The sequence below is a fragment of the Dermacentor albipictus genome, chromosome 1 (assembly GCF_038994185.2).
Source record: "Dermacentor albipictus isolate Rhodes 1998 colony chromosome 1, USDA_Dalb.pri_finalv2, whole genome shotgun sequence".
NCBI classification, from domain to species: Eukaryota; Metazoa; Arthropoda; class Arachnida; order Ixodida; family Ixodidae; genus Dermacentor; species Dermacentor albipictus.
Window position 1 is genome coordinate 30,009,814 of NC_091821.1, and position 288,358 is coordinate 30,298,171.

General features: G+C 46.0%; 1 protein-coding gene and 1 non-coding gene across 2 annotated transcripts; both read right to left on the bottom strand.

Annotated features, from left to right (window-relative positions):
- Positions 1–53,806: 53,806 nt before the first annotated feature.
- On the bottom strand, positions 53,807–213,634 carry LOC135906026 (uncharacterized). The gene is made up of 4 exons (XM_065437168.2): positions 213,408–213,634; positions 121,314–121,510; positions 81,464–81,742; positions 53,807–55,287 (listed from the first exon to the last, which is right to left on the bottom strand). The coding sequence occupies exons 1-4, from the start codon at positions 213,462–213,464 to the stop codon at positions 55,086–55,088; spliced, it is 735 nt and encodes a 244-aa protein (XP_065293240.1). The 5' UTR covers positions 213,465–213,634; the 3' UTR covers positions 53,807–55,085.
- Positions 213,635–258,425: 44,791 nt separating this feature from the next.
- Positions 258,426–258,498, bottom strand: TRNAS-UGA (transfer RNA serine (anticodon UGA)). The gene has a single exon. It is a non-coding gene; the product is annotated as a tRNA-Ser (tRNA).
- Between the last annotated feature and the right edge of the window lie 29,860 nt (positions 258,499–288,358).

Consider the following 288,358-nt stretch of genomic DNA (forward strand, 5'->3'; position numbering starts at 1 on the left):
GAACAGCAGGGCTTTGTGTGCCGACGACTTAAAACTACTTGAGACTGTCAAGAGTGTTAACCACTGCATCGACCTCCAAAAAGATATTTTTTCACTCTCACACTGCTGCATTAACAATAGATACTCTTAAATGCTTCAAATACTATGGCATTAAGTTATATGCGGAAAAGACACCATGTGAGAGAGAGAGAGAGAAAATGATAAATGAAAGGTAGGGAGGTTAACCAGGACTGAGCCCGGTTGGCTACCCTACACTGGGGAAAGGGAAACGGGGACGGAAAGATTAAAGAAAGAAGAGAAAGTCCACCGGGGATATCGTTCAGTCACTCAGTCCGGATTACAGACGCTGACTCTATCCTGTATCTTTCAAATATCGCAGCAGCGCTTTTGTGGCCTTTTGTATGTGAAATTTTCATACACCCTACGGGATGCTCCACTCGTTAGGGTTCATGAAATGAAAGATCTTGGTGTGTACTTCGACAAAATGCTAAGCTTCTCTTCACATAGATAATTACACAACATGCCCTTCACGCTCTAGCAATTGCATGCCGTATTTTGCATGATTTCCACTCATATTTTGCATGATTTCCACTCACGTGTTGTGTTTCTTAAATTGTGCTATGTGCCTTCCACTACTAGAGTATGCCCCTGTTAGAACGGGTGCAACGTGCAAATCTAATCCTGACCTCATTGCGCGCGTCGAGAATAAATTGATATCTATCTTCAAGCACCACTTTTGCCATTCTGGTGACCACAGTTGAGCCTTCTCAAATATACCTCAACTCGCACCTCTAGATTCAAGACTTAATTAGTCACACCTTTTGTTCCTTTATAAGGTGGTCGATGACATTATACATGCCCTAAAGCGTCTTGATCATATGTATTTGTTCGTGCCGCAACAGCATACAAGGCGGCATTCCACATTCTTTGCCTGGCCTTGTTGCCAGAGTTTCCTATATATGACTCGACTCCAAAACACATAATAAGAACAGTGCCTGTATTGACATACTTCGAAGTTCATTTCCTGTGTTTTGTGTATATGTAGGTAATCATGTATGATTAACTCCCTTTTACGCTTCCTCGTTTTCCTTTTTCCCTATTTGTTTCTCTATATTGCATTTTTTTTTGTCTACCACATTCATGTTTTCCTGTACATTTTTCTCACATATTCCCGGTTAAGTGCACCAGTACGAAGGCTCTTTAGCTGTTCCTGGGCACTATAATAAACATTTGAATGATTGATTATTATCGTAGTATAATATCGTGCTTTTGAAGTATGTACTATTATATTATTTCAGTGCAGCAGCTTTTGTGCAATTAAAAAAAGGCATGAATTAAAGAAGTGCAATAATATGCTATGTGCCTGATCATATTCATTGTGCTATTAATTTCTTCTGAGTTTTAATAATGGTTGCCTACTGTATCCAGTGTCGTGCAATAAAATAATATGCCACAGCAATTATTGCGTGCCTCACAGAACAAATTCAACATATCTTTCTCAGTCGAAACACCATAGCAGGCTGAAAACGATAAACTGGTATTTTTTTGGTGACGAAGTGTATAAATTGTGAAAATAACCTGTTTATATATATATTTCTGATATTATGCAAATGAGCTGCCCCCACACATTCGAATAAGCGCTTCAATAGTATGACTTGGCAAAGGGCAACGAAAGACCCATATTAAAAACCTCCAGTTCTCAAGCTTGTATTATCTGACGGTATGTCATTTCATTAATGTCAAGAAAGACAAACTTGACATGTTGAAACCAGTTACAATAGAACATGGCCTTTACACTGTGAAAATGTTTTCTAGCAATACACTCAATGTGAAGGCCTCCGGATGCGGTGTTGATGCATTAAAACAACCTAGAATAATAAATGAGGTGCTCCATGGACAAGATTTGACAGAATCAAGAATTGGGAGGGGACAAGCTACGAATTACGTAAATTTTAGCTATTCTAGATTTTTTTTTTATTTTATTTTTATTTAACAATACTGTAGGCCTTTGCACGCATGTTTCGCATGTAGTCGATAAAACTGTCTAGCTGTAATGTTAAATTCCCAGAAACTGAGGTCCGTACAGCCGCAGTATGGGCCGTGCCGATGTTCTTCAGGTTTCTTCCGCGAAAACACTTCTATGCTTGAGCAACGAAAGTTAGTCTCCTCTTGAGGTATAAGCAGCGGGGGCGCCACGAAGGGTCCCTGTCAATAATTAGTCTCAAGAGGAAGCTTTAGCTCGAGGCCTCCTATCTAAATACATGGGGAAGGAGAAATCGTTTTTCTCGGCAACCACTGCATCAAATTTGATGAGGTCCGTTGTATTTAAAAAAAAAGCTAAAATCTGGTGACTCTTGGTTGTGAATATTTATTTAGATCGTCAATGTTTTAAAATAAAAAAAATAACAAAAATTGAAAATTTTCAGAAAACGGAACTATGAAGTTTACAACTCTGTAACTGAGCAAGGAAAATGATATCACAATTCTGTAAATTGCACCTAATAGCAAATTTAAAGGGGTCAAAATTAACATATTATACATGTCGCTCAAACAGACCACTAATTTGTGAGTAGAACTTTGCAAAACTCCTGTAAACAATGCAAGAAATTCATGTAGGGTTTAAATTGACTTATCAAATTTGTCCGTTTTGTATGCTCTAAATTCATGTACGGTTTAAATTGACCTATCAAATTTGTCCGTTTTGTATGCTCTAGTGGATGCAGTTTACAGAACTGCGATATCTGCTCTAGGTTCGTAGCTACGGATTTGGAAATTTCGTACTTCTATTTTTTTCAAACTTACCAATGTTTGAAAATTGCTTCTAAAATATTGAGGCCCTAAATCGAAATTCCGCTTCCAACAGTCACTATAATTTAACTTTCTCCCTCAATTGCGACAAATTTCACTAACGTCGACCCAGGGTTTATCTCAGAAAACCGTTTGTGCGTTTTACGTGTACTTGAATAGGCGGCATCGGAGTTGGGCCCTAGATGAAGCCTCGGCTTAAGAAGCGATGAGCCTTCTGGTGGGAAACAGCCTGTCCGTTGATAGCGTCAGGGTATGGTGTCATGGGCTTGAGTGCAAACGTAATTAACGCGCATTTTCCATTGGAGACGCTAAGGCGTTGTTTGCGGGTCATTGCAGAAGACCAACAAGAAATCTCGTCCGCGTATATTGATAATTGAACTGGCCTTTGTAATATGTATGTATAGCATGTATAGTAGTTGGCGGTGGGGCATCTTCGTTCTCTTTAAAAAGATCGATAGTTAGGCCTATGGCTTACATAAGTGTGTGTGAAACGTGTACGTGTGATTTACATAAGGTGTTTTCTTTTACTATGCGAAATTAACACAAAAGTTACCTGTGCCACATCTCACGCTTCTGCTCCTTGAACTGGATTGCTCGAAGACACGAACATGATTGCTTGCAGAATACAACCACAAACATAATGAATAATAAAAAAAATCGCTAATTAAGCTTAAACTGATGATTTGCGGCACATATTAAAATTTAAGAATTGTAGCCGGTCAGTTTGACAGACATATTGTCCACTTGGATGGAACTCTGAAAACGATAGCCGCTTCGAGATATGCACCGTCAAACTTGGGGCAAAAACACACTCTTGTTCCATCTTACTTAAAACACCGTTTTAGTCATTGGAAAAACAAAGGTAACTGAAACACCCACGTCTTTTTTCAGATACTTTGGGAATGTGTATGTTTCGAAACTAATGTCATTCCGATATTGTGTTCCAATTGTACATGCTTTGCGAACTTACCAGCTATAATTCTTGAATTTCAATATGTGCCGCAAAGCAATTAGTTAAAACTCAATGAATAAAATTTTGTTAAGTAATCGATTATATTTTTAGACTATGTTAGCTCTGCTTGATTCCTAATGTTGTTTAATCCTGCTATCACAATAAGTATTTTGCTTCACGTTTGCCCCGTCTCGGGAGCTCACATACCTGCAAAGCAGAATTGCTGCTGTACTTTCGGAGAAACTTCTCACAATTATTATCTTTTTCTTAGAGCTACAGCCAATTTGGCCATCTGACCATAATAGTTGTGCGATACCAACGCGGCCGACGCAAATGAACCACTAATGCGAACTCTGTTCGTACGATGGTATTCGCCGGCTTGGTGAGTGGCGCAAGAAACCGCGACGACAGGTAAGCTTAAAAAATTATTTGCAGATATGACGCACATGTTGAAATCTATGCCGATCGAACGAAGCTTTCTTTTTGGTAATGCTTATTTTATACTATGTAAATAATGTTCTGCCCATCTTTCCACTAGCGTTTGCACACGCTGCATTCAATGAAGCGGTCTGAGTGTTAGGTATCTCTATGAACGGGCACACAACTAAGGCCCCTATGTCCCATGTGTCACATTGGCAAATACAAGTAAATACATTTAAGGCTTCCGTACCCCTTGTGTCCCAGTGACACATATCCACTCGGCAGAATTGGCAAAAAAAAAGGCACACACAGTGCGCCGAATGGCTAAATCATAGAAAATCTAGTAGCTCGAACAAGTCATTGAATATAACACGCTATTCCATTAAGAGGTCAGTGTGTTCTAGAGATACGTATGAGGCGACTTTATGTGTTTAGCTTTTATATGGTGATTTATTTTTTTATTGCTCAGGACAGAGGTGCACTTACTCGCACTACCTTGTTTATCACCATACAGGGCTTATACCGAGTGCTTCAGCGAACAGTTGCAAATTTGTTTAAAGATTACCTGTGGCGGATAGCACAATTCCAGTCCATGAGCTGGTATACTAGAATAGGCGAACATCACGTTCACACTCACATGCAAAAAATAAAAACGAATCCATAGTCGGCTAATTAAAAAAACGAATTAATTAAAAATGTTAACTAATTACCTTATGACACATATTGGAACTTAATGAATTTATGAACGTGTTCGCTGAAACACGCTGTATAAGCCCTTTTGGTGGTGCACGTATTTGATGCACATACAGCTTTCCTAAATATAGCTTTGCATGGACGGCCACAGAGTGCTATGTACTCTGCTGCGGCGCCTACGAGTGCGTTTCATTGAGTAATTGTACAGTGACCGTCGGATCTACGAAAAAAAAAAGAAGAGTTCCTTTGGTGTTAGCGAACGCGTTTTGCAACTCCTACAAACAATTCCGTGTCGTTACCCGTGCTGCAATATTAGCGAGGCCTGTATATCCCATAACATTTTGTTTGTGCCCACGGCTGTTTTTGTTGTCGACTGCAATTGAAACTTCATATTGTGCCAGTGGCTGTTTTCTCTTTTGGACTGTCCTTGAAACTTTTGTTTGTGTGCAATATGTTCCTGTTGTCGTATGTTTATTTATGTTTGTACCATTTAGGGGCTCTGTGTTTTCACTTCTCTTGTCACGACACATTTTAGGACCCAATAGCTGACCTCTTCCGTTAACAGTCTGTAGTACTTCTCATTATCTGCAAGTATATCCGCCGAGATACCGACCGACCCGACATCAGCAGTCATGCCAAAGCTGGAAGGGTAGGCAACAAAAGCCTCGCTCTAAGGTTCCGTGTATTTTGGCAATTTTATCGAGAAGCCTTTTTGCTGAATAAGCAGGGGGCACCCTTCGCCACTGAGAAGTATAAAAACACACCGCAACACATAAGGGTAAAAAAATTAATTAAATTATGGGGTTTTACGTGCCAAAACCACTTTCTGATTATGAGGCACGCCGTAGTGGAGGACTCCGGAAATTTTGACTACCTGGGGTTCTTTAACGTGCACCTAAATCTAAGTACACGGGCGTTTTTCGCATTTCGTCCCCATCGAAATGCGGCCGCCATGGCCGGGATTCGATCCCGCGACCTCGTGCTCAGGAGCCCAACACCATAGCCACTGAGGAACCACGGCGGGTGCATAAGGGTCAAGACATAAGTGATTTCCGAACACATTTATTAACATATTCCAATAAGTAATCCCCGCCGTGGTTGCTCAGTGGCTCGAATGTGGTTGCTCAGTGGCTCGCGGGATCAAATCCCGGCCACGGCGGCCGCATTTCGATGGGGGCGAAATGCGAAAAACACCCGTGTACTTAGATTTAGGTGCACGTTAAAGAACCCCAGGTGGGCGAAATTTCCGGAGTCCTCCACTACGGCGTGCCTCATAATCAGGAAGTTGTTTTGGTACGTAAAACCCCATAATTTAATAAGTAATCGAGGTGAGGTAAGCGTACAGGTGGTTGTAGTTGTGACACGTTTTAAAAATTGACGATTGAAAGTGCATATTTTAGGAACAACGGGCACCGTATGCCAACTATACGGTCCGCGTCACAATTATACCGTTATATTGGCCTCTTACGATCGGTATGAGATTTAACATCACGAATATAGTGCTATTTTCTTTTTTTCAGAAGCAAGAGTCAGAGAATGTACGTCGTTATCTTTTGAAACATGGTATATATATATATATATATATATATATATATATATATATATATATATATATATATTTATATATATATATATACTGGTGAAAAAAAAAGAGCTGCACGTGCCCCAGCCCGGCAATCCTACGCCGCTGTTACCCCAAAGGACGCGTGTAAAGCGTGCAGGAAACAGAGCTACGCTTCGATATTTGTTTCGGGAATGGGCCGGAAAAGACGCTGTCGCCGCTCACCTTGCGCCGGATGTTGGAGAGGGAGAAACTTCGAGCTCAACCGTCGCCACCGCCGCGGATCGTCGGCGTCGCCGCCGCTGTGAGGCGGCACACGCCAGCGGCGAGCTGGCCGACCAGCTTTGGGCCGTCCGGCAAGCCGGAGGTGCCGCCTGGGTCCAAGGACTTCGAGCCGTCACCTGAGGTGCCACCACCGCCATCATCATCGACGGAGGGTGGGACGGGGCAGGGGTGAATCCCCTTTTCCGCCGTCTCACCTCGAAGGAAAACCACCGGATCAGTTTTTATTCAAATTTATTCTCTCTCTGCAGGGTGAAGCGGGCTCAGCCATTATGCGACCAAGCTGTGCAGAAAAGCAAACTTCTTGATGGTAGGGGACGTGTGGTTGTGAATAGCGAGAGCGTGAGTAAATAAATATCAGTGCAACGAAGGAAAATGGTAGCTATGGCGACAAGCTAAGTGCAGCAACAATAAGAAGTTTATCTCGTAACTTCGGGTCTTGTGTCCCCTTCTACCGCAGCGATGGCCGTCCACGCAGTATCAGTGCGCAATATCCCGCTGCGGCTTTGGCATGCGTGCATCTGGTCCTTCAGGGCACGGCATCGCGCGGAATACCTTATGTTGGCGTGAATTCCGTTACCCCCACTCGCGCAGGCCCTTGCGCACGCGCAAAAGGTCTCGCGTGGGTTCACCATCGCCTATTAAGAAATAAAATCAAATTGTGGTGTAAACGTGCCAAAGCAAACACACGGGCTATTAGGAACGCCGTAGTGAAGAGTACCGTATCAATATCGACCACCTATAGGTGGCTCTTTAACGTGCGCCTGAACAGAAGTACACGAGTGCATCGAAATGTGGCCGGAGCGGTCGAGAATCGAGCCCACTACCTCGTGCTCATCAACAGAACGCCGTAGCCACTAGGCCACCGCGGTGGGTGATCTCCGATCGCGCTTCGCGAGAACGCCATTATTTTAATTATACTGCTGATTCTAATGATATTACAGTATCATTATTTTAACGATACTGTTTACTCATAATGCTACGCTATAGATAGTTCGTGTTGCAATTATAATATTTACCGTGCCTTCAAAAGTCGACCCTCGCGTTGTATTCCTGCAAGTACGGTATAGGAAGCAGCAGATAGGAGCTCTTCCTGCAGCTGTATAGTTTAATAATAAATCGCATGAAATTGAGACAGACGGTCAATTTCACTTCGTGTCGAGGATGGCGATATGTGCAGTGGTGCTTTCATAGATGATACGCAAGACATTCAGGAATACTTGGTGGAACTTAGGCTCGTATTCCCATTATGTAACTCATCAGAGCTCTAACGCTTGGATCGCTTGAAGTGGATTTTTATTCTACACTTGAACATACAGAAACCTTACTAAGAAGCAGCCTAAGAAAGGGAGCACAGAAAGGATTCCACAAACGTTCAGAGGCACGCGGTTAGCGTTGCTAAAAACTGAATCTAATTCAATTCAATTCATTTTATTACACAATACACATGGTCGCCGCTCTTGGGCAAAAAGCTGTGCGAAACCGCTTGACTTGACCCAAGAGACCACATCAAGGTAGAGCAGCGTGACAATGCAAACATCAATAAGAAACAAAATAAAAATAATAAAAGGTCATCATCATCATCAGCCTCGTTACACCCACTGCAGGGCAAAGGCCTCTCCCATACTTCTCCAAATACCCCGGTCATGTACTAATTGTGGCCATGTTGTCCCTGCAAACGTCTTAATGTCATCCGCCCACCTAACTTTCTGCCGCCCCCTGCTACGCTTCCCTTCCCTTGGAATCCAGTCCGTTACCCTTAGCGACCATCGGTTATCTTCCCTCCTCATTACATGTCCTGCCCATGCCCATTTCTTTTATTGATTCCAACTAAGATGTCATTAACTCGCGTTTGTTCCCTCACCCAATCTGCTCTTTTCTTATCCCTTAACGTTACACCCATCATTCTTCTGTCCATAGCTCGTTGCGTCGTCCTCAATTCAAGCAGAACTCTTTTCGTCAGCCTCCAGGTTTCTGCCCCATACGTGAGTACTGGTACGACACAGCTGTTATACACTTTTCTCTTGAGGGATAGTGGCAACCTGCTGTTCATGATTTCAGAATGCCAGCCAAACGCACCCCAGCCCATTCTTATTCTTCAGTCTCACGATCCGGATACGCGGTCACTACCTGTCCCAAGTAGATGTATTCCCTTACCACTTCCAGCTCCTCGCTAACTATCGTAAACTGCTGTTCTCTTCTGAGAGGGTTAAAGATCACTTTAGTTTTCTGCAGATTAAATTTTAGACCCACCCTTCTGCTTTGCCTCTCCAGGTCAGTGAGCATGCATTGCAATTGGTCCCCTGAGTTACTAAGCAAGCCAATATCATCAGCGAATCGCAAGTTACTGAGATATTCTCCATTAACTCTTATCCCCAATTCTTCCCAAGCCAGGTCTCTGAATACCTCCTGTAAACACGCTGCGAATCGCATTGGAGAGATCTCTCGGCCTGACGCCTTTCTTTATTATGATTTTGTTGCTTTCTTTATGAAGGACTACGGTGGCTGGTGGAGCCGCTAGAGATATCTTTCAGTATTTTTACATACGGCTCGTCTACACCCTGATTCCGTAATGCCTCCATAACTGTTGAGGTTTCGACTGAATCAAACGCTTTTTCGTAATCAATGAAAGCTATATATAAGGGTTGGTTATATTCCGCACATTTCTCTATCACCTGACTGATAGTGTGAATATGGTGCATTGTTGAGTTGCCTTTATGGAATCCTGCCTGGTCCTTTGGTTGACAGAAGTCTAAGGTGTTCTTGATTCTATTTGCGATTACCTTCGTAACTACTTTGTGGGAAACGGACCGTAAGCTGATCGGTCTATAATTTTCCAAGTCATTGGCGTCCCCTTTCTTATGGATTAGGATTATATTAGCGTTCTTCCAAGATTCCGGTACGCTCGAAGTCATGAGGCATTGCGTATACAGAGTGGCCAGTTTTTCTAGAACAATCTGCCCACCATCCTTCAACAAATCTGCTGTTACCTGATCCTCCTCAGCTACCTTCCCCCTTTGCATAGCTCCGAAAGCTTTCTTTACTTCTTCCGGTGTTACTTGTGGGATTTCAATAAATTTTCAATAAATAATAGGATTTCAGTAAAAGATAAGGACATGTAGCTAATACAGAACACATAGTTAAATACGGTATCAGTAGCCAACATGTCATTAGGTGTTCAGCATCCACAATGTTTGAAATTTCAACCAAGTGATAAGTACTATAACGTAGCTGATACATGAAACCATTTCATGCATAACTAAATCTAGCCGGGGACCGTCAAGAGAGGTTGGCACGAGTGCGAACTTCTAGATACCTATAAATTATTTACTTCCTCAAGAACATAGCTACCCGCTTCGTATCGGCAAGCGAGTAAAAGCTATTTTGATAAGTTCTCATAATTTACACTTAGCACCTGATCGCATCTTCTCTGTGATATACCAGCCGGTGATTGTAAAGGTCAAAAGGGGAGTTGTAATTCGTCAGCGCTGGAAGATATTACGCGATAATCTGCACATCCCTCTGAGAAGAGTTGAATTGGTTCAGTAGTGTTTCAATACAGTTAGGTAAGTCGCTTACGTATATTAAATAAAGGCGCTCAAAAGCTAAACCTCGGGGCGCTCACGAACATGCTCCCCAAGTACGCTATCGTTACCATAAGTATTTACGAACTCTGCAGGTTACGCAGGAGGCTTTTTTATCCAGGCGAGCTCGATATTTAGTCTGCTTAGCGTCAGACAAAAGATGGCTGTGCGAAGCGCTTGAGAAAAAAATATAATAGATAGGGATGTCCGAGTTGAGAGATGCGAAGAGTTCATTGCGAAAGAAATTAGCTGAGCCTCACAGGACAATGTCTCGCGAAAGGCGTGCTGATTAAGTTCGAAAACGAATTAGCTTCACGTTCTAGATTATTTTAAAACTTTAGCCGATAAAAGACGTTGCTGAGAATTTGAGCAAATGGTGTCTGCTTAGTGGACAATTACCAACACGGAACTTAACTACTACGGCACTGCATCGCTCCCCCTCTAATTGCTAGGGGATAAATTACTATAGATTGAGTAAAACGGATTCACATCGATAAAATGACAAATAAATATCAGTACTCCGTCAGCAACTACCGTCCGCATCGCCCAATCAGGCGGTCAGATTAACCTATGGGCTAAGGGGGCTGCAGCCCTGGGCTCTCGATTGCCAGGGGGCCCCATGAGAAATGTTTCCGTGGTGGGCCCCTCATCAGGGTCACGGCAGAAATTTTGATTTTGCAATAGAAGTTGTAAAGCACCGTCCAATGAGCCTTCTACCCCAATGCTTAAAAATGGTGCAGCAGTAGCCGAAATAGGAGCAAAGAATGTGTGGTGCGAAGAGGCGACCTGCACTTCGTGCACCGACACTCTCTTCCTCGAACAGCGGCCGAAAGCGACCTTTCTCTCCTGCCTTCTCCCATATATAGGAGACGAGGGTTCACTTTTCAGTACATGCGCTTTCTGGTATTCGCCAAGGTTGTATTCCACATATGCAGATAAACTTAAAGTGCCCGTGATAACTAAAATGTTTTTCTTTGCGTTACAACACGACGTTCTATATTTCCTGAGTGATGGAGATGGAGCGCTTCATGAATTTGTGACTAACCTCACGCCTAAACGATAGCGACTGCCTATGAGACAATAAGCATTAGATAACAACCTAACAGAAAAAAGAAACGTTTTATCGAAGCAGAAATTTTGCAAACGTTACATCAAGGTACCTCGTATGTATGTACATAGGCATGAAACCGTTGATCTGAAAATGAACTTGCAAATAGAAGGCAAAACCTGTAACAGTATAAATATTTGACATCTTAATCGATCACCATGATCGTCGTCGTCATCATCACCATTACTGAGGCCCCGAGGCAAATTTAGCCCGGGTCCCATAATTTCTTAATCCAGCACTATGCACAATGTCGAAACCATTGAATTTAATGTTATAGGTTATCGACATCATCGAAACAGGCACGCAGCCGAACATGCACACCAAAGGCGATCTTAGAAACACCGCGTACGTAAAACGCATAACAACATTATGATGAAGATGGCCTAATGCCGCTGCTGTCAGGGATGGTATTTTGCACGTGCACTCCTGAAGGCATGATAAAACTTTTTACTGTCATTGTTTAGCGAGGAGGGGAGGGCACCACTAAACAAAACATGCTTGACTTCCATAGGCGCCGTACGGTATTCGCGAGTAATTTGGCGATAAGCGTGTGATTTGGCGTGCGTGCGTGCGTGCGTGTGCGTTGGGAATCGTGTTCTCAAATAGCGCCGACAAGTGTTGGCCAACAGTTAAGCAATATCCTGTGTAAAAAAGGATAGATACCACACACTTGAGGTCTTTCTCATGCCCTAAACGAACCGCGGCCTTCCTCTATGATTGCTATAAGATATTTTTATTGTTGAGTTGAAAAACCAGGAGCCTTTATAAAATCCCAAATTACGCAACGTTGGCACAACTCACCGTCTTAATGTACGCAGATACGTGTAATGTAAGTCCATTTATTATAGGCGACCGTCTCCATGCTGATAGCCTTTGTTACTTCACAGGACACAGCGCAAGTTGCACATTGAAAGAAATGAAAGATAACGGGATTGCATTTCTGTGGCTCACGCCAAGAGAGTGACTGTTTGGGCGTGTCGCTATGTACGCGATGGAGAGCATGCGCCAGGAAAATGTCACGGGTACAATAGCCGGCAATCGCTTTTCACTCGTTTTTTGTTAAAGAGGCTTCCACACTGGGAAACAGTGTTCTTGCTGAAAATGCTGTTGTGTAGTGTGACATGTTCAGACCAACACGCTCGCCGAGCGTTGTGAAACGTGTTCCCTGGTGTTAATATAGGCCCTAAAGGAAAATGCGGGAGCCTGGCAAGGGTGCGATCTCCTAATATGCATTCGGTTGACTGCCTCTGTCGTATTTCTATTGGTAAAAGCGGGGTGCCAATGGCATGTGGCGTTGATGGTATGGAACAGCTTACAAAAGAAAACAATAATAAAAAGTAAAACATTATCACAGCCTCTCCAGTGGCCATCGATCAACGTGTGAGTGTGCTAGTCCAACTATTCCATTGCTTTATGCTTTAAAAAATGTACATTGACTAGTTCTCCGGCATCTGTTTCTGGCAAATCATGTCCCCACTTTATGTTTCATGGAAAACAGCAGACTTAGTTTTGTATCTGCAAAACGCCTCCCAGCCCAGTCGTTATGGTAAACGTATTATAAGTAAGCTTTCTTGCCAAGTTTTATCTCCCCATCCCCCTCTCCGCCGCGTACATTAGATAGGTTTTTCCCTAAAGCAACACTCTGACGTGTCAAAAAGAACAGCTGTACAAACAATTATTGGTCGTAATGTTGTCCGCTCTGTTGCGCAACATATGCTGTGGCAGATCAAGTAAGTTGCGTTCAAATGAGGAAAAGTAACACCAATTAAATTCAATGTGATGACGTTTTACAGCGACTACAGCGAGTTCCTCAGCGACTTCCGTGCGGCGTCGGCGATGGCAGACTGCGGCGTACGGCGGCGTGTTCGGTGTCAAATGTCAATCTGGTGGTCGAAAAGGCGCGAAAACATGCAACGAAACGACCGGACCGGAGAGAGCGTCACTGGTAACCAACTTTGTCTGTCCATTTCTCTAGATGTTTTCGCACGTTTTCGACTGCAAGAAGTGTGGACGAACTGGCCCGGTAACAAATGGTGCAGTCGGACGCCGGCATCGGTGGAGCTCAGAACAGCCAGCGGCGCGCAGCCCCGTGACGTTGGGACGCGCACTAAAGTTGCCGGCGTCGGCAGAGTCGGCGTGGCATGCGGGAGCACGCGTAGGCCGTAAAAGTGCTCAGCTCGGATGTACAGTGAAGCAAGTTCGAAGCGTCGGAGTTTGCGGAAATCAGCAAATTTTGCGCGGTACAGTATATGGTTTGCGAACGAACTAGTGCATCAATTGGAATGCCAGAGTGGTTGCACAAGTAATGTATAATGACTCGGGAGTTGCGTTCCTTATAAAGATATTGCGACACCAAAGCGCCTAGAAATGTTATCCGTGTCGTATTTTTTTTTGTTTCAGTGTACAGCAACGGAATTCAGCGTCAGTGTTAACAAGTGCGTTCAAAGGTAAACGCTTACGTGAAACGCAGTGCGAGAGCTACGCAAATGTGGCTTGCGTAGACGCCTTAGGTTCCCTGGCAGACACCACGGTGTGCGCGAACATATATTCAGAAAGTGTCCTAATTTACATAACTGAACTACATCGTTAAATTCTAGCGTTTGGTATTTACGATGTACATTTATATTCGAAGGTTGAAGACGGTCGCATTCTAAGGCATGTTCGTTTTGTTTGAACTTCTTTTCTCCGACGCTCGTCTTCCGAGATATTCATCCTTAAATTGCTCACTCAGTGCAGCTAGTTGCGTTTTGTGAGTCGCGGACGTCGGGTGCAGAGACGCGCTCCGCTGACGCAGCAGCTCGTCGTTGGTTGCTCACTAGTCTGAAAGCAAGGCGCAGCTAATAACAGCTGCCGCTCTCGCTTGACGAAAACTAAACAAAACAAAAACAAACGACTGCCCGACGAGCTGCGTAACTGCGGAGCGCATGTTTGTGCAAGGTACGCGCGTTTTAAATATCGCCGGAGAAAGTGTAATTGTCAATAGACGCTGTATATAAATCTGCCCACCCTAAGCAAACACACGCGCACTCAACGCTGTGCTCGCAGACGCAGTTTTGCAGTGAGGCGAACGGGAGTTCGATGATTGTGTTCGGGAACTGGACTTATTAATTAATTATGTTTTTCGCCGTGTTGATCGATTGGTCGAAGCCAGTGATTTTTTCTTATAGTTTGCGTCATCGCGAGACACTTAAAATTTAATAGCCTTAGCATAGTGATGGCATATGTGCAGAATTCCCGCGTATGTTCTTTGAATTTTAACCGAAACTGTACTTTTTTCGAATTAACCAGAATTCAGAAAGGACACGCATGATATTTGGCCGTGGAGGACAGAATGCTGATTGTTGTGGGGAGGGGGGGGGGGATGTTGGATCAGGCGGAGTTATGCTGGCATGCTTAAAAAAAGTATCGAATTAATGCAATTGACATTCGTATAAGTGTTGTCCTCCTATACACTATATACCAAGTATTTCAGCCACAAATGTGCTGCTGCGATATTTGAAAGCTACGGGATTGAGTCAGCGTCTGTGATCCGGACTGAGTGACCGAACGATATCCCCCGTGGACTTTCTCTTCTTCTTTTAATCTTTCCATCCCCTTTTCCCTTTCCCCAGTGTAGAGTAGCCAACCGGACTCAGTCCTGGTTAACCTCCGTGCCTTTAATTTATCATTTGCTCTCTCTCTCTCTCTCAGCGACGACTGTCTCTCATTATTGAAATAGAGAAGCCGACACACTAAAACTTTTTTTTGCAGAACGAAATTAGCAACTAGTGTGCACAAACGAGATCTATGTGTTGGATCTTCTGGCCGTCTAATTAACTAAGGCTCACCCATTAACTTTTTTCTCTGTAACACACATAGTTGTTTAATGGATAGGGGTGTTCAAATAGCAAAATTTTCTAATCCTACCGAATAATATACAAAAGGGGCGTTATCGTAAAGCTACTCCAAACTATTCTTTTCTAATTCTGCAATCTGCCCTTTATGATTGCTCAAAAAATTTTCGGGCCATTCCCATTTCGGCTGTCTCTCACAGGACGTTATGAAAACCGCGAAAACGCCCCATCTGATGTGATATGTGCACACTGATTATAGATGATTAGACGGAACGAAAGAAAAAAAAATAATTATTTCTGATTTAACGCCTTTTTTGCCATTGGCCATTGCTATTGGCCAAACATTTCGGTCTGCGCCCACTTCGCCTGTCTGTCACGCGACGTCACAAAACCTATAAGACACACCGCGTCAAAGTGACGTGTACGCGTTAAAAACACATTAGTATGGCGAACAAAACTGACTCATTTTCTGAACAGCCGGAGGCTGCCCCGTTCCGAAAGGAATAGAAGATGAATGTCCGCCGATTGCTCTGGCAATAGCTACTCTGAGGTGCCGGAGAGCATAGATTTATTTGCGTATAATAAAATTTTTTCTGTGGCTGTATAACGTTATCGAGACCGTTCGGCACGTATGCGAAATCACGTTGCCAACTCTTCTTTGCTTAGGATGAATTCTGGCGGCCTCTTTAACGTTCTGTTGCACGCCGCCGCGTATTGCGACCAGCCACCGCAAGATATCTAAGGGGAAGCCGATCAATCACTGAGGCTGGCACTACCCTCTTCATCCGGTTATCTATTTTCACTGCACTGGCTCGGCCCCATCGAAGCCCCATACACTTGAGCGTGCTCCTCGCCTGTTTTCAGCCAATTCGATAGGGAAATCTGCTCAATGTAGGCAGTGCTATCCGCTTTGAAAGAAAAAAAGAAAAGAAGTGATCTCCTATAAACGAGGAGCGCGTTTAATTGGGCTTTTCAAACAACGCTGCGGGTTACCGCCCAATGCTGCGTCGGTGGTAACGTAAATTTGACGTCAGGAGATTGAATTAAAATCAGATCAGAATAGTTTTACGTTATAGGGCCTAAGGATGGCTTCAAACGTTGAGTAAAATTAGTAATGTCCTGAGTAACAACAACAAAAAATTTTGAATGGAGGCTGCAAGGCAAGATAGATTTTTTATATCCTTCAAATATTTGTAACACCGTTAACAATGGAAAGTTCGGTCAGATGAAAACATTATAAATAATAAAATTATGGAAGTTTTGTGACCATGCATATGTCATGATGTCAATTGTATGACATCATGTGTTCATGGCAATTGTTATTTAGGAAGACGCAGACGAAAAGCTATATACAAGTATATTTACAAGGGAATACGCCGCACTTGGCCAAGAGGCAACAGCCCGCGCTAGCCTCCAATCGTCGTCGTCGTCATCACAATTCTCGCCTCTTTGTCATTGCAAATAGTGTTCCATAGCACTACCCCCGGCGGCAAAAGCGTCGTCCGGGAGCGACTAAAGGCCGGACTCGGAAGCAGTGAAGTAGGCCTTGAGCCTACTGACGTGCACGACATCACTAGATGCCAGAGCAGTGGACGAGGTTGAACTCACGGGAGCAATTTCGTACGTCACCGGCGTCACCTGGCGCAGCACGTGGTAGGGCCCTATGTATCGCGAAAGGAGCTTTTCTGAAAGTCAGACGTGAGTAGAGGGCGACCACAAGAGCACGAGCGAACCAGGCGAAAACTGTACGTCAGGGTGGCGGGCGTTGTACTGACGCTGCTGAGTGGTTTGCGAGGCCGTCAGTCGAGCACGGGCAAGCTGGTGCGCATGGTCGATGAGGGCGATGGCGTCGCGCGCGTACTCGCTTGTTGAGATCGCAGCAGGAGGAAGTGTCGTGTCAAGGGGCAAGGTCCGTTCGCGACCGTACAGTAGATAAAATTGAGAAAATCCGGCCGTGTCGTGCCGGGAAGAGTTATATGCAAATGTGACGTAAGGAAGGGCAATGTCCCAGTCGTGGTGGTCCTTGGAAACGTACTTGGACAGCATATCGGTAAGAGTACGGTTTAACCGCTCTGTCAGGCCATTGGTTTGAGGATGGTATGAGGTAGTCAGCTTGTGTTGAGTGGAGCAGGAACGCACAATGTCGGCGATAACTTTCGAGAGGAGAGAGAGGGAGAGATAAGATAATACAGAGAAAGGCAGGGAGTTTAACCAGAGGTTAACCAGAGCAGCTGTCGCGGGGCGCCATGAAAGAAGATGTCACGCAAGAGGAAGTCTGCGGCGTCAGTAGCGCAACTGGTAGGGAGAGGCTGCGTGATAGCGTATCGGGTGGCGTAATCAGTTGCGACGGCTACCCATTTATTCCCAGAGGATGACGTGGGAAAGGGACGGAGGAGGTCTAATCCAACACGAACGAACGGTTCCACAGGGACGGTGATCGGCTGGAGATAACCGGCAGGTAGGACGTGAGGTGTTCTCCGACGCTGGCAGGGATCACAGGCAGCAACATAGCGTCGGACGGAGCGAGCGAGACCAGGCCAATAGAAGCGGCGGCGGACGCGGTCTTACGTGCGGGTTACCCCATGATGTTCTGCAGTGGCTGCATCATGCATCTCAAAGAGCATAGTCTGTCGTAGATGTTTTGGCACGACAAGAAGAAGATCAGAGCCGTCAGCGAGGAAGTTCCTTCAGTACAGAATGCCGCCCTGGAGGACATAACAGCGAACGGTTGCGTCGGTAGGTGTAGAGCGCAGACGCTCGATGAGGGCTCACAGCGATAGGTCTCGGTACTGCTCATCGGCGATTTTAGCGAAGGCAGACACAGAGAAAATGCCGTTGGCGGTACTACTGTCGGCATCTTCAGGCTCGTCTACCGGGTAGCGAGACAGGCAGTCAGCGTCCTTGTGTAGTCGGCCAGATTTGTAGGTGACAGAATACGAATATTTTTGGTGGCGTAAGGCCCAGCGACCAAGTCTTCCTGTAGGATCTTTCAGTGAGCGTAACCAGCAAAGCGCGTGATGGTCTGTGACAACGGAAAAGGGTCGGCCATATAAGTATGGGCGGAACTTCGCAACCGCCCAAACTAGGGCCAGACACACACGCTCAGTGATGGAATAGTTGCGCTCCGAGGGTGAGAGGAGCCTGCTGGAGTAAGCGATAACACGGTCGTTGCCGCGCTGGCGTTGTGCCTGTATTGCGCCAGTTCCGTGACCGCTGGCATCAGTACGGACTTCGGTAGGCGCATAAGGATCAAAATGGGCCAGAACGGGAGGCGTTGTGAGAAGATCGATTAGATGGGAGAATGCAGAGGCCTCGTTATCGTCCCACTGGAAAGTGATGTCTTTCTTCAAAAGCTCGGTTGGTGGTCGTGCTATGGCCACAAAATTTTTCACGAAATGGCGGAATACGAACAAAGGCCGATTAAGCTGCGCACATCCTTGACACACTTCGGAACAGGGAAGTGCGTAACAGCATGGATCTTGCCTGGTTCTGGTGGCACTCCGTTCGCGGGATCGGGATGCCCAAGGTCGGTATTCTGGCGACGGCCGAATTGGCACTTCGATGCGTTGAGTTGCAGAGCGGCTCGACGAAAAACGTCCAGGACTGCTGAGGCGCTCGAGGTGCGTAGCGAACGTTGGGGAGAATACTATAACGTCGTCCAAGTAGCACAGGCACGTGGACCATTTGAAACCGTGAAGAAGGGAGTCCATCATGCGTTCAAAGGTGGCAGGAGCGTTACATAGACCGAACGGCATCACTTTGAATTGATAAGGACCGTCGGGTGTTACAAAAGCAGTTTTCTCGCGGTCGAGGTCGTCCACGGCAATCTGCCAGTAGCCGGAGCGAAGGTCAATAGAGGAGAAGCAGCGAGCGCTATGGAGGCAGTCAAGGGCGTCATGAATCCGTAGTAGGGGATACACGCCCTTTTTGGTAACACTGTTAAGGTACCGATAATCCACGCAAAAGTGCCATGAGCCATGCTTCTTCTTTACCAGTACAACAGGTGACGCCCAAGGACTACATGACGGTTCAATAATGTTCTTGGCAAGCATTTTGAGAACTTCTGCGTGAATAACTTGACGCTCAGTCGGTGACACTCGATACGGGCGGCGATGAATAGGAGGGGCATCGCCGGTATTAATGCGAAGTTTAACAGCTGTAGTTTGGGCCAAAGGACGATCGTTAAAGTAAAAAATATCGTGGTAGGAAAACAGAACGCGGTAGAGCTCGCGAGCGTGCTGGGACGGCATGTCGGGCGCATTCATTTTCTGTAAGTCGGCGATGGTACAAGTTGCCGATTGCGATAGTCGAGGAGGATCGGCTGAATTGTCGTCTACTGCAATAAATGCTACTGAGTGATCCTTGAATGAGCAAAGCTGTGCCAGAGACATCCCGCGTGGCAGCACTTGTGTCGTCAAGCCAAAATTGACCACTGACAGGCAGACGCCATTCGCCGTAATAGATAAAACTGTATGAGGTACTGTGACCCTGTGTGTAAGGAGGACGTCTTGCATAAGAGCCGCGATGTAGTGACCGTCGGGCACTGGTGGGGTTGACACTAAGTAAACGTAAGTCAATGCCGAAGGTGGCAAGCGAACGAAGTCGACGGAAATGAGGCGACTGGGGTGTGGTTCAGCGGGATCCAGAACAGGCAGCTCAAGGCGGAGAGTACTGGCGGAACAATCGATGAGAGCAGAATGTGCGGAGAGGAAGTCTAAGTCGAGGATGATGTCGTGGGGACAGTGGGCAATGACTGTGAATAACACGATAGTGGAGCGATCGGTGAAGGAGACGCGGGCGGCACACATACCAATTACGGGGGCTGTTCCGCCATCGGCGACACGGACAACAGGCTCCGTGATTATTTTCTTCAGGCGGTTACGAAGGTCAGCGCTCATTGCCGACAAATGCGCCCCAGTGTCTATAAGAGCAGATACAGAAACACCGACGACTTGCACGTCAAGAAGGTTTGGATGAGTGAGCAACGTCAGTAGAGGATTTGGTGGCGTAGGGAGCAGTGCAGCGTCACCTCGAGGCACTGCATCGTCTAGTTTTCCGGCTGGGAGCGGCGTCGGAGGGGAGTCGGCGAAAAGGAGCGATGGGGCTGGGGGGAGCGATATTGTCGTCGTTGGGGTGAAGGCGAACGATAATAGGGGTGGTTCGGTGGCGGCATTAATCAGTGGTGACATTATCGGAGCGTGTGGCATAGGGACGAGAAGGGCCACCTGTGGGGCGAGAGTAGGCAGCATAAGTAGACCGGGTTGGGGAATTCCAGTGACTGCGACAGTGCCGAGAAATGTGCCCGATTCGATGGCAGTGATAACAAATGGGCTTGTCGTCAGCAGTGCGCCATTCAGATGGGTTGCGGAAACGTGGTGGGTAAGAAGATGCGGGACGGGGCGGAATCGAAGAAGCCGGGCGGGTATCAGGACGATGGGCCGAGCAGATGGTGTGAAGACCTATGTTTTCGAACTCTTGGCGGACAACTGCCTGGATCAGTGAGACCGTGACTGCAGATGTGTTGGCGGGTCTGGAGTCGAAGGCAGCCGGATAACCGGCCTCGATCTCACGCCGGACGATCCTGGTAACATCGGCAGTGTTGTTGGGATGAGGAGTGTCGGCATAGGAAGATGTCGCTGGGGTGTTGGGCAGACGGGCAAACTGCTGGTCAATAGGTCGGCTTTTAGCGAGTTCCAGGCGGCGGCACTCTTTTATAACAGCATCCACCGTCACTACGTTGTTGCAAACGAGCAAATTGAAGGCGTCATCGGCAATGCCTTTGAGGATGTGGGCAACCTTGTCTGACTCACTCATGTGGGTGTCAACTTTGCGGCACAGAGCCAAGACATCCTGAATGTACTACGGGACATAGGGCTTTGTTGGCGTCTGCACACGGCCGGAAAGCGCCTTCTGCGCGGCAAGTTGGTGACCGTAGGGGTTGCCGAACAAGTCTCGAAGCTGTGTCTTAAGTGAATCCCAACTGGTGAGCTCATCTTCGTGCGTGCGATACCAAACTCAAGGTGTGCGACCGAGGTAAAAGACTACGTTGGCGAGCATGGTAGTAGGGTCCCACCGGTTACTGTGGCTGACGTGTTCGTACCGGCTGATCCAGTCCTCGACGCCTTCCCCATCTTTGCACGTGAATACGCCAGGATCACGGGGAGCGGGGAGAGTGATTTAGGTCGTCAAAGTGGCAGCAGTTGTCGGAGGCGGCTGAGTCGAGTTGTCATCGTCGGGAGCCATGAAGGAAGGCTCGACGTTCCGTCCACTACGAAGCTCCTCGACGAGGTACAGGGAACGTCTACCTCCACCAGATATGTTACGTAGGGAAAACGCAGATGAAAAGCTATATAAAAGTTTATTTACAAGGGAATACGCCGCACTTGGCCAAGAGGCAACAGCCCACGCTAGCCTCCAATCGTTGTTGTCGTCTTCACAGTGCTCGCCTCTTCTTCATTGCAAATACTGTTCCGTAGCACAGTTATAACAACGCAAATAGACAATTTCAGTCATAACCGGAAGGGTTAGTCCAGTTACAGGCAGCCATAGCGATAGCAGTGACTTAGCATAATGGATAGGAACATGAAACAAGAAAACGACTATAACTTGATGCGCGTTCGGTTCCGTGTAGTAAGACTGAGAATGACTGTCGAAGTTGCTCAGGAAATTATCTATATACACACAGCACAACTCCACGCATTGCTAGTGATGAAAATATTGTTCTCTCAACCAGAAGAGCAATACTTTCCTTTTTGCCATCCTTAAGTAGGCGGTAACAAATTATTGGAAAGTTTTAGCCGCTGCACTTGTCCCCTCAGTAATTGGTGCTTACGCGATGCAGCCATGGCTTCTGCAGCAATTTCATTAAAAAAATTGAAGAGTCTATTAATTCGGCGAATTGGGCGTGTTAGTAGATATAAAACGTTGTACAAAACTTACGTCTGCCCCTAAAAGGAATATGCCTCACCCATCTGAGATCCTCATCACGTCACATTAATTGACGAATTCTAACCAGTACAAAATCGCTCCGTTTGTTTCATCCGAACTATCATCGCACTGCTAGTGTTACATTAATGAAGAGTACCGTTAAAATCCCATTATTATCTTTTCGCAGAAAGGCATCACGCATTTCCCCTTCGTAAAACATGCTACCACAACGCATATCTTCGCTCCCTTTGGATCTACCCATCGCCTTATTATTCATATCGTCGTGATCACGCACATAAAGTTAACGTATCCTGTCATAACAGCATAGCGTGCTCACAATCATTCATCCCTAGGACTTCGATCGACTGGAATAATCTATCTGAATCATTAGTAAGCATCAGTGATTCCAGTCGTTTTAAGAACGCACAAAAAATAACAGGAATAACGTATGGTAGCAAGCAGAATAGTTATATACTTATTCGTGGCCATTGCCTGTTTGGTAAAGTGTGCTCTTTGTGTATTTATTTACTCCGTATTGTTAGATTTTTTTCCCGGCTGTTATTGAAATTACATTTTTCAATACCTTGTTTGGTTCCCTGTCCTGTGAATGCTTAGAACTAATCCTGTATTTTTTTTTTTTTTTTGCTCTTGCATTGCATTCTTGCCCCTTCCCTCTGCAATGTACGACTATGTACCTCGGCGGTCTTACAAATAAAAAAAAATTGAAAAGGCGGAACCGCAAAAAAAGAAAAAATGAAAAACACGAACGACGACGAAACGACAAGGACGAGCTCTCGTCCTTGTCGTTTCGTCTCCATCCGTGCTTTTTTGCGCTGCCGCCTTTTCAAGTTGAAGAGACGTTGAAGGAATAACAAACTGTTCCCGGCTGAGTTGGAGCATTTAGAGCAGCCAGTGCAGTACAGCTGCTGCTTCGTCTTCCTCTAGGCTCCAGTGAAAGTAGTTATCCCGCGTATTCAACTTTTCGTATATTATTTTGTTAAATTCTAAACGCTCGCACATTTTGAATAAAAATTCGTTAAATCAAGTAGGAACGTATAGTAACGAGCACTATAGCTTGTCGAGCCTGTATGAATGTCGGGCCGATGTTCTCTTTGCGGAGAGTATGGGTCTTGTTTTTTTAATTGAAAGCACGCTTGAAGGCACTTTAGAGCAGTGGCGGTAGTAGTAATTGAAGTTGCTATAAAACACTTTCCGGTTTTACTGAAACACGGAGAAAGAAAGTACCACGTAAGAGGCAAGGATGCAAACAAATGCATCGGAAGTTCCTGAATGCTTTCTTACCTGCATGCAGCTAACAACTGCTCTGAAGATATAATACTTAAATATCGCCATTGAATTTGCTAATTAGAAAACTGATATCGGTGGAAAGAATCCTTACAGATCCGTGAAACCTATTAGGAAACACATCAAATGCCGCGTCCGCATTTAATGTTCGCCTCACGAGCAGCGACTGCTTACGCATCGCTCTTTAGTGCGCTGCAAATATTGCGCATCTTGCGAACCTTTCGTGAGCAGAGATTCTGCATAAGGTCACCGGGTATATAAAGCATGTGTTATGCTGGAGTGGTTCGTGAGAATCTATTGGCCAATTGGGACAACGAACCAAGTCGACTGCCAAGTGGCAGACAGTTCTTACGAACACAACAATTTGGGAACTGTGCCCCAGTTTTTCACCTATCGCTTTTGCGTAGCCCTGGACACCCGCTTTCTTGCAGCGTCCTCGGCGCCTTGGATGACGTCACACCTTGGGCAAACCTTGGACGATTTTATGGACATCATACTAGCACCCCACCATCACGCAAAGCCGTCACTTGAGCGCCTGTGCGCCATTCTATACTCGTTGCCGCTGACAGCACGTTGTACCTATCTGCCACACCCGACCAGTTCCAAGCCCGCATATGTCTTGCTGCATGCCAAGGGTATCTGGTGCGCGATTTCTCTATCACATAGAACAAATTTGGGGACACGCTTCACCCAACTTAGGCATAGTGCCAAAGAAAGGTCAAGCTGGAATCACGGGGTGAAGCACGTCACCAAAATTTCAAGGGTAAATTATTAATAAAGGGAAAATCAGACATCTATCCATACGTAGCTACGTCAAGGGTAAATTATATATGCGTTAGACTGAGCGCATCTATATACAGTTTTCATGCAAAGCTCAAAGCGATTTTTGGGTCTTCGAGCTAGATTTCTATAACACTTGTTATCAAAGAACAACGTCACCGAGAACTAGGAAGTTTTTGGACGGGGAAAACGCTTAAAGGGATTTTCCTTTTATTTGCTAGGAGTGCTCGCAGCTTGTCCCTCCACAGGAACGCTTCATGGCGGGAAGCGGTCCTACACCAATCGGTGTACAAACGACTCTGGCGCCCAACGCTTTTCTTTTACGGGAATCGCACTGTTAAGCACTTATCGTAGATCGTAACCTACAGCGAAATTTCCGAGCTGGAGATGAGAAAGAAGCTGACGTGACCCGTCGATATTGGAAGAAGGCTGCTCACGATTCGAGTTTCTGACGGGCACATGTGGTTCCGAGAAAATCGAGACATCGTGTCGGCATGACGCTGCAAATAGCCATAAAGGAAGTTGTAGGGTTTTGCGGATAGAAGTGAAAAAAAAGGGCTCAAGAGTATTGAAAATAGAACGTAGAAATACAAAATCCGTAGGAATTTGGCGCAAGCCAACCTTCAATTATATTTCATAGAAATTAGTCGAGAGTGCGCACGCATGTCCATGTGGGACATGTTCGTGGTTCCTTTTCCAGGGCCTGCGCAGATAGCTATTTTTTTCCGCCCTTTTCTTCCATCGCAATGCAACCTTTCAGTTTATAGTTACTGATATAGTGTTGTCCTTTTTTCTTGTGAGCCCGTGTTTTCTACTCCTGACTTTTAAAATCCCGTATCGTTACCAGCTCGTTCCATTTTCTGTTGTTTTTTGACAATGGCTTGATTTGGCGCCACCGCTTCACGTCGCACCGAAACAGACCGCCTCAGGTTGTCGGTAGCAAGTTCTGGTAAAAATAGATTCGCATTGACTGCGGTATTCCGAGTTGGTCCTATCGTTGGCTTGTTCGAAGACATGGATGCCTTGGTGGTGCGTCTTCGTTTTGCCTTGCGGCTCCACACAAGCTCGAAGGCGTCATCAGAGAAGTCCTCACTGCTGAGCGAGTAGACATTGGTGTCATCGCCGTCGGCGTCGCTCTGGAGGCCAGTTCGCTTCCTAGATGTAGCCACCACAGAAGTCGTCATCCCTGGCAGAAGCACTCGGACGTCAATTTGCATCGGCGCCACGAACCATGGTGGCTCTTGAGAGATGTACGCAGAAATCAGGACCCACGAAAAAATGTGTTGGCTATTGACGTCACACATGAGACTGCTCTGAGAAATTTGAGTAAACTTACAGAACTTGGTGGCATAAAGCTCCGCTCGTACATCCACCTGGACCGTGCTTCCACTACTAGTGTCGTCTACGACGTGGACGTCTCCATCTCCAGCGCTGACTTGCCGATTCTAGTGAAGCCTGCCGTTGATGGCGTCGCCATAACCCATGTATATCGCCTCGGCACATCCCGCTGTGTGAAAATAATTTTCAAGGGCGAGACTCTCCCTTCGCACGTCAAGGTGGGTCACTTTAAGCAGCCTATGCGACCACTCATACCAAGGTCACTGCAATGCCTCAATTGCATGAGGCTGGGACACGTGAGCGCCGTGTGCAAGAACACGAGAGTTTGCACACGCTGCAGCGAGCCATGGTTCTCAAGTGCACCAAGTGCCTTGGGTCCCATGATGCTTCCTCGAAGGACTGCCCCAAAATGAAGGAGGAAAAGGCGATCTTGAAGCAGATGGCGAGAGACCCCTCGTCTCGTCGGGAAGCTGTTGCGGCCGTTAGAAAGCGACGCTCCTGACGCCGTCGGACTTCAAAGAACGCTGATGCCTCTGTGAAGAGTACGCCCCATCCGAAAACACCTCCTCCTCTGCCCCGTAAGCCTGGCGGAATCCAATCTAAATCTGACAGTAAGGTGATGGCGGAGAATAATACAACTTGGGCCGCACTACGAAAGCCACAGCGGAAGTCACAACCGAAGCCACAGCCGATGCCACAGCCGTAGCCGGAGCGACGTCAAGTGATCTGCGCACCGCTTTGCACCGCGTGGGTTCCTGACAAATTGACCGAAGAAGACCGGCAACTGGTTATGAAGCTCCGGTCTCTGATGAATACTTTTCAAATGCTCTTGAATGAACTGCACACTCCGCCAGCGCGAAGTGCAATGCACGTGCTGGATGCTTTCAATTCAGTACTAGCAAGTCTTGAGTAAGCAACATGGCTCACCCGCAGCATTCAATTCTCACTGAAGTAAGAAAGGGTGGGGTTTACTTTAACGATATACTGCCACGTACTGCAACGTACTGCTATCGACCAGTGGCTCCTTGATCTTCACAGGTGAGTTCAACGTGCTATGGGGAAGCACCAAGAATAGCTTCGAACAGCAGAATAACGGCAGCCTAATGTATCGGCGGTCACTTGTTTGGGCTTGAGTCATTTCAAGGCATTTTGATGCGTGCAGTGTTCCCTCTATCCCGCTTTCCTTTTTCTGTTCCCCTTCCCCTTTCCCTATTGTAGGGTTGCAAACCGGACGCTCGTCTGGTTGACCTCCATGCCTTTCCTCTCTTTGCTATCTCTCTCTTTAGACAATGGCATGACGACTATACAGTGGCATAACGGAGGTGATAGAATAACGACGACGCATTTCCGAGACGGAAACAATGCACGAAGGCGTATCGATGATACCGACGATCGCGTTCGTGGTCAAGACGAGTGTCCACTGCAGAGAAGATTGATGAGCCTGTGGTCTCTGCAAACCAACTACACAGACATAGAAACTCTCTTTAGAGGTCCCGTAACGCGCCGCGCGTCTGACATTTTCTTTGTCTGCAGCGGTTCTTTATTAATCGGAAGGAGTGGGAGCAGCAGGAAATTAGAGAGAAATACAGAAAGTTAGCCAGCGTACGTACCGGCAGGATATCTTGAGCTGGTGTACGTAAGGAAGTAAAAGGAATTAAATACGATATCGGTGGAGAAAGGATAAGAAGAGAGAAAAAATGCGCGAACACAAACAAACGTGATGCATGTAACGCGTTGTACAACGGAAAATCATTTCTTTGCAGTACGGGGCCCCTCGCTGGGCAGTTTTGACAAGTTGAGTAACTATGTGTGCTCCAGCTGGCTGGCCCTTGCTCTGCAAAACCCCATAAATCATCGTCATCACGCTCCAGATGAGTTTCGAAAACAGACTCATGCAATCTAGGCTACACCATGTGTCCCCGCCAACGCTAGCCAAGCTGCTCAAAAAAAAAAAAACGATTAAAAAAACGCGGTGCAAGATACGAGTTTAAGATCTACGGTGTTCGGTCGTCAACACTGTAAATCTTAGAATTGCGTCTTGCATCGTGTTTTTCAGTGTTTTTTTTCTTTGAACAGCTTGGTTAACGTTGGCTGGGACATCCGATACATTATATAAATGAAGGGTTCCAGTTCGCCATTGCAGTTCCTCTGTGAGTAGCTATCATTTGCAATCGTTGAGCCAGAAATGTAGTTTGAAACTGATATTAAACGCTGACGCAGTGATATATTGTGTTGATCAAGACAGCTGCCATGAATGCTCCTTAGTTCTAATATTTTACTACGACCTAGTATTCTTCTTATATGCTCACTTGAAATTACACAAAACAGCTCGTATATTGATTACTCTCTGCAAACAATTTTTTAGCCATGAAGCGTGGGGCCATTAAGTTTTGTATTTTTTTAACCATATGCCAAATGCACCTCTACCACACGTCATGCAGTAGTTAAGGTTTTATAATAGTAGGTACTCGTTTTCTATTAAGATAGTCTGCCTCGTCTTGTTTTCTTTCTTTTTTCTCTTTCTCGAATTATACGCAATACTCTCTTAGCCATTATTTTTCGTTTTTTTTAATAGTTCTACTCGCACGTTTCGTGAAGAAATCACAAAGCAACAAATGTACTTTTCATACTCGTATCGCAATTATTTTATTTTTCTGTTACGTATATTATAACAAGAGGTCCCACAGCGGTATTTTTACTAAGGGACCTCTTCCCTGTGTATTCTACTCCATCTGCATAGTCCTACAAGTCCCAAACTCAAACACGTGTCCGCTAAAGGCGCATGTCCTTTTGTGTTTGTCCTTCCCATAGCCAATGCCACACTACATTACCACACAACACAAAGCCCGCGAATAACACGATTTCAGAACAGACCGGCAATCTGGAGCGGGCGCTCGCACTCGGCGCACGGTATGCATAGCCGATACAACCGCGCCATAATCAGCGCCAGCTCATCGTCCCTCTGCGCTACCCGCATTGTTAAGCGGTAACCGTGACATTCGGGGCATTACCAGAGCTTGAGTGTGCGCTTTTGATTTTAAATGAATCGCAACAGTTCCTCGCGGGGTGTTCACGAGTTTGCATTTATCTGAGTGTTCCAGCCGACGTTAGCCAAGATGCGGTTCGGTCATCAGTGCTCTTCCGTCACCAGGATATTTATTGCAAGCTAATTACCGGCTAACTTAGGAAATATTTAATCAGGTTTTTAGCTTTTAAGTTCGAGGCGTGACTTCCGTTGGAAAAATCGTTACTGCTTCCTGAAACGTCTCGTTTATCCGTTTTCATCGCGATACCCCTTGCGTAATTATATTTTCCGTTCTTTACTTGTAGCGCGCGAAATACGCAACGTGCTGCGTGATTGCGCGCCCGCGCGCCGTCACACCAGCTGTGCCAAAAGGCACTTGAAAAAAACCAAGTCCGATCATTGATCGGACACTCGCCAGGATGCGGCAAGCTGTCGGCGTTTCCTAATCGTGCGTTGTGTGTTGCCGCGTGACGCCCATACCCTATATAGCAATGGCCAGGTAGTCGCCAACTCCGACAACGAGTGGCGTTGGTTCCTTCCAATCACTTCTGAGACCGCTAAGATCAAGAAGGGGGCTGAGAGATGGAGTAGCACCCACTGTGGTATAAAGCTTCTCAGAAAGGTGCCGCAGAAAGGCTGGTCAACGTTTCGATAGGAGGGGCCAGCCTTTTTTGAGGCACCTTATCCCAGTTTATAACCTTTAGACCACACTTGGAATCACTGGTGCCGTGGCTCGCAGGCGTTGTAAGATTTGGAGACGATCTCACCGCTGTCAACCAGTTGTAGGATTTGGCAGTCGTAGTAGTAGGGAGGACCTTGACTCTTCTTCGGGATTTAGGCGAGCAGGATTTATTTCCAGTATTTACAGTTTGAACAAGACATACATCGAAAGTCTAGCGCGGCTCCCAAATGAAGCCCGCAAGACGAACATACAGCAAACGAGCACACAGCTCACGAGTACATTGACGAGCACAGAGCACGACGACGGGCGCACCTAGCAGCCGACAACAGCCGCTTATAACCACTGCGTTCGACGTCATCGTTCGACGTCACCGTAGAAAGTCCTCGTGGTCGCCTTTGTGAGAAGAGGGTAGGGGTTTTACACACACACATGCCGCACAGATTTCGGTGCTCTCTCCGAGGGCCGACGACGTTTGCAGCGCAGTCGTCGTGGTATCCATTGTCCTGCATCCCCGTAGTCAGGTGGTCACGCCCGACCCCAGCTACCACCTCTTAATTCCAGAGCGGACCTCGCACAGCGGCCTCCGCCGCTGCACATTGTCTGGTGTCTCCAATGGGGAGGTTCATGGGGAGGTTCCGTCAATTACCTCCCCTCGAGAACTCCCCTGAGCTGACCCCTCACCGCGTGGCTGCCGGTTATCCGCAGTTCTCTGAAGTGCGCCACCACCCCGTTCGGATCGAAACACGTGCAGCGGGCTGAAGTAACTTGCACTTTGCCATCCTGGCAGGCCATTCCTAACAGCGTGCAATCACGCGGTACTTTTCCTATTTAGCACGAAAAAAAAATTGTTACTCAAAACAAAGCGCACTGAAAACGATTGAATAGGTTGTTCTAAGATGCAATAGCAGTTCTCCCAATGGCAGTCACGCCCTGAATTCAGCCATTAAAATATTGTTCGATAAAATTCGCTAATTAGGCGGGTAACTTGCACAAAAATTTATCGTGGTGGCCAACGAGGGCTGATTACTTAACGCAATAGGTCTCGTAATCGTATATTGCGCCAGTTTTATTCGCAGCTTGCCTGAACAGCTTGTCTAACGGGCACCCTGTATATCAGAGAAGTGCCAATGGCGGAGTTTTATAGAGTCTCATTTAGCAAGTAAAAAGGGGAAAACAGGAAATATAGAAACATAAAGAGAAAACAGTAGGTTGAGCACCTTTTCGATAGCTTTTTCCCCTTTCTGTGACGGTTATTTGGCCGTGCACTCGACGAGATTTAATGAAATCATAACTTTGACAATATCTCACACCTTGTCTACCCAGACGAGATACCTTCCATCTGTTGACTTGTCCCTTTGAGAGTGATTTACCCCGACCAGACAAGGTGCTGTCAAGCTCTTGATTTCTGTCGTTTCAAGGGCATCACTGTAGGAAAGCAGACGTCACTGACATGAGAGTAAAGTTGGAGAAAAACATTGACAAAATAACCAGAAAAGGTATGGTGTAAAAACTTCGCTACACAATCTGAGATTGAAATGTGGAATTCGAAAAGCTGTGACCCAGTTCCGTGTAACCGGCGCTTTAATTTGTTGGGCTATACCATGAAAACTAACCTGCAGGAAGCCCATATATTACATCACTGACATCGCATGCTTGTCATGGTATGTATGTCCTGACATAAATGGTTCGAATGACTTGATGCTGTCGTGCCATTTTTTTAACTTCATATATGTCTGCATATGAATGACATGGCATGCGTCCATGACGTGACATGAATGATATGACATAAATATGATCACATGCGTGGCATGCGTATGATGACATGAATACCGTAATTTCTATGACATAACATTATTGCAAGATATGCATGAACATCTCATTCCATGTCAATTCTTGTCATGGCATGCAGGCATGTCTCGTCACACATATCCTCATGCATATCCAGGTAAAGAAATAACCACGACGGCATCACCTCATGTCAGTTATTTATCACAATCACGTCATCACATTTCATTCATGTCATGTATATCCTGATATATAACTTGTTGGAAAATGCAACTGACATGAATGACAATCATGTGATGGCATAAATGCCCTAAATGAGATGACTGTAATGGATTGAATCACAACATGTATTTTTTAACTGGATATGTTCTGGAAATGCTTGTCATGACATGCATGTCCTAAAATGATTGGCACGAATACATATGGTCTGCATGTCAAGCAATGACATGATTACCATAAATGCCATAGCATGCATGACAAAAATGAGAAAAATTCATGACATGCATGCATACATGCACGGCATAACGTTACCATGACAAGACCTTATGTTGAGCCATAAGCGTAAGCGCCCTCATATGCTAAATAGCAATGACACAGTGGAGCAGTGGGAGGCACAACTCGCCCATTCCGACTTGGCAGGACAAAATTTCTTATTAGCCAGGTCAGGCAGGCGGTTTTTAGCTGGGGTGCTTCGACCACCCCTCCTTAAAAACTCTTCCTGACAAATAAAGTAACTCTCTCTCTCTCTCTCTCTCTCTCTCTCTATATATATATATATATATATATATATATATATTTATTATACCTCAAAGGCCCCAGAGATGGGGTATTACATGAGGGATGGGCTTTAACAAAACAGTGATTCGAGAGCAGCCTTGAAGTGATGAGTGTCGGAGTGGTGCGTGATGTCGGCAGACAGACCGTTCCAGTCCCTGGCGGTTTTCACAAAAAATGATCGTAGATGAGAGGTAGTCTGCGCCGGGGGAGGATACACGGCTTTGCTGTGGTTAATGCGGCTGGACTGACGATGAGCTGGTAGTATAGCTGAAATGTGGAGTGGTGAATGATAGAATTTGTGAAAAAGACACAGTCTAGAAATAAGACGTCGCGATTCTAGATTAGTAAGACCGGCACGGGATTTTAGTTCAGACACGCTTGTATGATAAGAATATTCAGAGTAGATAAACCGGGTCCACTGCATATAAACCGGGTCCACTGCATATATATATGCAGTGGACCAAGTTGTCTACTAACTTGGGCCGATGATTAGATGACTATACGCTCGTGTTCGTGATGCTGTGAAAGTTGCTTCATCGTCATCCCAGCTTCGTAATCCGACTCTCGCCTATGATTCTCGCGTTAGATCTGCGCTCGAGCGAGAACATCCCAGCATCTCGGCAGCGGAACACCGGGTGGTGGTGGCATCCGTTCAAACAGCGATCAAAAGGCACGTTTCCCACGAGCGTTGATTTCTGAGCCCGGGCAGCAGCGCGCCCTCTCCTTGTTCCTCCCAAAACCCGCACCGGACTTTCACGTCCCTTCTCGTCGTTACCAGCCCGCTTAATCAAACATCGGGGCGGGCTCTTTCCTGCTGCACATAGTGTCCGAGTACGACAACACTCGTCGAGTCCCACTACGGCAGTGTCATCACGTCTCGGCCAAGGCGAGCAGCTGCACCACGCCACTCGCCTGAATGGCGATTGCAGCACACGGGCTTCAGGTTGTGCTGCAGTATCGCCGTCAGTAGTCACCCGCTGTTGTCTTCTAAGCGATACCACGTGCTGCCATCAGTGAGAATTTAGTCTTCTGCGTTTATTACCCATCTCGCACCTCCATTGTGCTCGTTCACGTTAATTCGAGCGTTCGTAAAAATAATGCAGTCGTAGTTATCGTCATTGTCTTGCTGCTGTCGTCACATGCACGCACTCGCGTCAATTCTAGTTCACTGTACTCGCGTCAAACACACACAAATACTAGATTTACACAAACGCATTAGTCATCCTGGTAGCGCTTTGCGGGACCCGAAACAATGTTGCATAGCCAGATGCGTGCAAAATGGTTTGCGTAACATCGATTCCCACAGCGAGTGGGATCTGTAAATATTTTTCTGACCAAACACGCTGACACAGCCAATATGTCTGCATTTTCCACCGACTCTCCTAAATGACGTTTTCTAAAGTCTAGACTATGCGGAAGCGCGTGAGTTACTCTGATACTGGCACGTGCAGGCATATGCTGCCAGCAATCTGCAGTGAAGAAAAAAAATATTCTGTCTCACTAAAAGCACTGACACTGTACGCTTCGCCGCATTTTCACGTCACAAATTCTCCCCTGTAACCATGCCTATAACGTAGTTCTGTGCTCGAGGTGATATTTTGCTTCGTTCAGACTTCGTTACAAAGTAGAGATGGTGCGACTTGGAAAGAACTGGACATTCTTTTGCATTCTCACAAGGTTAGCATGAGTCCAAGAAACGACATAAGCGCTTCGCCGGCGCGTAAACTTTAGAGTTTACGCGCACAAACTTCGTGACAACGTCCTGTTTCGAGGCGTGAATGGTGCTTCCTTGTTTTTCTTTTTTCTTTTTTATTTTAAGATGCACATGAGCAGGACGTGACTGGCAAGTGGGACCGGTTGTTTTTCTTACATTTCCCGGAACAAATAGGTTGGGTTTCGCCCCAATACGCCACGGGCTAAAATATTGCTGGCTTCCGTAGATAAATAGTAATGGAACTTCAAGCCATCCACGACGCTGTGCAAGATGCGACATCTAAGCTGCCTACCATGAAGCAACTAGACATCTTCACGGATTCTTTAGCGGCTATTCAGGAACTCAAGAAGGTCGATAAGGCGATGGAAATCTGCGAGAGCATACACACTATGAATAGTAAGACAGCTACTTGCGTCAAGGTACATTGGATTCAAGGCCATTCAGCGAACCCTCACAACATTGCTGCTGACCAGCAGGCACACTGCCCTCCTAATCCTGATCCTCCCCCTATTCCCCTCCCACCCCAACCCCGTAACTCGCTGCGAGCCCGTAAAAATGTTCTCCGGCAGGACACACGCGCTCTTATCCCACCGTGTGTCTGCTCCCTCCCCCTTCACCTTACTAGGGCGGAGGAAGTTGTGCTTAGGAGGCTTCGGGCCGGGGTGGCCCTTACACCGGCTGTTGTCTCAAGGTGGAACTGGTCGAATTTGCCACTGGGTGCTACGTGTCCATACTGCTCCGTTCCTGTGGTGGAATCAGATGCATACCACCTAATATGGACATGTACGGGTTTACGATCGGAACGCTCGCGTCTCCTACTGCAAGCCGGCCTCCGCTACAGTGCGACAACCAGCTATGACCGCTGGATACATGATAACAGATTTCACAAAACACTGCTTCAATTCATACACAACACAGGCCTCACAGCACACATATAATACACATATACGCTACAACAATTATGCCTTAAGGGCAAGCCTTCATCGCAATAAAAAAATAAATAAATAAAATATTGCTGTCCACATCAGGACCCCTCCCCCCCCCCACCCCCCCCCCCCCCCCACACACACACTTCTTTTTGTTTAGTATTCTTTTCTTTTTAGTACGTGTAAAGGTTCATAAGTTGATGAGAATAAAATTATACTAATCTGGGTTATTCAAGTTTCATCAGTTGCCGAGTGCGTGCGCTTGAGACCGGCTAATATAATAGCGTTTTGTGGTGCTCATTATTACAGTTTTCATAATATTTAGGGTGTCCCAGCTTCCGTTAGCCGAGCTGTGGAACGAAAAAAATTATTTAAACGACACCGTGCAAGATTTATCACAGTGTTGCGTCGTCAGGCCTCTGAGGACTGAATACCGTAGGTTCTACAATTTTATCTTGCACTGTGTTTTTTTTTAAATCTTTTTTTGTTGTTGAATGGCTTGGCTAACATTAGCCGGGACATATGCTACATCGATAAAAAAAGGTGTTACGTTGTTGATTCTTGCTGTATCATAATTGCATAAGTGAGAAGTCGGAGGTAGTACTAAACGGGAACATAGCAATGGGGGCTCGCTTATACATATGAACCAGTCATGCATTTCGCAGTGCAGATGCCTACACAACTGCACCGTTAGGCTTGTATGTCGCATTGTCCTAAACTTCAGACAATGCAGCATACAAGCCAGGTGTAGTTGGTGAATGCTAAGCACGCACTATATGCGACGCGTCGCGATATACACCGAAGCAACGGACAGACGCACAAATGCTGACTCCCATCTGACACGAAGAAAGATAATAATAATAATAATAATAATAATAATAATAATAATAATAATAATAATAATAATAATAATAATAATAATAATAACAATGAAAAAATAAATTCATGCGACTAAAAGTGAAAATTGGCGAGTTCATCATCCTTTATCATCATTTATTGTCCCTTAAGGACCCTTTTCAGGGTATTACATAAGGGGGGGGGGGGGCAAAAGGATCAAGAAACACTAAGGCCATTAATATACAATGGTTAACTCATTCGTACAACGGTAAACAAAACTTAGTATACGTGCTAGTAGACGATGGGCAAGAAAAATGAAAAAAAAATACAATCAAAACAAAACAAAGTAAGGTACGAACCGGCAGTAGAAATGGCAACACAACCGGCAATATAAAAGAAAAGTAAAAAAAAAAATTAGACGTTAGAGTAACAGCATAGTAGTGGTAAGTTAAGGGTTTAGATGCTGAGGGATGATTTAATGCCGCTTATACTTGTATGCCAGTCATAGTTTGAAGCGATAAAACGTGCTGCGCGATTCTGCATTGCTTCGAGCGAATTATAAGATAAAACTGGTGAGGGTTCCAAATTGCTGAGGCATACTCAAGTTTAGTCCGAATGAATGTTTCATAGGCGAGCTTGCGTACGGCAACAGGAGACAGAAAAATCGATCTTTTGAGTAGGCCAAGTGATTTAGAACAGTCGTTTATAAGTTAAAGGGACACTAAAGGTTACCAGAAACTCAAGTTAAAGTGGTAGAGCAATGTTCCAGAACGTCTAAGGCATCAATTTAATCGCGAACAGAGCTTTAGTAACCGAGAAATTGAGGTAAATGCATGACACGATTTGAGACCCCCAAGCGACATTCCGGTACTAGCCCGATGACGAAAGGACTCCTCATAATTTGTGTTACTAATACTCAACTACTCGTATTAAAAATATAATTTCATTCGATTATAAGGCGGAAAAAAATGCTACTTGTCTACGTCTATTTGATTCTAAGAAAAAATAACATTTTGACGTTACCCTTCAGTAATATGGGTGTTCGAAAGGTTTCGTTTTCGCTCGACTCTGCGCGCTCGACTCTGCGCCGCGCACGCTTTGGAGTTTCAGTACTTTCGTTATCGCGTCGCGCTGTGAGGGTTCTGCTGGCTCGCGAAACTTTCATTTGGAACAAGCAGCGAGAATGCCTCGTCCATGTGATGTCGTGGGAAGCCCTCGTTGCTTTCCCGCTCCGGAGAGCCGGTGTCGAGGCCGCCGTCGTAGTACGCAACGACGCCGGCAGTGCGAGCCCCACGGAGGAAGGAAACTAAGGAGAGGCCCTACCCCCTCCGCGCGCTAGGAGAAAAGTGTGGCGGAAATGACGTAGTAGGTTCTCATTTTTTTGCTGCTTTCTTATTTTTTTTGCTGCATGGCCCCGCCTTTTGGGCCACAATGGCGGCGTTGTTCTGATTTTTTGAGCGCTCACACGTGTTGCTCTGGTAGGTTTCGTGCCGTGACAATGGCGCTGTGTGGGCGGGTTTGCGTTAGTCACCGTGTCTTGTTGCGCTGTGTTACCTGCACCGTGCTCTGCCGGATGTTGCGCGAGCGCGCGCGCTCCGCGCGCGATACCACGCGCAGCGCGGCGTGGTTTCGCGAAAGACGTAAACAAGAGAGGAGGGTGGCACAAAAGGCGGAGCATCGCTACAGTGTAGCATCGCCATGAGCAACGCCAACTTCCGGCTTCACTTTTGCTTCACAAAGAGTGACGTCAGGGCCTCTCCTTAGTTTCCTTCCTCCGTGGCGAGCCCTCAGCAGCAGGTCGCGCTCGTCGGTGCTCAAATCGCTGAAGTTGAGCCCACCATCGCGAGCCAATCTGTCGGTGTCAGAGTCCATTGCGACGAGCGTCGAAGTTTGCGTCATAGAATGAAGTACCAGCTTATGGGCGTCTTGCGCTGGAGTTTGAGGTATAGTAGCGGCGCCTGGTGGCGGTGCGGGAAACGACCTATGGGTCATGCCAGCTTGGGTCGTATTGAGCTCTGGCTGTAGCGAAGCACGTTTCTAGGCCGAGTTTTGCGTCGATTCGCACTTCTTTATGCCCTGTTGCGAGTGCGAAAAGGCTCACATACCACGCCGACCACGCTGCGAGCTCGCCGCAGCCTATAGTTTAACGAAAAACGGACTCTCCGTGTGCCGTGGGACGTAATGTGGGACGTAATTCGTTTCTCCTTCCACTAGCCACCATACTCCCGCTTTCGCTCTGCTGTCGGCTCTGTCTTGGCTCTGTTTCTGGCCGCGCGTTTGCGTTTTGCGCAGAAAAGCCGTAGCGCCGTCTGCGGACGCCGTTCTACTCAGCGATGGTGCAACGTCACTATGAGACCATGATGTCAGTACTCCTCGATCGGAGGGCGGGCGATTTGAACTGCGCTAGAGGTACGCGGCCGCTTCAGAACGCATTTTCTCTTAAAATAGGTCTCTCCTTGGCACGAAACAAGCGTTTCGAGGTTTCTGTGATGGTATTTCAACAGTCCACGTTGACTTAATAGTAACCTTTAGTGTCCCTTTAAGTTATGTGTGCAGACCACGTAAGCTGATTAGTGATAGTAACGCCTAGATAACGGTAAGAGTCAACTTTAGTCAGGGGTGTGGAATTAAGAAAGTACTGGTGGTTAATGATGCCCCGCTTGCGAGTTACACACACGTACTTGCACTTGGAAACGTTGAGGGACATGAGCCAAATAGAGCACCAATTTGCTATTTTGCTTAGGTCTTCCTGGAGTATTAGTTGGTAATTATGGGAGGATATGCGCCGATACAAGACGTAGTCATCAGCGAATAACCGAATTGATGAATGAATGCTATTAGGGAAAGGGAGTTGGTATGGAAGTATGGCTAAATTCAGACCGCGAACTATTGGGACACAAGCTAAGGCACAAGAAAAGACAGGACAGGGCGCTACTTGCAACTGGAAGTTTATTCGGAAGGTTAGACTTTATAGACCCGACATGTCCTAAGTCATCAAACGTCATTAAACGGCACAAAACAACAATAAACAAAAAGAAATATGACTATTAATCGGTGTTAGCACGCAAAAAAAAATCCACGTGTTAGGTCGCACCTAGAAAAGATATTGCAGTGTCATGAAACGCTATAGAAGCATGACTGACTCATCCTGCCGCCCTTTTCCTTATCTCGTGGGCCTCTACAACTTTCCTTGTTGTTCGATGTTTGTGCTTATAAAGGACTGTTGTATTTTAAAGCTTGGATGATCATTTACCTTGTGAATTGCAGTCTCTTACGTGTATTGCAAGATGTGTGTGCACAATCCCTTTTGGGGAATTCGAATGCTCCTTGGGCCTAGTGGGAAGACATCGGCCAATTTGGCCCACATATGTTTTCCCGCACGAGAAAGGCACAGAATACACCGCTGAAGTTGAGCATGAAACGAAATTGTTTTGCATGATTAGCACTGCAATCAGAACCGATTCCTTACATTTATAGCGCCGCTGCTCCGTCTTTCACTACGCCTGCGCATGGCTGAACAAATGATGGCGAGCTTATCCGTCGCAGAGAAAACGACATTCACGCCATAGCGAGACGTTAACTTTTTCAACCTATACGACAGGCAGTGGACATAGCGGATGACGGCCAGCTTTTTCTTCTCAGTCCCCCTACCCTTTTTAACTCCCTGCTTTAATCTGCCGAGCACTTTTTTCCCCGACGCAGATATGACGACATGTGGGCGCCCCGCCATCTGGAGCCGAGCTACCAGCCCTGACACGCTGTCGGGTATACTTTGTGGAGGCACGATTTCAACAAATCGTGCCTTAGGCTAGACAGAGCAATGCTATTCTTGATCAACTTGGAGTGGCTGGAACGAAATCCCAGGATGGGCTTTTTGGGTCCGGGCTGGCACTTTCAGCAAACATGGTCAAGCTCGAAATATAACTGTATGTCCAAAAACTGAATGCAACATTCTCTCACTGTTTCACACGTGAACTTCGACCCCATTCCTTGCTCCTTTAAAATTTTAAATATGTTCACCATCCGTAGAGAGCACTCACTTCCCTAAACAAGAATCAGGTAATCGTCGGCGTACCGGAGAATGTTCCACGGGATACCGCATAAGTTCTTCTCAACTGCTCTATCTAGCTTAGACAAGAAAATGTAGCTCAAAACTGGTGCCACCTGTGACCCCATATACATACTGCAGATTTCTGGACAAAAACATTGCCATGCCAAGCGACAAGCATGGAGCGCGAATGAGAACCTAACAACTCAAGAAAGGACTGAACAGAAATATCAGAGGCGTTACGAAGAAGCAACTGGTCATTATCAACAACAACGCACTCCTGAATACTGTAACAAGTCACAAGGTAAATGCACACCCAGGTTTGAAAATAAAACAGTCCTTCACACACGCACAAAGGTCGAACAACAAGAAAAGTTGTAAAGGGCCACGAGATAATGAAAAGGGGGGGGGGGCAGTCATGCATCTATGGCGCTTCATGGCACTGAAATATCTTTTCTAGATGCGACCAAATACGTGTAGTTTTTTTTTTGCATTCTAACACCGATTAATAGACATCTTTCTTATTTTCTTTATTTTTGATTTTATGTCGTTTGATGACGTTTGATGACATAGGACCAGCCCCCCATGTCGGATTTATAAAGTCTCTAACCTTAAGAATAAACTTCCAGTTGCAAGTAGCGCCGTGTCCTGTCTTTTCTTGTGCCTTAGCTTGGGTCCCACTGTCCGTGCACGTCTCTATACCCTCTCTCCCTCTCCATTCTCTATACTCTCCTTCTCCCTTCCCCCAACTTACCCTTCTCCCTTTCCTCAGCGTAGGGTAGCCATTACCCAGACTCTTGACTGACCAACACTACTGCCTTCCTTATATATGTCTCTCTTTGTAGCTTGTGTCCCAGTAGTTCGCGCGCTGAATTTAGCCAGCTCGTGAGACAATTGCGCAATTGCTTAAGCTTCTTTTTTTGCGGGTCTTATAGCGCAGTATGTTAGCTAGGGCTCTAAAACATATTCTTTCATCATTATAAAATATGAAGACGCCAACTAAACGGACACACACAAGGGAAGAGAACGGGACAGTTTTATACTGTCCAATTTTATAATGAACGATTTACAATTAATAATTTTATAATGAACAGCTGCCAACTAGCCCAACAAGAAGTGCTTTTAAAATTATAATATTCTTTCGTGCCGCTAAATTAGTTATTTTTCTGAAAACAAGGTTCCTGAAATGTCTTCACTGATTTGTGCGAAACATACAAATATCACACTCGATCGGTGACTATATAGGAACTGAAAGTTACCCGCTTCACCCTTGAGGAGGTGCACAGAAAGATTTCATATTCGGAATTCCCGTGATGACATATGTACAGTTGAAGCGACACCCCACGTACGCTTGCCGACGTGCGCTATATAGCTCACTCTGCGCGCTTATACGCATGTGCAGACAATGCGGGACAGCTCGTGCGCATTAAAGCGCGGTGCGAGCCCGGACATCTGCCTGTGCTCCAGACAGATATCAGCACTCGGGCTGCCTTGCGGATCGCCACTCCGCCTGGCTACACAGCTACGGCGTGGTACAATGTATTCTCAGTGAGGTGGCTTGGATGTCATGCGGTACAGTGATTTTCTTTCATTTTAGCTCCGACTTAACAACTTTGAAAATAAAATGATTACGTTCTTAAATATGTAAGCATTTTGTAGCACTGTCAGTAACTTGGAGCTAGACTATGGGCCCTATAACGTAAAACTATTCCAATATGTTTTTATTCCAATCTCCTGACGTCAAACTTGCGTAACCCCCAACGCAAGCATCGGGCGGTCACCCGCAGGGTTGTCTGAACAGACCAATCAAACGGTCTCCTCGGCAAACTTTTGTTTGCTTGAAAAACGAATAACATTGCCTACACTGAGCGGCTTGTCTTATCTAATTGGCTGACAAGAGGGGAGGAGCACGCTGAAGTAGAGAGGGACTCGATAGGGCCGAGCCACTGCGCTGAAAGTCGATAACTGGATGAAGAGGGTGGTGCCGGCGTCTGCGATTGGTCCGTTTTCCCTTAATTTGCTTGCGGTGGCTGGTCGAAAATCGCGACGGCATGCAACAGAAGCCTAAGAATGACGCTAAAATGGATCCTCATCAAAGACGAGTTGACAGAATGGGTCGTAAGCGTGCCGAAAGTTCTCGAAAATGTTACACGGCCATGCAAAAAGTTTTAGTATACGCAAATAAACCCATGCTCTCCGGCAGGTGCGAGTAGCCAGCGCCTGAGCGATCGGCGGCAGCCATCTTTCATTCCTTTCGGAACGGGGCAGCCTGCGGCTAATCAGAAGAAAGTTCAGTTTTCTTCGGCATATTAATGCATCTTCAATGCGTACACGTCACTTTGACGCGGTGAGCTTTTGCGGTTTTGTGACGTCGCGTGACAGGCAGGTGAAATGGGTGCAGCCCGAAAACGTTTGACCAATAGCCGGGGGCTAATGGCGAAATGGCGTCGACTCAGCAATAACTACTTCATTGTTTGGGTCAAATCATGCATAATCAGCGTGTACACGTCATATCAGATGGGGAGCTATTGCGGTTTTCGTGACGTCGCGTGACAGACAGGCGAAGTAGGGGTGGTCCAAAAAAGTTTTTGGCCTATTGCCGAGAGCTGATTACAGAATTGGAATAGAAAAGTTTGGAATAGTTTTACGTTATAGCGCCCCATGTCTGCCAAGGCGTCTATGTGTGAGCACCATGAACGCGCGCTGGCGCGCGCTTCTCCTGCAGATGGAAACAGCCATTACTCGCGAGGCGCGGCCGGGGCAGGGCGCGTAGACGCGAGCTTGCGCGCGTTGGCACGCGTACGTGTGGCGTGCCCTTTAGTGAAGTACGCAGCGGGAGAGAACAAGTGGTGGTTAAGTGTGCACAGCCACGGCGAAAGAACTACGCGTGGCAAGCGGGATTCGCGTCAGCATGCTCATGGTGACTTTAATATTCGCTCGTCAAAACCACGCGGTCAAGACTCAAAAGGGCGTCTCGTCTCTGGCGCTATATTTTAGCGATTGCACTTTATTTTGCAACGCAAGAAAACCGCAAAATTCAGAACATTTAGCGCCATAAGGAAACAAAACAGAGAAGAGAAAGAAAATAGTACCGCTCATGCGCGATGGGCTGCTAAGCAGGCATGAAATCGATTTCTTAGATCATATTCAGTTTAGTGCATGTACAGTGCGCAGCGGTTGAAGCGCAATACTCGGACGACATGGCGGCTGGTGCTTTTTTGCGCTACGGACGCGTGCTGGGTGATCGCTGAGGGGCCCCAGAAGGCAGTCACGATGCATGGCAAGCACACTCGCTTCGATGTGATACAAAACTGCATCAGCTCGGTGTTCCCAGCGCCCACCGGTGGCCCAAAAAGTGCAAGGCAGCCACGCGGGCTGAATATCGTGTTTCACTCGCTGAGCACTGTACACTGCAGGTGTCCCAGCTACTAAAAAAAGAATTAAATTTTGGGGTTTAGCGTGCCAAAACTTTCTGATTATGAGGCACGCCGTGGTGGAGGACTCCGGAAATTTCGACCGCCTGGGGTTCTTTAACGTGCACCTAAATCTAAGTACACGGGTGTTTTCGCCCCATCGAAATGCGGCCGCCACTGCCGGTATTCGATCCGGGGACTTCGTGCTCAGCAGCCCAACGCCATAGCCACTGAGCAACCACAGCGGGTGTCCCAGCTATCATGCACAAAGTTTAAAAACAACAACAAAATCGGAAGCCTTCGATGCGGATGAAACCAATTGCATGTCGTTAGCAGCAACGTGAAGAAGCGTTTCGCATCTTTTGTGTTCTTCCTGATGGATTAACTTGCAACGATTATTTACAAGCCTTTTTATTACTATATTGACCATTTTCGCGGTGATCCCTTGGGCGCTGCCATGTTTGCTCATGTGGTGACGTGCCCATTGCCTACCTCCACTGCCTCCGTGTTTACAATGGGTGTGCATGACGCCGGTCCGGCTTAGCAAACCTGTTTCTCGAGATATCGTTGACGGTGACTGGGTGGACGACACGAAGCTTTGGCCATAGCTTCAGAGAACGTGCAAAAGGGCTTTGGAAGCTGATTAAGCTATGTCCAGACGGCGCGAGCAGCGTATATAGTGCTTTTTTTCTAAACGCGAGGGTAAATATGTATTCCAAGCTATCCAAACTTTCCGCTCATTATTTGAATCAGGATTAGTGTGTTTTGCTCTTCGTTCTTTATCTGGCAAAATATTTTGAAGCGGCCGCTTGCTACGTTTCTGACTCGGTAAATTTCCTCGGTGCGCTCGCTATTTGATTATTTTCTGCCTAAGCTCTCATGAGTGTGCGCAGTCCCGATATAACAACAACAACAACAACAACAACAACAACAACAACAACAACAACAACAACAACAACAACAACAACAACAACAACAACAACAACAACAATAATAATAATAATAATAATAATAATAATAATAATAATAATAATGATAATAATAATAATAATATAAGAATTTATTTCCATCACCATTACATTGATGGAGGGGATGGGAAAAAAGCGATTGACGCTTGACTAAGTTCCCACCCCCCGTATATTTGTTTTTGCAGCGCACAAGTCTTGAAATGTATCTCTTGTGTACATTGTAAAATTTTTTAGCAAATATGTATTATCGCTAGTAACACGCTTACTCTTGCAGACCGTCACGAAGCATTTAACTTCGAAGGAGGAGGAGGAGGAGGGGGAAAAACTTTATTCTGGTCCTGTACAAGGTGTTGCCACCTGCCTGGCTAGTCCCATGTTGGGACCGGGAGGTCAAACCTCTTAACCCTATCATGGGCATACTGGACAGCCAGGACTTGAGGGATATGATCGTGGGATCTAATCATTCCTAAACACCGATTCCGGTAAATGCCAGGGCCGAGGGACTCACTCCCAGAGCATATGTTCAAGCGTGCATATCTCCATTTTGCGTGTTTTGCATTTAATATACATGTCTGCACTGCCATACCATTCCTTTATTTGTGCAGGTGAATAATAAGAATGTGTTTGTAATTCATCATCATCATCATCAGCCTGGTTACGCCCACTGCAGGGCAAAGGCCTCTCCCATACTTCTCCAACAACCCCGGTCATGTACTAATTGTGGCCATGCCGTCCCTGCAAACTTCTTATTCTCGTCCGCCCACCTAACTTTCTGCCGCCCCCTGCTACGCTTCCCTTCCCTTGGGATCCAGTCCGTAACCCTTAATGACCATCGGTTATCCTCCCTCCTCATTACATGTCCTGCCCATGCCCATTTCTTTTTCTTGATTTCAACTAAGATGTCATTACCTCGCGTTTGTTCCCTCACCCAATCTGCTCTTTTCTTATCCCTTAACGTTACGCCTATCATTCTTCTTTCCACAGCTCGTTGTGTCGTCCTCAATTTGAGTAGAACCCTTTTCGTAAGCCTCCAGGTTTCTGCCCCGTAGGTGAGTACTGGTAAGACGCAGCTATTATACACTTTCCTCTTGAGGGATAATGGCAACCTGCTGTTCATGATCTGAGAATGCCTGCCAAACGCACCCCAGCCCATTTTTATTCTTCTGATTATTTCTCTCTCATGATCCGGATCTGCCGTCACTACCTGCCCTAAGTAGATGTATTAGATGTATTCCCTTACTACTTCCAGTGCCTCGCTGCCTGTTGTAAATTGCTGTTCTCTTCCGAGACTGTTAAACATTACTTTAGTTTTCTGCAGATTAATTTTTAAACCCACTGTTCTGCTTTGCATCTCCAGGTCAGTGAGCATGCATTGCAATTGGTCCCATGAGTTACTAAGCAAGGCAATATCATCAGCGAATCGCAAGGTACTAAGGTATTCTCCATTAACTTTTATCCCCAATTCTTCCCAATCCAGGTCTCTGAATACCTCCTGTATACACGCTGTGAATAGAATTGGAGAGATCGTATCTACCTGTCTGACGCCTTTCTTTATTGGGATTTTGTTGCTTTCTTTATGGAGGACTACGGTGGCTGCGGAGCCGCTATAGATATCGTTCAGTATTTGTACATACGGCTAGTCTACACCCTGATTCCGTAATGCCTCCATGACTGCTGAGGTTTCGACAGAATCAAACGCTTTCTCGTAATCAATGAAAGCTATATATAAGGGTTGGTTATATTCCGCACATTTCTCTGTCACCTGATTGATAGTGTGAATATGATCTATTGTTGAGTAGCCTTTACGGAATCCTGCCTGGTCCTTTGCTTGACAGAAGTCTAAGGTGTTCCTGATTCTATTTGCGATTACCTTAGTAAATAGTTTGTAGGCAACGGACAGTAAGCTGATCGGTCTATAATTTTTCAAGTCTTTGGCGTCCCCTTTCTTATGGATTAGGATTATGTTAGCGTTCTTCCAAGATTCCGGTACGCTCGAGGTCATGAGGCATTGCGTATACAGGGTGGCCAGTTTCTCTAGAACAATCCACCCACCATCCTTCAACAAATCTGCTTTTACCTGATCCTCCCCAGCTGCCTTCCCCCTTTGCATATCTCCTAAGGCTTTCTTTATTTCTTCCGGCTGGACCTTTGGGATCTCGAATTGCTCTAGACTATTTTCTCTTCCGTTATCGTCATGGGTGCCACTGGTACTGTATAAATCTCTATAGAAATCCTCAGCCACTTGAACTATCTCATCCATATTAGTTATGATATTGCCGGCTTTGTCTCTTAACGCATACATCTGATTCTTGCCAATTCCTAGTTTCTTCTTCACTGTTTTTAGGCTTCCTCCGTTCCTGAGAGCATGTTCAATTCTATCCATATTATACTTCCTTATGTCAGCTGTCTTACGCTTGTTGATTAACTTCGAAAGTTCTGCCAGTTCTATTCTAGCTGTAGGGTTAGAGGCTTTGATACATTGGCATTTCTTGATCAGATCTTTCGTCTCCTGTGATAGTTTACTGGTATCCTGCCTAACGGAGTTGCCACCGACTTCCATTGCACACTCCTTAATGATGCCCACAAGACTGGCGCTCATTGCTTCAAAACTAAGGTCCTCTTCCTGAGTTAAAGCCGAGTACCTGTTCTGTAGCTTGATCTGGAATTCCTCTATTTTCCCTCTTACCGCTAACTCATTGATTGGCTTCTTATGTACCAGTTTCTTCCGTTCCCTTCTCAGGTCTAGGCTAATTCGAGTTCTTACCATCCTGTGGTCACTGCAGTGCACCTTGCCGGGCACGTCTACATCTTGTATGATGCCAGGGTTAGCGCACAGTATGAAGTCTATTTCATTTCTAGTCTCGCCGTTCGGGCTCCTCCACGTCCACTTTCGGCTATCCCGCTTGCGGAAGAAGGTATTCATTATCCTCATATTATTCTGTTCCGCAAACTCTACTAATAACTCTCCCCTGCTATTCCTAGTGCCTATGCCATATTCCCCCACTGCTTTGTCTCCAGCCTGCTTCTTGCCTACCTTGGCATTAAAGTCGCCCATTAGTATGGTGTATTTGGTTTTCACTCTACCCATCGCCGATTCCACGTCTTGATAGAAGCTTTCGACTTCTTGGTCATCATGACTGGATGTAGGGGCGTAGACCTGTACAATCTTCATTTTGTACCTCTTATTAAGTTTCACAACAAGACCTGCCACCCTCTCGTTAATGCTATAGAATTCCTGTATATTACCAGCTATATTCTTATTAATCAGGAATCCGACTCCTAGTTCTCTTCTCTCCGCTAGGCCCCGGTAGCACAGGATGTGCCCGCTTTTTAGCACTGTATATGCTTCTTTTGGCCTCCTAACTTCACTGAGCCATATTATATCCCATTTACTGCCCTCTAATTCCTCCAATAGCACTGCTAGACTCGCTTCACTAGATAACGTTCTAGCGTTAAATGTTGCCAGGTTCATATTCCAATGGCGGCCTATGTTTCAATGTTCATGTTCCAATTTCATGTTCCAATGTTTAGCCTATAGTGAGGGGGTGCAAACTCCCTCCTTTCCATGTATAATGTTTTGTAATTTCATTGTATGTAATGAGCATATCTCTCTGTAGGTTCTCCAGTGCAGCGGAATAAAAACCATATGTAGAAGCGGCCCGGTCTGCAAGTTCGCGGAACGAAACAATGGCAATTATCACATAATACACTCAGGGGATGACTCGCACAGCAACGGGAAAGGCGTTGTACCGTTACAACTCGGCGTGGCCGTACCACGCAGCGTGACCAAAAAAGGAAGCGTCCTAGGATTACCAATTCGATTTTCATTTATTTTTATTATTTTTACTTGATTTGCAGGTCTGCTTTCACCACTCGCCGCGGTGGCTTAGCGGCTATGGTGTTGCGGTGCTAAGCGCGAGATCGCGGCATGAGATCCCGGCCGCGGCGGCCGCTTTCCGCTGTGGGCGAAATGCAAAAACGCCCGTGTCCAGTGTATTGGGGGCACGTTAAAGATCCCCTAGTGGCAAAAGTTAATCTGAAGTCCCCTACTACCGCGTGCCTCATCATCACATCGCGGTTGTGACCCGTAAAGTCCTATAATTCAATTCAACTCAATGCTTCCACCTCCGCTGTCAACGGCGGCCAGTGCTACCACGGTACTCTGAAAATGACTTTTGACAAAGTCAAAAGCGTTCACAATCTGAGGCAATGCATTTGCATTTGACAGGTGAACGGATCATCTTCCCTCTCGACTTTTACCACGATTCACAATTTTCCTGAGGCCTCCCTCGAACGCGAGTGCTCCGGATCACTTCAAGTTGTTGTCTCATGCCATTGCTTGCACACTCAGGTACTTGCGTCTGTGATATATAGACCTTTTCATCGGGTCAGGAGGAAAGGGTGCGTGGCGAGCCTTTCCTCCTCTCTGGCTTTGGCGATCCGGCGCGGCGCTGCTTGAAAGTATTGCTGTCGCGTGCTGCGGAACGATTTCCAGATGTTTTAGATCGTACATTGTGAAATTTACGCAATGTCCGTTCATATATGGTCGTCAGGGAAGCGTTTCGGTGCATCGGTAATTACAGTACGCGGAAATATCTCTTGGGGGCGCAAACATGCGACGCGCATTATATCGGCTGCGGTGTGTGAATGTGTTGTGAACTATTTTGCGTATATCGGTTTTAATTCAACCAAGAGAACTGGCGTCTCTGTGTTACCAGCATGAATTGGTAAATCTGCGCACTATATGATCGCTTGGTGTAGGGACTAAAATATAAGAGCGCATGCTCGTGTACGGCGCCTACATAAGGCAAGCACGAAACATCTAAGCGGCAGGCGCTATCAAATATTCATGATGCACCGACATCGTTCTCACGCATTTAAAGTCTAGTAGGCTTGAAATCACTATATGTCTACGCTAGCCTCCTGCCTGAAGCCGATGGCACTGCTCAACACATCGATCACTGCGGTTGGTGAAACAGCATGATATATATAAGCTATGTGCATCGTCATTGCCTTTATGCCCTGCAAAGCCATAATATCCGAGATGGATCACATAAAAAGAATGGAATGACTGTTCTTGAGGACAAAATTTCTGTAATTTGTCCGTCGTAGAGAACGAGTGCGTCGTAGAGAAGAGTGCGTCGTAGAGAACGGAACGAACACAGCCGAAAAACAAAAATTCGGCCATCGTTCTCTTTCACGAAGAAGAAAGAGAAAACGGGCTTACGCCGCAGTACGACGTCGCATTGTCACGCCGCACAACGTTAATAGATCTATAAACGTTGATGTCGCATGCTTGGAGCATGCGCTATATAGAGCATATATATCTGTACTCCAGCACATATACCACTGCTTAGGACGCTCGCACAGTTCGCAAACGATCTCTTTGCTGGAAAAGTATAGTTCACACTGTAAGGTATGCTGTTATTACTAAGCAAAACTGTTTCATTGATGGGGCGAAATCTCATTCACCGAACCAAATAGTCACGCAATGTAATCTGTACCCAACAGTTTGAACGCGTCTCAAAGTATGAGCACAGCTCCTATCGTAGCAGAACGGTATCCACGCTGTTATGATCGTCGCGCATGATTCATTGCTCTTAAACCGCAGCTTAGAACTAGAGGATAACACTGCAATAAGGTCACATAAGTGAATGGAACTTTCAGAAATGCACAGTCGATCTCCAAGGCTGATTGTGGGCTCAAATATGCGCGCACGCACAGCGCTGCGTGCTCCGTTCGCCTCACCACCAGCAGAAAGTCCGGCCATACCGAATTAAACCACTTCAGTACGTCTCACAGAACCGTTTTTCACGTAGAAGACGCCACGTCATACTAAATAGACCGCACGAGCGTGAAAACAAGCTCCAGAAACTGCCGACGAGCGTATACTTGCCATGCAAAACGGAGCGCTCGCCCACGCCAGCATACCGACAGCCCATAGATGGCGCCACTGCGTAGGAATATGGTTGCTTGCTGCGGTAAAGCTACACTCTTAATCAAAATTATACCCTTTTGCGACACAGCAACAAGCGTCATCTGTCTTGCCCATATTTACTTTCTTGTCTTGTCCACATTTCCCGGTACTTCCAAGTCAGGAACGGTATGCCCGTTATCAGCATGACAGGAAAGTAGCAAGCGCAGCGTTTTCATGTAAGGAAACGCAAGCAAGACAGATGACGATCATCGTTGGGCGGCACATATACATCCCAAAGGGTGTAAATTAGCTTAAGAGTGTAAGGGAAACGATGCAGCATGTTTTATTAGAATGTGAAGACGTCTGCCCAGGGGTCAATTCAGGCACCACTGGCCTCCTTGAAGCCCTTGGGCTCAGCGAGAGCAGTGGAAAAGTAAACATGTCCGCAATAGGGATTAGTAAGAGGCGATTGCAGGATTGGGGGAAGAAAAGTAGGGAAACGACAAAAAACGGAGACGTACAAAAGCAAAGTTCGCAAAAGGGGATCAGAAAATTTGGTTGCGGGAGTTCATAGGTTTTTTTGTTTTTTTTCTTTTTTAACCTAGGCAGGACATTAGGCAGTATATTAGCAAGATCTTGGTGGCGCAACCCACCGCCCCGTTCCAAAGGGGACGCTCATAACATCCATCCAGCCACCCATGGTGGCGCCCATGTAAAAACGGTCTATAAGCGCAGGGCGCCGTTTATTTTCTTCTTCTAAACAATTGCATGTTCATCCACTTTAAATGACTCTCCCGCTGTTCGTTGGTTGCCCCTGAAAAGAATCGGACCACTATCCTGGATTAATAAATGGATTGGTTCAGTAGGCTTCGTATCCTTGACGTCATGCGAGACATGGCGAAGGCAAGCCGTGTGAAAGCACGATGCGTTTTCAGGGTGATGTGGTGGGTTCCCTGCAGCGCGCAGGAGAGGAATATTTCTCCCAGATGTCCGCGAGAACATCATCTGGCAACTAAGATGGTTTGTCTATCCCTGTCAAAATGTCTTGCGCGGCGCCTTTAACAGCTATCGCTGCAAATAAGGTTAATTTTCCTTTGCGCGTATGGTCTCGTTTGCAAATGGCAGTGGTCATCGAACACCTTCGCTGTGCACGCTTTCCGGACGCCATGTTACCTTCATCAAGCAGTCTGCTATTCAGCACTTCTGAGATAATGCAGAACTCGGAACCCAATCTCACCCAGCTGCCACTCGACACGCCAGATGGATGGTTCAACGCGTCCTTATAGCCGTAGACGATGCGCGCATAATGCCCATCTTCAGTTAACAATCGTATGGGAAATTGTAACACCCTAGGCCCTCAGAAATGTACACCTGCCATTGTCAGCGCAGAACGCACACCACTCACTTCTAAGAACACGATTAGTATGCTGGAGTACAGTGTCTCTCTAACCTAATCCTTCCAGCTGCTTCTTGCTCTCTTACTTGCTTAGATCTTCTGCTTTCCTATTTTATGCTTGAAAAGGCGATGCACAGACATGCCTGCCTGTTTGTACATACATACATACATACATACATACATACATACATACATACATACATACATACATACATACATACATACATACATACATACATACATACATACATACATACATACATACATACATACATACATACCTCTTCCTACCTTGATCACTCTTTCGTGTGTTCATATTTTTCGTATTATTCTTGTTGACAGATTTCCGCAAGGACGAACACTAGCACGTCATTCAAGACGAAATCCGCCATTGGCGGGTTCTATTGAAAATGAGAATAGAGCACGTTCATAATAGCATGGGTGAAAAGGAAGGCAACACCTTATGGTTGGTGGCAAGGCTTTATGCGGGACGACTGTACAGCAACACTGTGGAACGTATAAGGCGTAAAAGCCAAGGGGAACTGCGTAGAAATGCTGTTGCGCCTGGCTTAATCTACATATCGGAGCCTGCGGCTCCAGCTGACTTTCCTTTTTGTAGTCTCCTCGGCTCCATGCCCGAGCAGTGCCAGGGTTTTGCCTGCTGAAGCGGCCAGGACACTGGGTGGTTTAAATGGCAACACCTGAACGGCGCTGACGTTTCCACTTCATTATGTGATGGTTGTTCAATAAAGACTGAGAAAGGTGCTCCGAAACGTTTTCTTTTGAAAATGATTCATAGGCGTCTGTATATTTCTATATGCTCCACTGTAAGTTCCGCCGTTTCTACCAAGCCTACATAACATGACGGAAGCCATTCTTTAGCACATTCTTAAAAAATCGTTTCCAATGTCTCAACTACGCCTTGTTGCATGTCAAAGCAATGTCCTTTTCATTACCGTGAGGTGCATAACGAAGTCGGAGAGTGCCACATCGGGACTGTAGGATGGGTGAGGGGATCGCTGTGATGCTTCGCGGAACGGCAAGAAAGGACATATTGCTTTCACATGGGAGAAGGCGTAGCTGGAGGCGATTATTAAAAGGGTTGGCAAAATATGCCTTCACTCATGTCATCTATGGTCTTGGTTGAAACCGTAAGACGCGTGCTCACTCACTGCGAAGCACCTAGAAAGGGATGAAAATGGCCGTAAATAGTTATGAGAAATAAAGATTTCAGAGCCTCAGTCTCAGTCTTTATCGAATAGCCCTGTTACAAACAAGGCCCTAAGCTCTGTTTCACAGTTCCCGCTCTAAGTTGTGCTAACGCGAGAGTATTCGGTTGTTTTATGTGTCGCGAAAGCGAGATATGCGCTTCGGAGAGTTTGCTCGAGACCGTGCTAAAGAGAGACATGATTATTACCAATGCCAAAATTTACAATTCTTAACGCGACATTGGACAGGCACGCTCGGAACACGTGTATCCGATAGGTAAACGTATTCTGCCCACGCGCACTTCCGCGTTTCCTTTCCCCGTGCAAAGGTTCGACTCGCGTGTCGGACCAAGACCACCGCGACGGTGACTGACAAACAGCAGCCAGTCAAAATTTATTCGTAGTGGACACTGGTCCTCCTGGCGTGGATCGAAGGCGCTTGCAAAAGACACCAGAGGAAAAGTTGCAAGCGCACAGAAGCCTCTTTCTTTTGCTAGTAAATGTGTTGCAGGATGTACCCCACGACCGATTTACAGTCGGTAATAAAAGTTAACGCGTATGTAAGGCAGACGCAGTTTTGTAAAGCGGGTTAAACAGTGCGAAGTGGAATGGGGACACAAAAAATGTAGACGCTGACACGAGAAACGCTATAGGCCTCAGCTGAGTCAGTAAAACGATGTTTTAGCAAAGCACGATGTTGGGCTAGTTGCTGCACACATATATGTCAAAGTTTGAGGCGTGAAAGATAAGTGGCAATAATTAGAAATGGACAGAGGTGCCTCGGTTTGTTTCTTTTGTTTGCCGCTTATCCTTTTCTGTGCCGCAAACATTGTCAGTGGCTACTCCTTCTGTTCCGTTCGATTTTGCGCCGGTAACTTGCCTTACGAGCCTCGCAGCCTACCAGCCCATCCAACATCATGCATTGGTACTGCGAAGGAAACTGCGGTCTCTCGGATTTTTCCCCTTTCGCTGGGGCCGAAAATTCCCTAAAGACGACTGAAGTGATAGGAAACGTAAGCCTCCCATTTTGACAGCTGAAACGAAATGAGATACCGTGACTATAGCTTCGGCTTATATGTCGGGGCCGTCTTAGTTGCACACATGAGCTGCACAGGTCAAGCGCACCTGTTGCTCGCACTTACGCAACAAAACGCAATACTCACACATAATGGCATGGAGTCGAACCTCTCTCGTTCCTCCTGGCAAATTTTCTTTTTCTCATCGTCGACTGCATGAACATTTAAAAATTTTGTAACCTCCTTACAAAGCTGTCAGCATTTGGCTGTACGTGTTTAACAATATTTTTCCATTATATTGCTTAGTAAAAGCCGCTTGGTTATGTCACCAAGCCACATCTGACGCCAAAGGTGTAGCAAATAGGAGTGCACAAAAAATGTGAATCAAATACAATTAGGGAACAGTTAACAATGGATACGCATGCGCCACGGAGTGAACGGGATCCCTGTTGCCATGCAGCGGTGTGGAAATAGCGATATTGATTGCGCCGATATAGTCAGGGTTCATCATGAAGCAATGTTTATTGCAGTACAGTGATTTGAAAATGAGGCGCCAAGATCTTTTCAGTATTGATGGTAGAAAAAGGAAGGGAGCACGAACTGACCCCTGTAAAGAAAATTGGTTTATCTTGTTTTTTACGAATGCGTTATATTACGTAATTATCTGCTGCTCGTTTATTGTCGTCATGCCCTCCTTCGTCTTTTTCGCCTGTATTCCCACCCTCATGTTACGTAATCTCGAGAGTGGCACAGGCAAAAATAAAAGAAGAAATGAAAATAACAAATCAACTGAAAAACTTTGTTCACTAAGGTTCCTTTTATGTTTTCCCCCTCGCTATTTGAAGTGAGCGACAGATTGGCGTATGTCTTGAGCAAATCTGGCAGGAAGCCCGTAGGGCAAGCACCCCTTACACCGGTTCCCAACTAACGATCCTACCAGCAGTAAAAAAAAAAGGAGTAAAAAAATACTTACAAGGAAACAAAAACAAAAAGGCCTAAAACAATCAATAAGTGCTTATTTAGGCTTTTGCGTATCACCATGCAAGCCTTATATCGAGCGACCTTTTTCCACTTAAGCTTTTCTTTTTTTTTTACTGCTAGAGCCTGCTGCACAGTGTGTGCTTGCATTTTTGATAAAACATCATGCGTGTATTTCAGCAATCTAATTGCTGTTTTTCTATAGCCCCGAGTCCAGCGGTGGGGGCCCTTACGCAACAGGAAGACGTAGGCAGCATATGTCCATCATTCTAAAGGACGGCAAGTCCACCAGTCGTCCCGCCTTTTGCTCTCTCTGATGAATTCTGCCTTTCACTATAATTGTTTCCTTGCATCCACGCCCAAGATACATCGCGAGGGAACTTTGGACTCTAAAGTGCCCCATTCGCGCTATACACTCAAGAACACATACTCTTTGCCATGAAAAGATATAAAGAAACGGAACGAGAAAAAATAAAAGAAAGGCAAGGTATGCCGTGAGTACAGCGCTGCCGAGATGAAATGGTCACTCGGCGAGGCGTGTCTGGCGGGGAAACATTGCACCGGGAAGGGAAGACTTGGTCAAGACCAGCGTCGTACGCTATGGGCCTGCGGCTGGGAGCCGACATAGTCCGTGCGAAACGGAGCGCGGTTCGGCGTAGCTGCCGTGGTCCTAGCACACCGGCACAAGGCCGGCCACTCGTTGGCTTCGTGCCTACTTGGCCGCAACATCTCCGCGCACCGCGAACGCGCTGCCAAGTGCAGTCCATCATCAGCGGCGTGCAGAGGCGCTTGGCGTGGCCCTGTTCACACTTTGCTCGGGTAGTAATAGGTGCGCACGTAGCAGACGCAGGCGGCCGGGAAGGCGAACTTGGTGGGCTTGGGCTCGACGCGGTTGTCCTCGGTGAAGAGCGCCACCAGGACCCGGTTCACGTACTTGGTGGCGCAGCGGGTCGAGTGACCGGCCGGCAGCATGTCGTGGATCCGGTCGCAAGTGCCGCCTTCGTTCCTGCGTTCAAACGAGAAAAAAAAAATGATAATGTAAAGAGCTGAACAACAGTGATAACACTGCCCATACAACAGCAGGCTCTTGAGGTTTGATTTCAAAAATCGGCACGTATGATGCGCTTACGAAAATGAATTGAAATTGCATGCATCTCAATGGGGACCACGTCAAATGAGGTGCGGCGCTTGTCGCGTTCGTGCTTTCGCCACGGCAAGTACGTGAACGTTAGTCCATTTGGGTGACGTAGCCGTTCTATGTGATCAAGGCTTGCTGACATTAGAGGTTGGATTGCGCAACATTTTGACGAGACACACAGAAGAGAAACACACGCCGCAGAGGGGCAGTTTCTCCTCGCAGTTTGCTAATATGCTATACCAACACGCCCAGTCTTCAACCTTGGTGACATTGACGAGGAGGAGCGCAATGGTGTAACTATGAGGTATAAAGGGTGATCATCTTTAAGATTTATGGAATTTTTTTTCAAAATCGCCTGCGGCCGATAGCATAATTCTTGTTCTCGAGCTGGATTATTCGAAGAGGCGGAGATTACTAGCACGAGAAATCGAAACACATATTCATCTAATTACCAATAGTTCTCTAGTCAACTTCTAATTAATTACGTTATGGCAGATATGGCAATTTACGAATTGTAGTCGGTGAGCTTGCAAGATGTATCCATTTGAAATTAATTTCCAGAATAGGACCAGTTTCGAGATATTATTTCCCAAAGTGTGAAAAGAAATACATGGGCGTTCCAGCCGCTTTCGTGCTTCATTGCATAAAGAACGTTTTGATAAAAAAGTAAGTGGAACAACAGTACATTTTTACGGTGACTTTGATGACGCATATCTTCAAATTGGTGTCTTTCTGGAAATTAATTCCAAGTGGATATGCCTTATAAACTCCCCGGCTACAATTCTCTAGTTGCAATATGTGCCGTAGAGTAATAATTAAAAATATAATTAGTGAATTTTTCCTGACTAGTTGAATATGTGTTTCGATTTCTCTTGCAGGTGATGTCCGCCTTTCTGAGTAATCTACCTTAAGGACTAGAGTTATACTATCTGCAACAGTCTATATTTAAGAACTTCATGAAAGGTACAAATGATGACCCCGTATAGTTACACTACGGGGGACAAAAACAGCACTATATTATTGTTAGTACGAGTATTAATCGTGTAAACATATGCAAGTATCACAAAGAGCAAGAAGACGTAAGCGGGCCAGTAATCGTCTCCTAAAACGACCACCACACCCACCGACTGCAGAGACGAAAAAGGAAAGAAGAGAAGAAGGAAAGAAAGTAAGAAAAAAAGAGAGGTATAAGCAACACATCACACAGTTACACGCAGAGCACCAGCGTTAGAGATGACAGTCTAGTCCCGCGGGTGACAAGAATTAGCGTACAGCTTTGTTAGCCTCATACCGAGTTGGCGCACGAGCCTTCGGAAGCAAAATGTCATTAAGCGCAGTTCATACAAGCTAAAGTTGTTGAAACTTGCTCAACAGCACAAAGCGACAACTTCGGAAGGTTGGACATTCTAGCAGCCGAGTGCTCGAGCGTTTCGCTGGAGTGTCCGCAAGCGAAGCACGAAGGACTCGCCACACGTCCTTGCCGGCGAAGGCGATGTGCGAAATTTGCGCACCCCACGCGTAACTTGCGCAATACATACCTACTGCGGCGAGTTAGAGCACGGCCAGTGATTGATGCAGGGCACGATCCCATGGCTATATGTTCATTTGTGTGCAAGCGCTGTAGGTGGTGTAGGAAAGAACAGTGATTTTTCAGTGGCTACTATCACACACTGGTATCCCAGGAAATGAGGCCTCTGGTGCTTTGCCGGCGTCAGCGCACAACTTCCGATTTCCCAGAGAATAATTTATGTAAGTTTGACGACGTTAGACTGCTTGTAGGCCCCGACTTGCAGCCCCTTAGGCGACGACACACAAACACACACACACACACATACACAAAAAGAAAAAGAAGAGCGCACGCACACAGGGGCAGTTATTCTTCCTGTGCATACGAATGAGCAGAGAAAACATCCATCCTCCTGCACTATCTGCTACCACGGTCGTCAATGTCAGTTGAAGAGCAGCTTGTCACACATACGCGATAGTGACAAATACAAAGACTATACATCGTGCCATAGACACGAGGCAGGCTAAAGAATCAAATTCTTGGGTTCTAAGTGTCAAAAACCACAAATATGATTACGAGGCACGGTTTACTATAGGGTACTCCGAATTAATTTTGACCACTTGGGGTTCTTTAACGTGCACCCAATGCACGGTACACGGGCGTTCTTCCATTTGGCCCCCATCGAAATGTGGCCCCCGCGACCATGATTTGATCCGGCGTTACGTTTTGCAGCGCAACGCCAAATGGACTATGCTACCATGGCAGGTTAGGCTAAATAGTCAAATAAGAACTGCTTTAGATGTGATCGTGAGGCTTATAGCGCGTTAAAAAGACAAGGACGAAGGTGAGACGTGACACGCACCTTGTCCTTGTCTTTTTAACGTGCTATAAGCCTCACAATGTCTTACCAACAAGCCCAAATCACTGCTTTAGATGTGATAGCATCATACGCACATGGTCGCCTTTCCATTTTCAACCTTTAGGTCAGAGTTGCATGTACCAAGCACATGGAATTTGGAAGACAGATCAATTTTTACTTCATTGGCGTACACGCAGGGACGGTACGGCGCAGAAAATGAAAGCTCAGTTTCCTAGCTTCCTTGAACCGGACGCAACTTTGACTGCGTAACAGCTGACTGCCTGGATGAAAAGTCTCTAACCGTACCATATTACCTCACACATTACGACTAACCATTTGCTTTAAGATTCTACTTAAAAGTAAGTAGCCGTCTTCTATTACGATATTTGTAACATGACTTTTAGGTTGGAAATTATAAAAGGGGCAGTGTGAGCGTTCGATTCGATCAGCACTTGCGCGAACTGCCGCAGTCCTCTGCTCATAACTATGTTGAGCAGTGGCTTCTGAAGTCGCTATGGCGCACCCGTGCGACCTCGGATGCCACGGTTGAGCACGCCGCTCTCGGCCTACCACAGGCCGCGTTATCAATTATCCAGGAGAAATATGAGTTCGTCGTAGTGCAGACCACAGATTTATATTTAAAAACATTTCGCAGTGCTCTTATGGAGCATGTATAACGGCCATTTTTTTAAATGAGTAAGGGGTGTCAAAGTGGAAAAAAAGTGTGCGTGAAGTGGGTCACGTGGTACAGATAGCGAGGGAATAGGAGATAAATCAGCACTGACTTTGTTTTTACTGCATTTAATTTATTATAATCGTTTAGAACCTATACACTGACTTAATGCGTGTGGGGTGTTGAAATGTGTCTGAATGTTCTACACAGAGCTTTTTATCTAAGTTTGTGCTACACGGCAGCTGCATGGATAGCGGACCTTTGATTGACCAACAAATTCTGCTTGTATAAACATTCCTCGAGAATAGATATCACTTTGAGTTGGGTTCATTTAATTTGAACCCTATTATTACCACGTGATGCATCTTTCATCAGCTGTGTGTACCAGTGCGCACATATATATAAATATATATATATATATATATATATATATATATATATATATATATATATATATATATATATATATATTTATGCACAGCTGTGGCAAAAAGAACTCGCGCGTCGTAATCATATGGGGTCCGACTTATTACAGCGCACTACGCTTAAAGCGCGCCTAGTACGACCAGAGAGAGCAGAGCCTAAATGCCCAGTTTGCCACTGCAGATACCTCTTTTTAATAATTAAGACGTGTCGCGTAGCTATGGTGGAATGCCGAGCTTGCATATTAAACAGCAATGTTGACTGGTTACAGCAGCAGTCAGAGCGCTTCGCAGCCTATTGCCGACAAAGCACATCATGTTCAATCTCTATAATACGAACTGCTGGGCTATAATTGTTTTATGGTTGAAGCTAATGAATAGCGCTATTCTTAATTTTAATCCGGTCCACCTCCTTAAACATTCTCGCTGCCAGGTATATTGCCATCCGTGAACGACGAGACTGGTAAAGTGCTTCCATGCTTAGCGCTCTAGGAGTAGAATATCCCCCCCTTCCCTCCCTCAACTACAGTCTAAGACCTTTCTACAGGACAAAAAAAAAAGACATCTTGATGTGACGTCTTCTCCTTCTAGATGCCGGCACCATGCCATCGACAACATCTCACGGTGACCATAATTTTAATGCAATTAACATTCGTATCCTATTTTTCCAACTTTGGTGGGCTGATGCTGTCTGTTACCTAGCTCCAGAAACGTCGCTTTGGCGAGCGAAACAAAAACGTAAATTGGTCAGTTGGTTCAGGAACCGATTCCCTCATCGCAGCATCCCGAAGTTCCACCGATTAGAACATGGAGGCACGCCTGGAAATCCTACGGGACACCCTTACCAGCTTTAGTCGTGCAAGCCAGCGCTGAGACACTTGGAACGTGAGTCGCGTCCCATGGCAACATTTTAGCGTTGAAAGTGAGAACGTGCACTCTTCTAGCCGACATGAAGCATTAAAGTTCTACGTCCTGAAAATAACTCCTAGGCAATCTCGCCGCAGTTCCTTCTAAGTCAGACATGCTTAACCGCGATGCTACAGTGACAGCGCACGGGACAAAACTGGTTGCAGTTGGGAGGCCGCGTTTAGTGCCCACAGAAACAGTTCGTGTGTATCGGGTGTACGAGTGTGTGTGTGTGTGTGTGTGTGTGTGTGTGTGTGTTTCATTCTTCTTTTTATCATTTTTTGTCATTTTCTCTTTCTCACCTATCGCATCCCTTTGCCCCTCCTCCAGTATAGGGTAGCCAACCGGAGATAATCTCTGGTTAACCTGCCTGTCTTTCATTTGCCTCTCTCTCTCTTTCTTTGTGGCGTCCGCAGAACACAAGCAATGAAAATCTCAAGATGACCACTACATATTTTAAATAGAGGTGTCTCAAATGCCTTGCGGAAAATCCTCCCGAATTAGTAATAGCGAATGAATATATAAACAAAGTTGTCTTCAGCAGTACTGTGGGTCGCTACATTGCTTGAATTCTAATCGCGTTAACGTAGAGAATCTTCGTGAGATGGGTTCTGGCTGCATTTTCGGTCTTCTCGCGTATATAAATTATTGGTTTTATGTTATTCGTTCTTTCCGCGCACGTTATTGATTGAACACCCATATCCTTCTTCTCGTAATACCATCGTTATGCAGTGATTGCTCAGTCGATACGAGAAATCAACAGGAATGAAGTAGACGCGGAACCACCGTCAAATAAGTCAGCGCTGCTTTCCTTCTTCAGTCTAGTCCGAGCTCAGCATCAAAATATCCAAGAGAGAAGGAAACTCCCTCCCCCTCTCCCACCTCACCAAACACACACACACACATACACGCACACCCAACAGAGCTTTTGAATCCTCACATAAGTCCATTCAGCCGTGAGATGTGATGGCTGACTGGAAACAGCCTCATCTAATACCTCCTCCACGTTTCTTTTTCTTTACCTGACGGCCGTAAGCAAAAGTGCATGTAGGCTGTAGTCGCACGCCTCATTAACAACTACTGCGGCGCTGTTTTTATCGGGTTATGTGCTTCGTGGTTCGCAGGGAGACGCGAGGGCCGTTCACAAAGACGTTATTATTCCTCGTTGCGCACATCGAAAACAAAAACAGGCAAGAACCGAAATAAACGCTCATTAACCGTGTCGTAAAGCTCCTGGAACATGCACGGCAGGCGCAGCGGACCGAGCAGTACCTCTCAGCTCTTCGCTACGGTATATGATGCTCAATAAATTTGTCGCAAATAGGCTCACTGCGTTACTAAACACGCACAAGAAAGAATCACCCAGAGCAGCTGTGGCCGCAGCGATGCTATCACTCCACATCTGCAGGCTCGTATACCATAGTAGTAAAACTGCTCTTAATATAAGACGAATGGACGACATTTAGCCCGTTTATGACGTTACCGCGTATAGGAAACGTTCGGTTGGTATGGAGAGTTTGCGACGAACCAACAAAACTTGCAAGAAGCCTGCATGGAGGGCGTTCCACTTATAACGATCCGGTCGCCCTGTCAATTGGTTTGAGGACGGGCGGAGGGAACAGCGAAACAACTGTGCCATCTCCACCCGACGCATAAAGCCAGGGGCGCGCGCAAAGCCCTGCAAGTGTACAAGCCGGAATTCGATTAGAGTGAGAATGAGTATGTGCCTGCTCAGCCCAACAATGGCCTCAAGCACAAACACAGAATGTTAGATTAGAAAACAAACGCAATAGATGAGCATTTGATTGGCACAGTTTCAAATTTCGATATGACCCCTACACACCGGAGTTTTCTATTTTAGAAGCCTATCGGTACCTTATGGAACCTGTGCTGTGTGCTTGTTGGATGCTGTTGTTGGTACGACTATAAATACGTCACATTGCTCGCTGAATCGTACTATGCATATTTTACTTATGAGCAACCGAAAGAACTATTTGGAAGAAACTTGCCGAAGACAGATCGCTCACGGATATATAGAAAATATCTTCTGTCAAGGGACACATGGGCTCTGATCCCCCCTTCTGCTTCCTTCCTCGTATAGCTCGATGGAGGAAGACTCTCTCCGAATACTTTGGGCTGGGACGGCCCTTACCACTTCCGCAACATGGGCCTGGGACCCAGAGCCTGAAGACCCTGTGGCTTGCCCGAAGGGGTCTGCCCCCACGTCTGCAGCGGATGCTCTACATCTATTGTGGCTTTGTCCAGGCACAAAGACAAAAAGTGCTCAGAGGTGCAACGATATACGAACAGACCAGCCCACAGATAGATGATAAGTTCTACAGGCCAATTACGCGGCTTCACGATGAAGGACTGCATGCATTTATATGAACAATAGGCCGTACGGCAAAGCAAATGGTTAAAGAAATAGCACAGCACACTTCCTGCTCGCCTGCCACCATTGGGTTCTTCAGGTAGGAAAACTCCCCCCCCCCCCCCCCCCCTGAAGAGAACAGCGCCTACGCTGATAGTTCTCCCACCGGAGAAACATTGTTTACAAGGTGCGTAAAAGCTCCCGCTATGAACTTTCTTTTTGCAGCTAAAACAAGCCTGCCTAGCAACAAATGCCTCGTTTGTATTTACCTGCTGTGATCTGTTAAAATACACATAGTGACGCTCGTCTATTACACTCGTAGGCTTTTGGCATCTCCGTGGGTTTCAAGAAACCTAAATGGCACATGACCTACATGGATCCAGCGAGGCAAACGAATACGTTACCACGCCTGCTTGATGGGGAAGTGGTGGGGTAGTATGTGTGCTCTTATGGCAACTGTTTTAGCGCCTACACTCTGAGGTCCTTTCACATCGTGCTGCTTTTATTTATGCGACAGATAGACTTATGGAGAGGTTGGTGGCTTATGTCACGATATTTCTTAGAATCTGCATCAGAATCAATCAATGAAGCAATCGTAATCATAAAGACAGCACTTGCATATGGCTGAACGTGTCGTGCGTGCAGCGGCTGCAATGCATGACTCTGTTGTCCGTTATGGAGAAATAGATTTAAGCAGGCTTTCCGCCATCGATCGCTGCAAAATTCAACTCGCAGGCTGAAGCAAATGCATTATGCATTATACGTTGTTAAATGAACGGGAGGTCGCCTATTACGTTTATGTACAGCCATTTTCCTCAAAACTGTTAATCGGCTTTTGAGAAATGACGTGTATTTTATCAATGAGTGCTTCAAAGCAGGGCTACAAAGCTAGACTCGCGAATGACCTTTCAAAGGAAACATACGAACATTTATACATCGTTCGAACCTTCGAGCCGTGTTGTGATCCGGTTCTGGGTCTCATGATGGTTCGGACTCGGGCGTCAGTATGAGGGTCGCTCGCCTACGCCACCGGAGCGCCTAAAAAACGTGGTAGCTGGCCTGCACTATGCCTGCACTGCACTAAGCTGGCTAAGCAGGCGCATGACGTCATCCGTCTGTATCGCCGAGAGCTGCCTGTTGGTGAGGAGATGAGGTTTGGAAGTTGAAGGAAACGTGAAACGGATTTATTCTACATATTTACACAACTGGCTTCAGATATGGGCGCTAACTCCATGGCAGAGCACCTCAAATGTGTGGGCTCACTATATGTCTGAGCACAGACATGCCAGCACACACACTGTGCACCAAAGGCGTTCGCTTTTAAAGCAATCGTTTTCTCTAGATAACTGTGCGGCGGATTCTGACGGCTGTGTCTCGACCAATCATAATGGTCGAAGTGTTCGCAAAATCCCACCGATGGTCACACCACCTTGCTGGACTCCGCCTCTGATGTCCAACCTTCGAAGCAAGGACGAGGCAACCTGGAAGCAGGGGTTCACGCTCCTTCCACGAAAGTCGTCGACACTGCTCCCTTCTTCTGCGTGATGGTCAGCTTGTCAGGATCATGAGACTGGCCTTCGCGATCGTTACCGCTTCCACGGAGTGCGGCAGTTGTCGTCGCCTAGAAGTGAGCTCCTTTGTTTGTGCGTCAACGTCGGTGTCGGGCTCCGTCGTCGTCTAGGCGGGTGCTGATGTAGGGGCTGCCTTGTGGGGAGCCCCAAGGAAGGCGCATGGCCGTTTTGCGACGAACATCGGGGAGGCTGAGAAATAAGAAAGACGCCACTCCGGCCTGGCTTGGACTAAAATTTAGAGACTCAGTATAGTTTAATGCAGTTTAGACGAACACGCGCTGGAAAAGTTATAGTGTATTAAGAGCGGTATACTGCCTTACAGCCTGGGCGAAAAGCTTTTGTGCCATGGTTTCAGTAAAAAGGCTGAGTTTCTTCGTCGTGTTAGCGTGCTGCCTGGAAATGAGAATGGTATACATTGATGTCTGTAGCTTTAAGCGCCAGCACCATCGCACACAAATAAATTTCTGGCTGCAGGTTTGCGCCTAGGTGAAGTGTAATTTCTTAATGTCATGCTGCCCACACACTTTTGCCCCTGTCACTACATAAATAATCATACAGTAAAGCAGGAAACACATGTGCGTAGGAATTAGGTGATCTATCGTACCAACAAGTTTCGTACCAAAAAGGTCGTACCAACAAGTTTCCGACAGGTAACAGCTTCCCAACTGGTTCGTTCCTACGTGTCGACCGAGCTGTATATCGGATGGTGATCGGATGATATTGCTTACATACGTGCTTACACTTAAGAACCGGATTTTGAAGACCACGGATACCGCTATGACAATACGGCGCTCTCTGGATGTTATCAATGTAACATCTATTGTTCAAATAGAGCTGGGCGTTCGCTTGATAAAACATGGAACATCTACTGCCTCCACCAAAACATTAGGGCTACTTTTCCTCCTTGCATGCGATGACGGACTTGCTCGCAACTCTTTCGTAGCTTTCCCGGCCAGCTTGAGCAAAAGAGAAGCTCTACCGTAACGGTAGCGAATACCTTACCTTATCTCAAACAGCTTACGGGCGCAGAGCATTTGACCAAGGACATGCGTACTGCGCGCGCATGTAGTAAAGAGGTTGACAAGCGGTGGTCACGCGCACTTCAACGCAGACGGTTGACACATGTTAAATAACGTACGCGGAGTATGAAAGTGCTTTTTACGCTGGTATATTTTTTTATAAGGCACGAAATGGTTGCAAATTTTCTAAGTTCTCCTTTTTTTTGCGTTTGCATATATCATTATTTGGCTTTTGAATTCATAAGGGCTAGAGTGGTGATGAAAGTGATTTCTTTGTTTGAAGACACCGCCTGTCTTGGCGAGTTAGCGCTGGTTTTCCGTATGGTATATGTCTGTTTGTAGCCTCTGTTTCTAGCCGCTGCCATGGGCCGATCGCGAAGATAGCGCAGTCTACAGTTGTGGCAAAATGCATGATGGCTGCCGGTGGTGAGGATGATGATCACGACGATTATGAGGACGTTGATGTTCACAAATGTGATTATTATTATTATTATTATTATTATTATTATTATTATTATTATTATTATTATTATTATTATTAAGACATTGTATTTCATCGACTTCAACTAGAAGTCGTGTCGCCTTCCAACCTTATTTTGATAGTGGCGCGTCCACATGTATAATTGTGGAGCGAGTATTTCATATTTATTCTTTTCAGACGACACCGTGTGTAACAACCAAACACCAAAATTCTGTTGTACACATATTCGAATAGATCAGCGAACGTGCTGCAGTTCATTATGAATGTGTTTGGCCATAATCGCTTATAAATATTCCAGAAAGAATGACAGCTTCAGCTTTTATTTTTTTGAACAGCGCTATACCACAGGATACCACATGCAATACCAGCTTGACATTTTTTACGTTTCTTTATGGTGCAGACTCATTGCCCTGCTTGAAATTCGCGATTGAATAAGACTTCGTATTGAAAACTTTTGGAAAACGTCTCCTATGCAAACAGGTAGAGACCTCAGAAATAGTAACTAAAATGAGCGAGCACATTGCTGTTAGTTGCCTTGGGTTCCTTATGGATGACTTGATAGCTGTGTTACTTAATTAAGCGGACTTCATAGCTATGCTACAAATGCAATGACCGGCTACTCAAGACGCACGGCAAAATTACGCACTTAGACCGAGCAGCTATAGGACAATCTATTAAGTACGCGTATAGAGGTCCGAGATGTAGTCAGGGCCGCTTCTGACTTCTCGCGCCGTGCAGCTGCTCGTATAGCTGGCGTTGTTGTCTTGCGTATGGCATGACGCCATACGAAAGCGCAAACAAGATGCTCCGCCGGAAGGGGCATTACATATACATATCTCTTATGAAGGCGAGAGCTCGTCGTGTCAAAGCGGGCAGCGAAAACTGCCGGACGCACTAGCTCAACAAGTGTTCCCAAACGTCCTTCGCTCGTGCCAGCCAGAGCTATTTTGCTCCCTTGAATGTTGGAGGCAAATAGCACTTTGGCGCCAGTAAGCCTCGGATGTGTCCGTGCACGGGGGTTGCTGCAAGCCGACACCGTATACGTGGCGTTTGTTGTGGCTGCGCTTATAATGCGGCTTACTGAAATGCGTGATCGGGCTAAGCGGCGAGACGGCTGCTGAAGAACGGCAAAAGTTCGATTCGCAAAGGCGCCCTTTTCTCGGTGCTTTCATTTTTGTTCCCCTTTTTGCCTAGTGTGCTTGCGTGTAAAGAAGGATTAGTCTTTCTTGGTCCGCTCGGTGCCAGCAACACCGTCCATGAGCGTAAAGATTCCCGATTTCTAGTTGTGAAGATGGCACTTACTGACGCGGAAATCAACATACGGCGGGGCACTCTTGTCTGGAAAGTTTGCTAAGAGTCGCGCCTTGCCTTCGTCGCCATTGTGCCGCCATCGTGATTGACGTCGTCATCTACATGCTAGCGTCTTCATGCCGCCGTAGTCGTTATGATAGTTTTTGTCATCGCAATCGTCATCATGCTTCAAAACGTGGTCATTGCTGTTATTACTGTGTGATGGTTGTTGTCATGGCACCGATCTGGTGCGGTCGTCTTGTACTTGTCGTGACACACAAGCTGGCGTCAGGCACACACTTCCTCGTTTCACACAGACACATTGCGCCATCCGGTAACACAATGAGGAGAGGAAACTTAGGAGGCGAGGTAGACAGGCAGTTAGGCAGCAAACCGCAAATTGTAGGATTGAGGCAAATAATGCTTTTTCGTTTATTAATACAGTTAGCCCGAGGGCTGTTACAGAAGTGAAAAAAAAACCGAGCGTTTTCGGCAACAGAAAGTGAAATAGAGTCGTAAAAAATGAAGACTTCAATAAAAAGCTGGAGACATTAGCCCAGCTGATGGCAAGACAAGTTTTGAAACAGTATTCCAACAATCTAAGCTGATTCCGTCTTTCTCTCTATATTATCTGCTCAAATATGAGCACAGTAAATAAGTCTTACAGTCAACAAGTGGAAGAGATACTAAAAATTGATCCCAGAAATTCGTACGCTACAAGAAAAGAACACGAAATACAACAAGATCAGTTCGCTCCTTGCTTTTTGTCAGTTTTCTTCTTATATTATCATGTGAGTATTATCATGTCAGTTTTCTTCTTATATTATATTATCATGTGATATTATCATATATATATACTACATGGTTATCATGTGATATTATCATATCACATGATAACCATGTAGTACCATAAAACAATCTTGGAAAAAAAATACAGATCAATTTTCCAGCGTTTCATGTTTCTTGTGTGTGCCTTGTGTGAATTCTAAACAGGCGAAAGAAGCTTTGGCGTGGACACGATAAGAAATAAAATAAAATAAAACAAACAACAGAACACAAACTGTAATGCTCTTTTCACGCAGTTCGTATAATTTTCGTGCCTGGTAACTCCAACCACATCAGGGAAAAGGACAGATTTGTGTTACACCTGGTTAAAAAAAAAGGACTACTTACTGTTTTCGTTTTTTTTAATGCTCCACATTGTCAGAGGTGAGCGTGGGGGGCAGTGAAAACACCGAATAATTCACGCTGGGCAAATAGGGCACCAGAAGTAGAGTGTATCAGGCGCTAAAATTGCATGGCAATGCGTGAACAAAGCATTGCAGTTCTGCAATGGCGACGCTGACGCGGATTTTAGGCACTCCGTTGAAATGAAAACTACGATAAGAGAAAGGAAGTGCATTGCGTAGGCTTGAACGGCAGCATCTGCGCAAGAACTATTCGAATGCATTAAAAGAAAGAACACACGTTGGAAACCGATATCGGTATACACTCCGTGTAGCGAGTTTTCGTTTTTTTTTTAAATTTTCGTTTTTTAAAAATGTGTTCTACGATAACGGATCGCAGTTATGCCAAATGGTGCGCCCTAATTCCCGCATGATGACAGCATTCTAGCATACCGATCGCTCATTTTCGTTCTTTCGAGTTACGGGCGACCATGGCCATCTCATCGCGAAACGCCTCATCGATCACGCTCGATCAGCCAAACGTCCCATGCAGCTCTCGCACCCACGCTGCGATGTCCTGCGAGCTGCGCTGGAGGGTCTTGCCTGCCACCTTGTATCGCCATTCTCCGAGCATCGCACGACGACCGATCGAAATCGACGGGGTAGGGGATCGCCAGCGCTGATTGCATGGGACAGGGATGCCTGTAGTATTCATTTATCCTTCTTCTTGGGGTGGCAAACATTGTCTTTCGGTTTCATCGCTAACGGCCGCGCAATCACACCATGCTGAGCGTTTCTGAGTGTAAGCTTTTCAGCTAGAATATAGCTTTTTGTGCTGAGAATAACAAGTGCGTTGCTTCCGGTATTTCCTCGCAGATTGCCTTTATCACGACTTACTAGCGCCGCCACCAGACATTTACAAGCGTTTTGTACAGGTATGTGCCACAAGCTACCGCAATTGGCTGCTTTATCCCGGAATAAAAGATCGAAACGGTGCCGGGAAACGTCAAGGATTATATAGAGGAAAAAAAAAGCTATTTGCTGTTTCAAATGAGACCTACTCGTTTCGATCGCCACCAACTCTGTAGAGCGCTTTCCACTCGACAGTCGGTGCAAATATATTACCGAAGAATATCTCAGCAACGTGCGGTTTGCAGATGGCGCTGTCGCGTTTAACAACGCTGGAGATTAATTACAACAAATGAATGAGGACCTGAACCTGCAAAGTCTTAGGGTAAGCTTGCAAAACAGAAGGCTAAGTAGCTTTCAATAAAGGGGAACAAGAGTTGGTAACTAGCCGTCAGCCTCTTTAAGCAGTGAAGCCACAAGGGGTATGGATCATCAATTCAATTCAATTCATTTTATTTGGACATACACAGATGGTACAGGACGTCCACGAGGCGCGGCAAAAGGAGGCAACAATGCCTCCTGACGGGGCTTTCTGGAGGATCAGGAGGAGGTATCCAGACAAGTAGAAGTGGGTCAGACCGCATATGAGGGGCACTACCAAGTCATTACCGGGTGCTTGCCGATTTTCTTAGACAATCAGACCGTTCCAGCTTATACGGGGCCGAAGCTCGGAGGATAAGAAGCTAGAAAAGAAGCTAAGGACGACACGACGAGCGATCTAACGAAAAGTGATACGCGTAACGTTTAATCTGCAGGAAAATGGCGATACAAATGAAAGATAAAAGCGGCGAGCTGATTTCATATACGTAGCGCACCATAAACAAGGACAAAAAGAGAGTTCTAGTCGAGATTAAGAGAGGGTCAAGTGGAATTGCGTGGGTCATGAAACAAATAGAGTGAAGATAATGCTAGTCTGCTGGAATGACATTATGGGTATACCGATGGAACGGAAATGCAGGAAAGGACGTCCGGAAGAAGATTAGGTGGTATAACGAAATTGGGATATTCGCATAGGTATACGTGTCTTTCAAAGCGCTTCTAACTGCATCACTAGTTACAAATGGAACTTCTGCATCCTGTTCGTCGCTATTCCAATCAAGGTTACGTGGCTGCTTTGGGTACTGGTCAGTTCAGTATAGAATTCATCTGCTGCCTTTAGTAAGTCATCGTAATCAATTTCTCCTATGTTATAATTTCGCACATCACGTACTTTCTTCTTGTTTGTCAGCTTTGAGAGTTCAGCAAATTTTGTGATCTTCTGAGTTGTAGAAATTTGGTGCTTTGTCTTTTCCTCATTAGGTCACTTGTTTCTTTATTAGATCGCTTGTTTCTGGGGACCGCTTAGGGAAGGAACAGGCAAGCTTTCGTAGGAGCAACCCCAAGCAAGAGGCGGGAAAGTAAAGTTGCACCGCAGCGGGAAAAGTGCGACGGAAGTTTCAGCTTCAGAGAATGGTCAACTCTGTGCAGCCGGCTGTTTGAGGTGCTCAGGAGTGTTCCAGGAAGATTGCGTTCTGGGGTTAACAAGCAAACGAAGACCCTTCACAGCGTCCGTTGTCAACAAGGGCATAAAAACTGGCCGGCGTCCTTTGCGGGCTAACTAGAAAGCCTCATCAGGAAGGTCGTTACCGACGATGTCAGAAGTGACACGGAAGATACTCTGAGATTATATCATGTCTATCACAAAGAACTTGATGGAAGACCTTCGTTACCTAGAATAACAATTGCTTATGAGTACTGCGTCGTCGGTCTGATGTAAACTCTGAAGTACAGCCGCTTTCGAGGGTGTACTTGAAGAAAGCAAATAACATCAGCACGCATAGCGGCAAGTTCTATTTCCGGAGAAGTTGTCTTACGGGACACCTTGAACTTGATTGTGACTAGTGAAGCCAGGATGACCATGCAACATGTAGAGTTGGTGGAGGAGACTAATTCATTGGTGAAAATGTGTGTTCTCTCTCCATAGGTTTCCTTCAATAATAATAGCGTGATCTGTTGCAGGGCCACTGTTCAATTACCGGCCTTCTTCGCAATGCCCGCAATCGGGAGGCGTACTTGTGGCTGTCAAAGGCACCACATGCGTGACAAAGGTCTTGCTGCTTGAGTAAACCCCGGAGGAATGTCACCTTCATCACTACGAGAGGCGCAAATTGACACACATAAAGAGATGGACAGACAAGACAAAGCCACGAGGGCAGACAAAATGGAGTACGCGTGTGTCTTTCCACCTCTTCTCTAAGAGCCAACTACCAACTACCCCAACAAGAAGTACTTCTATACAACCTTGATGCTCAACGACAATTTCTGAAAAAGATCGGCTCATGGTCTCAGCCCCTGCAAAGAAGCCATATAGTAACTGATGACTCGTTAGAGACGTCGAATGTGCACTCTGAGACTGTCAACAGTGACGTATTTCGCTGAGCTAAGGTATGCGGACAAGGAATTCCGCGACAAAGCCGATTTTATTCTGCGCTTATGAATGTAACCTGAAATTGAAGAACGCAGTTCAAACTTGGAATCGTGAACTTTCTAATACATTCATCAATTTCAGTTTGTGCGTCTGAAATATTGAGAAGCTGAGTTTTTTTCGCCGAGCATTTGGTCCTTAAACGTTTGCTCACGGGTGTTGGGATCAGATGGCGCCTAGCGATTACGATCGTAGCACGGGTTGAGGCACACCGATCTAATCCTAGACACGGGAGCACTGCCTGATCTTCTAAATTCTCGATCGAGTGAATATTGCTTTTGCACGAATTCGACAAATAGGGCAGGCTGTTGCGTACAAAGCACAGAAACAAAACTCGAAGTAGCTGCAGCATGTACCAAGTAAACGCGCCCTGTGTTTTTTCATACGGGAATTTAGTTACAAGTGATGCAAGGTAATCTCTTGAATTACGAGCAATGCGGGCTCCAGAAGACGTTCCACAGTGATAAAAGGGCTCAACAATGAACACATCCAAAAAGCGTGACAACGGTGGCGCAATAGAACATGTACCCGGGTGGATACAGCAAACATACTTCAGAGGTGTTAAATGCTGTCGCAATAAAACTCAGATAATGAAAATTACTGGCCTACGTGGCACCAACACTTAAAGAAACTACCTTCAAAAATTACACCTAGAAATGACCAGATTCTCATATACATGTTACGCCTGTAGATTCCGTAGGATGCTATGGGCTTAGGTGTAAATGCAGCCATGGCCACGGAAGCGCAACAATGCTGAAGTGACAGCGCACCTTGTCGCAGTCTCGGACCGACCTAGCCGACCACTAGTGACACCCTTGCTGCGGCATGAGGCCGCAGCAATGCCAATTGCTGGCACGAGCAGTGGCGTACCGACTATTTAAAAGGGAGAGGGTGCAAACCACAGGCGATCTGACCTCTCGATCTCTCTTTTATATATATATATATATATATATATATATATATATATATATATATATATATATATATATATATATATATATATATATATATATATATATATTGTTACGTCCAAGCGCGTCAAAGGGACGCAGGGATCAAGAAGGGAGGGGAAGAGGAGAACGAAGACGGTGCAGCGGCCATTCCTGTTGTTCGTAGCCTGCCGTTCCTGCTCTCGCACGCCTGAATAAACCCCTTTTCCCCGTGCTTGTAACAAATTGGTGGACGGTGCGGGGTACACCTCGTAACCACGGAGCCTACGCTGCTACAACTTCGCCGAAGCCGTCGACTTGCCGGACTTCCGCCACCATCACCTGACATGACTGAATACGCCTGCCAGATTCCCGAAGGTTCTGACGCGGCTTCAAGGCCAGCACCTGGCGTTCCGTGGCAATACTACCGGGTGCCACTCACTTTCGGAGGAAAAGCCGGAGAAGATGTCGACGAGTGGCTCACAAACTACCGAAGGGTGAGCCGATCTAATGGTTGGAACTCGACCGCGCAGTTGTCAAATGTTGTGTTTTCCCTTACCGACACAGCACTCGTCTGGTATGAGAATCACGAAGACACGCTCACTTCATGGGAGCTTTTCGTAGAGGAGCTCAGAGCGTGTTTTGGCGACTCTAGCGCAAAAAAGAAACGCGCCGAACAGACGCTTTCGCAAAGAGCTCAGATTCCCGGCGAGACCTGTACGACTTATATCGAAGAAGTGCTGAAACTGTGCAAAATAGTGAACTCTCAAATGTCTGAAGAGGACAAAGTTGGACATTTGTTGAAAGGGATAGCCGAAGACGTCTACAATTTTTTGATCGGCAAAGAAAGCTTGGATTCCGTGTCTGACGTCATTCGCCACTGCAGAACCTTTGAGACGCTGAAGATGCGACGGATAATACCGAAGTTTGGTCGCCTGGCGAATGTCACAACGGTGGCAAGTGTAGACCCGAGTTCGTGTGTTGACCTTCCATCAACAATACGGCAGATTGTTCGCGAAGAGTTGCTCCATCGGGAAGAGATGTACCGTTGCACACCCGGCATCGCTGGTGCGTACTTACCACACGAGATGCGAAACACGGCCGTTTCGACCGCATGGCAACCCACGGTTAACTCAGCGACCGTCGAGTATAGGTCTACCCCACAAACGAGAGGTACCTTGAGCTACCAAGATCATGACTACGACCAACGCCCTCGCCGCACGCACGCCTCCGGGCGGCCGATGCCTAGCCATGATGAATGGGACCCACCTGCTGGCTATGCAGTCGACAGCAACATGCGTGACTACGTGCAAGAACATCGAAATTTGCGGCATCTGCCGGTGTGTTTCCAATGCGGTGTCACGGGCCACATAGCGAGATTTTGCAATCGTCGGCCAACAACGTGGAATCGTCGATCGGGGTCTTCAACAAGGACCACACCTCCTACGAGGACAACTCAACAACCATGCACCACCTCTTGGTCAGCTGGCGTCCCTCCTGGCAACGATTACTGGCAGAGAAGCTTCCGGAGCCGCTCGCCGGCATCTGACAGGAGTTTGACGCCACCGCCAACTTCTCGTGCACCGCGTTTACGCCAATCTCCATCGCCAGTGCGCCGCTCAGCCTCGCCTTCACAACCGGAAAACTAGCTAGCGCGGCCGATGGGGGTGAGGTCGCTCGACACGTGCTATCGACAGAAATGCCCCCTGCAGTTGCTATGATTAAGAACAAAGTGCATGTACTTGTTGATGGTGTTCCTACAATGGCTTTAGTGGATACCGGGGCAACTGTATCCGTAATGAGTCTCGGTTTTAAAGGTCGGTTGGGGCGCAAAGTTGTATTTCCGTGGGACCAGGCTGCAACGTTTTGTGGAGTGAGCGGCGAGTCGTTGCGCCCTGTTTGTGTGTGCACTGCTGAAGTGTCCCTGGCTGGTGGAGTTTTCGCGACGGAGTTTGTAGTTATTCCCCGATCGACGCACGAAGTGATTTTGGGCATCGACTTTTTGCGGCAGTGTGGTGCGACCGTTGATTGTCGCACGGGGGAAGTTTGCGTCGATGGCCATGTTTCGTCCGGGCTCTTAGAGGAGACTTGTAGTCAAGGTGAACTTTGTGTGTCTGCAGATACTGTTGTGCCTGCGTCCACCTCGGTGTGCGTGCCAGTTGTATGTCGCGGTGAAGTTCCAGACAGTTTCGATGCCTCCGTAGAGCCAATGCATGTAAATCTTGTGAAGAAGAACGTTTTTGTCCCTCATTGTGTGGTATCCATCGCCAACGGGCGTGCTGGCTTGTGGACGGCCAACTGCTCAGCAGAACCTGTCCTGCTTCCAGACGGCTTGAAACTCGCCCACTTTACAGAATACACGTCTTCGTCCGTAGCCGTACTAACAGACTCGCCGTGTGAACCTGCTGACCTTCGCCAAGTCTCAGACAAAAAGCTTCTGTCTATGATAAACAAGTCGCTCAGCACAAGGGAGCGCCATACCTTGGTGGATACGCTTTCTAAGCATCTGTCAGTGTTTGACTTTGCGCAGTCGGACAAAGCGTTCTCGATTCCCGAGTCACGAACGCGCCATACTATCGATACGGGATCTGCGCGCCCGATCAGGCAAAAGCCTTATCGCGTGTCGCCTAACGAGCGCAAGATAATCGGGGAACAAGTGAGTGACATGATGAAAAATGGGATAATACAAGAGTCCTCGAGTCCTTGGGCAGCTCCGGTCATACTCGTCAGAAAGAAAGACGGTAACTGGAGATTTTGCGTCGATTATCGAAGATTAAACGCCGTGACTAAGAAGGATGTCTACCCGCTGCCCCGGATTGATGATGCAATTGATTGCCTTCATTCGGCCTCTTATTTTTCTTCAGTGGACCTGCGCTCAGGATATTGGCAAATCCCGATACACCCGACAGACAGAGAGAAAACAGCCTTCATAACCCCGGATGGATTATTCGAATTCAATGTGATGCCGTTTGGGTTGTGCAACGCTCCAGCAACCTTTGAAAGGTTCATGGACACCATTCTGCGTGGGTTAAAATGGAACATCTGTATGTGCTATCTTGACGACGTTGTTATATTCGGGCGCACATTCAATGAGCACAATACGCGCCTGGATATTGTCCTCGACTGCATCAAAAACGCCGGCCTGGTTCTGAACTCGAAGAAATGTAAATTTGGTGACCGTCAAACCCTTGTGCTGGGTCATCTTGTTGACAAAGACGGTATCCGGCCTGATCCTCTCAAGACGGCAGCTGTCGATGCATTCAGTGCTCCGCAGTCAGTGAAGCAACTTCGTAGTTTTCTTGGTCTTTGCTCTTACTTTCGCCGATTTATTCCTCGTTTTGCTGACGTCGCTTATCCTCTGACAGATCTGCTACATAAAGACGCACGGTTTGAGTGGACACCCGAGTGCGATTCTGCATTTCGTCAGCTGAAGTTCCTGTTAACCTCTCGACCTATCCTTCGCCACTTCAATCCTACTGCGCCGACAGAAATCCACACAGATGCTAGTGGCGTTGGTCTAGGTGCCGTATTGGTCCAACGCTATGACGACCGTCAGCACGTGATTGCTTATGCAAGCCGCTCATTAAGCAAACCTGAACGGAATTACACTGTGACAGAGCAAGAATGCCTCGCTGTAATCTTTGCGGTTCAGCGATTTCGCTCGTACTTGTACGGACGCCCATTCCAAGTCGTCACAGACCACCATTCCCTGTGCTGGCTCGTGAACCTTCGCGACCCTTGTGGTCGCCTTGCGCGCTGGGCTTTGAGGTTGCAGGAATATAACTTCACTGTTTCCTACAAGAGTGGCCGAAAACACGCTGACGCAGACTGCCTTTCCCGTATGCCGCTTGCCACGACGGACTGCGACGCCGACGATTTTGATCATCTCGTCGCTTCTGTGACACCCACTTTTCCAGATATCGATGCGTTCAAAACAGAACAACGGACAGACACTAAATTGGAGCCATTCTTTACTTCTGCCCATTCAAGTGCAACAAGCAGCTACTGTGTGCGTGATGGGCTCCTGTACAAAAGGAACTACTCAGGCACGGGTGCACGCTTCCTTCTAGTGGTGCCGGAGCGTCTCCGGCCAGCAATCCTTCAGGCTATGCACGATGACCCTACCTCCGGGCACTTAGGCACAGTGCGCACACTTTCTCGCATTCAAGAACGCTTTTACTGGCCCCGGATGCGACATTCGGTTGAGTTTTATGTCGCCAGCTGCATACAGTGCCAACGTCGGAAACGCCCAACCACTGCCCCATCTGGTCTCCTTCAACCTGTGCCGCCTTCCAGCTCACCCTTTCGGCAAGTTGGAATTGATCTGTTAGGCCCTTTTCCAAAGTCATGTAAGGGGAACCGCTGGATAATTGTCTGCGCCGACTATTTCACACGCTATTGTGAGACGGCGGCTATACCATCAGCAACTGCCACCGAAGTGTCGCTTTTCTTACTTCACGCTATTGTTCTACGACATGGACCACCTGGTGTTATCATAAGCGACCGGGGACGTCAATTCACGGCGGATATAGTGGAAGAGCTTGTGCGTTTGTGTAACTCGCACCTCAGGCACTCGACGCCATATCATCCGCAAACGAACGGCCTCACTGAGCGCACTAATCGCACGATCACAAATATGCTTTCCATGTATGTTGCGTCCGATCATAAGAATTGGGATGAAGTGCTACCGTTTATTACTTATGCATACAACACCGCCAAGCACGAGACAACCGGCTACAGCCCCTTCTTCTTTCTATATGCTCGGCCGCCCCGGTATACGCTCGACACTGTCCTCCCTTTTTACCACCACGACAACCCTACGGTCGCCGATACGCTGTGCCTCGCTGAAGAGGCTCGGAGACTTGCGCGTCTTCGGACTTTGGCATCACAAGAAAACTCCAAAGCCCGCTACGACGCACGACATCGGCCAGTTACATATAACCCTGGTGATCTCGTTTGGCTTTGGACTCCCACAAGGAAGCGCGGTTTGTGTCAAAAGCTGCTGGCAAACTACGATGGACCGTATGTTGTCATCGACAAAGTCAGCGAAGTGAACTATACTCTCGCGCGCCTCACGAACACTGGTAGACGTTCTGCTAGGACACAAGTCGCGCATGTCGCACGGTTGAAATCATGCACGCCACGACAAGCTAGTTGACTCGCCCAGGGGGCTTTGTCTGCGAGGGGAGGTATGTTACGTCCAAGCGCGTCAAAGGGACGCAGGGATCAAGAAGGGAGGGGAAGAGGAGAACGAAGACGGTGCAGCGGCCATTCCTGTTGTTCGTAGCCTGCCGTTCCTGCTCTCGCACGCCTGAATAAACCCCTTTTCCCCGTGCTTGTAACAATATATATATATATATATATATATATATATATATATATATATATATATATATATATATATATATATAGCCTGGAAATACTTCTGTCAGTTCATTTTTATTTAACAGACAGGGACCTATTTATCCATCCCGCATGGCGAACCATGGGAGGCCAAAAAATTCTCTGCATTTACTTTTATCTCTTGCGACTATATAACATACAGGAACAAACGGCAATGAATGCCCCACAGTGGTCCTTGATCCCGCCCAGCAGCAGCAGTAAAGCGTACATAAAAAATGCACATTTGCTGCAAGCAATTTGAATATTTCAACAAAGAATTGTATTTGCTGTTTAAGTCTACTGCATAAATGTATCGCTCGTTTAGGTAATAGCATTGTCGAGGTTATACGCAACAAGGTACAATGAACACAAATTACTTGCAGCAGTCACGAAAAATTGACTCGCCATCGAGGCCCTGCGGCAATGTATGTCCAGCGAATCTTTTGAAAATCACCACTACAACGGCTGAAGGTTGTATGCAATGCTTTACCGCTTTATAACGCCCCCCCACCCTCACCCCCTTAATTCCCGCTAGATTTCATATCTATTAATTGTAAAGTTCTTCCAGGGCAACGGGAGAAAATTTTTGTTCGCAAAACACATTCATAAAGCTCCAGATAGCTTGAATGCGTAATGCGTAACGTACTACAATTGTCATCATTTGTACCCTACCTTTGAAGTTTACCTACATACTGCCGATAACGCGCGATCTTTTTCGCCAAACATAAACAAAATGCCTTACTGAACAAAATGCCTTACTATAAACAAATGCCTTGCTGAACGTAAGATGGGACCTGTTATGACGCCTGAAAAAAGGCAAAAAAAAAACGACGGCTCTTTAATTATTTGTAACGCTTCTATCCGGACCAGGAACGTAAACATTTTGTCGCCCATTGCAGTTACCGTGTCGCCCCTTCCCTTTCCACAAAATATAAGTCTGATGTAACTTACAGCTATGTCGAGACACATGGAAGCATTGCTGACAGCGGCCATATCACACGCTCCAAGACTTGAATAAATTTTTTTTTGAAAAGGCTGTGTGCGATCCAACTGCATTTAACTTCGCACAGAGATTTTCCTAGTGTACCACCAGTTCTCGCCAACTTCGGTTTTGGTGGCTTTTATAGTTCTTCCAGGGCAGCAGGCTGAATTCTTCCCCGCTCCTTACACACGCTCAGACAGTCTGGAGCGCTCGCATACGTAATTTATTGCGAAAGCCACGATTACCCATCTGTTTTGAACTTCACCTCCACATCACCAATTAACTTGTCCTAACAGTCACCAAGCATAACGACGCTGCCTCCTTTAGTTCAGTGTGTACACCAGGCGAAACTAATATCACGCATAAAAATGTAAGAAGAAAAAAAGATGAGTGTTCAGTAATCATTGGTAACGCTTCTAAATAAGCCAGAAAGGTTAAAACTACACGACACATTGCACATAAAATGTTGCCTATTCCTTCAAAGTATAAAATATCTGGAACGCAGAGTTCCCTTGGGATATCGGGAAACCTAGCTATTGGCAGTAGCATGATACTTTCGAGAGCCTGCTTACAATTTATTTTTAACGGTGTATTTGATCAACACGTATTTGTCATCGAACATAAACTTTGCGTACTGTTCCCCTTATGTTCGCAATACATAACCTCAGTGGTTGTAATTATGGCAGTGCCGCCGTCTTTCTTACACCGCTCGTAAAACAGACTAATAGCGCTATGGACCACTTACATAAGTATTAAACTGGAATATGCGCATTTAACCTACCAATTTGGAACACTGCCTACACCTTATCCCTACCATGCCCTTAATTTTCAATTCATATAAACAAAATACGACTTACTTTTGCCATTATTGTGCAGTGGTTGCAAGGAATAGACAATGAACATTAAGCTTTGAGCAAATTGAACATTCTGCTTTCTCAAATTACACCCATTTCACTTCTGAGTGAAATGCATCGCTTCACACGACCGCTTTCATGAAGGCACTACCGTTTTTTACGGGACGTTTCAAGTGGGGCGTGCCGGTAGTAATCGTGAAAGATTATTTCTTCCCTTGGTGTAATGCTTGTACGTGCCGAGTAATTAAACTGTGGATGCAATTCGAGCGGGTGATTCAATAGATTTAATGAAGAAATGTAGAATGACTGACTGTACAATAAATGAATATTTCATTACTATGTAACAATGATCGGTCACAATAAAATGCTCAGAGTCATTCTCCCACCTTGACGTGCTTTCTATATGGGGTCTCTAACACCATTGCATAAAATTATGTAAATTTCACACATTTATTGACAGTGGATTGTAATTCGTGACCGCAGATATTTCACGAAACTACATGAAAAAAAAAACGAGGGTTTAGTAATTACCTTCAACACTAATTGCATTTAAAGCAGGAAAGTGAACGTTTCGCAACGCATTGCGCTTAAAATTTTTATATTTTCACGCACTTTCACGTCCGTATCTCGTACGTTGCATTCGGAGTCTAGGAAACACATATAGATTAGCGGCAGTATGACACCCTGTAACGATTCAATGAGTAACTTTCTACAAAGGCTTAATGAACACACCCAGAATGAACATATAACGCTCGTCACTCGGAACATTGTTTCATATACTTCGAATACATATAAACACCGTGCCCCGCATATTTTACCGAGGATACCGGGGGAAAACAACTAAATGTCATGTATAACGCATAAAAATTGGGATAAAGCGACTAGTCAGTTACTATTTTCAGACTACAGAGGCAACCTACACAGGGCAAATTTTCGGTACACATCACCAAAAGTGGCCCTCATTTTGTCAAAATACGAGATACCTGCTGTGTTTGCTCCTTCCGGGAAAGAAGTAATAGGGCAGCTCTTACTTAGAAACAGCCTGAAAATGAAATCGTGAGTGAAGATGACATCGACCAAGGCCATTTTCCCGAGCATATCTACGATAAGTCTTCATTACACCGTGAGTTTCGACAGTTATACCTGTAAGAGATTTGATTAGATTTCTGATGGAGAAAAGGTACTGAGACTGCAACATTGCAACGGACAGATATTAAACAGTTCTAGCATTTGATAATCCAATGATATCAGGCCGTAAGGCACACCGGTGGTTGGGAGCAGCTTATCACAATACTTTATCCGGACCTCCCCTTCACGCGCAGATTAACTGTAACTGGCTGATTGTGTTTTAGAATACGGATATAGCGGTCCCAATAAATTGGGCATGATGCAAGTTGCCCAAGCTGACAGTTTGTTCGGGCGGGAACTGCAAGCGCCAGGCGTTATCCGCAACCCGAGCGTGTATGGTGAATCCCGCGCGTCGTCCGCTACAGAGTGTCGCGAGAAGGCACAAAAGACAATAGTCGTTGTACAAGCAGAGATATGCGTAGTAAAGAAAAGCATTACTTATGAGGTCACTCTACTAAGAAAGAAAATTTAGCTTCACCTGTAGTTTTAATGGACTTTACATCGTGCAGCCGAAAGTGCCAGTGCGCGCTTTCAGAAGTGAGGGGGCAAATGACATACTTTGCCCTCCCCCCCAACGCGCACACTTTGACAGGTGGAGGGCAAGTGTCCCCCCCACCCCCTCCCCCGTCAGATACGCCTATGCACATTAGATATTTTCTTGGTGCTCTTGTTCCTACTGCTGTTTTTGAGGGATACTTTTCCAATTCAATTAAAATTAATTTGCTCATGTATGAACGCGAATGAAGGGGTAGGGCAATGGTTTGAATAAAGTGTTATCAAGTATGGCTGTACATCAAATAATGAGAAGCACTGTCGCATAAAGCTGACGGCATTTATGCATTTGCCAAGCAAGTTAGAGCAGACTTAGTAAAGCATACGTTTTAAAGCAAAGCTTTCGTTCCCTACTTTCCCAGTTTGGCGCGGCTGCTGCTGCTGCTGTCGGGTCGATCGGTGTCTAGGCGGATCCGCCTAGGCACCGAAAAGAGATATGCCGGGAGGTAGACCAGAATGGAAAATCCTGTTTGCTATCCCACACTGGGACACGGAGGAGGGGAAGTTGAAAGATAAGAAAGTGGAGATATAGGAGACAGCACAGATTTTGCACATGCCCTGCGGCGGTGTGTGCAGTACCTGCAGACTTCGACGCGCACGGGCTGCTTGAAGTCGCCGCCATCGTTGACGATGAGGCGCATGTCGCCGTCCTTGTCGACGCCGAAGCGCGGGTAGCGCACCTCCACGCGCACGTCGCACACCTGCGCCTCGTCCACGTCGCTGCCGAAGGGCACGCGGACCCGCTGCTCGGACGACGGCGGCACCAGGTCGTCCAGCAGGGCCTCGTCGCGGTCCACCTCCGCAAAGTAGCTCCGGAATGGCGCACCGCGGAGCGTCATCACGCTCGTCACGAGCTCCCTGCGCAGGGTGGAACACACGAGCTGTTGGTACTGGCGAAAAAAAAAAAAGGATTCGTTCAGCGTTGAACAATCCTCCCTTCGCAGTTCAATCGTGCCGTCCCGATTTCTCTTTATTTCAGAAAACGCTTACGCCGTTTTCGCGAGAATCTCGTACTGTCAGGAATAAATTTATGCCACTGAAAAAAAAAGCGACAGAGAGAAAGGGAGAGAAAGATAGCTACAGTGAAGCTTAAGGTCGTGAAATGTGGGCAACAGAAAAAGGAAGAAGCGAGTCGCAGATTGGTGCTCGTCTGCGATTGAAATAGCGTGACGAGAAAAATACGTTACTCTCGCAATAAAGTTGTTCTCTGAACTCGTACCTCGATTACTCGGCGGTGCTGTTTGTTGTCTCCTGGTTTTCTTCGCCCTTGCCATGTCCGGCTGTACCACTCACGAGCAACAAAAGTACGCGTTTGATAACAAAACACCTATATATATATATATATATATATATATATATATATATATATATATATACATATATATATGTAGCGCGGTTGGCTACCGTCCTCCAGGGAAAGAAAAGGGAGAAGAACCCAGGGCAGGCTTGTGCGGCTTTGTAGAAGCACAACTCGAATTCCAGCAAAACAAGTGCAAAAATGGTGTGCGCATCTCATGACCTCGCGGTGGCAGAAAGATTATTTTGTTTATTTTTTTCTTTCGCGTTTGTTTCCGGTGGCGAGTGTGATAAGCGTGCCTTTGCATTCGCTTCCTAGCCTTTCGAGCAATAAAAGTCGGTAGTCCGCGCTCTGTCCTACTTCTTTGTATCTATATTTGCCCACCTAACTTCATCTCAGCAAAGAGGCGTTTCCGGTTCCTGCTGGACTTTTGACAGAGCTGGTGCACCATCCTCACCATCTACGCAAGCCTTCTCTACTTTCTGCGGCTCCCCTCAGCTGTATCACCGGCGGTGGTGAATACTCACTACCGCTTACAACAAACACTTTCACATTAAAGCTTTTCAACCTGTCAACGACATATTATTTAGCGTAGAGGGCCTTCCGTGTATGTGTGGAAACTATCAAGCAGAAATGGTGAGCCCTTTGATAACAGCATCGGTTCCAAAATATAATTTACGGCTCGAAGGAGTCTTTTCAAAACCCAACAACATTTTTGAAATTTCCTACGGTGCCTCCTTACGCCTGCAAGTTTAAACTTCACCTCGCCTGTTTTACTCAACGCAGATTCCATTGTTACGAAGTTTCATCTCAACACGCCCAGTGGTTCGCAAATGGCACAGGTTCGAGCACCACTACAAGCATAAATGAGAACCCCAGTCAGCACAATTTTCATAACATCCTATGGCGCTCCAAAAGCATCTGAAACGTCGAAATTTCTCAAGCATTTGTTTCACTTTTAAAACAGTTTATGACCAGTTATCACCTTTATACTGCAGACAGCCTGAAACGACGCAATGTGGAATACGCCGTATACAGCTCCAAAGTGCCATTAACCGAATTTTGTATTTGTTTTTAGCGACAGCTGACTTTACCCGATGAACTTCCGTTGTTAGCCACATGTTCTTTTCTTTCCCTTCTTGATATGACTAAACGTCTAGTCCAAAATTCTGCTCCGCACTAGCTACAATGGTTCTCTTAATACATTTTCACCCAGCATTTTGGAATGATACAACGCCAGCTATAGCCTTCCTGTTTTCACCCAGCCAGCGGGCGCTGTCCAGCGTTGTGGAGCGTAAAGGAAAATAGCTTTAATTATCATACCACGCGTTATGTTAAAACGTAATCAGCGAGTGTGCTGAAGTGGTTTGATTTAAACTAGTTTTTGGCTCTTACAGGCATTAAATTTAACCGTGGACCATTGTCGACCTGTCAAATTCTCTTTGCTTTATTACAGTTATCTTCGTAATGGTAATGTATACTCTTACTAAAGTACCAAGAACTAATTATAAGATGACTACTCAGTCTATACTCGAAATAGCTTCGTTTTTTGCTTCGTGCGTATCTGCGTTCCTTGCTTTTGTGCGTGTCTCTTACGCGCTACCTTATACGTTCTAATGGCGTACCAACAGGCCCAAGTAGCACCTTTAGTCAAAATAGTTGGAGAACTTAGAATTTGTTTTTACAGGCTGCGATAACTGATTGCTTATCACGCGCAAATGTGAGCATATTTTGCTACGCAGTATTTTGATACCGTGGAAAAGAACTGCCGGTCATTTCCAGGCTTAGTTCCGCGCTGTTCTAGAGAAGTGTGACATTAAATGGAACCCGCTCATGTCATCGTGCAAGAATCATCCCACAACAACAACAACAACAAAGGAAACATATATGTCAATTCTCGTTGGTTGCGCATTAGTGGGGTGAGGCTTTCGAACGGAGCTTGATGTCCGCCCGTATGCAAAAGGAAACCAAAAATGAGAACTACTACGCTTCGCCAGAAAACATAAAAACTTGGTTTCAAGACTCACCAACGCAACTATAAAGGAAGTTCTATGTTTTTGATCGTAGCACCTACGGCGATGTTTAATGTAAAGAAGGATTGACCACGCGCCCCTAAACGGATGAACTTGGCCATAATGATTTACCGCAATCATGATGACAGAGAAACAAGCATGGGTTATTATGGGGAGCTGAAAAGACCTCAAACAGCCTGAAGGTCATGTAACAAAGTGTATCGGATTTTATGGTAATAATTTATACAGAAAAAAAAGATGGATCACCATACTGGCTTCAGTGACTACAGCGGCATCCTGAAAGGTCCTGTCCCAACAACTTCTGAAGCATCCGTGCTGGGGCGCACCCAGAGGAACGCATTCATTACCACAGAAAACTTTCTTTGCGTCTCCCGCCAACTAAATTGTTGTATTTATTCTTTTATTCATTTCGTACTCTGTCGCTTATTGTTAGTTTTCTATCATTCGAACACACAAGTTACTTAGGACGTGCCTTTGTTCAGCCATACCCCTTTCTTTTCTTCTTGGTTTCATTTATTGGGCTTTGAAAGTCTATTCTAATAATTCATTTTGCATCCCATGTCCGATTTTCGACCAATCCCCCTTAGCAGATATATGCACTACAGTCTTTGATGTCATGCTTATCATTGCTATAGCAGGCTGGACCAGACAATGACGAAATGCACGAAATTTTAACGATGATGCACGAACTTTTAACGTATACTCTCTCTCTGCGTAACTTGGTCCCGGTTCTGTTTAGTTTGCCTCTCAAACGGCAATACTCAACCAAGTGTTGATCAAACAGTGACATTCAAAAGGTGGTTCTGGCAGAACTGTATTTTTTTTAAGGCCATGCAAAATTTATCCATATAGCGTAAGCAACTTTTTCCACCTCTGTCATATGGAAGAGGGAGAGAGTCCACAGGTTTTTCGATAGTAATAATAATGAAAAAATATGCAAATCTAATGCACACATTGGATTCTACGTGAAGCAAACCTTGCCTGAAGCCATTACTTAAATGCTACAAAACAAAATAACATGCGCACAATTGTCTTTATTTTTATGCTACGTAACATGAATGTATAGAATAGAATTTATTGACAGGAAAGGCTCAGGTCGACCTGAGCTAGTGCGCTCTAGTCTGCTACTCTGCACAGGGGAAGAGGGAAGGGCAGTGAAATTACTGTGATAGATGATGATGATAAGAGAAGTGGTGAGTGCTTATGTACATGCGCCTTGCTAGAGCCGCTCGTCGAGCTTGGTGTCCTGCAGAAACTTCAACAACGCTTTAGTTGCACGCATTGAAGTTGCAGTGTCAGGCCATGGGCCGAGGATAGCGTCCTCCGACAGTGGTTGCTTGCCAACGTTGGCTAGGAAACTTTCGTAACGTGAAATCTCGTGCAATGCCTATGTTTATGCGCTATATACACCGTTCACAATTAAGATGTGCCGACACGCAAACAGCAGTGCATGCGTGTGCATACTGTGAGACGTGGACGCAGCGATGTGACGAAGGCTACGCTTCATGCTTGTGTAGGAAAGAATGGTGATGAAAGGCGTGTGCAGAGATGAGTGCGATAGCTTAAATACATTTAAGGCTCCTGCCATGTGTGTCGCGGTGGAACGCCATTCCGGGGGATCGGCCAAGAACGGGCACGGGCTCAGTGACACGGGCCGAGTGGCACATATACCAGGCGGCATCTAACTAGTCACCCAAGGTTGGGGTAGGCCAATAAGGGGTGTCAGGAAATCGAACAAGCTGTGGAAATGGTGCGCTATTCCATTGAGAGGTGTGTGCGCTTGAAATATGCCGGGTGTTTCAGCAAAGACTCCCAATTTTTTTTTAATTGCCACACACACACACACACACACACACGCACACACACACACACACACACACACACACACGCACACACACACACAAATGAATAAAAAACAAATGGGTAATCGACTAATTAACAGATATTCATTTATTAAGTTTTTAACGAATTTCCTTATGGCACATATTGCAATTTACAAATTCTAGCCGGGGAGTTTCGCAAGACGGGTCCATTTGGAACGAATTCTCAGGATGCAACCAGTGCGTTGGCGTTCGAATTACTTTCGTGCTTCAGTGCAGAAAACGCCATTTTTTGAGTAAGTAAGTGGAACGACAGTCCATTTCTAGCGCAAGTTTGACGGCGCGTATCTCGTAAATGACGTCATCCACGCAATTCTTCTCAAGCGGATATGCCTAGCAGTTGTCACCTGCTAGAATTTGTAAATTGAAATACGTGTCATGAGGTAATTAGTAAAAAAACTTAATTTGGGAATCTCTTTTATTTAGTCGATTATGCATTTCAAGCGTTTGTGCACGTAACGTCCGCCTCTTCGAGTAGACCAGTTCATGGACTATAATAGGACTATCTGCCCTAGGCAACTAAAAAAAGAAAAAAAATTAAAGTGTTCACTGAAACGTCCTGTATTTATGAGCCCACATAATACCAACAGTTTTTACGCAGTGATTTATCATTTCATTGCTCAGAAGAAAGGCGCGCTCGCTGGCATTATTGCGGCGGTCAACATTCAGCGCTTATGTAGGCCGGCGCTAATACGCACATCCACAAAAATTTCCGGCTAGAACTGACCAACCGACGGACGAGAAACCAGGACGGGCTAGGTAATGAAATCTTCGCTTTAAATAAAGGGTATCTTCTGTACACATTCTGAAGCTCCGCTTTCTTGCAGGGTTTCTTGGGTACTTTAACGGCGGTTCGTTAAGCTTGCCTACTTGTTTATACAGCGTCAATTCTGGCGCAGTGGAAGAACTCTTCGTTAACTAACCACAGCGCATGCAAGCACGTTTTGACGTAGACGAAGGCAAATTTTGTTAACGAATTAAGAGCGTGCCACCCCCCACCTCCCTTTCTTTTATCTTTCCTTTCCATTTTCGGTTTCAGCGGTACAGTGTCGAAAACCGATCTGCCAGCAAAGGAAAGTACCATGACCGTAGAAACTGAGAAGCGCCAGTTTTGTGAGCCTTTTGTTTTTCACCCAATTTCCAACCAATGATGATGCCATGTAATGTCATCATTGGGTGGGAAGAATGGACGAATGGCTCCTGTCCGGTCTTTACGAGGAGGGGAATGCTAAGGGGCGTGTACCTGGGGAGGTTGTAAGTGTGCGCGCCATACCTATAGACTTCTGCGTTCGCTAAGTATGCTTCAGCAACGCACTTAATTCTGTTCGCGTATGTGTCTTTACTTTAAGAATGTTTATTCTTTATTTTTTATTTGCTTGACTGTGTCTGCAACTTTTATGCGCCTAGCATTGGTATATATATATATATATATATATATATATATATGTGTGTGTGTGTGTGTGTGTGTGTGTGTGTGTGTGTGTGTGTGTGTGTGTGTGTGTATGTATGTCTGTATGCATGCACACAAGGTGTTTCAGCGAACACTTTCAAAATTTTTTTAATGTTATTTCCTGTGGCGCATCGCTCAATTATAGTTTATGAGCCGGTATACTCGAAGCGGCACACTCAACTTGCACAAAAAATTTAAATGTGAAATCCACGAATTAACAAGAATTCACTTATTAACTTTTTAGCTAGTTATCTTATGACCCATTTTGCAATTTACAAATTCTAGCAGTGGACTTCGCAAGGCGGAGCTTCAGTGAAGGGCTTGTGTGCTTCAGTGAATGACGTTTTGCTAACAAATTACCTGGAACCCCAATGCATTTCTTCGCAAAGTTCGGGAATTTATATGTCGAAACTGGTGTCATCTTGAAAATTCGTTCCAAATGGATCCGCCTTGCGAACTCCATGGCTATAATTTGTAAATTGCAATATGAAGCATAATGTAATTAGTTAGAAGACTAATTACTGAAGTTTTATTAATTAGTCAATATTGCATCTCAATTTTTTATGCAAGTGGTGTCCGCCACTTCGAGTAGAGCAGCTCATGAACCAGAATTGTGATATCTGTCACAGGCAACCTTTAAAGTTTTTTAAGTGTTCACTGAAACACCATGTGTATATATTGACACGTGTACTTATCTTTATCGGGCAACCACGTTTCGCCGCCTAACAAATGTGATCGCACAGCGTGGGACGCGCCAGCATGTATCCGAAGTTTCTGGAAAGTTATCGATGCTTCTATCCGATGTCTGTTGTCGCCGAACCTTATGTTATCTGATTTCGTCACCTGACGCGAATGGTGTAGAACTTTGTGCTTGAAGGCACGCGGGTCCGAACGATTAGTCTGGAACATTCGACCTACTCTATAAAAGCCGACGCGCTTGACCCGCTGATCAGATTTTCGACCATCGCCGAGCGTGTTCGCCGCTATGGTTGTGCTATAAGTGTAGCCTGTTTTGTGGGCACAGGTTCGCCCAATAAAAGTTAGTTTTGTCGTTCACAGTATTGCTACTGTGTTCCTTGACGTCACGACCACGTGACAATATATACATATATATATATATATAGGGGGTTTCTTCAAAGTTCAGCACGCAGAAACCGACGTAACATACGCAGGGAAGAGACGACGAACTTTTTGGAAGACTTCTTTACTTAACGTTTTCGGCTGGTGGACCAGCCTTCGTCAGAGTACAGTAACGCATGTACAACACATACACAGCTTTAAAGGCACCGTATCAAGAGCAGAGGACGCGCTATCTGCACTGACTAGACCATACACTGCGCATCATAAATCATTATCGTTGCGCATTATAAATCATTATCAGTGACGCACATTTTGGAATAAAAAAGATTGAAATGCAGATGTGTTCAATGATGCAATATATAAAAACATGACTCTCAGGTAAGTGCCAGCGGTTACCATGATTATGTGTAGTGAAAATAAAATGACGTACACATGCAGATACAAAGGCGTGATGTTGAGCACATGGTACCTCTAAGTGCAACCTCGAATTATCTAAAAATTGACGTGTTAAGCGTACAATTTCGAGCAACAGCCACATACGTCAAAACAGCCACATGTAAAAAAAAGAGAGAGAGAAAAAAAGCGTTGAAATCATATACGTACACTGTGTGGGAAGTGTATATTTGCGCTCAATCCAAAGTTATGTTAGTTTGCCTTTGTTTTGATTTATTCCGGACTAAGTGTTTCCAAGAAGTTCGTCGTCGCTTTCCTACGTATGTATATATATATATATATATATATATATATATATATATATATATATATATATATATATATATATATATATATATATATATTGTTCTTCTTGTTTCGTCTTAATATTTTACCTTAGTCATATGGAACAGCCTGTCAGGCACTTGTACTAGGATAACCACTCCAGCATTTATCACTTTTTCCCCTCTATTTCACTTTTCGATACCCGACTCTCTTTTGATTACGTGTTAGAAAGAGTGCCTTAGGGACCACACTTCAATACGAACATTGCTCTGCATAGCATAACTAAGAGGTAAGTATTAAAAAGCCTAAGGCAATTATTGAGAAGCAAAAGTGAGGCGTCTAGTAAAGTCTTTATTTTAACTTAATTTCGTTTTCTAGTGAGCCAACAGGAAAACAAATTTGGTGAGGTTACTGCCGTACTTCGCAACGACTGATACCTGAAACTGTAAAGACCCGTCTTAGGTATTATACTGCTGGTGCATAACTGCTGATGGGCGAATATTCACGTTATGATAATAGGTTAGGCTAGATATATTAAAAATTTTTCGGCTTACTAATTGTACCATTCCCCGCTATGTGTTGCTGCACATGCACTCTTTCTCTAACGATACTTCTGGACACGCTTCTGCGTTTCTTCGTAAACGCTAGTTCTCTCTTTTCGGCACTCATATTGGCCCTTCCGCGCCGGTCAGCACCAAATTTTGACGCTTTGCCTGCCTCATTATTGTAAGCCTAACTACGCTCGCTGCACACAAGGCACTCACGTGATGAGCACCCACCTATGTACAACAGTCACCTGTGCGATTAGAAACATCACCTCCCGAGGCTGCCGATGCCAACGAGAAACAGTGCTATTATTTTGGTTGTTTGCTGTTTCGGGGTTCTCAAGGGTCTCTGCTCTTTCATATCTCTCTGTTAACGTTTTGCAAAACGCACTTTTCTTGTCAGGCTGCTCCACGCTCCCACTCTGCCACGCCTACCAATCAAAAGTGTCCTTTTCTGTAGGCCGCCACCGACGATTTTTCCCAGTTTCCATGTACAAGGCAGCACTTTCAGCCTAAAATAAGGTTACCACGACGTTCGCTTCTTTGTCTTCACCGACACTGCCAGTGCTGTTGCTGAGTGCCTGGAATCCTTCAGATTTTCGTAGCCGGCCAAAGCACATAAGGGCCGAGTCACCGCGATAATCGCCATAACCGTGCGAGTTTTGTTTTAAGTTTCATTAGCAAACGCTTAGTTTCCGCTTATCTCTAGGTATCTGATTGCGGCTATTTACGCGTGCAATGAACAACCGCATTAGGCAAATCACCGAAGGGATCATCGTGGAACTTAAGCACTCCGGGCGCTCTGTACCTTTCTTCTTCCTCCAATAATGGCCGAATGTTCGCATTTATACCTAACATCACTCCGAAGTTCATTGGTATATTTTGAAATAAAAAAATAATCAACATTATTAAACATTCGTTTATACTTTTGGTGAGCATAAACACAACGGCATTGGTTCGGGGCTTACGTATGAAACACTTCCAGCGCAGCATAATCTAGAAGTTACAGGCATAACGAATGGTATCGCAAGACATGCATTGAAGCGGTGCGTATGTTAACTGAGAAGCATGGCCGAACGTATTTGGTTTGGGCATAGAAATAAAAACAAACCCGTGTCGCAGCTTGATTTGCAAATGGCAACGCAAGATAAGGCAGCAGCCTTCAGTGATTCGTTCGTCTCTTAACTCATTTATTTCGACAGAAGCATACTCTCGCTGTGAATGCCACCATCTCATTTTTGTTTGCCTGCTTTTAGTTCAAATAACTGCGTTCACCCACTACGGGGAACACAAGAGAAGATGAGAAGAGGAGAAGCCAGCGGTTATAGGGCGCTTCTTTGTGGTGAGGGGTTCGGTCGTATAAAAAGAAAAATATTGTGAAGTATAAATTTCAAAAAATGCAAATTAGATGTAATAGTGAAACGATAACTATAAAGTCTGTGATATAAGAAATTAATGTGCTGATTAAATATACAAGTCGTGAATTTATCTTCTTCACCGTGTACGCAACGTCCTCTCTATGACATAGTAGTGCTTGTTGTAGTGGAGTTCAAAATACATGCATGAACAGACTTTAGCAGTCTCAGATTGGTCATACCTAAGTATGATAGATTTATTTAGTTGAAGTTATTGAGTTAGTTAGTCATGCAACCTATTGTGCACAGCTGTTTAGGCAAAGGTTTTTGCAAGTGTATTTCTTTTGTTCAAAGAGGGTCAACATTTCAATTACTATTTGAATATACTTGATTCAGACAATCTTGCTGCCGCATGTTTATTTTCGTTTCATTATGTGTTATTATGGTGAGGTAGCGTTATAGTCAGTGTAATGGGTTTAGAGAACTTGCATAACACAGTCATATTAACTATTTCCATTAATGAGTAGGACAACGCCCAAGCACCCACCTGGCCAACGCAACGCGACGTTTGAGATTAGTTGTAGGCATTAACTTTCCTTATACCTTTTTTTTTCTTAAATTGTTTAAGAAAAGAATACTTAAGCCACCCGGAATGAGGAAGTTGCTGTGATAAAGAATCTTGGGTTTCAGGCTCCGTCAGGCGTTTTCGAGGTGCGCCTGGGGTTTACTCAACTCTGAGGCCAAAACTTCCAACAAAACTGATGCCACCAGTGAAATGACGCAGCCCCACTATACGGAGCATTACTTACGAAATTTGAGCGATTTTTTTCCCAGGTATATTTGTCGTGCTGGGCACTTGGCGGCTGAGAATTCTGTGAGCTAGTGTGAATACTACGGGGCGTTATCGCTGCGACATTATTGTTGGCACAGACGTCGTCGAAGCTTTATTCGTTGATCTCCCCCAACCACCTGATTCTTGGCGCATCCTTTATTGTGAGTTTGTGCAATGTTTCAGGCTGATCAGCATCATTGTTATGTACGCCTCCGTTGTGCCACCGACGGTGTTTTCATGAGCATAACAACGATGAATTTCACATTAAAGCACGCGGTCCTCTTGTCGAGAACAATTTCTATGCGATTTGTACATAATCTCACTCGTCCACTACAGTATTGCTTGTTCCGCCTCCAAAATACATGCACAGGCGCCACTGCTTTCAAGGTCTGTGTAGTGCGCAAAATTTTGCAGCATTTTCGCAGCGCTCCAACACCGCACCAGTAACAGGGTTGTAAACCCAGTGATGATGGATAAGTTTTCTTTTTTATCCGCCCTGTTGGGATGGTTAAGAAGGAGATTACGAAGTGGCCAACAAAAGCAACTACACACCGTAATGCGACACTGTTAAGAGGTCAACCTTAAATTTGGCATTGTTTTGCGTACGCAAGGTACGTACGAACATCCAAGAAGGAGGTGTCAAAAAGGTATCCATTTTCAACAGAAACCTTTATTGCGACAACACGTAAATGCTCGAAGTAGGGTTTACCTTATTAGTCCATCGTCCTGTTCGCCCGCCCCTGCCGTTAAAATGGCGATGGTCACTATAGTCCTCGATGGCACCTAACAATGATATTTGGAGTCAGCAGGACCTCTCGTCATCCCCAGCTTCTCCATCGCCAAAGGGCGAAGAAAGAGAAAGCTTATCCACAACCGCCACCACCCGTATTCGAACCTATGTTACTGGAGAAACGTGCATTTTGATGTTGAGCGTGGTAACCGCCGGGTCATCATGCAACTTTTCGTTTTCTCTATTACATAGAAGTAAAATATTATAGAAAAGCAAAGCATTACAGAAATATAAAATGACTCTGAAAGGGAGAGAGAGAGAGAGAGAGAGAGAAAGGCAAAGGAAAGACAGGGAGGTTAACCAGAGATTATCTCCGGTTGGCTATCCTGTACTGGGGGAGGGCACGGGGATGCGATAGGTGAGAGAGAGAAGGATTAAAAAAAACAACTACACACACACCCACGTACACACAAACTGTTTCTGTGGGCACTGTCACGCAGCCCGCAAAGGCGTTCCTAGTGTTATGCAGTGTCACCGTACAATCCTGCGTCCCACAGTGAAGTCACAATCTGTCAGAAAGTCCAGTGTCTTTTAAATACCGCAGCAGCGCCTTCATAGCCGATCGCGCTGATGCTCGCGTAGGCCAGTATCCAAGGATCTTGTTTTCTGTCAGTGGGCGCTTGTCCAGTTTGTCTAGGGTGGCTGAGAGGACTGCTCTTTGCGGGTTGAAACGAGAGTACTCACAAAGAAGGTGCGCGATTGTTTCATTGCACCCGCAGAAGTCACAAAGTGGGTTGTTGGACATCCCGATAAGAAGGGAGTACGCATTTCAAAATGCTACTCCAAGCCATAGACGAACTCGAAGGGTACAGTCGCGTCGGGGAAGCTCGGGCGGAATACGGAGTTGTAAATTACGGTCCAGGGTATGAAGTCGTGCACTTGTGAAATCGGATGAATTCCGCTGAGCTAATGTCAGGTCGTTTGCCAGTACGGCAAGTTTTTTCCCTGCGTCGGCTCTCGAAAGAGGAATGGCAACGCAGCTGACGCTGTCATGGGCAGATCGGGCAGCTGCGTCTGCTCGATCATTGCCGTGTATGCCACAGTGACTAGGCAACCACTGATATATGATATCGTGTCCTTCGTCAACTATGCGATGGTGTACTTCTCTAATCTCTGCGACGAGCTGTTCATGTGATCCATGGCGCAGTGCTGAAAGTACACTCTGTAGGGCGGCCTTGTAATCACAGAAGACTGACCATGCATGGGGTGGTTCCTCCTGATTGAAATGAAGAGCCGCATGCAAGGCTACCAGTTGAGCAGCTGTCGTTGATAATACATGCGACGTTTTTAGCTGTATTTCGACGGATCTTGTTGGTATCACCACAGCAGCAGCTGAACTTGCAGATGTGACTGAGCCATCGATGTAAACGTGTACGCGGCCACTGTGCGCCTCATGTAAAAGTTCTAACGTGGCCTGCTTCAGGGCAAACGACGGCATGTTAGCCTTTTTAGTGATTCCTGGGATGGTGAGGCGTACTTCAGGTGTGTGCAGGCACCATAAAGGTGAGGATGGTCTTGGTGCAGGCATGTAGTTCAATGGCAATGAGGTGCGATTGGCAACTATCATAGGACTGATAGTTGCGTGTGGCCTTTCTGCGGGTAGAGCGGCAAGGTGGTTAGAAGGTAGTCGGGCAACGTGGCGAATATGCGCTCTGAGAGCGTCGGTTATCAAGTACGTTGATATTGGGTGATCTCGAGCTATGACAATCGTTGCCGCTGTAGACGCACACCTCGGAAGACCGAGACACGTCCTTAGGGCTTGAGCTTGTAGTCCCTGGAGTACTCGCAGGTTTGTTTTGCAGGTGTTACCAAGCACAGGGAGGCTGTATCTTGCGAAACCGAGGAACAAGGCGATATAAAGCTGCAGCATTGATCGCACCGATGTGCCCCCTGACTTTCCGCCGAGAAATTTGAGGAGATGTATTATTGTCAGCAACCTCTTCTTTAGGTACGAAACGTTCGGGCTCCATGATAGGTCGCGGTCGATAATTACCCCTAAAAAGCGGTGCTTATGTGCATTTAACGCTTCATTGCCTTCCGAGTGAAAGTAACAACGCAGCATTTCTCTGAAGACAGCTCTAAGTTCTGTTTTCGCAAGTACAGTGATGTTAAGGTAGCTGCCTTTTGTAGCCGTGCTCGTACCTGCAGTCGTGTCACAGCAGACGCCCAAATGCAGATGTCGTCGGCATAGATTGATATTTGAACTGTGTTGGGCAAGCATCTGACTAGGCCAACGATCACTAGGTTGAATAGCGTCGGGCTCAACACTCCGCCTTGCGCTACTCCACGGAACGTTCGGTGTTGAGTTGTGGCGCCTTCCTCGGTCGTCACGAAGAAATGCCTGTCGGTCAAATAACTGCACAGCCACTGAAAAGTGCGGCCACCGATTCCTGCTTTAATCAGAGCCTCTATAATGGCATAATGTGCTATATTATCATAGGCGCCTTTTATGTCAAGGAATAATGCCGCAGTGAGTCGTTTCATCCGTTTTTGATGTTGAACATACGTGACCAAATCAATGACATTATCTATGGATGAGCGCCCACGTCGGAAGCCAGCCATAGCATCTGGGTACACGTTGTAACTTGCCAGGTACCATTCTAGGCGAGTCAAAATCACTCTTTCCATTATTTTCCCTATGCAACTGGCCAGAGCGATGGGGCGGTACGATGACAAATCTAACGGTGATTTGCCAGGTTTGAGAAGCGGAACCAAGCGGCTGCATTTCCATTCACGTGGAGCCAAACCATTGCGCCAAGACTCGTTGTAAAGGTTTAGCAGCATGAGTCGTGCTTTCTGCCCAAGATTGGCGAGCGCCGCATAGGTAACGCCGTCTGGCCCAGGGGACGAAGAGCGCCTGCAAGTCGCTAGTGCCGCTTCAAGCTCCTCCACCGAAAACATTACATCCATGCGGGAATCCCGTGGCACAGGAGTGGCACATGGGGTAAGGGTGCGTTGAGGCTGCGAGCTGGCAAGTCTTGAGCAAAATTCTTCGGCAATGTCTATTTCGCTGTGACCTTGTTGCAAAGCGAGGGACTTAAAAGGAACACGCTGTTGCGGTGATACGCGAAGTCCACGCACAGTTCTCCATATCTGAGATAATCGCTGACGTGGATCCAACGACTCACAGAAACGTTTCCATCTTTGAGATTGAAGTGCATCAATGCGGCGTTAAATCTTCTTTTGCATCCGCCTTGACTCTCGGAGATCATGGATGGATTTGGTTCTCCTGTATCTTCTTTCAGCCCGTCGGCGAACTGCTTGTAGTCGCTGCAGTTCGGCTTCAAATTCTTCGTATTTCGGGAAAGGCTGATAAGCACGCGTAGCATCTTGCATGGCTTTTTGAATTTCGTCTTCCAGACTTGAATGCATGGTTCCCTTGCTGACATACTTCCTCCATGTGCGACCGAAACGCCGACCAGTCAATTCTCCGGAGTGTCATGGATGGGCATTTAGATAGTCCCTTGATCTTCAGGTACGTCGGAATGTGGTCGCTTCCACGGGATTCGATGTCTGGAAACCATTGCACGTTTCTTTCAAGACGCCGAGAATCCAGGGTCAAGTCTAGGCAGCTGCTGTATGTAAGCCCGCGTAAATATGTTGGACTACCATCGTTGAGGCAGTTAAGGTCATGCTGTGTGGCAAAGGATGCTAGTCTCCTTCCCCTGGAGTCCATCTCAAACTCCCCCAAAGCGGATGGTGAGCATTAAAATCTCCGGCGAGAATCGTAGGGTCGGGTGTCGCTGATAGCACGTCGTGCAGTCGTTTAGAGTCGAAGCCGCGTGAAGGAGCAAGGTTAACAGCGACGAGTGTGAACGTAAGCTTGTTCGTTTTCACAATTAAACAAACGTACTGGTTGTCGTCATGAGGCGGGACTGGGTGCAACACGTAGGTCAGATCACATCTGATATATACAATTACCTTGCTCACATCACCACAGGTAGAAGACATGAATGCTTCATAGCCAGAAATGCGTATTACATTCTGCACGTTCGGTTCGCAAATTACAAGTATGGGAAATCGGTTTTCGAAAACGTAGTGCCTGAAATCTGAAAGTCTCGATTTGAGACCACGGGCATTCCACTGCAATAGAGATGCTTTCTTGACTTCCTTGTGGAAGGGCAGCGAGGGACGGGCCATGGTGCTATGCGATGCTTTCAAGTACTGGAGTCAGCGCGTCCAGCACTTGCAGTGCGCTACGAGCAGCCGGAGTGTCCATGTTTGTTAGTAGTAGACGCATGACATTCGTGAGGGATTTGAGCACTTGTGAATCCTTGTCTCGCATTTGGTCAACTGAAGTGACATTTGACGTTAAGTGGCGAGTCATGTGCTGTTGCTCTGGCGCATGGCATGTCTTCGGCAGTGCTGGCCACACCTCAATTGATGAATCAGGAATAGCAGGGCCGCTTTTATCGATGACATTCGTGCTCTTATTGGAGACAGATGGAACAGGAGGCGGCGTTGCCGGACGAGACTTTTCCCTTGAACCGAAAGAGGATTTCGTAGACTTTCGTTTCCGGGAGTGGTGTCACCTTATCGCTGCAGAAGCATCTCTGTGTGATGATCCGTCTCTGGCCATTTTTCGCAAGATTTTCTGCTCTTTCTTTAGGCGTGGACAGGCTTTTGAGGATGCGGCGTGTGGGCCTTGACAATTAGGGCACTTGAGCTCTGTTGCACGGCAAGTGTCAGTGTCGTGTTGTTCGGAACATCGTGGGCATGTCGCTGTATTTCGGCAGACAGCGCTCACATGTCCAATTCTTTGACACCTTCTGCACTGAAGTGGTTTGGGTACGGGAGGTCGTACCACATGCCGAAAGTGTCCGACCTTTACATGTGACGGTAGGCAGTCACCTTTAAACACGAGCCTTACACAGGTCGACTTGCCGAGGCGCCGAGCTTGTAGTAAGGCAACACCATCTGTGGCAGGTTTGATTAAAATTGGCAGGTCGCTGTCGCTAATCGACGTGTCAATATCATAAACGACACCAGCCGTGGTTTCTTTGTCCTGCGGAATGAGGTAGTGGACGTTGATGTTGCCCAGGAGCTTTACTGCCATCAAAGCATTGATTGCGCTTTGGTTGTGGACATCAATAGCCAGGACGTTCTTTCGAGTATTAATTCTGATATCCTTGATTTCTCCTGGGACAAGAGCCTCCAGAGAAACGGAAATCGCGTGTCTATTAAGGCGGTTGAGGTTGTCGGTAGGTGCATCCGGCATAAAAAGAATTGTGTGCGCAGATGGCCTTCGCTGTGGCATGACGGTAGACTTACTTGACGAAGACCGTCCGCTGATGTTGCTTCTCTTAGTCTTGCGATGTACCACTCTTTCGAAGCCTTCGTCATCTGAGGCGTCATCGCTTGAGCAGGAGTACAGCGCAGTGTCCTCGCTATCAGCTTGACTAGGAGGGCAATTTCCCTTCCTCGGGCCGGTACCTGCCGAAGCAGTCACGTCGCGTCGGCATTCTGCTGACTCCACTTCCATTGCCGTGGCAATGGGAGCGGCGTCACCCAGTAAAACACGGGAAAAAGCTGAAAATACTGCAGCGCGAAGGAACAGTGGTCTCTACGAGAATCACTTCGTCTTCGTCCCATGGCTCTGAAAACATACTTAAAAGGTCAGGCAGATAAGTACAAGCGGCAAATAAAGATATCCAGTCTAGCAGTGATTTTCACACTGCATACACACTGCGCACATAAGCAGCAGATTCCCGAAAGAACAACCCAGTGCTTCGCGATGATTCAGCGTGCATGTCACAAATTCTACTGCGGCAAACACTGTGCAGGCAAACCAACATGAACATTTCATAAGGTGGGTCACAGGGATTCTTAAATGACATGAAACGAATTGTGTATGGTGTGGCATCGAAATTTTTAGAGTGTTTTTGGAGAATGTCCCGGAAGAACACGACATCCTGACAGTCTACAAAACCGTGATCAAACATTTCAGCAGGCGAATAGAACTGGGAGTTATCAACGACGGCACGAAACAGACCCTTTTCTGCAACTACGCTTTGACATGAAGGGTTGCCGAATAACTTAAACAAAAGTAGTTTGACCCCTGGAGAAATGATCCTTTCTCCATAGGTCCGGAAATAGTTGTGTCGTCGTCTGTCAGAGATGTACAGTCGCCCAAATCTTTAACTGGTATGTGGGAGCGGCGACTTTTCCGGGCGTCAGCGCCGTATGACGCGGCGAGGCTGGAAACAGCCTAGTAGACGATGGGCCCAGCTGAGCGCGCTTTGTCCGCATGCGCTTAGCCTCAGACTGTTTCCAGCCTTGCCCCGTCAAACGGCGCTGACGCACAGAAAAGTCGCCGCTCCCGCACACCAGTTAAAGATTTGGGCGACTGTACCTCCTCTGGCACCTTGGGGCCTCTTGAAAAATGTTGTAGTAATTTTTCAATTTCTAAAGGCTCGCTTTAGTGTGGATTATATTTCCACTACCTCCCGCGAAAAAAATTTCTGCTGCACTCGTATAGACAAATTGTTTGCCGTTTCCATTCATCGTGCAGAATGGTGCTACCCACATGTGATTAAGCGTGTCCATCGAACTGTGGTGCAACAATAGCGCTGGGCAATTGCTGCAAGGTATTAGGCTCCACACAGACCCTAAGCGCTGTGGTGTCTGTGCATGTATTTCAGATGCCAGGACGCGCAACACTCTAGCAGACGAGGATGACATTACGTGCATCGCATAGATGATGGTGGTCTGCTTGCGTGCTATTCTTCGTTTTCGTGCTCGTGTCAACAGGGTCGGCGGCGCACATGAGGCACCCATGACAATGATGATGATAAACATCAAAGATGGCACATTCCCATAGTAAAGTATGCGATGAGAATAAGGTGGTTGGTAAAAGAACAAAAGAAACGTTGATGGTGCCGACAACTTCGATGTCAAGAGTAACGTCGCTGCGACAACGCCACGTAGTTTGCAAAGCAGCTCACAAGATACCAAAGACAGCCACCAAACACTCTATATAGCAGCACTGCTAATGTACTGAAAAAAAAAAGACTGTTGGAATTTTCTAGGTGGCACTGCGTCATTTCGCCTCATGACGTCAGTTTTAGCATAAGTTCTGGCCTCAGAGTTTATTAAGCCCAGGCGGGGGCATTCTGACATCTTGGAGCCTGAAAAGCAAGAAGCCTTTAACATAGTAAATTCTTCATCCCAGGCACTTTAAACATTGATTTACACAAACACTGAATTTAGGAAATGGTATAAGGAAGCTTTGTACTTAACGGCTATCTCAAGTTCCGCGGCACCCATATGTCCGAGAGATAAGTGCTTGGAGTTTCTCCTACTGGATGATAAAAACAGACGATATGACTGTGCTAAAAATTTCTTAAAAATGATTGCTCTGACCATAACGCAACTTTACCGCAATAACACCGAAAAAAAGAACGAAAATAAACATGACACAACTCGATTTTATGGATAAAATATACCCAAACAATAAAATGCTGAACCTGTTTGAACAGAAAAAAAATTGCATATGCCTTTGTCGAATGATCTGTAAGCAAATGGTACCATAAAGCTATAGATTTCAACTAAATAAGTCTAACTTACTTACACATGGAGAAGTTGAAAGCTTCTCTCTCTCTCTCTCTTTCTCTCTGTGTGTGTGTGTGTGTACATGTGCGTATTTCAACCTTCTCGACATGCATTACTATGGCATGGAGATGGAAAACTGCGTACACCGCAAAAAAAAAGAAAAAAAGAAAATAAAAAAGGTTAAGTCGCGTATGCTTTATCCAATGCAGATTTTTATTTCTTTAGTTTCACAGAATTTATAGTTGTCATTTAAATAATACATATTATATAAAAACTTTAAAGTCAATTAATAACTTTTTCAACATCCACAGCCCTCCTCCCAACCACCCGCCTGATAACCGCTGCCATCGTGTCCAGTCCACCGCAGTGGGTGAGCGCAACGATTTGAGGAAAACGCAGGCAAGCAGAAAAATATGGTGGTCTTCACAGTGAGAGAATGAACTACAGAGCCGAGGAGTAAATAAACTACAGAAGAGCACAGAGGAACTACCAAAGAACCACAGAACAACAGAAGAGTAAGTGAACTACACAGCCGAAGGCATCGGTGAAGTAGGCTCTCTTTTTTTTTTCACCTTCGCGGTAGCCTTGGCCACAGGTTAAGTACGAACAAGCCGCAGAGCACCATCCAACTTTATTCTTTCCCCTTGATTACTTGTTCGAAGAGACGCCCCTCTAGGCTGCCTTCCCATAATCTTTTATGAGCACTCATTTATCATGACAGGCATTCCCAGATATATTACGAACAGTATCATTGTTTGTGAAGTAAAAAAATTAATGATACTGTGTTGGGCTACTGAGTTATGTTTCTGTAAGTACTTGTCTCTTTATTGTTTTCCTTTTATGAAACATGTCACATTTCTCTGAGTGGCCAACTGGAATCATTTCCTATCAGAACAACTTTTCCGTATTTTATGTGTTCTCCGAGCGGCAGTGCTTGGTTTGAGAAACAACATAAGTGTTCGTTCACTGACTTAGCGCTGAGATTTCGTTACCTGGTTTCATTCTTGCTCTCGCTAATAATACATACAAACATGGTAGAGAGATGTTAAGAACTGACCACCCACTGCCCACTAACGTGGGCAGCTATTCCGCCTACTTAAGTCAGAGAAAACGGAAAAAGCAGAAAAGAAGCTCAACTCATAGCACACAGATAAAGACAAGACAGCATTCACGACCTGTTTATTCCACTACAACTAGGGCGCTATAACGTAAAGCTATTCCAAACTTTTCTATTCCAATTCTGCAATTAGCCCTCCATGATTGGTCAAAATTTATTCCATAACTGAGGTTTTTTAGCACACGGAAAGGAACGAGAGACAGAGGCAAGACGCGGACAGAGCGCTAGCGTCTTGCCTCTGTCTCTTGTTCCTTTTCGTGCGCTAAAAAACCTCAGTTATGGAATACCAAAACGCCCTAACCTACGCTCTTTAAAATTTATTCGCACCACCCCTACATAGCCTGTCTGTCACGCGACGTCACGGTAACCGCGATATCTGCCCAACTGATTTCTTTTTTTTTTTTTTAATGCGAGGGTAAATGCCTCAGGGCGTACAAGGGTATGGAATTGGGGGTGAATAAGGATGATAAAATGAATGATATGACCTGCACACACTGATTATGCATGATTAGATTGAATAAAATGAAAATAATTATTTCTAATTCGGCGCCTTTCGCCATTAGCCTTCTGCTATTCGTCCAAATTTTTTCGGGCTATGCCCACTTCACCTGCTCGTCACGCGACGTCACAAAACCGCCAAAACTCACCGCGTCAGAGTGTCGTGTACGCATTAAAGATGCACTAATATGCCGAACAAAACAGATTTTTTTTTTCAGAATAGCCGTAGACTGCCCCATTCCGAAAGGAATAGAATATGACTGCCCCCTGATCGCGCAGGCGCTCACTATTCGCACCTGCCAGAAAGAATAGATTTATTTGCATATAATGAACTTCTTGCGTGGCATTACAACGTTATCGAGCCATTTCGGTATGCATAGGACATCCTTCTGCCCACTCTTCTTTGTTGAGGATCCGCTTTAGCGGCATTCTTAACGTGCCGTTGCACGCCGCCGCGATTTTTGACCAGCCACCGCAAGCTAAGTAAGGCGAAGCAGGCTGATTGCAGACGCCGGCCGGCACCACCCTCCTCATCCAGTTATCTATTTTCACTGCGCTGGCTCGACCCGATTGAAACCCTCTAAACTTTGGCGTGCTTTTCGCCTCTTGTCAGCCAATCAGATAAGAACAACTGCTCAATGTTGGCAATTTTATTCGCGTTGAAAGCAAACAAAAGCGATCTTCTGTAAAGGAGGAGAGCGCTTGATTGGGCTGTTCAGACAACGCTGCGGGTCACCGCCCGATGATTGCGTCGGCGGTTGCGTAAATTTGACGTCAGGAGAGGGAACATAAACAGATTGGAACAGTTTTACGTTATAGGGCCTCTAATTCCACAAACTTTATTTTTTTTTCAGTTGGCGTCTGTAGACCTGGCCAACTAAGCATTTTCATCAAGGCGATACAAATGCACTGAACCTTTTCATAAATATAACAAGCGAGAAAAAGGAAACTGGCAGGAACTCTGCCATGGAGCGAGTGCGAAACTGTGTACGTGTCCCTGTGTTTCTCAAAGCAGCGGCTGCAAACCTTGTTTGCATAGCTAGCAGACGGCCTTCTCTCACCTCTGGAAAAATACGAGCAAGTATAACGTCACCATTGCACACCACGTAGCCAGGGGCGAGTAGCTTAAGGAGGCCAGGAGCGGGTCAGTCGTGTAAACGTTGCCTTTACCAGGCTGAAACGGCTTTCAAGAAACAGGGACAAGAGATTGAATGATATCGGGTGCTAGAGGTATAGGCGAAAAGAAGCAGTGCTGTCCTTGTAACTGGGCCGCACCTCAGGGCCCGTATTCACAAAGATATTTTACGCTAGAATCGTTTCTAAGAGAAAATTGCTAGCCCATCCCGATGCTAAACCTGGTATTAGTGAGGTCGGCCGGCCGATTGTAAAGACCACTTACAAAGAAAACGCTTCGCGAATTGTGCCCCAGATTTAGCGCGCTTCAAACCGTCCAGAGGGCCCCTATCTTGCTTTATTACACAATTCACGCTAGTGCTACATATGGAAAACTATTCCTCGAAATGTGTGCTTTTGCTACGAAAGATCTTCATCTGTTCTTTTTTTGCACAAATCATTTATTCATTACGAGAGGCCTTGTTCACAAAAACGTTATTACGCTAGAACTGTTCACAAGCGCACGTGAAAACCAATCAGGATATTGGTCACATTCTTAACCAAGGCCGCCGGCCAATGGAAAATAGCATTTACGAACGGAGAGCTTCGTAATAGTATTCACAAAGCAGTTTCTATATCGCATAAAACGGCATTCATCACCGGCTTATATATACAAAAGAGTACATTCATCTGTTAAATCTCATAAAAAAATGTATTTCCTCAAACGAGTCACATTTCCTGCGTTGTTGTATTTCCTATCTTTTGTATTTCCTTTTTTTTGTACACTGTCTCCCCGGCTGTCGTGGTCTGTGGTGGCAGGGATACTAGACGGGGAAGAATGCGGCTGCTGTTGCTGCACAAAGAGTCGCCTGGAGGACAGCTGCAGCATGCGCGGAACATGCGGCCGTCGCGTGCACCTCGGAGCGAGCATAAGGGACGTGTACCTCTATTTAAATACGGGCGTGAAAATAATAATAGCAATATGGATATATGTTCTTTCAATTCAATTTTTATTTCGGACAGCCACTGCCCAGTAGCCTGGGACTAAAGGTATGATTGTGGAGATGTAATCCCGGCTCACTTACCAGTGACATACATAAGCAGAACACGTTTTTAGTACGAGTTATGCAAGTACACAGGCAAATTTGCATAGATGCGAGGATAGCAACAAGTAACATAAAAAAACATTCCTAAGTTTACATACATAACAGTAAGTACATTTTTACAATTTAATAATAATAATAATAATAATAATAATAATAATAATAATAATAATAATAATAATAAAAATAATAATAATAATAATAATAATAATAATAATAATAATAATAATAATAATAATACCACAACCAACAACAACAACAACAACATCCCACTGCATGGTGCCAAGTAAGGAAGCATGCTTTCTCTGCTCGTGCCCTTTCTTCACTAACCCGCTGTTTCTTCGCTGTGAAAGCTATGAAAAACACGTACAAGCAATGTGTGCAACCTGGCCGCACGATGAACTGGGGCTTTTGAAGTCTCGAAGGGTGTTTAAGCCTACTGACAACGACCCTGGCTGCGTGCTCCCCGCTGCTTTAGAGCTCCCCAACCGGTTCCTCCCTTCTCCTCTTGTGTCCCACCGAGTGACCTTGGCAGCGCCACGGCCGGACTGCGCCACCTCCTCCTGGGCGTTTCAGAGGAAATCTCATCCGTGAGCGAAGAATTATCGCAACTGCGAGAGGAGAATGAACGCCTCAGCTGATGCGGCGTGCAACTGGCCCGCGTGGGCAGGCACCTGTGAACTCCGAAAGGTCGTCTACTTCGACTAGTTCTTCTACTTCTGCCTCAACGCCAAGTGATGTGTTCAACGCACAGCTTCAGTTTCCTCATCTGCTTTCCCTTCCTCTACTGGAAAAGCCCCGACACTAAACAAAAACGCAAGAGCGTCGAAGGCTTCAACGTTATGGGTAGCTCAACGGCTGCAACGACCTATAAGGTTATTTCATTTCTAAATTGAGCCCAGAAACAACCTCTTCCGACCTGACGAATCATTTAAAGGCCATGAAAATCTCTCCCCTCTCCTGCCAGCGACTTAGAACGATATACGAGTCGGATTGTTCTTTTCATGTAGAGGTCGATGATGAAGCCCTCAAGCACCTTAACGACCCGTCAGTGTGGTCAATGGCATGCCTGTTCAAGCCGTTCCGTGGGGTAATACACGGAGACATGCTTCACGCTTCCGAGATAATGCCCAATGATCGAAGTGGTGTGTAATTTGAACATCTTTTACGAAAACGCTCATAGACTTCGAAACAAAGCGCGTGAATTTTTCTGGAATGTAATTTCGTCTTCTTTTCTTATTCTTGTTATTTCCAAAACTTGGCTATGGCGTGGAACTTTCTTTTGAGACTTTTTCCACCTCACTACAACGCCTTCCAGAGTAACCGCGACTGGAGTGGCTGTAAACAAAAAGGGGGTGGCGTACTGAATGCTGCTGACAGTTCACTGAGATATGTTTGGTGCAGACACAGTATGTATACAGCAACCGATATGGCATAGAGTCAGCCTAGCGCGCTGTGAAATATTGTTAATTTGATCTTTCTATGTACGGCCGAATATTTCCCCTGTCTTGTTTCATGAGGTGATCTCTTTTACTGAAAGTGTAATATATCCCATAGCAAACACAGAATAATCATTCTTGGTGATTTTAATACACCTGGGTTTGATTCGAACCCGCTTAGATATTTTAATTAAAATTATTACATACAGCGCAAGTGCAGCATGTTGTTGGACTTTACGGCCTTCTGTTCCCTTCAGCAGCAGAATTTGATTGCAAATTGCTATGGTAACGTCTTAGACATTTGCCTGACGAACGCTCAAGTTGTATGCGTCGCTTGTTCTTACATTTCCATTGTGCGTCCCGATAAGTTTCATGTGACACTGTCGTGTGTTAGCCCTAAGGCAGAGCTCATCTAGGGGCACAAACAAACAATCTTGCTCTGCTTTCAAGCGTCAGGATTAGTTTGGTTATATGATTTTTTTGTCCACCCCCTATTGGACATTGGTTACAGACAAAACCAATGTTGATGGCCAAGTAGGTCTGTTTACGGAGCTTGTTTCGAGCAGCATGTGCAGATACATTCCCCAATACAGACCTAGACGCTCTTTATATCCCTACTGCTTCCCATACGAACTTATAACTGCCCTAAACGATAAAGATCGCGTGCACCGACGATCGCGCGCACCGGAAATCTAAAGTCCCGTGCCTAATGACTGGAGAGAAACATTCTTTTTTTTTTCGGGCTCTCAAAAATCTCTAAACGGCATCACGACTCATACATTGCATTCTAATTGGGGGCGAGCTCCACCACTGGAAAAGCTGGCGCCGCCGTCGGAGTGACGTGGTATGAGGAACCACGTGGTCGTGTCGGCAGCTTCGGAAGCGCCGAAGCGAGCTGAAAACGAAAGTTTGAAGTCCCACCTGCGCTGCGGTTCTGATTAAGTGGGGAGGTTTTTTCGCTATGGGTGTCTGCTTGACAACATTTGAAAGCACTATGAAAGGTAGTAGCTGCCTTTGAAGGCGTCCAACATGGTAGGCTACTGCTCGGTACCACAGTGCCGGATGTACGTAACGGAGCCGGGTGTCAACCTTCACACGTAGTCGCCGGACGAGAAGCTACGTGAAACCTCGATCGCGAAACTTAGAACCGGCAAGCGGTCATCGGCTACAAGTCGGGTGAGCAGCAAGCGTTTCTGCTACGGCGTCGGGGCTGCGATGTTCATGGTGAGTAGCAGAAAGCGCGCACTGACGTGCTCGTCCGCGCGTGCTGCCCGGCTAATGTCATGAAGTTTTGGTCTATGAACTGCCAAGACCAAACACTGGCAAGATCAGTGGAATGAACGCTGGCGTCCGTCCGTGTCTAACGCCTTTTCCTTGTGTATGCGTCCTTTGTGTCTTGCTGGTCCCTTCTTTTTCAATTTCATCTTGCACCAACTGGCCCAAAAGCTTGCGCTAATGCGCCGAAAGAACAACCGCGTCGTTCCGCAGAATTTCGCCTCGTGCAAGATCTATCTGGTGCAGGATGGCTTAACCACGGATTGAGAAATCTCTATGCGAATGGGATTTTTCAACCTGTATCATTCACAGTGGCAGCGATGAAAAAAGTTTAAATCCTGATGAATTTTTTCACGAGTTGTTTGCTTTTTTAATCTGTTCCTTGACGTTGTTGAAGTTAGCTTCAGCGTTCCAAGATCAACCTTGCGATATTTAGTTTTTCTATTTATTTTTAATAAACGTTCTCATCACTCTCTCTCTCTCTCTTTACGATGAGATCCAAATATTCTGATGTCCAATTTTACTGGAACTAAGGAAAGGCACCACGATACTTGAGGGCTTCCTATTGTTTCGTGCAAAAATAAAATAAACAAAAAATGCAGCCAGTTGCTAAGGGGCGTCGTCATGCGGCCAGCGACGGAATGAGGCAGACAGCTTGTCGGCCTTTTATCCCGGTCACGATCTCCGCAAAGCATTACGTGCGCATCAAACTAGCTGATGCCGAAAGCTGCGCGAGAAAAAAAAAAGAGAACAGAAGAAAAATAACTAAACGCTGGTACGTATAGATCTTTCTGCTGACTTTTATAAGTCATCGCAACACGTTCTGCGAAAGTGGTAAAGGCCACCTTCGCCGAGAGCACTCCCCCTTTCTTCAGCAGTGGCAGCGATCGCGCAACAAACGTCGAGACAAGCCCGGTATCAGTGGTGATGTAGGCCGGATGCCTACTTATGCGAGTTCAGGTCACGGCGACGCGGCGGGTGCGCGATGATGAAGAGCCGGCCGTATAGGGCGGATCTGTGCGGATGCGGCCAACAATAACAGCACAGCCGTTTCGAGTGGCTTAACGACCTGTGCGCAGATTAAAGAGCGAGATCCTTCTTGCGTGTAGCCGCATGCCAGGTTGCCGGCGATAAACAGCAACTTTTGGCCGCCCAGTGCGATGGCTGCGGAACTCATTACTCTGCTCTCCCCGTGTCCTGTCGTGCCGTGAAAACGCGAGGCGGGGCACTATGCTCGTCCGCAAGGTTCTCACTCGAACGCGTGGCGTTTTTTTTTTGTCTTTCTCTTCTTAACAGTCCTCTCCCTCTGTCTCACCCTACCTCCCCCCCGCGGCCCTCCTCTTTTGTTTCGTAGTTTCGGCCTTGGTTCGTGTCCATGGGCCGTAAAACAATGGGGGTGATTCCAGAAATGAACGAGTCAACGGAAGCAAAAGCAAGGCGAGAAGGCAACCGCCGTCAGACACACCGCTTACTACGCACGTGGGCCACTTTACAGGCGCAGCCTCGAAGACAGGAACAGTGAGGCGGCAGCGCCAGTGCTACGTTCTTTATGTGCTAATTAGCGTGAGTTGACTCAGTGCTTTGTCGCCGGAATTGCGTCCTCTTTCTAGCTACAGCCATGTTCACCTTAAATGGCTCTACTTAGAGCGAACTTGCGTCCAATTACAGAGAACTGGTCACCAGGCCACTTCAATGGGGAAGGAGTTGCGATGCAATGGTTGGTCTAAGCGGAGAAAGTCTTGATAGACTACTCGTCTGTAGCGAATGTTCACGGAAGCGCACGTTCGGTATAAATTGCGGGAGAGGGGAGCTGGGTACTAGATGTTCCGACTGTTTCTGACTGTTTCAAGTTTCAGGGGCAGATAACGTGCACTCCAGACTTTTCCGGCATCAAGCTACAGCAGAGGGACCATGCGGTCACCTGCGCCAGACGTTTGTAGGCACCCTCGACTTTAAACAAGGTATAAGTTAAGCGGGAAATGGAGCAAAGTTCTTGCAGAAGAATCTAGCTCGCCACGACACCGCATATTCGACACTACCGCGGCGCACATGTTATAACTTATAACAAACTTATAAAGTCCGATCATTGGGTATATATAATTAGGTGTGATGACAGCGAGATTGTTAGGCAGATCTTAATAGCGGATTTGTCGAAGACTACGCGTTATCTCAGTGCGTCAAGCACTGACGCTGATATAGCAATCTTGCATGCGTTGTTAAGGGAGTAATTTCAGCTTAAGTAAATTTCACAGGCAGGGAACATTTTTTCAACACTGAATCATTTTGTTATTTAGCGGGCTCGGCTGCACAGCCCCCAACAAAGAGTAGAAGACCTCCATATTGCGAGGAATCATCAGAGTACTCATTCACCGATCAAGCCTAAGCTTTCACAATACCTTTATATATTTGAAAAATTGCTCGGGTGGTCCAAAACTTACCACGTTTGTTAAACGAGTGTGCACACGATTGCGCGCCGTCATAAATATGAACCGCGGTGCTAGAAATGCAAGGTTGTCGATGAGATTCTGAATACTGCTAAGGAAGCTAGTTTCGCACAACCTCTCATCAAAAATTTTTGTTTATTTTTAGACATTATGAGTCAGCTGTTTAAATATCTGGCGCTTCTACCTCTCTAGCACCTGATAATGTGTGAGTATATTTGGTCCTGTGAGGATCGCTCATGGTAGCTACCCTATACGATAGTCGCAGGGTCACAGTGGCTGGAAGTAGAGGACGAAAAACACTTCAGCCGCGCTTGGGGGGCCTGCCGGCTACGACATTGGATCCATGATTTCTCCATACTGGCGCCTAACGTGGGGCCCCGGCCTCACATAGTGATGTAATTCGTAAGTGTTCGTAATTATGCATGACTTTGATGACGGCAGGAGTTACTGACAGCCACCACTAGCCAGAAACCGCCAGAGGCTTACGAGTGGTGGCTACTGAGCACAGCCAACAGGCAAGTTTGTATGTTTGATGCTTACCCGGACGCACTGCTTCCCCGGCTCGATACGTTCATTTATTTCCTGGAAGTGGCGAGCCTGTACCAGTCAGGGTCAAGTCTGATGAGCGTGTCTACGGAAGCGCTTTCATGGCGTGCCAAGGCAAATGGCAACTGGCCGTCACGCTGGTCGACAACAACAACCGAGTGCGTCAGCATGTGTCATATCGGTAGTGGACCTTACCCTTACAAAAATGACTTGAGACGGTCTGTAGAAAATCTATAAATTTTTATAGACGACCTTGCCTTTCTATAGATTTCGTCTTTTGTTGGTCCAAATTCTATAGACTGTCTATAGACGAAAATCGATAGGGTTTCTATTTCTTTTTGTCTATTCGCATTCTATAGACGATCTATAGAAAAAAGCCGATAAGGTTTTTTTTGTCTACTACCCCTCTATAGGCTACCTAGACGAAAGTCGATACACTGCAGTCTCTATTTATTTTTGTCTATTATTGGTCTACAGACTTTCTATAGACGAAAGTTGGTAAGGTTTCGATTTATTTTGCCTACTCGCAGTCTATGAGGGCTATATAGAAAAAAGTCGAGGTGTTGATTATTTTTGTCTGCTCACACACACACACACACACACACACACACACACACACACACACACACACACACACACACACACACACACACACACACACACACACACACAAACACACAAACACACACACAAACACACACACACACAAACACACACACACACACACGTTGCTGCGCGACAGGCCGCTCGAGGCACATTGCGAGAGTAATCGCGTTCCTCTTCACGCTCGGAAACATACTTTTATGGAGCACGTGTTGAGCAACAGAACGCTCAACAGAACAGAGCAACAGAACAGAGCAACAGAACGAGCAACAGAACAGAACGCGAGTTTCTCATGAAAGTTCTACAATTGCCTCATTGAGACTTTTCATCTATTTATAATAATTGGGAAGTTGATTAATAAACATTACTTATCTAATCAGAGGAAATGACAAAAATAATCTGAGTATCTCCAAGCGACGGCAAACAACATTACCTTGGTTCTTCTCTCCAGCTACCTAGCATTTGTATATTTTAAGGTCTGGCTCAAATGAAGTGAAACACCCCGTATACTTTGCAATTCGAATTATTCTCCACGGTTTCATACGTCACCGCCGATGAAGGCCAAAGGGTGGAACGTCACCAAAGGTCATGTTAACTTGAGCGAACAGCCCGTATACCTATTGTGGTAAGGCTTGAGATACAATAGAAAACCGCCGATACTGTAAAATTCTTATTGCTTCAGGCTTACATGCCGTCTATAGATTGACTGTAAACAAAAGTCGTTAATCTCGGCCCAAAGCGTGTACGCTGTAACCAAGCGCAGGTAGCGGTGGATAATAAGGAGCTACGTTTGATATAAGCCACTCAAGTTGCATACTGCTGAGATTGCTGCAGAGCCTATTTGTAGACTTTGGTATACACATAGTGTATACCTCCGCATTTCTTGACCACGTGGTATGAAGTACGTAGTCGCTCTCGGCAATCCCAAGACAGTCTTCACAGTTACCATAGCATGACTTTTGCGGCAGCAGAATAAAGAAAACAAAACGCCGATCCAATCGGGATAATAGAAGCCATGAACGGCAACTTTAGCTTCAAGCGGATTCCAGACAGGCATCAAGCTAACAACACAGACACTCGTAATGTTCGTAGATGACAACGCAGACTTTATGAGTGTGCAATGAACCGATGTCGCGCATGTGGTGTGTGCGTTGTGTGTCGTCTGATTCTCATATACTTTTCATGTTGCCGTTGCCCTCATATCTCGGCTGCATCACTAACATCGGATGGTGTTTCGTTGACTGATATCCTCCCCTACAAACTCGTCAAAGTTTCTCACTCACTTAAAATATGTTCCAAATCCTCTGAGCCCACCCACTATTTCGCAGGTGGTATGCTTTCGTGGCCACGCATATGAGTACGTCATTGCTGTACTGATTGCTTTGACCTATAATCGGAACAGAAAATTTGCACTAACATATGTGAGGGTATCCCGTTTGGCGGTCAACATTTGGCAAATTATTGTAAGGGTAGACCGCCCACGAGGCCCTGCCAAACCTTTCAAATCGCCCACTGGGCGCCTACCTTCTGGTGGACGCGCTTCACATTAAACCATAGTTAGGTCAATTTCCATCCTCCAAAGACAGCACGTGCTCAGAAGGGGGGGGGGGAGGCAAACTACAACTGAGAACACGAGGGTCAAGTAAGGAGACCGAGGCGATCACAACGCGCACTAACAACTGAATGTTTATTTATTGATTACGTCGAATAAATGCTGGCTCACAAGGAAGAAACTAAACATGCACACAAAGGTATAAAGCAAAAAATAAAAAGAAATACATTTTAAGAAGACTAAAATCCAGTTGATATCTACGTAATGCGATGCATTCATGCTTTGGTAGAGACTTGCTCTTATGAATAATATAACTATTCTGCAGCGAATGGTTAATGTCTTTGGGATGTGTTAGGAACTGATGGGGAGTGCAGTGCACGGTGTTGTTCGTTGTTGTGATACCCTGTAACCTAAGTTGGCGTCAAAGAGGTTAATTCAAGAGCTGCACCTAGCCCGTGACACGTACCCAGTGGCCCCAGGGACAGTTACCCAGTGCCTTTCGGGACCAGTCCGCATTCTTAAAGTGCACTATCTTTGGGATCGGCCTACTAAAATGGCCAGATCGTTGGTAAATACTCGTTACAAAAAACAACGTTGAATCAGTCAAGAATGCTTCGCATTAAAAACTACTGCGTGTTCATGCCAGATCGCGATGGGAAGTACACATTCACCGATAGCATGACATTGGGCTTGCTGACACAAGATTCTCCTAGCCAATTTATCTCTAGTGGTTCCTTCATTTCTCCAGTCGGTCGATCAGCAAATCCACACAGAACGCTAGTTTTTTTTCCAACAAGGGTGCGCAACCACCGTCTCTAAATTGCAACTTACATGTCCAAAGATTACTTCTGTAATGTACCTGCGCTCTTTCAATCTGTAGTTCAAGCGCCCTTCCGTTTCGCCTACGTATGCTGTGCCGCATCACAAATATCGAGCACCACGTTATCTTCGCAGCGCAAAAACATGTCGCGATGTTGCTTGGTGCACTCGTAATTTTTTCTTTTTGCCTTTTTTTACTTTCCTGCACACTTTCGCAAGCTTATCTGGGATGGAAAAAAGCAGCTTAAGGTCGGCGCGTTCACCCACTTTCTTCAGCTTATGCGAAACGAAATGAATGTAGGAAATAAAGAAAACATTCTATTTACACTTCCGCGTTTCAGCAGCGTCAGCGTTAAAGGATAGGCTTCCTTGGAATATTTTCTCTCACTACGCAGTGGCGATCGCAATGGTACTACGTGCATACGGAGATTGTTGGTTTCTTCAGCTTTAAATTTGTTATCAGAAGCACTTCGCTGAACTGTGACAGCCCCCCCCCCCCCTTCCGCCTTTCTTTTTTCGTTGCGGAGTCAGAAGGGTGTTAAACTGATGATTCAGTTTCATGAAACTTTGTTTTTTTTTGTTCAATTCATTAATTTAATTAGTTCCGGGGTTCTGCGTGCCAAAGCCATGATCCGACTATGAGGCACGCCGCAGTGGGGGACTTCGGGCTAATGTTTACCCTTTGGAGTTCTTAAACATGCACAAAATGTCCGGTACACAAGCGTTTTTGCATTTCGCCTCCATTGAAATTCGTACGCCGCGTCCGCGATCGAACTCGCAGCCTCGTGCTTTGTGGCGCAACGCCATAGCCACTGAGACACCGCGGCGGATCAGTTTTGTTTATTCTGATAAAATTTTACAGGACATAAATTCTGCGAACATACATTACTACAACTTCGTGTATTCTTTCAAGCGCCACACGTATTATTCAACTCGTTCCAACGCTTCCCTAATGTTAACATTCCTGCGTCTTACACGTATTTCAATAAGGATGGCCAGCGCAAAGGGCTTCTCTAGACAGCGTTGCTTGGCAGTGAACTCACGAGGAGTTCATGCAGAAGCGCTCATAATCACGGGCCAAAATTCTGCGGAGAGTTGGTCTAGAAGTGCGGCGTTTGTCACGTTGAAGTTTTGGCAGCCATTTGAGACCGAGCCTAATTCTACAGCGTGGTGCTGTACAGTTGGAAAGATGGAGTTGGCGCACAGTTTCCCGCGTGACGCACCGCAGTGTCGTGGTCTGTTCGACCGATTATGCAAAGTGGCACGAATGAAGAGGTGGTTGATGAGGTTAAAAGTGTTCGACGTCCCCATGCACACGACGGAATATAATTTTTCAGACGCAACGGTGCAATGTCATCCGGTAAGAAACCACGCTGCAGGAAAAGCAGTGATAGATCTACTGAAGCTTTTCCGAGACGTCATAAATTTTCTCACGGAGATAAACAGGAGTGACTGCAAGTTGTCGTAAAGGTAGTTGCTGACTGAGAAACGTAAAAATAAATAAATAAATAAATTATAAAATAAATAAATAAATAAATAAATAAATAAATAAATAAATAAATAAATAAATAAATAAACGCCGCGAAAATACTGCTACATTATCACTCGACAATTTACTTAGAGACCACTTAATGTTACGTTCGCGAAACTTACTTCCCATGGGTAAATTTACCCACGGCAAAATGCTTCGTGCAAACGATGAATAGATGGATGGATGGATGGATGGATGGAAAGTTGGCCAACCTATAGGTGGGCGGTGGAATGGGGAACCGAGAGAGTGAAAGAGAGAAAAGCTACTGTTTGACCTTAGGCGATAGGGTGAGAAGAAGTTTTCCGAGGTAGCGGCCCTGTTCCATTCTATTCGCTTTTTACTTCAGTTTTAACTAGCTTGTTTACATTATGCTAGGACTTCATCGCTCTGGAATTCAGGGAGAAGAAGTGTAGCGACCTGCGAGCCCATTGAAGCCAAGTACGATGCCTTCTTGGCCTTTTCCCTCGGAGTGACTCCAACCGCTACGGCGGTAGGCAGCCGAGAACGGCTGCATGAGCCCTATGACCGCCAGCCTGTTCTGAGACACAAGAGTGCATCGCAGGAACGCGTCCAAGATTCTGCCAGCACACACCATGTGCATGCCATCATAAAGCCGGCATGGCTAGTCCTTGAACATCAAGGCGCTGACGGCCCACTTTCGGTGGCCATGGCGGAACTCAGCGAAGGTGAGAGCAAGAGACCTCGTCTTCATGAGGCACCCAATCAGAAGAACGACAGTACTTAAAACTATGACCTAAGCGATTATGAAGCTATTTAGTATGATGAAGATCCCTTAAAATTCGTCACCTGTAGAAAGAAAAGAAGTGAAGGAATCCCGGCGGTGTTCCTACCGTCAGAAGATGGACGCGATTTTTGGCAAGTGAATACAAATCATGCTGCATCAGAAATTGTCTCGGTGGAAAAGGAAAATGCTCAAACGTTCCGAGTAAACAGAGACGGCAGTTTTTCAGTGAGTGTTACCTGAGTGACATCTGCGAAAAACCTGCTTTTACTACACGGAGCATGACTAAGGGTTAAGCCCTACATACCGGCTTCGTACATGCGAAATGTCGGAACGATTCGTCATGTGCCATTTCAGTACAGTGAAGGGCAACTGCTCGACTTTTTGAAAGATTTTGGAGTAATATCAGTCCACCGACAAGCAAGATACTACCGTCAGGAGGATGGTACAGTTGAATCGCGCTCTTTGCACAGTGTAATCATTCACTTTAGAGATGACAAGCTAATGCGTCAGAGAATCCACTTGGGCTTCGCCAGCCACCCGGTAGAACAATACTTTGGTCCTGCATTGAGGCGCTATAACTGTCGGAGGTTTGTACACCTGGCAGAAAACTGTCGTGGGACGCCTCGATGTAAGATCTGCTCCGAAAACCATGAGCTTGCTGAATGCAAGACTGTACGACAGCCTAAATGTGCAAATTGTGCGCGCAATCTGTTGTTGGCTTCTTTCTCAGGATAGCCACAGAACAAGGCCGCATCCATGCTACGCAAACAAGAATTAATTCATGGGAAGCAACCACGACAGAAGGAGCCTCTTCAGAATCTTGATGCAGTGAGCCCAGCGAAAAATCACCACTTTACAGCAACTGAACAAAAGTCAAAAGAAGCATTGTATTCGTCGGCATTAAAGCAGCAAGCTGCGCAAGGGTCCCAGAGACAGCGGAGTTATCATTCTGCGACGGCCACTGAAGGCCACACATTCCAACAATATCAGCGACCTAGCCTAGGACAACCGCAGCGATCTTCTCAGAACACCTCTCAGCGATCACCGCAGACGGCGACTGGACCATCGGCATTCCGGGATGACACCGCGCCACTCAGTGTTGCACAGATGATTCAACCCATGCTGTTTGCTGCAGTTCGAGCAATTGTCACAGCTCTACCTCAGGCCAACAAGCTTCGAGTGGTAAAGTCACTGTTGTCTATGGAGCCATTAACGAGCCAGCTGTCCGCATCAGTGCTACCGGATGGCAATCCTGAATAGTCCTCACAAAAATGTCGCAGTATTTAAGTGGAACCCTTCGATCCCTTCGATCCAAATCGGCTGATTTTTGCAAATTAGTTGCACAGTGCAGCTTCCCCGTGAAGTGCATACAAGAGGCTGGCGAACTTGATGACTTCAGTCTTGCTAATTACGTAATATATAAATCCTCTCGTCCATCTGGAAACAGAACAATGCTCTGCGTTCGAAAAGATTTGCCCTCTCACCTCATTCAATCAAGAAGTTAAGATTTTCCTGAATATGTAGCCGGAAAGTATGTCTCGCTAAAATATAATAATAATATATGGGGTTTTACGTGCCAAAACCACTTTCTGATTATGAGGCACGCCGTAGTGGGGGACTCCGGAAATTTTAACCACCTGGGGTTCTTTAACGTGCACCTAAATCTAAGTACACGGGTGTTTTCGCATTTTGCCTCGCTAAAATATGTGTAACTGTCGTAAGCATATACCTGCAAGCATGGAGTCGTACTACAATAGATAACTTGGCAAATATTTTTAGCATGACAGGTTCAAACATTATCATATGTGGGGACATTATTGCACATGACGTAACATGGAGGAGCAATCACTGTGATGCCCGTGGGAATATCGTTCAACGCGTCGCGGAAAGGTACAATCTGTCAGTAACGAATGATGGATCTGACATATTTATGTGGAGATATCGCTACGCCAGTTGCATAGACGTGACACTGTGCTCTAATGATCTTGTTACCGACGCTGCGTGGACAACAGACGCAAAAACACGTGGAAGCGATCCCTTCCCAATCCTTATATCACATCCGCGACTAAAAAGTACTGCGAAACGAAGATACGGGGATATAACAGAGTGGCAGCTCTTTCATCAACACTATTCCAGTCGAGTGGATTGTGAAGCTAACGTAGGAAAACTCACATCAGCGATACAAGAAACAATGACAACATGTACGATACAAGTGCCCATTCCTGACGAGTACACATCAGTTGATGAAGAATATGAACATTTGAGAGCTCTAAGAAGAAGAGCAGAAAGAGCTTATTGCCGGAGTGAAAATATAGAAGCATATAGAAATTCGCAGAAAATCCACTCAGTCATGCGGAGACGACTACAAAAATTAGGAAAAAAAGATGGCGTGAATTTTTCGGTACGTTGTGTGCCAGGAAGGACCACCAACACTCAAACACATGTTGTGGGAGTGCAATGTAGTAATAGGAGGGATGGCAGTTACTCCGGAGACCCTGTCGTCGAGGTGGGCCGCCACTCTGCGCAGCTCAGACCTCGGAATCCAGACGTGGGCAGTCCAGCAAGCCCGTGAGGCGGCGTTGAGGCAGAGCCTTGACGTTCCCCCGTGGAAGACCTGCCGGGTCGCGTTAAACATTGCCAGACGTACAAGAAAGTTGTATCCATCCATCCATCCATCCATCCATCCATCCATTGTCTCCCCTGACACCAGTCCTACAAGTGTGGATAACCATTCGTGTATTAGGCAAGTTGTTTCAAACACCGCCATGTCGTGCTCTCTCAATCGCCAAGGATACTTCAGAATTAGTGATTGCTGAGGAATTCTGCAAAGTTATAACTAGATGAAGCGTATCTACCACTAGTATTGAGTTTCAATATTTATTTGAAGTGCCAAAACAAAACGTTCTTGCTTGTTTTCAGTCGCAGCATGTACAGTATTCGACAACGAGTTTTCTATGATGTTGCTAAATGTGCGCTTGTGTCTTGTAAGAGAAAGACTGCTGCAGGTCCAGATTTCATTACATACGGTATGTTGCAAAACATGGGACCTAATGGTCGATTGGCACTTTGGGACTTGTGGAAAAAGGAGACTGTCCCTGACTCTTGGAAAACGGCACGTGTGATACCTATATTGAAGCCTGGCAAAACACCTCTTTCTCTTGAGTCTTTTTGTCCTGTGAGTCTAACAAGGTGTTTATGCAAGGTCCTCGAGAAAATTATTGACACTAGGCTGCAATGATGGTGTGAGCAAACAAAAGCACATCGTGATCACATGACGGTATTTCGAAGATGGCGATGCACCATGGATGTAATTTTGTATATCATAACGGATGTTACACACGAATGAGCTAGGGGAAATGTCACAATAGTGGTTTTTTTAGACATTAAACGAGCCTTCGACACAGTCAGCTATCCTCATATATTGTGTAGCCTGCTAGAACTTGGAGTATCTGGAAGGGCGCTATGATCGATAATCAACTTCTTGAACGGGAGGTCAATATTTATTCCAACAAGCGAAAGAACAAGTTCCTCTCATGATATTATTCAAGGAGTCTCACAAGGCAGTGTCTTAAGTCCGTTTCTTTTAATTTTGTGTGATGGCAGATTTACCACAACGATTTCCACCTGCACTACACTGCTCTGCATATGCGGATGATGTTTTTATTTGGGCCTCTGGTTCAAATACCAGCCTTGTTCAATCAGCTTTGCAGAAAGGCCTATACATTGTGGACAAATTCTTAAAGGAAAGAGAAATTGAACTTTCTTACAGCAAAACGGCTGTGTTGCCTTTCACCAGAGGATATCTAAAGGATTTTCAGCTGTGCCTTGAGGGACAACCTTTAGACATAGTGAAACAAGACAAATTTCCGGAGGTTATACTAGACAGGCAGCTTCCTTGGAATTATCACATTAAAGCCCTCGAAGAACAAATAAACTCAATAATAATTGTTCTTCGCCGAGTAGCAGGCACAACATGGGGAGGGTCGATTTCATCCTGACTAAAGAGAGAGATAATTTAATTGAAAGAAGGCAGAGAGGTCGGCCTGAGCTAAGGTGCTCTAGCCTGCTACTCTGCACAGGGGGAGGGGGAACGCATTAGTGCATTATGTACTATGTATGTATGTATGAAGTGCATTATGTACTAAAAGTACATAATGCACTTATAAAGCAAAAGATAGCATATTTTTTACCTGTTCTGCATGGAATCTTCCGTTCATCTGAAGAGAGATTCCAATGATTAATAGCTAGGAGTCTTAGAGTATGCTTGGGCGTTCCTCGAGCAACCTCACGTTCCTTAGTAATTGCAGAGGCACGTCATCCTCCATTTCCTATGATGACGATGGTTGAAACGTGTCGACACTACTTCCACGTTTCAGTGCAGCACAAAAGGCACTGCCTAACAAATGCACTAATTCAGAGAGGCAGGGCGAACATCAATTCGGTGATTCAGGCGCATAAATATATACTTCCACATCACGAATTTTGGTTCTCAGAAATCCCTTACCATTCATAGCGACTCGTAGCTCCAAAAATTGAACTTTTGGTTGAGGGAATTATTCGCAAACGAGATATGTTTATGCGAGCAGCACAACAACTGGCGTTATATCTAATATACTTTTGATACCCTGGCTATATTCAAGCGTATACAGATGGTTCTTGTCAAACAAATTCTTCTACAGCTGCCTTTGTCATTCCAGAATGGAACCAAATACAAACATTTAAGCTATCTCACACGACGTCCGCTACAACAGCAGAGCTTTTTGCAATATTGTCTTTGTTACGCAACATAAATTCTCTGCAAAAAGGGAAACAATGGGTCATCCTTTGTAACTCGCAGGCAGCTTTGTCTTCACTTCATAATGACATCAACAATTCGCAAAACGTGGCGTTATCTAACGAGATACTAATGGAAATCACAAAAGCACAATATTCACAAAAGGTACGAATTCACAAAAGGTACTGAAATATCCCTGGGAATGTTGCAGCAGACTAGGCAGATGGAGAAGCGCATGTTAATAACGCCACACAGGGTCTCCCTGTAACACAAGGCCAATTGCGCCCCATACTAAGACAGATATCAGCCCGTGATTGCAAAGGGACATGGTTTGAGCAGAACTTGAAATCTTCACATTTATTTCACATTGACCTACAACTTCAATTTAAAAACCCGTCCACATAAAATGCAACCAGTGCCTTTGAAACTCTTATTCACTGTCTGCAGCTCGGTACCGTGTACACAAGGTACTTTCTACATAAGATTTCAAGAGCTGATAGTGTGGAATGCACTTGTGGCCACGCAGATGAAGATGTATAACATCTTATAGTAGAATGTCCACGACACGACACAGACAGACAACGCTAAGCACTTGATTTAGTGCCATTATAGATCGCAGGCCCTTCAACCTCAGGAAAATCTTAGGCCCTTGGCCAACATACTCATTGCAAAGAGGAGTGTTACTGGCCCTTCAAAGATTTCTTGAAGCGAGCATTATTCTAGGAAAGTTAAAATGTTACAGCGCATTCTATATTTTTCTTTTACCCGTCTTTAGCCAATCCAATGCCTGGTTTTTTGTACCTTTATAAGAATTTAATCCGTGATTTCTGATGTGCCCTTATTTTAGCCTGTCTATGTGACCGGACTTTTTGTTTACTTTAGTGCACATATGTGACTGTACTTTGTGTTGCTGTGTACCTTAGTGGACTTTCAGTTTTAGTGTGGCGTTAGTGTACTTACGTGATTAGACTTTGTGTTTTTATGATTTGGAGTTGTCTTTCAGTTATAGTGTGACATTAGTGTACTTATGTTACTGAAATTGGTGTTGTTATGATTTCACTATTTTTATTATGATTTATTTTTTAAAATCCCTATGTGAAAAGGAGTAGCTGGCGCCAATTAGAGAAAACAGCATCCCATAAATAGCATAAATTAAAATAAGAGAGAGAAAAGCTGAGTCTCCTGGAAGCCAACTCATGGCGCCGCCCAGTTCAAGTGTAGCTCATAAGAAGGTTGCCATGAATCACAATAGACCATTGTTTTCGTTTGTTCAGCGTCAATATGTTACGTAACACATTGTACAACCACGATCTTGATGTGATAAGGAGCAGGATACCTACTTTGGGTAGCCAGGGAGGGTCTCGCAGAAGCTGTTGTCCTGAAGGCAAGAAGTGTTGAGCTTGTGCACACTGGGCAGAGGCTTGCGGTGCGGTTGGTTATTGTGGATGGAGATGTTCGCGAAGCGAGTCCTGCCCTTGGACGGCGTTACGATTGGCACACAGAGGCACTCCCTGGAGCACGTGAACACGATCGCCACCTGGAAAAGACGAACAGCACCAAATCTTGAGGCATGGCCACATGCTCAACAGGCTGCCTGACGAGGATCAGGGGCGGTTTTATTATCTGAGGCCGAAGGTGGCCTCTCAACGTTTAGTTCGTGTAAAAGTAAGCCCTTCCACGATTTCGCATGGGCTTGCTTTAGGAAGGACAAAACTAACGATGGCGAAGACCCGTCTTGGCAGTGATCAACCGCCTTGTCGAGGGGCTCACCTTTCAGGGCTGTCGAAACGTCACCGATTCCTGTCTTAAAGGCTGACGCAGAATATTGGCGAAGTCTACCGAACAAGACCCTATCGCTCTCTGGAAAACTGTTTCATTCCTGTTCGCCACTTCCCGCCGCGAAGCTGCAGCCGGCCGCCACACGAGCGCGAGCATGTTTGGTCCTGCCCAAGTACCTTGACCTGCAGGGTTATAGGGCTGGAATGCGTGTCTCATGAGTGTCGCGCGACTATATTTGCCACTGGTGATTATGAAAAAAAAGTACACTTCGCATAAAAAAATTGAAAAAAGAAGAAATATAAAGCAGCAATACTGAACGATAGCGTGATTTCAGTCAGGTTAAACTCAGTCGGGCACTTAATATGCATTGGTTTGCCATTATGGGAAAACCACCCCATAAGGAAGCATATGTGCCAGGGTTTCTATTCTCTGTTCTTAAGCAGTTCTACTTTATGCGTCTTTCAGTGGCCACCGAAACAAAGCGTCGCTGTAGATCGGTCGGGTCTGTGTCTCTCTGCTGCTACGCTGCTTCGAGCAATTACCATGGGTACAACCGCGAGTGCCACGAATAGAAGCAAGCGTTGCAGAAAGGTGTTGTTGACCGCAGCGAGTATCCAACGTGTTGACTTAGTGTTGGCGCTGAAGACGAGAGAGAGAGAGAGGTGTCTCATAGTTACATGTATACATAATTCACTGTCTTGTTCTCAACGTTGTGAGAGCAGCGGGGATTTCTAAGCAGGAGCTAAAATGTAAAGCCGAAAGCGAAGGTTGGGGCATAGCCAGTCATGGCAGCTTTCCAGCAAAAACAACGAAACTAAAGAGAGAGAGAAAGAGAGAGAAAACGTAATTTCTCTCGGATCAATCGCTGCGATGCCGGGTTCTGAAGCGCCGCCGGACCTAACCGCGCAGCCGCATACCACTGGCAGCATTCAGCAGTCCACGATTTAGTAATGATTGCCATAAAGGAGGCCGACCTAAGTCAATACCAGCGACCGATCTCCTCTTTTCTCGCTTCCGAGTAAAAGAGCGCGTAATCAAAGAAGCTGGATTACGGAGTAATGTTTCAAAGAGTGCGCAGCTCCGAGGAAACCGCGCATTGGCACACGCGTTTCCTTTCCATACGCGGCAATCTCTGACATGTGTGCAAGTGTGTGCGCTCTCCGGAGGGGCTTAATGAACTTGGCCAGTGTCGTTACGGGAGAAACGAACACGAAAAACGCAAGTATAATGGGGTAACGACTCGCAGCTGAGAAGAAGCAGAATGCGCCCGCCCGCTATGCAAATAATGAGGGCCATGGTGACCGATATGTCTGCGCTGACGGCAGCGACAAAATTTGTCGTGTTTGCGCCATTAATTTTCACGGCGCGTAAACGTCATCTTTTTTGTAGCCACTCGGTGGTTTCTTGATAATGCTCTTATCGATTGCGCAGTGACATTAGCTTATTAGACGTTCTCTGTCTGTGAACCATGCGTTTCTTGCTGGTTTTTTCTCGATGTGTACTCGACAGCCGTCTGCGATGTCTTTTTTTCCTTATGGCCGTGATTGCCTCGCAGCAGGCAGACATTGAGGAACGCCGACGATTGCGCAGCGGCCTTTTCAAGATTGCGTGGAAGTAGTTCATGGACACTCGTATAGTGGTCCGACGGGATTTCTGAAGTTACAGAGTACAGGCGCAATTTCTCTGTGATTTCAACGACGAACAGATGGCACGCTTAAAAGTGTCGCGAATCCAGTCGTGTACCAGAACGTTATAAGTTATAAATATGAAGACATACATACGGTATACGTTGTCATCTGAGTTAGTACTTGAGCATGCTCGAGTATTTCTTAGGCTTGGCTCAGAAGCGCTGCATAAGTGAATGGAAATGAAATGTTAGGGAGTGTTGTATATAAACAGGACATTCCCTACGGTTAGCCCGTAGCTTCATAAGATTCGATATCAGCCGAATCACGATGATAAAACTCTACCGCTTAAAAAAGATCACATTGCGCCAACAGATAGATAAGCTAGCTTTCGGGCACTAATGTTCTCGAAAGGTATTATCTTGGATGGACGTGACGTGATACTGTCGTTGTCGGCGCTACACTTGTCAACGCAAAAACGCAGTGAACTGCTATGTTTGTTCACTGCGAGCAGCGCCGAGGCGAGAATCGGCGCTTTTAAAGTGAAACTTTTTTTGCCCCTGAGAGAACTTTCTTCAAGAAGTTCACTATATGCTCCATGCATAATTAGAGGACGTGAACGGCGTTCGGTTACACCGATGCTATCTGTACTGCGTGGGGCAAATCGGAAATCAGGGGACTGTGCGCCTAAGCTTGCCTGAGCAACTGCTGAAGAGACACTGCACTTGAATTTGCGCATTGAGTTATGACCTTCGTAATCTTCCTTTCATGATGCCTGAACTTTTGTAACCGGAAGCACCGGGAGTGTGCCATAACATAAATTGAGAAGCGACACGTCTGGTAGTCAGGATTCCGTCCTGGCGAAAAAAATAAAATGCATGTCAGCCTCCGATAATGTTCATTTCCGCTTGACTTGATTGCGCGCGAGCTGTCGTGATGTCTCGTTTCGCGTAGCGAACGATTTTGCGCGCTATGCACAAGGACACATGACTAACGGTATAATTCAGCGCTACACGAATACTGAGGCAGAACAAAACAAGCGGATCGCAGAGCATGATCACGGCGCTGGAACACAGTAGAAAGGGGCATAGTTTCGGTACCTGCGCACGTGACTGCATGACCATGGGAACAAGCAGACGAAGCGGAAGTACATCTCTCTTGCTTCGATGCGAAGTAAAACAAAAAAAAAACATGCAGACATTCAGTTTATGTGATTTATCACTTCTCTAAACTTCAGTTCGTCAATTCAAGCAACAGATCACACAAATAACAGATGTTGGCTTGAATAATTCTCGAAGTCACGTGTCACCACGAGCGACGTCACACTGCGCACCCGACTACGTAGGCGTAGGGACGCGACTACGTCACCGTCCGGCTTGGAGCGCGGTCGCCGCGAGAGAAAGGAAAAACGGCATTCAGATGGAAATTTCAGACCTTTCTGCGGCGCGTAGCGATGTAATTCTTTGCAAACAGGATTGTTAGCGCGCACTGTATGCTCTGCACTTGTCAGCTCAAAATGGCCAGACCTGGTGAGGGGCCCTTTAAGCTCTATGAGTGCGTCAAACCCGAATAAACCCGCGCTGCTAGGGTGCGCTAGAGAATAACGTCGCTGTTTATAATTACCGGTCCGGCCACGGCCAGCTTAGGCCACGCTATCTAATCCGCGGCACGCATAGATACGCGCGTATCGCAGGGCCAGAGCGAATTAGCCTGCTCACGCAAAGCCGGCAGGTGGCGGGGACGGTAACAGTAACTTTTGTACGATCCAGATATGGTAAAACAAAGCCAAGCGAGCAGTTCGGCGTGCTATGTGAAACCATCTCGATCGATAACGTACGCTGGCGTCTCGAAACATCAGCGAACCGTGTGGAGGCTTATAACACGTCATGGTGATTGATGCCATATCACGAAATGCTGCAGTTTGAAATGTTCCGTCTGATGGTTTTCAAATCGATACAAAAATAATTACTCGGCAACTTGTTCCATAAAAACTTGGTCTGATGCATCTAAACTGCAAATGGCCGCGCATCGTTATAGCGTTCATTATTCGTATCTTTAATATTCAAGTCATCATGGCGAGCGTCCGTTTCCGGATGGTGGCGGGAAAAGACGACGTGGACGACGTTGATTTTTTTTATGCCGTTTAATTTCGGGAGGGGGCCGGTGCGCAATGAGTAAAAAAGCGGTAAAATGACGCACTTGCAATAAAGTTGTCGTATCGAGAGCAATAAAATACTGCAATCGCTAGAGCGTGGTAACATCCCACCGTATCAAGAGAGGTATTTAGAGTAACCTTTTTTTTTTCTTTTGCGAGAACCAAGTTTGTTTTTGTAGGATCGAAAAGAACACTTTTTTATTTTGTTTGCTATGGTAAATAGGAGCGAGTTTTCCCCAGTTGCCACTCCAGCTTAGCACACAATGGCTAGGATCTATGCAGAGCGCTCGCTCGAAGCTCATCAAAGAACGGGTCTGTGCCCGGCCTGGGCCCGCGGCAACAAGCCCGAGCTCGGCCCAGACCTGAGGGCATCAGGCCAGTACCGGCCCGTGTACCGTTCTCTTTGCTTCGGCGCCGACAAGATCAAGCACGGTCGCCCGTTCGCTACTCCATGAGAGAAATGGCTTACGGACGACAGTAAATATGGCTCGCCGTTCAGAAGCCGTACGCCTGCAGGAGTGAACGGTCACACGAGGCAAGCGTTTCCATAGCGGCCTCCAGGAATGTGTGGCTAGAGCAAAAGAGGGACTTGTCGGAAAAAGGTGCGCCAGGAAAGAAAGCTCAATAAGAGGGCATTCATCCCTCTCATGCGTTTCCGCGCGTACACTTAAAACTAAATTAGCCGACCGCTATACCTACCGAGCGCTCGACACTTACATAGCTATTCAACATCTAGCAGACGTGCACTGGACACATACTCAAAACTATCAAGTGATTCACTTCACCACTCATAATCATTGACTAGCTGCTCATTAGGCTTTGAAAAAGAAAATGTTTTTGAGGCACGGCCCGGGCAGAGTGCTAGGAATTATAATGTGGTGTCTTTTGTTACGTGACCAACCAACATTTTACCGCTAGTTACAGTCTAAGAGAACAGATTATGCGCCGAATTAAGCTGTGCCGCAGAACCCGCGTCGCCCAAGCCTGCTTTATACGTTCCAGCTTTAATGTGTCGCAAGGATTACAAGCAGCCTAGTTTGATGCCTTTTCGCACGTCGTATTCAATGCCGCATACCTGCATGAAACAGCAAGATGAGCGACTTTGAATAATGTCGTAATCACCACATGGATTTTCCAAGAATTCCTAAACGCTATTTCAGTTGTATGCGATGGATAGTAATTAGCCGAGGGATAATTTTATTTTTCTATTTGAAGAACAAGTGCGGGAACAGCCAGCGTACGCCGCTTGCAGGAAATGGAGGGAGGTTGCTTCTATAATGCGACGTCTAAATGTGGTCATATTTATCACTAAACTCCATATTTTTTTGACGAGAGGAGAAAAATGTGATAGGGATATCGAATGGACATAGTGAAAGAAACATGTGATGTCATTCCGCTGACGCCTAATGTCAGCCTCGGATTGAGAATAATCTTTCTTAAGCAATCAAAAGACGGTGTTGGCTGTCGTCTGAAAAGCACGCAACACAAGAATATTTGTGTTGCCTGCTTTTCCAATTGCTTATTTTTTCACTTTGCAGTAAACAAAAAGAAAGTCGAACGGTGCGTTTAGGAGCGTCGTGAGTACGAACTTCGGGACGGATAATTCTGTAAGTTGCAAAAATAACTTTGCTTTAACCAATAGAAATCGAGACCTTAAATGAGTTCATTCAGCAAAGTTCATGGAAACATGCTAAAGGCCGATCATCCTGCTCTAATGTATCCATCATCTGTTTCATTGAACTAAAGCATCACCCATCGCGATACTACACGTCCGTATTCTATTAGGTTGTGTAACGGCACACTGACACTGCTCGTCAAACGAACTGCGAGTATCAAATAGCGGAACGCAAGAGGTCACTGGAGAGCACGTGTAAGTACCGGTAATTGACGTCCTACCAAGTCAGGCACATCAGCTTTTTTTTTAACGATTGAAGGTTACTTTTTACGATAACAGTTTGCACAGGTGAACGATCGATGTCATTTCAAGCTCCCTTGGGATATAACCCTGCATTAGGCCCCTCGGACCAACTCTGACATTTCTTTTTTACACGTTGCAATTGAACACGCTCATCGTCTATACCGTGGTCAGCGTCTTCGGCGAATGCGAAAGCGCTACTAGCGCTGTGGAGACGCCACAAATTCAACACGCAATTCCATGCTGCTCTTCTGGCCTTTCCGGTGGCTCCTTCGGGTGCCGTGATGCTGACATCGTGCTCCAGGTGACGACACGAGGGTAAAGGTTGTCGATTGGTCGGACTACAAAGGACGACAGCGCCAACACGACGAGACCCGACCGTGTGTTCCGAGATTGGAGGGGAGCTCGCCCATTCTGAAGCACTGAACTTTTTACTTCTTTTATTCAGTCAACATCGCTGGGACTGCGATTGGAACATAGCTCGATCTCATACCTTACTGCTATTAGGGGCAGACCATGGAGACGTCTTCCTTCATATGTGTTGACGGGACCCATAGCTTTCGCTACATTGCATGAAGTTGGTGGTAGTACGCGGCGAGGAGGAGAAAGCGCCAGTGAGGTCGGCAGCGTAGTCGCGGATCAAACGCCTGCAACTTTGATACCAGAAAGACTTGAGTTTGGCCTAGCTGGTGTTTACTGCATGTCATATTGACCACTAATAAGAAGAAGGCAGAGAAAGAAAAACAGAAAACGAAGATACGGCGTTTCAATTTAACAAAAAACAAAATTATTTCGGCTATATGTTAATTATACACTAGTGCACATCGGCCTATGATGCAAATTTTCGAGCCCACGTAAAGTTAGGGCCATTTAATCATGGATCGCGACATCTTCAATGTTTGCCCTCTAGTATAGCACGAAGTGTCACAAGATAACCTGAAAGGTGTTGTCCACTCAGAATTTTGTTATTCCCACTGAAGGATATTCGCACATATCTCCATCCAAACAAGTGGCTGCCGGATGATCAATGCAGTCAGTGCTTTGTTCCATTTAAGAGGTGGGTTTTATCATGGCGTTCTGTCCTTTCGAACAATCCACAAGAGAGCCGCATCCATTGCATGTGAGTTTACTTGTGATTTCTTTTTCATCTGTCAACACAGTGACGTCCCGCTTCATCACAGACTTGCCACCCGTCCGTATGCGTGTAGATTCCAATTTCACTACAGAATGAACTAACCACGGGCACGCATAATATGGTAGTGTAAATTACTGTTCCAGTACATGTATACTGAGTAATATAGTATACTAGGGCCACTGGCACATAATACGAGATGAAATTATCCAAGACCCACGAGCGCTGATGATTTGAGACGTTTAGGCACGTTGTTCTTTCTGTTTGCATGAGAAAGATTAGCGTAACAAGTGTTTGAAAAAATAATGTATTGCTAAACAGCGTGGGATGACTTCCTAGAAACGTGCAACAAAAAATACTGGCAAAACTCATCTCAGGATGACTGTTGACAGTAATACGATTAGCATAGAAACAATGTAGCTACACACCGTATTGCCACTGCCGAGACGCGCCATGTATGATGTGTGTACAGCCACAGGACTCCTCTCTCGCGCTTCCCTTTGGATACGCTGCGCCATCTCGCGGCGCCACCGCGAAGTCTACGCAAAGTCCTTTGCGTGGCTTCAGAAATTGCACCGATGTCCCGCCGTTGCGTATGAGCCGTGTACTGCGGCCGGCGTTCTATCTCGTACTTCCCCATGGACACGCTGTGCCATCTAGCAGCGTCGCCGCAAAGCCCACGCATGGCCTCTGAAATGTATGACGCGCCGGTGCGTGCGAACGCTGAGAAACGCGTGGTGCATGTGGCGTGCACTGTAACCGGGCTCCTCTCCGCGCGTGGCCACCGAGATGCGTGTGATCACTGAGCATTCTTGCCTTGCTGGCTGCATGCGCAGTGGCAGATACACGCTCGAGTTGGCGTGAAAGAGGTTCATCGAAGAGTGGCACATACCCAGTGCATTCGCGGCGCAGCTCGCTTAAGCGCTGGCGTGAAAGAAGTATTTAGAACGCAGCTCTCAGGTTCCCGTTCCTGTGGCGAGCATCGGTGTCGGCGTCCTACCTCGTAACCGAGTGAACGAGCACAGCGAAAGATGGAGAGCGAACGTGGAGCGCAGCGGGGAATGAAAAAAAAGTGGCGAGAGCGAAGTGAGAGCGAGGAGGAAATTGGAGGAGGAGGGTATGGCGAAAGCGTGAGACGAAAAGCGTAGTGCCGCGTACGAAGGCTTTGCGGCGACGATGGCTACAAGATGGCGCTTGAGTAACGCGCGTCGTCTTTAAGGAAACGAAGCTCTGCATGAGTGGAGGTGGTCTGCGGCGGCTGCTGTGGATCGCGCCCACGAGTCACTCACACGCTTCCTCTACGACATCCCCATTTGCGAGGCAGTCGTGCCACACTTCGCTCCGTTAGCAATGTGCAGCGCGAACAGACTGTCCGCGCCAGCCAATATACCGAGAAATGAAAACACGTATACAGCTTCGCAAAAATTTTGCATTACGGAGTATCGTAATCGTCGGTGAATTTTTCGTTAAGAGTGGCACACACACAGTTCTGTCGTGGCGTAGCTTTCTAAAGCGTTAGGTTGCTGTGCTTGAGAAACCCGTGTGGAAGGAAGCAAGCAAGTAAGCAACCAGACAGACCTACAGATGGACCTAGGTCTTCATGAGCTACCATAAGGAAATAATAAATAAAATCGTCTAGTTCGGTGGGGAAAATGCGCTTCTTCGCACGACACTGAAGCTTCGCGGGTAGTGCGTATATGATAGGAGAAGGAAATTTAGTTTAGGTGAAAGAAAATAGAAAAAAACATTTTCTTGCCCGTGCTTCGTAGCTGAATTCGCGGGACAAGCTTCTGATTAGGAGCTAAATCAATAAGTGAGATTGCAGGCGCTCATGATGAATATCAAGTCGTCTGCTATAAAGTTCACGGCAGTGCGAAATCAAACTGTCTGTAGAAGAAAACTTGCGATCAAGTTGAGGTCGTGATTTATTTCTCACATTTTTTTTTCAACTAGCGGAACTGACAACCACAGCACGTGACTCAATTTAGAGAAATTTTTTTTTGTGGGACATTCGATGTCAGGCAGAATTCAATGCTTAAGATAGAGTTTGTTTTAGACACGTTTATCTCATGAAATCTGAATTCATTTAGAATGCAAAAAAGAAAGGAAATTGTGAAGATCCCACGCACTTTTGGAATCGATGTAAGCGAAGCTTTCTCTGCTGTTTGCTTTGATTGACAATTATTAACGGTGATGTTCAAAGCGAATATTTAGTTTCTTCAACGTTTTGTCCAACACAAGAGTGGTGAGTTGATGTAAACGTTACCTTGCGTGCACCCCTGCTGTTTGTCTGCGTCGTACACAGAACACAACGGGAGAGGTGTTTGCTTGAGGCGTTGTTGGGTGCCATATTTCATAACCTTTGAGAGGACTGAACATTGCAATTGTCTCACATGGCACATCGCATCGTAGCAGAAGCATTAAACTTGAACTGGATTATGGGGCTGTACGTGCCAAAACCACAATCGGATTATGAAGCAGGCCGTAGTGGCGCACTCCGGATTAATTTTGGCACCGTGGTGTTCTTTAACGAGTCCCTAAATCAAAGTGCGCGAGCGTTTTTTATTTCATCCCGTCGAAATGCGGCTGCCTCGCTCAAATCCGCGACCTCGAGCAATGCCATAGCCGCAAAACTGTCGCGGCGGGCACAGAAGTATTGATCTGACGTGCGACCGCTTCCGTTGTGTCACCTAGACCGTGCGGTGCGCTTTAATTAATGCCGCTCAGTTTCTGCTCGCCGTGCGTAAGTTTTCAGATAGACATACTTGCATGGTTTCATTTTTCAAATATAGGAGAAACGCGCCGTACCGTCCTTGAACTCAATGTTGAATTTCAATGGTAGATCCAGATCAAGTTTTCCTGCTTTGTAAGGAGCAATCCTATTCGAATGGCATAATGAGAGCTTGAGTTGTGTGTTCCAATGGTATATTGGGGCCAGTCACCGATTTCGGATCGCTCTGCGGAGCAAAAATATTTGCTCCACCGAAATCAGCAGATTTGACCGGAAATCCGCGTGACGTATTTCCTTCCCCCGCCTCCGCTTCCTGTCACGGTTGCCTGCTTCCGGTGGCGGGCAGCTATGGACGACACGGAAAGCATGGACGCTACGTCACGCCATGCGTTTTTGTTACTGCTCCTGGATAGTGACAGCCCTGACTCAGACACTATAAGTTCTCAAGTCCAGTAATGTTGTTTCCGACACGGAAGAAAGACGAACGCACGGAATGCCGGGATGATCCAGTTGATGGTGGTGATGGTGATAAGGACTACTCGATGGATGAATGGATGGATGGATGGATGGATGGATGGATGGATGGATGGATGGATGGATGGATGGATGGATGGATGGATGGACGGATGTTATGAGCCTCCCCTTTGGAACGAGGCGGTGGGTTGCGCCACTAAGCTCTTGCTATTATACTACCTAATGTCCTACATAGGTTAAAAAATAAATAGAAATAAAAACCAATATGAACTGCCACAACCAAATTTTCTGACCACCTACTGAGAACTTTGTTTTTGTACGTCTCCGTTTTCTGTCGTTTCCCTACTTTTCTTCCACCAATCTTCCAATCGCCTCTTACTAATCTCTATTGAGGACATGTTTACTTTTCCCCTGCTCTCACTGAAAGAGACCAGTGATGCCTAAATCTACCGCTGGGCAGAAGATGTATTCACATTCTAATAAAACATGATCAATTGTTTCCCTAGATTTACCGCAGCAAGCACATGCTTCTTCTTCCTTCTTATATGTCGCTTTATGGGTGCGTGTTCTAAGGCATCCCGATCTCGCTTCGAAAAGTAATGAGCTTCCCTTTGAGTTCTCATAAATTGTTTCTTTCCTGATTTCTTTTTTTCCTCTTAAGTAGTTACTCATGGTCGCTTTCCTTTGCATTGCCGCCGCCCATGAGATTATTTCAGCACCTCTGGCTTTCCGCTTGACGTTCCTTGCTGCTGTGTTGCCCACCCTACAAGCCACATACTTGCTGGTAAGCTTCCTAGTTCTTTTCCTGCACTGTGAATCAATGTTCCTCGATCCACTTCTAGTTTAGCGCCCTCTCGCTTGATTTCCCTTTACCAATTAAGTGCCTCCGCGGGAGCGCACGCATTCCATTCGCAGATTTTACGAGAGCGATCTCAGTCGGAACAACGCACTCCGTTCGTGCTCCGGCCGAGCGCTCGCGATCTGCCATTGGAATTCAACATAAGTTTATCCAGCGTTTTCTTGCCTTCTCACGTCACCTTTTCCCTATCCCCCACCCCTTCTTGTAATTGTATTGGAACTGCAAGCGAAGACTGGCAAGGCTGTTATTCACTCGTTTCGCGACTGCGTTGGTTCTACCCATTCTCTGCCTCCTCTAACTCCTCCTCTCTTTCATTCTATCTAGCTTCCCTCTGGACTTGCACGTTGGTAGAAAGGCAAGCGGTTGCACGGGGTCACAGATAATTAAGCTGTCAAGAAGCGAATGTGGCGATGACTCGGGAGCTCTAGAGGGCATTGTGCACATTCGACGCGGTGCGGTACAAACGAGTTCCTCGCGGGGTGGTTTGGCGTAGGCGACGGCAGTGCGACAAACATGCGTCGATGCTCAAAGGTGAAGCTGGTGCGGATGACAGTGGCCTGGCTATAAGAAAGTTCAACAAGACTTCGTGCTGGGCAAATAAATCTGGTCAGCAAGAGAAAATTATTGCTTTCTACAATGACTCCACTGTCTAGTAGCTGGTCAAACTTGACCGGAACCATCCCACTGCTATGCACTGCACACAGGGCACACGTTGCAAACAGATAATTTCTTTTTGCAGTGCTCAACTATAAGGACACACTGACTCAAACATGACTGCGTTGTCACGTATGCTTCAGTGCGTCAGTGTTCTTGATTGCTGCCACGCCTTCCTTCTTGCCGGCGCGGTTTCTGATCTTCCCTGCGTGCCCTTCGGGACCAGATTAGTCGTTCCTCGCGTCTCGTTTCTTCTCTGCCACGCTCATTCCATGTATATACACGCTCTGAGCCACCCACCGACGCGGTGTGCCGGACAGCAGCAGCCACAGCAGCAGCAGTGGGAAAGACGAAGGAAAAAGCAAAAAAATCTTCGCTTTAAGAGAGAGAGAGAGAAGTCATAAGCGAAAGACAGGGAGGTTAACGAGGCTGAGCCCGGTAGGCTACCCTGCACTGGCTAAGGGGGAAAGGGGACTCAAAGAGGAGAAAGAAGAGAGAAGTTCACACTTTGCAAAGTTACACAGACAAGCATTCATCGCTGGGTTCGTCACAGGCGGTCATACAAACTCGTGCATTTTCAGAAAACGCAGCAGCGCGTTTGTATCCTTGCACATAGACGAACAATACCACGGACCCAAGATCTCCTCTGTAAAGGGCCTGTCATCTAAGTGCCCCAAAACTGTCCGAACAGCACTCCTCTCATCTTCGTATGTGCGGCAGTCACATAAGGGATGTTTGGTGGTTTTCCTTAACACCACACATGCTGCAATTGACACTGTTCGCCATTCCGATTAGGAATGAGTATAGGCGTTTGTAAAAAGAAATTCCTATTTGCAGGCGGCACAATTATGTTTTTTTTCAGTCTGTTAAATCCCGGTAAAAATTGCAATCTCATATGTTGGTCCATAGCACATAGGCGTCGGTTGGTGAACTCCGGTGTGTTCCATTTCCTTAGAGTAATAATATGGGCAAGAACGCGGAGGTATCGCGCTGCATCAGTTCTAGACAATGGTATCGAGGTGCTTTCACGTTCGCCATGTACCTCACGTACAGCTTTGTCGGCACTTTCATTGCTGGTAATGTTGCAATGCCCAGGTAGCCACTGAAATACAGTGTCGCGGCCTCTTTCCACCGCTTGATTGTAGCGTAATCGTATTTCTGCTACCAATTGTTCATGTGGACGGCGGCGAGAGCTGATAAGAAAGACTGCCGGGCTGCCTTTCAGTCACAGAATATAGCCCAGTGATTTGGTGACTGATGCTGCACATAAAGAACTGAGCTACAGGGTGGCATGTTCAGACACTGTCGATGTTGGGACGTGGATGATCTTGAACGTTTTGCAGAGTGATGTAGGCATAATAACTATCGCCCCAGTATAGCTGGTTAGAGTCGACGAGCCATCTATTGAGCGTGAATTCGTTTGGAGTAGGAATCATGCAGTAGATGTAGAGCGGCTTGATTCAGGGCACAAGTTGGCAAGTCGGACTTCTTTGCAACTCCTGGAATGGAAAGCCGCACTTGTGGCTGCCAGAGACATATAATCTAAACGGGCCTCTTTATGACACAGAACAAGTAAATTTGTAGATTTTTGTTACTCACACGATGCGAGCGACCGCAGCGCCTTTTATAATATCAAATAATTGTTAGTATTTGTTATCAGTAATCTTTCCACTGCTGTTTCCACTTATGTCTTCCAGTACTCAGACGTCACTGTCAGTTTATTCCGCGATACGCAATTTTCCCAGACTATTTCCATCTTGCCTAAAGTGATTTCTGTCTTGCCAAAAGTAAGATTATTTAATAGACTGGCTGAAAGCAAATTTATTCTAGGGCCTTTAAGATACAACTAATTTGTTTTCACAACCCTTTAATAATGACCAATTTAAGTTACCCGCTTCTCTAGAACACCTGCAGCTGCTCTTCTTGGACACCTGCAAAATATGCCCCGACCATAATATATTTGCGGTTAAATTTTTTTACAGTGATCTCTCGTGAAATTAACACGTGCTGCATGCTTGTTCTAGACTTCGCGCATTGTTGAGTTTACTGTACATTATTAGATATTACGCAAAATATTTGTTCAGGCAGGTGAAGGAAAGAGCGCTGAACATGTCAAACAGGGACTACCACAGGGTAGCGTACTCAGCCCCTTTCTTTTTAATTACGTCATGGGTGATTTCACAAGAAGACTGCCATCACAGTTAAGGTTGTCACTGTATGCAGATGATGTGTATATTTGGACATCTGGGACTAATGTTCAATTCCTGCAGATGGATTGCAAGACGGCATAAATATCCTTAACGAATTTTTGAGAAAGAGAGAGGAATGGTTCTATCAAACGCAAAGACAACTGTATTGCCCTTAACTCGGAAACAGTTAAAAAATTTCACTCCTAATCTGGAAGGACGATCTCTAATGGCTGTCACACAGCATCGATTTCATGGCATAATACTTGATAGGATGCTATCCTGGGCACTCCAGTTGAAAAAACTCGAAAATGGGGTCAATGCGATAGTGACTGTACTTCGCAGGCTTGCAGGCACATCATGGGGCGGATCAGTATCGTCCATGCTGACTGTTTACAATGCATTAATACGACAAAGAATTGCGTATTCCGCGACCATCTTACACAGAATTTCCCACACGTCAGAAGAGCGACTTCAAAGACTTTTAGCTAGAGGACTACGCATATGTCTAGGAGTTCCACGAGCCACTTCTAGCAGTCTTGTAATAGCTGAGGCTCGCCAACCACCGTTTCCAGTTATGAGAAAAACAGAAGCAGGCCGACATTATTTCGGTCTTCAAACACAGCATAAAAGCCACTCATTGGCTCTAGACATAATGAAACGAGACAGAAGTTATCTTCATAAAGAAATTAGAGAAAATCTTCATATATTGCCTTGAAATGAATTTTGGAACTCAGACGTCGAACATCTTCCATGGCTGCTTACACTTCCGAAAATCGAATCGCCAGTGGACGGGATATTCAGAAAACGAGACATGTTCATTCAAGCTGGTCAACAACTAGCACTTTACCAGATATATATGCGGTATTCAGGATACAGACACGTCTACACAGATGGCTCCAGTACAGCAACCTCTTCAACTTCAGCATTCATTATACCGCACCTCAACAAACGGGAATCACTTAAGTTATCTCGTGCGACTTCGTCTACAACGGCTGAACTATTCGCAATCCTATGTAAGATAAAATTTATATTGTCAGTAAGAGATGCGCGAAAATGGGTAATTTTCACTGATTCACAGGTGGCTCTAACATCACTCTGCAGGACAAAAGGAAAACCAATCAATGATAGCATAATATACGAAACACTTAAATACCTCACGAAACCTAGCCAAGCAAAGCATGCAATAACCTTCCAGTGTATACCAGGGCATTGTAACATTCCTGGCAACACAGCAGCACGACAAGCACACCTCAAAGATAATGTAGTTCTGCTCTCAATATCAAAGAATGAATTACGCTGCAGTATAAGGACATGTTTCAAAATGTGTAAAATTACGTGGTTTGACCAGAATTCTAAGAGCTCGGATTTGTAAAATTTTGATCCAGTTATTAAATTCAAATTTTCATTGTCATTAGACAGAAATATGGAAACCCTTATTCATCAATTAAGATTAGGCACTGCATACACAAAACATTTCTTACACAGAATTGGCCGTGCGGAAACGCCCAAATGTGACTGTGGATTTGTAGACGAAGCTATACATCACCTCCTCCTAGATTGCCCACATCACGACACACCAAGACGCCGACTTAGATCAACCCTAATTACATTAAACCACAGACCTTTCCGTTTAAAGAAACTTGTGTTCTTGGCCAACAACGTCCTTGCAGAAGGGCGCTTTAAAAGCGAAGACTTTTCTTGAGGACAGCGGCATTGTTGGCCGTTATTAACACTTTTAGTATTCCTTTCATTTCAATGTCGCTGTATATATGCATATGTTTGGGGATTATGTTATGTTGACTGTTCTGCTGTGACTATATGTGATTATGCATTTACACAATGTATGTACCACCCGATGACTAGAGACAGCGCTATTAGGCGAAAGTACCATTTGTATTTTGGGACTTTTTTATACAGAACTGTAGAGTCACTTAACGTGCATATTGTATGTACCATGTGTTTCTTACGCCATAGTGTTACTCTGAAAACGTTGTTTGGCAAGTCCTAGTGCGTCTATGAAAAGGTTATAAACGAGAAGAAAGCGGGTTAACCGATGGGCCCGATTTTCATGAGCCATATCATAAGAAGCCAACACACACTGACACCAAGGACAACATAGGGGGAATTACTTGTGCTTAATAAATGAAATAAAGAAACGATAAATTAATGGAAATTAGAGTAGATGAAAAAACAACTTGCCGCAGGTGCGGAACGATCCCACAAACCTTCGCATTTCGCGTGCGATGCTCTAACAATTGTTTTTTTCATCCACTTTTCATACCATTAATTTATCGTTTCTTTATTTCATTTATTAAGCACAAGTAATTTCCCCTATGTTGTCCTTGGTGTCAGTGTGTGTGGGCTTCTTATGATATGACTAATGAAAATCGGGCCCCTCGGTTAACCCGCTTTCTTCTCGTTTATTACATAACGAGGGTCTCGAATCCGGCAACATTGATGCCTTTATTGAGCATGTGTGGGTTTACTGACCGGTTGCCTTCAACCGAAAAGATCCGGTTCTCATGACGCCTGTGGCGGAAAGGATGTTCCAGATCCGCCGCCAAGGCCTGTGAGTGGTGGCGCTGGCTAACACTCCCAGGGTTCTACTAGGACACATAAATGCCCAAGAAAGTGGATGGGGAAATGGCACCGCGGTAGGTCAATTGGTAGAGCATCGCACGCAAAATGGGAAGGTTGTGGGATCGTTCCCCACCTGCGGCAAGTTGTTTTTTCAACCACTTTCATTACCATTAATTTATCGTTTATTTATTTCATTTATTAAGCACAAGTAATTTCCCCTATGTGGTCCTTGGTGTCAGTGTGCGTTGGCTTCTTAAGATATGACTTATGAAAAGCTATGTGATATGTAATTCTGTACCCTGTATGTTGTAAGCTAGACCCTTTGAAGAGCTAAGGAGTAGCCGGCGCCTTAAATTGTGCGTCAACGTCTCCTCATTTTATATCAATAAAAAATAGATATTACATTCAATTATCTTCGCTTAAATCAATAGTCCAAGCCTCAGGGCTGAGCGTGCTCCGTGGGATACCTGTGTACGGTAATTGCTCGCTTAGATGGCAAAATATGCTCAATTATACTTCATAATAACTTCATCAACTTCAATAAATTCAAAAATGTCTATATCCCCGATGGCAGTCTCAGTCCCAAGTAATGATACGTGATACCATGTGAGCGAGAAGAATATATTTAACGGTATCCAGGGACTCGATTTTTTTTCTTAGTTATATACACACGCAAAGGATAAATGCACAGGAAGCATTGGGGAAGTTCATTGTTATGCCTAACTGAAAGGGAGAATTGATATAAAAATGACAAAACAAGGAAATGACAGTGGATGAAAAGACAACTGGCCGCAGGTGCGAGCCGAGCCAACATCTTCCGCATTGAGCGTGCGGTGCTTTACTCGTTAAGAGGGCGCTAATAATAATAATAAAGAACTAAGTCTATCAGCTCTTTTTAAATACAATACAGTAGAAATTTGCCGATATGGAATTAACTAGGCCCGACAAGACGGCGTCCAATTCCAGGTTGTCACGGCGAGATGGTTCAAAAGCTTCAAGGCGGGCCATCCGTCTTTTATTTTTGCGCCTTTTCTGGCTAATCAAACCTTTTTTCACGATCAGAGCAGCCTTTTTTTTTATTGTAGGAGGGTAATTTATTAATAATTTCTCTTTTGTGTCCCTTTACGCTACCGCGGTGTTCGCCTTCCCATCCCCTTAGGATAGGATATATATATATATATATATATATATATATATATATATATATATATATATATATATATATATATATATATATATGATTGCGCCGCTAATGAATATTTCGCTATACTTTAGTAAACGACCTCTTAGTGTTTTGCAGACGAAGGTGGTGTGAAACTGAGAAAAAGAACGTTTTGTGATGTCTTCAACTTCAGCCTCGTGTTGTGTACAGATATACTGTGTGCCGACCCCAGCACTGTGCCGAATTTAGGAGTGTTTGGCAGGATAAAGGGCGGTGATCACAGGTTAGTGAGGCCAAGGATTGCTCACAATTTGAAATGAGAAACAGCAAACTATTGTTACGAGGGAATAGGCCAACCCAGAAGCAATCAAAGTGAAAGCAAATGAAGTCCGGCTCGCACTGGCAAACAAATGTGCTGCCTTAGAATCAGAAGATGGAGACAGTATAGAAATAACGAATGAGACCATAACCAAACTAATTTCAGATGCTGCAGTTACAATTGGAAGTAAGGGACTCCAGAAACAAAGAAAAAGAGACAACGCATAAACGTTGGCAAATCGAGAGATCATATAGAAATGGCTGAAGTGTAAAAGCTGATGAAAAAAAGAGAATGTAAGTGATATTTCAAAATTATCACAACAAAACCATTGAGGAAGCAGTAAAAAATATGGGGACACATGAAATCGGTCAGAAAGAAAGTTGGCATTGGAAAGAACAAGGTGTGTGTAGTGAAAGATAAGTTGGGCGATGGATTCAGCAGTTTCGATGATATAGTCAAAACAGCAGAGGAATTCTATACCGGACTGCACAGTAGCCAATGCAGCCAAGTAAGCTTGATTGAAAGTAGCAACACGCAGGGCAGAGAAGTTTCGTGTGTAACTTGCGGTGAGGTTGGAAAGGCTTTGCAAGATCTATGTGAAAAAGTGGTAGGAGACTATAGGATAACATCTGATTTGTTAAAAGCTAGAGGGAATATTGTACCCTAAACGCTCGCGCCCCTTTATTCCCAGTGTTTCAAGACTTCAAGAGTACCAGATAAATGAAAGACTAGCAACATTAAACTAATTCATAAGAAGGCATACGTTCAAGAATCGAAGTATTGTAGGTCCATTACCCTGCTTTCGGCATTGCGCAAAATATTCATCAATGTAATTTACAATAGGTTGTGTCCATACCCGACGACTATGACGCATTTCCAGCTACGAAAGCTGCTTCCGCCGGATTCAACAAGCAAAAGCACATCCATTAAAATTCGCATTCTAAATCCTAAGGGCGCGACCCTATGGGACGTGGATTTGGACGCCACCTATAGAATCCGGACAACACTTCACTTCATCCAAGCTAGAGAACGGGCTGGTTTCAGGAAGGTGTATTCTGAAATGGACTTATGTCAGCAGTCAATTAATTAAGAAGTCTGCAAAAATGAACGAATCTTTCACACGGCTTTCATAAATTACGGAAGAACGTTCGATTCAGTGGAGATACGAGTAGTCATGGAGGCATTCCATAATCAAGGAGTACAGGAAGCGGTGCGTCAATATCTTAGCAAACATTTAGAAAGATTCCGCATTTACTTTTATTATTCACAATACAATCAGAAAAATACAAATAGAGAAGGGTTTCAGGCGAGGAGTCTCTATAATTTTATTCACTACATGACTAGAAGAAGTATTCAAATTGTTCGGCTAGGAAGGATTATTAGTGACGATCAACACGGAACACCTCAAAAACCTGTAGTTGGCCAATGACACTGTTATATTCAGCAAAGAAGGAGATGACCTACAGCACATTATAGAGGATCTTAGCCAATAAAATGTAAGAGTGAGTTTAGAATATTGATATGCAGAAGAATAAAATAATGTTCAATAGCATATGGCAAGAGAAGAGAATTCGGGATTGGCAGCCGGCCCCTAAAATTTGTGCAAGGGTACGCTTATCTAGGTTATTTACACAGGAGAACCTGGTCATAAGAAGAACATTTACAGATGAATAAGAATGGGTTAAAGCGCATACGACAGGCTTTACCAGATCATGACCGGCAGCTTACAGCTATCCTAAAAAAAAATAGTGCAATCATTGCGTTCTACCGATACTAACATATGGGGCAGAAACTTGGATGTTAACAAAAAAGCTTGAGAAAAGGTCAAGGACCACACAACGAATGACGAAAAAAAAAAGGTAAGCGTAGCTTTAAGAGAAGAATACAGCGGGATAGATTAGAGAGCAAACAGGGGTAGCCGATTCTCTGTAGTTGAGATTAAGAAGAAGTAAACCTAAATGGGTCTAATATAGTTACAGAAGGGGTGCGAATAAAAAGTAAGCATAGCCAGGGACGGCGGAAAACTAAACCATGCGATTAGAAAATTTCTAGGCATAACATGTTGTCAGCTGGCGCAAAAAAAAGAGATAATTGGAGATCGATGGGAGAGGCTTTCGTCGTGCAGTGGACATAAATATACGATATGTGTAGGGAAGTTTTTATTGTGAGTGATACGTTTCCTGTGCTGCTTGCCCTTTGCACACGTGTTGTGTGATGGCTCTGCAAGGATTGCGTCCATTTACACTTGAGTATTTCTTCTGCGCTCCATACAAACACGGATGTTCGAAGGAATATGCAAGGCTTGAAGTGGCATATAGTGGTAGAAACGCGAAACGGGCAATTCCTTGTTCAACCACTCTTGATCACTTTGGATGTTCCATAGTTATCTTTCTTTTAACCAGTGTGAGACGTATGCTGTGTTCGTATCTATAACAACGGCTGCAAACAATGGTTATTAGATTTTTTTGTATGTTATGTGTATGCATTTTCCGTTTTCTTGCGCTATGTATTAGTTATCGTTTGATTTGCTTGCGTGCTGCCAGGCGCAGCACTTGAAACCCTATGTGGTTTTTGGCAGACCCGTGCGGCGCAGCAGCTACATTTATTATTATTATTATTATTATTATTATTAATAATATTAATATTATTATTTTTATTGGTGTTAAACACCGCAACAATACATGACGATAATTATGTGGGTCAAGGTGCAAACTGTGCTCGCGCACGAGCCGCTCCCGGCGTGTTATTTTTCGATGCCGCGCCGCGCAGAGTGGAAGCAGTGCCGCTCGTTCTGTCAAGACTCGTTCGGCGTCTGGTTTTGGGAGACGGGCCCCGTCCCGCGTGCCACGCATTGCATAAGGCGGGCGGGGGGGGGGGGGGAGCGCTGCGGACACAAAGGAGGCGCGGGGCCGATGCGCTCGATGTCAGTGCACCCACGCCCCACGAATACGGCACTTTACTAAACACGAAGAGACAAAAAGGTCGCTGCCGATGGCGGCTGAAGAACGTGGCAAGCCGAAAAAGTACCTCGAGAAAACAAGGCGCACATCTCTCTCTCCCCAAGGTGCTAGTCGGAGGCCTCGCGCTCGTCGACAAGTTAATTACTGTCACGTCCGCGGAGACTCCCGCTGATAACTGAATCTCACAGCACGGCGGGGGGTCGCGCGAATCCAGAGGATATCGCCGCGTATCTCGCATTGGCGAATTACAAAGCCGATCGAAAGGAAGCGCGCTGATTGCGGCCTGTCGGGCGAAAAAAACGGCTCCAGTCACTTGCCTCTTCTCTCTCTCTTACTCGACGCTTGGTTTGCCTCCTTCGTGCCAGCGCCAAAGCGTCGGTACACGGCTGCAGCATCGCGAACGCTTAGCGCAATGTACACCCACGGCTCTTCGGGGAGGCGCGCCGGCAGGAATGTTTCCTCCGACGTGCCGCTGTAGCGTGAGCGGGCAGTGAACTTCTCGTTTGACACGAGCCAGCGGTCTTCGCGGGCCTGTTCTCAGAGCTGAAACGTGTGGGACGATTTATATCAGCGCCGGGTTCTGCTTCAGCAAGGGGGGAAAAAAGGATGGGGATTCCCCTGCGCTCGTTCCTGCCGAAAGTGCGTGCGAGTGCCGCTGCTCGCTACCTGACTCAGGGAAACCTCGACCGGATGCTTGCCCCTGAGCTTCCACACTTGGGACCGAGGACGTGCGAGGAGCACGTGAGCCTTGCAGCCAGCCTCTTCGAAATGAGGCAAAGGTAATGACGGTGATAGTGCGTGCGGAGCATAATCACCTTGGAAAACAGAGGCGCTCGCTACACCAATGCCTTTGGCGGGGAAATTCACTGCAATACATCTTGAGAGAAAATTTTGCACGATGTATACGGTGCCGCCTTACGCCCCGCGCCAACAATGTCCGAGGTCTCTCACCTCGATATCTCACCTTGAGTTACTAAAGAGGCGGGAAAGTGGGTAGCTGACAGGCCACAGTGGTCGCAGTTGAATAGAGAGAGAAATGTGGAAGAAAAAGACGCGGCTGACTCTGCGACGTCTTTTTTTTTTTGCGTCGTGCAAACAAGGAACACTAGCTCTGAATTCTAGAAGAGTTGACAGTTGGGCTATTTGCTCGTCCATATTTGAAGTAGTAGCTTAGCGCAAATAACACCCCGGACACAAGGAAGACAGACAAGGACAAGCGCTACTCACTAGCTCTGAGAGTGTGCGAGAACAGGCGGACGTCGTCAGAGTGCACAATATTGCGGCAGACTGGAACGTTCTCAAATTTCGTTCACCTTCTGTTTCACCCTACCCTGCCTTGTCGTTGTGTATACGGCAGCCGCAGTTCGAAGGCAGCTTATGTTTCGTGCCATTAGTTTATTAAAAAATACGGAAAGTCTAGCAAAAAAATGAAAAAGAAAGAAAACAGAACGAAGAAGATTTGGCTCAGCTGCAACCGTCTTCGAAACGCAATAACCGGCAACGGGCGAAAACTTTACCAAAGAACTACGCACTCAGCCAGACAAACGGGTGATCGAGGAAGCGTCTCCGCGTTAACCTTTTGGAGCAGAAAAAAAAAAAAAAAGTGAAGCGAGGAGCTATATGAGCACCATGGTGAACTCGTGTATACCGAGTCACTGCCTCGATCAATTTCCAAATGAAATAACTGTTTTGAACCATGGAAACCTGAGTGGTCTCCCGGGCGTGTCAAGGGCACAACCACGCACAATTTTTTTTTGTAAAATTTGCAGCGTATACATATTCTGCAAATGTATTGGGCAGACTTTGATTTGTTCACAACACCGACCTGCCAGGGGTGACTGACGGCCCGTCGAAGATAGATAGATATATGGGGTGGGGCCCAGAGGGAAAGGTTCGAAGCTTCGGGCAAATCCATAACGCTTCTTGGCAAACTAGGAATGTGCGAAAATGGCATTATCAACGGAAAAAGGAAGGTTAACTTTTTAAAGATAATGACGCGTATAAGGTAAACGTAGGGAAGGACAGTACGCATGAATACGCATCAGCAGGCGTCAAGTGAAAAAAAAAAATACTTGAAAGTTGAAAAATAAATTACGAAGCAATTAAACTAATAAGCTATGATGAACAGAACAACAAACGTGATTCATTGTACATGTACTCGTCGCTATATTTCTGTAGCACTATTAGCACGTGACTTAAGGGCAAGTTAAAGACCTCTAGGTGGTTTATTTATTAGGGAGTCGCCCACTACGGCGTTTGTAAGACAGTGTGCTGCTTTGGGACGTTAAACAGCACTGCACTTGTTGGGTGCAGGCGATCTTCGTTACTAGGACCCGACGGAACCCCATACTCTGCCCTTGCAAACCTTGGTCTATTGGAGAGAATAATCCTTACATGGTTAGAATGGTACCTGGAATTTTACAACGTCTATCCAGAGGTAATGGCTGGCTTTCGACGCGGCGGCTTGAGCGTTATTGACCTTGTAACGTATGTACAGTGCCAGAAACACCTGGAAAGAATCACTGCGGCCTTATTCCTTGAAGTCAAAGGTGCCTACGACATTGTAGATCACCATGCAATTCTCGAAGCCTTAGAAGCTGCGGAGATTGGTGGGGATAGACCCACCACCCACTGTGGGGATATACCATACAAACGAACACACCAATTTCTTGGCGTCATCATTGGTACAGACTTGTTTTGGAGCCCTCACGTCACGTACATGACACAGCGTGTGACCGCCATTGTGGACTTTCTCGCATTTTTCTGCGGAAAATCCTGGGGCGCAAGAGTACCAGGACTATTACAACTGTATCAAGTGCTATTTTGGGCTTCCTGCGGTAGAGCTTACCTGTACGAGGAAATACTTGCATTACAAATATCCGCACACTCAAGAGTGTGCAAGTGAAGCACTCAGAACCTGTCTTGGTCTCAAAAAAACTACGTCATCCTACGTGGCCGTTGCCAGAAAAGCTCCTTTGACAGTCGGCATCGCTAGAAATGTCCTGAGAGCACAAATCGGACACGTGACTCGGATTCCCCCACACCATCTTGCTTGCTTGCCAGCGAAGGGGCCACATTCAACATTTGCCAAAAGTATTGTTAGACATTAGTCCTACTTGCCAACACAATTCACGCCTGCTGCACGCTTGTCAGATCTATTGTGGTGTCTGCACCGGCCGCAAGTGCAATTGATGATTCAGGGCGTCAAAAAGAAAACTGGAGCTCCATTGCAAGCTTTGAAATAAGCAGCTTTGGAACGAATTTATAACGTGCACAGATTCCGGCAACACGTCTACATAGATGGTTCGGTAAAACTCAACAGCTCTGCTGCTGCAGTCATCATCCCGGCAAAATCGAAGGAAATCAAGTTAGAAACCTTGTGTGTAATCACATCGACGGGTGCGGAGCTTGCGGCACTCAGTGCTGCATTTGTTTTCACTAGTCAGGAATCACCGCAACAATGGACAGTCTTTAGTGACTCCAAGGCAGTCCTTCAGTGCATACAAAGCCCAATGCGCCACGGACGCAATGAACAACTGGCCTAGAAAATTCGACAAATATATCAACGCATCCATGACAAGGGAAACAACATAAGTTTTCAATGTCTTCCTGGACATTGCAATGTCAGCGAGAATGACCCCTTCCAACGAAGCCGCCCGATGTGCACATGAAAAGAGTTAATGTGTCTAGATTCCGCTTTCGCGAACAGACGCTGCGGCTGAGCTGCGATTGATGTCCCGTGAATGCATTTTGCCCGTGTGAAATTCGAACGTTTTCACCATGTGTAATTTGCATTCGTTTTCTCCGGATATACAGATGCGTCTACCAGCTGGGTTACTACGACGCAAGGTGATCATGCCGTACCGTCTGTGGCTCGGCGTAGTGTTTATAAACGTTTATGCCTTCCTTATTGGAATGGCCAATAGCCCCACGGGAAGACGGAAAGACAGGCGGGAAGACGACGAAGTGTCTTCAGGCAGAACGCCGGCTCTTCCAGCTCTACTCATTTTGTGAATTTCCTAGACTTTGCCAGTGGACTGCTATTTCCTCCTTAACTGCCATGGAGATGGAGTCTCACGCGCGTCCACCGGACTCGGCAGTGCCCGCGGCGGCTGCCTCCAGGAAGCGCAACGGCACCGAGAGCGACACTGGCAGCGACGACACCATGCACTACTATATCAGCGGTGAAGATTCTTGTGACGACACCTTCGAGCTGGTGCGGAGTCGTAAAGCAAAGCGCAGATTTCTCAGCGCATCATCGAGTTCGAGTGAGTCCACCGTGAGATCTTCGCGGGATACCGAGGAGCTCACCATCCTGTTCTCGCCTGTTCTCGCCACTGACAACCTGAGACGCCTCAACAGGCAAGCCGTGTCTTCTCATCTAGAAGCGCTGGTTCCAAACGAAATCAAAGACATCAGAGTGAACACCCGTAAGAACGTGCTAGCGATTGACGTAGAACACGCGGCTGCGTTGGATTCCTTGCGCAAGATCACGGAACTTGGCGGGATGAAAGTCCGCCCTTATATTCCGCTGGGCAAACAAGTCCGTACTGGCGTAATTTACGATGTTGACGAGACCATTGTCGACTCCGACCTGTCAATCTTAATCAAGCCAGCTACAGAGACCACCATCATCACAAACGCGTTTCGTCTCGGCACGTCACGGTGTGTGAAGATCATATTTAAGGGCGAATCCCTCCCATCGCATGTAAAAGTGGGCCACTTCCGACACGCAGTTCGCCCTTTTATACCAAAACCACTGCAGTGCTGGAAGTGCATGAAGCTTGGCCATGTGAGTAGTGTGTGCAATAACACTACCGTCTGTTCTCGCTGCACTGGGCCCCACACCACAAACACATGCGAGGCCAGTGTGCTGAAGTGCACAAACTGCAGCGGCCCTCACGATGCATCTTCGAAGGAATGCCCTTTGATTCGAAAGGAAATGCAAATATTGAAGAAAATGGTTAGAGACCACTCGTCTCACCGAGAAGCAGCAGCATCTATTAAGCGACGACGATCACGTCGCCGGCGTCGATCAAGACCCTCCAAAGCCTCTGCAGAACGCCACACACGTATATCACCACCCACTCTTCCGCCCAGGCCAAACGCAGTCAGCTCCAAGGACACGGGTGCATCGAACAGCACGGCTGCTGACGCGTGGCCTGCACTCCCAAAGCTACATGCCCCTACTGAGCGGAGTGATACTTCTACAGCAGGGGACACTTCGTCTGTTCCTGATAAATTGGCGGACCAAGATCAACAAATTGTTGTTATGATCAGCTCTCTGGTGAGTGCTATTCGTGTTCTTCTGGACAAGCTACCGACACCAACAGCTCGAAGTGCATTGCAAGTGCTGGATGCCATCAGTCCGGTTCTGGCGAGCCTTCAGAAGTCCAGTGCTTGAGAACTTCTACAGCAGAACCATGGCTCATCGACACCACCAACGATCGTTCCGGGATGATGTGAGAAATGCCTCCATATTCCAATGGAATGCGAGAGGCCTGAGGTCCCGTATTTCGGATTTTCGACAGTTCGTATTTGCAAACCATTTTCCTATACTAGTCATCTGTGAACCGAACTTATCAGCTTCCATAAGACTGTCGGGATATGAATCTTTTGTTTCCAACACGTGTGTCCGTAGCAGTAAGGTTCTGGTCTACATTCGCAAGGACCTTACGTATTTTTCCCAACAAGTAGCGCCACACGACGGTAACCAATACGTCTCTGTTACTGTGAAAAAGAAGAAGCTGTCTTTTACTCTTATCGGCGTCTACCTTTCCCCAACAAGTCAGTTTGATAGAAACAGACTGGAATATATTATGGCTGCTACTCCCGGTCCTTGGATAATAACAGGGGACTTCAACGCTCACCACCATATATGGGGAAGCTCCAGGATAAATTCGAGGGGCAGGTCACTAGTATCCTTTGCATCAGGCCACAACCTGTGTCTTCTAAATGACGGAAGCCCGACATTTCTGCGAGGAACTAAGTACAGTAGCTGCCTTGACTTGACTTTGGTGTCACGTTGCCTGACTTTGAGCGTGCAGTGGTTCACTGATATTGAAACCCATGGAAGTGATCATATACCGACCTATGTGAGAATTGATGGACTAGACGCCACATTACCGGTTGTTTCTCGCCAAATCGACTGGTCAGTCTTTCAAGATCGCGTAGAAGACACATGCAAGACACATATTGCACGCAGATTAGAAGACATAATTGCGGACGCTATGCAAGATTGTACACGCTGCTTCACACATCCATCAAAGCGTACAGAGAATGACATTGAATTGGAAAGGCTTCGTGCACTACGTCGCCGAGCTGAAAGGAGGTACAGGCGCACGAAGTCAATTCTTGACCTCAGGGAAGCTCGGCGCATGCAAAAGAAGATCAGACGCCGTATGGATAAGCTAGCGAATCAAAGATGGAAGTGTTTTTGCGACTCACTAGACCCCCGCAAGCCATTGTCCTGTGTATGGCGTACCCTACGGGGTCTTTGCTCAAGTCCCCAGCAACGGCACCCATTCAACGCCCTTGCTCTCTATCAAAACCGCTGTGAGATAGACGTCGCAGAGGAATTTTGTGCGAACGTCGCCGGCGGCGCAGTTTCAGTCCCTGACATGGCTCTAGGCAACATCCCCGGCCCACGAGATGCAAGTATGGACGCTCCATTCTCTATGGAAGAGCTAGAAGCTGCTATGGCGCTCTGTAAGTGTTCGTCTTCACCAGGGCCCGATGGCATAACGTATACTGCTTTGCGCCACCTAGGCAGAGAAGCACGAAGAGAACTCCTCAGCATTTTTAATAGTTCATGGCAAGATGGTGTCGTCCCACAGGAATGGAAACGTAGCCGTCTGGTACCGCTTCTAAAAGCAGGAAAGTCACCGCTCGAACTGGCATCCTATCGGCCTATAGCTCTTGCCAGCTGCGTCGGGAAGCTCATGGAACGTATGATCCTCATGCGTCTCGAATGGTACCTTGAACACCACAAGATTTACCCTGACTCTATGGCGGGATTTCGACGGGGTCGTTCATCGATTGACAATGTCATCGATCTAGTAACATCTGTGGAACAACAAAAATATCGGAAGCGATTATCAGTAGCACTCTTTCTTGACGTGAAAGGCGCTTACGACAACGTTTTCCATCAAACCATTCTAGACGCACTTTTGACAATTGACCTAGGAGGACGAGTATATCGTTGGGTCAGTAACTACTTGACACAAAGGTCCTTGTTCGTACGAACGGAAGATGGTCCGACTACCGACCACTACACATGCCGAGGCGTTCCCCAAGGTGGTGTTCTAAGCCCTGTTCTTTTCAACCTCGCGCTTCTTGGGCTGGCCAAATCCCTACCAGAAACAGTGAGTGTTTCAATCTACGCCGACGACATCTGCATCTGGACATCAGCGGTCACTCGCCTGCAGGTTCGCGCACGGCTACAGAAAGCAGCAACGCAGGCATTTGACTACCTTCACGCACAAGGCCTTACCATCTCAACAGAAAAATGTGCGATAGTCGCTTTTACGCGAAAAGCGATGAGTCCTTATCCGGTATGCATCAATGGTCAGCCTATCTCCTACAAGAGAAATCACCGGTTTTTGGGCGTCATTGTAGACCGAGACCTCACTTGGAGCCCTCATGTTGCCCACTTAAAGAAGCTCACATCTATTGTTCACGTTTTCAAGTTTATCGCCGGCAAAACATGGGGATCGTCAGTGGGCTCCATGCTACAGTTATATAGAGCACTGTTCATCGGATTCCTACGCTATAGTTCTCCCGTGCTTGCTAAAACATGCAAGTCAAATCTTCGAGAACTTCAGAGCGTGCAGGCGCAGGCACTACGTGTTTGCCTAGGCCTTCCGCGCAGCGCCTCAACAGCTGGAACCATTGTGATGGCTCAAGACCATCCCATCACGACTTATATTAGTACCGAAACGCTTAGAGCCCATGTTCGTCATGTTTCACGGATGCAGTCAAGCTCTCTTGCGTGCCTGCCGGAACGACGACCACAGGCGTCCTTCTCCAACAAGGTCAACATCCATCGTGCCTCCTTACCATCGGGTTTCACACCCTCTTCACGTTCAACCTCAGCTTTGTGGTGTTTAAAACAACCTCAAGTGCGTCTTACGGTTCCAGGAATAAGAAAGAAGACCGACCTGCCTACCTTGGCTTTGAAGCAAGCAGCTCTGGATTGTTTGCACACTTTCTACTTTGATCGAATACACATATATACGGATGGCTCTTCCACTCAGACCAGCTCCACCAGCGCAGTGGTTATACCATCACGATCACTAAGCATCCAATACAAGATTTCTCATTTGACAAACTCGACTGGTTCGGAGCTTGTTGCCCTCCGAGGTGCCGTTGATTATATTAATAACCAACCGGCTAATCGGTGGGCTATATTCTGTGATTCCAAGGCAGCCTTACAATGTCTTCTGGCATCTCTTCGTCGCGGGTCATGTGAACAACTCGTGTCGGAGATACGAGAAATGCACCATCTCATGATCGCGAAAGGACACGACGTCGTGTTTCAGTGGCTGCCTGGTCATTGCGGTATCTCCGGCAACGACCTCGCTGACGAAGCTGCTAGAAAAGCACACGAAGGAGCAACCCTTGTTTCAATACCTTTATCGCGGACCGACGCAGCCCAACACTTAGGCAAGCTAGCGCACTCTTTGACATTGGAGAAGTGGCACACATCTGAATTCACTCACCATCGCTTGCATTCCCTCGATCCCTCTATGCAACTGCGGCTGTTACCAGGTCTTCCGCGAAATGAGGAAACAGTGCTGTGCCGCTTACTTTTGGGAGTCGCATTCACAAATGCTTATGCATTTCTGATTGGAATGGCTGATAGCGCCGATTGCAATGCCTGCGGTGTCGAGGAAACCATAGAACACCTACTGTGCTACTGCCCATCTTATGAAAACGAAAGGCAAGACCTCTGCACAGCTCTCAATCAGCTGGATGGGAAGCCGTTCACCTTGAAGAAGATCTTGGGACCTTGGCCTCGCATATCGCAGCTACAAAAGGCCACAAAAGCGCTGCTGCGGTATTTGAAAGCGACCGGATTGAGTGAGCGCCTGTGATTCGGACTGAGTGACCGACTGATATCTCCAGTGGACTTTCTCTTCTTTTCATCTTTCCGTCCCCCTTTCCCTTTCCCCAGTGTAGGGTAGCCAACCGGGCTCAGTCCTGGTTAACCTCCCTACCTTCCTTTTATCATTTTCTCTCTCTCTCTCTCCCACGTGCGACACATGCAGCTGTGATGAGACGCTCACACACATCATTTGTGTCTGTCCGCGATATATTGCCCAGAGACAAGTGATGTGCAGAGTGCTGGACCAATTGGACAATGGTCCACTATCAGAACTAAACGCACTGAAGGCCTTACTCGCGTTATTACTATTCCTGAGGTCTACGGGTTCTTCACGAGATACTGTGAGAACACCACCCCCTATACCGCTCTATAGTGTACGTGGTTTGTTTGTGCTCGTCTCTCTCTCTCCCTTCCACTCTCTTTCTCTGTTTATCCCCGTACTCCTTCCCCCAGTGCAGGGTAGCCAACCGGAACTACCTCTGGTTAATCTCCCTGCCTTGCTATGCATTCTTTCTCTCTTCTCTCTAAACCCCACAATTTGATTTATTTTGACATTTGACGCATGTGAATACTAATACCTTTCTCACAGCAATGAAGCATGTCCATTGAAGACCAGGTCGTTGTCGAAATATAATAGCAGCAACTGACAATGGGCAGTCGCTTTGCGCCCTCAGTTTATATAGCATAGCTGCCGTGCTTGTGCTGGACAAATAAACGAGAGCAATTCAAGGATACATAAGCTACGTCTTCACACACTATTCCACGCGCGCACGATGAAGACATTTCCCCATAAACAAGAGACACTGGAAATAAGATCGGCTACTACAGCTTGGACTTCTTTATCTTGAGCTTGGTACCAGTAGCAGACGCAGTGCGCAATTTAAGATTCTAAGAGGGACACGCAGCGGAAGACATTTGTACACCGATGAAAATGAATGCTGTAGCACTTAAAACACCAGATAGCATTCCGCGAGCAGCAAGAAAGTGATAGATAACCGAAAAAATGATAGTACATGTAGTATCTTGAGGATTCGAGAAGACGGTAAGAAGTAATCAGCGCAGGTAATATCATTTAGGAAAAACCTCAGCGACTTGTCATTTCGGACCGCACCACGGCCTCGTGTACATGTTTACGGTGTATACGGTGTAAGAGCTGGGGTCGGGCATGTCAAAAGGGGTCTGGCCCATGCCGTCGTTCGACTCATCCACGCTAGGGACGTTGTTGAAGGGAGGAACGTGTTCTCATCGAGAACGAGGAGTAGTGGGTTTATTTACAGTATCTACATGGTGTGTAGGACGTTACATCTCATCAGTCTAGCATGACTCCAGTGAAGCACACTGAGGAGCCGAAAAACGGCTGCTTAAGACCCACTCTGTCCTCGCTAGATCCCTAGGCCAGGGAAACTGTTTGTCCAATCGGAGCGTCCAAAGTTGTCCAAGGACCCGCGTTGAGGGCGAGAGTTCCCACAGTCACTCCCGTACCTTTGTTCACTGAACACACAGCTAGAAGGGGACTTCGTACACAGGGGTTGTCATGACTGACTCAAGCTGGCACGCCTTGATTCGTGGGATGACCCCGCAGTTAACTGGGACGTTTGTCAAACGACCATGGAAGTTAGCGGGGTCCGCAAGGAAACACCGTAGAACACCTTTTTCCATTAGTTTTCTTGCTCCCATTGGTCCGTGAAGGCGACAGTGAACCAGCTAAGAATACTCGGTCCACCAAACGTATCTCGCCTTGCGGGCGCCGGTAGTCTGCCCGTGGGAGACGCATTGTTAGCTTTACGAAGCGATTCATCGCAGTGGGTTAGGACAGGCTATAGAAGGTCCGTACCCCCGCTGGCTGATCCTAACAACGGAAATACGAATGTGATGTAGTGACTGAGTATACATAATGTGCAGAGCAACTTGTCCTCCCATTTGGTCTCTGAATGCTCCAGGGTGTCTGAACTATATATGTGGACTTGATTTTCTCTCTTTAGATTACTCCATGTAGGCTTTCCCGACATGTGACGTTTATATTTATTTTCCCTTACTTCTACAAATTACCTAAAAGGAACGGTAGATTGCAGACAAGGCAGTTGGAGCGCTTGGCTTAGCCAAGACACGGTTGATTCACCGCGAAGTGTGGAGGCAGGGTCTGCTCATTCAGCGGTTGCCACCTTCCTACGCCGCTTTACTTGTTATCAGTGAAATTTCGGTTATACTGTATCAAGTTCCATTTCACTGAAATCGTCTGCAGCTAAATTTGTTGCGGAATCAAGCCGCAGACGAGCTAGTCATCCTCCCTGTTTCCCAACTTTATACCCCGTCTGCCTTGCTGAAAGACACGAACGAAAGGAAGTTCTTCTAATTGAGTCCTAAAAAGTGAAATTATATATATATATATATATATATATATATATATATATATATATATATATATATATATATATATATATATATATATATATATATATATATGTATGTATATATATATATATATATATATATATACACAAACGAGAAGGTTCCCTTGGCGAATGGTGCTGGCGCTTGAAGTTTGCACGGCCGTGGCGTAAAAGAAAAACGAAAAACAAGCGCACAGCAACGACTGAAAGTCGCCGCAGACGTGACTGAAACGCACTGAGCGGTCGCCGAGAAGGAGAGGCCCTTAAACTATCCTCTATGAGGGAGCGAATAAATGTGGTATAGCGAAAGCGACTTGTTCTGTCAGCGATGCTAGCTCGAGGTCTCCTTGGTTACGGACGCTGGGGCGGGGATGGGTTATTGTACGTCTTCGTCTGCACATCTGCTGGATGCATCCTGCGTGTCATCTTCGCGTGCATTGTTGCCTTTGATTAAAAGGAAAAAGGAATGGCAAACTAATCTAATCGAAATATGGGGTTTAACGTCCCAAAACAACCCATGGGCTATAAGAGAAGCCTTATTACGGAGCTCCGGATTATTTCTGACCGCCTTGGCTTCCCTAAAGGGCACCTAAGTTTTGGTACAAGAGTGCTCTTGAAGCACACGACCCCATTCGAATGCCGCGGTCGGGAATCGAACCCGCCACATTGCGTTCAGCTGCAGAACGCCATGCCCACTGAGTTACAGCGACGGGCAATCAATCAATCAATCAATCAATCAATCAATCAATCAATCAATCAATCAATCAATCAATCAATCAATCAATCAATCAATCAATCAATCAATCAATCAATCAATGGCTGTTACTGTAACGTGGACGTCCCCAAGCTGCGACTTTACTGTGTGAAGCAAACACAATGTTTTGCGAAAAAATGTGTTATGCAAATATTTTAGAAACACTGCGCGCGCGCGAGCCAGAGTCAGAAGTAATGAAGAAAGCTCATAAAAATGTCGGCCACCGGGGCAGGATTTTTCTGCATTACGGCAACAGAAAGGTGGCAAAACAAAAGGCAAGGAAACGGCGCAGAAACGTAGGGAAGAGATAAAGGAATAGAGTGTATACTTTTTTTTTTTGTAATGAAAATTGCGGCACCGTGGCCTTAATACGTAGAAGCTGGGGATGCATATGAAAAAATAAAATGTTCCAGAAAGCCTATGAACGAAGCAAATCTAATGCTCAGAGGTTTTCTCCTGTGCGAAGTTGATGTCACAAATATCCCGGCCTCAGAATTTTGACAGATTTTGTCTCGAAACCAAGCTCCCTTGAATACTGGGTAATTGCTCCGGCAAACGCCCCTCAATGCACCTAATTAGTGCACCAGAATAGACAACTGTACGAGCTAGAATGTGTCGATTATATATGGCAACGCCCTTCCTTTCACATCAGTGTCCGTCTTTTGAGCGGCTATATCATGCACGTAATTAGTTCCCACACATTTAACATAGACCACACGTAGCCCGCTTGTGCTCTCTCTCTCTCTCTCTCTCGCTCTTTTTTTTTCGTGCATTTATCTCCTCCTTCTGTTCATGGAAGGTAGCAAACGAAACATGTCTCCGGTTAACCTCACCGCCTTGCATTTCTTTTCTTTTTTTTGTAACTCCGAGATAATTGCGGAGATATTTAACGTTGCACTTTCAGCGTTGACGTTATGGGCAGTTCAATATACATTAACATCGTCACCCCAAAAAATAACGAATTCATAACGACATCGAGTGGAGGAATAATGCCTTTGCACACTTGTGTAAACATGAACGGCGCAAATATGCGTAAGCTAGCAGCGAACACTTAGCGGGCACCACATTTAGCCCGCAATCTTTCGCCGGAAAGCGAGCGCCTATACACACAAAATTTCCGCGATGATCGTAAGACACACGATCCCGGACGAAACCAGCATAAATCCGGTCTCGGCACTGTTCAGATAGAATTAATTAGAGCAGTGTCAACAAGAAAGTCCCTAAGGCCCAAAAGAAAGCGCATCCACTTAGCGAGGAATTGCCGACGTCGTATCCCTCAGGCTACGGATGGAGAGCGCCCCTCTGGAACGTTGTAAGAGACGAACGGCAGCTTTCTCTGTCTCTGACATTGCGGGCATTCAAGAAGTCAATACTCGGCGGAAGCGTCCGGGTTGTCGTAATTAGAAGACGAAGGCATTAGGGGCGAGCCGTGCAGGCCCCACATAGGACATATCCAATGGACGGTCGGATGGCCAGTTTGTAGACTTGCTGAGAACCGTAGGAAAAGGTTGCTTTTGGGCAATTACGAATGCTTTGACTGCCAACGAGACCACACGACGTTATTTAAAACTGTTTGCTGGCATTCCGTGAATATTATTATTATTATTATTATTATTATTATTATTATTATTACAGTTGCTAATGGGATTAGCATTCTTAAGAAACTTCACAAACTTTTTATCTATCTATCTATCTATCTATCTATCTATCTATCTATCTATCTATCTATCTATCTATCTATCTATCTATCTATCTATCTATCTATCTATCTATCTATCTATCTATCTATCTATCTATCTGTAGAAGATCGATCAATCGATGGGCCGTCCGTCTCGAACCGTTTTCCTCGACTCACGTCAACTTAATTGGGTCACCGGTTACTCCAGAGTCTAATGGGTACAGCATACGGCTGCTGTGCTGAGTGAATCGGGTCCAAAACCAAATGTCGGCCCAACTTGGGTCACTGGGTACGACACTGGGTATGTGCCAGTCTTCAACGACAAAAAAAAAAAGAAAGCAAAGAAACACATTCTTTAAAATTTATCCGGTGCTGAGCACCATCGAACCCACGTTATATAGATTCAGAGATTCTTGCCTTAATATACTCACGCGCCACGCGCGGACTTCGCTGTAGCGCCGCCAGATCGACGTCGCCGCGTGCCCAGAGCAATTATGCGCCGGCAAGAAGCCCGGCTGCATACGCGCCTCATGCAGGGTGCGTTTCGGCCGCGGAAATGCGCTGTGTCGCTACACTGCTTCAATGATAATCGTTCGTACGCCGACAGTCATCCTGAGATGTGTTCTGACGCAATTTATTGTTGTTGTCGTTAATGGGTTAGCGTTCTTAGGGTACTTCACGCACTTTCCAGGGCCAAGTATCTATGTATGAATGTTTATATGTATGTACGTTTATATCTAATCTCTTTCTTGCCTACCTATGTCACTGGGTAGTTCTTGGTCGAATGATTAGGGCATCGAGCTGCTGTAATGAGGGAGCAGGGTTCGAAACGATCAGTCGAAACAACGTGGGTCACCGTGTGCGTGCCAATGTGTCACTCTTCAACGAACTTCTTTCGTGCCTACATGGGTCACAGCAGACGCCGGACTGAGAAGCTATACCGCTGTTGGAAGGAAATCTTTAACGCTCGCTGAGTTTGTGCCACTCGGTCTGAGCCGCTCTTCAATGAGCTTCTTCGTTGCTAAATGGGGAAACTAGGTATGTGCCACTGGGAATGTGTCGCCTCTACAATGACAAAAAGAAAAGACCCCCTTAAACTTGTCCCATAGTGAGCGGAACCGAATTCACTTTACAAGAGTTCCTCAAGGCCAGCAACCAGACGCATTTACAGGCTGCGCCACAGCCGCACTGCGTACGTGCCGCTTTACAATGGGCGTCTTTCCCGCCAACGCTTTAGCGATCTGTGCCATGAATGCACTCGATATGTGCCGCTCTTCAATGAACCTCTCGATAACTTGAGTCAACTGTGTATGTGCCACTGGGTGGGCTGCAAGCGAAGGGAACAATTCTCAGCGTTCGCACGCACTGGCACGCCACTTTCCTCTTCTCGCAGGCCACGCGCAGACTTCTCGGTAGCGCCACTAGATGACGCAGCATGCACAGGAAGAAGCGCGACGGAGGAACCCGGTTGCCGCGTGACGCGTTTCTAAGTGTGCACACGCACCGGCGCTCCAAACATATCGAATGCCACGCGCAGGCTTAGCGGTCACGGTGCTAGATGGGGCCGCGTGTCTTTAGGGAAGCGCGAAAGAGGAGTCCTGCCGCAGTACACGCCTCATACATAACCCGTTCCGACAGCGGCAATACGTTGTGTCGTTATATTGATGCAATGCTAAACGCATTACCGTCGACAGTCACATCACATCACTTTATTCTCCTTAAAGACCCCTTTCGGGGTGCTACATAAGGGGTGGGGTTTACAAAATGCAGGCGTTTACAGCGGCCGAAAATGCTGATGGGCAGGTTATGGCAGCGACATGATAGGGAAGGCCGTTCCAGTCAGTTGCTGCTCGGGGGTGAAAAAAATGAAGTCATGGGGAGGGTTCTGACGAATTATTATTATTATTATTGTTGTTGTTGTTATGTTTGAAAATAATTATACAAATGTATGTACCCGTAGCTCCCACGCCTTAACATAATACCTATTTATGCCCGTACTAACACATTCAAGTACAGTTTTTTTTTCCACGTGCAGTAGAGGTTTGGAATTCTCTACGCGGTAACATTCGTTCACTAACACTAAAATATTTTATTGCTACCACTGATAACATGTAAACATGTGAAGAATATCTTTAGCGCTTCTTTTTGATCATTCATCTTCTTGTGTATATCTGTGTTTTTAAAGTATAATGTATAGTAATGTATAATGTTCCCACTCCTGCTATATCCCTACATTGGGCTGTAGTAAAAATAAATAAATAAATAAACAAATAAATAAATAAATAAATAAATAAATAAATAAATAAATAAATAAATAAATAAATAAATAAATAAATAAATGGAGAAGCAGAACGTAAGAAGCAGGCTGACAACTGCCACTGGAAGGTGCACAACGCCGTCCCATTTTTGAGGAAGGCGAGATTAAGACGTAGAAATGAGAAATAGGAAAAGGGGAAGGACTGAGGATAGAAACAACAAGATGGCAGATCTCAAAGACTAAAGGAAAGCAATGACAGATAAAGAGTATGGCAGTAGGAATAGAAAAAGATAAAACACTGCTGGTACCATTGTTTCAGGAATAGTATCGGGGGAAAGCGCCCTTACGCTTAAAAAATAAAAACCGTCACAGCATTTCTGCCCGATTTTCTTGGCGACTGAAAACCGAAGACGGCGATGTAGTGTATTTACTTTCAATAAATGGCAAGCTTTCAACCGACGAGGCTGTAACACCTTGTGAGCGATAGCTCAACGTGCTATATTCCTTCTGCCGTCGCACGATACAACTAGACGAACGCATAAGACTGGCGCTAAGACTGTCAAGGTATTTGAGACTAACCGTTTCTCAGCAAAGGTCTTGTGTCAATAATGTCTGAGACGAATTGTCCTCTGCAGCCCGCATTCGCAGTGCCTTTGCAAAGTGAGTCGGCTGCTTGCATTACGCTTGGATGGACGTGATGGGGGTGTTAGTGCCGGGGACAACGACGGGACCGGGGTAAGATTCAATTTATTGTGATTGCAAACAAGAGCGCCGTATGGAGTTTTCGCTGCAAACTGCATGGCAACGCTGACTAGTAATGCGATAACAAGCAGCGCCAATCAGGCTTCGGGAACGTCACACACTTCCCAGCATGTCGTCGTCCCTCCTCGCGCTTTCAGCGACAAGGATCGATTGCGGCCGCCTGACTGGACGGCTGCAGACGGCTGCAATGTACCCTAGAAGTTGCGGTTTCCAGGGCACGCTGCAACTCGTTGCATATCAGATTCAGTTCTCTGGCGGTACTGCAGTGAAAGCGTGGTGACGAAGCGCCCGTCTATACTTGCAGTCGCTCGCTATGGGTTGTAAAATGTGATAGTCCTGACCACGGTGTGAGCTCTGTGTGCGTCAGCGCTACGTGCCAGAAAAAAAAACCGCACACTGAATATCGCAAACCTATTTTTTTAAACTGTTCTTCGGGTTGCTTTATAGTCATGGATGCTTTTACTTCGAAACCTTAGAACCGCTGCTTGTGAACTGCGCAATATGAAAGTCCTGGTTGGCCCCTTCTCCCCTTTTGTATAAAAGATATCAACTATACAGGACTGTTTTAGTAAGTGTCTGACACGAAACGAAGGTTTCTGACTTTTGTGAAAGGAACGATGTTCTATCCAGACTTCTTCGTCGCACTCATTTTCTGTTATATGACGTAATAGTTCAACCTGACCTTCCTGGCTCTAGGTTCGTTATTTTTGTTGATTCGTACGTGAATGCTTTTGCGAATCCTGACTAGTGTTCCCGCGACTGTGAATAAGAAGGTAATTTCATCTATTAAAAGCATTTTTTCTTAATTCAAAGTAAAGAACAAAGGTCTAGTCACCATACAATGTTTACTGCTACTCATTTTCAAAGAATAGGAACAATAACAGAAAACATATATATACTCTGAAATAAGGAGAAACAACGTCATAGCTAGGTTAAAAAAATCTAGAGCTGACATTGCTGAAAAGAGCCAATGACGTTCGCATACAGCCCCAGACACACACCAACATACAAAGAGAAAAGGCGAGGACAAGTTGTCACACACTCTACACGGAATCGCGACACATGCTTCAAGTTTGCTTAACTGTGCATGCAAAACACTTTAGACTCTTTAGCCAACTCAGTCCCTACCACTGTGCGGATAGTGCTCTCATAGTGGAGAGGCGAAGTTTGTTTTTCATCTTCGTTACGCTGTAGTTCCTTCAATGCGCTTGTTTATTTTTTCCCTGTTCCGAACGCTCTGATTGCTTCTACGTTGTTTTTCCTTAAGCACCGCAGCGAAAGACACAAAGCGCATGAAGGCGGCCGGCTTCTGTAAGTACAACCCATCCGAAAATCCGATAGAACCCATCCGAAATCCGAAATCAAGAATTGGGCTGACCATCTGTCAGCCCAATTCTTGATTTGGGATTTCGGATGGGTTCACTTACAGTAGCAATAGTACAATAGCACACTTACAGGAACCACACTTACAGCTTAGGAACCACGCTTACAGACGTCAGGCGACAGCGCTCATTCTCTTTGAAGTCTCTCCCTTTACAACCAGCCGCCACCGACAACAACCGCACGTGACATCACTCTACTAACCTGTTAAAGCTAACATGCTGAGAATGACGAGGCCGTCTTTGACGAAGATGGGTCTTCCTATCGAAACGTTGGCCAGCCTTTTTGAGGCGCATTATCCCTGTTTATAACCTTTATACCACACTCTGCTCAGGGGGAAGAGGCGAGAAAGAGTGTTGTGAGCAGTGATGACGAGGATAGGCAGGAGGGGCTCGAATATACGAGAATGCACGTTCGTGCCCAAAGGGCTCGATCGCAGCCTTGAACTGGGCCTGCGTTAATTAAATATTCTAAGAGAGCCTCGATGGCTCGCTTTGTTGGTATATATGGCTGGTCATGGGCGCAGTAACACGTTTTCCGTCAACGTTCTGTTATTAACTGGTGCGTACGAAGAGGTCAATGCCTCGCGTTCACGATCATGTTTGGGACAGGCAACAAGCATGTGCTTCACTGTCTCAGGTATATTGCACGTATCACAGTCTGGCGAGTTCGCGCGTCGAATGCGATGCAAATGTTGTCGCGTAAAGGCAACACCTTCTCTAAGCCCGTGCGGGAGGCTCGCATGACGTCGTTGGATGCCACACGGCATCCGAAATGACGTAGTAATTAGAAGAGTAATTATGAAAATTTTAACCGAAACAAGAAGCCGCGTCATCCTAATGCAAGGCTTGAAGCCAGTCATCCGAAGAGTTCGTAACTCGTTCCAATGATGCAAAAAGCTGACATACTAACTTCTGCAGCGTAATGAATTGCTGTCAGTTTCACCCAGGAAAACGAAACCGAATTGCCCAAGAGCGCAACTGTGGCGTGCTTAATAGACGCTCATTACTAACGTGCTGTCTACGCCCCATGGCCAGGCAAGCATGAAACGAGTGCCTCTATCTATAGCCCCGATCTCGCTCGCTTGGTGCTCGCACGACACTGGGGCGTAACAGGCACTTACGGACGTCTGCTATGCGGGTGTGACAGTTGCACTTTTCGGCATTTCATGCGGCGTCGGTTCCCTGGCTGAAGCTGCCCCGGAAGTTATTACGCTGTAGAAATTAGCGGCGTCAACCTTTTGCTTGTCCGGAACTGGCTACGAAGTTTGTGGATGGCGGGTTTTCAAGTCTTGCAATAGGATCACTCGTCTGACTGTTTCGGGTAAAAAGTTAATTATGATAATTTTTTAACCACTTGTCTAATTACTACATCGAGTTATATTAAAATGTATGGTTCTGCTGTAAGAACAGTACTGAATAAATGGGCTAATGATCGCATCATTTCTAAATTTAAGAAACATAAAACGCATTTTCGGGAGCTAATTTAAGTAGTATTTCAAAACGGTCGTTCTGGAATAAAAGGACGGTTTCTTCGGAGACACCCCATCAGGGGTGGTGACTGTGGGGTGACTGGTAATACGTGGTAATAAATCGCTGATTAACAGAAATTAATTACCTAACTCTTAACTAAAGGTTTCAGAGGGCTGACCGTAATTGGGAAATTGAAGCGCGCTCTCCGTACAAACCATGTAAACTTTTGGATCTGCGAAAAGCCAATTACCCGCGGAACTGTGGTGCGACTAATTTCCGCAATCAGTGCACACGAAAACGAAACTGGGAGGCTACGGCGAGTGCAAAGCCACGCCCCTCGAGGCGACGTTCTGGTCATGTCATCGAACAACGGGCAGCCAGCGCGCTGCGACAGCGAGGATCACGAAGCCGCAGCCTGCTGTCCGCCCGCTGCTGCCTGACGTAACGTAGAGTTAGAATAACCAACTCTAGAGGAAAAGCTGGCCCGAAAAAGTGGGAACCGCTAGGGCACCGCCCTGTTGCTACTGCTCAATGTGGCCAGCGCAGCTGCTATTGAAATAGCTGAAAACAAGTACAGGTCACCTTATGCTTTGTCATTTAAAAACACATACCTGATGACTTTACGAAGGTGATGCGTTAATATTAAGTTTACGGAAAGCGATTGATAAGTGCCTGACTTATGTAAATCACGATGCACACATTCATGCGATAAAGGATGACACGAATTTCGGTTTCGAATCTCTTGTTTTTTGGATGAGTAGTAGTTTCGTACAGTTCAAGGTTTGACATGCGATCCTGCGTCAACATCGGACGCTATGGCGCATTCAAGCCTTTTGTGCCACCGAAGCCCCGAAGTGCTATGGCATATACCTTCACATGTAAGTAAACGAATGTATCTTCTTGTTCAGAACATCACGCGAGTAGACAGCTCCTGCCATGTATCACAATCGTTTGAGAAGCGTCACAATAGAGCATTCTTCTACACGCGGAGCGGTGTTTTTATTTGCAGGTTTCCCTTCAGTAGTAAATTGCTGGACAGGCGGACGAGCCCACCGGAATTGTACTGGCGAATCCACAAACTAGTCATAGAATCTGTTTAACTGTTGCACTTTGAACAATCATGCTTCTACAAAGGCCACAGCAGAAAAACAGCCTGATGCCGACTATTTCTGTGCCATGAAGCAATCAAGAGGCGAGTGCCCAGTGCGGAGGAAATCGAGTGCATGAACCCACATATTAATAGCGTAGGCATTTAATTAACTGTGCAATATTTTCAACACTTCCTTGCATGCCATTTCATGTGGCATATTTTTTTTCTGGTCACAAATGTGTGCAGTGAATCTATTTGTATGATCGACTCCCGGCCTGTTGGACCGTTCACTTGCACTTGATGCTGAGTCTATTACATGTATCCATAAACTGCAGATATGCACATCAGATCTCTACGACCATTTTCAAAATTTAATTAAACACCAGGCGCATATATGCAATACTGACATAATCTCAAATACCACTAAGCAGCTGGGACACATTTTTGTTGAGTATACTCGCAGGTAAAACAGGTAGATCATGTGGACAGCTCCAGCTCATTTTCCTTATATCAGTGTGTACAAGGGGTATGCGAAAATAACGTTTTTAACGAGCACGGATTATTTTGCTGTATAAGCAAGAGAGCCCACCACGTTAGTGTAACATCTTTCGCACATCACACTAATATGTACTTTAATTTACCAAGTGAGATGAGTTACTTTTATGGCTCATTCAGTCAAATTACACTGCAAGCTGCATTCATCAATCTTCTGTTGGATTTTGCAAATGTTTAATGAAACATGTTCCTCTGTTATGCAGATATGCAATGAAAAGCCCTTCTGTGTGTTCCAAAGGTAAAATTTAAGTTCTAAATTAAAGAAGACATTTCTGGTCAGAAACAACAAGCAAATATGGCGAATGCATAGTATCAGAAGCCCGATGTAAGAAATTATGAGAAGTGTCGAATGGTTTTAAGGAAAGAATGGTATTTGAAAATGCAAGACCCTTTAGTAGAAGTCAAGCAAGTCAATATAGGTAGAATACTCTGCAAAATTATGCGAGTGATGGGATGGCAAACAGTGGGTCGTGAAATGCGTTTTCTGCAAAAAAAAAAAGCTGATGATTGTCATTACATAAGTCACTTAAGCATCATGAGACTGTTGCTTGATAAACTCAGAAACAAACCGAAAAACGACGCGAAAAAATAAAAAAAAAACAGTTTAATGATGCTCTCTCCACACTGGGATAAATAAAAAGAAGCGGATCACATCTAATGCGGACATATCAGACGCCTTGTGAAACACTAAAGGAAAAATTCAATTCCGAGCTATGGCACTTGCCACATAGATGTGGGGGGCCTTGCACCAATAGGGATAGTTACCACTGCATTTAGAAATTCAAAGCATTCATGCAGACAAGGATAATTCTTTATATTTCTGGCTACCACTTCAAATGCCTCCGCCAAGTGTTGCAATGCTGCACGCAACCATACTAAGGATCTCACAGCAACACCTGCAGGTAAAAAGCAAAAGCAGTCAAAGCGCTGGCGTATTCTGGACACTATGTTTGAAAACTTTTAGGCACGAAGAGTGCAAGAAGCAGACATAAGAACTGCATTTATTTCCATAATTCCCCATTTGAATGGCGTTTTCTTTTTGCTTAGACAATGCCTTCGCCTAGCCACAGCAGCTACCTCATGCAGACTCTGCAAGCTAAGATGCCGCGGAGGCATGTGCAGGTCAAAGGCAAGAAGCAATAGCACTGGTATTGACATTCATATACTTTCTTTCTTTTTATTACGTTTAGGCAGCCAGCACACCTCGAATAGCCACCATGACTGCGGGTGTGTCACCCCACTTGCCTAGGAAGTATTTTATGGAAAGCGCCAGGCAATGTGAACAGCCACTTCTCCACGTAAACGATACTCTTGCTCTCAGATGACTCCTACACCTCGCCACGCCAGCTCACCGGTGCAAAGTCCATCAACAAAGATGCCGCGGAGGCACGTGCAGGTCAGAGGCAAGAAGCACTGGCACTGGTGTCGACATTCACCCAATTTCTTTTTCTTACACTGAGGCAGCCAGCACACCTCGAACAGCCATCTTGACTGCGGGTGTCAGCAGATTCCTCTTGTACATATGCTCATAATAAAGTGGTAGGAAAAAACGTACCTACACCGTCCTCTAGACCCATTCCTTTAAGGTGCCGTAACAAAGCGTATTATGCATAAAGTTAATACAACTACCTCTGATATTTTTACACACGCCAGGCGACGCGAGCTACATTTTCCATGACTCGCATTCGCAACTGCACCGGATGCCCTCCGTATTATTCTGGTTAATCTTGCTCACTGCACCGAGGCAAAAGAACGATCATGGGGCCAGGTGCCTTTAAAGCATCTCGACCTTGCGAGGCACCACTGTGCGTGCCAGGGGAGCTGTCCGTGCGAACACTCTCTGGCACACGCTTGCCTCGGCGGCCCCAACCTACGTACCGTTCTGCTTCGAGCCCCCCACTGTCCCTTGGGTGCCCTGGTGTTCCTGCGCTGCGTGCTTTATTATAATCTCAGGTGCTCTCCTGAGACTTCCGTTTGTCGGTTACATGTGCCCTACAGCTGGATCAGTACTTGTAATACAAAAAACCCGCTCTATCATCGCGACGATAGATCACGACAGCGGCTTCTGCAACATACCGCGCCCATGCGAAATGAATTACAGAACGACAACGAGGAATTTGACCACAGCTTGGAGCTCCTAACTCGTAACCTCGTCGAGTGACACTCCTGCAACAGGCGTGACCGCTGAAAACCGCATACCGCCGGAAACTTCAACAGGACCATCCTTCGGTTGCATAACTGCCAGCTGCACGGCCAACATCGACCGCACCCACACCATCCCGCAACATAGAATAAACAGCCCAAACACACCGCTGCACGCACACCACATCACCACACAACACCACACTACAAGCGAGACGCCATACTGCTACGCTGCTACAGTTGCCAGATTAAAACTGACTATTGTCACCAAGTCTAGCAACCGTCTCAGGAGCTGGCAACCTCGGCGCGTAGCAACATGGCGGCCCTCTTGAGGTTCCCGATTTCAATGCATGGGCCCTATGGGTAGCTTGTCCTCTAGAGTCAGTATAGGAACCATCCGTGATAGCAACTCTATGTGACGTAAGGAGAAGGTCGCCTTAAGGGGCGCAACTTTGCGCTCGCAGCGCCTATAACGGGACCCTGCTTGCGCATGCGTAACCCCCCGCACCTGCTGCCTTCGAGACTGTCGCGCCGGCGCAGACTTGTCGATAAGGAACAACAGGCTCACGAGACGTTCATTTGAGGGATCGCCAGTCGTCTGTGCACAGGCGCGAGTAAGAGCGGGCTCGAGAGAGAAAATCTGGGGGCTTTTGTTCCTTCAATATATGACTCTGCCTAGGCAATACCTAGGAGATTTCTTAGCGCGCGTTGTACTGGTTTGTCCCCATACATGCCAGCATTGCGGAGTACAGTCGAGTTTGCTTACGCTCAGAGTCGCTGGCTGCCGGCGCGGTAAGGCAGTGGGCGCGGACGCCGCTTGGTGAGCACTTAGTCTGATTCTGACTTGTGTTGTATAAGTAGCGGGTTGCTTTTTTTGTCGCCACGATAGATTGGATTATTTATAAGCACTGCTCCAGAAGGGCACATGTAACCGGCAAACGAAGGCCTCAGGTGAGCACCTGAGGTTATAATAATGCAGGCGGCGCAGGATCTCCAGGGCACCCAAGGGCTACCGGGGGTGATCAAAGCTGGAAGCAGGGCGATCCGTGCGTGCATTACGCCCAGCCGCCAACTTGTGACGCTAAGCTCAGGACTACCGCGCCCCGCGATTTCCTTCGATATATGCGGCCCGGCCTCTATCGGTCGCTAATGCTCCCACAGAAACATCTGTGATGTTATTTACAAGGTACATCGCCGTAAGGCGCGAGAAAGTTATGATCCGCCACGACTGACTTAGCACGAGCGCCGCAGGTGCGAGACAGTCTGACACAGCGGTCGCCTAATCGGCGTCAATGCCCACTGATTCACCTATTTTACCGCGCCGGCATCCAGCGTCCGAGCGTAAACAAACTCGACCCCACTCCGCAATGCCGGAACGCCTAGAGACAAACACCTACAACACGCGCTAAGAAACCTCCTCTGTAGTGCCTAGGCAGAGCCATATATTCGAGGAGTTAAAGCCCCCATATTTTCTCTGTCGCGCCCGCTCTTACTCGCGCCTGCGCACTAACGACTGGCGATCCCTCAAATGAACATCTTGTGAATAGGCTCCACTGTAGGCGACCCTGAGACCCCAAATAGCCGCTCAATGTGACCCCGAATTGCCACTAAATTGCCGCCTTTTCGCCCATACACCTGGCTCCTAGACCGCACACTCTTTACCTCAAGCACGTTTTCCCCTGTAATGAGCGTTTAACTCGTTGTAGAAAATTAACGAGAACACAGTAGAACTTGAATCTTCCCTGTTGCATTCCTAATTCTGTATATTTTATATATTAGGCACGTTGTAGCGACTCTGCGGACGCTAAAGTGGTCCTTCTGAGACTGATCGAAAAACCACCGACGAAACTCGGTGTGAGTAGCAGTATAAAGGCTTGGCATTAAAAAAAAAGAAAAAAAAGGAAAATGCTAAGTAATTTACTTTATGCTTTCTTTTGTTTCATTCTGGGTTAGCTTCATATGATTGTGACTAACAAAAATCGAGCCCCTCTGTTCCCCTTCTTGGCGTTCGTTACACGCATCATTCACACTGGACGGCTGAGGCGAAGACGCAAGTTTTTTATCGATTGGCCACAACTTACCGTCAGAATACTTGCTTTAAGATGGTCACTTTACCGACGACCATGAGTATTTTTTTGTTAATGCGTTAAAAGATATTTAAAAAAATACTATCCAGATACAGCGCCCATGTTCGAACTGTAAGAAGCGAAGTTTTCGTGAAGTGAGAAAGAGAGACGTTTAACCAATAGTGGTTGGTTAAATGCTATAAAGCTAAATGCGATGCCTACAATTGTGTTTAGTTTCATCCTATGGAAGGTGAAATCTCGTGCAATGTTTACGCTCACGCACCGCAAAGGTCACCGTTTAATGATCACGCGATATTTATGTTTATACGCCCATTCAAACGTTATGCGAAAATCGAAAGAAAGTTCACTCGATTGCAATCTGCGAGACGTCGACGCAGTGAAGCCAAGAGGGCGAGAGCGATGTCTGATGTTTTTCGAGAGACTGGCGAATAGAGGTGTATGCAGACAGAAGTTGGACGCGAACGACAGTTATAAAGCTTGACTATTATTCGCCTGTTTCATTCTTGCGTCTTTGGTCTATTGAAGCTTGCGCATGCGCATGGGCTTGCCCACGTGCTATACGGAAAAACGCATGCGCCAATCGTCTAAAAGTATTACTTGGCATTGAAGGTGAGCACAGATCCCGCGGTGTTCGCATAGGAAGCTTCGTTTTGCAACACTGCTAGGTTGATTTTGTTTTTCTATCACAAAGACAAAGGTGCAAAGCCTTCCATTCTCGCGTACTTAAAAGAAGATACGTTTTGCGAGCAGAATCCAAACTCCTTACAGTTTCTTGCGGCAAGGCATGACGTGAAGACGCCGTGCGTATACGGCAAGCGGTGTCTTCACCGCATAGCGCACCGGCGGGTACGTGAGCAGTGTGCATACAGTGCGTGCTATTATATTCAACGCGAATGCAAGGCCCGAGCGCTCTGTACCATTAGCGCTTTAAGCTGCGGCCGCGTCGCCACCACTTCGCCACTCTGCGTGCTGTTGAATAAGACGTAAGCTCGTTTTGCGCGTGTTTCTGCGGCATTTCATTATTGCGGGCGCATCAGTTTTTCGGCTGTTTCGTTGAGACGGTGCGCGCTTTCATATAGTATGGGCACATGTTGCGCTCTGCTTTCCAGCCGGCGCGTCTGCGAGCAGTGAAGTCGACGTATTGGACACCAGTCGTTGTGGAAAGCTGAAAAGCAGCGTTAGAATGAAGCAGTTCGAATATACAGAGTGTTTCAGCGAACACATTCAAGAATTACAATTTACAACTCCATAACGCCCACATTGCAATTTTCACATTCTAGCCGTGGAGTTCGCAAGGCGGATTCACTTGGAACGAATTCTCAGGACGTCCCCAGTTTTGAGATATTAATTCCCGAACTTTGCTGAGAATGCATTGGCGTTCCAGTTGCTTTTGTGCTTGAATGCATAAAACGACGTTTTGTTAAGAAAGTACGAGTACGAGTAGAAAAAGGAAGGGTTTTGCGTGTAGGTCTGCTTTTCAATGTCGCCCGCCTCCTAAAGCTGCCGCCCGGACGAGTATCTAAGCCCGCAAACAGCCGTTCGCCTGACTTGATTGATTCCTGCCAGCACAGTGAAGTTCAGTGGTCGTCAGTCACTGTACAAGGAGCGCCATGAGAGTGCAGCATTCAAGAATAAAGCAGCCTGAAAAGTATACGCAGTAGTGCTGTACCGCAGAACACGGGTGATGGAGTTTATTCTCTTCTCGTAGCATCGGCGGTGCTAACAACGACTACTAGTGCCTACTATAGTCGTATGCTCGTCTCGCTTTTTGAAATACATCGGCTGGAGCATGCTCTAAGGAACACAGCAGCCATGCAGCCAAAACGTGGAATTGAAAAGGGCGGCATTCTTTCACACGCAGCTGCATGAAATTGGACTCCACTGCATGGCTGAGCGTTTCGTTCACGAAGCGCTTCGACCTCCACGATGCCTTTTTTCCGAAAGCTCGGCGATACAACGAGATCGTTATCCGAATTCCCTGCCGTCATTTTCGCCCAACAATGGACAGGCGTTTCAAAATATGACTGCAACCCAACGGTCCTCACCCCGTTCCCCCGCAGCCCCACTCCTGGCAGCTGGCTCGGTCGCGATTGCATGTGGCTGTTCCAGGTATTTTGACGAAAGCGCATGTGCTGAAATGCAGTCTTATGCAGAAAGCCTCTTAAATGATGTTCAGAGCAGAGGAAAACTATGAATAAAAGGAAACGTGGCTCTTGGATATAAAAGTCATCCAATTGAAGCCTTTCGTTCACCCAAGCAAGAAATGTTTTGTGACTGAGCAAAATCTGTCTTGGAGGCGCGCTCGCTTTATAATTTCCGCCGCTCGGGCAGCGACACATGCAGAACATTTGTCGGCGGCGGCATCAGCGTTACGAGTGTGGTTTCTTGTCTGTATGTTCAGATATCTCTATGCTTTTGTTGTAAGAAATGTCCCTGCTTCACATAGGTCTGTCTATAGGTCGCCGAGTGATCTCCATAGACCCGGTATTGCAGCAACAACGCTGTGTGCTTGTATCACGGGTGTTCAGGAAAGCATATTGAAAAAAGCCATGGAAAAGTTGTCGTCATATATTGTGCCAGAGTCGCAGAGAAAAAAAAACAAGGAGTTTGACATTAATCCGACTAGCTTCCTTTTTGTCTTTCTTCGTAGCCAAGGAACACCGGTGCAGTTTTGAAAACTGCAGACATTTAAGTTGCTGAAAACCACCTACTTTGACGGAAGCAAGCCCAACATGGCGCGTGTTTCTATCAGAATGGACAGTGAGTATACCTGACCGAATAGCCGGTCGCTATAGCCGCAGGTAGAGCTAGAAAGAGTCGCGCACAGCTTGCAAGTTGCATTTTCGCCACTACAGTCTTGCATTTTTCTCAGTACCCACAGTTTGTCACTCGACCCTAACTGTACTGATATTCATACCACTCCAGCCCCTTAACAAACATTTAGTTCCAGCTCTCAGACCTACCGTGTAAGAAGCGGTTTTGAACTCTTATTCATTGTTACCATCGCTATGCAGCAAGAGTTTACTATGTGTATTTGCTAGCGAGACATCGAGGCTGCGTGCAGGTACATCAATAAATTATCCGGAAGCCACTTGTGAGCTCTTCATGTCTGCGATACAGGCCGAATAGCTTTATTGCTCTCACAATTAGTTCAGCTTTTATACTACACAAACGAATGCGCCTTTCTTAGCCTAAAATTTGTGATTGAAGGTGAAGTTACTCCGGAATATGTGCGACATTGGATGCAAATAGATTATTCAGTAGCCAACGGTCCTCAACAGAAACAAACATTAGGAGCGGAGAGGCGGTCGGCATATAGTAAGTGAATTGGCGCCGCAGCAGCTAGGATTTAGGAACCTGCAGGTGTAAGAAGAAAAAATAAAACGCAAGCAAGAAATTTTACGCGCGTAGTATGGTGAGAGGGAGTGGGAGGAAAGCGCTCGTGGTTGGGCATACGTGGATTTTCATTCCAACTGTCGAGCGAGGAAGCCACGTACCTCTCTGTCCTATTCCGGTTGCCGTGCCTAAGCAGTCATCTTATTACCATACAAACAGCTTTGCCATTCACTTGCTCTACATAATTTGGTCATTAGCTTTAGCGCATAAATGTGTACGCGACATAGACAGCTGTCCTCTTTGTTTACGTCAGTTTTATCCTTCAACAATTTGCACCATTTTTATCCTATTATTAATGAAAGTGCCGTAATTGTACTTCCCAAGTCTGTTGTTAAGGCGAAAGCCTTAGACGGTTCATGGGAGGAAAATTTGACCACCCGGTGTTACGCCGTCCGGCGTTATGGCACCAACGTTGGAGGTCGGACCCTCGACATTTGGTGGGAGTCGAACCAACGACCTTTGGTGCTAACTACGGGAAAGTGAATTAAGGCATGGTTAATTAAGGCACTCGAACCCACAACCTTTGATGGGAGAAAACAACTAATAGGAAGTAACAACGCATCAGAATGAAAACTTCAATTAACGTTATGAATGTCTTGTGATCGGACAGGCTTTCGTCTTCATCTTCTTTCGTATATGCTAGAGTGACTGTCAACTTTTGATAAAGATATCCACGAATTTGAATATGCATTATGTATGCGCTTTACTATAGTTTAACTTGTAATGCCTAATGTAATGTAATGTAACACTGTAATGCGTTTGTGTTTTAGACTGTGTATGACTAACTATGATTGTATTCCTCTCTATATGACCCTACATAGGGGTTGATTGTGCCAATAAAATAATAAAATAATACTCTGCCCTGGGAGACTAAAACGGCCATCCATAGGCACTTAAATTTTGTGTTCCAAGCCTTAACAGCCTAGTATGTTGTGATACGTGAACGTCATCACTAGCGTAAAATGCATTGTTGAGAGAATCCAAAAACACTTTTTCAGCGGCAGATGGAAAGAAAGGTATGAACCGCCATAAAGTTTCATACGGGAGAGTCTACAGGAGCTGCAACCTGGTGTTAACAGGGCTAAACGTAGAAGGAACAGGAGACGAGAAGACGACACCACGACAGCGCTAGTGGTGTCGTCTTCTCGTCTCGTGTCCCTTCTACGTTTTGCGCTGTTAGCATCAGGATGGAAAACCAACAAGCCCAAGCTGCTATTATAGGAGCTGCAAGCAGGGCGGTTCAGCCATCACGGTAATGATAGTTAGTACATGCTTGTGATAGTTAGTAGGTGCTAATACGTGATTGTGGCGTCACATGTCTTTAAGCGGGAGCAAAATAACACACCGTTACTGTTAAAAACCATTCACACAAACCAATCTGGTGCACTTTACACGGGAGCTACTAAATAGAGTGAAATATGAGATTTTTCCGTCTGACGACTCATCAGCCCTGTAGTGTAATACCCCTGTCACACTGGACATTCTAATGTCATTAGATTCGAATGACATTCGATGCAACGTATGCTATTCGACCCATGGTGGTGCTACACAGGAAAAATTAATGTCATTTGGTCAGGATATCAATGGCGATCATTGTAAAAAAAAAGTGAGAAAAGTAGAACAAGCATTGTGTAGAATGTCTGAAAAGTCAATCTATTTACTTTAATATAAATATGGGGCGTCGCTCCACCGACGCAACACATAGATAAAACTTCTAATTCCAGAAACTCTGGCCACTATAAGAGAAAACAAGGCTTAACCAGCTTAATAGCCATAGCCGATAAATTGCAGGCGAAAAATATGACTGACATGGCAGCGCTGAACGATGATGCTCAGATGCAGTAGGTGAAGCGGTTAGTTCATGTGTGCTTTCCGTTGTGAGCAACGCATACTAATCAGATGCTCGATCATCAAATAGATGCAGATGCCGGTCGAGACGCCAAAAACACACGCACAAAGGCGCCCGATTGTTTACAGTATGGCCGACTAGTAAAGCGACGGCTGCCACACGCCACTGAGGTGAATAGTAAAAACATCTTATGACAGCCTGCCATACAGTCTTTCTCTAGTTAAAATCATAGATTCCTTAAACCACGCAAAATAATTGCCTCTTTACACGAGTGCTTCTGAAATTACAAACGCTCAATGTCTTATATTGCCTTGTCTCTGGGGTGGAGAGTATACATTCGCTTCGACTGCAAAGCCGAATGAGTTTCTCGAATCCATTCGATTGCAGAAGCTATTCGATTCTAATGGCCTTATATATCGCTGTGCAGCAGCCGAACAATGTCATTTGATGCTAATGACATTCGATTCGAATGACATTAAAACGTCCGGTGTGACAAGGGTATAAGTCCGCCGCTCAAAATGCTATAAAATGCGCATTCAGAGAGGGGAAAAAAATAAGTTGTATAAGGACAAACAAAAGTGCGCGATTCGCTATCAAGCAAAGCGTTGCGCCACCAAGCCCCAAGGCGCGGGATTAAATCCAAATCACGACGGCCGCATCGCCATGGGGTCAAAATGCAAAAACGCTCCTGTACTTAGATTTGGGTGCGCATTAAAGAATCCCAGTTGGTCGAAAATTAATTCGGAGCCCTCGACTGCAGCTTGCCTCAAAATCGTATTGTGGTTTTGGTGCGTACAACCCCAAGAATGAAACTTATTAGGTTATCAAACAAATTGGCTGAAGTGGGGCTAAGCTCTCTTCAAAGAATAAAATGACGTCGGAAGAGAAACACATTATGTGCTATCCCTGCGTGTGCTACGCAGTTCAGTTTCAGAGAAGAACTGAACACGAGAGAAGGGACACGACATGCGCGCTAACTATAAGGATACATAATTTATTACTGCGAACTATTTCTTCGTGCGTTCGGCCGGTTATTACAGACTATTAAAAAATAATTTCTCCGACGGTGGGTTTCTAACTCGGGTCCCCCGGCGCAGCAACTCGGTGCTCTTCCCGTGGACTTGACGTTAACTGTGCTGTCCTATCTGCAAACACTAAATCTGAGGGCGTCATTTCGAACACGTTCTACTGTCGGACGATTTAAGTATCGAAGTTTCTTCTAGTGTCTGTAGTATAAAGCTTTACAATAGGGAAAGGCAGTTCGGGAGAAGAACGTTTTCCTGCACAATGTAGGTTTCTTTTATGCGAAGCATATTACGAGAGCTCAACCCAGCTCCTCAGGCGCGGCGGTGTCGCTATGAAATCATGTGACACCGTGACGTCACGACAGAGGAGAAGTGGCTTTGGCTCAACTCTTGCAAGACGGGCTGGGTGGGAATAGAACCAGGGTCTCCGGAGTGTGGGACGGAGACGCTACCACTGAGCCACGAGTACGATGCTTCAAAGCGGTACAAAAGCGCCTCTAGTGAATGCGGTGTTGCCTTAGAAACGAGCTGTTTCTAAGGCGTGCGTCTCTTGCTCAGGCGCACATTTCGTTGCCGCGCCGAACGCTGCTTTGCTCGACGCTCACCGCGTCCAATGCGGGGCGCGTAGTCGCTGCCCTGTAGCCCATTGTCTTACACCCCTTGGCGGGTCGACGGGAACGCTGTCGCGTTCCACTCTTGAAGGCGAAGAAGTAATGCATGAGTTGTTTCTTCGTCTAGCCGAACCAAATATAGCCAAGCAACAGCAGTTCACCAGGCTAAACAGTGGTTCAACAACTAAAATAAAGGCTAGTATATGCTTCGCATCCTGGGCTTAACCTTACCTAAGCCACAGCCATTTTTCTTGTGTGTGTGGTCTTTTTTGTTTTGTTTATCTGCTTGGCTATCAGCGAATTTGTCATCGTCGGAACAGTGCATGGGGCACATGGGACTATGTCGGACCATACCGATCTCTTTTCGACTACAGGACGATGAGAAGAGAAGTCCACATGGCAGGCCCATGTGTCCAGGGATACACACTAATAAATTGCTTTGTTATTGCACATATGTAATCACAGGCTGTAATTGCATCGAGGCACGTAATGTGTGTGTGTGTGTGCGTTTTTTTTTGTTTCAGCTGCAACGAGCTTTTCCCATTTACGTTTTAAAATGCGGGTGTATTCGAACGACAGATAGCAGAGCAAGTTGCTTGGGACTCGCGGTAAGGAAAGGCAGGCACGCAAAACACAGACATAAGTATAGAATGAGGAGGGGAATACGAACGCTGACTATCAACTGGAAGGCCACAACAGAGTGGCGGAAAAGAAGACACAAAACCCATCTGCGCATGCTCAGGGGAAGTCAGCATTCACTCGTCATCATGAACGCGCGGGGACACTTGCGAGAGATAACGGTTTAAACATGGCAATCCATTTTTTATGCGAAATAACCGAAGCTAGGATAACCAAGATAAACGAAGATAACCTGCGCACGTACTGCCGCTAATAATTATATGCCGCGGTTCCACCACAAAGCGCACCTTTTGTTTCCTATGCCGGAGTAGAGCTTTACTGTATTCAAATGAAGTAGTAAAGTAGTACACTTGCAAATGCGACAGTGGTTTTCCACTGGTAAATGATGAAGATGATAATAATCATCATCATAATCATCATCATATTTTATGTCCACTGCAGGATTAAGGCCTCTCCCTGAGGTCTCAATTACCCCTGTCCTGCGCCAACCCATTCCAACTAGCACCCCCGAATTTCCTAATTTCATTGTACCACCTAGTCTTCTGCCTTCTGTTAGGGTTGGCGTCTGAGACCACGGGGCGAAAGGAATTTCAACCGACCCTCTTACCCTGCCTCGTCGAAATGAGGCGTGACTTCGCCTGCTATTGTGGGTGTCCTGACCCACGTGCAGAAAGAACTTTCTCTCACCGGACCTCTTGCCAGGCCTCGTCGAAATGAAGCGCGACTTTCTAATTCGCCATGACCGTTTCGAATATGCCTGTCTGCCGGAAGCCCCGCAGTGTACAGCCTCTTTTGTGTGTGTGTGTGTGTGTGTGTGTGTGTGTGTGTGTGTGTGTGTGTGTGTGCGTGCGTGCGTGCGTGCGTGCGTGTGTGTGTGTGTGTGTGTGTGTGCGTGCGAGTTTAGAGAGTCCCTTTCCTCGAATTGGACCTAGGAGAGAACTTCCACGAACCCGCAAAGTGCAGAAGAGGCGTACAGGCGTCTACAATTCCGGGAGGCGGGAGGACTTCTTCCTTTCAGCAGGCTCGGTATAACCAGAGAAGGGGCGGCCCTCTTTCCGTGCCGGTCAAGTGACATCGACGGAAGCAAGATCCAGCCCACGATTGTAGAGAGCCTATTTAAGGGGCTCCGAAATGTACTTTTACTCACTTCATGCTCTTCTCATTTTCTTTCATCTACCTTTGAATAAACCATGCAAGTTTCGCGCTAGAAATCGTCTCGCCCTTGCTTGGTCACCATGGTCTACCGGATGCCTGCAGCCAGCCGACAACGCCACGCTACCCAATAAGTTACGTCGGTCGAGCTTCGATAGGCAGGCGCCGCTACTTCTCGGCAGCAGTACGATACGCTACCCTGAATTACGCAACACTTCCTCTACTGCGCTTCCCTTCTCTTAGTACCCATTCTGTAGCCCTGATGGTCCAACGGTTATCTAACCGGCGCATTACATGACCTGCCGAGCTCCACCTTTTCTCTGAATCTCAATTAGAATATAGGCTATATCCGTTTGCTCTCTGATCCAAACCGCTATCTTTCTGTCTTTCAAGGTTATGCCAAGCATTATTGTACCAAGCTCTTTGTGCAGTCCTTAACTTGTTCTCAAGCTTCTTTGGCAGTCTCCAAGTCTCTGCCCCATACGCCAGCACCGCTATAATGCACTGATTGTACGCCTTCCTTTTCAATGATAATAGTAAGCTTCTTGTCAGGAGCTGAGAATGTCTGCGTGTGCGATCCAACCCATTTTTATTCTTCTATGAATTTCTTTTTCATGATCAGGGTTCCTTGGGATTAATTGACCTAGGTAAACGTATTCCTTCACAGACTCTATAGAGGTTGACTGGCGATCCTGAACTCTTGTTCCTTTGACTGGTTATTCATCCTTACCTTTATCTTCTGCATATTAATCTTCAACCCCATTCTCACACTGTCACTGTTAAGGTCTCAATCAGTTGTTGTTATTCATCTGCAGTGTTGCTGAATACAACAATGCCATCGGCAAACCGAAGGTCGCTGAGGTATTCGCCGTCGATCCTTACTCCTAAGCCTTCCCAGTTTAATAGCTTGAATATTTCTTCCAAGCACTCAGTGAATAGCATTGGAGAGATTGTGTCTCTTTGTCTGACCCCTTTCTTTATAGGTATTTTCCTACTTTTCTTGTGGAGAATTAAGGTGGCTGTGGAATCTCTGTAGATATATTCCAAGGTAGTTACGTAAGCGGTCTGTACTCCTTGATTACGTAATGCCTCTATGACTGCTGGTATCTCTACTGAATCAAATGCTTTTTCGTAATCTATGAAAGCCATGTAGAGAGGTTTATTGTACTCTGCGGATTTATCAATAACGTCGTTAATGACATGGCTGTGATACATTGTAGAGTAACCTTTCCTAAAGCAAGCCTGATACCTTGGTTGACTAAAGTACAGCGTTTTCCTTATTATATTGGAGATTATATTGGTGAATATTTTATAGAGTATCAGAAATAAGCTAATCGGCCTATAATTTTTCAATTCTTTAACGTCTCCGTTTTAGTGGATTAGTGTAACGTGTGCATTCTTCCAGTATTCTGGGACCCTTGCAATCGATAGACACTTCGTATAGAGAGTCACCAGTTTTCTAAGCATTATTCCTCTTTCATCTTTGATCAAGTCGACTGTTATTCCATCTTTTCCCGCCGCTCTTTCCCGTTTCATGTCTTGCAAGGCCCTTCTGACTTCATCGCTAGATACAGGAGGAGTTTCTGTATCCTGTTCTTTACTGTTTCGAATGGAGTTATCCTGAGTCCTGTGGGTATTGTACAGGTCAGTATAGAATTCTTCCGCTGTTTTCACTATAACTTCGAGATTGCTGATGATATTACCATGCTTTTCTTTCAGTGCATACATCTTGGTTTGTCCTATGCCAAGTTTCCTTCTCACTGATTTCAGGCTGCGTCCATTTCTTACGGCTTCTTCAGTCTTTCTCGCGTTATAATTTGGAATGTCCCTTATTTCCTCCTTGTTGATCAGTTTCGACAGCTCCGCGAATTCTATCTTATCTCTTCAGTTAGACACTTTCATTCTTTGTCGTTTCTTTATTAGGTACGTCGTTGCTTGAGAGAGCTTACTTACTAGTTCCCTCGGTGCGTTGCCTCCCACTTCAATTGCTGTTTCTGAAGCCAGCCTAGTTGCCGTTTCATTCATTACCTCTATGTCAACTTCATCTCTCTGTTCTAAGGATGCATATTTGTTTGCAAGCATCAGCCTGAATTTGTCTGTTTTTTCCCTTACTGCGTCTGTTCCTTCTTGACCAATCCTACTCTTTGTCTCTTCAAATTGAGGTGAATCCTAGACCTCAATAGCCTATGACCGCTGCATATTACCCTACCTATCACTTCTACATCCATCACTATGCTGGGATCGGCAGAAAGTATTAATTCAATTTCATTTCTTGTTTCACCGTTACGGCTTTTCCAGGTCCACTTTCTGTTGCTACGCTTCTTGAAAAAGGTGTTCATTATTATTAGCTTATTCCTTTCTGCGAATTCTACCAGCATCTCTCCTCCAGCGTTCATAGAATCGACGCCGTTGTTGCCAATTGCTTGTTCACCAGCCTGCCTTTTCTCCACTTTTGCATGGAAGTCACCCATTACTACAGTATACTGAGTTTGCACTGTTCTCATTGCTTCAACGGTCGTTTATTCTAAATTAATCTCAGATTAGGGCTATAGCCTGCCGATCATCTGCCGTACTTAAAAGGGACCACAGCCGGAATGTGCTTCATAAACTGCGTCTATGCATAATTGTACAAACTTGTTGGTTTATTTCACATAACAGCTGTGGTATTTTTCTTTTATTGCCATTCAACTGGGCCATTCAGCGGCACATCAACCAGCCTTTTTTCGACCGTCACAGATATAGTTGAAAAAAATTTTGTATGCTTGTTGAAATTGGATGTCTTATTCTCCACATTTATTTTTCTTGCCAAACATTTTCTAGCATTTTTGCGAAAATTTATTGTTCTTGCCCAGCTGAGCTAGAACGCACCAATCAGCATTTTTTAAAGGCATATTTTTTGGCTATACCATTTCAAGCGGGCTATCCTTATACAGGGTGTTCAAAGTTAAGCTTTATGGTTTTCTTAAAATTAGGCACTGTAAGCCACGTGAAGACCACCTGTGCAAATAAGTTATGCGGCCAGGGGGACACAGAAGGAGATGATAATTATCGCTTTCAGCAGCCCAATTAAATAAAATTGAATAGTTAACTCTTTGTTGACTGCATTAAATGGGTATGTTTCTTCTAAAGAGTTAGAGGCTGTCGTGTTTCTGCACAGTATCAGTTGGAAGAAATCTTCTAGCGGGTCTGTGATCCGAGATATCTGACTCCAAATTGTAATTGTCGTTCTTATGATTACGCATGAAGCAGAGTTAGGATGGGCGCAAAACTCCTCCCTGATGTGAGCACCCGGAACCGCTGTCGTAACACGCGACCGCACAGCCTGTAACGATGGCGGCCGCTGCCATGCCGAGACAATGGCGCTAACGGAGAAGGCTGAGGGCAGTGCGCGTGCGTAATGGTGACTATACTCCGTTCCATACATAGCAGTCAGCGCTGTGGAAGCTAGAGAGACTTCTTGCGGTGGCTTCGTTAACACTTAGATATAGCTGGATGTTTCTTTACCGCAATTGTGCACAACTGTTTTTTATATAGGCTCAGTATTCAATGAAACAAGTTTCAATCCCTGGAAAAAAAAAACGCATTGTGGCATACGGCTGCTAATGCGTTGTTTTAGATCATATTTATTTTTGTTGTTCGCTTCGGGTTCTTTTTATTTGCAACCCGTCGCGAGGAGCCTCACGTGCATGCTCGCGCGAACAAACGCTGCTGGCGCGCAGAGAAGCATGGACGGAGCGCGCGGAGTTATTTTTTTGCTTGACCGAAATTCTTGCGTAGCTTCCACAGCGCTGACTTCTGTGTATGGAACGGAGTGTAGACGAGCGGGCATGGTCCTTGCCAGGACTACGCAAATGAAGTGGCAGCTGATTTGGAAGTACTGTGGGTTGTATTGAAATGAAGAGCAACAACTGCACGGTACACCGCGCTGTCATATCTTGATTTCGGCAGCCGAGAGGGGAAGGGGAACGGTTATCATCTTTGCCTATGCCTCTGCCCTGTTGTTAGACTAAACGCCGCACGCAACAGCCGCGTCACATCAGGGAAGAGCTTTGCGCCGATCCTCACACTCTTGCATGCGTAATAATGCGAACGACAAATAAAATTTGGAGTCGGATATCTCGGACCACAGACACGCTAGAAGAATTCTTGACTGATGTTGTGTAGAAACCCGATAGCCTCTTCAGCACAAACATACCCACTTACTGTAGTCAACAAAAAGTTAATTATTCAATTTTAGCTAATTGGGTGGCTGGCAGGGATAATTATCATCTCACTTTGTGTCCCCCTGGCCGCATAACTTATTTGCACAGGTGGTCTTCGCGTGCTTCCAAGTGCCTAATCTTAAGAAAACGACAAAGCTTAACTTTGAACACCCGGTATATTTAATACGGGCCTTCTGGTTTCTCCTTCATTCCGAAAAAATTTCAAACTTTGCAATTTAACTTGCTTTTTCCGGTGCTAAATACAGTCAAAGTATTCAAATATATGAAAATTCGGCTATTTTGGCAGCCACACCACTTGATTGTCCAGACTACTGGATTATACAATGTGCCTTTGAAAATAAAAATTGTTGATTGATGCCTTATAGCGTAGCTGGGCTGGAAAAATAAATTGTCGCCAAAATTAGAGAAATTTGTTTTTGCAGAAAAAATAAGTGTGGATTACGAGTTTTGAACCACAACAAATATGTGCAAAATTTTTCAGCTATATTTGTGATGTTTGAAAAAATGCTGGTTGATTTAGAATTTTGGTATCCCTTTTTTTTTGCACTGCAGTGCTTATATTTCCCAACTTATTGCAAGCCCTGATCCCAACGTTCCCCTGCTATCGACTACCTACTTTCTTAAGTCTACGTGACAGATTGTGAATGTCAGGTTTATCCAATGACAGTGTTCTTACCCAGTGCGCTTTCTGCTGTTTGAGTTGCCCTTCTTTTTCCATTCTCACGAGTTCCGTGTTTTGCGCACCTTCCTTACTAACGCGCGCTCTTTGTACCGAGCTGTATGCACTAGTACTTGCGACAGGTCATACGAACAGATAAAATTGTTAGTATTATGGCACTTAATTTGAAAGCATAAAAAGATACCAAAAATAATAACAAAAAGAATGCGTGCAGAAGACAGAATAAGCTTGTTTGCCTCACTGAGACATTCGTACAGATACAGAAGCTCAAGGCAGAATGACATTTTTAAATGCACTGGCTGGAAAGTCCCCTGTCCTTGCGTCACCAGAAAATGGTATTAAGTTGCCGGAGAACGCGTGCAGGCAGTCACATAAGCACAAAAGGATGGCTTACGCCACTTGTTGCGTGAGTGGGCAACGCAGATTGTTGCCCTGCGAGGACTCTTAAGTTTACGCGTTAAACGTGTGGCAAAGAGAATATCTGTCTCCACGTACAGTCAGGGCAGAATTTAAAGTGCCAGAGATTCGCAGCGAGGAAAAAAAAAGCCAGAAGGATGCGGACAGTAGCTCTACAACCTCATGCTTTAGAAAATGAAGGAAAAAAAAAGAATAGCAGGCCGGCAATGGTGCGGCGCGAGCTCTTGAGTATTCAAGTCGCTCGTTCTACGCATTGCGAAGCTCTGGAGGGAAGAGTTGTGGGAAATATGAAGACTTATGTCTGTGACAGCCAACTATGCTCGTTTCGCGCACTGGTAAGAAGTTGTGGCCTTTTAACTAAATGAAAATTCATCAATATTAAATATTAACGTGTATAGCACAGTGTCCGTAGCAACGAGCTATTATATATTGAAACGGACGTCGTACAAAGTGTTGCAATTTTATTGAAATGACGGCATTACCAATGCAAGAAGCCTGGCATCATTAGATATTGCACACGTGTATATAAACTACCTTTGATTTCTATGGCATGCTGGTTTCTTTGAAAAAAAAAGAGAAAGGAAGAAAGAAGATAGAAAAATAGGAAGAAATTGCCAGTGGCAGGTGGCAGTATTGGGCCACATAAAGAGGAGGACATTACTCGCCGACACTATGAATCGCAACACTGTGCTGGTTAACTTTTCTGCCCTAATTATTACACAAGGGAACATGCAGCAATTGTGAAATCGAAGGTGGACAGTGCTTGAAGGAAGTCCCTTTTGCGGGAATGTGTAAAGCAGCACCAGTATGTAGGTTCCCACGTTATTAACGACCTGCCGTTCCACATGTAGTTCTGTCCTGAAGTGCGAAAGGAAGTCCTTTTTAGGAAGATAGTAGGTGTAATGCCAATAGTCATTCCTCGAGGTTTAGTATGGTTCAGTTCTGCAATTGCAATTTGTGACATATTATAGTTGCTCAGACGTTAATTGGTGGACCTTGCCTAAAGACGTTTTTTGCTGCAATTTTTGTGTCTGTCAGCCTCTTCAACTAATCAGTGTGCTGTCTGCCTCTTCAACTAATCGCTTTGATCGACGGAATATAACCGATAGAGGTGATTTCTTAAACATAATTGATTCGAGAGGGTCCGTATTCGTAAAACACCTTCATATGATGGAAATAGAGAGAGAAAGAAAGAAAGCGAAAGGCAGGGAAGTTAACGCGGTGGTACGTGGTTTGCTACCTTAAACTGGGGGAGTGGGAAGCGAGCACAGAAAAAAAGGAAAGGGAGAAGAAAAGGGTTAAGTGGTTCACGCGTGCATTCACACGATAGTTCGCCGCGCAATCAAATGCTATCGCAGGGCTTAGAGGTCTTCAAAAAGTCGCAGTTTCGTCTGAAACGCGAAGCACTGATCATAAATTATTAGGCAGCTATGCGAAGCGAGCTTATTAGTTTCACCAGCTGCATAAATTGCTGTAAACATTTGCTTACTAACTAAATTAACAGGCCTGTTGCGAGCACGCACAGGCAAAGACGAACAAATCTCACTCTATGACCGCAGCCCACTCGCTGTCATAACGTTGGCGTGATGAAGAAAAAGTAGAAGAAACATTATCCTTCAGCGAACAAGAGGCAGCAGGGGTCAATATCAGCTTATTTCTTCTTTGATGAGGGGGTGTGGACTAGTGGAAGTCAGAGAAGGAGCAAAAACTCTTTCTTCAGCAAAAAAAAGAAACAAACAAAAATGAAGAACGACAGAACTTTGTTTACAACATAATGCATTCAAAGAAACAGCAGCGTTTACGAACGCATAGCGAACAATTTAATCTGTTGTGGCTCCCATCGTTCATATTTCTTAAATTTTTACTCAATCACGCTTCCTACGTTGTACGCGTGGTATATTGTTTCTAAATTTAAAATGCTGAAGCAAAGCTTTGCGCCAGGTTTTCGATAATATAACACCATGCAAATTTCCCTCACTTTCACTGAGCTGCTGATCGAATTGAGTTCCTTCTTCGCTCAAGAGATGTTTCAATAGAACTCGAAATAATAGATTTGTGGTTAGTCTAGTCTGCCTTTGTGGTCAGTCTCTTAGTAGTAATCATCCAGTGACACCTATCGTTTACTGATCACATTCGAGAATCGATGACGCCGCAAAACCAAGCAGGCCTACTTTCTGCAGGCGCCTTTGCCAAAATTGCGGCATCGGACGTCGTTATCGTGCTCGCATCCGTAGTTTGCAGGGGCATAAGGATCAGGAGCTCCGAGAGAGACGAAAGTTTTCTCTTTCCTGACACCTGCTCCTGGCAAGCACTTCTGCCGCTCAGAAGACTGTCGGGATGTTTTGTAAAGGTACGCCCACACATGAGGAAAAACGCGCACCACAAAAGCTACCGCGCGGCATACTGGCGCCGCGCGAGGACTGGGTTTCGGAGCTATATTACACGGCATGCCACGCGCCGAAGAAAGATGACACCAACACAGCTTCAGCCACGTGCGCACTAGGCAGCCAGTGCCATGCGGACCCGCTGGCGGAACCTTTTGGCTGGGCCGAATACTTGGGCCTCTTTTGTAGGAGCTGATCCATGTCATTCGATATACTTGCGCCCTCGAGAACAACGATGCACCGCCGTTCTTCCACCTTCCTCCTTCTGCATTCCTTTGGTAGCGTAGTCAAGACAATCCTCCACCTGAATTTCTCAAGCTGCACAACATAGTGCTTCAAACTTCTGAGCTTGTGAGCCGCAAGCTAATCCAGTTCCTTCCGCCCAAGAGCTGGTTGGCCTAAACATGGGCTTGTCTGCTCAAGCCAATAATGAACGTATAGCAAAATGTACAGCGCTTAATCCGACCAGACGTAAGAAAAGGCAAAAGACTGAGCAATGTGGCGTTGTTCTTCAAGATTAACAATTTGAAATTAGTGCAGGCAGAAAAGTAAGGTGGATTTGTTATTTTGCCTGAACAAACTTTCAACGAGAAAGCTCGTACAGCTGTGAACAAAAACTTTCTCCCCGTAAAAAAAACAAAGGAATGCGCTACGCGTGAAATCAAGGATCGCTACATTCTGCAAAGAAGTTGGACTCCCTGCCCTTGCCAGGACCGTAGAAAACTGCAAAGGTGACAACCTTAATGTTTTCTTCTCGGCCAACCCACATAAGGTCGGCATACCTTTCTGGGCCATCGTTAGTGAAGGTGGTTCCTGGCATGTTAATGCAAGCAAGTTCCTTCGAGTAAACTAAAGACCCTTGAAGTGAACGACCCCTTTCGTACCAAGATCTTCCAAGTGATGCAGGTGACTTAATTGGCAATACCCAAATAATTACGTATGCGATCTCGGTGGATGAGGAAGATTTTATTCCGTTCCGCTTGACAAGCTTCTTGTCTAGGTAAACTACTCCACTGAAGAGAACAGTTACATTTCATTTATGAACAACACCGGGGATCTGTTGAGACCTTTTTATCGCTTTTAGAATTTTATGCTAATGTGACTTTTATTAACTTTGACGAGAAGGCTCTATCTGGAGAGGCAGGGAATCTGTATTGGCTCCTGTGTCGCGCGAAGTTTTTGTGATCTCTTTTTTTTTAGCAGATTTCACAGGGTTCTCAACAGCATTTTGAAAGGGTGGAAGGTTTTAAAAATTGTTAGATAAGTTGATGACCTTTTTATCCTTTTTGACAAACATAGGTACCTTACAACCCCCCAAAATATTTTCGAGGATTTTCGACAGGGGGACCTTACATAGTATTCTGAATGTTTTCAAAAAACATGGCTAAGGCGTGAACTTCACAGCTAAGATACCAGAAAAGGCTTGTCTACAATTCTGAGACATGAAGCTAAGTATGAACGATGAGCATTTTTGCTGGTTTGGCCATCCTCGTGTGAATAAGGGACTATTACCTTTTAGTTCCGGCAGTTCTAAGATTGCTAAGAGAGGCGTTGCTTCACTTTGCCTGTACTCTGCGCTGATGAACCCGCACCAGATGCACATTAGCTTTAATGATCAGGTAAGCCGATTCTTGACTGCAGGCTTCCCTTTGTCGGTTTAAATACGGTTGCCGAGTTACTTAAATGCAGAAGCTAAAAACTGGAACACAAAGGGACAGGGCTGCTTGTGAACTGTCAAATTCGAAGTCACAGGTTGTGTTCTATTTCTACAAGCTCTCCCACAACCTAAACAACGTCGCTGCCAGGCATAGAGTGCCACTGGTTCTTTCGGCTCCCGAGAAGCTCGGGAGACTGCGCCCGTGCATATGCATTGGCAGAAAGCGTGGATGCCAGAAAAAGCATGAGACGACCTCCATAAAGTGCTTCACGGGAGTACTATATTCCACTATCCTGCGGGAAAGTGTACGTCGGCCAAACAGAAAGATGTTTTAATGATTGATTAAGGGATCGTGCACAAAAAATAAAGAAAAATGAGGACAAGTATGCGCATCTTGTTGCGTACGCTGCATCATGTGGGTGCGAACTACGGTTTTCTGATACGCAGGTTCTCGGATGAAGGGCAAGACTTACGACACGTGTAGGATTTCAAGCTTTTTTCACCGAAAAGAGTAACGTTCCGTGCGTGAGCGAACCAGCCATAGCCTTGTTTCGACGGAATTTTCCTGTCTTGATGCAAAGCTTTAAAGTGTGTCATTACTTGTTTTTCGATATGTTTGGATTTGATGTTGGCCACCCCTCATGTGTGTCCCTGTATAAATAGGGGTTCCATTCACTGAATAAACAGTTGGTAGTGACCGCTGTGTGTGTGCGGGTATGTGGGTGCGTGAGTGCGCGAGTGCAGAACTGCGCCTAATTTCTTTAATATGATGAGCTACCAACTAGCCCAACAGCAAGATCTATTAAACTATTAATCAGCTGCGCCTTTACTGCCGCCAAACTCTTCCACTCTTAGAAGGGTTTGGGTGCGAGCTAGCTGGTATGGGTCATTCATTTTAAACACCCCCAAAGAACACACGGGCAAGGAAGAGCACAGGACAGCGCTGGCCCTGTGCTCTTCCTTGCATGTGTGTCTTTTGGCGCTGTTCAAAATGAATCTTTTACTCTATACGAGGGTTCGGCAGTATAGTAAAAGCTGTTGAATGGCGACAATGCTTTCCTTCTGGGTGGCCACATGGGGGCTGCGGGGAAACTGAGAGAGCATGAAATTTTCGGTGCGATTCTCGGAAAGCATTTCTGCTCACTGGGAGGAAGACAGGGTGAAATGTATTCTGTGGATGACAGTCAAGAAATAATGGTCGCGTGGTCGACGATCCCGTCAAGTACAGGAAATGCTAAGCTCCTCGGGCCACAGATAGCGACAACAGCTAGATGGGACCCCAAATATTGACTTAGCAGAGTTGCGTCAGCACGCACTCTCCTGATCGACGCTGTGCGATTGATTAAAAATCGTCTGGAATGCGAGAGTGACGTGCCTTGGGTGGGACCGCAACCTTGTGCCGCTAGATGCAGGGCACCTTGCTTCCTGGAACGCCTGTGTGATGGAAGAAATTAGTACAGCATTGCCGACATAGCTGCTAAACAGGAGTCTATCTGTGCCGACAAACAGGCTCAAAGCCTTTGGTAGGAGCCTTTGACAGATGCAAACCCACACCACTCCACGTCGGCCTCCATGCGTCACCAGAGTCATGAATGTCAGTAATGTGGCTGTTCGGGCTTTTTCGTACAACATAGTGTTGAATGGCAGTGAAGTGTGGGAGATAATCTGGGGCTAAAGAGGTTACTCGTTGGTAACAGGGGTATTCTCCGCGCGTTTGCGGAGTCATACTCCTCATCACTGGCAGTGTTTAGGTTGTTGACACGCTCCCAAAGATGGGTGTCATGGGGTGAGGGTGTGCGAATAATTGACCGACTAAGAGAACACTCAAACAATGCCAAGAAAAGTGTGTGCGATGGCTGGCTTACATGTTATTGTAGTTCGTGTGGCAGCGAACAGCTCATATGTAGAAGAGTACGCATTTGGGCTGGTTGGTACCGGTTGGTTAGCTCATATGTACTATGGTCAGCAGAAGCGGTCATCAACTAACACGTGAAATAATCAAACCGGAAATACTTTCGTGGCTTGGCTCGGGGTGTGTCAGCACGCCATCCTCGGCTCGCCCTCACACGCTTTAACTAGCACGCACAAGATACAGCGCCATGATGTTATCGTGATGTTATCACGATAACCATGATATACCATGATGTTATCGCACTTAGACTTCATATGAAACATCACGGCGACGACGACAGAGGAACTGTGCCAGGACTGTCCATATAATTGCTATCACAATAATAAAAGAGCAGCAGCAATCTGGTGGCCTTGTGTGCCGATGACGGTCGAGTACACGCTACAATTATTTTTATTCAATTTTTTCAGCACTCTGTCGTCCAATCGCGAACATATGCGAGGCCGGACGAAAATCAAAACAAATTATTGTATTTAAGTTTCCAAGCAACGCACAGGCTACGACACACGTCGTAGTTGGGAAGGCTGGGGGGAGGAGGCTGCGGATTAATTTCTATCTCCCAAAATCTAAACACACATGCATTTTTCACATTCCGGCCACATATGAATGCGGCTGTCGCGGCAGGCAATCGAACGCGCGACCTTGTGCTTAGCGGCAGAACTCCATAGCTACCGTGTCAGGTATAGTCAAAATGCGCTTCCAATGGGGAACAGTTCGCACGATCGAAAAGTATTGTCTATTCCGCTCCTATATTGTTCAAGAGGGAGGAAGAAAAACAGCTAGCGTAACCACCTCCTTTAAACTGGTGCGCTTCTCGAAACTATGCAGGTGCCAAAGCCGTTGTGCTTCCAGGAGGAGGGAATGAGAATAATTTATCGAATTCCCGCACTATATCTACTCTAAGTGCATTTGTTCGGGGGCCCGATAAGTTCATTAGACCCAGGATACGGCCGTAACGGCGCGCACGTCACGTGCGATGAATAGGCCGGCTACGCAAAATTGTATTTGGATGAGCCAAGATACGTAAAGAGAGAAGAGTAGCTCTGGCAAAGGCTTCCCTGTAAGTGATGTCTGACCAAAATGGGCTGTTAGAGCATTATGAGTCGCCCCGATGATGCAGTCCTGTTAGCTTCGCTGAAGTATTTCTTTTCATTTGCTTCTTGAAATCATAAGGTGTAACGCGAGTTCATGCGCTAGATAAGCAGTTTATTCAGCACAAGATCGATTGTATTGTTTTATTCCGCACGTTCGCTGTCATATTTGAGGAATGGTGATCTTTTAGGCGGAATACCTGAAGGGGAATGTATAATCTCTCTAATTATCGTCGTCATAATCATACTTGAACTCGTTCCGCCTTTTTTATTATTTGCATTGGGTTACTTGCTTCGTTGACACAGCGACATCCCCAGCGTTTATCATCAATATCCCGTAACCTTAAACCAGTTCATTATTGAAAGAAAGGAAGAATGATAATTAATGAACATGGCGCACACGCTTGCTTTAATACTTAGATATTCGTGTACCCATCTGATGCGCACTTGCAGTCACAAATCTGCGCAATGTTCCCATGTAACTCGCTGTGTACCTTCCTTTATAGCAGTGTCACTGTGTTACTTGGGCGGGCAAGCAGCCACGCCTCCAGTATTTGATATTGAGCCTAAAGATGACTAACTGGCGTTCTTTCATGGCAAAACTACCTTTGACTTTCCCCTCACTCTGGTTCTCTTGCACCTGCTCTTAAATAAAAGGCTAGAGAAGAACCACTTCGCAATGAATTATTCGGCTATGTGCCGGCCTTTATTTTCAATCGACCAAATTGAACCTACTAGCCAGGACGCCAACAACTTAAGGAACAGAAAAAGTGACTCGCCATGCCGGCCCTACGAAAGTGGATGCACAGCGAAGCTGTTGCAAAACCAACATTGAAACTGCTGAGGGGGGTATGCAATGCTTTATTGATGGTTCGGATGCTTGTTTTGAGCTTGTTCTTTATTGAAACGTACCTTGTTCTGTGTGTAGTATGGGTGATTTTAATGAATGTATGCATTGCTCCCTTCCCTTCGCTGAGCGCTTGTAGCCTGTGCCAGACGCGGGTACGAGCCATTGTATTTTTTGCGTGCTTACGGGGTATGAGCCATTGTTGATGATGATAGATGCTTGTTTTGAGCTTGTTCTTTATTGAAACGTACACTGTTCTGAATGTATGCACTGTTCGCTTCACTTTGCTGAGTGCTTGTAGCCTCTACATTTCGAGGTGGATGAGCCATTGCATTTTTGCTTGCTTATGCGGGTATGAGCCATTGCTGCTGATGGTAATTTTTGTTCACGCACGGACACGAAAAATGCTGACGACTGAGAGGCTAACAGCTTTGCTGGAAATCCTTTGCCTCACTGTCGATGACGGCCAATGTGAGCGACACAGAAATCACAAAGTCACGCACAGACGCCCAAAGAAGGCTGAAGACTCAAGCGCAAATTTTGCATGAATATGTATAACTGAAGGTTCAATGACGGAGAGCAGAAGGCTGAGAAGACGAACCAAATGCTAAAAGCCAGAACGTGCAAAAAGATGTGTGCATGCGTGAGCCTAAAGCGCTTGTTGAGCGCACCTGCGTAAAGCGCAGCTGCGAATAGTCCATCTGCAACCGGACATAGCCACGCCGATTCATGATAGTGATACCTACTATGACAAGCACGCTGTGTTACCAGACGAATATATTACTACAAGACGCCATCTGAAACGCACCATAATGGCAATAGATTGCAGGCCCATGACCATATCCCAGGCCCATGGTCAACAGATACATTACAAAGGCACTCCAAAGATTTCTGGAAGAGAGTAATATTGTTGGAAAGCTTTGATTGCATATTATTTTTTTCCCTGCCCGTAGCCATTAGATTTACTGTCATCTGACAACGTGTTTTCTATTTTTATGCATGACAACTGTCTTTACTTTCTTGGGTGTCTTATATGAAATCTCTTGACAGTATTTATTGTGTCTGAGTGGTCTATCCGTTCTAATGTGTTGTGAGTTGTCTCTTCTACAATTATGTGAGGTGACTTAATGTTCAAAATTCTTTTTCATGTGATATGTGCGGGAACTGTTTCTGTGCATTTGCGCCACCGGACTGTTTCGCTTTTTGGCTGCTACCTTTCTTTCGCTAAATGCTGGCTTGTAATGTAATATTTGGTACATACTTGTTCTATGAGAAAAGAAGCTGTTGGTGCCACCAAAATTACTACAGTGAAAGCTCGTTAATTCGAACTTCAATAATTCGAATTTATGGATAATTCGAACTGTCCGATTTGGTCCGGCCAAGCTCCATAGAAGTCTATGTATAAAAAAATGGCTGTGGCTTAGGTAAGGTTAATCCCAGGATGCGAAGCATACTAGCCTTTATTTTAGTTGTTGAACCACTGTTTAGCCTGGTGAACTGCTGTTGCTTGGCTATATTTGGTTCGGCTAGACGAAGAAACAACTCATGCATTACTTCTTCGCCTTCAAGAGTGGAACGCGACAGCGTTCCCGTCGACCCGCCAAGGGGTGTAAGACAATGGGCTACAGGGCAGCGACTACGCGCCCCGCATTGGACGCGGTGAGCGTCGAGCAAAGCAGCGTTCGGCGCGGCAACGAAATGTGCGCCTGAGCAAGAGACGCACGCCTTAGAAACAGCGCGTTTCTAAGGCAACACCGCATTCACTAGAGGCGCTTTTGCACCGCTTTGAAGCGTTGTACTCGTGGCTCAGTGGTAGCGTCTCCGTCCCACACTCCGGAGACCCTGGTTCGATTCCCACCCAGCCCGTCTTGCAAGAGTTGAGCCAAAGCCACTTCTCCTCTGTCGTGACGTCACGGTGTCACGTGATTTCATGGTCACCGCCGCGCCTGAGGAGCTGGGTTGAGCCCTCGTAATATGCTTCGCATAAAAGTCCGTTAATTCGAACGCGAGAAGGTTCCCTCACGGATAATTCGAACTATGCTCGCCTGGCACACGGCCAGAGAAGCGCGCCTACTGCCTACACACAAGGCTGTATTGCCTCCGAAACGGAGAGAACGGCGAGAGAAGGCAAAATCGGACAAAAATCTAACCGACACGGGGTCAGCCAGAAGGCAGCGGCGGCTGCCGCCTCTCCGTTCTACGTACCCTCGGAGACTTCTTGCCCGTTGCGAATCTCGGAGGCTTTGCAAATCTTGTACAGCTGCTAATGTTGTGCGGAGATGGCACGGCAAGCTCCAAAACACAGCGAATCAAGTACGCCGCAGCTGCGCTTGCAATCAAGAACCAACGAATCAGGGCCTTCGCCACCTTCACATGTTCAGCGTCTTTGTCTCGGCAGTCTTCATCGGTTATGCACCTCTGTTTTCAGCTTAGGAGGTATCGGCCGTCGCGATTCATTGGGATGGTGTTAAGCCTCGGCTAACGTTCGTTTCGGTGGACATCGGTGGTGTGGCACAGTCGGACCCAGAGCTTCGACTTGAAGATGGCGTGTGCCCGCGGCACACGCCATCACTTTCTGACACACCAAATTTCTGACATGCCCTACTGCTTCCAAATCGCAGTGTACTGTTGCCCTCCTTCACTTTCGTTAGTTCGAACTTTCGTTAATTCGAACTGAAGCGGCTTCCCCTTGTGGTTCGAATTAACGAGCTTTTACTGTATTTGTTTTGAACACATATATACAATTAACAGGAACGGGAAAGCGAGGAGCAGGCTGGCAACTGCCACCGGAAGGGGCACAACGCCTGCCTACTCTTCAGAAGGGAGGTGACAGCAACACAGAAATGAAAGATAGAAAAGGGGAGGAAAGAGGAAAGGAAGAGCAACAGGACAAATCTAAAGAATAAATTAGAGCACACAGTACATATGACAAACAGTAGCGCCAGTCACTGAACGTCGCGCTACTACAGAATGTTGAATAAAATAGTTTCGACGCTACAAACGTGACCCTAAGTTAGTTAAATCTAGAAAAGTAAGTAGAGCGCGGTGAGCATGATCACGTTTAGACGCACAACCACAGGGGTACAAACATTCGTCGAGTGTCGTACACCGCAGGCCAAGGAGATGATAGTCTCTCACTCGCGACATGCGCTGCGTACTGAGAGCGGGACACTCAAATATAAGATGCTGAGGTGTCTCGCAGCGACCACAAGACGTACACGATGGGCTCGCCACACGTCTTTGTCTGTATAAGCGTTCGTGCACATTCACGCAGCCCACCCTAAGCTTGAGTAATTGTGCTCTAGCGCGTCGAGGCAAGCCTCGACCGCGAACACGGGGCGGGAACGTTCCATCTGCGACGCGCTGGTCTGGATGCTGCTTGAGTAGGTGGCAACAAATCAGAGGACGAGCGTCATCAAGCTTGCACAAAATTTCTGGGCAGTCATAGAGGGGATGAGCGCAAGCTTAAGCGAGCCGATCAGCCTCTTAATTTCCGGCGATTCCTACGTGGAAAGGTATCCACTGAGCAACGAGAGATACCCCACGTGATGAAAATTTGCTCGCAGAGACAGTAATGCTGCGCACACGTGGACAATCAATCCCACTGCTTTGTAACCTGCTAAGAGCAGCGCGGAAGTACGTAAAGATGACAATCTTCGATGTAGTTAACTCCTCTTGCACGTATTTTAGTGCAACATTAATCGCTGCTAGCTCAGCAGTTGTTGACGAAGGTGACAATTGACCTAAATATCACGCATTAAAAAGAAAAGGAACTAGAAGGCAATTGGACCTGGTGTAAAACCTGTACAAAACAAGACAATTAGCCCAACAGTGTCCTTTCTGTTATATACGTCTGCACGATTCGCCAGGCCTGCGGACGCCAGAATCACCGAACGATCTGAGAAACTGAACTGGCTGGCCGCTCATAGGTTGCCATACGGGTGAGTTGTGAGAAGGCGGAAGCTTAATTCGCCACTTATTGGGCATCAACAATAACGAGAGCGCAGCCATTAGAAGAATTCACACCACAGGTGCTGCCATGTTTGACAAGCTATTTGTTATCGGACTCCCCCCCCCCCCCCCCCACCAAAGAGCGAAAAGAAAAAAATTGTCGCGCAAAAGGGAGAAAGGTGATGAGAAGGTTTGCAGTGTCACACAAACAATAACGAAGAAATAACCTAGCGACAGCAGTTGTAAAGGTAACACATAGACTTTCATCACCTCAAGAACGGTCGTAGTTTGCGTCAATTTATTTCTTCTACATTTGCACTTACATTCGTTTTCGCGTGTTTCCGTTAGTGCTCCCGTAGATCACAAGCGTGTATTAGCAATAGCAACTGCTAAAGTGCAAGTATTGCAAGTGCGGCGGCAAAAGGGACGTCAATAGCTTTCCCGCGCGAAGTGTACAAACGGTGTCTAACTGATCGCAGACGCGTTCGCTGTAGCTTAAAGGAGGCATCGTATAAGCGCTATCCAACCATAGAGCAAGGCCGCTTCCAAGTTCGCCTGTCTTACGTGCGGCTCAGGACCATATTGTTCTGGTGGCCCATCTCGCCCCTCTGAGGATTTGCCCTTTGAGCGAAAGTTTCTGACAATGTACCCTCTTGACACCCGACGTCTGAGCCTTCGGCGGCGCATCAGTATCAGTTCCCTCTCGTTCGGAAATACATCTCCAATGCATGAGACAGGCAGACGCGACCGTAAGTTGTTTGGTGTACCTGCATCCATACTCGACTCGTGAATTGCCGGTAAGCGCTGAAAGTTCAATTTTTTTCTCTCTTTCCTTTTCCACAGTCGTTATAACTGCTGTTCAAATTCGCCGAAAATATACCCTGTATCTAGCCGCGTTCATGACCGCTTGCATACGGAAGACTCTGAAACCACGATGTTAGAACCACTGAGAAAAAGTATGTTATGCCACCTCTTGCGATCAGCAAAACCCATATATTACGGATAATTCAAGCATGTTTTCAAGCACGTAGGGTCCCCTGGGCTGGAATTCTCCGACATAGGGTGACATGATAGCCCGCAGGGTTATCTGAGTGAGTTAGCTTGGATGCTCAGCTGTCACAGCCATGAGTTCGAATTCTGGCGTTTTTTTTCTTCAGAAGGTGGATAGCTCGAGTCCGCCTTTCCCAGTACACTACATCTCCAGGCTTGGAGTGGCGCCTGACACTGGCAAGAACGCCGAAAGCAAGTGAGGCTATACTAAACCAGACACAACCACATTAGGAAGACCCACTAAACTTCAACAATACACTCCCTCACCAGAACAGGAATTGGCTTCCCTGCTGCAGTATTCGGCCACTCTCTACCAAAATGATTCATTCGATTAACCAATGGCCCTCAGTCCCCGGCAGCTGTGGGACCGCTGACCAAGGCGGTGGTCAGGCCTGTAAGCAGAAGAGAGTGCTAAGAATCTCTGGACCCGGACAGGCCCCAATAGAAACTGACCCTTGCAAAGTTGAACACCCGAACCCTCTCGAGTGAAGGTGGCCAAGTAGAACTCTTTGAGGAACTACTAGGCATTATTTGAGATATCATTGGCCTTAGTGAGGTTGAAGGAACTGGTGAGGCTTATACAATGCTGATAAATAGACATTTGCTCTGCTATAGAGGACTACCAGGTAAGAAGCAGTTCGGAGCAGGATTCCTGATCAATAAGGACATAGCGGGCAACATTGACGAATTCTACAGCATTAATGGGAGGGTACTCATCATCATCAGCCTATGTATGTCCACTACAGGACGAAGGCCTCTCCCTGCGATCTCCAATTACCCCTGTCCGGCGCTGAATAGCTGAATAGGAAATAAAGCTGAATAGGAGGTATAGAATAAAATGAGTACAAACCTAGGCTCCAAGCTCTAGTCAGGATGATGAAGAAATAGAACAGTTTTATGAAGATGTTGAATTAGTGATGAGAAAAGTGCAAACTTAGTATACTGTCGTAATGGGCGACATCAACGCAAAAGTGGGGAAAAACAGGCTGGTGAACAAGCAATTGGCAACTGCGGCGTGGATTCTTGGAACGCCAGAGGAGAGATGCGGGTAGAATTCGCAGAAAGGAATAAGCTTCGAAGAATGAACACCTTTTTCAGGAAGCGTAGCAACAGAAAGTGGACCTGGGAAAGCCCCAATGGTGAAACAAGCAATGAAATTGACTTCATACCTTCTGCTGATCCCAGCATAGTGCTGGATGTAGAAGTGACAGGTAGGGTAAAGTGCAGTGATCATAGGTTAGTGAGGGCTAGGATTCACCTCAATTTGAAGACAGAAAGAGTAAACTTAATCAAGAAGAAACAGGCTAACCTAGACGCCGTAACGGTAAAAGCAGACCAATTCAGGTTGACACTTACAAATATTCAGCCTTAGAAAAGAGTGATGAAGATGACTTAGAGACAATGAATGAAACCGTAACTAGGCTGGCTTCAGAAGCAGCAATTGAAGTGAGAGGTAACGTGCCAAAGGAACCAGCAGGTAAGCTCTCTCATGAAACGAAGCACCTAATAAAGAAACGACAAAGAATGAAAGTGCCCAACTGAAGACATAAGATAGAATTCGCGGAGTTATCGAAACTGATAAACAAGGCGAAAAAGAGTGAGATTCGAAATTAAAACGTGAGAACGACTGTAGAAGCCGTAAAAAAAATGGACGTGGCCTGAAATCAGTGAGAAGGAAACTTCGCATCGGACAAACCAAGATGTATGCACTGAAAGATAAGCAGGGTAACATCATCAGTAATCTCGAAGATATAGAACAATTCCATACTGACCTTTACAGTACCCAAAGCAGCCACGATACCTCTAATCGAAGTAGTAATGAACAGGTTATAGAGGCTCCTTCTATAACTAGCGATGAAGTTAGAAGGGCTTTGCAAGACATGAAACGGGGAAAAGTGGCACGGGAAGATCACCACCCAGACCACCAGTCGATTTAGTCAATGATGGAGGAGACATAATGCTTGAAAAATTGGCGGTCCTTTATGCGAACTGTCTGTCGACTTCGAGGGTCCCAGAGAACGGGAAGAATGCCAACATTATACTAAACCGCAAAAAGGAAGACGTTAAAGAATTGAAAAATTATAGGCCCGTTACCTTACTTCCTATATGTTGTAAAGTACTCACCAACATAATCTTCAATAGAATAAGGGAAACACTGGACTTTAGTCAACCAAGGGAACAGGAGGTTTCAGGAAGGGATACTCTACAATGGATCAAATGCTTGTCATCAATCAGGTAATCGAGAAATCCGCATAGTACAATCAGCCTCTCTATATGGCTTTCAAAGATTACGAAGAGGAATTTGATGCAGTAGAGATACGAGCAGTCATAGAGGCATTACGTAATGAAGGAGTACAGGACGCTTACGTAAATACCTTGGAAGGTATCTACAGAGATTCCACAGCTACCTTAATTCTCCACAAGAAATGTAGGGAGGTACCTAAAATGAAAGGGGTCAGACAAGGAGACACAATCTCTCCAATGTTATTCACTGCGAGCTGGGAAAAAATATTCAAGCTATTAAACTAGGAAGGCTTAGGAGTATGGACGTACGGCGAATGTCTCAGCAACCTTCGATTTGCAGATGACATTGTCATGTTCAGGAACACTGGGGACCATTACAACAAATGATTGAGGACCTTAACAGAGAGAGTATGAGAGTGGGGTTGAAGATTAATATGCAGAAGACGGACAGAATGATCAATAACCTGGAAAGGGAACAAGAGTTCAGGATCGCCAGTCAGCCTCTATAGTCTGTGAAGGAATACCGTTAACTCGGTCAATTATTCACAGGGGAACCTGATCATGAGAAGGAAATTTACAGAAGGATAAAAATGAGTTGGAGCGCATGCGGCGAACATTGTCAGATCCTGGTTGGACGCTTAGCATTATCATTAAAAAGAGAGGTGTACAATCAGTGCATTCTACCGGTGCTGACATATGGGGCAGAAACTTGGAGACTGACTAAGAAACTCGAAAACAAGTTAAGGACCGCGCAAAGAGCGGTGGTACATAGGAAGAAAGTTGCGCGTAACGTTAAGAGATGGGAGAAGAGTGGTGCGGATTAGAGAGCAAACAGGCATAGCCGATATTCTAATTGACATCAAGAGAAAGAAATGGAGCTCGGCAGGTCATGTAATGCGCAGGGTAGATAACCAGTGGACCATTAGGGTTACAGAATGGGCGCCAAGAGAAGGGAAGCATATTCGAGGACGACAGACGACTAGGTGGGGTGATGAAATTAAGAAATTTGCAGACGCTAACTGGAATCGTTTGGTGCATGACAGGGGTAATTGGAGATCGCAGGGAGAGGCCTTTGCCCTGCAGTGGACGTAAAATAGGCAGAGGATGATGATAATGATGATGTCCAGGAATTCTAGACATTGTCCCGTCGGCCATCAGTCGAACTTGACTGCAGTGTAATAGCGTAACCTAATGGCTAGCATTAAAAAATAAAGAGATGCCGAAAGATCGACCGAATTTTAGCAACTTTCAGTTGGCAACGTCGAGAGAGTACCCCTTTCTAGTAACATACCCATTTACGGCACATAGCCGTAACTTCCCTGCTGCGTTATAGCAGTGTTCGGGTCGTGGTTAAACACTACAATAAACACTCCTCTCTTTAATGAAATATGGCCCTGAGGGCACGATAAGTAAATAAATAAGTAAGATAGGTGTTTGAGTGTCAATAAATCTAAATTATTCGTAACTGGCTTAGGCAGTGCGGCAGGACGAGGCACTGAGTATATTTCTTGCCAGATTTTGTGCGTCGCAGAGACTTGTAACAACGCCATTAAATAAATAAAAAATGACAGGCGATTGACAAGCAATAAAGATAAAGAAGACCGATGAATACAACACTGTGAAATATCGCCAACAAATCACACTGATGAAAACAGCAGTAATAAAGAGAGACAGAGTGCATGAACGGGGAGTCAGGAAAACTGTCATCGCACTAGTGCGCGACGCAGGCAAATACGCCCACTAAACATAAATAGATTAGCGTGAAAGGGAAATATTGTCATCTGCCCAAATGTAGCACGAAGCCACATAGAAAACCCCGGTCAGTTTGTTAGAAAGAAAGCTTTGCAGTTCAAGAAAAATGCGTCCTGGGGTGCTATGCAGGATGCGTCGAGTTTGGCGAAACTCGGGATCTTCACGAGCTCTGGCGACACCCCAAGATGAAAGCACGAATGGTACCGAGACACAGTTTATCTTTCGACAAGCCTCCAGTTTCATTGGTTTATCAAGGTTCACTCTGGCTGGCTATCATTCCTTGGGCGTTGCCTTCTGGGCGGTCGACAAACTGGGGCTCACGTGATCATACCGTCGGTGCATGGTCGTGCCTTCTTTCACTTGTTTGTCGTTCCACCGAGTGCATTACATGCAGAAGCAAGTTGTAAAACAAATGCATTTAGTACAATATTATTAGTTACTTTAACGTGGTTTAGAAGCATTTTGAAGCTTACAAGATGTACACTGAATGTGTATTAGACTAATTTGTAATTTAGTACGCTTCGCATTATACCACGAGGGAACGCTGTAGTGGCGTCATCACATCCATTCAACGGGCAAGCATGGCGGCTAAGCATCAGAGAGGCCCAGTGTAAACAAACCCGTACAACGAGCTTGCAGTGCGCGACGTAGTGATCAGGCTCGACGATGGCCACTATTTCTTGGATAGTTCTGTTCCTCCGTGGGCAATCTTCCCGTGCACCCGGTAAGACTGCCAATAGCTTCGGCGATTTTACAGATCGCAACGCGCACCTACTGTTCACGGCGAAGTGCTGAAGAAACAGCTTGTCCGGTGCAGCTTCTGCGAGTGCGCCGAGATCCTCCGCTCTGCGTGACTGCGAGCGTCACGAACATTACATAGTGTGGGCAAAAGGCAGACATCCTATATAGCGACGATGCGACAAGGAGGTGGTACCGACGATGGATCTCGCTACCAACACAGTGAAGGAGACATCGACAAACTGCAGGTAAGTATATTTCTACTGTTTCATATTTAGCATAATAAGAGTGCACGGATTAAGTCACTTTCGCAGTAACGAACTGAATGTCTAGCAGCTTAAAGAAGGCAGTGAGAACCAATGAGTGTTCGTGCTTTTACATGCAAGTGGGCCCGCGAAAATATGGAAAAGATGAAGGTAACCTTCACTAACTTGGTGAGATAACAGAAATTCATGAGTGACATTAAGCCAGCAAAATTTATGGAAGAGTATCTTTATCCAACTGAAATATCAATAGCAAGTACTGATATAAAGCAGGAAACTTATACAAACATTTCATGGGTTGAACAGCACATGGAAGGCATTACCGAATCGTAATCGCCTCGTGACCGATATCCTTGAAAAACGTCTAGAATCATTGCATTCCACCGGTTATGCAATATGGGACATAAACCTGGAGGTTAACAAAGAAACTTGAGATGTCAAGGACTGTGCAGAAAGCGAAGTAAAAAAAATTGTTGGAGATAGCATTAAGGCAGGAAGACAGTGGCGTAGTAAACCATGGCAACTGATATGCTAGTTGAGATTAAGAAGAAAGAAAGGAATCGGCAGGCAGGCCATGCACGTATTCGATCACTTGTTGCCAATTCATATCAGGTGATTACATAAGCATGACAGAATGGATGTCAAGGAGAGAGAACCACAGCCGAGGATGGTAGAAAATTGCGTAATGGGACAAAAATATGATGTTTGTAGGCATAGGATGCAATCAGCTCGTATAAGACGGGATTGTAGGGTGAGGCATTTGTTTTGCAGCGAACAAAAATAGGTTTGTGGTGCTGACAGTAGAGACTCGTGAAGGTGCGGTGCCACCTCAGCTGCTGGCACACTAATCAACATGACAATTGGCTCTGAAAAAGAAAACCCCAGTTATGAAAAATAAAGCAACGTTGTCCCAACGCATTGTTTTATTATGCATACTACACTAGTGGCTTCCACAGTTAAGGGCATTTAGTACTAATAGTGCAACGAGCATTTTTCTTTGTAAATAATGGTTTGTATGCGGCTGATTCATTCCAATACACTTTTTTGCAGCAAAACATTCTGCTGCTGGAGGCACTCAACTGCCTGGTGGCAGTAGGCGAGCGCCAGGCACGTGCTCTTGAGAGTGTGGCAGAGGTCCAGAGGGCTGCTCTGCAACAGTAGTATCGGTGCCCTCACTGCTCTCCTGTTGAGCCCACGGAAGGCACCTTATAAAGGAGCTTTCAGTTTAATATTTTGTTTATTATTCAAGAACATGAATAAAATTATTGCGGTAAACATTCTGCTGTGCATATTAGGAGACTTGTAAGATGCACTTGGTGTCCCTTCAAAATAGGCAGAAACATAAGACAACCTGTGCCACTCTTGGACCATGTAAATAAAAAATACACCAATGCAGCATACACGTCATCGTGCTTTGTTCTTTCTATGTGCAAGAATACAGTGCGTGTTGATTAGCCACAAGATGAACGGTGTGTGTAATTCACAATGAAGACAGGAAACAGCAGGAGCTTAATAATGCCATCACCTATAGACTGTGCATATGACTGCAACACTCCCCGATTCAAATGTGCCATTACATGCATGTTCGATACCACATATTCTTTAACATTGTCTTATAATTGCATGTACCATATTTCACACATCTTAAGCCCTTGCATAGCACACTTCTGATGTATCCATTTCATAGGCCAAGTAATTGTACACTTTGTCCTTTTGTGTTGTGTGAAAAGCAGCAGCCTTTACAGTCGTATAAAACTTCAGAAGACAGGAGAGGCCCCACCCAGATGACCAAAGCGCAGCAGCCGATTGCTTACACGTCTAAAGAAATAGTCCCTCTCCAACGAGCAGGTATTAGTCTGTCCGGCGGCACGATGTCAGTCTACAGTGCGTGCCCATTGGTGCAGGCTTGTGTTCACCTGCCTTAAAGTGCAGATTCCGCAGCCTCCTAAAGTTGTATCCGACTATAGAAACACGTAATGCCTTGCACCAGTTGCATAGACTTCTGCAACTTGATAGCACACAATGATCAGGAGCAGAAATCTATAAAGGCATCCAAGCAAAGCTGGCTGGCCACACTTCCATTATGAGGGGCTGGAAAAGGTCTCGCCAAATATTCCCACGACATCCTTGAAAAAGAGGTAGTGTTTGGCACTTCTTTAGAATCAAAAACAGATTGCACTAAATGTTGTGTAGCACGTCAAGACAAACCGAGCTTGGTTATTTGCACAGCATGTAATGGGAGGTTGTGCTTCACATAGGAAACCAACTGCTCTGTCGAGTACAATTTTGAGGCCGGTATGGCACCTATTATGTCAACAGTGCCTATATACGAATTACACTTTTCACAGGCCATTGATTTCACCATTATTTTTGTATGATGGTTCTTTCAATCAGTGCTTGTATTACATGAGCAGGTGGATTTGAAAGCAAAGCTTTGTTTGCAAACCTTCCGACTTCCATAATTGTGTGGCAAGGCACTCGCATGTTGTCGAATAGCTCACACTTCCTCGGTCCTGCACCAAAGAAGCCCAATGCTCTAATTGAAGTTGGATCGCACAACAATTCAATGGCACACAAAGAAGTGTAACACACACAGCAAAGCATTCTGCTGTGTGTATTTCTCTTTGTGTCCCGTCAAATTGTTGTGCAATTAAACTTCAAGCTTCGATACCAATACACCGTCTTCAACCTCACCAATGCTCTAGTTATTAGGCCACAATGGTGCACATCTTTGAAATTTCGCAACACAAATTAGCTCTCCGAAAAATCACAAATGTTAAATTTTGCAGCACAGCTGTATGTATGCACGTGCCATATTCTTTACCACTGAACTCACAGGAATCAAAGAGGCAAGCATTAACCAGCCTTGCTGCTGCCATTGCCATTATCATCATGACACCAATGGAAAGACAGTGCCACGTTTCAGTAAAGGGAGTGCTGGAGGGAAAGGTGTGTCAGCAAGGGCTTACAATAAAAATAACGGTTACGAGACATGTTCAATGCCAATATATGCTGCATGTCGCTCAGCCTACTTTGGCATTGCGGCAAGCGTTTACTCGTTTGGGCATAGACACGTTTTGTGTAATCATTGCTCTAAAGCTGTACAAATGGTCTATTTGCTCTGCAATTTTTATTTTTATCATGGTGGGTTAAAGACCCACTTTTCATTGGCATCTGCACCACATTTCTCCCGATATGCAATTTTGCCTTGGTGGTTCATGACATCTTCACATAGAGAGAGTTCTGCAAAGTATCAGATGTGCATTGTTCTACTGCTTAAGAATTAGAGCCCCATTATGAGACGAAAATATACAATTTATCCATCCAGAATAACGCCGCCCCCCCCCCAAAAAAAGAAGATGCACTGAACCTCTGGCACATGCATCGACAGTGAACAAAGCAAACAATCTGAAGTATTTGCTTCATGCAAGCCAACACACTAAGATCCTCAATGCATTTTCATTTCACCACAAATGCAGAGGCACAACCGGCTTGGCGCAACATCCACATCTGGCGCTGCAACAAATTGTGCAATGCCTCGCTGTTTCATAGTGCGGCCGGTAGATTACGCATGACCAAAATTCAGCATTGTGCATACTTAGTAACTTCACCAATGAAGAACCCCAAGTTATTTATGAGATTAGGATTCATAGGTTACTTCACACAATTTGTGATATCCATTTATCTATTTATGCTTAAATAACCTCTTTCCCAAGGAAGTGAGCCATTTGGAAGGCACCCTGACAGACAATTAGAACAATCGGCAAAAAGTGACCAACCAGCGAAAAAGTCTGTTAATCACAGTAAAGCTGACATTGAAGGCGCCTTAATTCCTACGTACTGTTACGAACTTCCAACCGGTGCCACCAGTGTTACGACATCCAACCGGTGCCGCCAGTGTTACGAACTTGTACCGCTGCACCACGATTACGGCTTTGTGGTCCCGTAGCGCTCGTCACCCGTTTCGTGACAGAGCGTTGGTAGCGAAGACTCCGAGCCTGGCGTCGATGAGAATAACAAAAGGGACTTTATACATTATATACAGGTTATCATACAGGACATGAACGGGTCGGCACTGGGGCCGAGTGCTCACAACAAACGCGACTGTTCTCGCACGACGACGTCCGGCGAAAACGCGTGACACATCTCACCCCAGTCGGGAGCGACACTCTCTCCCGGTGGGTCGGCGGATCCTGTTTTTCAGGCAGCGCGACGCTGCTTTTATAATCCCCGAGGAACCATTGTCACTCAAACGGCCCAATACAAAGTCAGCACACGACGGTCGTCCGAGGGGTCCAACCAGCGACCGCGCTGGCCACCCGGTTCAAAGTTCGCGCGCGCGGAGACCTCCAGGCAAAGGGAGGTGCGGCGCCGGGCTGTCTGGCACACGCCGACACGTCCAAACATGCGGCTAGCCGAAACTTCTCCCGCAGGACCCCGCTGCCTGACGGCTCAGCATCTTGACTTGTGAAGGGAGAATTAGGGCGCTCGCAGGATAGATTCTGCATCTTGCAGATTCGGAATCCGGGCTTGTGGTAATGGCACAACAGCATCCCCGCCCTCAGATAAGGCGCCGGGAAGACGAGCTGCCTCCACGTGGCTCGGATGCCAGGCGCGCACGTTCGTCAGGCTCGTCCAAGTTCACGTCCAGTGTCGGGACGCCAGGTAACTTCACGTGCCCAGGTCCGACTCGCCAGGACAGGAGCTCTGCTCACCACGTCGTGGCCAAGGCACCTTGACCAGCTCCGCTCGGGCCGTTCCTAAGACCTTGCTTCTCGCCACTGGTCCCGCTTGGTCGTTCTGCAGCTTGCAAAACCGACCGGCAAAAGGCAACACCCAACACGAACAAGTGCCCTCTGTCTCCCGTCAAACACCAGACAAGGCCATAATTCAAATCAACCTAGCTAAATCGCTATCCCCTTTTGCTCCCGCTGCAACAAGAGGCAGGTGTACGATCTAGCACACAAGGCTCAAACAATCAGTTTTCAAATTAACAACGCACCAAAATAGAAACAATTAATAATCAGCAATAATAATGACAAATAGAATGGTCTCCTTGAAATCGCTTTGGACCGAAAACATACTTCTGAGGAAGCAAATAAGGTCATTCATTTTTCCCGGCGATATTTTCGCGGAATCCGAAGCTGCTTATATTTGCGACCCTGCTTATCCGTGTAGCGTCGGTACAATAAGCCAGATTCCTTGCCAAATGAAACCCTCTTTTTTTTCACTCCCCGTTTGACGCTCTTCCTCAGATCGGCTAATGAACAGTCTTCCTGTTGCTCGCGAATCAGGCTTTCTCTTTCAACTGCAGCCTGCTCCTGCCGGCTGGCGGAAACCGGAGCGAGTGTGGAGCCCGCGTCGCCTAATTGCGGCGTCGAGTCTATATCGCGGCTAGCACTGCACGCGTCACTCCCACTCACTTCCAGGACCCGCTCGTCTAGGCCAGCCTCCGAGCTCTGCCTCTCCCGCGACTGCTCGCCACTCAAGTTACCCTGATCGGTCCCTGTACCGCACCGCTGTTCGCTCACCGACGCTAAGTCAAGTTCCCTCGACAGCGGGCGCGCTTTGGATCGCGTGGGGGCCATGTACGCCACGTCGGCAAAGAATGATTTGCCGTGATCCCTCAGCAGCTGCTCCGAGCTATTTGAGAAGAGGTAGGAAAATTGCTCCGGGAGGGCGGCAGACACAGCGGCCTCTGTGTTAAGTTTCCCAAACTCTCCTTCAATGACAACCGTTGCGATCGGTAAACAGACACTCCTCTCCTCGGCCACTTGCCGTATCCTAGCGCACTCTCCCGTAAAATCACTCGAGGAGACGAAAGACGGGTGAACAACGTCCATAGTCGCTGCAGAGTCCCTCAGTGCTCGGCACTTCTTGCCGTTTACCTTAATTTCCTGCACATAGGGCTCCAATAGACGTATGTTTTTGTGAGTTTCCTGTATCGTTGCAAAAGCAATTCTCTCTGGGCAGCTTGCAGCGATGTGCCCTTGCTTTTTGCAATTGTAGCAGGTTAACGGTTTCCGTTTTTCAAAAGAACGCGTCATTTCGTTTCGCTGTTTCGGACCATCGTCATCATTCTGAGATGCATTCTGTCCATCCCTTACAGTTTCTTTGGGAAGGGACTCGTCGTCCCGAAACTCGCGACGCGTGATTTCCTTTCGTTCGTCGGGCTTCCCGTAAAACCCATCTCTTCTATCTGCTTTTTCTATGCGCACTGCCTTGCTGTGCAAGCTGCGGCGGGTGTAATACTCTTCCGCTAACTCTGCTGCCTTGTTTAGCTTAACCTCCTTTAGCCTATCTTGCAGCCAGAGCCGGACATCCTCATCAATGCAACGGTAGAACTGCTCCAACGCGATGCATTCGACAATTTTGTCGCGGTCGTCGTAAACCTCTTCGCCCTTCAGCCATTCCACCAGGTCGGCTTTTAGACGAAACGCGAAGTCAACATTCGACTCCTTGCCCTTTTTTGCATACCGGAACCTCTGCCGGAAAGCTTCGGGCGACAATTTGTACTTCCGCAGTAGCGCTTCCTTCACATCACTGTAGCTCTCAAACGCCTCTTTCGATAAGCAAGTTATTACGTCTGATGCCTCCCCAGGAAGCAAGGCTAACAGATTCTGTGCCCAAAGGGATCGCTCAATGCTATTCCGTTCGCACACGTGCTCAAATTTCACGAGGTATTTGGCCATATCCTCTCCGACGACAAAGGGTGGAAGTTGATCGCGTATTCTTGGAACATTAGAAGTGAGACTAGGCGCTGGCGAGCTATTTCGGGTCTCCAACTCTTTCATTTTAAGCTCGTGCTCACGAATCTCTCTCCTTTCCTCCTTTTCTTCCTCGCGACGTTGCTGTTCTCTCCTTTCCTCCTTTTCCTCCTCGCGACGTTGCTGTTCTCTCCTTTCCTCCTTTTCCTCTTCGCGACGTTCCTGTTCTCTCCTTTCCTCCTTTTCCCGTCGTTCATTTTCCTTCCTTTCCTGCTCGCAACGTTCCTTCTCCTCCCTTTCCCGACGTTCATTGATATCCGCCCAGGCCTCTGCGGCTTCCTCAGCCGTTACGTCCCCAGTCCTCATGACCTCAAGGATCGCTTTCTTTCTTTTGGTTGAGCCCAACTCAATGCCCAACTCCTCACAAATTTCGAGAAGTTCCTTCACCTTGTACTTCTCCATCGTTCACACTGTCCTCCTGCTGTTTACCCTTTTTGAATATACCTGCCGTACGCTACTATAACACTACTAGTAAGACATATGCAAGTATTTCACACACTGCCCCGTTTTACCCCCTCAGCATCCCCTGGTTTTCAAAACACTCTTACTAGGCTTGAAACACACAAGGTTATCACAATGCAACACCAAATCCTTCCCTAAGCTACTATAACCTGTGTCAGAGAAAGTCTGGTGTTTGAGGTAAACTTCAGGCACTCACCGCGCCGAGGTAGCTGATGCCGGTCAATCCCGTAGCTGCCATCCAGTGTTACGAACTTCCAACCGGTGCCACCAGTGTTACGACATCCAACCGGTGCCGCCAGTGTTACGAACTTGTACCGCTGCACCACGATTACGGCTTTGTGGTCCCGTAGCGCTCGTCACCCGTTTCGTGACAGAGCGTTGGTAGCGAAGACTCCGAGCCTGGCGTCGATGAGAATAACAAAAGGGACTTTATACATTATATACAGGTTATCATACAGGACATGAACGGGTCGGCACTGGGGCCGAGTGCTCACAACAAACGCGACTGTTCTCGCACGACGACGTCCGGCGAAAACGCGTGACACATCTCACCCCAGTCGGGAGCGACACTCTCTCCCGGTGGGTCGGCGGATCCTGTTTTTCAGGCAGCGCGACGCTGCTTTTATAATCCCCGAGGAACCATTGTCACTCAAACGGCCCAATACAAAGTCAGCACACGACGGTCGTCCGAGGGGTCCAACCAGCGACCGCGCTGGCCACCCGGTTCAAAGTTCGCGCGCGCGGAGACCTCCAGGCAAAGGGAGGTGCGGCGCCGGGCTGTCTGGCACACGCCGACACGTCCAAACATGCGGCTAGCCGAAACTTCTCCCGCAGGACCCCGCTGCCTGACGGCTCAGCATCTTGACTTGTGAAGGGAGAATTAGGGCGCTCGCAGGATAGATTCTGCATCTTGCAGATTCGGAATCCGGGCTTGTGGTAATGGCACAACAGTACGTTCCGTCGACACACCCAACTATGTTCGTAATGTTCCCACGAAGTAGGAAGCATTCTTTTATATATGCCCGCTCCGCCGCAGTATTCTGGAAAGCTAGCCACAGCTTACGCACTGCCGCATCGATAAGCGCGTCAGACACATCTCTGACACAGTTGCTAACAGTAGTTTGATGGCGTCCAATGTAACGCTCGGCGCCGACGCTTCCCTGAAAGCTCCAAGTCCCGTAGAAACGGAGGGCACAGATGACTTGCTCTACGACGGTGAGCGAATGAAGCCCGCCACGCTGTCTCCACAGACGAGAGTCTTCGCCTAGCTCGTCACACAGCCAGCACACTGATGTCTTCGAAGGGCGAAAATGACGCTGAAACTCCCCGTCGGTCATGCAGGTGAACGGGTCCGGACGGTCATACTGACGCTTGCTGCCGCTGGATGCAATGAAACAGGCTGCTGCTGCCGCCGCCATGTTCCCGAGTTGAACTCGGAGGGGGTTTCGCGATGTACGAGTTTAGCACGAGTTCGCCTGTCAATCAAAACCAGAGGTCACGCCCCGCGCGAGGCATGTAACTATTGCGCGCGCACCCACTACAGTTGGGCCACGCCCAACTTATATTCCGGCAACAGCGACGCGGTGTCGAGCTGAGAGGCATCAACAATCTTGACCGCCGACACAAAACACGCACAACGCACTGTCATCGGTGATGTACTGAGCACCACTATCAAAAACAAAGCGTTGACTGTCGCTGGCTCATGCATACATCTTCTCGGGCTGAGATGGCCGCACAACACGGTTTCATTGCCTGCATTGTGGCGCGTAGCGCACAGTAAATAATTATCGGCATGTCACTGTAGCTGCATGCGTCGCGGGGGACGACGATGCTGAGGAGTGCAGTCGTTTGAGATGGCTGCTCTGTCATCGGTGATGAAACGGAGCCACAGCGTCGTAAACACGATCAGCGTCCGAGAATCGCTCGCTCTTCTAGACCCAGTGCCATGGCATTTCTTCATCACAAGCACTGCGCACTCAACAGTTCCAACACCACTCTCCGTTCGAAATCTGATTTCATAACTGCACACAAGAGCCCTCACCTGCCAAAATGCGAGTGCTGCGGTGTCGTAACGATATCCATCTGCGATCGCTGCTGGCTCCAGCAGAGGTAATCCGCAAGCACCTTCGACTGCACAACACACTCATATACTGCGCACATGCGCTCAGAGGCGCCTTCACTGGCAAGCGATGACAAGCGATGAATTGTGTCGCTGGGGCAGCATGCACTTTTCGCAATATAACGCAGAGGCTTCGCGCACAAAGATAAACAGGTACATTTTCACTGAACTGCGTCACTACGCACTCTAAAATAACATACCGCCATTTGGCAGCGACAGCTGTTGTGTCGTTTTTAGTTGGTAAAGCGGGGGCCTTAATTGCGTAGTGAAGCGCCTGCGATGAACAGCCGTACCGCGGCGCTGCGTTTCTATTCCCCTAATAGAGAAAGAGTGGCCATGACCCTTCATGGATCAAGACCGACTTTATTGCGAATAGCACTGCAGCGCCCCTAGGCGAATTATCACCGTATGAACGCCCTCGTGCGTGCGACCCGCTTCAATGTACCGCTTCTAAGCTTTCGCCTCCCTGTCGCCACTCGCGGCAAGAAGTGCAAAATTTAATAATTTGCTCGATCTCCGTTTGTCATCACAAATTTCTAGCGTTGAAAACGAAAAACAGATACCTAAAGAAATAAAAATGTTTGTTATTTTATTTGTTGTATTTTAACGTATTCGTTTGAGTGAAAGTGTAGGTGCAAGAATGCGCCGCATGTACCCTGTCCGCATTCGATGCAGAATAGAAAGACAGTGCGCGAAAGATGAGGCACGCCCTTGACGCGCCCGGGAAAGGCGTGGCAAGCGGCTCACGGCAAGTGTGCAGACAGACAGCGGGACAGTCACGGTATCGCCAAGTTGCGATAATCCGTTGATAACAATACGCGGCGCTGGCGCGTTACGTTTTGCAGCCTTCTGCGCTTGGAACGTGGAAGCAGCGTGCCGCGCAGGGTGCGCTCATGTTGTCATACGCGGCTTTTTGTCTACATAATTTTTTGCCTGCACCTTCGGTGCGTTCCGCGCTATCTCCGTTCACTGACTGCCGTCGAGCAAACTCGGGTAAAACTCGGGTGAACGAGAAACTCGGCGCATCCTGCATAGCACCCCTGGTCCGGGGATCGAAGCCGGGACGAGTGCCTTTCCCGTACCCCGGTCGCTTTAGCACATGAGCTAACCTTCGAGCTACAGCCCGTGGACAACAATCTGAAATGCGTAAGCATTTCTATGCCTAACCAACGTCGTGTAAGACGATCGTTTTCACGACAGGGCCCGAAGCAGCGTGCGAATTGACCTTAGTGCTGCCTATCGCTTCAACGAGAACTAAGCAGCAAGAACACACCGCACACGAAGCTATCGGCACTCGCCGTACTCTGTCTGCATCGCAGATGACGGTTGATAGTGGTTCGACGCGTATGGATAAGGCGATAAGGAGCGATAACAGCTTATAATGATCGGAACGCAGTCAGCATATCTGGCGCCGCCACCTGCAGTAGTTTGGTTGAGTCATCGATTCACTTTAATTGCGCCGTCGTCCGCAGCAGTTCGTGTCGCCACAGTGCTGTCGTTTATACTGGTCGGATCAAGTTTCATCACATCGATAATGACACCGGGCTGCGTGGAGATGTGCAAGGGGCACAACGCTTACGCATACTAAGATAACTCAGAGAGTAGTTTCTGCGTGATTTTTTCCCCTTATGAACCTTTCTCTACGCGGAACTGATTTTTCATGAATGTGTCAACAAGTTTCCCGCACTTCTTTCTATGTGTAGTGAACAAAAAGCAAAAAAAAATTTTAGCTATTTCCTTCTTGAAGGACAACTGACGTTGAATTCTACGCATGGTGTTTCAAATCGTTTCACTCATAGGCACTGGCACTACTAGCGGAGTGTTCGCGCGACAGATAAAAACGAGACAAAGCGTCGTCTTCGCGGTCGGGGAGAATAATGATTGCACGCGGAGTTCCCGTGAACGATGCTTCGTCATGGCTGTGTGCCGATGGCGAACAGCCGTTATAAATGAAGGCACTTTCTGGCAGTGAAGTCGCTATCTCCTTCGGCCTTCGGCGTGCTCGCCGCCTTACGAGGGCGTCGAGCATGGGCTTATACCACCGTCCGACTATTCCGAAAGCGTCGCCTTGGAGGCGATGTTCCTGTTTTTCGCGCTGCCAGCGCAACGAAAGAGAGCGTCAGCGATGAGGAAATATCATTTGTGAATATTTAGCTTTTTTCCCTCATGTCTTTGCAATGGAAGCAATCGATTCGAGTTGGCAACGAACAACAGTCTTTGTTCGGTAGCTGATATCTAACTGAGCTGGCGTTCAGGACTAGTTGTTTATAAGTTTATCTCAAGGAATGCAGCGCAAAAGCGCTCTCTCTCCTGTGCTTGTCTCTGCTTGCACTGTGTTCTTTAGGATGACGCTGGTACCTATAATCTACGAACAACCTTAAAAGCACCTCTGTTTTGGTGTTAACAGTGTGCCAGTGCGTAAAGACTACAACTTAGAGGAGAAAATAATTTTGAGCGCGACGGACAGAGAAGTCTCACTGAAGTGTTGTCATTGAAGATTTTATGCAACTTTAAATTTCTCTATGCGAATCGATATACCGCCACGGATGATGCGCCAATATTTTGTGAAAGTAAATAATAATATAAGGCCTTCAACAGAGTTTTCTGGCAATAAGAACACCATTTAGCAAAGGAAAAAAATATTTGGGGGTTCTACGTGCCAAAACCACGATATGGTTATGAGGCACGCTGTAGTGGAGACTCCAAATTAATCGTGATCACCTGGCGCTGCTTAACTTGTATACAAATCTAAGTAAAGAAGCCTATCGCGTTTTGCCTCCAATGAAACGCGCCGGCAGCGTTCGGAATTTGCGTTGCGCCGCGGTCAGCAGCGCAACGCCAGAGCCATTAAGCTACCACGGCGCATACAGCAAAGCGAGTGAAAAACATTAAATGCTATACAGAAAGAGTCCAGTATGAAGGAAAAAAAAATCATATAGCAGGCACCGGTAAGCAAGTAAACACAACATTAATTCAAGATGTTGCTGTTCATAGGTTAATAAAGCGACATTTGCATAACCATTCGGACATCAACGAAGGAAGAAAACTAGCTAACATTAAGGAAGGCTTCGCGACTAGCTTGCGGTGAAGAAAGCCGTCCCATTAAGATGAGGCAGTACACACCGTACCAGTCGGCTACGGGCACACGCTGTAAGCGTGTGCCCCAACATGATTGATTGCATTTTTCTTAATAACGACAATTATTTACCGAGGTCCTTTGTTGTGCACTTCAAAATAATCCTGGGTGAGACATGCACTACAAAGCACTATAGCTGGCTCTTGTAAGCGATATAATTACACTTGGTGAGTATAGCAGTACACATAACTGTCGTGATTTTTGGTTCGATGCATTTCTTCGCGAAGACTAAGAAGCAGCCAGTTGGGGAATTACCTCGAGCCATTGCTGCAAGGCCAGACGCTCAGCCGGCTCGAAGGTTAAAATAAAACGGAACATGTTCCTTCCATTTTATGCGAACGCATGCGAAACTCGAGACAGACGTGAACCCTGACCGTGTTCAGCCTCGTAGCCAATCACCACAAAACCAACGCAAAATCTTTCAACTATATGGGTAATCTAGAAAGGTTCCGTGGAGTCGTCGAATTGACGACGCCAGATGATGACGACAGGCGTAGCGCTGCAGCCAAATTGAGCCTGCCCGCCCAGCTGTAAGCGAGGAGCCCCTCGCGACGGCCTCGCAATGTCAAGTTCAACTGCCCATTACATAGCTTCGAAGCGCGCGCGCAGGCGCGCGCCTCCAACGCAAGGCAAGAAACAAAACACACAATCCCTCCCAGCGCTTGCAGCCTTCCTGCGCTTTTCCTCGTGTGCGGCCGCGTTAAGGGATGGGAAGCACGGATCGCAGATGAAGCGCAGACGTGCGTGCGTGCGTACTGCACGGCGTGCGACGCGGCGCGGACGGCCCCGGGCATGGGGGCGGCACCAGAGGCCTGGTCTCGATGCCGGGCCCACCGCGGGGTCGTGCCGTGAGGTCGCTCACTCACCGCCAGAGCCTGCAGGGCGACGATCCAGTTGATCCAAGCCCTCCTGGCTATCGGCATACTGGCGACTGATGTCTCAGCGTCCGCTGAGGCGCACAAGAGGCAACAGCAAACCGGTTCCTTTTCTATCGACGCTTGTTGTCCTTCTGCCGCCGCCGTTCACGTCACGGCCGCGCGCACTCCTTTCTCTCCGGCCGGCCGGCGGCGGCTAGCAGGAAGGACGGACCGACGGGGTCCAGCATCGCCGCCGTAATGCCACCACCTGCCTCCCTCCTACCAGCACCTACTCGTGGACGAGCACCGATTCGGCCAGCCACGCCAGGTCAATCGAGGCAGCTTAACCACGCCGGGGGGGAGGGGGGCAGGTCGGCTCGTGCAATGAGGCCTCTGCGTTTGATAAATAGATGAGCGCGACTATAGAGAGCGAAAAAGAGAATGTTCCTCATTGATTAAGTTAGGTCCTAATACCACAAAAAGAAGGTGCTTCATGTCTAACGACGTTCCGTTCTGTAGCCGGCCTCCACAAAACCACAGCGCAGGGAGAATGACATACGGAAACGGAGGAAAAGACAAACAAAGGCGCGGTTTCTCCTTTCTTTCCTTGTGGATGCTGTTCTTTGGTGCTTGTGATTTCGAGTGTGAGCATTAAGCAGCGCGAGAGATTGCAGTTATTGTCTATGGAGGAGAAGTTCTGGCCACGTTGATCAATACTCGAATAAAGGTATCTTTCGGCGGGAGCGCGGCAAATGCTTCGTTCATGAAACCGCATTTTATACTCATTGGGGCCGCTCAAATATCATCAAGGTATATTGCATAACCATGGGCACAATGGTAGTCCGCTTTCTCTACTTTCAAGAAAGAAGCGATAAAACACTCCTATATTGAGCGGTACAGGCTGTATCATGTTGTTTTCAGGTACTCGTACCTCCTTAATGCTTCCTCCAGTAACGACGCAATGTCTAGTCCTGGAAATGATTGCACTTGAGCAGGCAATTTCCGTATGCACTTCGGAGTGCCTGTTTTGGATTTCGCTTGCCCACTTAGCTCTGAAATTGCCTTTGAATACGTTGTAAAAAAGGCAATGACAGAAGATTTTCACCTCGAACATCATCGTTATCATGACGTCACAAGAATTCTCCCAACAATATCACGCGGACAACGTTCTCTTTGTCTTTGCGCCTTTCCCTTTCCAAATGGAGGCTTTCTAGATTAGGTACTGGCTGCGATTTGCACTTTGTACCTTCGGTAGACTGCTATATTCATCGCTGCAATGACGTGGAAGCCACGTTACGAAAAGTAAAAAAGAAATGGTGGACACGGCTAGATGCCTCATTGATCGTATCGCACCTTGTCCTGTGTCTCCCTGAAAATATCTGGTAACGCCTACTACAAGCAAGAAAACTCTCCCATGTACTAGGCGATCTAGATTTACGACGAGTCTTTTTCCGCGTCGATGCACCACTACCTTTTCGCCTGTGGCGGAAAGTGGCATTCACAAATGCCCATTAATTCCTTATTGGAGTAGGTAACGCTAATGCACGAGAAAGCTGTTACCAAGTGTTCTGAGCATCTCATATGCATGTGCCCAGGACACTTCGTCCGTTGCCTCACACTTTGCGCCTCGTTACACCAATTGATCGTTCTCTGAAGGACATAACGTTCGACCATGGGCGAGCCCTTTACGTGGTGGACTGCCCTGAGTGTCCAGCTCCTGAAAATCGTGTGTGCGCCCACTCATTGTCGTTTACATTAAGAAGGCTTCAGAAAGTGCTGCAGCTTGCCAACGTCCGCGTTTCCGTCGCTTATATAGCAATAACGCAAACGTCAGCAACCGACTCGAACACATACGAAACTCATGCCTCTGTCAGCACAATGAACGTCAAGTGAAAACAATCGTTCTTTTTGACCATGAACTCACCATCCCTCAGTGTAGGCCAGCAGTCCAGATATTCGCATTGTCGACCGTTATTGTGTTTTGTTCTTATCTCTGTTTTACATCTCCGTACGTTTTTGAACTCCGTGAAGGGCTGAGGAAGCGCAAGGAGGTTTAGATCCAGGACCTTCCTACAGGGGCTGCGCTTACGCTAGCTTTAACCACCTTCCGACCACAATGGCTGCAATGGTACGCGCTCCTCGACGTCTGTACACCCGTCCTACCACAGCTCTAACAAAGGAGTGTATGGGACGCTCATAATATGGGCGGGCTACGGAGTACATTAAGCCCGTTTTGGGCACCTTCCTGCAGCAGATGTAGGGCATGGTGGTGTGGGGTGTGCCTGTGTCATGTTTAGACAGATATTTAGATGTGAGAATAATATGGTGTGTGGAGATTCCAGTAGTAAGAGGGATATTTTTATGTGCAGACTTGTCGTTGCACGGGCTCTTGGTTTATGGGTGCTTGGTTTACGGATGGTGTCTGGATGCTCAGTTATTCTTTCATTGTCAGGGAAAGTTCAATGCACAAAAGATCAAAATGCTATGGAGAAGGAGTAAACACGCAGTATATGCATATGAACAGCAAAGGTAGACAGGTCGGCCAATTCAACTGTACAGGCTTACTATCTTCGGCATTTGAAATGGCCCAGATGTCTGCTTTTCTTCAAAAAAATTCTCCTCTCTCTCCGGACAGTTTAATGGGAAATGTGCGGCATGTAAAAAAGAACAATTCTGATAATATATAAAGGCTAATTTAGCTGTATTTGGTTTATTTTTCTGCCTTTCATTTTGGCAGAAAAGTCGTATCCGTAGTCATGGAGTTTTATCATTTAGCCATTTGTTTAATAAGTACTGTGCGTACGACTTCTAAGTTTGAGGCAAGACCTATTTTTCATCGGAGTATATAGCATCTGCGAGTGCACCAATCGACCGAGTTGAGATGCATACACATGTACTTCTTATATTGATGACCCAATGCACCATGTTTGAATGTAGTAAGGTGCTGATTATTGTTAATTTGAGCATCTTCACCCTACCAAAGCGGGAACCATGTAACTAGCAACCAAAGCTTGCACCCAAAATCAAAGTACACCTAGATTAAATAATTCAGGTAACATAAGAAATACCTAAATTCCACATTTAGGCGTTTAAGAGGCAGTCCTGTAGTTTTTCTCAGGGGTGAGATTGATAGAGATTAATGCTGCTGTTAAATGTGATAGCCATATTTTTAAAAGGCACTTGTTGCAGCTTAACAGACATCTAGTGCGGCTATGATAATCCTGTTTATTGTTGTTATGTTTCCTCAGCACACAAAGAAGCCGCCAGAAACGAAAGCTATACCCTGAAGCTTCATGATATATAATGTCAAACACGGGGCTTATGGCGTGTTAGCAGCTCTGCCCTCCTCAGCGTTGTCGTCATTGGTGTTCCAACATCATCGGACCAAATACCGCTGGTCCTCTGAGGATTCTCGCCTACGTTTCTTTCAGGACTGTAGACGTGGAACGACCTTCCTTCCCTACAACTATATCTTGGAATATTACGGCCACACTATCAAAGTTTCGTTAACGCTTCCTCTTTTTTTTAAATATGCAACATTACAAAGTTAGCAGCCTCCGGTGATTGCTCCCCTTCTCAAGACAACCATGCCGTTAAGGGCAACGCGGTGGCTGAATGCCGCACAGCATAAGATCTTCCATGCAAGCCGACTAATTGTCTGCTTGGCAGAACGCTGTTTGAGTATCTCTTGCTTTTTTTGTGAAATTATACGTGTACCTCTGAGGCGTCCATTTGTCCGTTGAAGATGGACGTGGACTACCTCGCACGTCTGCCAGATGCGGCAACAGCGACTCTGACAGCGAGGACACCCGCGTCTCCTCACTGAGCAGCAAGGAGCCCTCCGACGATGACTTGGAACTTGTTGTGAGCCATAAGGCGAAGACAGACGTAACACCCGGACTTCTTCGTCATCGAGCACAATGAATGAAATGCCACAATGGAGGCTTGTGACCAACACCACCCTTTTCGTTCCTGCTGTACTCGACGGGAATATGAAACGCCTCAACAGGCAAGCTTTATCTGTAATGCTGGAAGGATTACCCGCCGTGGTTGCTCAGTGGCTATGGTGTTAGGCTGCTGAGCATGAGATCGCGGGATAGAATCCCGGCCACGGCGGCCGCATTTCGATGGGGGCGAAATGCGAAAATACCGGTGTACTTAGATTTAGGTGCACGTTAAAGAACCCCAGGTGGTCGAAATTTCCAGAGTCCCCCACTACGGCGTGCCTCATAATAAGAAAGTGGTTTTGGCACGTAAAATCCCATAATTTAATTTTGTGCTGGAAGGATGAAATTCCTGACAGAGTGAATACACGTAACAACGTACTGGCTATTGATGTCACGCAAGCGGCGGCGTTTGAATACCCTGCGCACCGTCACCGACCTGGACAGAATGAAGGTGCGCTCCCACATCCCGCTGGGTGCTGACGTCGCCACCGGTTTCATCTACGACGTAGATTCCACCATTCCCAACTCTGACTTAGAAGTTTTTGTCAAGCCAGCCAGTGAAGCTGCTGTCATCGTCAGTGTCGCCCGCCTGGGCAACTCACGTTGTCTGAAGATAGTATTCAAAGGAGACCCTCTACCTTCATATGTAAAGGAGGGCCATTTTCAGCATCCTGTAGGACCTTTTGTACCGAAGCCACTATAATGCCTCAACTCCGTGAAGCTCGGTTTCTTGAGAAATGTATGCAAGAATACCGCAGTGTGTTCTCGCTGCGCTGAAACCTACTCCGCGGATGATGGCCGAATCGTTATGGGTCCCATGAAGCTTTGTCAAAGGATTGCTCAAACATTAAAAATGAGTTGGCTGTCCTAAAACAATAGGCGAGATACTATTCGTCTCAATGGGAGGCTGCCAAAGCCATCAGAAACCGGCAATATAGTCGCCGACGTTCGTTAAAGAAAATTGGTGCCTCTACCGCGTCCGTAACATGCACTGCTACTCTACCTTCCTTGCCGCCTAGACCAGTCGCGGCTGATAGGAACCAGAATGTTGAAAAATGCAAGGCTGCTGCTGATGCAGCTCGGCCAAGGTTGTCAAAGCCACAGCCACCTGCAAATTCGCAGTGCACATCGGCAGCCTTAAATTCTGAACTTCCACCAATAAATTACCGGAAGAGGACAAACAAGTGGTCTTAATGTTTCGATCACTGACGAATGCCATTCACGTGCTCCTCGGCAAGCTAAAAACGCCGTCAGCTCAGAGTGCACTTCTGGTACTGGTTGCTCTAAGTCCAGTAATCGCAAGCCTTGAGTAGACACCGTGACTCATCCAACACATTCATTTCGCTCTGAGGTCAGACAAGCTTCGATTTTACAGTGGAACGCTAGAGGATTGAGGCCCCGCATCTCATCATTCCGTCAATATATTTTCACAAATGGGATTGCCATAATCGTTATTTGCGAACCCAACGCACTTACTCCCATCAAATTGTCAGGGTACGAACAATTTCTTTCGGCGACGTACGAAGAGCGCAGCAAAGTTTTGTACACCCGCACGGATTTTACGTATGCCCGCCATGCAGTACAACCACATGATAACAGTAAATATGTCTGCCTATGAATAAGAAAGAAGCAAGTGTCATTCACCCTCACTGGTGTCAGGCCGCTTTGAACGCGACAGACTTCAATACATACTGCTGGAGACCAGTAGTCCTTGGATTTGAACAGGAGATTTCAACGCCCATCACTTACCGTGGGATAGCTCGGCAATCAATTCCAGAGGCAGGGATCTGGTGTCGTTCACCTGTGATCCCGACCATTGTGTCATGAATGATCGCAGTCCTACATCCCTGCGAGTTCTCAAGTACAGCAGTTGCCTGGATTTGGGTTAGGTGTCGCGATGCTTCAGTTAGCAAGTTGAGTGGTTTTCAGACATAGAAACACATGCAAGTGACCATGTTCCTACATATTTGCGGATCAGGGGGCTAAATAGTTCTACCTCGTCGAATGCAGTACGAAGAATCGACTGGAGTAAATCTAAGGTACGCATGGAAAATGCATGCAGAGAGGACCTTGGCCGCAGCCTGGAGGATACAATCACAGAGGCAATGAGGGAAGCTTCATGCCTGCTAACATTGACAGTGAGCCGTTCCCAATTTGACGTAGAACTGGAGAGGCTAACCGCACTTCGACAACGAACTGAAAGGAGATACAGGTGCACGAAGGCAGTTTGTGACCTGAAAATGGCACGAAGAACGCAAAAGAGAATCACGCGCCGTTTGGAAAAATTGCAGGAACGCTGAAAGTCTATTTGTGAATCATTGTACCCTCGCAAACATCTTCATACATCTGGAGGAGTGTTCGTGGCCTGCGCTTGTATCCGCAACAGCGACATCCTTTCATGACCTTAGCCCTACATCACTTCCAGAGGCAACTTGAGGTGACGAGTGATTTTCGGGCGCTGGTCGCTGGCGTGTGTGTCAACCCCAATGCCAAAGACGTCAGTGTTGTCCCTGTGTCTCGCGTCCCAGAAATGGAAATTCCATGTACTATAGAAGAACTGGACGCTTTTCCGGCTGCTTCTCGACGCTCATCTTCACCAGAGCCCGGCGACATCACCTATTCACCACTAATGCTGCCTCATCTATGCAGCTCTTGCCCATCTTGGACAAGAGGCCAGGCAAGAGCTGTTAAATTACTGCAACCGCTCATGGCATGAAGGCATCTTTCCTCAGCAATGGAAGCTTAGTAGGCTCGTACTGCTACTCAAACAAGGAAAGTCGGCTTTCGACCTGACGTCATGTCACCCTATTGCCCTGGTAAGCCTCACAGAGAAAGTAATGGAAAAGATTATTTTTAGACGCCTGGAATGGTATCGTGAAAGCCACAATGTGTACCCTGACTCAATGACAGGCTTTCAGCGAGGCAGGTCATCAATAGACAATGTTATTGACCTCACAACATTCGTACAACAACAGAAATGCCTCGATCGAATGTCAGTGGCGCTTTTTCTTGATGTGAAAGGGGCGTGCGACAATGTTACACACGAAGCGATCCTCGAGTCATTGGAGGCTGTTGGAATCGGTGGCCGAACGTTTCTGTGGATCCGCGACTATTTGATCAGAAGGTACTTCTTTGTGCTGACCAAAGATGGCCCGACTGCCTACTGTTTTACACACGGTGGCGTCCCACAGGGCGGTGTATTGAGCCCTATTTTCTTTATCTAGCTATGGTTGGCCTTGCTTAAATGTTACCAAAGACAATTCACATATCAATGTAAGCTGATGATATTTGTCTTTGATCTTCTGCGGTGACTCTTCTTCAAGTACGCGAAAGAATTCAGTGTTTCTGGGCTTTTTACGGCACAGCTTGCCGGTTTTGGCGAACACATGTAAAACAAACCGTCGTACCCTTGAAAGTTTGCAAGGCCGGTCTCTACACCCTTTGCACGGTAACGTTTAAGTTTTCCTTTAGTTGGAAGTAGCCTACAACATAAAGTTTACTAGGTTACTAATACAACTTGATATTTGTGTTTTTGTTAATTTACGTCGCGGCTAGAAGTTACATGTGTCGAAGCAGCTATTTGAAATGTTACTCCAACGCCAAATGTCTCGTAACCTTTAGATTGTAACCTATGACAAAATATAATTCCTGACCCAGCGTCCTAGTGTATGTATTGGAAGTTTGCTGATTATTGTGTCGTACTGCGATCCTGATATGATGTTTTCAGGCAGGACTAACATGTAAAATATGGTGTGCGGCCGTGGGTTGGAGGCAGGTTGGACCACATTAAGATGTTATTGGTGCCAGTCGGAACGTTTGCTTTCGCAATGTAAAAAAAAGGTTAAATCTAGCATATGCGCATGCTTAAGTCAACCAGCAGCATTTCAGTGGTGGATTATATACACTGCAGACGTGACTATAATGTAAAATCAAGCCACAGAAATAATGAACATACATCGTAGAATATTGTGGTGAAAGACGTTGTGGCATAAATTACATGTACAGTTCAGTGTGGTGGAAAACCCCCCGCTAACACTGCAGGCATTTTAGGCTGTGGTATAAAACTGATCTGCACAAAAACTAAATGCGGATGCATTATTGTGATTGAATATACATTTGTGCCCAATAATTTGCTTTTATTTCCTTGTATATTAATGCTTCCTTTAGTCACGTTTGTTATATCTTCTCCTGAAACAGGACACCCTTTGACAGCAGGACGCACACTAAAGGGCGCACGCGGGCGCACGCGGGCGCACGCTGGAATACTGTTAAAGCTCGACGACCAACCGAATAAAAGCGTCGATCAGGCCCAGTAACTATTCTGTAAGGGAGAAAAATGCTTTGTAACAAGGCTTACTGTACACTGCAACGTAATGTCACATGCCACCGTGTTTTCTTTTTTTCTTTCAATTTTCAATGCATCAAAGGGGCTGGTGCCTAAATTGTAGCAAATGTCCGGATCCTTAGATAACGCCAGACACGAACCGCTTTTTCCCGCCCACTAACACGCGAGAAAGACGCCACTACACAGCGGGCGGCAGCCGCTTCGGTAAGCTCTCATATAGAGGGATGAACGGGCGCTAACGGTATGAGGCCGAAAATGGCGGCCGGCCAAATGAGCAGGGAGAAAATATACAAATACAAACGAAGAATGACATCTTTAAACCATAGAATATTAGCATCTTGATTTACGGTTATGTGACACTTTGGCGGAACTGTAGCTTGATTATTATTTTTAGTTGCGCTCTATAGATGGATGTCATAATCAAACGCGCTTCTCCTTCAGCCAAACATGATTGCAGTCATATCTCCTCTGCGTTGTGCAGCATGCCTCGAGGAGCATGCCTGGGAGAGTATCGCCGGTGCGGTCTTTTTGTAACGGTCATCTCGCGCTTTGTTTCATCACTTTAACCACGTTTTAACGCTCTCTGATTGGGTGACGTGCGCTTATTAAGCGTGTTGTGTATCTGAGTCAATCGTGACATGTGGTACAGTTAGTGAAAAGACTCCTACAGGTGCGCGATCCGCTGTAAAGAAGCCATGCTGCCGTGGACTAACAAAATGTTTGGCGCGCTGCGTGGCTGCTGCAAGGAGACGCATTGCCGATGAACAATGGTAAAAGTTCTTCGCTTACGTGAGAGTGGTGAGCATCGCTTATGTTGTGACTGCTGTAACGAATGTCGAAGACAGCAATAAATGTGACATAGGTAAGCAGTGCTTCTTGTTCAGTTATTTATTTGCTGGTGTGTGTGTGTCATTTGTTTCACCGTCAATTCATGCTCATGCTTACACTACTCAGATTTATTGAAGCGAACTACTTGCTCGATTCATAAAGACAGTTTTTTGTACCTCTATCAGTAACAGTGTTGGTTATTCTTAAAGTTCGAGTACATGTTGCACTTTTGTGCGTACGCACAGCACTATAGCTGATGTACGGAACTAGTGTTACATGCTGACATGGTGATACGTTTGCAAATGAATGGTAAACTATCCTGAATTAAACAATACTATTTGCAGTAATTCAGTTTGTAATCAGTTCATATCGCGTTCTTACTGTTCCGCTGTCGCATTACAGCAGTGCTGGTTTTTTACTGAAGTGGAGTACGAGCTGACTCGGGAATTAATTTGCATTAGTTAGCTTGAATTGCATAATTTATTTAATTAATTAATTTTGAATTTTTGTTACCGAAATTTTCTAGACAGACCATACTCAAGTTTCGCGTTTTATTATATGTTCTGTGGTAATATTTTATTTGTTTGTGGTTTATTTATGCTTATTTGATTACATGTTATTAGTTATTGCAGCGCGACTTAAACCAATAACTATAAAATTGTAACATTACTATTTTGTCTTTGCAGGCTCCACTGTACAGCAAGGAAGTTAGCAACTGACATACTGGCCGCAAACAGAGATGATTGTGCTCTCAACAGGGATGAGATCGTCTACTTTACGATAACCTAAACCTTCTATGTAAAAAAATATATGTAAAAAAAAAACAGCAAGACAAGATATATTTTTGCTTGTGAGGGGAAAATATTGAGTTGCCTTGTTTTGTATATGCAATTAAAGTAATCATGACATTTTCACTAAATGGTTTGTGTCAGCATCTCTTCTCACAGCTGCTACACACATCATTTCCATAATGTGGGTCTTGCTGGCTCATACCTCCATAAATTTCGTTTTGATACAGGCAATGTTGCATGCAGAAATGCGTAGTGATTATGACATGTGCCACATTTTCAGATGTGCTTTCCACTTGTGCAAAGTATAATTGTTAAAAATCTCGCCATAATGTGATGACGGCATCATACTGTTTGCAGAAAGCTTTCTTTCAACATGAACCGCAGCAAAGAAATATCTTTCGGGTCCAACCTTTATACAGTGCATTCACTACTACAAAAGCAGCACACTGTTTATTTCACCAATTATTCTGTGTTTTTGCACATTTAATCCTCAAATTACCAAATATATGTGCCAACTTATTTCAAAAGGTACAACTTTTATGATGCATCGTGCCTTCTATACTAACTTATGGCAAATTGGTATCCTTTCAGTACTGACTGGCTTCAATATGCTATGACATGTACCCTAAAGAAATTAAAAAATGTAATTAGTAAAATTTTGTTCCTAAATAATTGTATTGTCTATCGCGCAAATTCTGATTTCTTTCACCGCTATGAAGCATTAACAGCAATAAAATTGAGTGAACTAGGGTGGTTGCTTGGGCTAGTTGGTGATTCATGATCAAAAATAACGTACAGCGCGAAGGACAAGGACAACGATAGACGACATACACAGCGCTGTGTATGTCGTCTATCGTTGTCCTTGTCCTTCGCGCTGTACGTTATTTTTGAATAAAATTTAATTTTGTTTTAAGACGCGCACGTTTGTTCATTGTAGAGAGTCATGTCCGAGAATCTTGGACATAGCCCCTCCGGCCATTTTTATGAGCTGTTTTTGTGATCTTTCCGTATAGGCATAGAGTATTGCCAGTCTTCACCACGCGTCCTTCTGCGCATGCCCATGAATTTTGCACATGGCTCCTTCGGCCGTCCATTGAACTTTACTGCAGTGCACTGACGTAACTCACTGAGCAACGCTTTCAAAAAATAGTACTTCAGAAGGCCAGCCGAAGTTCAAGAACTTTCCTTTACCTACGTCGAAAGGACACTTTTTTTTATAACATACGTTTTGGCGGCACTTAGTCGCTGTTGCGAATATGTGCTTTTAATGCCTGTATTTTCAGGAGATTATCCTCCGGACGTTGCTGACTGAAAGATGTTGAAATTCGGCCGACGTTTTGAAACATAATTTTTACACAGTGCTGCTCATTAAGTTAGGCTAGTCCACTGCGGTGAAGTATGACGGATGGCCGAAGAGTCAGTTGTCCTGTATTCATGGGCATGCGCAGAATAACGCCTGGGTGAAGAGTTGCAGGACTGTATGCTTATAGGAAAGGTTACAATACAAAAAACTACGTGTACCTATACTAAAGGCTACTACATACCTTTTAATTTATAGGTGCACGAAATTGTGAGAATATGCCCCAGTATTACAGGTTACTTGAGTATAGGTTACAATTTTATTTCTAGTTTATAGGTGCAAAAATACGCCCCTCTATTAAAGCTTACTCTGGCAAAAGTTACTAATTTCTATTTATAAGTATACAAATTTGTGAGCATATGCCACTTTATTAAACGTTACCATGCTAAGAGTATACGGACATGTCTTGGACTACCAAGCTGCGCCTCGACTCACGCAACAACCATGACTGCTATAGAGACTACTTGGTTCCAACATATAAGGGTTGTCCCACATAACTGGAGCCAACGTTTTAAAAATGAAAGGCACTCCGGACGCGAGTTGAACCGAATGCGTAATGTTGGCACTGGCCTAGAGTTACTCAGGCTATTTTTTATTTTCCCCTTAACTAACGGATTAGATATGTTTTTTTAATCGACTTCTTGAGTATTGGCTGCAGACCGCAAGTTTGATACGCGAAGTTGTAGAGCACCTTGAGAAACCTCTAAATAAATCGTTTCCAACACGATAATATTTCACGTGGTCCTTTTTTCCGCGTTCCAAAGAAAGCCCGCGAAATATGAAAAAAAAATACCACGTGAAGGAGCGATTGCGCACTGTTATTGTGCTGCTCTCAAGCATGCGATGGATGAACAAGGTCGGCTGCAGTGAGACTGGCCCGCGTTATGTATCTGAAACATGTAACTGAAACAGCCTGCGGGCGCACTCTCTCAGGGACTGACGCACCGGTCAGTGGTGCACAAGTGTGAATACAGACGTGGCCACCCAATACTGCGGTCACGAAGCGATGCGCACGTGCTGGGTGCGAGATCAAAAAAGAACGTCTGGTAGACTGTAAGTGTAAGAAGGAGAGCAGGCGGGCCCAGTGCGAAAAGAGACATCGTCTGAAGAAGACATGCGTAACCTTCCTTTAATATAGCCAAGGTTTTTCTTACCATTAGTTAGTTTTGTCCCCGCGTGATTTATCCGCTGTTATTCGAGCCCTAAGGTTTGAAGTTGTAGCATCATCCTTCAATGCGAAAACTACTACAAGGTCATTTGTGTACAAAGGCAAAATTGTAGCAGCCGTCATCACCTTCCATCGTTCCCACGCACTTCGCCCTTTCCTTCTTTCAAGCAGAATCAAAATGCTGCTTTCGTCTTTTCTTTTTCGCGGCCTTAGACGCTTTATCGCTTCGGCAACGCTCGGCCAGCAGCACGCATTTGCGCCGTCATGCGATAGAAGCCGCATGCCCAGATACCTACACCAGACATAACGCGGACCAGTCTCGCTGCGGCCGACCTTGTTCATCCATTGCACGCATCCATCGCACAATTAAAGTGCGCAAGCAACCCGTCACGTGGTATTTCTTCATATTTCGCGGGCTTTCTTTGGAACGCGGAAGGACCACGGGATATATGTCGTGTTGGAAACGTTTATTGAGAGGTTTCTCAAGGTGCTTTACAACTTTGCGAATCACACTTGGGGTCTCCAACCAATGCATAAAAAGTTGATTAATTAAACATAACTAATCCTTTAGTTAAGGGGAAAGTAAAAAAATAGCCTATGTAACTCTAGGCCAGTGCCAACATTACGCATTCCGTTCAACTCGCGTCCGCAGTGCCTTTCATTTTTAAACCTTTGGCTCAAGTTATGTGGGACAACCTGTGTAACGATTGACAACCTTAGAGCACACATTCGACATCTGTGTCACGTGCCCAGTGACTATATTGCTGTTTTCCCAGCACAAAGAACTCAAGCCACATTTTCGAAACTTGTGGCGACACATCAAGGCTACCTTTTGCCGGGCTTTCCACCAACAGCAAGACTATTATTACCCCTGTGGTCCCTGCGACAACCACAAGTACGCCTCACCATTCCGGGAATAAGAAAGAGGACACGTCATTCAACAGTGGCTCTACGTCGGTTCACACTGTCATTACTGAACGACGCATATGAACGAAGAACGCACATTTACGCCGATGGATCTATCTCAGCCATCAGCTGCACAGGCGCTGTTATCATCCCGGCCTTGCAAGTTACAATTACTTCAAAGTGTCCAATTTAACGAACTCTGCGGCAACAGAACTTGCCGCTCTACGTGCCGCTGTTAATTACATCGCACAAGCTAAACCTCGAAAGTGGGTCGTCTTTTGTGACTCCAAGGCAGCACTTCACAGTCTGCAGTTAGCCTTACGACGCAAGACCCATGATCAACTGGTGCTTGAGACCAGCGAGGTTCTCCATCAAGCCCTCATAAGCGGACATGACATCATCTTCCAATGGCTTCCGGGACACTGTAGCACCGTCGGAAATGACCTTCCTTATGATGCCGCCCGGTCAGCCAATAAAGAAACCCTGACGCTTCCTATACCCTTATCAAGGACAGATGCTGCGAGGGGTCTTCATTCACATGCTGAAACCAAGACTGAAGCTTTGTGGAACAGCCTGATTTTCTCCAACTGCCATCTCCACCGGCTGGATCCCACATTAAAGCTTCATATTTCATGGAACTTCTCCCGCCGTGATGCAACTTTACTGTGCCACCTCTGGTTAGAGTTCGCTTTTACGAAGGCCTACTCATTCCATATTGAAATATCCGACACACCGATCTGTGACTCATGCAACAGTGAAGAGACGATAGAGCACGTGCTGTGCTTTTGTAATCTCTATGACAAAAAAAAAAGCGCGACGTTCTTCGGAGTATGTTAAACGGATTAGATAACAGACCATTTTCAGAGGCTATAATTCTCGGACCATGGCCCCACGCGTCGCAGGCTTACAAAGCGACGCGGGCACTGCTACGTTTCATGAAAGCGACTGGCCTCAGTGATCGATTACAGGCGTGAAGTTATGGTCATCCGCACGTATTCACACCGATAGTACCTTCTTCCTCCCCCCTCTCCTGTCTTTTCTTCCCTTAACCCCTTCCCCTGTATAGCGTAGCAAACCGGACGTCCGTCTGGTTGACCTCCCTGCCTTTCCTTCCTTCCTTTTCCTCCTCCTACGTGCAAGGCTTTCTTGGTGAGCGTACAACCTTTATTGGGTTTGTTGACTTACCGATCTTTCGTTTCCTTCTATTTTGATCGCTTTAGGCATTTTACTCACGTGTAGGATAGCAACCGGGACGTGCAGCACGCAATTTAGACGAGCCCGATGTCTTAACTTGCTTTTTGTTGTTGTTGTTTTCTTGCCACACAATGACATCCATGGTGACAGAGAGAGAGAGAGAGAAAAAAATGATGCAGAGAAAGGCAGGGAGGTTAATCAGAGGTAGTTCCGGTTGGCTACCCTGCGCAGGGGGAAGGGTTAAGAGGGATAAAAACAGAAACAGAGTAGAAGGGGGAGATAGAAAGAAAGGGAGACAAGCACGAACAAAGCGCGTACACTACAGAGCGTTTGGGGGCGGCGGAGTCTGTCGTGAAGCCCCGTATACCGCAAGAACCTTAACAGTGCGAGTAAGGCCTTCAACGCGGATGTTCTTTCGGAGCATTGGCCTAAAGCTTTTAGTTGTGAAAGTGGACGATTGACCAACTGGTCCAGTACTCTGCACATCACTTGTCTCTCAGCACTGTATCGCGGCAGACACAGATAATGTGTGCGAGCGTCTCGTCGATTTTTCATGTGTCGCACGTGGGGCTGTCGGCCATTCCTATGAGGAAAGCATAGGCGTTTGTAAAGGCAACGTCTAGCCACAGACGGTAGAGCATGGTCTGTTCACGTCGTGGTAATCCAGGCAGGAGGTGCATCCGTATGTCCGGAGACAACGAACGCAATCGACACATAGTGAAAACATTTGAGTCCCACAGGGGCAAAGTACACTCACGGGACATCAGTCGCAGCTCAGCCGCAGCGCATCGTGACAGAACTTGTAGCCATCCGTACGTGTCGCTGTGAAGTATGTCAGCCATCAAGGGGCACAAAAATGGGTCGTGTTTTGTGGCTCAAAAGCGGAAACGCGGCTGTTCACAGCTTCAAATCTGTTTTGTGTAACAGCACAGACTCATATGCGCGATTAGTATTTTAAATATAAGAAATGTGCCATTATATACTCCAGAAAAAAAAAAGCAGCATGATATCATGGTTTAGTGGTGTTTTGGCTCTTGTGACACTATCAGTAACGACTTTTCTGGGAAGGCTGCCCGGTCTGCCCACGAAGGCATCCAGACGCTTCAATTTACCCGCCGCAGTATATATAAGTGAATAGATGACGTTCCAGTCCTGAGTTCGAGATCGTGGGTCGAATCCCGGCTACGGCGGGCGCATTTCGAGAGAAGCAAAATGCAAAAACGCCCATGTACGTAGATATAGTTGCACATTAAAGGGCACTGGGTGGTGAAAATCATTCCGCAGTCCTGCACTGCGGCGTGCCTCGTAATCAGATTGTGGCATTTGGCACGTAAAACGCCGCGACATAATTAATTTAATTTAACCATTCGAGTTCTGCTGGTGAGGACGGATGCTGCAAGAGAACTTTGCCTGCTTTCTCGCGCAAAAATGTAACTTTTCTAAAGTTGTCCCAGCGTCCGAGTGCCACCTGCGTACCCTGGACCCTTTATTACGGCTGCAGGCGCCAACTATAGCCTTTACCGCCACGATGTAACATTGCTCTACCGATTATGGCTACGGAGTGGCAATCGCAAGCGCTTATTGTTACCGTATTTGAATGGCATTCTGCTACTCTTGCGTGTCTGAAGAAATTGTCGAGCATATCAGCGCGTGCCCTCAACACGACGTCCAGCGCCCCTCTTTACAAACCGCATGTAACCCGATCGACTCCAGAACAATTTATGAGACGAAATTTCTTGGAACGTGGCCACATCTATCGCTGGTGCAGAAACCTATCTGTTCGCTGCTGCAATTATTTAAGCGCACCGTTTATAGGCCTGGACGTCGTGTCAGTGTGTGCACTCAGTGCTCACTCTTCCCTTCTTTCTATTCCCTCTTTCCGTTACTTCCAAATCCGATGCTTGTTTCGTTGTGCTCCCTACGTTGTCTCTCTTTGCTTTCTCTCTCTCTCTCCCGCTCTGTTGGCTTTCCTCTTGGTTATTCTTTCTTTCTTAAATTGCAGCCCGGTGACTGCATTTCTTTATTTTTTACCACAACATGGAATTTACGTGTTAAAATGAGTTGTTGAACAATTGTCGATAATTTTTTAGGAGTCGCTTCGACGGTGTGCCTGGTCTGCTTCTTGGCCCCGCCATATTCGAAATCTCAACGTCAGCAAACGTCTACTGAATAGTAGGCTTTTCTCGAATTTACTAGATACACCTAAGAGTACACGCATATGCAATGTTATATCGCTAGCCTGTCGTTATAGTGTGCTTAATTAGTCACGACATGAAAAAGATGTGAGACCGAATTCATATAGATGTTCGTATGTTTATATGTATGGCGCCTGTTTGTAAAAAAAAAAAAACAGGCGCCATACAGCCTTTATAGTGAATATGTTATTAACCTATGTGGCTTCCCTATAAGAAACTGTTATTACGGACAAAAATTTTTGTACATTCAACCCCTTATGCGCCTAGGTCGGTTTCATTGAGAACAAAGCGTACAAGCAATACATGGAGGATTGGTCATTCATGATTTTTAAAGAAATGGTCAATATAAAGAGAGAGATAGAGAGAGACAGAGAATGAAACAGGTAATATATGCATCAACATGATCGAATAGTTGATATATTACTACACGCATATTATTTACCGGCTGCAACACGATAGAAACAAGAAACTAACATATTATATGCCACTTACTTAAAAGGTGACGTTCCACAATTGGGAAAGAAATAATGATAGCCATGGCATCACCAAACGGCAACCGGATTCGTTTGGACGTTATTATCTATATTTTATTATGATTTACATGTTTGCTTCCGTTTAGCTCACGTTTATTGTTCTTTTTTTCTTCATTGGCGTTATGTGACCGCTCGGTGAAACTATCAACGCGTACCGAATGCCAATGAGTTTGGAATGCGATATCATCGTTGGGGCCACTGACCAACCTGAGAAGATAGACTGGGCGTGAAACACGCGACGCATTGCTCTTCATTTTTTGCTTGTTAAAATCCTGCACAGTCCTTACGGTTTATTCTTGTTTCTTGGTGTATCTGCGTGACGCTAAACAGATGCGCCTGCCCCTTTGCCCACACGAAAAATTTGAAACTCAACCGGCTACGCGCGTTGTATATTGAAGAAATTATGCAACCCGGGGGCACAGATTCGAGGTAAGTTTAAAGACTGTATTGCGCACGTGTTTTCTGCACTTCATTTATTATGCTTTATTCACCTGAAGGGGACGAATACGGTAAAAAAAAAGAATATTCTTTACGAAAGCAGAATAGTCGCTTACAGTAAAGCGAACCTTAGCAGAAGCCTTGTACCTGCCGTGCGGGGGATAGTGCCTATTATGGGGAGCAATAGGCACGAATTAAAAGACGAGAACAGAGATGACGTTAACAAAGGTTTTAAAGAGGAGTGTTTACTGAGCGGTGTCTTGTTTGCCCACGCTTGTACAACAGTCCTCGTCTTCGAATTTGCGCTCATTGTTCTTCATCATATAGCATGAACCAAGCAACCAAACAATTATTAATAGTAAGGTAATGCCTAAATATCCTTCAAGAATCGAGCGTACACGATTAAGCTGCAAGGGTGTATTACTGGATCAGGAAAACATCTGCGATATGACAAATGCGAGCAATATCCGATATAGGATGACACGTCTCATGCCCGTCGATACCTATGCGACTCAGATAACTTTAGCTTCAAAGTCTGCGGAGTACAATTAGAAATATTAACGAAGTTAATATTTCCTTGACGGGCCACCGGAAACGAGCATTAGTCAATTCAAACAGCGTTTATTCTGCAATAATTGATTAGCAGGAGCACGAAGTAATGCAAATTCAGGAACAGTAGGATTGTCGCTTATCAAACTTGTGAACATTCAGCAGTAACAGTACGCACAAAAATTTGCATTGTTAGCAAGCCAAATACATTGCGGAGAAAGTAGGGAATCAGGCCCGTCGTTAACATAGATGATAAAATATAGTATGTGTACAATAAAGAAAAGCACGCTTTATTTCACTACCTATACACGGTGTGTTTGGTCGTTAGGAGAATATTTATCATTTTTTTCTGAGAAAGGGGACATTATTTGGACGAGAAAAGAAATGCACAATTGAATAATTGGCCAACTTTCTCTAATTCATTTTTAAAGTAATTAAATTACGCACTCAACGTAACTTACGAATCGCCGCAGGTGAGTTCGTCAGTCCTATCTACATCGAATAAATTCTGATGATGGCACCCAAAGTGCGAGCTAAATGCATAAGTGTCCTAGTCATAATTGAGCTTCAATGCGTACAAAAGCGTTTCGTTAAAAAAAAAAGAGTACATGAAGCTTACTTTTCAGTGGCCAGCCCACTTCTTCCGCTCAATGTCGGTCATTTAAGTATGCAAAGCGTCTATAGTTTAACACCATATTGCTGAAATTACCGAATTTCATTAGAGACGACTCTGATAGACTTTCGAATTTCATTAGGCCCATGAAACAACCAATAAATGAGGTCGTGCGTCAAGTGGCTTCGATAATCAGTCGTGAGACTATATCGTTCAATGTTTTAATAAACACTTTCACGGCATTCTTTCACGTTGTTCTGTAGCCCCTTAGCAAATAGCAAATAGCAACCCATGACCCATTGCAGACATAAACATTGTATCTCTCCTTAGCGTAGTAATTTGGCATTTGAGATTAAAAGTGAAATCCTGCCCCCGACCAAGCGACATACCAAATGGCTTTTTTCGGGGATATACGGAATCATTAGCCAAGTTGGTTGTGATTGTTTTTCAGTGACGACCTTTTAGGTACGATCAAAGTGTACTTGCTGCTACCCTCGCACAGGATCGGAAATCAGAACGCGTCATTCCACTATTACTAAAAAGGGTGAACACCTTGCCATTATGAACAATGTTCCTGTGTTGTTGCCATAGCAATTATATGGACACAGCAGGTGAATTTTCGCCACCGTCGTCGACCTCACCGTGATGTTATGCATAAAGTCAAAGTGCGATAAAGTCCTAGTATGCTGTGGATCGAAAGGAAAGCGTGCGTGGGGGAGGCGAGAAGGGTGGTGGCTTGATACGCGCCGTCTTCTCACGCGCCCAATGTTAGAGGTCCAGTGATCAAGCGCGCGCTAGGGGAGCACGCGTATTCTCCTTCACCTCGGCTGCGCAGGCTGTAGTACTCGTGGCTGAGCGCAAAGACCGAGGGCGAGCCGAGGTGGCTGGTGGCATTCTGTGCGCTGTGTTCCCGTGCGCCTAGTGTTGGCGGACGCGTAATCTCAAGTTTCAGAGACGCAGTGAAGTGAGAGGCCACACGAAGCGTTCGCTTCCCGCGGCCGGCACTATTCATCGCGCCAGTGTTGTGACAGTGAGAGCTCCCGGTCATCGAATGCGATCTGTTTATGTCTGCCTGTGCGTGCGTGGCACGGTGCCTGTTGATTTAATAGTTAAGCGAATGTTTGCTGCGGTTTATACGACCGATAAAACTACGGACCTTACTTCCTGTAGTTGTCTCATATTTTGCTATCACTAACACTGCGACTTTCTTCAATTTCATTATAAGTTTTCAAATTAGTCGAACGTGATGGTGTTAGCTTGGATATCATAATTTTTGAAGCAGCATGCACCGCATATTAACACCTTTGCAACATATATTAGGAAAGGCGCTACCAAACGTCCCACAGTTAGCCACAGTCGTGCATTATCTTGCTTCTATTCTCGATTAGGGTAGTGAAGTTGACCGAACGATAAATTCAGATTTTAGGAAATCGTTTGGCATGACGCGTTAGTTTATAAATTACAGCTATATGCGGTTCCAAATTACCTTGCGTCCTGACTATCTGCATGCTTCACAGGTTGCAATAAGTGGGTAAAAATTGATGGGCAGTAATCAGACGCCCTTACGGTCACTCCTGGCTTACCGTGGTACAGCGTTCTTTGGCTCTTGTCTGATTTTAATGCGAAGCATTCTTTGCCTCATTCCACACACTGCGGTACCTACACTGTAAAAATATTTACACCCCCTTAAGAATGCTTTCTTGTCGCACTGGTAACACCCTTACTGTTAAGGCTTTAAAAAAATTTATAGAGGCCGACAACGGAGCTCTAACTATCCTACAAGGCAATTTCACAGGGACAGACACAAAACTCTCCTGTCGGATATTTCTGTATGCCCAAAGGTGGCAGAATGACTACTTAGTTTTCAACTACGTCTTTTCTCTTCGCACGTCTAGTTAGAGCTTCGTTGTCGTCCTCTATAAATTTTTGTCAGGCCCTAATGGTAAGGGTGTTACCAGCGCGACAAGAAAACACCCTTAAGGTTGTAAACATTTTTACAGTGTAAGGAGGTTCCTGTCTCACGCACTATTCTGCCGAGGTTCGATCCCAATGCTAGGATCGAACCTCGGCCTCTTAGTGCAACAGAGCGATGCTCTCACCATTAGGCCACACTCAAACGCGTACATCCTTCGTCACAGTCTGGTGCTCTGACAATTAGGCAATGCGACTTCGTTGTCGCATTCATATCTAGGCCCAATGCCAACAATAGCTGTTTGAGATGACTGGCACTTGCGTCACGAGCGAGGGCATGAGCGCAGTGGAGTACCGGCTTCCCTTTTGACACAAACGCACGAATAAAAACCAACCTTACCACTGTCTTTCGCGTGCGTGACGTCGCATAGCAACAAGTTGCCTTATAAATAGCGAGAGCGTGCCAGTTTCTCCGAATATTCCTTCGGGGCAGCTAGGGCTCCGAGAGGCTGCGTTAGACTGCACCGCCTTCGAAGCCGACCCGCATTTCCCAGCCCTTCACTGGTGTAGCACCTAGCTCCACATAGACGCTGCGCCACATTGTGAAACCTTCAGAATTAGTCGAGTTAACGGAACATGTTCTAGTAACGCTTATTCGCCTGAATACAAAAAAAATATCAGTCGTCGCGTCATTGTGAAACTAACCTCGTCGTCTTCCTGCTGCCGTCACACAGACGCTAGCGTCACACACACAATTTGCTCGTCTTACCCAAACACCTTGGTCAGTCTGGTAACGCTTTAATGAACGCCAAACTACGCTGGAGAGCCACGCTACATGCAAGATGCTTCGCATAACATTGGCTCACACGATGCGTGAGATCTTCATAATTGCTTTTTTTATTTTTTAAAATGTCAGTGTGGATGTCCGCAAGAATCCTGTTTAAATTAGCATATTTGGACATGACTCTATACTGTTTAACTACATCAAAAGGAATGAAGGAGAAAAGAAGAGAAGGAAGGAGAAGGAAGGAGAAGAGCTAGCTCTTAACTCGGACATTAACAGCATGCACGCACAGGCGTGAAAAGTAAATGAACTAGCCGAATTCTTGGCTGAATGCTCAGCTGTGCGAAAAGGTTCTCATCATGCACGGAGTGCTACGTATCAACTCGTCCAAATCAGTACCCTACTGAATTCTGAAAAGTTGGTTGTGCTACGGGTGGCAATAAACAAAATGCCCTTTTGAATTTCTATATTTGATCGGCTCTGAAGCACTGACTGAATGATTTGGGGCCACGATTACGAGCAGATTAAGTTGGATAACCCCAGAACACACGATATTTTGCTTTTTGGAATCTATGTTTATTCATTACAAACCCACCTTAAGGAAGACCCTATTCTGGTTAAGCAGTTATCTCATACAATATTGATAAGAACCAAACTGGAACATGCTACTGTTTCTTGTGACCTGTACGCAAAAACCAATATTGATTGGAAGGGGTCAGGAGCAGGGCTGTTAGTGTGATTTTTTTTTTGCAACAATGATAACTACGTCCCAGAGTTACCGTATTTACTCGTGCAAGGCCCGCCCTCATGTAAGACCCGCGCCCCCACTTTGGAGTGCAAAAATTTTTAAAAAAGAAATGTTTCAGTAAGCCTCGCGCGCATATACCCGCGTGCTGGTTAATCTTCGCCAGCCGCAACTAGATGGCACTAGTTGTTCTACCAACAATGGCATTATTGTCATTACCGTGCCCCGTATCACCGCATGTGACCGCATCCCGCTCTCGGCACCAAACCGCAACTTTGTCCGTCGACTCCGATGAAGCGGCGCTGGTTAGGCTTAGACGGCGGGTATCGCGGGTGGCAAGCCATTTCGGAAAGTTCGCCCTTAAAATGTTTATGCCAGTAAACCACATCGGCGACCGGGCATGAGATCACCTGCGCGGGCTGGACTGCAGGCCACGTGCGTGAAGCGGAGTTTGGGTCCGCGGGCAGTCAGACGCCAATAATGCATACATACATGGTGCAGGTTCGTGCGCGTGATTACTGAACGGGACGGCATAAGCTCGCGTGCGGGCTTATGCCGGGCCAATAAAGCTCCGAACTGATTTTGGGCAGCACAGCCTGAGCAGTGTCGTGGAGTGAAGGCCGCGTGCGCGGTATCTGCTCTTCACGACGACCCGCAACGTACGTCGGGCTTTGCGATGGGTGAACGCGAAGCGCGCCCGCAGCCTCGGTTATCACTAAATGTCGAGTGAAGCTTACTTTAATGGAGTACGTCACTCAGCGAAATCGGGAAAGCAATTTTCTTCCGGCGTGCTGGCGCTCTAAAAAACAAGGAAGTTGATTTTATCGTCGCAATTTGTTCCTGTTTTTCTTTTCTTTTTCTTTCAGACTGCCCGATTGTTCGTACATGTTTGCGGCATTTTCCGTGTCGGCGAAATCGATCGGCGTCTGCAAATGTGTTCATAGTCGGCTGTCAGAGGTTGCGTTATTTCACATTGCAGTGTGAGCGCCGTTTGAGGCTTCGGTGAGTAGTGTTAAGAATGGCGAGCCGCTAAGCAAGATTGCCACCTTGCCACCCGATTACGACAAGGGGTGCAAGACGCGCACCTCTCCCTCTCCGTCGCTGCAGCTGGGAGGCGTTCAAAGAAGCGGCCTTTGCGTTGGAATCCGCCGCCTTCCTCCAGCCCCTTCGACATTGTGACGGAACTAGTTCGGTGCGTGAACAATGATTCCGGAGTTCCCCAACGCGGAGCTGATTTGACACGCATGGACAAGCTGCCGCGGGAACGACGTATTTTTGTGCTTCTCACGGTTCGGAGTGGCACGGAACAACGAGCGACCCTCGAGCGGCAACGATAGTTCCCGGAACGGCACCCGCCAACGCCGTCGTCGGGCATCAGAGCGCGGTTGCCTTTGTGTACGTAAACTGTTCTGCAGAGCAGCGGCGCGTTGGTGATGAGTAAACGAACAGTCGCCGCGTCGTAGGACCGGCGGATCGAGTGTATAAAAACTGTGGTTGTGCAAATGCTGAGGACACTTCTCTCATGCAGTCATGTTGGACTGTTACTCGTTTTCTCAAGCAGTCATGTTAGACTGATTTAATTTCTGTAAATAAACCCTTTTCCTCGTTCTCGATGAGAAATAGTTCTTCACTTCATCAACGATCTCAGCGTAAATAAGTTGGACGACGGCATGGGCCAGCTACCTTCGAATTCATGCCGTACTCCAATCTTGGCAAAGGACCACGGACGATGGGATTAAGCCCCCAATCCTGACAGTAGCCATAAACCTCACTCGTGTGAGGCCTGCACCCAGTAGAAAAAAAAGTGCGACCATTATGCAGCTAAATACGATATTGCTATTTAGCGGTATTGCGACTCTAGCCCCTTCAGTCAGAAATTATGACTGAGTGTGCTAAAGGGGTTCTGCAAATTTATATACTTTTTTTTTGGAAACACGGCACGAACTTTGCAGCAAGAATTTTGAACCTATACGGCATATAAATCTAAGAATGTCAGGCGAGTCGTTGTATCAACAGTAATAGATTGCAGATATTCACCTATTATAGATCATGCGTTCTATTCCTCAACTGCAGGGTAGTTAACCGGGTTCGTCCTTGGTTAACCTCCTTACCTTTTCCTCTTCTTTGCCCTTTTGAAAAGTGCAATATTCGTTACAAGTACACGTACATGCTGGTCATTACTAAGTCAACAGCCTTGTGTGTGTGTGTGCGTGCGCGCACGCACGCACCCACACACACACACACACACACACGCACACGCGCACGCACGCACACACACACACAAGGCTGTTGACTTAGTAATGACCAGCATGTACGTGTACTTGTAACGAATATTGCACTTTTCAAAAGTGCAAGACGTGCACTGTGTGCGTGCGTGCGTGTGCGTGCGCGCACGCACGCACCCACACACACACACACACACACACGCACACGCGCACGCACGCACACACACACACACACACACACACACACACACACACACACACACACACACACACACACACACACACACACAGCGGCGTTCAAATTTCAATTGAATATTAACGCTTTCACATACACAACTCAAAAGAAGTGCATAGGTGTCCTCGGATTTTTTTGTTTGCATAGGATTCTGCTTTATGTTCCGGTGGTTTTCTTGTATTCTTCCATTTCTTTCTTTTCTTTTATTAGCAAACACCACTCGTTGTTACGAAGAAGAATGGGTAGGCAAGCAGTCTGCCACCTCGACCTCACCACGTCGACAAGAGTGTGCCCAAAGAAAATGAACTCCCTTCAGATTCGAATCAAGAATGAGGACACCGTGTCATACTTGAATTCAACTAACGATACTTCAGACGATGACAACTTTGATGGATCTTTACGCATGAAAGTTAAGAGCTGTCAGCCGATATACTCTCTATCAAATAGGTATATTTCTTCCAACGTCAAAATAACTAGGCGCTTCTCTCAGTGCCTGGCACAGCAACCGAAGTTCTCAAGCTTCTTATTAGACCAAGTCATTTCTGGTTCCGTAAAAGTTTCTTGTCCCACGTGCAATTAAAGATGTCACAATTAATGTTCATAACAACGTCCGCGATGTCCACAACCGAAGCACACTGGACCCTTCGGCCTATTGAGATCAACATCCGCGACCGCAAATGATGATGATGATGATTTATTGGTATCCTCATTGAAACGGGGCCGTGACAAATAGTCACTTAGCTGCCTGAGCTACAGTGGTATATGCTATACATCTTTTTTTCATTCTAGCATTTTGTATACATCTCCTTAATATTCTCTTGCGATAGCAGTTTTATGGACATTTGAGGCGCATTTTTGCCGTCGCCGTCGGCGTTGCCGTGATTTTCCGCATAAAGTCCAAGGGCGATAACACCGTCGCCGCGCGTTGTATCCTGTATATGCAAGTGAAAGAACGCAAAGGAAGCCGATGATCGCACGTCTGGCGCGCCCGAAGGAAGGAAGCGCACAGCAAACGCGCCGTCTTCCGTCACGCGCCGTCTTCCGTCAGTGGGTGCGGCGTTGTGCTCCGGAAGCAACTGCGCATTTAGCGACCGGGCGCAAGGGGAACTGACGATCGCGGCTCAATCTAGCGTGCCATATATGGAGAAAAGCGGGAAGGCAGCACGGGAGGAAGGGGTCGCGTACGCCGTATGTTGAAAGTGATGTGCAGATGGCTCATAGCTTTGTGCGCGCTGTCTTCTAGCCACTCTTGCGTTGACGCGATAGACGGCCTGGAGGTCACTCCGCTCGCTGCTGCTGCCGCACTTGCTCACACCTGCGCTTTGACAGCGAGTGTCCGGGCTCATTGAGTGTGATATGTTCATGTTTGCTTGTTTGCGCTGACACCATGCTTGTTAATTCAGTAAGTAAACGAATGCTTCGAAGTTTATACGGCTGATAAAACTACTGTCCTTACTTAGGATAACTGTCTACTGATTTTCTGTTGCAAGCGATGCTGCGCCTTCCGGGCGAAACTGCAACTTTTTTTTTCTTGCATAAAACTTGTACATCTAGCTTGTACCGCCACCTCTGCTTGTAACGTACACTGTCATATCAATCGCTTCCTTGCTTTCTTCCACCAATAAACTAAACGTCTCTTGCTTATCTCAACTGTTCACCGGTTGATAGTTTCGTCCACTTTAAATCCAAGCACTTCTGGAAGGGTGTACGTTACCGACGGGTGTCGGTGGGTGAATCCTTTCGCATTCTACGAGGATGTGCTGAGTGTCTCCGGATTTGTTGCTGCAACATACACATGCCTCATCTAGTTGCGAACATCTGCTCCGGTATGTTTTTATCCTTGGGCGACCAGCTCGAGACTCAAATAGCAAGGCACTGCCCTTTGTGTTATTGTAGGTGTTCCCTTCTAATTTCCTTTGTCCCGTTCTTGTAGTTCTCAATTGTCATTTAATATGCGTAAGCATTTCTATGCCTACGCAACGAGGAAACCCGTCCATGCGTGCGTCCATCCGACCGTCACTTAGGACGATTTTTGTCAAGATAGAGCCAACAGCTAGCACTGAGCGAATTGACCTTTGTGCTGCCTCTTGCTTCAACGCGAACTATAAGCGGTAAAAACGCAGCGCACACGAAGCTATCAGTGCTCAGTGAACTCTGTCCCCATGGCTAATCCATTTCAAGATAGGGCCCGCGCTAGTGCGCCATACGCAGCCGCCACCAGAATACGATTGATCACGGTTCATAATGGTTCGCATCGAGAGGAGGCAGCGTCATCAATCACCTCTACGTGTGAGGTCTGCGAAACGTGACACTGTTCAATTACGTCACGTACTACATCACACATCAGCCAGTGCTTATGTTCTACGAAGCAACGGCATCATGCAGACGTAGCACCGTCCAAATTGCAGAAGAAACGCAGCAAGAAGAACCAAACATGGATCACTGTACATAATGAACGTTGAATATGCTTCGTTTACAAAATATCTCTCGCCATTTCATCCCACAGCCACATCCTCTGGGAGTTACCTATAACAATTGTGGGCATACCTTCTACTCACCTCTTCTTCGCTGTCGCATGATGGTCTCAGTTAACATTTCGGTGTTGCTATCGCGCTTCACCGCTTCACGATTCTTTCACGGTGTTTCTCCCAATTATACAAAACACAACAGTATACAACGATGCAACAGCAAGTGATTAGTAGAAAATGCTAACGCATCATTTAGATAACTCCCGCAGGAGATTCTGCCTGTTTTGTTTTGTTTCTATTTTTTCCCATCCAATTCAATGTATCTGTTACTCTCAGTTTCTGATGACCCTTGGTTGCCTATTTACGCTTTCAATTACCCTGTACTATCTTGTCAACTTTCTTGGCCTCTTCCTCCATTCTCTGTCCGCGCTTTTCAGGCACCGATACTTGTGCAGTTTAGCCGCCCAATTATTTTCATCCATGCTCCTGAGTCCTTCAAAACTATTTTTGCTCCGCGCTTCTCTGACTTCAAAATAGGTCCAACCAATGTCACTTTGCTAGTCGTCGTCTGTAATTGTATGGTGAACTCCAAAAACCAACCACCAGTCTACCGATCTATGGTTAACTTCCAACCAGACAAGAAATCCGATTTTAGGCACAGAATCGCATTTGCGAATGTGAGCGCTGGCACCATTACTCCTTTCCAGATTCCACGCGCCGCCTGATACTTATGGTGACCCCAAAATGTTCTGTTTCATAATTGCTGCATTCCGCTTCCCCTTTAATTTCAGATTATCTTGGTCGGTGCTTGAGTAAATAATTCGTTCGTTTTTGTATACGCCGAGGTATTTATATTTCTTGGTTATGGATTGTAAAGACATCAAGAAAAACTAGTCATACGGTCGTTATTACATGTTCATTCTCACTTCTTCTTCCTTGACTCCTCCAGGCCGTCCGCTCACGTCATCTTTCTCTTCAACCTTGCATGGGTATGACTTGCTGTTGAATCGACACCGCGTAATTACTCGTCCATTCATTAAAGATCATAATTCTACATTTCTCTGTGCCAAATTTAAGGCCTAGATTTTGCGCTGCGTTGTTACAGATATTCGCAAGCGTCTGCAAAAATTTTGCGTTGTCCGCTAGTAAAACTATGTCGTCGGCATACATCAGTCCTGGGACTTTCTGTTGCAACATTCGTTCATTACATATATAGGATAAATAAAAACCGAATTCACTGTTTTCCAGGCGTCTTTCTATGCCTTTAACATCAAGCTTTAGCAACAATGAGGACATCCGTCTTTCAGTCCTTGGCGACTTTTCGCCATTCGATTACATTTTCGACATTCCAATACAACCAGCACTCGGTTATATATATATATATATATATATATATATATATATATATATATATATATATATATATATATATATATATATATATATAATAATAATAATATTTGGGGTTTTACGTGCCAAAACCACTTTCTGATTATGAGGCACGCCGTAGTGGAGGACTCCAGAAATTTTGACCACCTGGGGTTCTTTAACGTGCACCTAAATCTAAGCACACGGGTGTTTTCGCATTTCGCCCCCATCGAAATGCGGCCGCCGTGGCCGGGATTCGATCCCGCGACCTCGTGCTCAGCAGCCCAACACCATAGCCACTGAGCAACCACGGCGGGTATATATATATATATATATATATATATATATATATATATATATATATATATATATATATATATATATATATATATATATATATATATATATATATATATATATAGTCATATCATGAGAAGCCAACTAACAATGACACCAAGGACAACATAGGGGAAATTACTTGTTCTTAATAAATGGAATGCAGAAACGATAGGTTAATGAAAATTAAAGTGGTTGAAAACACAACTTGCCGCAGGTGGGAACCGAACCCACAACCTTCGCATTTCGCGTGCGATGCTCTCCCAATTGAGCTACCGCGGCGCTGCCTCCTCATCCACTTTCTTGGGTATTTATGTGTACTAGTAGAACCCTGGGAGTGTTAGCCAGCGCCACCACTCACAGACCTTGACGGCGGACGTGGAACGTCCTTGTTGCCGCAGGCGTCACGAGAACGTGATCTTTTTGGGTGAAGGCAACTGGTCAATAAACCTACATATGCTACCTGAAGGCATCAATGTTGTCGGAATCGAGCTTGTCAACTTTCTTATATATATATATATATATATATATATATATATATATATATATATATATCCCTGAGAAGAAGCTTCACAAAATCGTAATCTATGCATTCTTGTTTTGGAATATTCCCTAAGAATTCTGTGCCCACGTTGTCGCAGGCTCCTTTAATATCAAGAAATGCTATCCACAAGGACTATTATGAGTTACACATCAACTTTGCGCACTTGGTAAAAATATATTATCTAAGCGTCTTTCTGGTCTGACTTCATTCTGTAGTTCAACACGTTTTTCTTCACCCACTTCGACAGTTCTAATCTTATGACTTGCATTGCAATTCTATATATCCCAGACGTTAATGTAATTGGCCTGTACAAGCCCACCTTGTCCTCACCGTCTTTGCCCTTGTAGTGAGGTTCATGCTGCTTTCATGCCATTTAATCGGGCTTTTCTTCGTTTTAATCACTTGATCTATGGCATTATTCAGCAGTGCTCTGCCCTCTGGACCGAGCTTTTTGAGTAGCTGTATTGATGTTTCATCGGGTAAAGCGGCCGTGTTATTAGGAACATTTTCTCCTGCTTTCCTTCCAGTAAAAGGTTTCAAGGCTAAACTTTCAGCTCTCAGGCCTTTCTCTTATTGCCGGATCTGTTTGAGTCTAACTACGCTTTCTTTCATGCCGAAGTTATCCCTAATAACGTCTGTAATGTACCGCAGCGCATCGCCTCCTTCGAAGATGTTACCGTCTTCATCCTTTATGGCCGTTCGCGAATTTTCAGTTGGAGCTGCGAGTGCTCTTACATGGTTGCAGAATCTTTTTGCGCGCTTTTGTCTCTTTTGCGAACGTTATGCACCTAACGTTCACTTCTGAATTTAATTTTCTCTTGCAAGAGCTCACTCGCCATCCTTTTCTTTTTTTCGGTATTTGCTCCATCTAAGCAACACCTCCTCTTCATGAAATCTCAACATTTTGGCTTCTCAATCATCCCTTGACATAAAAACTGTTACAGCGCAAACACATGCAACCACAAAGTATAAAGGACAAGACAATCATCATAAAGGACAATCATCCCTGGATGCGTGGTTACGATCTTCTGAAGCTTGCTTTATTTCGTTGTTCCACCACTTACGTGGTTTCCTCTGAATAATTCAATAATTTTTTTTTGCCGTGTCTGTCTTATCTACTGCTGCATAACGTCTACCAGTTCCTTATATTCCCAGACTTTTGCAGGAAACGCCTCGCTCTTGTTCTCTACGTTTTTTGCGATCTCTGCTATTTGCTTTTCCTTCATTCTTTACAAATTCTGATGGTACTGATTCGTGTTTTGCGTTCGTATCGCTCGCAATTTAAGGTTAGAGGTTAAGGTTTAAAGGGGCACTAAAGGCAAATACTAAGTCGACGTGGACAATTTAAATACCATTCCAGAAAGCTCGCAATGCTTGTTTCGTGCCAGGAAAAGACTTAGTTTACGAGAAAATTACATCTGAAGGGTCCGAATACTTTTTTCAAAATTCAGATCTCCCACCACCTAAGCGGGGGAGGGGTGACGTTGCGTGTGCCATCACGACCCTTTGCTGCCGTCGGTGAGTAAAACGGCATCCCACAGACGGCGGTACCGAGCCAAGACGAAGCGGTGGACTCTCTGCTGCAGCTGCTCTTTGGTCAAGTGGCGTAGACCATTCGGGCATCCCGCGACATCACATGGAAGTTGAATTCTCTACTATTTGCACTTTGTGCGAGTTTCGCAAGCCAGCAAAACCAGCACAGCACTACGCAATAACGAAACTACTGAAACGCGAAAGCGTAGGCGGCGCGGGGTCGAGCGAAAACGAAACCTTTCGAGCGCCTGCGTCCTTGTCAAGGGCAATTTCAGTTAGTTCATTTTCCTAAACATGAAATAGAAATGAACAAGTGGCATTTAATTTCGTCTTATAATACAATACAGAGATTTTTTTTGCAGCGAGTGGTTCAGTACTAGTGACGGAATTTACCTGAGGAGTGCTTTCGTCATCGGGAGAGTACATGAATGTCCCGGGGTAATCTCTACTAATGTCCTGCATTTACCTCAATTCCTCGAATATTAAGGTGCTATTCGCGATAATATTGACCCCCTAGAGATTCCCGAGCCCTAATATATCACTATAGCTTGAGTTAATATTTGCCTTGAGTGTCCCTTTAAAGCTAAACGTTTATGATCGCTACCCAGGTATTTTTCCCATGATCGTCAATTATATTTCCGTCTCGTTTTTCATAGACCGTTTTTGAGACTAAGGCGTTGTCCATAGATGACTGCCTGTTTCCGTATTGCCCCGTTGCATGTCCATGGCACTTATTTCCCCTCTTAACTACTATAAGGTTCTGTTCATCACACAAATCCAGCACTATAGAGCCGTTGTAATCAGTACATCCGTCTAAATCCTCATTGCGTGCATTCATATTTCCTACTAATACCGCCTGGTCCGATTTCTTGAACTCAATAATATAGCTTCTAATATAATAAATTAATTCTTTATTTTTATCTCTGCTATCACTACCTTTCGATAGGTAAGCTACTCCAAGCCACGTCTTCTTGCCTTCCCTTGCACCGCTAATCTAAAAATGCTCCTTACATGGTTCTTTTACCCTTTGCTACTTCCTATAGAAGATTGTCAATAACAGGCGCTTGCTCAAATCTCGTAGATGCCTTTTGGTGAAGGCGTACACGCTAATAGATTCGTTATACAGTATCGGATGGATGGATGGATGGATGTTATGAGCGTTCCCTTTGGAACAGGGCGGTGGATTGCGCCACCAAGCTCTTGCTATTACACTGTTTAATGTCTTACCTAAGCTAAAAAGAAAAAAAAACGAAAAAAAACGCTATGACCTCTCACAACCAAATTTTCTGATCCCCTATTGCGCACTTTGCTTTTGTACGCCTCCGTTTTTTGTCGTTTCCCTACTTTTCTCACACCAATCTTCCAATCGCCTCTTACTAATCTCTATTGCGGACATGTTTACATTTCCACTGCTCTAGCTGAACCAAAGGGCTTCAAGGAGGCCAGTGGTGCCTAAATTGACCACTTGGCACATATCTTCACATTCTAATAAAACATGCTCCATCGTTTTCCTAGCTTTACCGCAGAAAGCACATGCTTCTTCTTCCTTCTTATATTTCTCTTTGTAGGTGCGTGTTCTAAGGCCTCCAGATCTCGCTTCGAAAAGTAATGAGCTTCCCTTTGAGTTATCATACATTGTTCCTTTCCTGATTTTGTTTTGTCCTCTTAAGTAGTTACTCAAGGCAGGTTTCTTTTCCATTGCCACAACCCATGAGATTATTTCAGCCTCTCTGACTTTCCGCTTGACGTTCTTTGTTGCTGTGTTGCCCACCCAAAAGGCCGCATACTTGCTGGTAAGCTTCCTAGTTATCTTCCTCCACTGTGAATCAATGTTTTTCCTGTACAGATACCTCAACACTCTTCCAGCCCAGTTGTTTTCTTCCATATTGCTCATTCTTTATGCTCAATTTTACTGCGAGCTTCCCTCACTTCAAAACTAGTCTAGCCTATATCACACTGCACAGCTTCATTTCTAGTCTTCCCGTGAGGGCCCAATACGAGGTTACCCACTGACCTTTGGTTCCCATCGAGTCCTGATTGTAACCCTGATTTAAAGCAACCAACCGCATTTCCAAAAGTAAGTCCTGGAACCATTACACCTTTCCACATGCCTCGGAGGACCTCGTACCTATTGCATCCCCATAGCGCTGTATGCTTCATTATGGCTGCATTTATCTTCCCCTTCACTGTCATTGTTCTTTCCTATGTTTCCATATATCTATTGCCTTCTTTTATCCATATACCAAGGTATCTATATTATTTTAGCCGAGGTATTTCCTGGCCCTGTATTGTCACTGTCTGTTCACTGTTTTCATTCAATACTAGAACACCTGATTTTCTAACACTAAATTTCAAAGCTAAACTGTTGCCTTCTTGTCAACATATGTTAGCTAGATGTTGCAAATCACTTTGCTTGTTAGCTAGCAACACAATGTCATTCGCATAAGATAAACCTGGAATCTGCTGCTCTATTACTGTACCCGCCTGTCTGTATGAGAGATTAAACCCGATATTACTTCCTTCTAGCGCCCTCTCTATCCTCACCATGTACATTATAAACAGAAATGGGTGGAAAGGGCACCCCTGCCTCAGTCTTTAGTTGATATCAACTTTCTCCTCGCGCCTCATCGCTTCGCATTCAACGCAAACGGCATCTCTCTCGAATGCTTTAGACTATCGTCACCTAAGCTTTGCCCTTCCAGAATATCCCACAAAATGTAGCGGTCGACGTTGTCATAGGCTCCTGTAATGTCTAACAAGGCCACATATACCGGGCTGCTTTCTACTTTTGATATTTCAATACACTGAGTAAGAACAAATAAGTTATCATCCAAACGTCTACCTATTCTGAAGGCATTCTGAAGTTCTCCCAAAAATGTCATTCTTCTCTGTCCATGCTTGCAGCATTAATTTGATTGCCTGTATTGCTAACCTGTACATTACCGATGTAATGGTCAGCGGTCCATACCAGTGAATGTTTCTCCCTCTTACATTTATAAATTAAATTCATTCTACTTTGTTGTCAACTGTCTGGTATTCTTTTGTCTTTTAAAGTTTGTTCCACTGCTTTTACCAGAACTTCCTTACTCATTGGTCCTAGTTCATTAATCAGCCTTACGGGAACCTCGTCTAGCCCTGTGGCGGTGAGTTTAGGAATATTCTGTTCGGCTTTCTTCCAGTTGAAATTTGTCAGCACCAGTTCCTTTTCCACCTGGTTCTCTTTCATACTCTTTGTTTCTTCAAATATGACCTCGTCATTGCCTTGGAAAGATTCGGCTGCTATTTTTCGGATGTAATTTATTGCCGCTTCCCCTTCCAATTTCTTTCCATCTTCGTCTAGGATATGTTGCTGTATTGCTGTTGATTTCATGCCTAATAATTTTATGTGGTTCCAAAATATTCTAGGGGCGGCCTTCTTTTTCTCATGAGTTTCGGACCCAACATTCATTTTCAGCTTTCGTCTTTGCTTGCACCATTATTTGAACAATAGACTTTTTTCTCCCGGTATATTTCCGATTTACTGGCTACTTCATCCTGCGGCAATGGCGCCCTCTTTGTCTGCTTGTTTTCTTGGGATGCTTTCTGTCGTTCGGCGACTTCTTCCCGTATCTCCCTATCCCACCATCTTTTCGGTTTCTTTTTTCCTCTCCAACGAACGTGTTGTTTCTCTTTCGGTATTTCTGTCGTTATTACACTTAGAAGCTATATATATACTATATACAATTCACACTATACTATATACTATATACTATATATAGTATAGTATATATATACTACATACTATACTATATATTATACACTATATATTCCCACTTTTTACTTGGCCATTTGCCCAAGTTCTTCCTCGACTCTAGGGACTATATTTGTTATTTGTTCAGCGTTCAAATTTGGTCTGGGCATTTTGAACTCCTTGCTCTCTTTCCAAACTACATGTCCCGTTTTCAAAATGATGCGTTTATGGTCACTCCCTATGCTGCTATACCCATCCTCATCAATGACCATTTCTTTCAACTTATCATGAATTCCTTCTGTCATCAAACAGTAATCAATGGTTGATTGCCGGTTTTTCACTTGCCACGTGATCTGCCCTTCACACTTAGGTCCTGTATTCACGATAACGAGGTTATGTTGCTCATAAAGTTCTAGCATTGACTTCCCGTTGTTGTCGGTATAGCCATCTCAATCCTATATGTGGGCATTCATGTCACCTATTAGGATAATTTCAGCATAATTCCCGAAACGCCTAATGTAAGCATTTATGCATTCATCTAACTCTTTATTGTTCTCTGTGCAATTATTTCCGATCGACAAATACATAACGCCCAGCCAAGTTTTTTTGCCACTCATTGTACCTGATAACCAAAGATGATCTTGACATTTTTAATTTAATCTTTTCCATTTGGCTCTCTGATGGTTGAGCGTTCCGACTCCCCGTAGCTTTCTTTCCAACTTAGTTCTGTTGAACCCTTCCCAAACATAATTGTCAATCACTGGTAGCTCTTCCGAGTCTCTAAGGTGCGTTTCTGTAACCGCATTCACCCCCTATTTGTTCTCTATTTAATTGCTCCTCAATATCTGCCCACTTTTTCTTTCTTCTGCCGCCCTGCATGTTTATGTAGCCTATTACATGGTGCGCTCTCTTTCTTGCTTTCCTCCTTTTTCTGTTATTGACGTCGATGCTATACTGAGGTTCCCTTAGGGGACATTCTTCACTACTGCCTACTATGGCCTCCTTAGCGCCCGAGGGCCCCCTAAAAAAGCGACAGCGCGACCAGCAAGTCGCCAGCCCACTTCTCATGCCAGCCTGTAATTGAAGTGGATCCCGTCTCGTTGAAAACCACCACACCTTCTCACTTCCACGTTTACTTTGACAACCTCGAAGCCTTTTTCTCGGTGCGGATGCGTGGTGCCGAGCGCCATCTGGTGGTGCTGCAAGAAACCCAGTGGAGCACGCGCGCAGCGCGTGCTCCGCTTTGGCTGGTTGGCCTATTCGTCAAGGGAACAACTAGGCCGCCGCAGCCATGGTCACGAAACCCGTCGAAGTTCGCCGAGACAAGCTTCGCATTTAGTAACTGTTATAATATTAGCGCGAAGTTGCATGCTGCACTTTGTCTTCAGTTCTCACGTCTTTAGCGTGGGAATCCATGCCTGCTGAACAACGCGGTGTCTTGCGTGGGACAATACCGGAGGTGGTGTATAGCCACGCCAAAAAAAGAAAAAGGAAAAAAAAACATTTTCAGGTTTCTGCTATTGATTCGCACTTTTAAAATTTCAGTTTGAGAAGGTATAGCGTGAAATGCATGCGCTGTCGGTGTTTTGTTTCATGACATTTGTGTGTGGACTGTTATGCTCAAAATTCTGAGGAATAATTTTGTGAAGAAAAGTAAAACAAGGTATGAGCAAGTTTAGTGATAGAATGCTGTGGCAATATAACCCACATATACCGCGTGTCATAAAGCAAACCGTGGCGTAAACATATACCTAAATATATACGGGAATTTTTCACTCACGGGTACGGCGGCGCCGGACGTCGACGCCGACAACGGATTTTCTGCGACATGGGGCCCTTTACGCTATCGCGTTAATAAATAAATCAAAGTACTTGTGCCGACTTCACTCCTTTGTGAGAAGGGACCGTCCCAGTTATTGGAATACGTTTTCGGTGCTTGTGTCCATTGAGCCACTCTTCGTGCGCTTGTGACGCGTTCGTATGTGTGTAATATTTTTTGATAATTTTCTTCTAACGTTTCATGTTATTATTCTTGCTCGAGTAAAGAATATGGAATTTTGCAATAGCCGCCACTTACAAAGCCTACCTTCCCATGTTGTGTAACTCTAATTTCAATAAAAGTTAGCAAAAATGCAAATAAATCTTCGAGAAAGAGAATGCGGGCGCGGAGACTGGAGAGAGTTACTCGAAGGAAACAAATGTATGCGCACGGAGAACTGCTGCGCGAAGACGATATAGAGGTTCCCGGTCAGATGGCGGGATAATGTCTTCTCCCTTTCAACCTCACCCTGGTTCCTTCCTTTTCTCCTCTCTTTTTCTCTCCTGCCCGTTCCCAGAGTACAACGCCGCTGCAGGCGATGCCTCTGAGGTAAGAGGACGCGGTCGTAAACACCGGATTGCCTTTGCCATCTTTCTTTTCATGCACCACACTTGCTTGCCCTTCCGGCAGCATTCAGAATACGCCTCATACGAATTCCGCACGTGTCTAAGGCAATGGGGGATGCTTTTAGGCATCGAAGCTCAAAGCAGTGAATGAAGGAAGCGGCCCGAAAAGTAGACAAAAGGACTGGGGAGTGGTGTCTTTTTCTTTTACCGTTAGTCATTGCTATCCTTCTGCAAATACGCGCGACCGTCAATCCACATCCGGCGCTTCCAGGGTCTTTACGGTACGGAAATGCGAAATATTCGACGCCAGGAGCGCCCTATTACCCTATATATTACCGCACTCAATGACGCATTCACGCACGCACGCATGCACACTAGTGATCCGGAATGTGCTGATGTGTCCCCTTGTCTATAACAAGAATCACTCTTCGCGCCCGCACGTTTCACGTATTGAGAGCTGTCCCAGAACACAGATGCATGGTGTAACCCAATAACACTTTCTGACGCTCCCTATGACGACTTTCTGGCATCCAGACCTAAACTACCCTCCCTGGCTTCTGGAACTACCAACCACTGAAACATACTTCAGCTGAAACATACCAACAACGCAACATTGAACGCCTTCGCAGTAAAAATTAAGTACCAGCAGTTGCAGTGGTGTAGTCAGCTTCCCATCATCTGTTTGAAAGATTCCAAGATTTCATTTATGTGTACACTGATCACTCCCTTACCCTAGAAAGATCAACATCCGCATTTGTCGTTGCAGACGTAGCACGAATATGCGTTGTGAAGTTTGGGGTCAGGCATGAAATAGATGGTAGCTGGCCCATGCCGTCGTCCAACTTATCCACGCTGAGGACGTTGTTGAAGGGAAGGACTGCTCTCAGCGAGAACGAAGCATATGGGTTTATTTACAGTATTTACATGAGAACGTTACAGTTCATCATTCTAACATGACTGCAAGAGAAATGCACCCTCTGCAGCCGCGCAACAGCTGCTTATAGACACTCTATCCTCCCTAGATCCCTACGTGAGGGAAAAACAGCAGTTCACCTCCTTTTAGGGGGAGGGTTACACACTTCCACACAGGTTTTACTGACCCGCTGAGGTGAATGGGTTCTTGGAGAAACGGGGCTTGGCCCGGGCAGGCGCCTCTTCATCCCCGTGTTGACCCCGCAGACAATGGCCACCACGTCTGTCCATGACTTCTAAACCCCGTCGGGCGGCCGCGCAATATATCTTCCAGGGGCTTTCCTGCTTCAAACAGCGGACATGGCGAACCCACGAACAATGCTTGGTCCAGCGACCGCGTTTAGTCATAACGGCGCCGAAAGGGTGTTAACGCGCCACATCATCGTCCCTACGAAACCAGTCACCGCGGCAGGTGGCGAAGGCTTCCATGGTCGCTTCGGAGAAGCTCGCAGCTGCAGCTGGCTGAGAAAACTTTGCATGTCGGCACCTCTGCAGGCCGTTCCTAACAGTGTGCCCCGTTTCCTATTTGACAAGCCACGTACTTTATCAAACTGTCAAAGACGCACAGAAAATGAATCGCTGTCACATATTCTTTGGCGGCGCAGCGTGTATTGAAGATACCCTTCCGGGAGAAATAGACGCACGTGTGACCTAAGCTCTTCTAAATACTCTTTGATAAGCTGCTAGGTTGAAGCAATATGTAGCAGTCCAGTGGAATGAAATAAAATTCGGAACCAAAGAAAATGCGGAATCGAAAGAAATGAAATGACATGGTTACATCGGCTCGTGACGGTTCTAAAACATGCCTTATTCACATGTCGTATTCCGACCCACGGCACATCTTACGAGGCCTCAAGAGAGAACTGTGTCTGTCGAACTGACTCACAGAGAACACAAATGGATAAATTCTATGTGACGTTGACCCACATATTGTGTACTAGTTAAACCCTCGGCTTTCACGACGCATCGACACCCTCACAACGTCTGTGCCTCGGAACTGCCTACACCAGGCTCTTCTTATTTCGAATTAAGCTCGCGTCCTCTCCAACATGTTTGTGCGAGCACGACGACAAGGATGCCAACTTGTCCTCGAATGGCCCAAGCACATAGACACAGACGGCGCCTGGAACAAGAACTGCGTTTACTTGACTCAAATGGCACTTTCTTCACTTGCCAAAGTTTTCCACCCATGACCATCAAAAGTACTGTATCAGAAAGCTAAGAAAGCACCGCAACACTTATTTGAAGAGGCGCTGGAATTCCTGACGAGTATTGACTGCACCGCATCGCGCGTAATTGCGTCTCATTAGGGCGTCTGAAGCGTACTTCTGTATTCCAGACTTTCATGGAATTTGTTTCAACGAGAGCTTTTCAAGAGAGACTTACCCGTAGTGTCGATACATGTTCGATTTTATTAAAGTATTACCGAATGCAATAATATATGCCATTTTTCCTGCTTTATTTCTTCTCCTGTTAGTTATTAAGCAAGTAAAATATGTGTAGCAGTTTCAGCAAACGGCGACAATTATTTTTATATCCATATCAACAATAAAAAAGTGACATCTGTGTTATAGCTCCCCATAACACAATGCCAGGACGAGAACGTCAGTTTTAACTAACAGCTACTACCTTATTTCCGAACTCGCTTGCCACGTATAGTTTACCAAGACACTCAATCTTTCACAGTGCACTTCGAGAAGATGAAAGCAATTTCCCATATTTTTTTTCGACACAGACATTGCAGACACTATGGTTTTACAAGGTGTATATATATATATATATATATATATATATATATATATATATATATATATATATATATATATATATATATATATATATATATATATATATATGTATAATAAGTAGAGTAACGACCATGCATGGTTACCTTACATGCAATGAGCAATTCACTACTCTTTCTTTCTCTTCATCTTTCGGTTCACAGGCCCATTCCAACCACGTTTCAACGGCGAGGCACAATTAACCAAGAGCGCATTTCTTAACCGCTTGTCCGACGCAAGTAACTCGTTCTAAAGGAAATAACCCATTCCGGTTTTATTTCCTAGAAAACTAGCGCCAGCAGCGTCGCTACCTGAACTGTGCGTGCTTCGCATAATGCCAAGTCGTTTCGTTCGCGGCGTGACACTGGCATGCAATAGAAGCCGACAAGCAAGCTGACTAGTTTTTGATTGCTGCAGGTCAGTTACATCGTGAACTGCTTTCGAATGATTATTTTTTATTAAAACATTGCTGTTTTCTTTCCTCTCTTAGTTCCTAAACCTGATTCCTATACTTTGTTGTGTTTCGCGTTTGTTTGTTTTACATACGCCTTCTACTCAAGGTCTTACTTCTTGTTGGAGTTTCGAGTTAATAGCACCGCACGTGTAGTGCTGTACCTCAGTGGCTGAGGCACTGCGATGGTGAGCGCCAGATCATGTAGATTCGATGAGGAGCAATGAGAGTTGCCTTTACGTCAGATAAACGGGAAAGCGCACGAACGCGCATCTGCATGTGTGCGTGTGTGTGTGGCGATACTTTGGCGAAACGTATAGGAAACAGGGTGGTAATCAATCCAGCATTACTGTTACAGTGCCCTCGCAGTGTTTCTTGCAGCTTTCTAATACACATAAATCCACACAACACGTACGCACGCCTTGTACGTACACTACGATGAGAACTGTTTGTAGAGAAGCCCCTGGACTTTATATACAAATATATATATATACACATTAAGAAATGATGCTCACACAGCACGAGTTGTCGCAACGTATATATAATCTAAGCGCTCTATACTTAACCATTCCTTCTATTTTTTATTCTGTCTGCCGCTTTCATTCGCGTGCATGAATTTAAGGCCTGCGCTATCACCGGGACCAGTCATACACACACACAAACACACACACACACACACACACACACACACACACACACACACACACGCACGCACACGCACACACATGTAGGCAACGTAGGCACACGAACTAAATTAACAAGCGCGGTTGGTGTTATGCGCGCAGAATCCAACATGATATCGCTCGATAACCGCGGAATGTCGCTTTCAAAATGCTGCAGTGAAGAAAAACGGTAGGAGCAGCGAGCGAATTGACTTTCGTGCAGCCGCTCGCATCAACGCGAAGTACGCCGCGAAAACACAACGCAGCGCGCACTCTGTAAAAATTAAAACTATGGAGTTTAACGAGCCACAAGTACTTTCTGATTATGAGGCACGCCGTAGTGGAGGACTCCGGAAATTTCGATCACCTGGGGTTCTTTAACGCGCGCCTAAATCTAAGTACACGGGTGTTTTCGCATTTCGCCCCCATCGAGATGCGGCCGCCGTGGCCGGGATTCGATCCCGCGACCTCGTGCTCAGCAGCCCTACACCATAGCCACTGAGCAACCACGGCGGGTTGCGGACTCTGTACCCATCGCAGATGAATTTCCAGTTACAGTGGGCTGCCTGTATATAGTAGAACGGAGGCGCCCTCCCTACCCTCCCTCCGGAGACTTGCGTGCGACAGAAGGTGGCGCACTCCCTCGCCGCTTTCCGCCGTTGCGTGCACGAGGTTGAGCCGCGATGGCCGACTCACACTCGCACGCTTTCACTCGCACATACAGTGCGCATCGCGCGGCGACGACATTACCGCCCTTGGACTTTACACGGAACCTCACAGCGAAGGCGACGCCGACGCCGACAAGAGAAATGCGCCAGGTGTCCATGTATTTGCTATCGCAATAAATATTCTTACCCTATTATGAGAGGAAGTGATAAGTTTCGTCTAAAGTGTAACTCATTCCGGAAACGCCATTTTATCCTGATAAGTAAAGGATCTAGCAGCTCATTGAAATCGTCCACAACACGCCATTTAGAGATTCGCAAAACAGGCCCCATGAATTTTGGCCGACGTGTGTATTTGTGCCACAGGTTACCTGGCGACACGGGCACATTACAATATGGCGCATATGTCATCTTTCAGCGCAAAGCCAACATACAAACTGAGCGTTTGTGTATGCCCGACAGCGAGGTTTAGTCTCACATTTAATCTAACGTGTATTTCGGAACAACGAGGCCGCTTGGGTCTGTCGCGTATTCACTTCTGAGGTGTCTTTTCTGTTCCTTGGTAAATGCAGCTGCACATGATTTCACCTGTCGTCGTAGGCAGTGAAAGAAGCTGCCACTCCAGAAGTTCTTCGTACATTCCTTTTAAGATGATGGTAGTGAAGGAGAAGCCAGCCGATTCCGCTTTCTCGTCTGAGTAGGGGAAGAAGAGAGCAGCGTAACGCCGAAAGAAAATGAAGATACGTAAATCGAGACACCCGCGCGTGTTTCCGGTTGTTTCTCCTGGCAATGAACCATCAACGAGGAAGGAAATCATGAATTGAGCAAGGAGGTGTTGAAGACTAGACACGTACTGCGGACTCTACTTTGGAAAACGGAATCTCAAATGATCATTACCGCACACAGCTGAGGAAATGAACGGGAACGTATGCGTAATTATCTTCGTAGCACGTGGAATTGATGCACCAAGAATTTCGAGGGTGACCGCGTAGCCATTTTAACGTTGTCTAACGATGCACTGTCACAGAAATTACTTCGCGGGTTAGTAGAAAGAAGTCCGCAGGATAAAAAAAACAAAAACAAATTTAGATAGCCCATTACGTCGAGTGCATTTCGTGCCACCGTACAGAACGCCACGAGGTTGGCATTTTGTTCCAGGAGAAGCAGACAAGTTGCTATTGTTATTGACATAAAAACATACGTAACAACCGAAAACAGAAATAAGAGAAAGGAACCCTAGCTAGTAACTGCCTTCATACTTTGCGCTTATGGTCTGTCTGGCCTTATCTGGGGCCTCTTCAATAAAAAAAAGAAAATAAAGAAAATAAAACGAATAAACAAAATGCGACGGGTGATTGGATTTGAACCAGGGTCCACCAGCGCAACTGCTAGATCCTTTCAGTGGTACCAAATGCTGAAGCACAGCCCTTGTTTTGTGACTGAGTCCTGCCTTGACGTTCACAAGGGAATTGCCTGAAAAAGGCCAAATCCACGTTTTTGACCTTGCACTGCACCTCCAGGTGGAGCCCACGTGTTGGATTTATGCCCCACGTTCCAAGAAACACCTTTTCCTCTACACTTACAATCATTCAAAAGTGGTGATGCGCTCCATAGCCCTGGGGGCTTTCATAAATGCTCTCGTTCGCTCTTTCCCCCACTTGATGTCCAGCAGCTTCGCTAACCAAGTCCAACGGCTTAAGGCAAGTGGCTATCCAGCACAATTGCTGTCATCCTACGGAAGTCTTATTGCAATACGTCCATTCCCCCACGAAACCGCGCGAAGTGGTAAAGGACATAATCAAGACTGTTGCAGTCCCGTATGTACAGTCACCGACAAAAGTGGTATACTACACGCAGTCCACGCAGCGGGAGCGGAGAAACGGCAAACTGCATCGCAGCGCCATCTACAGGCAGCATCTGGGATCATGTCTGCCGCTAATAAAGGGCATCCATTGGCTGTCTCGATCTCAGATGCCGCCTGTAGATGGTGTCGGGATGTAGTGTGCTGCTGCTCCGGCTGCCGCTGCGTGGACTGCGTGTAGTGTACCACTTTTGTCGGCGCCTGTACTTTGTGTGTTCACGTGCACCAAGAAATCCGCCAGGCCAGGCCGGTGTTATAGTGGTGTTTACTACACCTAAGAAGTTGGGAAGGTTGTGCAAGAAAGTCAACGATAGCCGGCAAACGCCTGGAGTGTGGTAGTAAGCGGCGCACCGCCAAGCCTGTAGATTGCAAAACCAATGCAGTTTATGTCATTCCCACCACTTGCGACTGCACTTATATAAGGCAAACGGGACGCTGCCTTTATGATCGTTTACGTTAGCTTGCGCACTGTGTCAAGATTAAGACTGGTAGTAATCTAGCTGTACATTGTGCAAAGTGTGGCTGCTCACCCACCTAGACGACACATGCGCTGAGGAAGTACAGCGATAAGATGGCCAGGGAAATCTTTGAGGCCGTTTCATTTTGTGAGTTAGGAGACACTTGCGTAATGTCTACATTGTGTATTTTATATATGCATAGTTCTACGCTCTCTCAAGGACCGACGCTGGGAGATAAGTTCGCATTATAGCACATACGCTCTCCTTAGCAGAGTGAAATACCGCACATACAAGACGCACCAGACTGCACAGACTATAAACCCTTCACTGCAACTCAGACCTCCGGCCGGACTGCACCGACACAGATCTCTTCTGTGTCGGTTGTGGCTGGGAGTGGCCACCGCGAAAACTTACTCAGCACTAATTGCAATGACTGATAGTCCTGCATGGGATGTTTGCGGATGCGAGGAAAACATTGACCCCTTATTGTGCCACTGTCCTCAATATCAAGCATAAAGACGACCTTTGTCCAACACATTGAGGAAACTGGATGATCGTCCTCTGAGTGAACAGACAGTACTAGAGCACCGTCCCCACCGATCATCGGCTCAGAAGTCAGTGAAGGCACTTTTGTGCTTTCTGAGAACGTATAGTTGGCTCGAGCGGCTTTGGCTCAATGACTGTCTGTGCACATCTCTATACCATATCTCTCTCCCTTCTCTCTCTTCCCCTTCTTCCTTCCCTCAGCGTAGGGTAGCCAACCAGACTCTTGACTGGTTAACATCCCTGCCTTCCTTGTATCCCTCTCTCTCTCTCTCTCTCTCTCTCTATATATATATATATATATATATATATATATATATATATATATGTATGAACGAGAAGAAAGGGGGTTAACCGAGGGGCCCGATTTTTATTAGTCATATCGTAAGAAGCCAACAAACACTGACACCAAGGACAACATAGGGGAAATTACTTGTGCTTAATAAATGAAATAAAGAAACGATAAAGTAATGGAAATGAAAGTGGATGAAAAAACAACTTGCCGCAAGTGGGAACCGAACCCACAGCCTTCGCATTTCACGTGCGATGCTCTACCAATTGAGCTACCGCGGCGTCGTTTTCCCATCCACTTTCTTGGGTATTTATGTGTCCTAGTAGGACCCTGGGAGTGTTACCCAGCGCCACCACTCACAGACCTTGGCGGCGGACATGGAACGTCTTTTTTGCCGCAGGCGTCACGAGAACGTGATCTTTTAGGGTGAAGGCAACTGGTCAATAAACCCACATATGCTACCTGAAGGCATCAATGTTGCCGGATTCGAGACCCTCGTTATGTAATGAACGAGAAGAAAGGGGGTTAACCGAGGGGCCCGATTTTTATTAGTCATATCATAAGAAGCCAACAAACACTGACACCAAGGACAACATAGGGGAAATTACTTGTGCTTAATAAATGAAATAAAGAAACGATAAAGTAATGGAAATTAAAGTGGATGAAAAAACAACTTGCCGCAGGTGGGAACCGAACCCACAGCCTTCGCATTTCGCGTGCGATGCTCTACCAATTTAACTGGTAATTTCCCCTATGTTTGCTTTTCGGTCTCTAGCCTCGCAAGCAGTGACGGAACCCGAAATAATTGTTAGTGTCTGCCAAACTCTTGAGCTTATGCATGGCTAGTATGAATGCAGGTGACCCAGGTGAGCCAGCGCACACAAGGAAGGGCACTGGATTAAGTTGTTAACACACACACACACACACACACACACACACACACACACACACACACACACACACACACACACGCACGCACGCACGCACGCACACGCACACGCACACACACACGCACACACACACACACACACACACACACACACACACAAACTCTCTCTCTCTCTCTCTCTCTCTCTCTCTCTCTCTATATATATATATATATATATATATATATATATATATATATATATATATATATATATATATATATATATATAATGTTACGCTCTTAGGTGCATAGTGGATTCACGCCACAAACAGTATGCGGGGGCACCGAAGGGTGGTGAACGAAGAAGACGACGTGTGGCTAGCTGGCTGAATCTCGACAGGCGCTCAGCTGATCTAGGCCATCGCTTCTAACTCTCCCCGGCTTCAAAGTAACGCCTTTTGTGGGCGCAACAGAGTGGTGGAGGAGCTGGGTACGACAGGACGTACCACGGAGTCGCAACATCAAGAACTTCGCCGGAGCCGTCGTCTTGCCGGTCTCTTGCCAACGACCTTCCCTATGGCTCAGGACGGAGGTGGACAAATGCCAGCTCTAGTTTCACCTTCTCAAAGGTCAGCGCCAGTTGGACCTTTGCGGCACTACATGGAACCACGCTCGTTCGCGGGAAAAGTGGGCGAAGACGTCGACGAGTGGCTGATGCACTACGCAAGGGTGAGCCGCTACAACCGCTGGGATTCTGTCACTCAGCTTGAATATGTCGCGCTCTTTCTGAGTGAGACAGCGCTGATGTGGTATGAAAACCACGAAGACTCCCTAACAACGTCGGAGCACTTTGTCGCGGAAATTAAGAAGTGTTTTGGCGACACCCACGCCAAACAGAAACGCGCCGAGAGAACACTTGCTCAAAGAGCTCAAGCTCCTGGAGAAACATGCACTATATACATAGAGGAAATCCTCAAGCTGTGCAAAATCGTCAATCCGCAGATGTCCGAGGAAGACCGAGTCGGACATCTCCTCAAAGGAATTGCCGAAGATTTATACAATTTCCTCATAAGTCGGGAACACGTTGATTCCGTCTCAGATGTTGTGCGTCATTGCCGTACGTTTGAGACGTTGAGAACACGTCGCATTGTGCCAAAGTTTGGACGCCTGGCGAATGTGACAACCATTGCCAGCGTCGATGAGAGTCCGTCTGCCGATCTTTCGTCTACTATACGGCAGATCGTGCGTGAAGAACTGCTGCGGCACCAGGAACTTGCGCGCGACGTCATACGGCAACCTGACGCTTATTACCCGCAACACATGGCGCCTGCCGCACCCTGCGCTTCCTGGCAACCGGCGGTATGTGTCACAGACGTCAACCACAGAGGTGCTCCATGGTCACGTGAGGACACATTTACGCCCGAACACCGACCAGCAGAACACCCTCGCCCCAGCAGGTTTGCACGCAGACCGACTGTTCCTCCTGTGCAGCAGGCGCAGCCGCTCCGCTCTGCTACACGACCCCCCACGGCTGAGCGCTTCGAAGGGCAGTTCATCGATCGTCGTTTACCTGTGTGCTATAGCTGTGGCGACTTGGGTCACATTGCCAGGTACTGCAATCGCCGCCAACCACCGAGGTTCGACCGATCGACGATGTCTAGGCGGTACCGCGGTCCTCTGGGCGAAACATATTCGCCCTCGCACACATATTCAGGAAGCTTGCCTCACCAGCACCCGGAGCCGCTACGGAACCGTTCTCCAGCATCCGATCGCAGCTTGACACCACCACCCGCTCCTCGTGTAAGCCAGTCGCCCTCTCCGCGGCGTCGATACCCGTCGCCACCTCCGGAAAACTAGCCAGCGCGGCCGTTGGAGGTGAGGTCGCTGGACAATCTTCGATATCGACAGAGATACCTCCAACCATTTGTATGTTCAAGAATAAGGTGTTTGTATTAATTGACGGGATTTCATCCATGACCTTAGTGGACACGGGAGCAACGGTTTCAGTGATGAGTCTTGCGTTTAAAAGCCTCCTAGGACGAAAGGTGATGTTTCGCTGGGACCGTGCCGATACGTTTCGCGGAGTGAGTGGGGAGTTGTTGTATCCTGTGGGCGTGTGTAATGTAGACGTAACCTTGGGTGGTCAAATATTTAACGCGGAGTTCGCTGTGCTACCTCATTCTACGCATGACGTAATCCTGGGCCTTGATTTTTTGAAACTGTGTGGTGCCACCGTCGACTGCAAAACGGGTGAAATCAGTGTAGGTACGAGCTTTTCTGCTGCGTTTATGGAAGGCCCACCGTATCGTGAAAGTGTGCTTTGTGTATCCCGGGATACCGTTGTGCCTCCGTTATCCGCAACGTGTGTTTCAGTCGCCTGTTTCCCCACCACCGACGGAACGTTTGACGCTACCGTGGAGCCCGTTCACCTGAGTTGCATGAAGAGGAATGTACTGATACCGTATTGCACGCTGTCAGTCGTTCAGGGACGCACCAACTTATGGGCCGTAAACTGTTCCAGTGAACCTGCAATACTACCACAGGGTCTGAAACTTGCCGCCTACCATGAAGATCACGTGCTATCGCTCGCCATTCTTACAGAGGCCCTTGATTCTGCGGATGAGCGCCATTTCGCTAATGTCTGCCCTGCGGCGCACTCCTCATTTCTGACTATGGTAAACAAGTCGCTCAGCACTAAGCAGCGTCACGAAGTGGCGAATATTCTGCGAAAACATGCCCGACTGTTTGACTTCTTCCAGCAAGAGGGACCACCATTGTTTCCTCCTTCTCGTATACACCATCGCATAGATACGGGATCTGCCCAACCGCTGCGACAGAAACCATACAGAGTCTCACCATCGGAACGCAAGGTGATCAATGACCAAGTCCACGAAATGCTAAATAGGAATGTAATCAAAGAATCCTGTAGTCCGTGGGCAGCGCCAGTGATCCTGGTTAGAAAGAAAGATGGTTCATGGCGATTTTGTGTTGACTACCGCCGCCTCAACACCATCACTAAAAAGGACGTATATCCTCTTCCGCGTATTGATGATGCTATCGACTGCCTCTCATCAGCGTCTTACTTTTCGTCGGTTGACTTGAGGTCGGGGTACTGGCAGATTCCTATGCACGAGGCAGACAAGGAGAAAACGGCATTTGTAACACCAGATGGACTTTTTGAATTTAATGTGATGCCGTTCGGGCTCTGTAATGCACCTGCAACTTTCGAGCGCTTCATGGACAACATCCTGCGTGGTTTGAAGTGGGAAGTATGCATGTGCTATTTAGATGATGTAGTGATTTTCGGGCGCACGTTCAGTGAGCACAACGCACGTCTCGATCTTGTGCTAGACTGCTTGGACAAAGCGGGTTTGGTCCTCAACTCGAAGAAGTGCCATTTTGGAGAGCGCCAAACACTCGTTCTGGGACACCTAGTGGATAAGGACGGTATACGACCTGATCCAGCGAAGACTGCTACGGTGGAAGCTTTCAAGAAACCTCGCCATGTAAAAGAGCTACGCAGTTTCCTAGGGCTTTGCTCGTACTTCCGCCGGTTTATTCGTGGATTTGCCAACATCGCGTATCCGCTGACATGCCTCCTCCAGAAGGGCGTTCCCTTTGAATGGACTCCTGAATGTGAAGCCAGTTTTCGTGAGCTGAAGTCTCGTCTGACGTCTCACCCCATTCTCCGACACTTCGACCATGCGGCTCCCACAGAAGTTCATACGGACGCTAGCGGTATTGGCATCGGCGCTGTCCTTATTCAACGCGTCGACACCAAAGAACACGTCGTCGCCTATGCGAGTCGTTCTTTAAGTAAGCCCGAGCGTAACTACACCGTTACAGAGCAAGAATGTCTTGCAGTTATTTTCGCAGTACAGCGCTTCCGGTCGTACCTGTACGGGCGCCCCTTCACGGTGGTGACAGACCATCATTCTCTCTGCTGGCTGGTTAATCTCCGTGATCCGTCGGGCCGGCTTGCGCGTTGGACACTCCGTTTACAGGAATATAACTTTACCGTTTCTTATAAAAGCGGCCGCCGACACGCCGACGCTGACTGCCTCTCGCGCATGCCGCTTCAAACGACGGACTGCGACGCGGACAACTTCGACTGCTATATCGCATCACTGGAGCCGGGGTTTCCTGATATAAATACCTTCAAGGTCGAGCAACAAAAAGACAGAACTTTAGAACCACTGCTCATTACTGCAAGGCAATCAGCACCATCCAATCGTTTTTGTGTTCGTGATGGGGTTCTTTACAAAAAGAACTATTCTACCACAGGCCCACGATATCTTCTGGTGGTCCCGGAGAGTCTCCGTGTCTCCGTCTTGCGCGCTATGCATGACGATCCAACATCTGGACATTTGGGCTCTGCGCGAACTCTCTACCGCCTTCAAGAAAGGTTCTACTGGCCTAAAATGCGCCAGACGACCGCCCAGTATGTGGCCAGCTGCAGCGAGTGTCAACGTTATAAGCGTCCGACGAGTGCTCCTCCTGGTCTACTCCATCCAGTGCCACCCCCCAGCACTCCCTTTGAGCAAGTTGGCATCGACCTCCTCGGTCCTTTTCCGCGTTCATCCGATGGGAATCGCTGGATTATCGTGTGTGCCGATCACTTGACACGCTACTGTGAGACAGCTGCAATACCATCGGCTACTGCAACCGAAGTGTGTATTTTTCTGCTGCGTTTTGTCATTCTCCGACATGGACCTCCCAGAGTCATCATCAGCGATCGTGGGCGGCAGTTCACTGCAGACGTGGTCGAAGAGATGCTTCGTCTATGTGCTTCAAGGTTTCGACATTCCACCCCGTATCATCCCCAAACAAATGGCCTTACGGAACGCACGAACAGAACTCTTACTAACATGCTGTCCATGTATGTCGAGTCAGATCATAAGAACTGGGACAGCGTGCTGCCTTTCATTACGTACGCATTTAACACCTCAAAGCATGAAGTTACGGGCTACAGTCCCTTCTTTCTTCTTTACGCTCGTCCGCCTCGTTATACACTAGACACTATCTTCCCGTTTTCCAGCCACGATAATCTTTGTATATCAGAGACAGTCTGTCTTGCTGAAGAAGCCCGACGACTTGCTTCTTTACGCACCCTTGTTTCACAAGACCGCTCGAAGGCACGCTGCGACCGCCGACGCCGACACGTGATATATGACCCTGGTGATTTAGTGTTGCTCTGGAAACCAACCAGGAAACGTGGACTATGTGAAAAACTGCTGGCCCACTATGTTGGACACTATGTTATTACGGAGCGCATCAGCGAATTAACCTACCGCATAGCACGTCTCACATCAAATGGCCGATGGTCAGCCAAGACTGAACTTTCGCATGTCGCCCGTTTAAAGCCCTTTATTTCTCGACAGCCTGTTTGACTTGCCCGGCGGGCTTCGTCTGCGCGGAGGGAAATGTTACGCTCTTAGGTGCATAGTGGGTTCACGCCACAAACAGTATGCGGGGGCACCGAAGGGTGGTGAACGAAGAAGACGACGTGTGGCTAGCTGGCTGAATCTCGACAGGCGCTCAGCTGATCTAGGCCATCGCTTCTAACTCTCCCCGGCTTCAAAGTAACGCCTTTTGTGGGCGCAACAATATATATATATATATATATATATATATATATATATATATTGAGAAGCTATACCTCTTGAAATAGTAACTTATGAACTGTGTGAATAAGCATGATACGCACGAAGCACGTGGTAGCCGACGACTCAAGGTTAATTTTAGCAATAGGGCTTTGCTTAATGCGGAACAAACTCAGAGTACACGGAAGTTCTTACATATTGCCTCCTTATAAATGCGTTCGCAGAATCGGGCAACGAAATCCATGACCATGTACTAAGTTGCAGAATGGCACAACCGCTCCACCACCGCGAAGCGACAAGAGACGGAACAATTCTTCTTTCAACCATAGCTCTCATCCAAGAAGAGCGGAGGGCTGGTAACGTAAACAAATCGGAGCGGACGTTGTTCGAGTTGTTTACAAACGGGAAGAACAACATTCCGCCAGGTGCTACTGACAGCTGTTTTTTTCGTCCACCTTATCGAAATATTTTCAAAGTAAAACTCGACACGATAAAGAATAAAGCAGTGAACTCTCTTGCTGGTTTGCTATTATCGTTTCGAGTACGTCAATATCCATGTCGTGAAACTGCTTTCCCTGACTGAGTGTACATATGTTGGAAAAAATAAATACCTTTAACTCGCCGGAAACAATGGAATGTTGCGAAAATGCACGCATACATTTTGGCTGGCGAGGGAAAAGCAGAATGATGCAAAAAATAAGAATCATAATAAATAAATAAATAAATAAATGAATAAATAAATAAATAAATAAAGAATGACTGACGAGGGAAGTATCTTCGTAAGTGTCTTGCGGTGAACTGAAAAGTATTTTTGCGAGAATTGGGTTATTGAACATTTCAGACTCTCGACAATTTTCACGCTGGTCGTTCCTCAGTGAAATCGCACCCATGAAGAGAACTGACCGATTAGCAACGAGACGCGGCCGGAATACAGCGAGAGAAAACTTATGACTGATAATCTTAACTACAACAGCCGCATTGCTGGCAGCATACAAATAAATGTAGCGCGAGATCACCTTTCTCAAGTGGCAGAAAACTGTCGTTCCTTGCAATTGTCGTTGCTATAACGAGGTTCCATGATAATTGCCACACGAAGCACGAAAGATAATACGGGATGAATAGATGGGATGGGATAGACTAGATGGGTTAGGATATGAGATGACTACACGTTAGCGGTGGATAACACGGAGAAACAGAGTTGTAACAAAAGAAATACATTGTATGTTATAGCTCGCGCGAAAATCGGGAGCACACAACACTTCAAGGGCGCTCATCGTAGCCTGGCGGTTAGTGCTAATGCTTAATTCAAGGGTACTTTCACTAGCGTACTCGAAATACACGTCGAGATACGGCTGCGGAGACCGCTCCGTTAGTGTAATCGGAAGCTGTGCCGATGTTGCAGACAAGGCAGCCAACTTGTTCCCGTAGTTTTTGTCCACTCCACTAATACCAAAGCTCGCGGCAGCAGTTACGCAAAAACACAAGGTAGCCCTCATTAGCTGGCTAATATTTGGGTTTTCGTTGCAAAGTAGAGCAGCGTCGTTACTCGCATGATCTAAAACCTAAACTAGATGTCCTGCGCGCATGTGCTTTGTTAATTTAAGGTTGGAATGCAAAGCTGAACGAAATCGATCAGGATATAAAGCAAGCAGAAGTGTTGAAGGTTGGCACTTGTATACCGTGCTGGCCACCTGATCTCTGAGCTACCTGAAATAGTCTGATTGGCAGTTCAGGTTGCCATGCACTTTAATGAGTTAGCATTCTTTGGGTACTTCGCGTACTTTCCGAGGGATATGTTTGTATGTGTATATCTATTGTAGCGGCGCGACTATATTCTCAGGAAGCGGTGAAGAAGAAGGCGGCTCACGCGAGACACAGAACACGCTGGCACGCTCGACCTGAGTGGCCGCGGTATCGACCTCTCCAGAGATCCCGCGGCACCATGGCTGGCCGGCCTAAAGAAACCGTGGCCACGGCGACTACCTCGTCCCGCCGTCCCCCCCAAATTGGTGACCCGGACGACCGAGCCCTGCCTTCCCAAAAATTGGTGACAGTGGACGACCAAGCCCAGCTATGCCAGCGTCAGTCATCGGCCCTACCAAGGCGAGTGACGTGGCTGCATGCGGTCGGGTAGACGTCCCGAGCTTGTAGGGTGTCCGGGAATGCTACATCGACATGCTGGAGGTCTGGTTCATCCAGCTGGACAGCCACTTTCTTTTCATCAAGGTTCCAAGCTCCGTCTACGATCCAGGCTCCGGCTGTCATCCCCTGGCCCCGACTTCTGCGCGGACTTGCGGGCAGCCGTCCTTGCTCACTACGTCAACTCGAGCACTCAGTCCACAACAGCTCTCGCCATCTGAGCCGTTGCGTCATTCCGCATCTTGTCCCACATCACCTGCGTCCACCCGTGCCGATCCTCAACACGCGCCGACCCCGGCATCAAATAAAACTCTCCTCAGTCCGTGAGCCTCCTTCCTAGCTCAAAGGTAGCTGCGCGACAACTCTTTCCAAAGAAGATACTGGGCGAAGAGCGGGCGCTTTCGGCTACTTTACAGCCCGTCGCTTTCTTTCCTTGTACGTTCCCGTGCGCTGTCCGCTTCCGTTCGGGGGCACCTCAATCATCACCAATTCAGAGGCTCTCCCACCGGCTCCACTAGGCGCAGATTTCACTCCCGCAAGCACCGCGACGCCACAACCAGAACCCTCGCGATGCCTTCAGCGGCCACCGCAACCCTGATGCTATCGGCCTTGGAGATTTCACCTCAAGTAACAGGCAGGCGAGCCTTCCAACGTTCTTCACTCGCACCTTCCGCGGATGATTGACCTACCGAAGGTTTGCAGGACTAGCATTGCCATTTGGATTCTTCAGCTCGAGAATCACTTCTACGTTAACAACGTGTGACCAACGGTTGCGCGATCTCCACGTAAGTATTCTCCATCGCTTAGGAGCATCGCGTTTTGTGAAGATAACATTTAAGGGAGGAAGCTTGCCGTCACACGTGAAAGTTGGATTTTTTCTCGTCCAGTGCGACCTTTCGTTCCGAAATCTCGTCAGTGCCGTAATTGTTTGAAGATCGGGCATGTCAGCGGTATATGCAAACATTCTACTGTGTGCCCAAAATGCTCTCAGCAGCACAGCGTTGATGTTAGCCGTGCGACTGCCTTCAACTGTGCAAATCGCTCTCGTCCCCATGAGGCGTCGTCGAAAGACTACCCGAGACACAAGACGGAGGTGAAAGTCCTCAAACAAATGGTAAGAGACAACTCAACGCCAAAGTGCGATGACATCGTACCGACTACAGACGATCTTCGTCTACTAAAAATGCTGATACCATCGTAGAAACACGCTACTTCCTGCAGCTTGGTGCTCCCAAGCATGTCACCCGCATTGACAGCACAGTGTCTGATGACACAGTGAATACGTCTACTGCAAATGCTTGGCCTGCACTTCGGGCATCAAGTCCTCAAGGAGAACAAAGGCCCACGGTGGACTACCGACGCGCCAATGATGGCACAAATTCTGTGCAAGGTCAAGACAAGCAAGTAATCGAAATCATCAAGTCCCTAATGAAAGTCGTTCGCCTGTTGATAAATGACATATAGACGTCATCTTCTCAGGGTGCACTGCAAGTGCTGGATGGTACGGATTCAGTTCTTGCGAGCCTCTAACAGCAAACACAATGGCTCTACCGCCTCAGACGTTCTTCAGTCAAGTCAAAGAAGCGTCCATTATGTAATATAATGCCCGTGGACTGAAATCCCGTATTGCTAATTTTGAGCAATTCATTTTCGCCAATCGATTCCCAATTCCCCATTGTTATTGTTGATGAACCGAACCTAAAAAAACCCGTCCAGCTCTCAGGCGATGAATATTGTGCATAATCGACTTGTAATGACATTAGTGAAGTGATCATCTACATACGGTGTGAACTGACTTATGCTGTTCATCCAGTGCGGTCTTATGATAGTAATCAGTATGTCTGCTTGACCATGAAAAAGAAACGCACACTTGCTTTTACTCTAGGGCGCGCTTGCCTTTCTCCATAAAGCCGATTCGACAGACAGAGAGTAAGTGATATTTTAGATATGACTCCAGGTCCATATATTTTTGTTGGACACTTTAACGCACATCATTGACTTTGCGGAAGCATGAAGGCAAATTCCAAAGGTAGAAACCTCGTTTCCTTAACGTGCAACCATGAACGTCGCTGTCTAAACGATGGCAGCCCCACGTTTCTTGACGACCGGACGTACAGCAGTTGTTTAGACTTAGCTTTTGTCTCACGATGTCTCACTGGCAGCGTGCACCACTGTTTCGCAGATATAGAAACCCATGTAAGCGACCACATTCCTACCTACCTGATAATGAAATGTCTAACAAAATTGGCTTCACAATATATTTTAAAAAATAGATTGGCCCGTGTTTATATCGCTTATGGAAGATGCATGCCAAGAAAGCTTTTCGTCCCCACTGGAAATTAATATCGCCGGGGCCATACAGGATGCTATACGATCATTTTGGCCATTAGAGTAATCCACGGATTTTGACGCGGAAATATAGCGCCTGCGTGCAATCCGCCGGTGAATGGAGCGACGATACAGACGGACTAAAACAATTTACGAGTAGCTGGCTAGAGGAATATACCTCAGGCCGACCTCTCGGCATTTCGTGTCATTAAACTTCTTTCTCTCTGTAGAGAGGCCAGACGAATCCAAAAGAAAATTCAGCGTTGCATTGCTGTGCTGCAAAATCAATGCTGGAAATATTTTTGAATCTATCGATCCCCGTAAGGGTCTGTCGGTTGTTTGTAGTGTATCCAGAGGTAATGGCTGGCTTTCGACGCGGGCGCTCGCCAATAGATAGGGTTATTAACCTTGTAACGTATGTAAATCACCAGAAACACCTGAAGCTATTTTCTTCGGCCTTATTCCTTGATCCTAAAGGTGCTTACAACAGTGGAATTCTGGTCGCCTTAGAGGCTGTAGGTATTGGTGGACACGTCTTTAGCTGGGTACGCAGCTATGTGAATGGAATATTTTTCTTTATTGTGTCTGAAAATGTACAAACGCCGTCTATTCCAGTGGTGGTGCACCGCAAGGCCGAGTACTGAATCCTGCCCTGTTGAACATGGCGCTCGTTGGTCTCGCCGATTCGTTGGCGCAAACCGTACAGCTGTCCGTATATGCGGACATTTTCATATGACCTTCAGGAGTGATACGCATACAAGTGCGCGTACGCTTTCAGAAGGCTTCAACGGCCGTGTCAACTTATCTAAGACAAGGCCTGGAGCTTTCACTAGAGAAGTGTGCACTCGTCGCATTTACTCGCAAAACGATGGCGCCGTATGTGTTGCGGATTAATTGCTAAAATATAGCGTACAGACAAACGCACCAATTTCTTGGCATCATCATTGATAGAGACTTCTCTTGGTGCCCTAACGTGTTGTACATGACAGAGCGTTTGACCTCCATTGGAGACATCGCGTTTCTCGGCGGGAAGTACTGGGGTGCTACAGTGCCATCAATGTTGCATTTATATAAAGTACTATGTTTGGGCTTCCTGAGGTCCAGATTACATATGCTAGCAAATATTTGCAGACTTCAGAGTGTACAAGTCCAAGCTCTAAGAACTTGTTTTGGTCTTCCAAAAGCTAAATATTCGATTGCGACAGTGCCTATTGCCAGATGTTCTCCTATGAGAATATACATTGCTACAGATGTCCTGAGAGCACACATCCGACACCTCACTGGGATTCGTTCACTCGATCTTGCTTGCTTGCCAGCAACGAGGCCTCGTCCAACATTTGTCAAAAGTATTGTGAGACATTAGTCCTACTTGCGAGCACCATTCACGCCTGCTACACGATTGTCAGCCCCATTGTGGTGTCTGCACCGACGGCAATTGCAATTGGCAATTCCGGGCATCGAAAAGAAAGCTGGAGCGCCGTGGCGAGCTTTGAAGTAAACAACTTTGGAACGCATTTACAACGTGCACAGATTCCGGCAACATGTCTACACAGATGGTTCGGTACAACTCAACAGCAATGCTGCTGCAGCTGCTGCAGTCATCGTCCCGGCAAAATCAAAGGAAATCAAGTTAGAAACTTCGTGTATGACCACATCAACGGGTGGGGAGCTTGCGGCACTCCGTTAGTGACTCCAAGGCAGCCCTTCAGTGCATACAAAACCCAATGCGACTCAGACCTAACGAACAACTGGCCTCCGAAATTGCAAACATCAGCGGAAATGATCACGCCGACGAAGCCACCCGATGTGCACATGAAAGGCGTTAATGTATGTTGATTCCGCTTTCGCGAACAGACGCTGCGGCTGAGCTGCGATTGATGTCCCGTGAATGTATTTTGCCCCTGTGAAATTCTAACGTTTTCACCATGTGTCATTTGCATTTGTTATCTCCAGATGAACAGATGCGTCTACCGTCTGGGTTACCACGATGTGAACAGACCATGCTGTACCGTCTGTGGCTAGACGTAGTATTTACAAACTCTTATGGCTTCCTTATTGGAATGGCCAACAGCCCCACTTGCAACACATGCAGCTGTGGTGAGACGTTCGCACACATACTATGTGTCTGCCCACGCTATAGTGCCCAAAGGCAAGTGATGTGCAGAGTACTGGACCAATATTACAACTGTTCACGATCAGAACTAAAAGCTCTGGGGCAGTGCTCCCAAAGAACATCCGTGCAGAAGACCTTATTCGTGATTGTAGGATTCCTACGGTCTACGGGCCTTCACGATAGACTTTCAGAACGCCACCCCCTACTGCTTTATAGTATACGCGGTTTGTTTGTGCTCGTCTCCCTTTCTCTCTCTCTACCCCTTCCGCTTTCTTTCTCTTTTTATCCCCCTACTCCCTCACTCCGTGTAGCCCAAACTACCTCTGGTTAACCTCCCTACCTTTTTATGTATCCTTTCTATCTTTCTTAATGCGAATGGCATTCTTTGCCTACTTCAGCCGTTTAGAATCTATCTATCTATCTATCTATCTATCTATCTATCTATCTATCTATCTATCTATCTATCTATCTATCTATCTATCTATCTATCTATCTATCTATCTATCTATCTATCTATCTATCTATCTATCTATCTATCTATCTATCTATCTATCTATCCATCCATCCATCCACCCATCCATCCATCCATCCATCCATCCATCCATCCATCCATCCATCCATCCATCTATCTATCTATCTATCTATCTATCTATCTATCTATCTATCTATCTATCTATCTATCTATCTATCTATCTATCTATCTATCTATCTATCTATCTATCTATCTATCTATCTATCTATCTATCTATCTATCTTCTTACGTCAACCCAATGCCGCAACTTGTCTATCTGCTTGAGCCACTAGGTACGCGCTCCAGGTCGTGATGGAATCATGGTCGTTCCATCTTCGTTCCAGCTTCGGGATCTCACTTTTGTCATGTCGTAGTCATAGAGTTGTCATGCATTCGTTGTCACACCGGTTTCGGGATGCCGTTATGGCCGTTCAATCATCGTCATGCCAGCTTTGTGATCTGACTCTCTTCATGCCGTCGTCGTCAAGCCTTCTACTCCGACCCAAGGGTCCAAGTTGTCAGACTGGGCCCCTAGGTATGCGGTCTGTATTGTGATACCGTCATGATCGTTACATCGTCATCATACCAGCGTTGTCATCGGACTCGCGGCGTGATGTCGTCATCACGCCTTCATCGTCACACAGTCATCGTGATTTCGTCGTCGTCACGCTGTCGTTTTGTCATTCACATCAGTTCAGTAACGGCATCCTATTGTCGCCATACCACCTCCGTCGTTCTATCAACATCACTGTTTATTCGTCATCGTATAATCGTCATACTGTCGCCATTCAATACTGATTATGCCGCTTTTGCCATGCCGTCATCGTCAGACAGTCGCTGTCTTCCATCTGTTTACACAGTGTCGCTGTCACACTTGATGCTTTTGGGAAACCTGACTAGAACATTTATTCATGGTCGTGCCATCATCGTCAGTCCAGTTTCATTATCCGACTGTCGACACGCCATCGTCGTCATACATATGTCACCATATAGTCATTGTCACGCCATTGTCATTGCACACTCATCATCATCCCATGTCCTCATGCCGTTGTCACGCCATCATTGCCATTGCGCCGTCGTCGTACAGTCGTCGTCATGCATTCAGTCACACTGTTGTCGGGATGCCGTCGCGGTCGTTCCATCGTCGTCATTGTACCTTCGACATCCAACTCTGGTCACGCCGTCGTCATGCCATCATCATCACGCTGTTGTTTCACCATCGACATCAATTTAGTAACATAATGTTTTTGTATTTTGTAAAATATGTTGTAAATCAAAAACGAATGAATGAAAAAAAACACATCATCCCACTCTCTCCATGCCTTCGTTGTCATACCACTTTCAACAGTCCATTGACGTCATTCCTTTCCTTAGTCATTCTGCTGTAATCATGATGTCATTTAATCATGATTGTGTCGCCGTTGTCATGCCTCGCTTGTCAATGCATCGTCGTCGGACAGACGCTATCATGCACCCGTTGTCATACCATCGTCTTCATGCCGTCGTGGTTGTGCCTTCGTCATCATTCCAGTTTCTTCATACGGTTGTCATCATACCGTGGTCATTAGGCTATCGTCGTCATAGAGTCGTCGTTATCTCATAGGACTCATGTCGAAGGCGTCACTTGCCAACGTTATACCATGGTCATAATTTGAAAACTCACATGTCATTGTCATTATGCCGTCGGCGTTATACCGCCTTCGTCGTTTCATCGACATCATTCCTGCTTCCTCATTTCATCGTCACTGCGTCGGCGCCATACAGTCGTCGTCATGCTGCCATGCTCATGGGTGATTTCGGCAAATGAGTGCCATAGCAAAGTGGGACGATATCGGTGCATGTTGCATATAGCCGAAGCAACGAAAGTCTCAGAATTGCCACTACCCGTGTTAAATGCACGTGGCTTTGGGAATATTGTCTGACGCTAATTGCTCGAGCGCAATTCTTATAACCATCTACAGTCATCGCGAGATGAGTTGTGCCGTAATTTTTCTCTTGTTTCTTCGTTTGAGTTCTAAAGGTTTTTATTAAATCACACGAAGAATAACTATAGCAGAACTCAGCGTGTTTAAATGGACAATTACCTAAATGGCGGACATAACTTCAACGACAAATCGCCATGCCCCAGGCAGCTAATAAAAAATATTTCCTAATAAGCTACTTTATTATTCACTTTAAGGCACGAGTGGCGGTTGCGAAATCGAAGCTGAGGAGTATAGTGGAGTGATGTATGTTAGCAGAAATCCTGAAATTATTACCACTTTTGAGACATATTTACTCCCAAAATCTGCTAAATATGCTTTGACTTTCCACTTGACGCTTTTGGAAAACCTAACCGGTAGAACTTATGTATTTCGTAGCATATTTTGGTGACGGGTGTCCCGAAAGAGCTTCTAGTGTCAGGATTTCTGGTGAGCATACGTTACTCCACAATTTCTCAATTTCAACATGAGCCATAAAATGAATAATGAAAAAAAGTTACTTCAGACAAGGAAACACCTTTCTTAGTGCGCAAGAAATGTTGAAGCAAGGAAGAAGGCGACAGGATAGAAGGCGAAAAATTGAGTAGGGAACTTCTGATCACTAGGCTGGGCATTTTGATTTCTCATGTGTGTAAATTCTAAATATCCATAGGAAAAGCGGAGCAGCGCCTATACCCAGGAATTAAAATATTGCCTCGGCGGCCCTATGTCGAACTTCACCGCACTGCACAAGTATAACTTAATGGGGCCGCAATTTCAAAAATGGCTTTTTCAGAAGGCCACCCGAATTTCAACACCTTTCAATGAGCAATGTCGTGAAGGTATGCCCTACTAATAACATGCATATTTACGGCACTTATTCGTTACTTTCCTGCTACGTTATAGCGGTTTCTTTTCTTTTTGTCAGAAATAAACGCAAACCACATCATCCACGCTACAAGCTGTCCAAACGCAGCCCCAATTTGCATCTGCTCGGGTTCGCACACATGTGCTCTCGCGCACCAGTGCTACGCAATGTGGCCCACGCGGCGACCATCTCAAACACATAGTTCACGATAGAAGTGCACGTGCGATTGTGGCATCGGGCTGCTGGGCAGCAGAGCCGAGGCTCGACCCCAACATCGGGTACGCAAAATCAATTTCTTTTTTTAAACTGTGCGCTATTGGGCAAGACAGTAGCAGCACCCAGCAGCCACGGTCAGGAAAGTCCGAGGAGGCTCGCTAAGAAAGCTTCGCTGTTAACAAAAAAAAAAGAAGCCCATCCACGTATGAGCACTTTCGAAAGAGGCACAAGTAACACAACACAATGATATCGCAAGCGGAAGCAAGTGTAATGAATAAAAAAAAGAAAGAAAGAATTACACCGGTGCAAAGCGTGGCCACATGCAAACAAACGTGTGGTTAGCGAACGCGAGCGTTGTTAAGAAACTGAGGCCTATTTTGCAACTTTATCTCAAAATTTCTTGACGTCATCGGGCAGACGTGAATGACGCAAACAAGCACACTTACGTCTGGAACGACAAAGGCGAAGTCCCCACGGCTAATTTGTTGTTTGGTGCGCAGAGGACTAGCTAAATTCCGGATGTGTCTGGCAAGTCTGCAGGCATGCTGCGCGTTTTGCTTTCGTGTTTTAGTTCTGATCACGGCAACGGCTGCGTGTCAAGGAGGGACTTGCCCGAGACGAAAATAAAAGGGCGTTTCACGCAATGTTGGTGAGTGGTGATCAAGAAAACATATGTACCACCGCAAGCACGCGAGTAATTTTCTGAACTTATTTAAATTTTACCCCCAGGGAGGGGAAAAACCACAATTAAAACAGGGATTAACAAGAATTATATGCTCATTTGCTCTTACGATCTTTAACAATCCCTCTTTTAACTTCTTTTAACTGTAACTCTTTTAAACTGTAATTTAACTGTTATTTCAAAAGAACATTAAGAAACAGTTATTCTGGGGTAAACTTGAATGCTCATGACGCCATGATGAGTCCTGTACTCTTTTTCTGGTTGCGCATTGGTTACGCGAATAGTAAGCGCAACATTTTTTTTTTCAAAAAAGTTCCTTTTAAGATGGATCACAATAACACGCGTTCCGGAGAAAACTGCTGAATATGTGAAACATCGATTCGGCGATATGAACAATGTAATACCTAGATCAGTCCCGCAGTTATTTTTTGTCTGAATCTTTGTGGGACATACGCTAACACTAATATTACCGGAAATTCTGTCGCACAAGGATCCATCTGGTCCCAGCATTTTACTTATACCATAGCAGGCGACCACAGCAAAGTAAGCATTTCTGAAATTACGCATGCTTGCCGTTTAGCATTCTGGCAGGCATCAAAGTGTGAAAACAACGCTAACGAAAATGCTTTTCGATAGTTTATTCCACAAAGCACTGAGGAGAACATATTTGTCTTAAACCGAGTTACAACCAGAGAGCTGCTGTAGCGTTAGCTCTTAAGAAAATAGTGCAGAGGAGCCCATCCCCTCTAATCACCTACTCGACAAAACATGAAAAAAAAAGAACGAAAGGAAAAGCAGCAACGCTTACAAAGGTAGGATAACTCAACGGCAGGGCTTGAACCGATGGTGCTTCACCGGAAGGAACTTACTGCGTGAACATGCAATACACTAGATTTAAGGACCATTCAAATTTTTTGTACAGTCGAAGAAAGCTGCGGTCTTGTAGTTCCGTGTGATATTGTTGACATGTAATTTTTCTCTGGCAGTTCTCTCCGACATTGTGTGTCAAAAATAAGTAATTGGTTTGAATTGAAGGCTTTGCTAACTGTCAAGAAGTCTTTAAAGGTGCGACACCATGATAATTGAAACGAAAATTCTTTTCAAGATAAGACCCTAATATTCGTAAATTTCGTAAACACTTTGAACGGGGGCATTGTCACACCTTCGTACCTCAAGTCTGGTGCATTCCATCAAAGTAATCAAGCGTAAACTATTTTTCTCGTTATTCAACACATGATACCAGACCAACACATGTTACAAGCAGGTTTGAAATTCCCATCAGGCACGTCTTATCTACGGTAACGTAAGCTCCATTCATTATTTGCTGACGTAGACAAGGGCTGAACAAGCAAATACGAGCAGTGTCTTTCGTAGTACCAGATACGCGTATACTAATCCATTACAGTTTCATAATAATGAAGAGTAATTTAGTGCCCTAGCGACAACTTTTCAGATCTTCAGACAAAAACGCCCTCAAGACTTGGACAAGCTGTTCGCAGAAAATGAATTTGGTAGAGGTGGGGTGTGATGCACTTCAGCTTTTGTTCTACGTCAATCACAAGCAATGAGTTCAGTGGGCGAGATCTGGTGGCCGCGGCTCATGGGGTCCTGGAATGAGGACTCAACCCACGCCCAGGGCTCGTCGAAGGAGCCTCCAGTTTGTCTTTATACTTTAATAAAGGTTTCTTTCTCTCTCTCTGTCGTCTTGGCATGAAGATAAAAAGAGGCTGATAATGATGATTATGACACAGATGACTGTGCGAAAGATTGAAATAGCGAAATCTTTCATTTTTCTTTGAAGATGTATGACTGTCGATTATAATGAACAAATTTTTAATGCCGAAAATAAACGTGAGTTCCAACAACACCAATTTACAGAGACTTAATCTGGCTAGTCTGCTCATTACTAGTACCCGCAGTAGCGGCTTTGGGATTGCGCTGCTAAGCCCGAGGACGCGGTATCAAATCTGGGCTGCGGCTGCTGCATTTCGATGGAGGCAAAATGCAAGAACGCCTGCGTACCCTGTATTTGGTGTACGTTGAAGAAACCCAGGCAGTCAAAATTAATCCGGAGTCTTCCATTACGGTGTGCGTCATAATCATATCGTGGGTTCGGCACGTAAAACGCCAGATTTTATTTATATCTGTAGTTCATTACTAGCAACGAAACATTACTATTTTCTAGCTAAAGTTGACTAGAATGACACAGAGTATTAAAAACAAATTGCAAGTGGTAGAGAGAGAGAGAGAGAGAGGGCTCTTTATTAGAAAAACAGAGAATTTTGCCGGCGCGTATATAACCGCTGGCATGCTACTCTGTATAGGGATGGGGAATGGGATTAAAAGATTCCAGATAAGAGTGGGAGAAAAAAAAAGGATAAAAATAAATATGAAATGTCCGACTGGACCTGATACTAATTTTTACAGGTGACACGGCGGGTAAATTTAGGCTTTTGTATAGGAAGGATGCAATTCTTAAAGCTTTCCTATTTGACCAATTTCTGTCAGGTATTGGAACAATAAATCCAAAACCCGTCGCTGTTTCGAAGGGCCGGGCATTGGACCTAAGATGGTCGGTAACGTTAACGGTTCGGGGCAAATCATGTCCATTTGGTGCTCAAAAAATTGTCTCTCGTGGCGGTACGCGGGGCATTCTAGTAATACGTGCTCAATTGTCTCTATGTTGCGACAGTTATCACAGTATGGGCTAGTGGTAAGTCCTATGCGGTACAGATAATTGTTTGTGTATGCCACGTTCAGTCGAAGACGATGGTACAATGTCTCTAAGTGTCGAGGAAGTGGTCGTGGAATTTTCGGTCTCATTTCTGGGTCAATGTAACGTAGGAAGTTGTCTTGGTGAAGCGGCAGATTCAAGATGCGGTCTTTTTCTTGATAGGCATATTTTTTTGCCATGGTTGAAGCGTCGGCTTTTGTAAAATATGTTCTTCTGAATTTGCGGTATTGGAGTCCATTTCTGGCAGCTTCGTCCGCTCTTTCATTTCCCGAAATGCCGGCATGGCCAGGTATCCACTGGAACTTTATGCAATGCCCAGCAATCTTAGCCCTGTGGTGAAGATAAGCAATGTCAAATGCTGCTGGTTGATTATTGCAACGCTTGTGCCGGTTCCGTATACTTTGTAGGGCTGCTTTTGAGTCTGTGAATATCACCCATGTCTTTGTCGGCTGCTGTCGAAGTATATACACAAGGGCCTCCTTAATGCCATAGAGCTCCGCTGAAGTAGATGATGTCGCTCGCTCAAGACGAAACGAGAATCGTTGTCCTGTAGAGGGAACAAAAAGTCCGCATGATGAACGATGTGGAGTTGTAGAGCCATCTGTGAAAATGTGCGTTGCGGCTGCGTATTCTTTGTGCATATATTCTAAAGCTATCTGATAAGTCGCTGCTTGAGGCATTTTCTTTTTCGCACTGATTCCAGGTATGTATGGCACGATTTCCAGTGGGGACAGTGTCCATGGTGAAATGTTTCGCGGCATAATTTTTGACGCCTGAGCAGGAATCGAAATAGATATGCTTCCGACGGCCTGCCCAAAGCTGGATGTAGCACGGGTTCTGGAAATATCCTTTAAAAAGTGATTCTTCGTATGGATGACGTGGCGGAGGTGTATGCGAAGTGTCTCCTGCGAACATAGCACTTCCAGAGGCAGGCATCCGGCTTCTGCTACAGTCCCTGAGCGGGACGACCCCTTCGGAAGGCCAAGACATACGCGAAGGCAGTTGTTTCGTGCTGCCTCGAGTTTTCTCTTGCTTGTGGGAGACACTTTGTGCAGGATCGGGAGGTAATATCGTAGTGTTCCGTCGACGTAGGCCTTATGGAGGAGCACCATTGATCGACAGTTGCTGCCCCACTGTGATCCGGCTAAAAATCGGAATACGTGCGACGCCGAGGAAATCTTCTCACTCAATTTTTTCACTTGGGGCGACCATGTGAGGTTCCTATCGATCGTCACTCCAAGAAACCTTTGCGTCTTGACGTATGGAAGGGCGCGACCACCCAACACTAGTGGGTATTTTTCCATACGCCTCCGCGTGAAAGCCATGGCAACGCTTTTGTCGGGGGACAATTTCAGACCCCTTGGATTTAGGTAGGCCGATATATTTGCTAGCGCTCTCTGGAGGCGTTGTTGGGTGGTACTGCGGGAACGCGCCGCACTCCAAATGCAGATGTCGTCCGCATACAGTGTGATTTTGACGCCAGGGGGCAGGTTTCTTTTCAGATGGATGAGGACTAAATTAAATAATATCGGGCTTAACACAGCTCCTTGTGGCACTCCCTTCTCGACGGCATAAAGCGCTGTGGGGCCATCCGGGGTACACATGAAAAGTTGGCGTCCTTGAAGATAGTCTGCAATCCATGCGTAGAGCCGTCCTCCAAGACCAAGAGTTTCCAAAGCGTCAAGTATCGCTGTATGATAGACCGAATCATATGCTGCATGAATGTCTAAAAATAATGCAGTAGGTATGTTTCCAGAGGCCAATTCCTCTTCAAGTGATGAAACCAAGGCAATGACATTATCAATTGCGGATCTATTTTGCCGGAAGCCATTCATTTCCTCCGGGTAAACTTTTGCAGTTTCCAGGAACCAATTTAGTCGTTTGTAGATCATTTATTCGAATAGCTTCCCTACGCAGCTAAGCAGAGATATGGGTCTGAAGGAGGCGTAATTTGTTGGCTGCTTCGATGGTTTCAATATAGGAATGACTTTCGCAAGCTTCCATTCCGTAGGAACCTCCCCAGTTATCCATGAGGCGTTGTAGTACTCCAGAAGGCGTAGGCGAGATGTGTGGCATAGTTTTGCGAGCGCTTCATAACTCACGCCGTCATGGCCAGGTGATGATCGCTTGTTTACGTCGCTGATTGCTGCCGTCAGCTCTTCGATGGTGAATCGTAATTCTAAGTCAGGAAGGGTAGCTCGAGGTGGACTAGGCTGACGACTTGCAATTTGCCGCAAAGGTTGTGCCCCGTTGGAAAGGAGCCTGCAGTACTGCTCTGCCACCTCTTTCAGGGATGCGCGCTCATGTAATGAGAGGGCGATAAAAGGATAAAGCTGTTGCGGCTCTTTGCGAATGCCTCTGACGACTCGCCAGATTTTGCTCAGCGGTTGTCGTATGTCCAGTGTCCCACAAAAGTCCCTCCACCTTTTTCGGTCCAGTTTGGTGAGGTAGCGTCGTATATGCCTTTGTGCCCGTCGACAAGTTCTGAGGTCTTCGATATTCTTAGTACGTAGAGCCTTCCTTTCGGCACGCCTTCGAATGGCACATAACCTTTCAAATTCCTCGTCGTTTGTTGGTACATTACAATGCTTAGTGGCAGAGCGGGTACTTTGTTTGAGGCAATGAGCTATTGTCGGTATTATTTCTGTATTTGTAGTCGAGGCTGTGATTCCTTTGTCTACGGCTGCTGTGTAAGCTTCCCAGTCTACCGACTTCAGTTTCACTTTTCTGGGCGACGTCCGAAAATGAAGGGCAGAGATTAGGATCGGGTAGTGATCACTACCTCGAGTCTCGAAATCTGTACACCATCCGAACATCGGGGCCACTTGACTTGATACGAATGTGATGTCAATGCAGCTAACAGTCGTCGGATTTTTCAGGTACGTTATGCTGCCATCGTTCAAGGGCTCTATATTGTATTTTGCAAAAAGCTTCGCCAGCTTGGCACCCCGACCACATGTATGTGAACTGCCCCAGATCTCGTTATGTGCGTTGAAATCGCCACAAATAATATGTGGCGACTGAGTGTTTGTCAACAAGTTTTCCAATCTGGTCACGTCGAAAGGTGATCCTGGTTCCAAGTAGACGCCGATTAGGGTAAACACTTTGGATGCAATCACTGTAATTGCGCAAATATATTCGTTCTTGTCATGTGGTGTTACGTCAATCGCAGAGGCAGGTATGTCGTTGCGAAATTCAACGAGCAGTCGGCTAATTCCATTTTGTCGCCTTGAATGATGAAAATAATACCCCTGGTAAGCAGCACAGCAGTCCCCTTTCGTGTTAGCCAACTTTTATCACAGCAGTACAGGGCTGAATAATTTTAGATAAAACTGCATCATTTCATAAATTTTGTGTGATGGGAGAATTTACCAGTAATACTGCAATTAAAACTCGGAATGCACAATAATACAGTTATGTTTATTACATTACAGGAAATATATTACTTGTATTTAATTGGTTTGGTCTCGAATGAGGAATTTGGCCAGGGATCGCGCGACTGCACGGTTCTTTAGGCCGGTTGGGAACGCACTGAAAGCTGCCAGGTCTACATTTTTGCAGCCACCGTCTGTCAGCATATCATTCATTGTGAACCACTGAATACTCCATGCTTCTATAGCTCACGGTAAACGTGGAAGGCAGGGAGCTAGGTTTTGATCAACCCAGTGCATAGCATATATAAAGAAAAAAGATAAAATTCGTCAAGGGAAGACTCCGTGACCTTAACAGGAGATCCAACCAATTTTTTAAACGTCGACATCAGGTGAAACATTTATGCAGCATCATTTAAGCAGCTTGGTACACTAAACTTGTCGGTTTGGTTCATCAATTTCTGGCGATGACAAATTATTGGCACCAAAGCTTTAGTACAATACAGAGAAACGTAATGCTTGCTTACGCTCCTTGTTCGTTCGAACCAACAACTGTCATTACTTAGTTGCCCATTGAAGCAGTAATTTACGCATAACGTTGTCAAATATAGTCCACCATCACCAGTCAAGATATGCCCTAAGACGAAAAAAAATCCATCTATGTATAAAGATCCAAAAAGCAAAGAAATGACACAATTAAATGATGCCGTGCCTTTATTTTCCTAAGTTTATTTCTCGGTTACTTTACATTCACATAAAGCTAGAAACACCAACGTAGCCGCAATTCCGAATCAACAATCACTTACCTCTCGGCAAAGACTTCAGGGTGATGTAACCGATGACTGCAAGAACTCCGCAGCAGGAGACCAAGTCGCAAAAAATCCTGTTTCATTCCGCACACGAGCAAACCATCCGAAATGCACGCATTTTTTTGCCGAGTACAGGAGGCGCTTTTGAGGACCTGGCCACGTAAGCAAAACAGCCTAGTTAAAACGTCGAAAGATGATGCACATATGCAAAATAGTTTTTGTTGTGAAGAAACCCGTTGCGTGCGGACGCCATCGCGCTGCCGTCACTACGCTTGCACCTTGACACGTTGGCGCGTGTTACTGCCGGTCGTCCACGAGAGTTTTTTCGGAGGCGAAACAATGATCCGTGGCGAAGTTTAGAGATTGCTGGAGTACAGGTTCCAGTCATAAAATGTCTAATGGCCTCACAATGACCTAACGTCTAATGACCTCGTTTATTAACCGGAACTGCTAAGAAACGAGGCTATTAAGAACGTTAATTACTTAAGAACGTTAAGAACGAAAACGAACGCAATTAAGAACGTTTCTTAATTTCGAACGTTTTCACGTAAATAAATCCACATCGAAAGAAAAGAAAACTGCTGTTCCGCATATAATCTCTCAAAGCAGCCCGATCTACATATATACCTAGTTCGTTCCGGATAGAACAAAGGCAACGCAGTTATATATGGAAACTATGTGAAACAACATAAAGCGTGCAGTGTTGTCTGTTATACCTGTGCAAATATAGTCTTAAGTTCTGCATTTCTTTATAGAGTCTATCGTCATTTTGACGCAACCTTGCACATTTTATGTGTTTCTCTTTGTAAGTTTAACTGGTGTCGCATTGGAGAGTCTCTGTGATGCTATATTGTCACGCACTAAGGCGTAGTGGCGCGACACACGCCGGTGGCGTCGCTGACAAAAATAAGGAATGCCGCGCAATGCCGCGCAATACGCCCGGGCACCTGCGAAGGGCGGCCGCGTAAACCCGCTGCTTCGACGTCCATCAGCACCGTGGCGGGCCTGATACAATAAATTGTGGCTGCGGCGACGACACTATACTTCTTCACGCCACCATTCGTCATACTCGTACATATTCTACCTTGAACAGCACTACGAACTGTTTGTAGGGGAGGCGGGACTGCATGAGGGCCTGTCCACCTCTTCTTTCGACTTCTTTTTATTCAACGGAAAACAAAGCCTGTTTCGTAATTTATATGTGATGTATAAGACATTCGACCAATAGGCGAGAGTGGCACTTCACGTCGTTCTCAGAGTACAATAGCCTGAGTTTTTAATAACCTAGAGGACAAAAGGTTATGAATTCCGTGCCTGAAACTACAAGAGGAGTGAAAAAAGAAACAGCGTTCGCTGACGTAACTCACGGCATTGCAGCGTAAACAAGGTTAAAAGAGCAATTTCCTTATGTTGTGCTCACAGTGCTGCGCTGCATGTATACGACATCCTAGTCGGCTTCTACTTTTGATAACTTTGACGAAGTGTGGCATGAAGTTCAAAGCAGTCCTTTCGTTCCTAATTTTTCCCCGTTCTTGTTTGTAATGGACAGATAGGTGCTGGTAGCCGTTTTTCTACTTATTTTGGAAGGAGTGGCCCCAAATAGTGCTTTGGAACATCTTTGTGCCGGTATAGTGCGAACGATTGTACGCTGTTATGATGATTATTATATTTCAAATCACAAGAGCAATTACATATGGCATGCCATAAAACTACCAAGTACTACTTGAGTGCACTGAACAGGTCCATCGTAAAGTGTCAGCTGTTAATATTTTGTTGTAACTTGTGCGCGAAAGTGCCTCCGGCCTGACCAAGAAGATTGAACGAATTCAAGGAGCAATCAAAAGAGAACTAAACGAACTATTTAGTTACATATCGCTCAGGTTTGGGAATAGTACCTATATATACTTGCGCAACTCATAAACGTTTGCTGGTGAAATTACGAGAGCCATTAGTATGTGGTAACGGTCGAAAAAATGCAAGTGTAGATCGAAGGGGTTGGGAAAACTTTCAAGATTTGTAAACAAGGTAACGTTGAGAACGAGGTGCATTACTCTTGGCACAGAGAGAGAGGGGTTTTTGAAGGTCCTCGTGATCACCTTGAAATGACAGCAGAACATTTAGGGGAATTTGAAAGATGTTTTAGCAGGCTGGAGCTAGCGCCTAAGCCCCGGCGCAGGTGAGGAGAACAGATGAAGGCCGCAGGCGCACCGATGAAAAAAGGAAAGAACCTTGGCCACAATAAAGGTGAGAATAGTGCAATTTAATAGTTAATGACAGATTATTCATTAATTATTATTTTTCATAGCAGAACACAGAGAATAGGACGATCTGATGTACTTTCTACCTCATTCTGCCCGCAGCAACCAATTTCGAATGTAACGGCACAGGGGCCAAATTCACAAATCTCTTCGTTTGCGAGTGCTGTTTTGCCATTATCCGCCCGCTTTAGCTAACAATATGTTCAGCATTAGGATTGGGGGAAAGTTGCTGTTTCCAATAGTTGTAGTGTAAGAGCTTTTTGTGAGGAAGAGCCCAGAGCCTGAGCCATGACCGTGTTTGGTGGCGTGATGCATGACGTCACGTAGCGCGTCAGCTCGCTTAATAATGTTACGTAAATTTGCTAGTGTTTTTTGTCGTTTTTTTTTTAGGGGTCGCCCATTCAGGGATCCAAACATCGCTCTATTAAAGCCGCTGTATTCGCTCTAGTGCAACGAGAAGGGTGCTTCTCATGTGTGTGGTTGAATCGTCGTACATGAGTGTGGTTGATTGTGGTTGAGTCGTCGTGATTTGTACGCAATTGATTGTTATTCGTCACTGTTGTTCAGCTACGTGGCATCGCGCGGCAAACGACCGGGGGCATGGCGCCATGAGGTGCTACCCTATGGCCTGGGATACGGACGCATAAGGAGACCACTGCTTGTAGCTTCAGTTAAACAGCAACGAAAGAGAAACAACGGTACAAAGAAAAGCATCTAAAAAACGCGTATATTCAACGCAACGTCGGAATGTGAATGACGCGGGGCTTTTTTGAATTAGTAAGGTAGTTAGCAGCAGTAGCAGATAACACGCGTACTGCTTCGCCATCTGTGTAGCTGTGAGCTCTCCATGTCACGAGGATGAAGGCGATGTATGATGCTTCTATTTCCCCTTTTTCTTCTTTCTAGCGTAGGGTAGCCAACCAGACGCATTTATGGTTAACATCCTTGCCTTCTCCCTTTATTGTCCTCCTCCTATTCCTCCTTGTCAGAGGAAGAATAGGGGGTAAGATGCACATCAACAGATATTCAAGTGCATTTAAGTATTCTAGACACCTTGATTCACAGTAGCACATGCGGCCCATTCCGGGAGATTGGCCAAGAAGGGGGACATACCCGGTGGCACATACGCAGTACCCCAAGAATTAGGCCGTCCAAATATAATAAATATAAAAAGTTCAAAGAAGCCGTTATATATCATGCGCTATTTCATTAGAAGGTCTGTGTGCTTTATATATACCCGTGAGCCGATATCACATCCTCAAGTCGCGATTTTCCGTCAGATGGACAGTGTATTGGGAAACTCCAACTGCATTAGAGATAGATGAAAATGTGGTCTCTCAGCACATATAGATATATGCAGTTCCTCAGTACATTTGTTAGGATAGTTGCACGAGCAAAGAAGAAGCTTGGTAGAGCCAAGATTTGTGCAGCATTCAGTAAAAGTGGGTGCCCACTGGAAATTGTAGCACCAGTGTGAGTCGCCACAAGAGAAAGAATCTCGCTAAAAGATTCCCGATTCTCCGTAGTACAGGCCAGTGCAATGACACTTCACGAGTCCCAACGTTTGAACCTTGGGTAAGGTAGTCTGCGTCATCGACAGAGCCGTCCCACTGCGACTAGCGTGCGTAGCTATCTCGCCTGGCTACTAGTCTGTAGAAGTTTTTTGACTAATGCCAACGACGACTTCGTGTTCAAACACTGCGCAAGATCCCCAGACCAGAGTTTGCAAGATGAGATGGTAGTTCTCACGAAGATGAAGCCACTGCTCAACATTAAAAAGAAAATCTTCACTCTTCGAGTCGACTCTCCCCCAGGTCGTTCATACTGTCCTATGATAGCACTCGGTGGCGAATTCATGCCACTTCTCCTCACGGTGGACTTCAACAGTGGCATGACTCCTCCAAACCTTGATCTCGTCAGTTCCAACGTCCCCAAACCTCTGCCCACTGCCAAAACCGGGTGAGCAGTCGATTCTGTCCTTGCAAATATCTAAACTCTCAGGTCCGATTGCTGAGTTTCTTACATATCCGTAAGACACCGTAAGTAGAAATGTTAAAACGTCATTGATCAAAACATCTATGAACACAATTGGAAAAATTGCACTGGTATAAAGTTGTGTGACTATGTCACGAAGAATACTTCGCATGACATCGATCAGTGCGGTCAGGCGAAATTTTTAAAGTAGAAGTTACTAAGCAACATTAACAGGGAGCCAGAGTTAGGTACTTGCGCTAAAAACCCGTCTTAGAGCTGGTATCACCGTCGGTGCTCTCGCTGTCTCTCACATACCCCATGTTCCCATTAAGGGAGATGGACCAAGAATTGGGTGGTAGAAAGTATTGGGTGCATTGAGCGAACAATAGGGCATGCACATCATTCAGGTGGAACCAGCTGGTTAACAACGCTATAAATGTTCTGTTCAGAAATAGGACGTGCTGCTGCATTGTTCGAATGCCAATCGGATTACAATCGACAGTTGTCGTGAGATGAGTTCTGCAGTAATTTATTTTCTTCTATTCTTTTTCGTGATGATGTGATCATGCCTATTCGTATGTATTAAGGGTCTCTTCCTAGCCGCAGCCATTTCGAAAGAAAGCTCAATGCGACTCTTCACAAGTGTGCATTGTTAGCAATTCAAAACATAATAAGCCAGGCAGGTTGCCTATTATTATCTTATCTTTGATCTACTATGGCGATGAAATTTGAAAAACGGGAAGTGCTCAGCGTATTATCATTTTGTACACAATTGGTGAGCGATTACCACGAACGTTCACTGCTTGTGTGGGAGGCTTGCTTTGAGCTAACAATGAGAGTAAAAAAAATACTTATTCTTACAGCGTCACTGCGTATGACCCATGCATTCCGCCTAGCAGTACCCTGACAAAAAACGGCAGAGCATGCAGTTTTTTAGTGTGGCAGAAGCGCAAGAAAAAGTGCCTAGCGCAATTACATAATGGATGACTCAGGGCTCACTGCTTAAGAAGGTCTTAGTTAACAAAGGAGCATTCTTGAAAAATCAACAAGCTGCAATATGAGAATTCTTACCAAAGTCTTTCTTTCTCTCTAGATAGAAATACAAAGAAGAATAAAACCCCTAATTCATAGTTTGAGTAATGATGCAGCAGTCTTGCAGAATATACTGAAGCCTCTGGTAAGTGATATAGAAGATAAGGTGACCACAAAAAAAAGTCATTTCAGTCATAGAGATAGGCACCGGGAAAACAGACGGGACACGGAAGGAAACATAAAGGCTAATGAACCAATGCGACCAACAAAATGTATGGCTGCGACGAATTTTCTCGCAACATGCTACCTACAGAGTTGCAACATAGCTTTTAAAATATTAAAAATTCACTGTTTACCTAGCTTGCAACGTGTGAAAACTTCTCTGAGTAGATGTTTAGAGTACATAAAACACACAGGTGAAAACCGCAGTTTTCTGCAGATCAGTGGGCCGCCTTCGCTGCGTCGAGAAAACGCGGAGCTAACAGTCCTGTGTTTATAGAGGAGGTAATCCGTGACTACGTGCACTGAGAAATTTACGCTGCCATACTACAGTTTGTGGGGATCGCACGCGCATCCCGATATCTCCGGAGCGGCCACGCGGTTATCACGCGATAATCACGTGCTCGCTCGCGGAGGGTAGCGAGGAGAGGGCACCTTCGCCACTCCCGCTGCTC

Bases quoted from the DNA above. Each gene is read 5' to 3' on its own strand.
- LOC135906026 (XM_065437168.2), bottom strand. From the start codon at position 213,464: ATGCCGATAGCCAGGAGGGCTTGGATCAACTGGATCGTCGCCCTGCAG. The intron at 121,511-213,407 runs GTGAGTGAGCGA...CGTCTTTTCCAG, and splicing joins TCGCCCTGCAGGCTCTGGCG to GTGGCGATCGTGTTCACGTG. The intron at 55,288-81,463 runs GTACTGCACACA...GTTTGAACGCAG, and splicing joins GTGCGCGTCGAAGTCTGCAG to GAACGAAGGCGGCACTTGCG.